The 222,500-nt window shown below is 34.2% G+C and overlaps 2 protein-coding genes across 2 annotated transcripts in view; one reads left to right on the top strand and one right to left on the bottom strand.

The window, feature by feature from the left end:
- The window catches only part of LOC145248295 (trafficking protein particle complex subunit 10-like), a 94,738-nt gene extending 61,411 nt beyond the window's left edge, over positions 1-33,327 (top strand). The window contains exons 14-22 of the mRNA XM_080110173.1: positions 1-223; positions 7,865-8,012; positions 14,001-14,230; positions 15,437-15,537; positions 16,698-16,827; positions 21,317-21,484; positions 29,758-29,944; positions 31,637-31,759; positions 33,038-33,327. The exon at positions 1-223 is cut by the window's left edge and continues 289 nt beyond it. Coding sequence (XP_079966299.1) covers positions 1-223; positions 7,865-8,012; positions 14,001-14,230; positions 15,437-15,537; positions 16,698-16,827; positions 21,317-21,484; positions 29,758-29,944; positions 31,637-31,759; positions 33,038-33,201 — 1,474 coding nt within the window. The 3' untranslated portion in view covers positions 33,202-33,327. The remainder of the gene's footprint in view (positions 224-7,864; positions 8,013-14,000; positions 14,231-15,436; positions 15,538-16,697; positions 16,828-21,316; positions 21,485-29,757; positions 29,945-31,636; positions 31,760-33,037) is intronic.
- Positions 33,328-42,119: 8,792 nt separating this feature from the next.
- LOC145248296 (U6 snRNA-associated Sm-like protein LSm5) lies at positions 42,120-208,189 on the bottom strand. The gene is made up of 5 exons (XM_080110174.1): positions 208,052-208,189; positions 114,120-114,215; positions 96,145-96,172; positions 54,766-54,838; positions 42,120-42,240 (listed from the first exon to the last, which is right to left on the bottom strand). Exons 1-5 carry the CDS (start codon positions 208,092-208,094, stop codon positions 42,208-42,210), a joined length of 273 nt encoding a protein of 90 aa, XP_079966300.1. The 5' UTR covers positions 208,095-208,189; the 3' UTR covers positions 42,120-42,207.
- Positions 208,190-222,500: the final 14,311 nt, after the last annotated feature.

Genomic DNA, 222,500 nt, shown 5'->3' on the forward strand with positions numbered 1-222,500 from the left:
TTCACAGATCAATGTTACGGAGCATATGGAAATAAAACCGGATAAAACGGTTACGAGCAGCATCATCTGTCCCAACAGTCACGAATTACTCAAGAGAGTCGAGAATACCCCTGGTCCTCTCTCTGATAATATAATTAAATTAAATTACAAGACGTCGTTAACGCTTGAGAATGTCACGTTGAAGCCAGGTTTGAATTTGGTGACACTTAAATATCAAGTCGGGGTAAGTGGTTCAATTTTTTTGCAACTGAATAGTTATTTAAGAATTTCTATTTGTGACCTTAGCGTCTTTGAAACAATCGTAAATCAGACCATTGTTGAGTTTGAATTCTTGGAACTGTAATAAATAATGTTAGGAATTTATTTATCACTATATATACATATATATATATATATATATATATATAGTCTAAAGAAGAAATTCTTGGAGTCAAAAAAAAACAAACTAAATTTAACCTATCTCAGACTTATCAGCTACATAATCAGACTTCTAAAAGTTTATAATTACAAAAGAAAATTCAACTATATATGGATGAAAAAAAAAAGCCTTAACTAAAATTGTTAAATAGAAATAGTCTTATGGCTTGCATAAGTCAACTTTTCAAAAGTCTACTATTATAAAAGAGAATTCAAGTATATAAGGATGAAAAAAATAAACCTTAACTAAAATTGTTAAATAGAAAATAGGTATCCTCAGCTGCCTATTACATAGCTGTTTCGGAGATTTAAAAACAGGACAGCTGTAAAATACATATGTTACAGCTGTAAAATACATATGTTACAGCTGTAAAATACATATATGTTACAGCTGTAACATATATGTTGGGACAATCAATCAGAATCGGAAAAAGTGTGCTGATGCCAAAAACGATTCTTTTAATTGTCATTTTTATTTGATTTTGCTTAAAATGAGGTGCCACAGGACTTATGAAGAAGAACCTGAAGTCCTACCTAACTAATATTCCTGGTGAACCAAGTGCAAAAGAGATTCAGACAATCGCACTTAAGGGAACAGCGAGGATACTAAAAAGAGCTCTCGGTTGGTTTCAATAAAAAAGCGGGGCAATGTTGGCAGCTGGTTTGGCTGCCCCATACCCAGCATTACCATCTTCAAAGGAAGAAAAAAAAAGTAGTAATAATAAAATATTGATTTTAAGCTACCAGTAAAACTAAAATCTATAGAACCACCCCCACCGATGTATTTTTACGTTTGAGAAAATATCTCTGCATTTAATGTGTATTTTTACAGTAATTGGAAAAAAATAACAACTCTATTGCTAAATATTTAGAGATTTATAAAGAATCGGAATCAGTAATTGCAACAGAATTGGGAATTTAGTACAGAATTGGTAATTGTATCAGAATCGGGAAAATATTGGAATAGTTTCATTATAACGAATAATATTATGACTGTATAAAGGTAAATAACAACGAAAATATGATCATCAAAGGTCAGTGCATTTATTGAAATAGTTGTAAAACTTGTGAAAATACGTTTATATTGATGATTCTGGATTATGTATGTGGCATGTAGCATATGGTAAGTTTTAAAAAACAAAAAACCTTCCACAATTGTGAAGCAAACTGTCCTACTGGTATAAGAATAATAAAAACCCTATTTGCAAAGAACTATATATATATATATATATATATATATATATATCTCAGTAAAGGAACGAAACAATTGTATGCTTGTGTAGTAAATAAAACTTGACCATTACCTTTTTGTGATGAACATAAAAATGAGGGTCTGTTCCCAGTAAAGTGATATATATATGTGTGTGTATTTTTTTTTTTTTTTTTTTTTTTTTTTTTACAAAGGCATCACCACATTATCAAGGCCCAGAGGCCACTCAAGGATAAGGGTTAAAGAGTGTACAGTAGAAGTTGGTCAATATAGTAATCATTAGTAATGAAAATTTGGTAAATTTAATAACTTATATGGAACGGCTCATCAAGAACTTATTTACTTTAGACTTGAACAAAACCATATTGTAGTCAGCCGGAAAGCAGGAAAACGGAAGACAATTCCACAGGCGTGCAGTTCTAAGAAAGAAGCTTTGTTCATGGAATCTACGTTTAGGTTTAGGCACAGATAAAGAGTGGGGGAAATTATTGATAGTGTTTACAGCTAGACGAGTGTTTCTTGTGAAAGTTTGGCGAGGGGGGACCATAGATTGAAGCTCAGTTGAACACTTTCCATGAAAATAACGATACATCAGAGACAAACTCGCAACATCTCTTCTGTGAGATAGAGGTTGCAAGGAGGAGAAAAGGACATCTCCTACGAGGCTACGAAGTCTATTTTGAACTCTATCAAGGCAGGACAAGTTCTTTCTAGCAGCTCCTGCCCAGATGTGGCAACAGTATTCCATCCTTGGACGTACCTGGCTCTTATATAGATAGAGAATAGCATCAGCAGTGAGATATCTACTGGATCGATAGAAAGATCCCACCATTTTTCCAGCGGCCTTGGCAACAGATTTGATATACGTGTTCCATTTAAGATCAGGAGTAATGGTCAAGCCCAGAAGCTTGTCAAAACTTGAGGCCTCCTGAAGACGAGAGCCATTCATTTCAATTGATGACAAATGTGGATTAGAATGTTGATGATGTAAAGAGAGAAGCTTGGTTTTAGATGCATTAAAAGTAACCAGCCACTCCTTTCCCCATTGTACTACGTGCTCAAGATCAGAGGAGAGAGAATTGGAGAGAACTTGCTCGTTTACTGTCTTAGATGTGGTACCATAAATGGTAGTGTCGTCAGCATAAATGTCTACAAATGATGTAAGGATATGATTTGGAAGATCATTAATGTAGATCAGGAAAAGAGTTGGGCCCAGGATGGATCCCTGAGGGACACCGGCATTAATATTGTGAGCTTCTGATTTTTGCCCCTCAACTACTACTCTTATGAATCTATCAGAAAGAAATGATTTAATAATTGAGAAGACTTTTCCAGCTATACCATAGCTAGCGATCTTATGAAGTAAACCTTTATGCCATACCCTATCAAAGGCTTTAGATATGTCAAGAGCAATTGCCCTAGAAAGATTGCCACCGTCGAGAGATTTGCTAATCCTATGCGATATAACTGTAAGGACATCTGCTGTAGATCTAGCAGAACGGAAACCATATTGAGTGTCACTAAGAAGGTTATTTTTGTTGAGATGTTTGATTACTTCTGTATTTAATACAGATTCTAGCAACTTACTCATGACGCACAGGAGACTTATTGGCCTGTACTGAGAGGGGGATGAGCGATCACCTGAATTCTTAAATACAGGGCATACTGATGAGATTTTTCAGGGAGATGGGAAACTATTCTCCTTAAGACAACGTTTAAACAGTTTTGTAAGTATGGGCGCTAGTTCAGGTTGAAGTTTTTTGAGTACTATAATTGGAATACCATCAGGGCCAGTTGCTTTACTGGAATCAAGGTTTTTGATTAGCTTGGCAACATCACGTACAGATATACGTATATCACATAGCGTGTTTTCTGATACAAGAGGAAATATTGGGGGTTGGCGGTCTTGGTCGCAAAGGGTAGAATTAGCTGCAAAGTTCTTGACAAAGAGTTTGGCTTTGTCTGATGCTGACGAGATTACCTCAGATCCATTGATAATAGTTGGGATGGAGCACACGCTTCTGTTCAGGATTCTGTTTGCTATTTGCCAAAACTGGTGGGAACCAAGCCGCTGCTCAGCTACTTTGGACTTAACAGATTGAGCATACAACTCTCTTGCGTTCCTTATTACTTTCTTACAATGGTTGCTGGCAGTCCTGAAAACGGCTTTAGTTTCCATACATCTATTACGTTTGAAGCAGTGGAAAAAGTGATTTCTGTGCGCAATGGCAGCAGCACATTCTGGAGAGAACCATGGCTGGCTGTTAGGTTTTTGCTGAAACTTTTTAGAGGGTATGAAATGGTCAATACCTACAATTAACCATTCAGTTAGGTCTAATACTATAGAGGACACATCCTTTTTAAACATGGAATGCAGAGGTAGATCAGATATAAATGTACGGAAGCTATCCCAGTCAGCCTTAGTGTATCGATATACTGTACGATGAAGAGGTACGTCTGGGGACTTATTACATTTCATTTTTATCTTAATTGATACAACAGAGTGGTCGGAAGATCCAAGAGGCGACAGAACAGAAACTGAACATAGTGTATATATGTGTGTGTATATATATATATATATATATATATATATATATATATATATATGGTGGCTTCCTCCAGTCTTAACAGACTATGTAAGGATGCCTGCGCATGGAAATTTTGTGGCAAGAGTTGCGTAATTCCCAACCACACCTCGTGAATCAACATTGTTAAAGTGGCAAGTGGAGGCTCAAAACAACTGGAAACAATGCTGAGATAAGCGGAGAGCACGTACAGCGCCTAGAATTCTCTCTAGGTTCAACATTGCTGTGTTGTGTTGTTACCATTTCTTTTTTCTTGATTTACGTCATTCTCTTGTTCTTTTCAGTTATGCTGCTGCTACTCTCTTCTCCTCCTCCCACTCAACTTCTCGTCTCACTCATCTTTCCACCATCTAAAACATTCAATATGCAAACAAGCAAGATTATCAGTTTTAGTATTATATAAATTTGTGCACGATTTTGAATAAGTGACTAATGATGTTAATAACAAAAAGGTTGTAAATTGATGAATGATTGTCTTAATGATAAAACGTAAGAGACAAACAGATCAACTTATCTAATATATAACCTCAAACCAGACTTTTTTTGCTGATGTAAATATGCTAAATCGCTTTTATCCTGCAAGATTTATATATTACTCTGAATAACTAATAACTAGGGCTATGACAACCGGATATTCTTATTATTGTTTTGACTTTCGAGTATATATCAGACAGTTAATCAACCAAGAACCACATCACTCTATATAAAAGCATATAAGATATCAACCAATACACACTCGAGAGTCAAAAAAATGAAAAGAATATTCTGTTGTCATAGCCCTACTAATAACTAACTGGTATTTGGAATCACTTCTATCAAAAACAAATTGACATTTTATTTTTGTAGGAGGAGTTTTTTTCCTTAAGAAAATTGTACTCCTCCCACCACTCATTAACAATCAGAATATTTTAGTAATGGACATTTTTGTTAAATATTAATATTGAAGAAACATCCATTGCTAAATTTGCAGATTAATCCAATCTAGCAGAACACATGGAAATTCCACAGTAGTTCAAACTTTTTAAAACACATATAAAATGAAAAAAATAAATAAATAAAACAAATAACAAACGTTTAACAAACTCTCTTTAACCTTTTAAAGCTAAAAAGAATTGATTAAAAAAATTTAGTTTTTTTTCAATGAAAATTCAACACACAACACATTTTGTTTTTTCGTTTTTTTTTTTTTTAATAATTTTTTATAATTATAAAACAACAGATGTCAATTCACTTGCACATTTTTTTTTAATTCTAAAAAGAAACTATAATAAATAAAAATAGTCTCCTCTTAACATGATATTTTTTTTAATTATAAAATAAAAAAGCCACTTTGAAACTGTAAACAGACAGCCATGTTTTTTTTTTTTTTTTTTTAATTTTTGGAGAAAAATGATTTTAATGATTTTTAACTGATAAAGAGCAACTATAAATGGAGATAATTTGTTTCTCATTCATTAATGTTTGCGATGATGCTTTTTGTTTTTTTTTTGTGACACTGGATGTAGGAACCAGTAAATTAGATTTCATTTATTTAATTTAGTAAATTTAGATGGCGTCCAGGGAAGGGATTAGGTCCTGAGACATGATTGTTAAAATAATGTTGTTTTAATCTTTATGTATAAAATGATTGGATGTAAATAGCTTACCAAACATTGGACAAATGGTTTTATTTCTTTTACAAGTTAATGCAGTATGCTTTCTGGTTCTGAATTTTTGCAATGAGGATTTATTATTTGTGATCTTTGGATTCTTTGGACTACTGTTCTCATCTTGAGTGTAATTTTCTCAACATTTCAATTACTGTAACTCTTAACTTTCTTCTGGTGTATCTTGTTGAACTCTGGAATCTGCACAAAATTTCGAACAGAACCTTTTATTTAATCCACAGGGGTATCATGCTCTTGTTCTGTCAGCCATGACTGGAACAAAGTTCTAAGTAATTTGCAGTTGTATTTCGGGTGTTGCATGCATGGAGTATTGAACCTTCAACTCCCAAAAGAGTATGAATTACAAATGAATTTTACCACTGCGCTATGGTTCTTTTCATATGACAGAAAGAAAAAGGTCTGAGGTCACATCAACCGAAACATTGTGAAAATAACACTCAAGATGAGAAAAGTGAAAAAAATCCAAATAATACGCGGTTATGTGCAACAAAATACATTTCGAGTTGATTAATGAATTTGTGTTTTATTTTTTTTAAGTGCGTATATAACATGGTTGTTACGTTTCAAACATAGTGCGTGTATAACATGGTTGTTACGTTTCAAACATAGTGCGTGTATAACATGGTTGTTACGTTTCAAACATAGTGCGTGTATAACATGGTTGTTACGTTTCAAACATAGTGCGTGTATAACATGGTTGTTACGTTTCAAACATAGTGCGTATATAACATGGTTGTTACATTTCAAACATAATGCGTATATAACATGGTTGTTACGTTTAAAACATAATGCGTATATAACATGGTTGTTACATTTCAAACATAATGCGTATATAACATGGTTGTTACGTTTCAAACATAGTGCGTATATAACATGGTTGTTGCATTTCAAGCATAGTGCGTATATAACATGGTTGTTACTTTTCAAACAGTGCATATATAACATGGTTGTTACGTTTCAAACATAGTGTGTATATAACATGGTTGTTACGTTTCAAACATTTATTTGTGGTTCTTCGAAAATAATGCGTCTCATTATCTTTCGAAAATCATTTTGCACATTTTACAACGCTCGGCCATATAACATCTGCTTTTATAAAAGTCTCTCTCCCTGCCCCCCTGATGCTGACCATAGCCAAAGTTTTGTCACCCTTGATTTCACACGTCCATTTTCCCTGGTACGCATGTTGCTTTTACCTCTCTACCACGTGCTGTCCTTTTTTCTTTTTCTCTTTCTTCTTCCATGCTCCTTTGTCCCATGATGTCAGCAAGTGCACACTTGCTTAATTTGCATATGTGCTAAGACGGTGGCTGCTGCTGCTAATATTTTTGCTAGTCAGCTATCCTATGGCTGCTGCTGATGATTTTCTCACGTGTGTCATATGTGCTGTCTTACACGTATCTGGAGGGCAAGGGGCACACAAAATAAACCATCACATTCTTCATTAAACATCTGTTTACTAAATGAGTCGTGGATTGTGAAATTAAAGATTAAAACTCTTTTCATTCGATTATTCATTGAATTATTCTTTTTTAAAGAAATAGGATCTTAAAAGACTTTTTGTCTATTAAAAACATTTTAAAGTTGTGGCTCGTTGAAGTAGAATGAGTGCTTTATGCCAAACTTAAGTAATCCCTAATTAATCTATTAATCTCTTCCTGTGCATCGAACGAATACTATAATACTTAATTCGCTTCACCTTATCATAACAAAGGTTTATACAAAATTTCACCCAGATCGGCCCAGTAGCTTCTAAAAAAGTGAGAGTAATTGTGGTATTGTGGTGACTGCTAATCTCTATTAACTCCTGTGTAATAAATGAATACCATAATAGTTTCTGAGAAAAGTCAGACAGAGAAATATAATACAGATTGTTTGAAGTTGTGAAACAAAAATAAAAATAACAACTCCCAGGCATTACCATGTATATACATCCGGTTTATAATAGATTTAAACAAAGCATTTTTTTTTTTTTCTGGTTCCAGAATTGCAAGAAAGGATTTTATAAAATGGGCCAGTTGTGCATCAAGATGAAACAAATGGAATTTATCCGTCATAATGTAGCAAACGACGTTTTCATTGAGATCTTTTGCCAACAACCTTTTATTGAAATTGCACCAAGTTCAAAGTTTGGTAAGTAATTTGTAAGTTGAATATTACGAAAATTTCCCCTTTCCAATAGCATTGCAAGCGTATGCTGTATCTTTGTGGACATCGGCAATATTACATACCTAATGTGCTTCAACAAGTCATATCTTTTTTATTTGTGGGTCAATTTTTAAAAGAATTACATTGATGGAAAGAGACTAGAATAAGTATTCCAATGATGTTAATTTATTTTTCTTTTATGCATTCAATATTTTTATGCTCCAAGTTAAAAATGAAGAAAACGGTAAAAAATGATGACAGCAAAAAGGGAAACTGTTTTTTCAATGTTTATATTTCATACGTTACGTTTGGATACACATGCACGGGGTCAAATTTTATTGTATATAGCTGAAATTTTATAGGTGGTATAAGCATAGAAATCCATCTCTACTGGACTTTGATTTATATTTTTACGACTACAGGAAGCAAAGTTATGACCAAGCAAAGTTGACAAAGAATATTTCACAATTGATAAGATAAATTGGTATATATCTTCCATTTTTATATAGATAATAGTTTCAAAATTATTTTCATTTATAATATGTAAATATTTGATAATTATTGTGTGGAAATTTCTTTAAAATGTCATCTTTTATAGAAATTACAGAATATAGAATTTAACAGGAAAACGACTCTATGCGCTAATGCGCTGACCAGTGCCGAATTGCTTACGGTCAGCGTATTAATGAGTTTCATTTGTATTATCTTAAAAATAGAAAACTGTTTTTTCTACTTTCAAAACGAAAGCAGAAAAAAGTTTCATTTTTTATTCTGAGTTCATTTTAAAAAATTTTAGAAGTTTTTCAAATTTGATTTCCAAACTAAACTAAGCCAAAACTATTTTGTTGTTTTTAACGCTTTTAGTACAATGTATTTTTAACGCTTTTTTTTTGTTTTTTTTTTAACGCTTTTAGTACAATAGTATTTTGTATAATTTTTTATTTTTAACTCATTGTCAAGAACATTTTTTTTTTGAGTCTTTTAAAACAAAACCGTTTTTTTTTTTAACTGAGGATAGCTAAATAATGACAATGATAATAATCAGGCAGTTTAATAAAGAATTACATTGTGATACATTGTGTAAATTTTTACCTTGTTTCCACCTTAACATTTTTCTTTAAAATGACTATCTTTTAAGGTTTTTGGGTATGCTGAAAACGAATATCGCATCTGAATTTTCCTTAAATAAGTAGCTTTCCGGATATTAAACAATGTCATTTCTTATGTTGTTGCTGGTGACCATCTTGGTACGCATGTTTGCGCATAGTTTCTTAAGTTTGTGTTTGCACGCTCAAAGATGGCCACCAGCGATAACATAAGAAATGACATTGCTTAATATTCAGAAAACTACTTATTTGCAGAAAATTTAAATGTGGTATTCGTTTTCAGCATACCCTAAAACCTATAAAAGTAATCATTTTAAATGTTAAGGTGGAAACAAAGTAAACAAAATTACTGTTTTCTTTCTTTCTTTACATTGTTGAATTTTCAGTAAAACAACAGAATAAAATTGGCAAAAAATTACCATCAACTGGTGGATATATAGTTGTTGCTTATCAGGATTCCTGGTATCCTGGTACTGTGAAAGCTACATCAAGGATTCATGTAGAGTACGATTTATGGTTACATCTTAGAAAATAGGGGCATATTTTGGGCCAGATAGAGGATTTACAAAATTCAAAATTGGACTGGGCCCAAAATGCATAAGTTCTGGTCGACTGTGGGAATTTCCATCGTTTACAGAAATCCAAAATCTATGTGAAAAATTTTCTTCAATTTATTTCTGAGATTAATTCATATCTGCTCAATTTTTTCTTTTCTTTAAGGGGAGTAGTAAATATCAGCCATGAATGCTCTTTAGGCATTCAATGGCTACACCCAGATTAAGCTCTCCTTTGGTGAGGAGGCAGGAAAATGCCTATTCTCAATAAAGCTATATTTAAATACCACTATAATACTTAGTTTTGTTCATGAATAGACATCCACTGTATGATACCATGCACCAGTTTATAAAAAATTGAAATTTGTACATCTGAATTTATAATTCATGGCTTATGGTAAAGAGATACATCAAATTTGACTGCATAATCAGAAAGAGCATACAATTTTACATAAGAGTGCCAAGTTTCATGAGAATAGCTTGAAAAATAAATAAATGGTGGCGAAATTACCGAATTTCTTGAAATGTTGAAGTCTGTAATTTAACCCACTTTTTCTAAAGAAAAATGTCCAAGGAAAAGCCTAAATTTTGGCACTTAAACTTCTAACTTTTGAACTACTAATGGTATTTGCATAATTCAAACGGTTTGAAGCATCTTTTACATAGCTCTTTTTCATGTAAGTTGATAAAATAACAATTATCTAAAAAGAAAAAATCAACTTGTAATGCTACTTTGAAACAATTCACACATTCCATTTTCTTTGGCCACAAATGTAATGTTTTAAAAATGCTTCTTGTACAGAATTTTCCTTATATTAAAAACAGAACAAAAATAAAGAAAAATCTGTATGATGTATGTACCCGTGATGAAACGAAAATATTAGGTTGAGAAGGTTGTTTTTTTTTAATTTTGATTTCAAATGATGTATTTTCAAATAAATTTTTGCTATAATACCTTTACTTTATATATCATTTTAAAAGAATTGTCTTCTTTTCAGAACGTTGAATACAAGATGGAAAAGAAAGCAAATTCATACAATTTTCTTATTTCAATTCAAGCTAGGCCAAAAAGCTGTGCTCACAATATCAACAAAGCATTTGGCTCAGGAATCATTACTGAATGCACAGCACAATGATGGTTTAAGAAATTTCATGGTGGCAATCAGTCTTGAAGATGAAGAGTGTAGTGGGCGGCCATTGGATGTTGATAACAATCAATTAAGAGCCTTAGTTAAAGCTAATCCACGCACAAGTGTTCCAGAATTTGCTTCTGAATTAGACATAACATATACAATGATTTCCAACCATTTGAGAGAGATTGGTTGGGCAAAAAAAAATCTTGATAAATGGGTGCTTCGCAAATTGAACAACAACCAAAAGAAACGCTGTTATGGAGTGTCATCTTCCCTTTTATGCAACATGAACAACCCATTTCTCGACCGGGTTGTGACTTGCGATGAAAAGTGAATTCTTTACTGGTTATGCTCAGCTCAATGGTTAGATGCCGATGAAGCTCTACGACACTCCCCAAAGCCAGAGTTGCACCAAAAGAAGGGCATGCTAACTGTTTGATGCTCTTCGACCGGTCTCATCGATTAGTTTTTTGAATGCAGGCGAAACCATTACAGCAGAAAAGTACTGTTAACAAATGGATGAAATGCATCAGAAACTTCGACAACAACACCCAGCATTAGTCAACAGAAAAGGCCCAATTCTCCTCAACGAGAATGCCTGACCGCACGTTGCTAAACCAATCCTGTAGAAGTTGAACGAATTGGGTTACGAACTCTGCCTCATCCGCCACACCCTCCAGACTTCTCACCTACCACTTTTTCAAGCATTTCAACAACTTTTTGTGTGAGAAACGCTTCAAAAACTTAAGCAATATCAAAAACACCTTCAGCGACTCCATCGTTATCAAAGTGCAAGATTTTTACATTACTGGCATAAATACACTTGTTTTTCGTTGACAAAAATGTGTTGATTCTGATGGTGCTTATTTCGATCAATAAATTTTAGTCTGAGCCGAGATATGTTCATCTGAGATTAAAAGTTAAAATCCACAATAACTTTCTTGTCAACCTGATATCATATTTCAAAAAATCACATAAATTGATCAAGTAATTTTATTTTTAAATTAAAAAATCAAATTCTATGGAGTGACTCTCTTGCCTGCTATTTTGAAAAAAAATTTCAAGAAACAAAGGGATATACCTCAACAATTCATATGTACTCATAACAAAACAAAAATATACTATTCCAAAAATCATGTAAATTGATCAAGTATTTGTTTTTATAAAGAAAATCAAATTTTATGAGTAACAGAAAAGCAGCTGTCTTGTCTGCCATTTTGGAAACAAGCTATAAAAGAAAAAGGAACTAATTCAAACTTGCAAGATTTATGTTGTAATGCCTACGAATTCCCATTAATTACTTAAAAATGATTTTTTTTTTCAAAATAAAACTACTTGATCAATTTGTGATTTTTTTAATATTTTCGTTTCATCATGTGTTCTTTGTTATAATAGCAAAATCCGACAGTCAAAAAATTGTATTTTTATTTAAAAAATACAATGCCAACTACTCATCAATTTCAACTAAAAGTAATGTTATCTACTTATGCTCTGGAATATTACATAAAACAAGTTTCACCAAGTTTTCTTGTAATATGCGACATAAGCACAAGGGAAATAACTCATTTCTCCCGAATTCTAAATTTTTGAAAATTTTTAGAAATTAATTACCTCCCCTGCTACTATGCGCTCTATTCCGTTTATTCGGTAAACAGAACTTGCAAATATTTTCAAAAACTATTTTCTTTAATAATTTTCTACCTGATCGTTTTTCGTAGTTTTTGGATATTTTCATTGCTGAGACATAATAATTAAGTAGATACCATTGGCTTTACTTGATTTAATACTTCGAATTTTGCTATTATAATGAAAAAACAGATTTTTCTTTATTTTTGTTTTTGATTCTGAAAAAAAAAAAAATGCAAAGAAAAAAAAAATTTACTTAGAGTTACATTTTAAGATTCAAATATTGATTTTTCATGTAAAACCGATTCTCCAGCATGTTAAAGTTTTGGTACATTTTTTATAGATCCGTTTCGTTATGCAGAAATAATCCGTTATTATGTCAATACCGGTTCTTTTTGTGCATATACTCTATCAGCAAAATTAGGAAGATAAAAATGTATGACAATATAATATTGCATTATATATGCTCTGTTATTATATTCAACATACATTGAGCTTTTAAGCAAAAAGGATTGGTGGACACAAAGAGTGAAATATAAGTAGAAAAAATATTTTACCAAAAAAAAATCATAAAGTAAGCCAATTCAACGCAGATTTAAAAAAAAATAAACAGTCATTTATTTGTTTATAAATCAAACTTTTTGACGTAATCACATCTTCATGAGGATAGCCACAGTTTCTTTTTTGGATTTTTTTTTTCATCTTTTTTTTCTTCATGGTATGATGCTGATTTGGGCATTTAAAAATCACCGTTGATTAACACTGCATGTTTTTGTTTTTTTTCTTAGTGGCAACATTCCATGAGGGAGAAAAAGAATGAAAAAAAAAAAACCAAAAAATAAATGTCACATTGACCCAAGTAAAATGTGCACATGGTTCTATCTAAAGAAATACTGCAGTGTAATTTATTATTTTCTCTGTCATTTTAATGATAATTTTTGGGTTTGTATTACTGTACACATAGATTCGAAAAAGTTGTCAAAAAACAAATATATAACAAATAAATGTTATCAAAGGCAAGATAAGTTACTTTTCTGCCAAACTGGATATTTTTTTGTGTTTTTATTCAATGTAACATATTTAATCAGCTCGAAAAACATAGTGTTTACCGATGTATTTGAAAATTCAAGATGGCGTCTCACACCCTCTTTTACACCGTAAGTTTGGAAAAAGGTGTTATAAATAAAAAACTATACAAAATACTATTAAAAACCCGCCAAATATATGTCAACCTATGTCACGGTAACATATATTGAGCGAGTTTTTAACAGTATTTTATCCGATTTTTATTTATAACATCTTTTCCCAAACTTACCGTGTTAAAGAGAGAATCAGACGCCATCTTCAATGTTCCAATACATCGGTAAACACTGTATGGTTTTCGAGCTGAATAAACATGTTACATTGAATAAAAGCACGAAAAATATATCCAGTTTGGTAGAAAAGTAACTTATCTTGCCTTTGATAACATTTATTTGTTATATATTTGTTTTTTGACAATTTTTTCGAATCTATGTGTACAGTAATACAAACCCTAATTTTTTTCTCTTTAAGGTCGATTGGTATCTGGCATTCGACAAGAAGTAGAAGTATCTTTTCATAACAGTAACATTGCAATACCTGCTGACAGCATTCTGAAAGTGACCGCTTCCGATGGCATCTCGGCCAGCTATGGCGATGCAAAAAAAGCCGAAATTTCCCTTCCAGCCACTCCAGCAAATGATATTTCCAAATTTAAACTATTTTTACAACATGTTTTAAAAAAAGACCAAGTTGAAGGAACTGTAAGTATTTTAAGTTCATATATATATGAGGAATTTTCCAAAAGTAATGCCTCTTATCTTTTTTATTCCGCCTAAATAGATCAGAGGGGATTGCAAATTGCATTGTTATGATGACTGAACTTATGCATTTATGACCTGGAAGTTTCATCTCTCTGTTGCAGATACTGACGGTGTGAGACTTTAAGAAAGCTATCCCTGCCATGGATGTGCATCAGAAGCTACCCCTGCCATGGATGTGCATCAGAAGCATAGATGTGTCATTGAATTACTGGTGGAAGTACATTGAGAATGCTGGTGACACTCTATAAAAATAAATTCTGGAACACAAAAGGTTGCTTGTTTTAATGATAACACTCCCGTCTTTATAGCTCTTCAACTTTTTGAGTTAAAAAAAAAAAAAAAATAGGAGGTTTTATTTTTGAAATGATACTCGTATGACAAAGCGCACTCCAGACGCCCACGCACAGCCATTGTTCATCGCTGGACAAAAGTGCATCAAGAATGGTGGTGACTATATAGAAAAATAAATTCTGGAGCGCAAAAGTTTGCTCGTTTTAATGGTACCACTCTTATCTTCTTAAATCTTCAACATTTTGAGTTAAAAAAAAAAAAAGGTTTTACTTTTGGAACGACCCTCATATATATACTAGATGATCCGTGACTCGTTATGTCAATATTTCTCTTATTACATAATAAATAATTTCTTTATTTAGACATTGTCTGGATGAGCTGGGAATGAAGAATTTGTTCACTATAGTGTTACAATTTCTCTATCCTGTTTGTTTCATTGACTGATTTTTGGATTGTTTTACTTAAAAGAAAATGTATACATTCAGTATCCCAAGAATTCATTCATTCTTTCAATGTGGTTATACCATCCCAGTCTCCTGTTTTTCATATATCTTCCTATACTGTCGAGATTTAATCTTCTCTGAGGTCATCAGATCTAAGCCTATCATTAAGATTCACATTACACATCCATTTTATCATTTTCATATCATTTCTATCCATGCAGTGCCCTAGTGCTACCAGGTAAGTGTGTCTGAAGATAGTGGTTTCCTGACCTAAAATACACCAAACATTAATGTTATTTGTTTCTTTTTCCTTTGTAAAACTCAATCATGTTCTGTTTTATTTATATAGATAACTTTCCAACTGTTCACACTTTTCGCAAATGTTTATTTTTATTTTGTCGATTCTTTTCAGGTGACTTTTGAAGGTGACTTTTTACACTCGCCAATCGAATGTCAAGTTGTTTTTGATCCCCCGCTCTCATTTTCACATCGTCTTTATTCCTGTAGAGAAAGGTATGTAGTCTTAAGACATTAACCAAAACAAGAACAACGTTTGAAACTATCGTCTTGATTATTCTCTTCTCTGACATCAGAGTAAATCATTTTCGAATAAATTTATACAAATTTTATTGAAATCAGATGATGACCGATTTTATTTTTTATATAGCAGAGTAATTCTAATTTCATTATTTGCTTCAAAATAAAAACATTTTTTGGTTATTACCCAGAATTCCTTCCGTATTTAAAAAAAAAAAAAAAAAAAAAGAATCTGTGTGATGTATGTACTTGTGATTAAACAAAAATATCATATTCCAAAAATCACATAAATTGCTCAAGTAGTTTTTTTTTTTTTTTTTTAATGACTTTTAAGCCATTAATAGGAATTCGTAGACATAACATAAATTTTGCAAGGTTAAATTGAGTTAATTCGTCTATTTTTTTTTTTTTCTTAGCTTGTTTGCAAAATGACGGACAAGATAGCCGCTATATATATTATTTAGTTGGAATTCAGTATTGTTTATTTATTTATTGCAAACTGTTATCCTCATCTTTTATTAGTTGTTGTTTCACGTTTCGGCCAACTATTCCTCTGGCCTTCGTCAGATAATAAACGTAGAGTTATAAGATCAAAAAATCCAACCTTGATCGGCCTTCGGGCCTGTGGCACAATAGATAAAGACATTGAATCTTTACAGTTCCAGGTGAGAATTGTCTGAAGATAGCGGTTTCAATCTTACCCAAAGCTGGCCAGAGGCTTACTTGACCAAAACATGGTGAGACGGCAACTATGGATGGCAGTAATTGCTGAGAATGCAGTTAGGAAATTCAGAGTTCCTGTTACGGTCACCATCTGATGAAGGCCAGAGGAATAGTTGGTTGAGACGTTATGAAACAACAACTAATAAAGATGAGGATAATAGTTTGCAATAAATAAATTAATAAGATAGCTGCTCTTCTGTTACATATAAAATTTAATTTTCTTTATAAAAATAAAACTATCTAATCAATTTACATGATTTTTGGAATAGTATATTTTTGTTTCATCATGGGTATGTACATCATACAGATTTTTCTTTTAATTTCATTTTTTTTTAATATGAGAGAATTCTGGACAAGAACCTATTTTTGTTTGTTTTTTTATTAGCCATAATTTTTTTCATTTTATTTTCCAGGAAATACATCCAAGTCGAGGTGAAAGGTAGTAATCGCATTCCGTTGTCCGTGTCCGATCCACAATTGAGAGCCATTGAAAACAACGACGTAGAATTCATCCCACTTGTACCTGCCAACAACAAGTGGCAGGTACGTTGCTGTTTCTTAATTACACAAACTTTTTTCTTTTTTTTTTTTAATATTTATTTATTTATTTGCAGACTGTTATCCTCATCTTTATAGTTGTTGTTTCACAATGTTTCAGCCAACTCTCTGGCCTTCATCAGATGGTTACCTGAAACAGGATAGAAATGCTGAGTCTCTTAACTGTATCCTCAGTAATTACTGCCTTCCATAGTTGTTGTTTTCTCACCACGTTTTTGGCCAATTAATCTTCTGGCTGGCTATCAGTAGGATTAAAACCTATTTTCAGACAATGCTCACTTGGAACCATAGAGATTCGACACCTGTATCCACTGCGCCACGGGCCCCGAAATGAAACAACAACTATGAAGATGAGGATAAGTCTGCAAATGTGTGTGTGTGTATATGAGTATATATATATATATATATATATATATAAGTGAACGTGTCTGTGTGTGTGTACATATTCCAATGCAATAACTCTGTCAATTTTCAGTCTACAGACTCGAAATTTGATATACAGGGTACTGAGATTTGGGAAAATCTTTGTTATCCATTTTCGGCCAGAAATTTGGCTGTTAAGGGGTCAAAGTTCAACGATTTGACCTTTGAGAACTCTACCAAACTCCTCCGACAATTTTTGGTCTAAACACTTGAAATTTTAGATATAGGTTCCTTGGACATGGATCTAACTTAATATAGCAATACATATGAAAAAAATTGAAATAGCTTGAAATATTTCAATATTGGTATGCATAGAAAGAGCTTGATGAGCTAAGAAAGAATCTTTTTAAATTTTTAAAATCTGATTTAAATTAAGGGAGTTATGACTATTTTTGTGCCTCACACGTTTGGATATTTTTCCCTCTTTATATGCGTTTCGTCACATTTTTTACACTACTTTTTCAGTAAAAATGTCATATCTTTGTTAAAACACAAGACTAAGAAATGAAATTTACCATATAAGTGTATTTTTGTACAAGGAATCAGAATATGTAACTGAAAATCTCCCAAAGTTTATGGTTTCCAAATAATCTGCAGTAAATGTGCATAAATATGCAGCAATTCCTTAAAAATGCCATGTATCCATAAACAGAAAAGAAGTTGGAGAACTCAAAGTTGAATTGTAATGTGCTTTATGTACAAAAAACTTAAATCTAAACATAAGACCATTTAAAAATGAATATATTGCAATATTTCTTTGGTATTATTGTAGATTAACACCTTCTGTTTAACCCCACTCAACTCCTTCTGACCACCCCTCCAAAATGTGATTCTACCTTTTTAGGAAATTATGTATAAAATGCCATGAAAAACTTTAATGAAAGATAAACAAATTATTTTAGAATTGAATGTAAAATAATTTCCTATTACAGGTCATTCTAGCATTTTAGGGCAGTTAACTGTTTTTTTTTCTATGGGAAAATATGCATGCTTTTTTTTTTTTTTAAGATGATTATGTGTAGTTTTAAGAGGGTTTCTATGCAATGAGAATATGGGGAGGGTTGCCATTCGGACTTTGAATTAATTGTAGGGCTAAGGAAAATTATGTGTGAACATACTGAAAACTTGACAGAGACAAAGCTAACAAAAACAATATTAGAGGGGGGAGCGGTTAGTTTCACAAAAATTTAATGTAAAATAATTCATCATTTCCTGGCCATTCTAGCATTTTAGGACAGTTAACCAATTTATTTTTATGTGTATTTTTCTTTAAGGAAGGATCTATTTTTTGTTTTTTTGTTTTAGATGCTTGTATGTGGCTTACAGAGGTATTTTGTTGGGGGGGGGGCTTGCCACTCGAACTTAGTGTTATTGTTAGGGTTAAAGAGTGTTTTAGGAGGAGACTTGCCACACATAATTTGTATTAGAGGTGAAGTTAAGAGAGCTTTTTTTCAAAGAGAGCGTTCAAAAATTTGTTGACTTCTATTTTCGAGGTTGAAGGTGTTAATTCCATAGGCCGTTTATACTACGCTGGAGCAGGTTGTAAAAATATCTTTCGCTTAATAAGTAGAAAAAAAAAATAACGAAATAAAAAGCTTCCTAATTGTAGTTTGATGTGTTTTCTAACTGCTTTTAAAATTTCAAGAATATTGATATAGATTTTGAGGGTTTGTATTACTATACACATAGATTCGAAAAAGTTGTCAAAAAAAACAAATATATAACAAATAAATGTTATCAAAAGCAAGTTACTTTTCTACCTAACTGGATAATTTTTTAGTGTTTTTATTTAATGTAACATGTTTATTCAGCTTGAAAACAGTGTTTACCGATGTTTTGGAAAATTTAAAATGGCGCCCGGCCGCCCGACTCTCTTGAAACGGTAAGTTTGGGGAAAAGAGTTAAAAATAAAAAAGTAGACAAAATACTGCTAGAAACTCGCTCAATATATGTTACCGTGATGTAGGCTGACATATATTCGGTGAGTTTTTAACAGTATTTTGTATAGTTTTTTTTATTTTTAACTCCTTTTCTCAAACTTACCGTGTCAAAGAGAGTCGGGCCGGGCGCTATTTTTAATTTTCCAATACATCGGTAAACACTGTATGTTTTTCGAGCTGAATAAACATGTTACATTGAATAAAAACACAAAAAATATATCCAGTTTGGTAGAAAAGTAACTTATCTTGCCTTTGATAACATTTATTTGTTATATATTTGTTTTTTGAAAACTTTTTCGAATCTATGTATAAACGAGATTTTGATACTTATTTTGATTTTGAAAAAAAAACATTTGTGGCTGTTCGCAGTAAAACATTGTTTTAATTCATTGTTCAAAACTAATTTAAAGAATAAAAGTGCATGCAAGCTATATATCTACAAAAGTTTTTGTTTTTTTAACCATGTTTTTAAATTTGACGAGCAATGTGAGAAATTGCAACAGATTCATAATGCCGAATTGGTTGGGATTGTTGTTATTATACATTCTGAAAACCAAATAGTTCTAAACTAATGTTATTCTGATAACAAAATAGCTCTTATAAAGCATAAGAACATTTATATTCATATTTTCATGTTTTTCTTAATTCGTTCTTGAATAAAAATTAAAGAACGCGTGTTGTTTACACTGTGCTGTGCTATGGCTGATTCTACAGGCTGGAGCTGCTGCTGCTTCTAGTAATACTAACTTCATTTGACCAAATTCGAGAAATAGAAACAATTTATTTTTCGGGTAGGTCCTTTTAAATTATCAATTACCGCGGTACTACTCAATACTTTTAATTGATAAAGATAGTAAAAAGATTGATTTACTTACTACTGGGTGTCCGAAGAATTTTTTTTTCAAAATGTTCAATACTCGTCATATTAAAGTCTTATTTTTAACACGACAAAAAAAGAAATGGTCAAAAATATTTCGGACACTTGACAGTATTAAAATTAACACCTCTTCTAATTAGTTCCCAAATTTCATGACGAAATTCTTCATACAATCACGGTACGGACCTTTAGAAAACAGGAGGGGTCATTACAAAACCTTACCGAAAACGCCATTTTATGATGTTCACATTTTTATCACTTTATTTGCTTAAAACTCTTAAAATATATAATGTACATTCATATTCATTAATTCATTTGAAAGTATATTCATTTCCGAACAAAACAGTAGTAATTTGAAGACTTGAAGTGCTTTGGTTTAAAAAATATGGCTATTTTAGTAGAACTACCTTGAAATCTGTGATTATCCAAAGCGTTTTTTCGTCCGTGTGTATTACTACTTAATAACTTGGTTTGAGCCCAAAGCAATAAATGTTAAGGGGTCATAATAGGGGTCGAATTTAAAAAACTTGACGGCTTTTTCTTTTTTTTTTTTTTTTGCTCAACATACACCTCCAAATACCCGGGCAATGACGGGCTGAAATGCTAGTATATCTATAAAAGTGAAAGTGTCTGTCTGTCCCTACACAAATTTAAGTCTACGGACTCAAATTTGTCAATTTTAAGTCTACGGACTCAAATTTTGATATACAGGGTACTGAGATTTAGGAAAATCTTTGTAATCAGTTTTCGACCAGAAATTTGGCTGTTAAGGAGTCAAAGTTCAATGATTTGACCTTTGAGAACTCTACCAAACTCCTCCGCCAATTTTGGGTCTAAACACTTGAAATTTTAGATATTGGTTGCTTGGACATGGATCTAACTTAATAACTTGATTTGAGCCCAAAACAAATGTTAAGGGGTCATAATAGGGGTCAAAGTTAAAAAAAAAAATAACAGTTTTTTTTTTTTTTGTTTTTGTTTTTTGCTCAACATGCACCTCCAAACATTGAGATGAGTATTATTTATTAATTTATTTATTTATTGTGGACTTGTAGGAGATTCACAGTGAACAATGAAATTTCTATTCTGTTGTCTTGTAGGAGATTCACAGTGGACAATGAAATTTCTATTCTGTTGTCTTGTAGGAGATTCACAGTGGACAATGAAATTTCTATTCTGTTGTCTTGTAGAGATTCACAGTGGACAGTGAAATTTCTATTCTGTTGTCTTGTAGGAAATTCACAGTGAACAATCAACGTGTTTCATGTGGCAACTACGAAGCAATGCCGTTCCAATGCCATCTTCCCTTGATCTCATTTTCACTGTCACGTATCGGACGATGATTGATGAAGACGATCTCTGTAGATTATCCATTTACAACATTCATATGATCAATTTACAGGTAAGAAATAACGATTCAGACTATTGTTCTCATCTTGAGTGTTATTTTAACCTTTCCATCTATGTAACCACCTTCTTCAGATGTAGCTTGTTGAACTCGGGAATCTGCTTGAAAACAGAACTTTTTACTTAATCCATGGGGGTAGCATGCTCTTGTTCCATCAGCTATAACTGGGTAAATGTCCTAAGTAATTCGCAGTTGTATTTTGAGTGTCATCCCGTAATGAAGATCGAACCTTCAACCTCCAGAAGAGTGTCACTTACAACTGAATTTCACAAAGTACTTTATCCACTATGCCACAATAAGATATACTTAAAAGTCGGAGGTTACATCGACCGAAACGTTGTGAAAATAACACACAGGATGAGAACAGTAATCTGAAGAATCCAAATAATGTACTCAGGAATTTGTACAGAATTTCAAACGGAACCCTTTATTTAATACATGGAGTTAACATGTTCTCGTTCCATCAGCCATGATTTGGTAGAAGCCTGGAGTAATTTGTAATTTTGAATATTGCCTGCACTGAAGATTGAACCTTTAATCTCCAGGAGAGTGTAAATTACAACCGTCCTGTATACGATACTCCATGGCTGACTGGGATAGCTTCCGTACATTTATATCTGATCTACCTCTGCATTCCATGTTTAAAAAAGATGTGTCCTCTATAGTATCAGACCTGACCGAATGGTTAATTGTAGGCATAGACCGATTCATACCATCAAAAATATTCCAACAAAAACCTACCAGCCAGCCATGGTTCTCCCCAGAATGTGCTGCTGACATCGCGCACAGAAATCACTTATTCCATAGCTACCAACATAATAGATGCACTGAGACTAAAGCTGCTTTCAGGACTGCCAGCAACCACTGTAAAAGAGTAATAAAAAATGCAAGAGAGCTATATGCCCAGTCTGTTAAATTCAAAGTAGCTGATCAGCGGCTTGGTTCCCACCAGTTTTGGCAAATAACAAATAGGATCCTGAACAGAAGTGTGCGTTCTATCCCAACCATTATCAACGAATGAGAGGTCATCTTGTCAGCTTCAGACAAGGCCAAATTATTTGCCAAGAACTTTGCAGCTAATTCTACCCTATGCGATGAAGGCCATATTTCCTCCTATAATACAGAACACGCTACGTAACATACAAATATATGTGCATGAGGTCGCCAAGCTAATCAAGAACCTTAATTCCAGTAAAGCTACTGGGCCTGACAGCATCGCAATTATAGTGTTAAAAAAGCTTCAACCAGAACTTGCTCCCATACTTATGAAACTGTTTAAACGTTGCCTTAAGGATAAGTGCTTTCCAACACCCTGGAAAACCTCATCAGTATGCCCTGTATTTAAGAACTCAGGTGATAAGTCATCTCCCTCTCAGTACAGACCAATAAGTCTCCTGTGTGTCATGAGTAAGTTGCTGGAATCCATATTAAATAGAGAAATAGTCAACCACCTCAGCAGAAATAACCTTAGTGACACGCAATATGGTTTCCGTTCTGCAAGATCTACCGCAGATTTGCTAACGGTTATATCTCATAGGATTAGTGAATCTCTTGACAAAGGCTTCCTTTTCAGGTCAATTGCTCTTGACATATCAAAGGCCTTCGACAAGGTATGGCATAAAGGCCTACTTCACAAGATCTCCAGCTACGGTATAACTGGAAATATTCTCTCTATCATTAAATCATTTCTCTCTGATAGGCTCATAAGAGTAGTGGTTGATGGACAAAAATCAGAGGCCTGCAGTATTAATGCTGGAGTCCCTCAAGGGTCCCTGGTGCTACCAGATCAGGCTGACTATTGGCTTCCTGAGACGAAAAGCACCTACATCGATTTTCTGTTTTTGTTTTCTATTTCACCTTTTGTAAAACTTAATTATGTTCTGCAAAAATAAAAACAAAAACAACAGCCCCCATTCCCCCCTTCCACTCTTTTCTTTTTCTATCCTTACTACCCAACCCCGTCGGTGGGGCATAAGAATACACCGACTGCCCTCCTGCAGAGAGTAAAAACCTCTCAATGGAGCCACCTGTTGGCCATGGGTGGCGACCCGTAATGCCTAGGAAAGGGATCCTGGTGGCTGAGTAATTGATACCTAGGGAAAACAAAGGTATCAGTGGCAACACTCCACTTTGGCCTCGTACTGGGCCAGATGGGCGGTTGGACGGGCCCGATCCAATCAATCGGCTGGTCACGTCAAGCTCTAAACCTGACTAACATAACAAGAAAATCCACTTGCACTCCCCACCTTTTTACAATAAACAGATTTAGAAAGCGGTGGCTCATGGGTCAATCGACTCGCTGGACAAATGGACTTTTCACGGCTGAAAAACAAATATTCTTACTAAAAAGAGGCTTTTGAAAAAAATCTTTAGTAAAAATGGACGAACTACAGGTGCTTAGGTCCACCAACGAGACGAGTATACCTCCCGTGTATCCCTGTTGCTGTTGGGGCGAATGGGTTCCTCCCCAACACCTCCCAAATAGGGCTCCGAGGTGGGTGGGGAACACGAGAGAAGAAAAATTACGAACTACAAAAATGGCCCACTATAAGCCTCAAAAAAGAAGTCATTCAGAAGTTTCTGATCTGACTAGCTCAGACTCAGAAACTGAAATAAACAAACAAACCTTCCCGAGATTTTTTGTAATAGAAACAATTGAAGGAGAACAAATAACAAAAATGTCTCCCTTCAAAATAGAAAGAATACTATCAAAAGGAATCAAACCAAAAACTGTAAAAAAACAAAAAATGGCACACTGTTAATCGAAATAACAAACCAGAAACAAGCAATTGAAATTTACAAATGGAAACTTTTCGATGATCGAAAAATAAAAACCTACCCCCACAGAACATTGAACACTAGCAAAGGTGTAATCAGGTGCCCCGAACTAGCCCTGTGCCCCTTAGAAGAAGCAAAAAATAATCTTAAAAATCAAAACGTTATTGATATCAAAAGAATTCAGATAAAAACAAGATCCGGCGAAATCATAGACACAAACACTTACATATTAACATTTGATACTCCTCAAATACCTAACAACATAAAAATAGGATACAAAAAAATAAACACTGAAATTTACATACCAAGCCCATTCAGGTGTTACAATTGTCATCGATACGGGCACCATAAAGATCGATGTACACGACCACCAACTTGCATGAGATGTGGAGACAAAGAAACACATACTGATTGTCAAAATGCACCAAAATGCGTCAATTGCCATCAAAATCATAGCGCAAACTCAAAAGAATGCGAAAAATGGAAAAAAGAAAAAGAAACTCTCAGAATAAGATACACAAAAAACGTAAGTTTCCAAGAAGCCCATAAACTAGCAGAAAACACAAAATACTCTGAGATAACAAAAAGAAATACACAGCCTAACTCTGAACCAAATAATACAACAAAAACAAATCCCTCAAACACCCAAATTGAAATATTCATGAAATTACTCAATGAAATGAGAGAACTAATAGAAAACTTCAAAAAAACTATGAAACAAACCATCACAGAAAGTAAAGATTTTTTAAAGAATATAATCGAAATAAAACAAAGTCCCCAAACTAAAACTCTACCACAAAAACCTATTAAACTCCAAACAACAGCATCCTTAGAAACAACCCCTACGACAGAAAAAATAAAAAAAAATAAACAGACCCCAAAAGAACCCCACAAATAAAAGCAAAATAAACAGATCCCGCTCAACCTCTAGACCAGGACTTCACCACCCACCGCGACCCCATTCGCGATCTGAAACCCGAAACACCCAAACAAACATCGAAGCTATGGACGTAGACATAAACACCAACAGTCCAAAACCAGAAAAGACAAAAGCAGAAGATAAACACACAATATCTGGAAAGACGGAAACAGAACGGGAAAATACAAATCCTCTTTCCACAAACCAAAACAAACAAAAGACAGAAATAATATTAAGCGAAAACGAAAATAAATTCGAACTGATTGAAATGGAGAGTCACAGGAAAAAATCTAGCTCCAAAAACAGAACTGATCAGGAGGAGAAAATGGAGACTGAAGAACCAAGCAGTTTAAGTAAACACAAAACAAAAACCACTCAAAACCCAACACATCAATAGAATACTAGATATAAAAACCTAAACAAAAACCAAAAAGGAAAAAACAAAAAAGTAGAAGACAAGACACCTCCAGACAAATAAAATGGCAGGAAGCAATAAAACTCAAAAAATCATCCAATGGAATTGCCGAGGTATTAAACCAAACTTTAACAAACTCCTTATACTAACTTCCCTATACAACCCAGCAGTCATCTGTCTACAAGAGACATTCCTACAACACAATAACTACCTAAAAATAAAAAACTACGAACAGTATCATTATATCCATGATACAGGCTTACGAGCCAATGGAGGCACATCAATTCTAGTAAGAAATAACATTCTAAAGAGCAAACTCACTGTCCAAACCAATCTTCAGGCAGTCGCAGCTCGGGTCACACTCCAAAAAACTCTCACAATCTGTTCTCTATACATACCCCCTAATGAACCAATAAATAATACTGAATTAGAAAACCTAATCAAACAATTATCCTCACCTTTCATCCTTCTAGGAGACTTTAACAGCCATAGTACACTATGGGGATGCAAAACAACCAACTCCAAAGGAAACAAAATCGAACAATTTATAAACAATAACAACATATGCCTTCTCAACAAAAATGAACCCACTTACTTAAATCCAACAAATGGTACAACCAGTGCCATTGATCTAACCATGTGTGACCCATCAAGTTTTCTGGATTATACATGGAAAACTTATGACGATCCCTGTGGAAGCGATCATTTTCCCATCATAATAGACAACAATAGTACTATCCAAAACAACATACCAAGATGGAATACGAACAAAGCAGACTGGATGAAATTCAAACAATTATGCTCGCAACAATTAATAGAACATAAAGTCCAATCAATGGAAGACTTTTCTCGAACTCTAATTCTAATAGCTAAAGAATGCATCCCCAAAAACTGCCCTCCAAATAAAAAGAACAAACCTTGGTTCAACCAAGAATGTAAAACCGCCACAAGAAAAAGAAAAGCAACTTTAAGAAAATTCAAAAAGCAACCCATAACCAGTAACCTCATAGAATATAAGCGACTAAGAGCAAAAGCACGTAAAACAATAAAGAAATCAAAACAAAATTGCTGGCAACAATTCGTCAATAAAATCAATACCTCTACCAAACCTAGTACTATCTGGAAAATGATTAGAAAAATCTCCGGGAAAGATAACCCCACCCCAAACAAACACCTCCTCACTAAAAACAACAAAATAACTGAAAACAAAGATATAGCTGATACACTAGCCCAAATTTTCGCTGACAATTCATCATCGAAACAATACAAAAAACAATTTCAAACACTAAAGGAAAATCAGGAAAAATATAAAATAAACTGACTCTAATAACCAAGAACCCTACAACGAAACCTTCTCACTAGATGAACTTATAGATGCCATAGAAAAATCTCACAACTCAGCAGTGGGACCGGATGAGATTCACTACAGTTTCCTAAAAAATATACCTCCTGAATCACTTGAACTTCTCCTACAAATGTTCAACAAAATATGGATAAAGAAAGAATTCCCCAAAACATGGAAACAAGCCACAATAATTCCCATAGCAAAACCGGGAAAAGATGCATCAAATCCAGAAAATTACCGACCTATTGCTCTAACAAGTTGCTTATGCAAACCATGGAAAGAATGATCAACTTCCGTTTGATATGGTACCTAGAAACTAACAATATCATTTCAAAAAATCAATGTGGCTACCAAAAAAATCGTGGATGCATTGATCATATCATCAACCTAGAAACATATATCAGGGAAGCTTTCATTAAAAAACAGCATGTGACCACCATATTTTTTGACCTAGAGAAGGCTTATGACAGCACATGGAAATATGGCATAATTAAAGATCTCCACCACATAGGATTGAAAGGCCGATTACCCAATTTCATTGAAAACTTTTTAACAGACAGAACCTTTTAAGTTCGCATAGGATCAACTCTGTCAAACTCGCACAATCAAGGAAGCATTTTATCAACTACCCTCTTCAACATAAAAATCAATAATATAATAAAAGAACTCTCCCCTGACATATACAGCTCCTTATATGTGGATGATTGCTCTATCAGCTATGCATCCAAATACATCCACACTTTAGAAAAAAAACTCCAAGACAATATAAATAAAATGAATAAATGGGCAACTGAAAATGGCTTTAAATTCTCAAAAACCAAATCCAAATGCATCCACTTCTGTAATAAACGAAAACTTCATAACAACCCATCTCTACAAATCGAAGGGGAAAAAATCCCTTTTGTAAAAGAATATAAATATCTAGGAACCATCTTTGACCAAAAACTCACTTTCAAACCACACATAAACTATATAAAAATAAATGCAGCAAAGCACTACAAATCCTGCGAGTCCTAGCTCACACCGACTGGGGAGCCGACAAAGAAACTCCTCTCAGAATACACAGAACACTAATCAGATCCAAACTAGACTACAGCTGCTACATATACCAATCTGCCAGAAAGTCATATTTGAAATCACTCTACCCAATATATCACGCTGGACTAAGGTTAGCACTAGGGGCTTTTCAAACCTCTCCTGTAGAAAGCCTTTATGCAGAGGCACACGAAACTCCTCCAGATCTTAGATGCATCAATCTAGCCCTAAGATACTATACTAAATTAATTGCAAACCCTACCAATCTTGCACATAACAGCACCCTAAAACCAAATTGTGAAAACCTCTTCAACCAAAACAAAAATGCAATAAAAACTTTCGGACTACGAATGAAACCAATCTGCAAGGAAGCCAATATTCCAATAAATCAAATCCATAAAACTGTTCTCCTTAAAACACCTCCATGGAAAATCATAAACCCAATAATAGATTTAAGCCTCTGTAACTACAAAAAAAAAACAACTCATCCTATAAACTTCAAAGAAAAATTTAGAGAGATCACAGAAAAATACCCTGGACATACCTGTATTTATACAGATGGATCCAAAGAAAACAATACAACAAGTGCAGCCATAATCAACAAAAATATCAAAATAACAAAATGCCTCCCAAAAAGCTGTTCAATTTTCACTGCAGAAATTACTGCTATAAATCTAGCTCTAGATCTTATCAAAAGAAATAAAACCGCAAACTTCATCATTGTCTCCGATTCTCAATCTGTCATCACAGCAATTAAAAATAAAAAAGTAAATAACCCCCTAATTGCAAACATACTCACAAATCTTCAGCAACTAAAAAACGAAATCATACTCTGTTGGGTTCCCAGCCACATTGGCATACAGGGCAATGAACTAGCTGACACAGCAGCAAAGTCAGCCCATAAACAATCTATCGATCCCACCTTCAAAATCCCATACACAGATATCAAAAGAAACATCAATATATATATCCAAGATAAATGGCAATCTTATTGGAACGAATTCCCAAATAACAAACTCTTCCAAATTATGCCAAAATTAATGAAACATGAACATCAAGAAACAAACAGAAAACAAAATGTCATTTTAACAAGACTCAGCATAGGTCACACACACTTAACACATTCATACCTCCTAAAAGGAGAAACTCAACCCCAATGTATTCCCTGTCAAGCACCCCTTACTGTAAAACATATACTAACTGAATGTATAGATCTTTCACAAATCAGGAAAAAACATTACAAAGAAATAGATCTTCAAAAAATCTTTAAAAAGAACAATACCAGAAAAATCTTATCTTTCATCAAAGAAATAAGACTCTTCCAAAAAATATAACCTCTCAAAACCTTATATTCTGCAAAAACAAAAACAATCCGGCTTTTCCCACCTTTCCATCCTCCTATTTTCACCTTCTCTTTCTATTTCCTCCACTTACTGGTTCTCCAACTTAAAATGTACCGATCAATGACAATGTAACCTTTTCCCCCTCCCATTGCAAAACCCAATCATTTTCTGCAAGGCAGAGAACAAAAATGGCAAAATCCACTATAAAACAACCAAACCAAAAGATACGAACTAACGATTGAAAATACAAAAAGCTTGAAAAATAAAACCTATAAAATAACTGGATACAACATCGAATACTATTCCCAAAACAACCGGATTCGACATTAAATAACCCATAAAGAGTTGATATGCCGTAAAACAACCAACCAACCACTCATAAAAAAAATATCTTCATTTTTTTTTTTTTTTTTTTTTTTTTTTTTTTTTCAGACTCTTTACGTCATCACGTCAACAATTCTGCCTGGAAACGAACAAAAACAATGCAAAGTCGGTGCTGTGTGCCACTTAGACTTTTGCGTGTCCACAACCAGCAAACTGCAACCCCCCAATGGCACGCAACTTTTATATGAAGTCGTTGTTGATCACTTGATGTGGGCTGTCTGCGGAAAAGTCACAGGTAAATTTTTTCGCACTAAAAATTTTTTACCTAATGAAATTTTTTTTTTTTTTGTGAACATTTTTTTCAAAAAAGACCATAATCACAAAACTTTAAGTTAACATACTGTGCATCTAAACATATGGTTCATGATATTCCTGGAATCAAGGTGAGCTAGTAGCTACTATGACCTCATGTGTCTCTTTTTAGGTTCTATTTTCACAAAAGTATCATAAAACTTGTTTGTAGATTAAAAAAATTTTTTTTTTTCAAATGTCAGTAATAAAACCTCAAAAACATTTAGAAAATATCACTGTGATTATTGTTGTCTTATTTCTCATGATGCAGACTTATTTCTTGTTTTGAAAAAAAACTGTCCCTACCTGGCATTTTTTTTTTTTTTTATCAAAGAAGCCTTTTTTGGTTTTCTTGATTTAATTTTTTTCTTTCAAACAAAGGGAAAGAAGTATGACCAAATACAAATTTATGATCCTTCTCTCCAAGCACACAGTTATTTTTTTGTGCCAAATAAAAGGAAATTCAAAGTTTTTTTGTTTTTTTTGTTTTTTTTTTAAATTTAAAAATGGCTTTTTTTTTTTTTTTAATTTAAAAATGGCTTCTTTTTTTTTTAAATTTAAAAATGGCTTTTTTTTTTTAATTTAAAAATGGCTTCTTTTTTTTTTTTTAAATTTAAAAATGGCTTTTTTTTTTTTTAAATTTAGAAATGGCTTTTTTTTTTTCTTTTTTTTTTTTTTTTTTTTTTAAAATGGCAGTTAGACAAAAATAATACTGAATCGAGAGAACTTATTTTCTGGAAGGAATTATTCCTAAGGAAAACAGAAATGACTAACTCAGTATGATGGAAGTTATCAATGACCAAAATTGACAACCTTTACTTTGAGGTTTCTGAATTTTTGAGATGAGGATTGGTGATTCGTTTTATTTGGATTCATCAGACTACTGTTCTCATCTTGAGTGTAAAGTAAATTAAGGGTTCCGCTCGAAATTCCGTCCAAATTCCTGAGTTCGACAGGAACATTCCCGAGTTCGACAAGATACACCTGAAGGTCAAAGGTTACATTGACCGAAACGTTGTGAAAATCACACTCAAGATGAGAACAATAATCCGATGAAGCCAAATAACACGAATAACTTTATTATAGAAAAGAAAAAAAAGTTAAAATTGATTTTTTTTTTCTAATTTTCTAGTTTTTTCCTTCATCAAATTAACTTTACTTTATATTTCTTTCCTTTCCTCCCAGATCGTGTGAGGAGAGGGCCAAGAGTAGTGGTGTAATGGATACCAACAGACTATGAAATCAACTGAATTAAGATCAATCGTATTTACTCATACTTTAATACCATTAGGAAAAATATGATCGTTTCCAGCTAGAGTTAAAAATTTCAGCAGTAAATATCAAAAAAAAAAAGGTTGATATTCCATAAAAAAAGTATTAATTTTCCGAATTATCTTTGAGACAGAACTGAACATAAAGAAAGAGCATCTGAGAATGCAGTATTTTATTTTACATCTCTTTAATAGTATTTGTCGATGTTTCAGCGCTTGGGGATCGCTGTTCTTGCAAACTTTAAAACTGGACGAAAATGCTTCAAAAAGTCGTTTCTTGTGATAGTGCTTTTCTAATTAAAAAAAAAAGTGAGAGAAAATAATTTAAAAATTGCTTTCTTTTTTTTCTAATTTTTACTTTTTAGGTGTATTTTCCCTGAACGATTCTAAATTTGAAGGCCAATTGCAAGTCGTTCCACTGATGCCAGGTTTTCTCCCTTTGCCCTTAATAACATTGTCAAAATATCAACCGAAAGATAGACTATCAGGTCAGTAAATTTCTTCATAAATCGACAAAGCATTCATTGATATTTCGTTATTTTTAATGAAAAATATCAATTTTTGATATTCGTTTTTTTAGTGAAACACAAGTTGGAGTCTCATATTCAACATGTGCATTGCTGAATATGTTCAATCATTGTGGATTGCAGACACTGGATTGTATTTTATGATAACAGAAACATTAAATCAAGTTTTTGTTTTTTTTACTTGTCATATCTAGTCACAAAAATATTTTTAATTTGAAAATTTAGAAAACCCACTAACGTTATATAATATTTTTATTAAATGATTAAATTCATTTTTTTTCTGAGACAACTTATTCATAGAAGATTTAATGTTTTGTTATTTTTTGTGCGGTGTCAACCTGCGGCGTCAATCTCTGGTAGAGAGAGAGTTTAAAGTGGCATTACGCAGTTATGAAGAGACGAATCGAATGCTCATAAACAATAATAATTCCAGCAATATCATGAAGTTCCAAAATGCTTCTCGAAAACTGACACAACCAAATTACACATCTCACCACAATGTTTTCCTCAAAAGTAATTTTCCCAAGAAAAAGAAAAAAATTATCTGCTATAATTGTGGACGACCCAACCACAAAAGTTTCCAATGTCGATATAAAAGCTAAAAAAATCGACTCCATAAAAAACGTTGAGAACTTTGTGGTATTTTCAAAGTTACATGTGAATAGAAATGTATGTTCTTCCTCAAACGGTAAAAATCTCCTTGTAGACTGTGGTACTACAGCACACATTATCATCAAGAAATCTGATTTTATTAATTTTGATTTAAACTTTAATCCACAAAGTCATTTTGTCGAACCTTTTGATCGTTGCAGTAAAGTTTGAATCAATACGAGTTGCGTGGTTAGTGCAAATTTTGAAGAGAAACTTAGTCACATTTTTGAAAACGTTATTTCACAAGTTAAATTGGAAAATTTCGAAAATCAAAAAACGTTATATAATTTTTTTTATTAAATGATTTGATCATTGAAATGATCATTTAATAATTTTTTCTATTTTTTTATGTTTCCTTTGTCTATGATCAAAGTGTAGTATATGTTCTCAGCATCACAGCAACATCAGGCGTTTTACTAATGCAGGAAGTTTATACTGGAAGTTTTCATGCAAATTACCCCCCTTGAAAATTGTATGAATTAAATTACTGTAATTTTATTAATAATCAGAATATTAATATCAACAAAATTATTGCATATATATATATTTCGTTTTTTTTTTCTGTTTCTTTTTTCCATTCCTTTTCAGATCTTACTGGCGAAGTTGATAAAGATGTTATAAATGACCGAATGAACGAAGCTACAAATGAGAAGTTTGACTCTGGTCAAGTGTACAACAGCAGTTTGGGAAAACAAGTTCACGTTTATTCCGAACAAACCAGTGGAAATATTGAGACCATTATTACATATTGAAGCTGTTGTTCAATAACAGAATATTTTATGAGAAAAAACAAAATTGATCCTATTAATATCCTACACACACACACTTTTTCGGTCAACAATAAATTTGAATAAAAAATACTCACATAACTGCAATAATTAAATATATTAATTTAATTCTGGAAAAAGAAAATCAGTAATTTATTTTTATTTTAATCTATTATATAATTAAAATCTTATTTTTGTCTGAGTTCAGAAAATATTAAAAGCTACATATACAAACATTACATATTTTGATTTATTATGACTCTGAACTTGTTATAAAGAAATATGCTGTAATATTCACTTGTGGTTCTTAGGGACCAGATTAATGCATGAGCAGAGGGGTAAAAAGAAAAAAAAATTTTCTTTCCATTCTGAATTTTTTAAATGAGGTATGAATGTTTGTATTATTCATATTAATCGGACAATTGTTATTATCTTGAGTGTTATCTGCACATTTCGGTTGATGCAACCGCTGACCTTCATCAGGTGTAAAAATAAAAGTTTCAAATTTTTGGATCTAGTTGGAAGTAAGTTTACACTAATTATAAAGATAATTTAATTCTCAGGGAACCTGGGGGGTGTATTAGAGGAGTAGATTAAATTTGAATCAACCGATTGTCAGTTGTTAGAAACATAATATTTACGAAAATGAAAGGTTGCTGGTTTCAGTATGGTTAATTGCATCTCACCGTTTTTCAATCAGATGTAGTTTTTAATTTTTGATATGTTATCATTATGGCATTAGTCAGATCCAGAAGCTTATCGAAACAAGGATTCTCTTTGGTGAGAAAGCTATCCATTTAAACGAAAAGATTTAAGATTCAAACGATACTGGTAGAAGAGAAGGTTGCTTTTAAATATATTAAAATAGCAAGCTACGAGATGCCTTCAATAAGTTTCCAGACTTTTTTCATGTGGGCACTTTTATTGATAGTACAAACATGAAACTCTAGTCCCCTTGGAAGTGATCTCCTTCGGCTGCAATGCACTTGTACTATTTCACTAACTTCTGGAGAGCTCCATGGAAGTCCTCTTGTGTCAATGTCCCGCATCACAATCTCTTTCATCTCGAGTGTCGCATAACAGCCTTTCAGGTTTTCCTTGAACTTAGGAAATAACCAAAAGTCACAGGGAGCGAGGTCTGGGCCATAGGAAGGGTGAGGAACTGTCTTGATGCCCATCTTGGTCAAATAGTCTGTGACAAGGATGGAGTTGTCGACTGGTGCATTGGGACAAACTTTGTGCAAATCTTCAGTTCCTCACGAATAATTGTGTACAGTTCCCACACTGACATCAACCAATTGTAATATTTAGGAAATTAAGATGTTACTGGTTTCAGTATGGTTAATTGTGTTATCCAGTTTTTAACCAGATTTAGTTTTAACTTTTTGATGTTTTTTTTTTTATTATGACTGATGGATTAAAAAAGGGGGGGGGGACTGAATAACTTTATTTTAATTTTTTTTTTTTTTTTTGTTTTTTAATCTTCTTCACCTCAAACATGGCAAACGTCGTCACTTGAATGTAAGGAGTTTTAGTTGGGATCATGGTTGAAGATAAGCAAGACATTTGTTCACATTACATTTAAACTTCGGCATGTTAGTACAGTCAGGAAACTGAGGTAATTCCCAAGCCTAGTAGTCCAGGGGAAAGAAACTATTAATTATTATTAGTAAAAGGCTTTCTGGAATCTAGGGACCTCTACAGTGAGGGGGTGAGATTTTGCTGCTAAACATGTTTATTGTATGTCGATAGGGTATAAGTGCAATAAGTTCACCAGAGCAAGTTCCGTTAAAGTATTTGTAAAATAGACATAGGAATTCATCTAGTAATACTGTATAATTTAATTCTTGTTAGGAACCCTTCATGCTAGAACTTGTCAAAAGCTTTGGATATATCAAGGACTTCCCCTGCCAAAGTTTGCATGAGTTTTAAAAGAAATTATATTAACCATACATGTTAGATATAATTAAGCTTATTTAGTTATCCAAGCTCCCGTGCAATACCGAGTAGTTGTGCCTGTTTATCATAAGATACGTCATAGGTTGCCACTATAAATTCATTGTTGAGCTAACCGGTGATTTTCACCTTGTTGAACTGAAGTTTTATGTTCACCTTTTTTTTTTTTCTGCGTGTTGATTTAATGTTGAAATGACATGTTGAATCAGAAATTCATCAGAAAAAAAAAAAAAAAAACTTCCATTGAACAAAACGAAAGATCACTCATTTGTTCAATAACATCCAGTCTAGAAAGGGAGGGGGATCTTGTTACCATCCCACTTTTGTTTTTAAAGGAGGAAAAATTGTTTCTATCCAAAATTATCTTTGTCCGTAAACACATGTATGGAAAGTACCGACAGCCTTAAACCAGACTGTTGCAGGTGAAAACAGTAAATATGAAGTCATACAATTGAAATAAAAACTGATTCAATAGAATGCAAAAAATTACAATCCATCTTTTTCTGTCCTACTCACCAATTGAATTGGAAGCTTTCTCATAGCATAGCGTGGAGGATTTCTTTGATCCCCACAAATTGTCATTTTCTACATCGATAGAAACAGCTGTTCATTTCTAACACCTAGGTAGTTGGTCTATTGGATAGTGATATCTCATTTTAAAGTAGTGATGCAGCAGCCAAAAGTTCTGTATCCTCCTGTGATAATGTAACAAAAGAAAACCGCTGACACTTTTACACGATGACGTCATGATCTTTTGATGTTTTAGTTTTTTAAGCATTACATGAACTGCTCCAAAAGACAAAAAAAAGACTGTCCAAACACAATAAAGTCACAAGCGAAAGAATAAGATCTTTCTTTTTCACCACATCTTATGTCGGACTTTAACTTCTAGTGAAATTTTCCTCAGCTTGTGTGAAATACCGGTTTTATCTCTATTTTGTACACCTATCCAATATTGGAACATATCTATATATAAAGGCTAACATTTTTTGTCTGTCTGTCAATCCTCTTTTCATACTTTGTCTCCTCAATGCAGACCGTTTAGTTGTAAAAGTGACCGTAGTGATGATGCAGCAGCCGAATTATCTGTCTTCCTCTTTCCTTGTAGCTGCAATAATTAAAAATAAATTTTTAAAAAACCAACAACGTTGTGGCTCACTAGTGTTCTACTCTGTAACGTTTCAGTCTTTTATACGTTATGCAAGCTTCCACCCCCCAAAGCGGTGAATGAGTACAGATCTTTTAAAAAAAAAAAGTCCGAACATAGTCAATAGGTCATTTCTCTCTTCTTCATCTCTTAGTTCAGACTTTCTGCCCTTGACATCATATTCTGTTCTAACTCTGATTTTTAACTTATGGACTTTTCCAATCATCTGCTCAATTTAACCTCATGTAGAAAATACCATTTTAATATTACATTTACACTGACCTATGGCATCTTGCGTTCACATTAGCTCACCATACACAGAACAAGATTTTAAGAGCATGATAAAAAAAAAATGAAAAAATATCAGCTTATTTTTTTAAATGGCGATTATTTTTTTCTATACATGCAAACCTAAAAATAAAATAAATCGATCATTAGTAGAAAATTGTAATTGTTTGGAATTCAATCTAATTTAAGATAAAATAAATACAGAAAAATCTTTATGATGTATGTACCCAGAACGAAAATGGCATAATCCGTAGTTTTTTTTTTTTTTTTTTAAATCAAGAAAACCAAAATTTATGAGGAATCAAGAATGGTGTATCTCACTCTATTATCTTTAAAATTCATCACTGGTTATCTTCCCTTTAAAATCAGCCTCGTAATGGCTATTTTTCTATAGAAAGAAAGATAATAGCCATTACGAGGCTGATTTTGATCTCTATTTCTGGAAAGGTTGTTAAGGGGAAGGTAAGCAGTGATGAATTTTAAAGATGGAGTGAGATATACCATCCTCGCTTCCTGGTGCTGAAACACTAGAAAGAAAAAAGTATTTGATCAGTTTGTGATTTTTGGAATATGACATTTTTGTTCTGTGATGGGTGCATACATCATAAAGATTTTTTTTTTTTTTTTTTTTTTTTAGTTTAAATTCTGAACTATCAAAAATTGATATCTAATGCCAAGTTGGTGTTCATTATAATATTCCACAATAAGTTAAATTTTACTTACAGTATCGGATTAAAATCCCCCCCCCCCCATATTATCATGATTAACATTTTAATATGCCAACCATTATCAATAATTGTTCGACTAATATTATTTTGGAATCATAAATGCTAGTCATAAACGATTGTTTTAGTCTTGTCTCAGAATTGTTTTTAGTTTCCACGGCAATAAAAAAAAAGTTTATAACAGCTTTGCATTAATTAACTGTCTAGAAACTATTGCAGTTCAATTTCTGGATTTGTGTATATGTTTTTTGTATATATAGAGTTTATAATTTTATGAATTTTAATAAACTGAGAAAAAGAATTTAATTAAACTCATAAATTGATTTTCTTTTATTTTTGTATAAATCTTGTTTCAGCACCACGACAAAATATTTAATATTTTTCCCCATATGCATTTTATTAAAAGCTTTGGTTTATTTTTGAGCATTTTGAAGATCTTGTTAATGCCTTTTTCAACTTGCTCCCCAGTGAATTTCTGACTTGAAAAATTATTTTCTAAATTTTTCAATGTCATAACTTTTTATGTTTTCACTTTTTCTGTTCATTCATTTCATTAAATCTGACTTTTTCACCCTTTTGCTAAGCAATCCTTTATCCTGTCTGCCGTTGAATGTTTCTGTGATACTATGACCCCCCCCCCTCCAACCCCCAAAAAAATGTTAAGTGAAAAAAAAAGTTGATCAGCAGAACGAAAGTATTGGAAGTAAAGTTAGTAGAAAAAAAACAATTTTTAATCAAGGCGTGACGGACAAAAAAAAAATTGGACATATTTAAAGTTAGTTTAAGAGTGACAGGGAATTTTATGACTGTTTCCAGTTGAAGACAGGTTGTGGCTTTGAGCAGATGAGTTGATGTCAACGAGGTCTTGACAGATGACTACAATGTGGACGTTGGCATATAGAGGATCGCTTTCAACTCGCATGAAGATGTTGGAGATTGCATTTTCCCTTGAGTTGTTAATTTTTGTACTTGTAAACCAGTGCTCGTCTCCTTGGCACGATGACACGGCCAGTAGATATTATGAAAGAGAAAATGACTTCAGAACCAGCATTGGGGTTGACAATTACTGTTGAGCAAGGCAGCACACTTCTATGTGCATTGACTGGAATATAATCGTATTGCTCTAATATATGCACATATTCAGATTATGAATTAATTTTGAGAATTACGATTCTAGTTAGAGCAAAGAAATTGAGAGCAAAAAATTAATTTTAATTGAACTGATTCAATCTTGACATCAAATTGTAAACATGAAACCAAACAAAAATTGTTTCCTCTACAAATTTTGGTTCCCAACTTGACATTTTATAATCCATTTGGAAAAAAAAATAGTATTGTTTATAAGAAAAAAAAAGATACTAAGAATTTATATTTAGGCCCAATGATTACATAGGAAATCAGGAAGTTATTTATTTTTTCTCTCATGGCAGGAAGATGTGACACAAGGGTCGGAAAGTGAGATCAAGGAAGAGCATTTTGGCCTTCAAAAACTACCTGATCAGCTCACTCTGCATTCCTCAGTAGGGACACCTCAGGCAATTAGCAATAAACTAACCTCTTAACTGGAGAAAAAGCTAGAGAGGATGGACCTCCTAGAACTACTGCACAGGACTCGCAACATAAAGCAGTCAATAGGGAAATGGCAAAGATTCTGTTAGTTTTGGTGCCAACAGAAAAAAAATGCCCAGTTCGACCCAGAAAATATAAAGGAATTGCAGTCGCACATGCAAAAAAAAAAAAAATTAGCATTATTATCTTCATCCCACAGATTTTACACTTCTGGCCTTGATATGTCTTAGTTGATCACAGATGCAGATAGAACCAGATGGATTTTCACTGGAACCCTGTTACATTAAAAAAAGCTCTGGATTTTAGGGAGAAGTTGTTATTGATGTTCATTTAAGATATTTACCATGGGATTACCTCCCTTGGTATTGTATGCCGACGAAAAGGTTTTGGTCCTGGTGCATTATAAGTGGATATCTAAAAAAAAAAATTTAAGTAGAAACACTATTACATACAGATGTGTCATGTTGAATTTAGTAAAAAAAAAAAAAAAAAAAAATCCATTTTCTAATTTGAAAAAAAAAAAAAAAAAAAAAAAATGAGAAGTCAGTTTGTCATACAGAAAAGACTAAACCACTAAAACTATTCGATAATTTTTTTTTTCTTATAATTATTTTCTACTCCATAATTTTCTGTAAATTTTGGAATTTCTAAATCTAACAATGTGTAATTACTTAAGTGTTTTTACTGTTTAGATATCCACTTAAATACACAAAAGGTTTTTTTATACATAAATATTGAAAGTGAGATTACCTCATGAAAAAAAAAAAAAAAAAACTTGAAAAACTGAAAACAAATATAAAATTCAAGCAATCTTCTTTTGAGATATTGACTTAACCTATTAGCACTTAAAAAAAAAAAAAAGAGCAAAAGATTAATTGGTTCCCTCCACAAAGGAGGGCTTGGACCTAGTAATTTACTCCCATTTGTATTTTTTGTAATGACCACGCTTTGAGTTTGTTTTTGTTTTTTTTTGTTTTTTTTTTTAATTTTGCACAAACATTTTTCCAAAATGGATTTTCCAGGATAATTCTGGTTGCTTCCCTCTTCCCCAGGCCATTATAGGAGTAAAATTACTCCAAATCGTTCATCCGTTAGCATTTTTCCCAATAACTATGCCTTGTTTTTGTTTTTTCAAATTTTTGCACAAACATTAGTCATGGTGAAAGTAAATTTTTCACTCGTGGAGAAGGACTCTGCATGCTCAGCTTGTTATAAACATATTTCAGCAACATCTATATTCTTTTGGACATGTCTATAGTTATGAAGATTGGAATATTACACCTACTTTCCGATGTATACTAGCAACACTGAAGTCTGTTTTCGGTATACTGTGAAAATATAGACTGGAATCATGTTTAAACAAACATACTAGATTGGCCGCCTTCAAAAGGTTGTGATAATGCCTGGGAGGATGGTATGAACAAACATACCATATTAACTCCTCCCAAAGGAGGTAGTGCCTGGTAGTATGGTCTCAGTACAACACATTACTCCACCCAGAGGAGGAAGTAATACCTGGGAAGATGATATCATGACTATAGAACCGCTTATCAAGGCTTGGAGTCCAGTCAAGGATAAGGTAATACTAATGATCGGTTATGGTAGAACTGAATTATTTAACTGACACTTTTACCAACAACCAACTTATTTTATTTCCTTTCTTTTGTCATATTTCTTACTCTTCACTTTTTTTTAATTTCCTAACACTTGCGGCTGTGAGGGGAGGGCGGTAACTGAGGGAAATCATTAAAAGGAAGGATACTTGTGGTGAAATTTGTAAAATTAATGAATCAGATTTTTTCATTGTCATTGGTGGCAAGAAAAGACTTGGAACTGTTGAAGGGTTTAGTTTCTCTCCCTCCCTCCATATTAGTAAGCAAATCAAAAAACTGTTTATCGAATTACATGAACTACGATGAAATTGATTGGAAATTAAATTTTTGTTTTAAGAACACAGGCCAATATATGCTAAAATTGACAGTACAGTTTTATGTATTTTTCATTAACAAAGCTATTACGGTCCAAGAAATAGGGGAAAAGCTGGCAATATTTTATATACAAGAAAAGATGATTTATTGAACTGTGGTTAAATTGTGGCTTCACACTTAAATCCTAGAGTAAAAAAAAAAAAAAAATTATTGTAAAAAAAAAAAAAAATTAATATTAAATTCCTATGTTATATTTGCATATTACAGCAATTTAAAAAACTTGTTGCTTAAGGACATGCATTGTACGGAGAGAATTGTATGAAAATGATACGATAGCGGTTTAACGGGAGTGTTAAAAACAGGCTTAATCTTGATGACCTTAAAAATCAGAAAGGAATACAGAAGAGTAGAAAAGCCAAGGAAAACATGGGAAGAAGTGATAAAAATGGACTTAAGAGAAGGATCATTAAAGATCTATCTGTTCATAGATATAGTTACTTTGGAGGTCAATTTTTTTTAAAGCCGTCCAATGCATGCCAGCATGTAAAAAATTAAACAGAAGACGATGATGGAGCATGTTGAGACTGCACACACATGCAGGACAGTCTAAAACTAAAAGCCCTGCGTAATAATGGAAAATCTGCCAAAACTGACATCACTGAAGGTGAATAGATCAACTAATTAACCTTGCAGTTGTCAGAGTTGAAACACCTGCTCGAGAACAGGTCAATATAAGCAAGTGAGGCAGAAGAGAATGCAGTCAGTCAAAAAGTGACAGCAGTCATGAGGCGTCATCGAATCCGCCACCTCCTGCGCCCCACTTTAGCTACCACTTGAAGCATGCACATGAAGCAACAAATAAAATTTTATATTTTTCTAACAAACGAATTTGTGCTGAGAGTTTTGTTTTTTTTTTTTTGGCTGACAAGAAACTACTATTGTTTAACCAGCTACATCACAAGCGGCCTCTCAGTACAAGAAGCTATTTTACTAAACTAAAATGTTTATGGTCCATTTTAATTGTTGAAATGTTCCTATTTACTTGCCCTTCCCATGAGGACAAAGTTAGACACAATGTAAAGAAAATCCAATTCCCCAAAAAAGGGGCACTAGATTGTGGAACTAAAAAAAATTTACCCTAATCTAATTTTCTTCACTGACTGACAGAATAAAGCATCAGAACAGATACTACACTTTGTGCCTAGTCAAAAGGCACAAAGAATTTTTTTTTTTTTTTTTTTTTTTTAATCGCATTTGAAAATCAAAAAAATATATACAAAAAAAAAAACATTAAGGTTTCACATAAATTTTAATATGAAAATGAAGGAAAATAAAGTGACATTCTTTGTTGACTTCTATGAAAAACAGGGATGATTTTCTATGTCTCTGGACCCTCACTACCTGGGACCAACTGAAAAAGAAAAGAAAGAAAATGCTTGAAATTGCAACAAAATAGGTTTTCTGAACATGCAAAACAGTTCTCTTTGAATATCTCAATCCTAACTTCTCAACAGAAATTTATCGACAAGAAACGTCGAAACCCAATCCTGACTGCAACGCATTGGAAGGAGAAAACTGAACAACCTAACTCTAAAAATCTTCCGTAAGAAATTATATTGGTATGACTATCATCCGCTGCCAATCATCTGAAATGCTCCAAAGTGTGTCACATAGTCACATGGTGAACTGCTTAAGACATGAGGAGGAATGATGTGATCCTAGAGAACAGCACAAGAAGTGAATACTCGCAGGCACATGTCTCAGTTTTTTTTTTTTGTTTTTTTCAAAAGGAATTTAATGTTACGTTTAATACCAGGCAACGCCAAGTACATCTGCTAGCATTCTATATAATCTATCTCTACTCCTATAAATTCGTTTTTCTTCTGTGTGTATTGATATTCATATTAAAAACCCTCTTTTGTATTTATTTAAAAAGAAAATACAGTTTTCTTATATATGGGTTGTGGAATTGCATTCATCTGCAAAAGATCTAGCTAATTTGCATATTCTTTTAAACATTCATTTTAATTTTATTTCCTATTAGTTTTTTTTTTTCGCTTTTTTTTATGGGATGATCATCTTTAGTTAACTATTATATATTAATTAATTAATTAAAATTCCCCTATTAGATTTTCCGTTTTCTTATGAGATAATCATCTTTAGTTAACTATTACGTGTAATTATATTCATGCAAATATTCTACATGATTTATCCTTGCATAATATTTGCGTAAATAGTTTACAGGAAACACAAAATTGTTTCCATATATATTTATGTATGCGTATATATTTTTGTTTAATCTATATATCTATTAATATATCTAGAAAAGTGAACGTGTGTGTGTGTGTGTGTGTACATTTTCCTATGCAATATTTGTCAATTTTAAGTCTACAGACTTAAAATTTGATATACAGGGTACTGAGATTTGAGAAAATCTTTGATCGGTTTTCGAACAGAAATTTGCCTGTTAAGAGGTCAAAGTTCAACGATTTGACCTTTGAGAACTCTACCAAACTCCGACAATTTGGCGTCTAAACACTTGAAATGTTAGATATAGGTTCCTTGGACATGGATCTAACTTAATTTGATTTGAGCCCAAAACAATAAATGTTAAGGGGTCATAATAGGGGTCAAAGTTAAAAAAAAATTGACCGTTTTTTTTTTTTTTTTTTTTACTCAACATATACCTCCAAACACCTGAGCAACGCCAGGCTGAAATGCTAGTATATATATTTTTTTAAATCAGAGAAAATTTAAACTTATCACATATAAGCTGTACATAGACTGTATGTTAATAATTTTACATAATGAATAATTATTTTTGATGTTTGCGCATTATAATTGGATAGCAAAAAAAGCATTTTGGTGCTTCTATGCTATTAGGAAAATATTTTGGAAATCGTAAAACTGAATTTCACATGAAACAATGGTATGTACGTATTCCTCGTATTTTTAAGATGATTTTATCCAAAAATTACGAAAATCGAGGAAATAGAAAACTCATTAAAGGAAATAAAAAATAGAATTTGATGAAAATGATCGTAAGACTTAGGAGAGTTCAAAAGGAAGATAATTTTTCTGTTTCGATTTAAACAAGATGGCTGCAATTTTTCACCTGCTAACACGATTAAAGTTGGTTTTGTAAATAATTCAGTAATATTCACGTAATTCCAACTGTATAATTTGGAAGCTGCGATTGTAACTTATTAAAATTGACAAAAAAAAATCAGTAGAAACCATTGTTTTTATCTGAAAACTCCATTTGTCGACTACAAAATTTTTTCATATAAAAGGCAAAATGTTACGTAATTATGCATTATGTAAAAATTTTAAAAATTATTAAAAATGATCGAGTAGAAGATCTGCTAAAAGTATTTTTTACAAAAAATATTGCTATTCTTGAAATCCTGATTTGGAAACAAGGGAGATAAGTCAGTTTGTCATACAGAATTGGTTGCAATCAAAGAAAGCAATAAAACTACATTATTCAGTAAGTTTTATTTTTGGTCGTAATTATTTTATTATTTTCATAATTTTTTTTACTAATTTTGACATGACATGTAATTACGTTTTTTTTTCTTTTACTTGAAACGCAAACACCTTATTTTCTTACAAATTAATAAAAAAAAAAAAAAAAGGCAAAAATAGTCCAATGAGTGAAACAAATATGAAAGGAAACTCCTTGGCAACGTTTGATAAATACACAAAAAATTAAAAAAACGAAAAAAAAAACAAACAAACTAATTTTTAAATGTTTATGCAAATTAAATATCACTACTTGTTATAAACACTAATGTCAATGCATTAAATTAAAAGGTTGTAAATAAAAATGATATTTAAAAATAATTAAAAATTACTTGAATATAAATGCCAGCTGTGTGCGGACACAAAATGGAAATTTACAAAATGTCTCCCTACAAGTATTAAAACTTAATATACGCGTGTCCAGTTCGCTTCCTAGCATTGATCAGAATAAAGCCAAGGAAAATTGGTATATCTTCAAGGGGAGAAAATTCTGGGGCAACAAAGACATCACAGACTATTGTATGCTGATTAATTATGGTAAAGATGCCAAAATCTCTCTCTCTCTCTCATATATATATATATATATATATATATATATATATATATATATACACACACACACACACACACAGACAGACACACACACATATACTAGCAGGCCGCATGGCATTGCCCGGTTGTAAAATGTACTTAAATATGATATTTTGATTAATGCTGATTTCGTATTTATTATTATACTAGCCTGGGTACCCGGCGTTGCCCGGGTGTTTGGAGGTGTGTGTTAAAAAAAAAAAAAAAAAAAAAAAAAAAAAAAAGGAAAAAAAGGGTAGTAGGCAAGCAGACTAGAACCCGTGACACGAAGGCGGAAAAGAAAGTAAACGAAAATTTTACGTCTTACCACTACTTCATGACGCGACCGGAAGTCTAAAGCGTTCAAATTTGCAAAAATGGTGTTGTTTTTAAAGCTCCCATGAAATCAAATTAGACACAAAGTTGTTTTTAATGTAGAGGGGGGGGGCAGTATCCAAATAAATAGTAACTGTCTCAGTATGAAGGGTTTCCCCTACATTGACAAAAGACCAATTACAGAACAGGTACTACCCGGCCCAGACGCCAGGCGGTTTTATTCATTTGCTCCCCACAAAAGCAAATTAGACACAAGGTCGTTTTTAATGTGGGTGAAAAACCAGCTCCCCTTAAAAAAAAACAAAAAAGGGGGAAACTCTGGCAATATCAAAAAATAAAGTAAAAAAGTAAACAAATAAAAATAATAATAGTTATTCCTCAGTATGAAGGGTCTGCCCTACATTGACCAAAGACTTAATTTAAGTGAAGCATCAGAACAGATACTACACTTTAATCTTAGCCCGAAGGCCAGGCAGTTGGTATTTATTTGATTCCCCACAAAAACAAATTATACACAAGGTCATTTTTTAATGCGGGGGGAAAACACGCTCCCCAAAAAGGGCGCACTCTGTGTCAAATACATAGCAATTGTCTCTGTATGAAGGGTTTCCCCCCACATTGTTTCATTTATTTGTTTCCCCACAATGTTGGGGAAAACCAACTTCCCATAAAAAAGGGAGTGTCCAAATGAATAGCAATTGTCTGATATGAGGGGTTTCACCCAGATTGATCAAAGCTAATTGCTTTCTGGACATCCAGCACAAAAGGCAGAGAAGATACCTTCGCTTTCAGTTCAGTTTCGCTTTTAATACAAAAAACACGAACAAATACGCAAGAGGGTGGAATATCGTGAATTTTATAAAAGTCGATTAAAATAAATCTAGAGATGACATCCCTTCGCAAATTGTAGATATTATAATCTAGTGAGTATATAAAAAGTCCTAAAGAATCCCCCCCCCCCTAACCAAGAAGCCTGGCGGAAAAAGGCTTTGCTGGACATAGAAAAACACGTGCTGTCATTGTCTTCTATATATATATATATATATATATATACACTAGCGGGGGTACCCGGCGTTGCTCGGGTGTTTGGAAGTGTAAAAGAAAAAGTTCTTGTAGGTAGGTAGGCACGAACCTGAAGCCTAGAGGTCAATAGCGTGCAGGGAACTAAGAATGGGTGAAATTAAACGATTAAAAAGTTATGTGACAGGTACATAAATTTAATGAGGTCAAACATCACGCCATAGGAGAAATGAAATTCCGCACTTAACTTTCGCTGCAAGGCAGTTTTTTTGGTTTGGTTTTGTTTCCCAAGAGGTTGGGTAGAAAACCAGCTCCCCATAAAAATGAGGAGTATCCAAATGAATAGCAATGGTCTGATATTGATCAAAGCTGGTTTGCTTTCTGGACATCCCCAGCGTGAAAACTGAGGAAGATACATCGTTTCAATTTAGTTTCACTTTATTTATACTAAAAAACCAAACCAACAAGCGACATAACAGAACAGCGTGAATTTTATAAAAGTCGATGTAAATAAATCTAGGCATGACGTGTGTTTGCAAATCATAGATATTATGATTTAGATGGTATATAAAAAGTTCTAAGACATAGTAACCTCCTGGACATACAAAAATGTGCATGCTGCTTTTGTTTTTTTTGTATATATATATATATATAGACTAGCGGAGGTGTGTGTATATATATATATATATATATATATATCTTTCAAGGAGATCCTAGCCAAAAAGGAAAAGTCCAATATTTAAGAATAGAGCAATATATAAGTTTCGTGGTTTAATTTTAAATTCTGAAAGACAACATATAGAGATATATATTCGATTTAAGAATTTATTGCTGTGGGGATGGGTGAGTTGAGGAGGTGGAAATAGATGCGTCATGGTGTGAAAATCTGGAATGTTTGGAGGGTTACTTAAATAAGTGAGTTTAAGGTTGGCTTATTTTAATTTATAGTGTATGTTTTAAAGGTGACTTGGTTAGTTGAGATAAGTCAGTTTGGACCAAAGCAAATAACATACAATCAATGCAACAACGAATAAGACTGCCTGGTATACTTTTTAAAATATCAAGAAGGAGCAGTACACTTTCGCTATATGGGAATATCACTTTCTCCCATGGGCCTATTTTCTGCCCACCCGGATTTATAACCCCGAATGACATTGGACTTCTTCCGATAATGGACTACCCAGGTTGTATCAACTTCTCTTTTCGTATAATTTTCTCCACATAATTATCCACAACCACTCAAAAACTATTTTCAATAATTATACTGAAAAGCAAAATAGCGCCCATTCACAGCTGACCATTTCCTCTGATGATATGAGCCATTGTTGAAAATCCATTGATTAAGGAAATTAAAATAACCCCTTCTATATATTCCTTTGTCAAGCAATAAATTCTTAAATCGAATATGTCTCTATATGTTGTCTTTCAGAATATATATATATATATATATATATATATATATATATATATATATCGCTCTTGGCATTGATGTGAATCTGTGGGAGGAGCTAGCCGAAGATAGACCAGCATGGAGGCGTGCCTTGAGTAAGGGTGGCAAAGGACTTGAGAAACTTTGGTTCGAGAGGCTGGCATAGAGAAGACAAAACTAGTGACTACGTTTACTGTTGCTTGCATTAATCTTTCGTAGATTGCTTGCCATTACAACACACACACATATATATATATATATATATATATATATATATATATATACTAGCAGTGTTTAGAGGTGTGTGTTGAGAAAAAAAAAGTGTTGGTAGGCAGGCTCGAACCCAAAGCCTTGACGCGAAGGCGGAAAAGAAGTGAAAGAAAACGTTACATTTTACCGCTCGGCCACGAAGGGGAAGGAAGTGAAAATCGTTGAAATTTAGCGATCGAAAAGTTGACATGCAGAAAGTGAAAGTTAAGTGAATGAAGAAATGAAATCACGCACTTAAGTTTGGCTGTAAACCAATTAAGCTTTCAGCTTACCACCGTATTTGTTTCCCACAATGGTGAGGAAAACCAACTCCCCTCCCAAGAGGTGCAGTATCTTAATAAATAGCAATTGTCTGATATGAAGAGTATTCCCCACAGTGATAAAAGCTGATTGCCTTCAAGACATGCTGGCCACAAAGGCCAGCGAATCACTTTTATATGAAAAACACAAACACGTGAGAGGCCGGAATAGCAAGAATTTTATAAAAGTCAATCAAAATAAATCTACAGATGACATCTGTTCACAAATTGTAGATATTACAATCTAGGGAGTATATAAAAAGTTCTAAGAAATAGTACCCCCCCCCCATCCCAAGAAGCCTGGCAAAAGAAGCCTTTGCTGGACATACAAAAACGTGTGCGGCCATTTTGTCTTATGTATATATATATATATATATATATATATATATATATATATATATATATATATTGGACCCAATATATAATAATGACTTAAAAAGTAAAAAAGAACAAAAAAAATTCCTTGCACGCCACCACCAAGAATCAAAACCAAAACATTTGGCTTCCAATTTACTTTTTCCTTTGATGTTAATGCCTGAGCTATGAAGACATATTTGCTACATGAACCAATAGCTATCACGTTACACATGCATATTTATAATGCCGTCATTCAACCTTCACCTGACAAATTCCATTTTTAAAACATTTTCACACCTTTGCACTGAGTTTCCCAGACTAAAATCCAAATAAAATTTTGCATGGGTTTGAATACCCTATATATTAAGTTTCATGTCTGGTGACTAAAAACTCACAGGAGTTTGGTAAGCAAAATTTTTTAAACAAATATATATACACATACATATATATATATATATATATATATATATATATATATATTTTTTATTACATTTTCACCCCATACAAGGCACATTGCCACTTTGGTGTAGGGGGCTACTAACAGGGGCAACAACTACTGGGGTACTATGTAGGGATTTGGGCAGCAAGATGTTGGTTCACGTTGCACTTGAACTTCTGCACGTCAGTGCAGTTGGGGAAGTAGGGACCTGGAGTGGAATTCCAAAGTCTAGCGGTTCTGGGGAAGAAACTACTGGGTAGAAAGATCTTTTATATCTAGGGATTTCTACAGTGTGGGGGTGGGATTTTGCAGCCTGTCGGGTCTGTCGAGGGTGTTCACGTTGTGGGGGCACAAATGCTTGCAGTTCGTCAAGAAAGAGGTTTACGTTTACTATAACCTTTTTACGCAAATATTACGCAAGTATAAATCATGTAGAATATCTGCCTAAGAGGTTTGTGTTTACTAAATTCTTTTTACGCAAATATTATACAAGTATAAATCATGTAGAATATCTGCATGAATATAATTACACGTAATAGTTAACTAAAGATGATCATCTCATAAGAAAACAGAAAAAATTAATAGGGAATTAATTAAAATTAATGTTTAAAAGAATATGCAAATTAGCTAGTGACTGCAATTGCACAGCCCATATATAAGAAAGTTATATTTTCTTCTTAAATAGAAAAAAGGATTTTTAATATGAATATCAATACACAAAAACCCCAAATTTGTAGGAGTATAAAATTGAGAGTGTGTGAGAACAAAGAAAGGAAGGCTAAATCTAAATGACGTATAATAAAGAAATTTAAAATAATCACGTACACAAATTTAATTTATGAGCAAAGAGGAGGCCTAATCTTAATAATAACTGATAATAAAAAATAAAGGAAAGAATTTCTTTCATGTTTAATGGACACAAAAAAAATACCTTTGATCTTAATTTTATGATTAAAATAGGAATTAATTGACATGTATGTATATATTTATTGAGTAAATAAGTTTTTTTATTTTTGTTAAACTTATTTGTGGTTTTTTTTGTTTTTTTTGTAAAAATTTACTTACATATTATTCTGTAAGATATATATATATATATATATATAAGTGATGGGACGATTCCAATACTTTTCCCGATTCTGATACAATTACCGATTCCGTACGAAATTCCTGAGTCTGATGCAATTACTGATTCCGATTCTTTATAAATCTCTAAATATAAAAAGTGTTATTTTGTCCTGATTACTGTAAGAACGCATCTTAAATGTGCATGTATTTTCTCAAATGTAAAAACACACTTGTGAGGAGGTGATCTAGAGATTTTAGTCTTACTGAAAGTTTAAATCAATAAATATTTATTATTTTATTATTACTACAAGAAGTGGAAGATGTTTTATAGAAAAAAAAATCAAATAAAATAGATAATTAAAGGAATCAGTTTTGGCATCGGAAAATAGTCTCAAATTTTCCCGATTCCGATAATCCAAAAGCTCAGATTTTCCCAATTCCGATTAATCAACACAAATATATATATATATATATATATATTTATATTTATATTTATATTAATCCATAAAGGATAGAGCAATTTGGGGGGGGGGCGCAGGGTGTGCAATTTATAGTCATTTGAACATTTTTAAAAAGCACTGAATCTTTAATTAAATGTTAGGAAATTGTAAAAGAACCGGAACCTATACTGCTATCGGAATTGGGAAAAATTTTGGAATCGTCCCATCACTAGTATCAACATGAATATTTATAGCTAACCCTATTCTATATTTCTATACTTCTTTGAACATTGCTTTCTTTTGAAGTTTACAGTTTTCAATTTTTTTGTGCTAACCAAGAACGTTAAAGAATGTCTATAAATTCTTTTTTGCTATTTTCCTCTCAAGTCAAAATTTTTAAGCTGCATTGAATGAGGAAATATTGTGTTGTTTTTGAACAAAAAATTTTGTAAATGTTGATTTGTATAATTTCCCTCATATATATATAATGACAAAAGTCTATATTCCAAATTTCAAGATGTTGACCATCTTACCATTTATTTCCTCAAGTACGTTGAAATGCACAATTCTTAACTGAGGAGTTAAGGGCAGAATAAATTAAAAAATTGTTGACATAATTACATGAACAATTTAGGGCTATAAAACAAGTGCTGTCAAGAATTGTGCATTTCAATGCACTTAAAAGAAATAAACAGTAAAATTGTCAGCAACTTCAAATTTGGAATACAGACTTGTCATTTATTTATACATGTGCTGAAGTTACACTGAGCTTAATAAATTAAAGGGTGGTATAAATATAAGGTGAAATATAAATAAACATTTCCCCATAAACAGACACACATATATATATATATATATACACACACACTAGTGTTGGGATGATTAATCGGAATCGGAAGAAAATCAATTTTTTGGGGTATCGGAATCGGTATCAAGAAAATCTGAGCCTATTTTCTGATGCCAAAACCAATTCCTTTAATTATCTATTTTATTTTATTTTGTTTTTATAAAAACATCTTACACTTCTTGTAGTAATAATGAAATAATACATATTTATTGATTTAGACTTCCAGTAAGACTAAAATCTCTAAATCATCCCATCACAGGTGTGTTTTTTACGTTTGAGAAAATACATGCATCTTTAAGAAGTGTTTTTACAGTAATCGGGACAAAATAACTATAGTAAAATATTTAGAGATTTATAAAGAATCGGAAATTGTATCAGAATTGGGAATTTAGTATGGAATAAGTAAAAATATTGGAATCGTCCCATCACTAATATACACCCCATACATGACGTCATATGTGACATTCGCATAACATAGACTATGACGTCATAAACAAACACACAGGAGTACAGATTTTATATATACGAGTATATATATATATATATATATATATATATATATATAGATAGATAGATAGAGAGAGAGAGAGAGAGAGCTATAATCTTTTCTATCTACAAACAACTATTTCATGTTTACACAATTATCAGTGTAGGAAATGATAATTACTGTATTAAAGGCAAAAATAAAAATCTATGATGTACGTAGTCATGAAAGAAACTTGTGATTGGTGGAATGAGAACATGCTACCCTCGTGGATTAAATAAAATTCAAATATTCATAAACATAACCCTTATCCCTGAGTGGCTTCCGGGCCTTGATAAGTGGTGATCACTGTGTAAAAAAAAACAAAAAAAAAAACAATGAACTATATATATACACACACACACTTCTATAAACTTTTTTTTTTCTTTTGTGTATTGATATTCATATTAAAAACTTTTGTTTCTATTTAAAAAAAAAAAAAATACAACTTTGTTATATATGGGTTGTGGAATTGCATTCATCTGAAAAATATATAGCTAATTTGCATATTCTTTTAAACATTCATTTTAATTCCCTATTAGTTTTTTTGGTTTTCTCATGAGATGATCCTCTTTAGTTAAGTATTACATGTAATTATATTCATGCAGATATTCTACATGATTTATATTTGCATAAAAAAAGTCATAGTAAACACAAACCTCTTCCCATATGTATTTATGTACAGGGTGGCCGAAAAGTCCCAGGACACTATACATGTATTTTTAATAAAACACAGTATTTTTTAATGAAACACACAGAAAACATATATATATTCAACAAAAAAAGAGAACTTTATTAGAAACAAAGCAGAAAACAACTAGAGTAATTTAGTGGTCTAGGGGATCAGTATGTTGGCCCTCGTTGTTCTTGCACAATTCCATTCGCCTCCAGGTTCTTTGTGCCATTTTTTTTAGAGAATTCCTTGATACGCTAGCAAAAGCTGCAATCAATCATATTTAACAGAATTAAAATATTAAAAATAAAGTGTCCTGGGACTTTTCGGCTAGTGTCCTGGGACTTTTCGGCCACCCTGTATGTGTATATATTTGTTTAAAAAATGTCGCCTACTAAACTCCTGTGAGTTTTTGGTCTACAGATATGAAACTTAATAATATTCGAATCCATGCAAAACTTTACATTTGGGTTTTAACCGGGGGAAAATCGGCGCAAAAGTGTGAAAATAAACAAAAATGGAATTTGCCAGGTGACGATCAAACGACGGCATTATGAATATGCATGCGTAACGTAATAGGTATTGGTTCATGTTTTAATTTTTATCCTTGCAGCTAACATGTCTTTATAACTCAGGCATTAACGTCAAAAGAAACATTAAAAATGACCTTCGTGGGAGGTTTAAAAGCAACAGCATTTCTGCAAGTCATCTTTTTGATCAACTACGTTTAATTTCCAGTTGCATCACGGAGTAGGGGGTAAGACGTCAGATTTTCTTTTACTTTCTTTTCCGCCTTCACGTCACGAGTTAGCTTGCCTGCCTACGACCACTTTTTTTTATTTTTTTTTTGCTCAACACACACCTCCGGGCAACGCCGGGCAGCAAGGCTAGTATAATAATAAATACAAAATCTGCATTAATGAAAACATCATATTTAAGCATATTTTACGACCGGGCAATGCCGGACAGCTTACTAGAACACTTTTTTTTTTTTTTTTTTTACAAGGTGATCACCACTTATCAAGGCCCGGAAGCCACTCGGGGATAAGGGTTATTGCATGTACAGTACATTAGTGTGGGGATTTAATAAAAATGTCTACTTAAGGGGGCGGTTCATCAGGAATTTGCTTACGTTGGACTTGAAGACATCCAGGTTGTAGTCAGGTGGGAAGCAGGCAGACGGAACAGAGTTCCACAGGCGTGCAGTTCTAAGTCTATACTTATAAAAATTAGTTTCATCCAAAAGATTGTTTATTGCTATTTTACATCAAGCGACTACAATTCTAATTTTTTTTATTAAAAAAAAAAAAGCTACTTCTGATTTTATATACTGAAGTATGAGGGTCATTCCAAAAGTAAAGCCTTCTATTTTTTTTTTTTTTTTTTAAATTCAAAAAGTTGAAGAGCTATAAAGACAGGAGTTGTACTACTAAAACGAGCGACCTCTTGTGCTCCAGAATTTATTTTTCTACATTCTCGATGCATTTTTGAACTCTAAATAATGTGAATTGTTCAAGTTGTTTTACTTTAAAAAATAAAATTTTATGGCTAATTGGATTTTTGTTACGATGCCTATGAATTCTCATTAATTATTTAAAAATGATCTTTATTATAAAAAAAACAAAAAACATAAAACTACTTGATCAATTACATGATTTTTGGAATAGCATGTTTTCTTTCCGTCATGGGCATCAAACACTGTTTTTTTTTTTTAAACATAGGGAAAATTTTGGACATACACCAAATTCTGCAGATATAAACATACAAATAATATATATATACATACCTAACATATATTGAAATTGAGATACGGGTTTTATCGTGAAAGAGAAACATAATTTTGTTTACCAATGTCATATAGAGAAATGTAAGAAGGATCGTCCAATTTTAAGATTTATAATTGCTCGCTCCGTGTTGGAAACATTCAAAAGTAAACAAATGCAATATCATACCTCACGTTTCTTTTTTCATATTAAATTTGATTCAGAACAAATAAATCAGCGTATGTTTATTTAATCTACATCGCAAAAATGAAAACCAGAAAAAATAGGAACAAATATTTAAACAAATTAATGTAAAAGACATAAAAACCATTTCATAGAAAACAAACAAAAAAAAAAATCGATGAATGCAAAAATGTTACCATCGTTATATTGTTGCCATTTAACAAAATCTGGTCAAGTTTGGTCACTCTGCGTCCCTCAGGTGTGCTCTCACTAAAAAGAAAGCAAGAAACAAATGATATACATTGAATAGTAAAATAGAATTGTTAACAAGCACAAAAATTGTTTAAAGCATTTTTTTATACATTTCATTATACATAGAGAAAATCATTTAAAACTAACAAGACCTATGCCCTGGCATTGTCCAGAAAAAAAAAAAAAAAAAAAATCGAAAATATAAAAGAAATGGAAAATATAAAAAATATCTTATAACATGAAAAAAAAGTGTATTTTAATAGAATGTGCTCTGATGAACTCTCTGCACTTGTGCCCCTTGAGTACATATCCCCGACAAAGTAGCTTAGCAACAAAATCACACCCCTTCACTGCTGAAGTCCCTAAATGCCAGAAAGTTTTCTACTCCAATAGATTTTTCCCCCCCTCAAACAGCTAGACTTTGGAAATCTCCTTGCTACCTGCTTCCCTGGCTGTACTGATATGCAGAAGTTCAAATGTAACAAACCAACATCTTGTTAATCTTTCTTAAGCATGGTCCCAATTAGTAGCCCCCCCACCACCACCCCCACCATGTCCAAGTGACAATATGCCTTGTTTGGGGTGAAGGTGAGTATAAAACATGTGGGGGATTGAATATGATTTCATTAAAACAAAATCTGTTGTGTAGATTATTTTTTTAGTAAGACAAATTGTTTATACATTATAATTCAGGTTAGAAAGAATTAATGACACAAGAGAAAAAAAATTTGTACATTTATAAAGAAAAAAAAAATCAAACTTTGTCTACATAAAAATTTTGTCAAAATACGCTCCCTAAAATAAGTGAAATATCGCAAGTTGAAATTAAAAAGTCCATCTACCACTAATCTCTCACTCTTAGACAGGATCCAAAAAAGGTTTCCAATCTATTAAGCCCTCCATTATTGGCCAAGCTGTGACTTATCTCATTGTCTTAATCTGCATCCCTGTGCCTGTTTTGCAAGTACTTTAATAGAATGCACTCTGATGAACTCATAGCACTTATGACCTTTGAGCAGCAAAATCCCACCCCTTTGTTGTTGAGGTCTATAGATGCTGGAAAACCTATTCTAATAGTTTCTTCCTTCGAACTGCTAGACTTTGAAATTCCCTCCCAGATTCCTGTTTTCCTGACTGTACTGACATGCAGAAGTTTAAATGTAATGTAAACAGACATCTTGCTACTTAACTTTCCACAATCTCCTGTTAGACATGATCCCAAATAGCCCTTCTTGACGTCCAAGTGGTAATGTGTGCCTTGTTTGGGGTAAAACATATATTTGAAAATTATAGAACAAACTGTTTTAAAAAACACGCTTTTAGATGCAAATAAAAGAATTTTCATTTTCTTTTTCTTCTAATTAATTTCAGATTTAAAATTCCTTGTCAGAGAAATAGTTCTTAAGCTTTGGTCTCTTTCTATACCTTGGAAGTAAAAATTTTGAATCTAAAATTAGAAAAAAAAAAATTATTTGCATTTAAAAGGGTGTTTTTTTTAAACAACTTGCTGGTTCTATATTTTCCACTTTATTCAAGATGCTTCTAAGAGTTAACACCTTTTCAACACATTATATATATATATATATATATATATATATATATACACACACACTTGCGTTTGTACTCTAAATTGGTTTGTGATAATTAATAGTATTCATTAGTTCACTACTTCTTTGTATACATTATGAAAATATAGGCACCACCAAAGATTTGGCTATGTGACAGACCAAAGAGCTGACTTACAAAAAAAAAAAAAAAAAAATTAACAGATTACTGGAATAATCTAGCTATCTGATTAAATATTTGTGCAAGGTGGACAATTCTGATTCACAGGATGTAACTATTTCTACCTGACCACCCAATGTATAAAAATATTTTTGCACATTCTTTTATCCAATTTAAATCTTTCTTTTTGCATGAGAAAAAGTTTTCTTTGTGATATGTCTCGTAAACGGATATATTCATTTCAAGTAGCTGAGTGGTCTTGGCTATCATATTCAAGTAATGATCTAGTAAATCGCCTTACTGAATGGTTTTGTGGTTAGAGTTGGCATATCCTTAGTGTGAGGCTTTCGATGTCTTTCCCAAGCGGCTCTACCAGTCAGTATTTATAGTTTAACCAAGTATATTTCAGTAAAGACTAACTAGGATGTACCCATATTCATTACATCACTTTAAACTAAGCTAAATCTGTTATCAATGTATATAATTTAACTAAAATTTTTGCTCATTAAAAAGGAGCAAAAGTTATAACCCATTGACTTGGAATAAGTGTTTCATGCTGATGGTTGAATATGGTTAATTTGTGTTCATTTTTGCATTAAGTACTAATTCTACTAATCTCTAACTACACATCTAAAGGATACCATAATATTTAGTTCGCTGCACCTCATCATTACAAAAGTCCATACAAAATTTCAACCAAATTGGCCTAGTAGTTCCAAAGAAAAAGGTATTGTGATGACTAATCCCTATTAATCTCTAATATGCATCAAATGGATACCATACTACTTAGGTTACTGCGCCTTATCACAGCAAAGGTCCATACAAAATTTCAATCAGGTCGGCCCAGTAGTTTCAGAAAAAATGCAGAACAGACAAACAGATTAAGAGAAATATGATATAAATTCTCTACAAAAGTTAAAATAAGACTAAAGAGAATAATTTGGGCCAGAAAAAAAAAAAAAAAAAAAAAAAAATGAGCATGCAAGGTCCCCTCCATGAGGGAAAAATTTACTTTCACCATGACTAATGTTTGTGCAAAAGTTTTTTTAAATTCTAAGCTGTGATTATTGAGAAAAGTGCAATCAAATGAATGGATGAACGCTTTGGGGGCAATTTTACCCCTATAATGCTCCCTAGAGGGGTAACCAAAGTTACCCTGGAAAATCCATTCTGGCAAAACTTTACTTTCACCATCACTAATGTTTGTGCAAAATTTCAAAAAGAATCCAAGGCGTCGTTATTGAGAAAAGTGTGAACAGACGAATGGGAGTGAATTACTAGGTTCACTCCCTCCTTTGTCGGGGGACCAAAAAACTTTGTTCACAGGAGGTAACTTTACCGAGCTAAATACTCAATGTAAAATTCTTGCACCCCAACTTTATTTATATAAATATATGTGAAGACACATATTTACTGAATAATCCCTGAAGCAAAATCAAAGAACAAAATCATAGCTGCATTTTTTAAATTTGTAATCATTCATATCTGCTTAAATTTATTTATTAAAAGTAAATAAATTAAAATTCAAAGAATAATAGATATGTATGTTTTTATATTTTTTATCAATAATTTCTTTGGACAGTCGACACCTTGCACGGGTGTGCACATTACCACAACTTGAATCATAAGCAGAATGAGCAATTTCACTGCAAGGCAAGCTACAAACTAATATTAAAGAGATTTATTTAAGCACGCTCCTTAGAAATGGAAACTGAATTTCTTTAACCTCGCCCCATCAGATGCATCTACAAAAATGTGCTGCTGACTTTCCATTTTTTTTTACATTTAAGAATTTATAGACAACCCCAAAATGAATAAGTAAAATAATGGGTGCTTGTGTAGATTAATGTTTTAAACCAACACATTTCAGGTAAAAACATTATGCATTTGTACATCATGTCGAAATTAGCTTAAATTTCAAAAAATTATAAAAAAAAATGATTCGGCAGAAAAATAATTCTAAGTAAAAATAGAATTTATCGAATTATCGAGTTTTATCGTATGCTTTAATGCGGAATAATTGTGCGACCAATTTAGTATGACAACCTGATTTATCTCCCTTGATTTAAATTAAGGTGACGTCATTTTAAAACAAAATGTCAGAATGTAATTGTAGATGCTTTTTTTTGATAAAATACATCTAGCACATCTTCTGAATCATTTTTCATGATTTTTGGAATTTATACTAATTTCGACATAACATGTAAGTACGTAATAATATTTTCACCTGAAATGAATTCGTTTAAAACATCACTCATCTACACAAGCACCAAATGTTTTTTTTTTCAGCCCCCAAAATGTCTTCATGCATTCATTCTCTGATTTTATTTTTTAATTTTTTTTTAACATATTCAGATGTGGCCGAGCCTATTTCATCATTTCATCTGAAAGGTTGTTCCCATTCCATCATGACACACAGATAATTTGTTCTAAAAAAATAAATAAATAAATAAAATTCCGAATAGAACAACTTATTGGTTCATACACCGATCAGTTATCGAAGTTTCAGAATTCTTTTTTTTTTAAATGAAGATTTAGAATTTGGATTATTCAAACAAATTTTCTCATCTTGGTTCCCCTGCAAACATTATTTGCTCTGTTTCGTAATTTTTTTTAGATGAGGCGTAATAAATTCGATTAAATGATGAAGCATTGTTGTCATCTTGAATGTTATTCTCACAACGTTTCAGCCGATGTAACCCCCCCCCCCGACCTTCTCTAGGTGTATCTTGTCGAACTCTGGGATCCGTACAGCATTTTGAACCAAAATCCTTTATTTAATCCACGGAGGTAGCTTGCTTTTTTTTCGTCAGCCAAGTAGAAGTCTTAAATAATTTACAATTGTATTCTTTTATCACCCATACTGAGGATTGAACCTACAACCTCTAGAAGACTCACTAAAATACTAATTATTACTTAACACTTATATGTTGCACGATGGATTCTTCCGTATAGATTTTATAGATTTAACAAGATACACCTGAAGATGATCAGAGGTTACATCAGCCAAAACATTGTGAAAATAACATCGACGATAAGAACAACTGTCCGAATAATACAATCACTTATCTAAATGGGACATAAGCCGACTCTAAAGCCAAATCCTGTCAATCATACCTATTAACCCACTTGCACCGAACAAATTCTATCTAAACTTTAAAAGGCATACGACTGTCAAGTAGTATTTAACATTGATTTGAAATTCTAAACTAATGAAATAATAAAACTAAAAAGTATTTTTTTGGTACGAGTAGGTATGATTTGATTTGACCTCCAAGAGTTTTGCGGTGAGGCATTGCCAATTGCTACAAAGTGCTGAAGAGGAACGAAATGCCACGCCTCAGATTTCATGAGAGAAGCAGAAACTGAATCATCAGGTGGGAAGAGTTCTTTGAAGAGAATCTCTTGGCAGAGATCGGTCTTCTCGGTACAAATCAGGTCGACTCAGATTCTAGACTGGGAGTGGCACAGTCACAAGCAGCAGCAGCAAAAAATTGCAACTTTCAGAGAAGCTTGCTGCGTGACCAGTGGTATTCAAGTTTCTTAAAATAATCCGCCGTGCCAAAAAGAGATAATAAATGTACAGATGCTGAAATTCTACCTTCATCTTTGAAAGAAGAGATGAAATTTCAAGATGCTTTCTTGTTTGTTTTTTTTCTTTTTATAATCTCTTATTTCTGTAGAAGCTTCTTTGGCAAAAGTCGTATTAAAAAAAAATGTATAATTAGCGTAATGGATACAGTCTAAGATTATGGAATCAGTTATGCGGAGTTCAATTCTTCAAACTATTTTGATTATTTTTCATTTTTTTTTTTTTTAAATGGAAATTACTCCTGAAAAAGCACGAAGCCACTTGATGCAAGGGGCATACAAAAAAGCACTTCAAGATCAAAAACCAGCCAGCAGTAAGTGTTGGATGTTATAAGCCACTCCCCCCCCCAAAAAAAAACAACAACTCTTCCCCCTTTGTCAGAAACATTGTTCATGAAATTTGAAGACTAAAGGGCAAAATAAGAGAAGTGAGAGTTACGAATTTGTCATAAGTAAACACTTTCTACTCTCCAATGTTAGATGGATGGATTCTGGTTTAAAAACGGCAACTCTTTCCCCTTTGTCAGAAACATTGTTCATGGAATGGATGACAAAATAAGAAGAGAGTAATAAAAGCTGTCAAAAGTAAATCCAAAGTTCACTTTTCCTAAAACCCAAATACTATTAGGAAATTTTTTTTTTTTTTAGTTCTATGTCATAAAACCATTTTTTTTTTTTTTTAATAAATATTTTGCTATTCAAATTTGGTCTGCTCTTTCCTTCTATGAAGGTAGAATCAAAAACATTGAATTTTGAATGCAGACATCTACCTATTTTCACAAATACAGCTTAGTTGGGGTTTTTTTATTTATGCTTAAGAAAATTTTTTTAAATGCTAATTCAAATATCTGAGGTGTGTCCTTGTGACTTGGATAGAACTGAGTAGACTACACTGCTTTTTTTTTGTGGGGGGGGGACTACAGATTTTTTTTTCTTTTTTAAATAAACATTTGAATTAAGGGTCGAAAATTAGAATTTTAAATTCTAATTTTCGACTGCTCTCCAAATCGTTATATTTTTGCAAATATCAAAGTATTCAGTCATTTGTTTATTGCTTTTTGCAAGAAAAACTAAGGAAACATTAATTATTACAGTAGGAAAGATATCTTATCTATACAGATTGTCCCATTTTCTTTTTTCTTTAAAAGAAAATCCTTGAAGAAGCATAAACTCCCCTGATTTTTTTTTTATCAGATTCCAATTTAGCAGGTCAACTGTTTGCATATTCCACTGTGTATGGTCTTGTCTTAAAACTTGCTTCCAAGTTTTCTTTGGCCAGTCAACCTTCCTGCGATTCAAGGCTTCTACAGTGGTTTTTCTGATAAAATAAGTGCTCAGCAAAATGGTGTGTTCTAAAGATAACCCAGATAAACGTAATGTGTTCAGCAAATCCTGATGTGCTAGGTTTGGTCAAATTTTATATTGTAGATATCTTTATTATCTTCAAAGAATATGTAAACAGGAGCTCCCAGTATTGGTCAGAATTGAAAGTGTATACTATGATGAAGTTAAACTTCTCAATCACTAAATTCTCTGAAGTTGGTACTTGTGACTTGAACAGAACGGAACAGAGTATATCACATGCTTCAGGCGAACGACAAACGTACCAGACTAGTCTTAAATTTGAGACATTTTCTAAATTAGTATTGCCTAAGATTGAATGTGAAATTTTAAAATAGGCATTCAACATCCATAAGTATTTCCATAATTTCAGTTTCCTTTGAATATTTTAAAGAGTTGTTAGCAGGTACATGAGCAGAAACTTCCATTTGAAAATTTAAACATTTCAGATTCATATGAAATTTGATCTATAATAATTAGCCGCTAATTAAGTGAAAACTTTTTAAGCTTGAACCCCAAATGAAAAAAAAAAAATTTTTTTTTTCGTAAATCAAAATTATGTAAAGGATTGGAATAAGGATTCTAAACATAAGATTTGTAAAAAGAAATAAAAGTGATTAAAACTCGTTCCATTTGGTAAAGCATTTTTCTTATTAACTGGCAGAATATCCTGGAACAATCTTCAAATGGCCTTCGGGCCTTTATAAGTGGTGACTTGTTTAATATATAAAAAGCATTCAGTAGTTTTATATCAAAAAGGATGTCAAAAAATGTTTTTCAAAAAGTTTACTATAACATACGTCAAATGCTCGTATATAAAATTAAATGTTTCATATATAAAGAAATCCCATAAAAAAATGGTTCATTCAGTTTCAATGCTATACAAAATATTTATATAAAAAAAAAAAAATCCAAGAATAGAAACGCACAGGGGGGAAACCGCATTTCACTAAAAGTGTACAGAGTTGAGTTGGAAGAAAACTACACGATATCATAAGAGTTGTTGAAGAGTTATCAGCAAAAAAAAAAAAAGAGAGAGAGAGAGAGATAACTTTTCTCTTCTGCCCGTTCTCACACACTTTGAAGAGGAAAGAGAGAATCTTGAATGTCCCAAGAGGAAGGAGAAGGCTGTTTTCACAACTGCACAAACTATCAGAATTAAATGGTTTTACAACTCCACAGAAATAAAGCAGGCCAAAAGCACTGGGCCATTCAGCAGAAGAGATCACAGGCAACAGTTCATCCTCACTGAACTCGATAAGATTCCATGTTTTGCTTTAAGGCATATCAACCATTTTCAGGTTATTTTATGCAGAATCCAATAATTTTGGTAAAAAAATAAATTATGCTTCATATTCTTTATATATTCAAATATTTATTAATGTTTGATTCGGTGGAAAATTATATCTTTTTTTTTTTTAGTTTGCAGAACATGATTGAGTTTTTCAAAGAGAAAAGAGAAAAAAATCAGTAATATCAATGTTTAGTGCATTTTAAGTTAAGCCAGTACCTTTAGATAGCCAGCAGCATTAACCTAAAGCGGGTTGAAAAAAATAGAATTTCACTATAAAATGAAGAACTCTCTGAATCACTTCTAGCAGATATCTTTTTCTTTTTTTTGTTGTTTTTTTTTGTTTTCTTTTAATAAAAGGTGTACTTTCATCCTTTTTTATCGAATAATGATAATAATTCCTAAGAGTACCTACTCTGTGCTCCTTCTTTCCCCCCCCGTCATGAGCATTTATATTTTTATTTTAGTTTCATTCATTGATAACTGTCACTTTTTTTTATACTCCCCTTCATCCAATCAATGCTGAGAACATCTTTAGACCACAACCTCTAATTGCAAATTATAAAAATCTACAAATTAATAAAATGGGTCACATAGTGTAGAGAAAATGGGTCACATAGTGTAGAGAAAATAGGTCATATAGTGTTGAGAAAATGGGTCATATAGTGTTGAGAAAATGGGTTATATAGTATTATGGAGCTTGGTGTAAAAAGGAAGTAGGGTTTCCTATTAAAATCTGGATCTCCTTACTAGCGCACAGATACATGTATTTGGTGACTTTAATGCTCACCACATAAACTGGCTTGGATTCTCTTCTCACACTGATACAGCGGGCAGCACAACACATAGTTTTGCTATATCTCACTCCCTATCACAAATGGTTACGTTTCCAACCCGTTTCCCTGACCAGCAAGAACAACAAGCATCACTTCTAGATTTGTTTCTGACTACAGTTCCCGAGGATTGTACAACAAATGCTGACAGCCCACTCGGGAACGCTGACCATGCAGTGATAATAGTAGAAATCGCCCTAAATTCTAGACCCAAAACTGAAGAGCCAGTGCTCAAAACAACGAGATATTATAAAAAGGCTGACTGGGAAGCCATCAGAGATCTTATCAGAGATGCCCCATGGGGAAATATTTTTTCTCTTCCTGTTGAACAGTGCGCAAATGAGACCACTGAATGGTTCAAAACAGCAATGGAAGCACATGTTCCCATGCGGAAATTTTATAGCAAGCCCCACTCTCCCCAATGGTTTACGTCGACTTGCGCAACTGCCATTGCTCAAAGGCAACATGCATACCACAGATTTAACCGACATAAGTCCAGTTCAAACAAACAGAAGTATATAGAAGCTAGAAGTAACGTTAAGAAAGAAATAGCGACAGCTAAGAGAGAATTTACTGAAACCACTAAAAAACGCATGGAAACACAAAAATTAGGAAATCGTGACTTCTGGAAAATCTACAACAGTGTAGTAAACAATGGGCAATCAACAATTCCCCCGCTAACCAACAATCACGAGGTTGTTTGCTCAGCAACCGACAAGGCTAATATGCTTGCCAGCCGGTTTGCCTCGAACTTCACACTGGACCCTACCAACCACCCCCTGCCTGACTTTCCTTTGCAGACAGACGCCACGCTAGACAATCTAAAAATCACCCCTGCTCAGGTACACGCTACCATAAAAAACCTTGACACTTCAAAAGCATGTGGACCTGATCTCATCCCAGCTGTGCTATTAAAAAAGTCCTCAGTCGAAGTAGCTCCAGTTCTCTCCAAACTCTACAACAAATGCCTTAATGAGTCATGCTTTCCGGGCTGTTGGAAAACTGCTTCTGTAGTACCAATATTCAAGAATTCTGACGAAAGAACTGACCCATCAAATTATCGCCCCATTAGCCTCCTCCCACTTTTCGCCAAAATATCTGAGATCATAATTAACCAGGCTCTATTCCGGAACCTTACAGATGCTAAACTTCTGACTGACAAACAATATGGATTTAGACATGCCCGCTCCACAGCTGACATTCTCACTGTAATCTCTGAACGTATATACCATTCACTGGACAAAGCGGGGGAGGGCAGAGCGGTAGCTCTAGATATATCTAAGGCTTTTGACAGGGTATGGCACAAGGGTCTCCTCAGGAAAATTACATCATACGGTATCACTGGTAGAATACTTAACATAATTAGGTCCTTCTTAGATAAGAGAAAAATCCAGGTTGTCCTTGACGGTCGTACGTCTAAACAGTGGGATATAAATGCGGGAGTGCCTCAGGGATCTATCCTTGGACCTCTATTGTTCCTAATATTTATTAATGACCTCCCCGACAAAACTGCCTCTGAGATGGGTATATATGCTGATGACACTACACTCTATAACAGGCATGACAGGAAAACAAATGAACACATATCTAAAGAAATGGCAAAAACACTAGAGGATGACCTCCAATCTGTAGTGGAATGGGGACATAAATGGATGGTCACTTTCAATGCTGCCAAGACTAAACTGGTTTCCTTCAATAATTACAAGAAACCTTCTCTGCCACCAATAGCAATGGCCAGTGACTCCCTGTCCGAGAGTACATCTTTCAAACTGCTTGGGCTAACGTTCACAGGAAACACGAGTTGGAACAATTATATTGAAAACATTGCCAGGGCCGCTGCGAAAAAGGTAGGCTCTCTCTACCGTGCTAGAAAACTACTGACACCTGAAAGCATCCTGTACCTCTATAAGGCCACCATTCGCCCATGCATGGAGTATTGTTGTCACATTTGGGCTGGTGCATCTGCTACTAGTCTCTCGCTCCTAGACAAGGTTCAAAAAAGAGTCGCCAATCTGATAGGCCCTGAACTGGCATCTAAGCTTCAGCCTCTGTCCCATTGATGAAACGTTGCATCCCTCTGCCTGTTCTACAAGTACTTTAATGGTGAATGCTCTGACGAACTGCAGACACTTGTGCCCCCACGACATAGACACCCTCGACAAACCCGACAGGCAGCTAAATCCCACCCCCACACAGTAGAGATCCCTAGATGTAAAAGATCTTTCTACTCCAGTAGTTTCTTCCCCAGAACCGCTAGACTCTGGAATTCCATTCCAAGTTCCTGCTTCCCTAACTGTACTGACATGCAAAAGTTCAAGTGCAACGTGAACCGACATCTTGCTGCCCAAATCCCAACATAGCGCCCCAGTAGTTGCTGCCCCTGATAGTAGCCCCCTACACCAAAGTAGCAATGCGCCTTGTTTGGGGTGAAAAAGTAATAAAAAAAAAATATTTTAAAAACTATGTGTGTGTGTGTGTGTGTGTATACTGCAATATATACATGGGGTGGGTGGGGGAAGCATGTGTATGTCTGACAAATCTATTAGGGTGAAGAAAAAAGATCACAGGTTTTACTGCTGGTCATCTTTTGTATTTCTTTCATTTTTTTAAATTTTACTTTTTATTTCTTGTTTCATTTTACTTTTTTATTGATTTGTTTAGTATATTAGCGTTTCATTTAATAATTTCCAGTCATTGTTGAACCCCTGATGAAACTACTAACACGTTTGATTAATCTGCATTTTTCTGATGTTTATATAATTTAATAACTTACAAAGTTTTGTGCAGCTGTCTTCTTAAATAACCAGATTCTGCCAAGCCATCACGATGCCATCCCACCGCCCACTTGAAACTTATTGATCTCCATACTCGAATGGCCTTCGGGCCTTGATAAGTGCTTAGTATAAAAGAAATAAATAAACATGATTCTACTTAACGTTACTCAAGTGCATTATTTTTTAAATTCATTTTTGAATTACTTTTCTTTTTAAACTATATCTACTTTTTTTTATGTATGACAATATTTTTTTTTATGTATGACAATATTTTTTATGTATGACAATATTTTTTTATGTATGACAATATTTTTTTATGTATGACAATAGTTTTTTTATGTATGACAATAGTTTTTTTATGTATGACAATAGTTTTTTTTTTAAATCCTTTGGACTTTATATGAAAGATTGAAATTTACATTTCATAAATACATTCAAATAATGATAAATCCTTCCATTCTAGGATAATGTTCTAAAATATCATTTTCTCTTATATGACACATCTTTTTAATTTATTCAAATGAAAAAATATTATGAACAAAGCCATCTATTTTAGGATGACTATTTTTTTTTTTTAGAAACTGAACTTTTGACTGTGCATGAGTCTGTTCTACATTAAAATTTTTTTTTTTTTTTATAAAGTTGTATAGCTGAATTGCCATGGTCAAACTCATGAGATAATGATTTTTTTTGAATGGAAATCGCTCCAGACAAGGCATGAAACCATTTGATGTAAGGAGCTAACAAGAACAAAAGATTATTATTGTAAAGACAGATGCCTATTGATCATAATCTTAAAAAGGTAGAGGGAAAACAAAGAACAGGAAGAGAGTTCCACAATTTGCAATTCTTCAAAATGGTATGAGGTCTCTAATTAATAGAAGATGCTAATGACCAGACCAGAGGTAGAAATTTTCTTCCTATAATACAAATAAAGAAAATATAATAACAGTAAAAAGCAATCAACTCGGATATAATGTTTGTATATTAAAATAATTTTTTTTTTAAACTAAAGTAGCTTTACGTGATTATATATATATATATATATATATATATATATATATATATATATATATACTAGCAAAAGTACCAGTCCTTGACTGGGTTCAAAAACAGCCTACAGAAAATGGACTCTGATTTATGAAAGTATGATAGGTTATGAAAAGGAAGGATTATAAATTTGGGTTGAATTTGGGGGTATCAAAACCAAAGCAAAATATGATGAAAGTAAAAATAAAATAGATAAACCCCATAATTTATTATACCATACCTGTTCACACTGAAACACTTATCACAATATTCTGTGGATCTATATTAAAAAAAAAACTTGTTAAACTTTGTGACATATTTCCATTCTATGGAGGTCAGGGGCGAACGAACACCCCATAATTTTATTATACCATATTTCTTCAAACTGAAACATAATTATCAAAGTATACTTACGCAGATAGATATGAAAAGTCTTTATTAAAGTTTGTGCCTATTTCCATTCTATGGAGGCCAGGCGCGAACGCAGACCCCACAATTTTATTATACCATCCCTATTTAAGTTAAAACATACTTATCAAAGTATACTTATGTACATCTATATCAAAAACACTTGTAAACGTTTTTTTTTTTTTTTAACTTTTTATTTTCATACTTTGGGGGCCAGGCGCGAACGCAGACCCCACAATTTTTATGAACCACCGTTCTGCCAGATCAAACATACCCATTCCTGTGTCTCGATACATCTTCTATCATTATATGTAATCAGTTTTTTAAAATAGTCAACCATATAGGAGCCTATTTGTGACCAGACAGACACACACACACACATTCAGCTTTATATTATAGATATATATAAGAGAGAGAGAGAGATGTGGGATATCGATCATGTTTTTTCATTACTTATGATCTCCTGTGGTCATGAAATTAAATTCAATTAAAAGCATTTTGGATATTTTAACCAAAATAGTTCATAGAGTAAATGTGGCATTATGGTGATTTCTGAAGTGAAAATGGACAAATTGTGAAAGAATTGAAAAGAAATGAGTTGAAATGTGTAAAGTTGAAAAGAGGATAGACAGGATGACTACAAAAGTAATGGGTGGAAATCCTTCACAACTATGGCAATTGTTATTCCAAGCATATTTGAAAAAAAAAACCCACAAATGAAATGTATCCCATTCCCAGATGTAGCATTGACTCTCCAAGCCTAATTAAATTTGTTTTATTAGTTTTTATGGTAAACAAAATAAATATTCTAGAGTTCACTTGCCTATTTAATATCACAGATTTTAAAAAGCTTTTCGCACCTATTTAATAAACAGCCATATGGTGCCTATTAGAGACTTCACACTTTAATATCAAAAGATGTAAAATGCTTGGACGTTTTGTTTTTTTTTTCTACTCTACTTTTGACTTTGGGGTTGTCTGATCACCACATCCTCTGAAATATTTCATGTTTTCTTATATTTTGTTTGGTTTTGGCACAAGTGAAAAATATAGATGAAAATCTTACAAGTTTATCAAAACCTTGGATAGAATATATATAAAGAGCAAACATTTAGAAGTATTTTAACATTAAAAAAAAACTTAGTTACATTTAAAATACCCTCAAAGATATAAGATTCTACTTTTTTTTTTAAGGCGATTATGTGTGAATATACCAAAACATTTTTAGATTTTAGAAGGGGGGGATCAGTTTTGCATATAAATATTTCCGGTACATTCTAACTTTTTAAGCAGTTAAGTCATTTTTACTATTAATTCTAAGTCCGATCAGCAAAATCATAAAATTACATGTAATTGCTTTATTTTTCATATTACCACCTAGACTTAGGGTTAGTAGTAGGAAAGAAGCATGGCTTTTTAAACAATCACATATTTTATAAAGTTTTATTTGGAACATTAACGTTCCCAAGATTTAAAACAAATAACGTTGGTTACATGTCATTTAAACATTGCCTGATCAATAAAGTGTGATCATTTTGCGTTAAATTTATATACAAAACTTATTGTTTCGTGTTTTATTGCATTTTTACCACTAAATTTTTCAAGCTGTTTACATGTAATCGCCTTAAAATTGAGAATTTGTGTTTTTCTTTTTGTAGGTGTATTACAATACAAGTTGGATTTTTTAAATAATAAACATGGTTTTTCATACATAATTTTATGTTTATTGACTAGATAAATAGATAACGATTCTTGTAAAAAGAAACTTTATTCATTTTTATTCTTTAGAAAAAAATATTTTCCAAGTACGTCAGAAATTTATCCAAAAGTTAATTTTGTTTTAGAAGCAAAAGCATCGACTTCAGCTCCGTTGTTGGATTTTTAAAAATAATAAACATGGTTTTTCACTCGTAATTTTATGTTTATTCACTAGATAAAAAATGTACAAATATTTTTTTTTCTGTAGAAATTCGTTTTTATGATGGAATGAAATTTGGCACACTGGCATACTTTTTGGCAAACCAAAATGGCAGATTGAAATCTTGCGTTAAAAAAAAAAAAAAAAGAAAAGAAAAATTACTGATTATTTTACGTTAAATGTATATTTAAAACTTTTAAATACTAAAAGGATTGCTTTTCTTTCCCTCAAGTTTTTTAAGGGTTTCACATGTAATCGCCTATAAAAGTAATATTTCTTTTTACAATGGGAATTTAGCTGAGAGTGTCTATCTAAAAATTATTATTATTTGCATCTCGTTTTTGTTGACAGCAAAGCAAATCAATTTAATAACCCACCTAATTTTTATAATTAAAATAAAATTTTAACTTCATTTACAGAACGAAAGCACAGAATAGTTAAAGCCCACGCTCTCCCCATGTTAAAAATGGTTTTCTAAATAGTAATATTATTTAGAAATTCGTTCGTAACAATGGTAGGAATGTTGTTAATGTTACATAGTTTTCTCATTTTGCATACCAATCGTCAACTATTTTCAACTGTTTATAAAAACAGTCAAATCGCATGTTGTACACTAACGACAAACGATCTGGTTTTGTTTAAAAATCAAAATAAATCTTTTGTTGTCTTACAATTTTCAATCAATTATAAGGAAAATATTTGGGGAAAATATATGCAGCAATTATCCGGAAATTTGAAAATGTACAAAAAAAAGAAACAAATCTAATTAAATATTTATTCATTTTAAAAGAATCAGAATCAGGAACCAAAACAATTGGTAATTGTATCAAAATCGTCCCATCACACACACACACATATATATATTAGTGATGGGCCGATTTTGATACAAATATATATATATATATATATATATATATATATATATATATATATATATACACGTTTTGCATGAGGAGGATCAGTGTTAGATCACTAAATTTAACAAAATATTAACATTGCTGGAATATTTGACAAAAGCTTAGAAACATTGTGAAGATAAAAACAAAAAAAATTGGATAAAAAAAATCAGCAATTACTGTGTTCTTCACAAAGTGAATAAAGTAGTTTTGTCTTGAATGGTGGAACTTAAAACAAGAGTTCTTGTGTGTACTGAAATGGAGAGAGAGAGAAAGGGAGGGAAAGAGGCAGTGAGAGAAAGAGAGAAAAGAGAATAGAGATGAATCATTTATTTTTTTAATCTGATGTTTTGGCAGCATATGTTTAGTTTTGATAGTAAAAACACTGAAGATGAATAAAAAAAAAAAAAATGTCAGCAAAAAATAAAAAAAAGTAATCTATATTTCTGTGTGTCTGTCCGTCCCGTTTTCTCAGAAACTACTGGAACAATCTGGCCGAAATTTTGTATGGATCTTTGTTATAAGATACAGCAAACTAAGTATTATGGTATCCGTTCAATGCACAGCTAGGAATGAGTATGGATTAGTCTTTAATGCAAAAATGAGCACAAATTTAACCATATTCAACCATGAATTTAGCATAAAGCACTCATTCTAAGTAGATAAGCCATAATTTTGTCCATTTTTAACGGTCAAAAACCTAGTCTATTAATACCATTGGTCCCTATGTATGGATATGGAAGTCAGGCAACGCTTGTATACATCTATCCACTACTAAAACTTCATCTTGCTTGTTTGCACATCGAATGTTTTAGATGATGAGGGAAAGGGCAGATGAGATGAGAAGTTATAAGAAAAGGGAAAATACGAGGCAGGGTAGGGCAGAGCAAAGGGATAGCAGCATCATAAGAAAAAGAGAAACAAATATCGTAGAGCAAAGAAACGGTAAAAGAACCAATTTTACTTTATATATTAAATATATTTCCCTTTTCTCTTCCTGCCACTCCGTGTCCTATTCGCCTTTGATTATCCAGTTTTATCACATTCAGTCGAGATCAGACAAATGAGACGCAAAATGCAGAGGAACATGCACACATTTTTTATTAGAGTTATTCTTATACATTACTAGGTATTCATAACCAAAAGTTTTCATTACATCTAAAAAAAAAAAAAAATAAATAAATAAATAAAAAATTAAAAAAATAAATAAAAAAATAAAAATAAATTATTATTTGGACATAGATCTTTGTATAACATAGACAATGGTACCAGAGTTATTTTGGTAGCTCAATTAGCCACCGAATCATGACTGTTCAAAGTTCATTGATTTAAATTAGGTGTTGAGGACCTCGGGAGCTGATTGGTTACCCGGTTATAGGCTGGGGCCCCCACTTTGTAGGTTGCGTTGAGGAAGCAGTTCTTGAGAAGGCTGCGTGTTCGATTACTAGGAGAGTAGGAGGTCGTCGTTTGCAGATCGTACAGCATAATGAAAACTATCAGCAATAAGAGCGTGTGTTAGGAGTATATTTAAGACATTTAAATGAAGCATGTCAAAGATTATATCTATATATATATATATATATATATATATATATATATATACACACATACATACAGGAGAACTTATTTACACAGAAAGGTTACGAACATTAGAGTGTTTGTATGTATATTGACTAGCATGCATGTAGATAAAATGTTCGTTGCGTGCTTGTGTGCGTGAATGTATACAGGAGTTCATTGAAGTATACGTTGGGAGTCCATTGTGTGTGTAAGAGTTTGTTATGTAATACACAAGTATTTGATCCTACCTTGGAGAAGGAAAACAATTCTGTTGAGGCATGTTTAAGGGGGAGTCCCTTATATAGACGATAGGATTGTGTTGACACGTCGAAAGGCAAGTGAGGGAAAGAGAAAGAGGAGAGAGAAACAGAACAGAAAATAGAGAACACCACCTGTTGAGCAAAATGAGGATTACAGCAAGGGTGGTAACTGATACGTATTGAAGTTGTATGTATGTATGTACGTGTGTGTGGTTTGATAAGCGTATGTTAGATATAAAAGGGCATATCTGCCTATAAAAGTTCACAATCTTTGTACTATTGCTACAGTGGAAAGTATACCATACAAAGTGAGTTTGAGAAAGTGATGATCTTCCATACTGGAGACGTGGCCAGTTCAGCGTAGTTGTGATTTCAGCAGCATTGCCCCAATACTGCTGATTTGGGATTGTTCAGGCACTTTAAGGTTGGTGATGAAATCGCTCCAGTCAATGTTGAAGGTGGTACGGAGGCAGTACTGGTGGAAACACTAGAGGAGCTGCAGACGACTACAATAGGTAACCCACGACTGAGCTGTACAAAAGGGTAGTCAGTATGACAGCTTTGTACACACTGACTTTGGTGTACTTTTTCAGTACCAAAGAAACTGTACAAAGACAGTCTGAAGAAATCTCTGGATGCCTGTTACATTGACTATTGCCAGTGGTCAACCCTTGCAGCTGACCAAGGTGCTTGGCGGGACAACATCCATCAAACAGTCTTCTCCTTCAAGAACACTCGGCAGACGTCTGGAGGACAGATGTAGGAGGAAAGAGTGCCAACTAGCTCCAGCCCAGACCAAACCCTAGCCAGCAGCTGTTGACGGCAAGCCTGTTTATCTTGCATTGAACTAGTCAGCCATGAGCATGTCTACAGAAAACGTGGACATGTCCCTTCCTAAACCTTTGCTCATAAAGCTAAACTGACTATTGATACAGAAGCCAATAAAAGCCTACATTTCTTAGTGTATCACTAAGACACATAGTGAAAAATATTTACAAAATGTTATTTGTGGTAAATATAAACTAACTATCCATATGAGAGCCATTTCAACAGCTAATACATTGAATCCTCTTAATATGACACAGCACATTAGAGATCAAGCTAGATTCTACTTTTAATAGTAAATCACTCAAGCTTGAACCATGTGAAAACAGAAGGAAACAATTTGATGAGGCAAAAATTTAATTCACTAATTTTTCAACTTGAAGAAAACCTGAAACCCTTTATTAAGCCCTACCACATATTAACGAGTAACCCTTTTTCATTAAGATGGGACTATTTTTATATGCATAGAGATATACAACATCACACACACTAAATTTGAAGAATATCAACATTTTTAAATTGCCAGTCATCATCAAAAAGACTAACTTAACTGAAACAGCCTGGAATAATATATGACCCAAGTTGAACATTTATAAAAAAAAAATTTAAAAAAAAAATTTATTTACATCCAAATTCTATCAAAATAACTCACAAAATAAATGAGATATCATAAGTTGAGACTGAATAGAATTTTAGTATATTTACCGATTTCCGTACTCTTAACTTGGCTCTGTCAGTCTGTCACACTAAAGATTAAAATAGCATTTTCAGTACCGTTTTTATATACATAGATACACATTGTATGAATTAAGTTGAAAAACTTCAACATTAAATAAATTGTTCATCACCAAAAAGTGTAACCAAAATTAAAGTAATCCTTGAAAAAAAAAAAAAAAGAAATTGTATATTTATAAAGAAAAAAAAAAAAAATTATGTTTATCATCATATCTTATCAAAATAACCACAAAAACGAGTTTAATTTAATGGGAATTTCACTATATGTACCCATTTTTTGCACTCTAAACTAATCTGATTTGTGATAGTTATTAAAATATAGTCACGTTTGATTTATTAAATGAAGATAAAAATATATTAACAAGTGAAGCATGCATGATCCCCCATGAGTGCACAGTGAACGAGGCATAAAAAAAAAAAATGACTAAGTTCAGCATTTGCCCCCCCCCCCATTTAGCCCCAAAAAGTCCCCAGGGGACATCAAATCCTGGTGTGAATGAACAAATGGTGCAGTTTTAGGCCTTAACATACATAAATTTGAGTTTTGCACTATGCAAAAAAAGAAATGATTAAATCCATCTTTTGCCTCCCCCCATTTAGCCCCAAAAGTCCCCAAAGCCTAAACATATTTAATTTGGAGTTCAGCACCATGCAAAACTGCTAAACAGACATACAGAAAATTTGGGACAAATATGGTAAAATAGTCCCAAAAATGGAGTGTTTTTTATCAGCCCTAAAAGAGCCCCTGGGACACACCCAAGAGTTATCGCGAAATATAGACAAACAAAATCAGTAAGTTACAACTTTTCAAAAAGTTTTATAAAAATCCAAGGCATCAATATTTTTTAATAAACACAAAAATGTCAATTTTAGCCATTTTAACCCGAAAGGCACCCAGACCTAGGGGTGGGGGGCAACCAGTTTTCTCGAAAAATCTGTTCTGTTACTTTTTTTTACTCATATCATGTTTAATGTTTGTAGAAAATTTTTAAAAATTCCAAGGCGCAGTTATTGAGTTAAAGTGCAGACAGACAAACGGACGAACAGACAAGGGTGAATTTACAGGTCCACTCTTCTTTTGTCAGGGGACCAAAAAGAAAAGTTTGATATTTTGTTTTCAGTTCTATATTATTCAAAATCTTTTGGTTCTTGTACAGAATTCACCCTATATAAAAAAAAAAAAGAAAGAAAGAAAAAACCCACCGAATATATGTCAGCCTATGTCGCGGTAACATATATTGAGCAGGTTTCTAACAGTATTTTGTCTAGTTTTTTTATTTTTAACTCCTTTTCCGAAACTTACTGTATCAAAGAGAGAGAGTCGGGCGCCATTTTTAATTTTCCAATACATCGGTAAACACTGTTTTTCGAGCTGAATAAACATGTTACATTAAATTAAAACACTAAAAAATTATCCCATTAGGTAGAAAAGTAACTTATCTTGCCTTTGATAACATATTTGTTTTGTGACAACTTTTTCGAATCTATGTGTACAGTAATACAAACCCAAAGAATCTGTACTATGTACATACCCATGATGAAAAAAAATATTGTATTCTGAAAATCATGTAAATCAATGAAGTAGTTTTATTTTTATAAAGAAAATCATTTAGCAATTAATGGGAATTCGTAGACATTACAACAAATCTAGTCTAAATTAAGTTATCTCCCTTTGTTGAGATTTTTCGAAATGCTGAGCAACAGTCACGTCTTGAATACTCATAAAATTTGATTTTCTTGTTTAAAAATAACTTAAGGTTAATTTTTACAACGTGCCCCAGCATATTATAAACACTCCAACCCCCCCCCATGTTCAGAACGGTTTTCAGAATACCCCCCTCCCCCCCCCCAACCTCCCCATGTTAAGAACGGCTTTCAAGATTGGGGTGTTTATAATACGCTGGGGCACGTCGTAAAAATTAACCAAACTTAATTTACGTGATTTTCAGAATATGATATTTTTAGTTATTATACAAAGTTTCAACTCGATAGTAAAAAAATTTAGATACCCTGGGACTTAATAGGTTAAAATAGAGATGTGTTTTATTCCATTTTTACTCTTCAACGCGATTTTTTGTTTTAAACAGATTTAGTTAAATATGCTTTCGATTTTATGTACTAACTTTGAAATAAACCAAATTGCTTTGTGTGTTTTTGTTTCACAACTTATTCGATAGACATAAGAGTGCAAAGTAATTCTACCCACATAACCAGAAAAAAAAAATTGTAGTCATTATCAGTCAGACAAAACAAAAACAAGAATTTAAAATTTAAAGCACCTGGCATTATTCATCATCTAACTGGCAAAGAAAGAGCAAAAGAAGCAGGAATGAATCTGCCGCTAAGACGCTTTTATACAATTTGTGTGTTGGGGAAGGAAATGCTTTTTCAAATGTCAGTGCGACAGAGGAACAGATGAACTGCCAGAGCCTCTTATTGAGACGTATAGAGTTTTCTAAAAATGCTATTTCAAAGTTACATGTAACAGACAAAAAAAAAAAAAAAAAAAAAAAAGCCATATCAAATATTAATAAGACAAACTGAAACATTGAGGGAATCTATTACAGACACGAGAGAATGTATCTAAAAAGGTTAGTTCAAGTTTAAGTCATAGATGAAAGTGAGATTAAAAAAAAAAAAAAAAAAAAATTGAAAATCTAATTTATAAAACTCACTGTCTGCCTGTCTGTCTCCATATTTTCAAACTATCTCTTCTGAAACTAAAGTTGCAAAGCAGCGCAAGAGGCCTCAAATGACTGATTTTTTATGGACCGTTCTTTCATGGGTCTTTAGCCAGTTAAAACAGTTTTTAAGGGGTCATAACTGAAAAAAATCATTATACGTTTTGTACATTCATCTTAGTTTATTTTTAATCAGTTCGTATGCATGTCATATTGTTACAGTGGTAACGTCACCAGCTTTGAATGCTACAGTTTTGCTTTTGATTTCAATTCTAGCTGATGGTACTTTTTTGTTTATTTTTGAAATCCCAACTATAATAATATATACGAAATCTGGAAAAATTAAAATATATTTAAGTGTATTTTACGATCAAGCAAAGCCCCTCCCCCCCAATATTTTATATCATTGATATTAAAGTGCTGATTTTTTTTTATGGAAAAGACTTGAGACAAAACATAAAGCCACTTGATGTTTGGAGCTAACAAGAACAAAAGCTGATTATCACAAAGACAGGGTATGCTTATTAAACTTAGTCTTGAAAAAACCAAGGTTTTAGGTAGAAGGAAAACAGTGAGCAGGAAGAGGAGTTCCACAAACTTGCAGTTCTTGGAAAATAAAGCTACTGGTATAAGCTGTTTTACAATGAGATACAAAAACAGTAAATTGATGTTACAGTATTTAAAGATTAGCGAGATTAGCAACATCACGTCTATGAAAGAAGGGGGGTTGCTGTGAAGAAGAAAGTGTGAAGCCAATCAAATTACAAATATGTTTCTGTGCTTTATCAAGAACACTCAAATAGGACAGAGATTCACCGGACCAAATATGACAACAGTACTTCAATAAATAATAATGGGGTTTGTATTACTGTACACATAGATTCGAAAAAGTTGTCAAAAAACAAATATATAACAAATAAATGTTATCAAAGGCAAGATAAGTTACTTTTCTACCTAACTGGATATGTTTTCAGTGTTTTTATTTAATGTAACATGTTTATTCAGCTCGAAAAACATACTGTGTTTACCGATGTATTGGAAAATTCAAAATGGCGCACGACTCTCTCTTTAACACGGTAAGTTTGGGAAAAGGTGCTATAAATATAAAAATAGACAAAATACTGTTAGAAACTCGCTCAATATATGTTACCGTGACATAGGTTGACATATATTCGGTGGGTTTTTAATAGTATTTTGTCTAGTTTATTATTTATAACACAGTTTCCCAAACTTACCGTGTTAAAGAGAGAGAGTCGGGCGCCATTTTGAATTTTCCAATACATCGGTAAACACTATGTTTTTCGAGCTGAATAAACATGTTATATTGAATAAAAACACGGAAAATATATCCAGTTTGGTAGAAAAATAACTTATTTTGCTGTTGATAACATTTATTGTTATATATTTGTTTTTTGACAACTTTTTCGAATCTTTGTGTACAGTAATACAAACCTTAATAATGATAATAAATTTGTAGTGATAGAGGATACCCTTATGCGTGAGTAAGTGTTTAGAGTTACAGAAAGAACCAATTTTATGAGAAGCAGAAACGGCAATGGATTTAATATCTGAACTCCAAGAAAGATTTGATGAGAAAGAAAAACACAAAAGTTTTAGAGTAGATTTCCCATTGAGAGCAACGCCATAACAATCTTAGGAAGAAAAGAGACACACCTACGATTGAAAGCCGGGAGCTGAGTCTCAACAGGATTAAACGAGCCATTTCTTACCCCGATTCATAACAGAATGCAGTTAACATAATTGCATAGAATAACAGAACTTTATGAATTTGAACATTTGCTGATATTATTTACATGTTTTTCTCATCTTGGTTGAGGGGAGAGGTTGTGATTGGATGGTTGTTTTTTTTTTTTTTTTCTTTTTTTCTTTTTTGTGTTTTACAGTATATCAACCCTTTTGGGATGATTTAATGATAAATCCAGTATTTTTTGAAAAAGGCTTTTATGTCTTTAAATATTTATTCATGGTGTTTGGTTTGATTGTTTTGGACTTAGCAAGACATGATTAGGTTTTGCAAAAGGAAAGAAGAAAAAAAAACTTTAACATCAATGCTTGATGCATACTTTGGTCAGAAAGCCAGTATCTTCAGATTGGCTTGATCTGGTTGCACCAGATGACCTAAAAGGAATTACCACTTGGGGACAAAGTGGACTGTGGAGCAATGATAAGAGTCAACTCCACATTTTCCAGTCCCTAAATAGGGCCTCACCACCGGAGGTCTTTTAAGGTCATACCCTGGACCAGATCGTGAGTGGTTGAATTGATATGGTCATAAATTATAAAATTGGGCATTCTGACTTCAAATCTTATCAATTCTGCTATCGTCATTTATGCAGCAATATTGGGGAAAAAGGCATGAACAAGCAATTCCCTCAGCTTTGAGTAAAATAGTAATTTGTGTACAATTATAGAATAAAGAATAAAAATGGTAATTTGAGGTCTAGAGTTAAGAGGAGAAATACACAGAGGTTCCCCATTCATTAGCGAGCAACGGCAGGTGTATTTTATCGTACTTCCAAAAATCTACAGAATGAGATGTTTCTGAATTTTTGAGATGTGGATTGATTAGTTGGATTTTTTTTTTTTTTTTGACTACTGTTCTCATTGTAAGTGTTATTTGCATGTTTCGGGGGGGGGGTACATAGGCATCACCACTTATCAAGGCCAAGAGGCCACTCGAGTGTAAAGGTTAAAGAGTGTACAGTAGAAATTGGACAACATAGTAACCGTTAATAATGGAAATTTGGTAAATTTAACTTATATGGAACGGTTCATCAAAAACTTGTTTACGTTAGACTTGAACACAACCATATTGTAGTCAACTGGAAAGCAGGAAAACGGAAGATAATTCCACAGGCATGCAGTTCTAAGAAAGAAGCTTTGTTCATGGAATCTACGTTTACGTTTAAGCACAGATAAAGAGTGGGAGAAATTAGTGATAGTGTTTTCTGCTAGACGGGTGTTTTTTGTGAAAGTCTGGTAAGGGGGGACCATAGATTGGAGCTCAGCCGAGCATTTGCTATGAAAATAACGATAAAGTAGAGAAACTCGCAACATCTCTTCTATGAGAAAGAGGTTGCAGGGAAGAGAAAAGGACATCTCCTCAATGATGTAACTTTCAACATTTTTCAGGTGTATCTTGTCCAACTCTAAGAATATGCATAGAATTTCAAACAGAACTCTTTATTCACAGGAGTAGACTGCTCTTGTTCCATCAGTGATGACTGGGTGGAAGTTCTAAGTAATATACACTTGAAGACAGAGGTTACATTGACAGAAACGTGAAAATAACACTCAAGATGAGAACAGTAGTCCAAAGAATCCAAATAATATGAACTAAAAAATGAGAGATCGACCAAAATTCTATTTAAAAACTTAAACCTGACAAAGAGAACCTCTTAGACACATTTCGAAAATGGTGACACATTCCTGCAAATGAAGATAGCCATTTTATTTTTAGTAATCAACTTTTTAAAGAGCTTTCGTATTCAAGCAGAGATAGGAGGATTATCTCGTCGACAGCTGGATATTAACCCAATTCCATAGATTTTGCAGAGATCTTAGGATATGGAGATAATTTTAAAATAAATTTCTAAAATTAGATGTTCCTTTAAGAGGATTTTGTGAACTGGCATCCAAAAATATCTGACTTGAGCTAATTATCAGTTTAATAATTAAACTTGAAGTTCTAGGTTGAGCAGATAGTTAAAGAAGAAAAAAAAAGGGAATCGCTCAAAGAGGTATAACAAACAAATAAAAATATATTGTAACAGTGCCTTTGGGACAGAATCTCTTGAAGAGGTTGACCCATGACGATACCTATACCAGGTCTGGCAAACATTTATTTATATTAACAATCTGATTACAGAAAATATGAAATATACTTAAAAAGCAAATTCTAACATTTTAGAAAATCAAGTACATTTTTTAAATTTTTAACATTTTATTCTAGCTGGGGATGGGGCATCCCACCGGATGCCAGACATTCACCTGCTATCTCATACATTCCAACTGAGAGATAGTGTTAATATTCTAACCGTCCCTTTAAAGGGAAATTGTATCTCTTGCACTGGATTCACCATGTATATTTGCCAGGTAATTTTTTAAATATATTTTTTTTTTATGAGTCGAATTGCTCCAACAATTACTGGAAGGATACAGATTTTCCTAAGATTCCGGTTTCTTTTCTTACATAAGACTGTGGTATTTTGTTATCTTCCCCTTTTCAGCTCTGAATCATTGGGGACACAACTAAGGTTGATCCTTTCTCCTTCTTATCCCATATCACTATATGAGGTTAAATATTTTTGTTGTCTAGGTAACATAACTGTAGGAATTATGCTGTACTATGGACAAAAGAAATTAGTGATTTTTATCAAATGTGTGATAGATGTTATATGTACAAATTGTTTTACACATGAAGAAAATGTTTTATGATACAATAATACATATTATACATAATTTTAATAATAAAGTCAATATTAACAAGACCATAAAACCAATAAAATTGATGTAAAAATTGGCAGAAATTTAAACGTATATGATTAATGCTTGAAAAGTAATGTATTATCAATACTGATTAGGTTATCATGTGAATTGTATAAATATTTTTTTTTTTATTTAAAAATATTTTAAAATAATTTCAAAACTGGTATTTACGTTGCCTTAGATTAATTCCAACAATAAATTAAAAAAATTTATAGGACAATATTAACCCAGGCTCCCTTTTTATAATGAAGTAATTCATATCAGAAAGTGACAAATATTTTTCTCAAATAATGCCTGCAACGATTTAATTTAACACCAAACATTATAAAACAAGAAAAACAACCATTGGATTGTAACATTTAGTAGAATTTTAAAATTACTACAATGCATTTCTTAAAAAAATCTGTATTCTTGAAGGTAAAAACTTGAATTAAATATTTCCCTATTGATTACTGAAAATAATATATTCAAATTAAATGCATGTTTAGGGTTTTTTGTTTTGTTTGTTTTTTTTTTTTTGTTTTTTGCAATCGTCTGGCTTTACATATAATATGAAGATATTTTTTTTTCTTGTTTTTATCTGATTCCTGCTCAAAACTAAAATTGGATACTTTTGTATCCGTGTACAAGTTTTAGATGAACCAAGCATTATAGTCTATAATTTACAGAGATGACACATGACCTAAGTCTTCTGAAAATGTTCCAAAGAAAATCCAGTTCGTAAGCAAGTTTAACATTGAATAGGCAGCATTGTTTAAAGATGTTTAACCGTGACTCTTCTACCAGGAAAGTTGTCATTTTGTTGATGAAAATAACAAAATGTCACAAAGATGTCAGATTTTCAGTTAAAAATAAAGATTAGAGAGTGTTACAGAGAAACAAATTATTGGTTGAGTAGAAATTCATCTAACATTACAAGAAAGAAAAATGAACGACAGAGAAAGAAAAATGAACGACAGAGAAAGAAAAATGAACGACAGAAAAAGAAAAATGAACGACAGAAAAAGAAAAATGAACGACAGAGAAAGAAAAATGAACGACAGAGAAAGAAAAATGAACGACAGAGAAAGAAAAATGAACGACAGAAAAAGAAAAATGAACGACAGAAAAAGAAAAATGAACGACAGAAAAAGAAAAATGAACGACAAAAAAAGAAAAATGAACGCCAGAGAAAGAAAAGAGGAAAATGCAGAAGGAAAGAAAACAAAAGAACATTGGAACTAAGTGGAAGGGATGAAGAAAAAAAGAAAATGATAACTCTAAAGAGCAAAGAAAGAAAACCAAGAAAAAACTTCCAAAAAAAAAAAAAAAAAAAAAAAAAAAAGAGGTATACATAAAGAAAAACAAAAGACAAAAAAATAAAAATAAAAAAATTGATGGAAGAAAAAATAGAAAAATACTTGTTTGAAATAAGTTCAAACTTTGCAATCTACCGATTTGTTATTTTGCTATTGCTGAGCAACATGATTTCATCATTGTCATTAGATGAGGTATTCAAAAAGTATTATCAGTAAAAAAAAATAAATAAATAAAAAAATAACAGTATTTGAAAACGTTTCCTGATTTCAGGTCAGAGCTGCACATTAAGTAGAGCATCGAGTTAGCCAGAACTGATTGTCCCAGAAATTAGAAAAATCTTCAAATATCAAAAGGTTTCTCAAAACAGGAAGGTTAGCAGACAATAACAACTGTAGTCAGTAATTGAAGTGTAGCCATTTTGGCAAATAGAAATTATAAAATAAATACCGTTTTCCTTCTTTAACTAAATCAGTGCATTTACACTTGGCCTGTTTGATGATGGAACGACACAATTTCGCTCGCAAACAACTATTTATTTTTGTTTCTACTTAAATTCCACTCAAATTTAGAAATTTACCTTATTTTTGGTGCTAAACAAAATGGAAAACAGTGAGTGATCCTCTCTTAGATTTGAAAGGATCTTACTAATCTGCTCTTAAGTTTATTTGATTTCTTTTTTTTTTGGGGGGGGGGTCATACACTGTCATTTTTTTTTTTTTTTCAGTGGAATTATAAATATCTTTTGTAAATAAAATTGATTTTAAAATTTCGAGGATATCTTAAGTCCATGGAGTTAAATGTGGTATTGTAGTGACTGCTAGAGTAAAAGTGATTGGCAAAAAATAAAATAATAATGAAAAAATTCACAAACTTGGTATCATATTGAAGCTCCATCCTTCGCCCGAAAAATATTAAAAAATTGGCCAAAAACGTTAATTTTTCACTCCGAAATCGCCAATTTTCTACAGGGGAGGGGGGTCAACAAAAACCGTTCTCTCATGACGACGACCGGTTCTACGCATGCATCAGATGACGTCATTACCTGATTTAGTTTAAATAGTTGAAGAACTAACTAAATACATGTACGTCACGTTAGCTCAGTTGGTTAGAGTGTTGGTTCATTATCTAAACCTTTTGGGTTCGAATCGTGGTGTGAAATGTCTTCTTTTTTTTTTTTTTCGATGTTTTAAATTTAAATATTGAACCAGTGTTATTTTTCACGTAACGTTCGAATTCTGTTTTTTTACTTCGCTTATTCTAAGGTTTTCATTAACACCCCCGACTGACCACACACACCCAAAAACACCCGGGTACCCACCGATTTTTTAAATTTTAATATCGAAACAGGCTTATTTAAGCCATTTTTCACGTGTTTTTTTTTGTTTGTTTTAACGTTCGTTATTCTGTTTTCTTTTTTGTTTTTTCAATTTTTACATTTAACATCGTTCGTTTGACTTACATTAGTTTTTTGTGGGTTTTTTTTTTTTTGATGTTTTGATTACCCCCCCCCCTCCCCGGGTACCCCCTGCTTAAGTTTTAACGTTCGTTTTTATATTTTCTTTTTTACTTCACTTATTCTTAGGTTTTCATTAACAACCACACACACCTCCAAACACTCAGGCAACGCCGGGTACCCCCCTCCGCCCCCACGTTAGTTTTTTTTCAATTTTTTTTACCTCCCCCCGTTTGCCTGACGTTAATTTTTTTGTGTTCTTTTTCGATTTTTTAAAGTTTTTACTTTGCTTATTCTTATGTTTTGATTACCCCCACCCCCACTGCCCGAGCACACACACCTCTAAACACCCGGGCAACGCCGGGTACCCCCACTAGTCTATAATATAAATCTCCCCTGTCTATTTAAATGTATGCATGTATGTCTCGCAAAAACTTTCAACAGAAGCAACAAATTTTCACGAGATCGCTATCATTTTGAAGATCAACCCTTCAGACGACAAATATCGAAAAATTGGCCAAAAATATTAATTCCTTCACCCTCAACTGGACACTTTTCTACCAGGAGGGGGTCTCTTTTTTGCCAATATTTTAAAAAGTCATCGCCTCTTTTCAGTTTACTAGCCTTAATTTAAACCTATGTCACTACCGGTTTGGCGATGGGTACAACAGCTAACACGTCACTTTTTTTTTTTTTTTTTTTTTTTTTTTTTTTTTTCACTCTTCTCCTCCTTCGCGGTACAAGTTCAAGCCTGCCTGCCACCACTTTTTTTTTGCACTCGCAATTGTATTCTATTTTTTTTTTCTTTTTTGCTCAACCAACATCCTTACACACACTTCCACTTTCTTTTCCACCTTCGTGTCACGGGTTATTGCCTGCCTGCCTACTACAACTGTTTTTATTTTTTGCTCAACACACACCTACAAACACTTAGGCAACGCCAGGCACCTAGGCTAGTCAACAATAAGCGACAAACAATAACATGATTTTTGTGAGATGAGGATTGATAATTTTTCTTTTATGAAAAATCGCTCCAGACAAGGCATGAAACCAGTTGATATAAGGAGCTAACAAGAACGAAAACCGATTATTACAAAGACGAGAGATGCCTATTGATCTTAGTCATGAAAAGACCAAGACTGTAGGTAGAAGGAAAACAGTAAGCAGGAAGAGAGTTCCACAAACTTGTAGTCCTTGAAAAGAAGCTATTGGAATAGGAAGCAGCATTACAATGAAGTATTAGAACAGCAAATTGATGGAGACCACTAGACCAACAAGTCAAACGAGCTGGAACAAATGAAGCAGGGAATAGATAAGACAATTCTGAGAAACACGACATAATGGTATTTGTAGAAAAGATTGAAACAAGCAACATTATGTTTGTGAGAGAGAAGTTGCAGTGAAGAAGGAAGTGTGTGGCCAATCAAATTACAAATACGTTTCTGCAATTCATCGAGAACCTTCAAATGGGACACAGATCAACCATCCCAAATATGACAACAATACTCCATACATGGTCTGATAATAGATTTGTAGAGATTGAGAATAGTCTCAAGTGTGAGAAAGTGTTTAGAATGATAGAAAGAACCGATTTTACGAGAAACAGAAAGAACCATGGGTTTAATATATGGACTCCAAGAAAGATATGATGAGAAAGAAAGACCAAGAAGTCTTAGAATCGATTTCTAATCAAGAGCAGAACCATCCATAAGAAACTTAGAAAGAAAAGGGACACACCTTCGATTGAAGGACAATAGCTGAGTCTTAACAGGATTAAATGAAACAAGTCATCTTTTGTCTTAATCGATAACTGAACCCAAATCAATTTATATTTCAACTGATCCTAGAAAGATGGGTGAGAAGCAATGCCAGAATAGATAGTGGTGTCATCCACAGAAATGTTAATTTATTTATTTAGAAACAGACTATTATTCAGACTACTATTCTCACCTTAAGTTTTATTCTGACAACATTTTGGCTGATATAACCGCCAACCTTCTAAGTGCAGTTTTCCAAACTCTGAGAATACATACAGAATTTTGAACTGTAACCTTTATTTCATCCATGAGGAAGCATTTTTTTTTTGTTTTTTTTCTTTCATTCTGTCAACTAATTTTTCTTTCATTCTGTCAACAAATAAATGGTTGAGTTTGAAATTTCATATAGATTCAAGAATTCTAAAAAAAAAAAAAAAAAAAAAAAAAAAACTCCTGAAGAAGATCGGAGGTTACATAGTCTGAACCGTTGAGAATAAAATGTATTTATTTTTTTTTTTTTTTTTTTTTTTTACAAAGGCATCACCACATTATCAAGGCCCAGAGGCCACTCAAGGATAAGGGTTAAAGAGTGTACAGTAGAAATTGGTCAATATAGTAATCATTAGTAATGAAAATTTGGTAAATTTAATAACTTATATGGAACGGCTCATCAAGAACTTATTTACTTTAGACTTGAACACAACCATATTGTAGTCAGCCGGAAAGCAGGAAAACGGAAGACAATTCCACAGGCGTGCAGTTCTAAGAAAGAAGCTTTGTTCATGGAATTTACGTTTAGGTTTAGGCACAGATAAAGAGTGGAGGAAATTATTGATAGTGTTTACAGCTAGACGAGTGTTTCTTGTGAAAGTTTGGCGAGGGGGGATCATAGATTGAAGCTCAGTTGAACACTTTCCATGAAAATAACGATACATCAGAGACAAACTCGCAACATCTCTTCTGTGAGATAGAGGTTGCAAGGAGGAGAAAAGGACATCTCCTACGAGGCTACGAAGTCTATTTTGAACTCTATCAAGGCAGGACAAGTCCTTTCTAGCAGCTCCTGCCCAGATGTGGCAACAGTATTCCATCCTTGGACGTACCTGGCTCTTATATAGGTAGAGAATAGCATCAGCAGTGAGATATCTACTGGATCGATAGAAAGATCCCACCATTTTTCCAGCGGCCTTGGCAACAGATTTGATATACGTGTTCCATTTAAGATCAGGAGTAATGGTCAAGCCCAGAAGCTTGTCAAAACTTGAGGCCTCCTGAAGACGAGAGCCATTCATTTCAATTGAAGACAAATGTGAATTAGAATGTTGATGATGTAAAGAGAGAAGCTTGGTTTTAGATGCATTAAAAGTAACCAGCCACTCCTTTTCCCATTGTACTACGTGCTCAAGATCAGAGGAGAGAGAATTGGAGAGAACTTGGTCGTTTACTGTCTTAGATGTGGTACCATAAATGGTAGTATCGTCAGCATAAATGTCTACAAATGATGTAAGGATATGATTTGGAAGATCATTAATGTAGATCAGGAAAAGAGTTGGGCCCAGGATGGATCCCTGAGGGACACCGGCATTAATACTGTGAGCTTCTGATTTTTGCCCCTCAACTACTACTCTTATGAACCTATCAGAAAGAAATGATTTAATAATTGAGAAGACTTTTCCAGCTATACCATAGCTAGCGATCTTATGAAGTAAACCTTTATGCCATACCCTATCAAAGGCTTTAGATATGTCAAGAGCAATTGCCCTAGAAAGATTGCCACCGTCGAGAGATTTGCTAATCCTATGCAATATAACTGTAAGGACATCTGCTGTAGATCTAGCAGAACGGAAACCATATTGAGTGTCACTAAGAAGGTTATTTTTGTTGAGATGTTTGATTACTTCTGTATTTAACACAGATTCTAGCAACTTACTCATGACGCACAGGAGACTTATTGGCCTGTACTGAGAGGGGGATGAGCGATCACCTGAATTCTTAAATACAGGGCATACTGATGAGATTTTCCAGGGAGATGGGAAACTATTCTCCTTAAGACAACGTTTAAACAGTTTTGTAAGTATGGGCGCTAATTCAGGTTAAAGTTTTTTGAGTACTATAATTGGAATACCATCAGGGCCAGTTGCTTTACTCGAATCAAGGTTTTTGATTAGCTTCGCAACATCACGTACAGATATACGTATATCACATAGCTTGTTTTCTGATACAGGAGGAAATATTGGGGGTTGGCGGTCTTGGTCGCAAAGGGTAGAATTAGCTGCAAAGTTCTTGACAAAGAGTTTGGCTTTGTCTGATGCTGACGAGATTACCTCAGGTCCATTGATAATAGTTGGGATGGAGCACACGCTTCTGTTCAGGATTCTGTTTGCTATTTGCCAAAACTGGTGGGAACCAAGCCGCTGCTCAGCTACTTTGGACTTAACAGATTGAGCATACAACACTCTTGCGTTCCTTATTACTTTCTTACAATGGTTGCTGGCAGTCCTGAAAACGGCTTTAGTTTCCATACATCTATTACGTTTGAAGCAGTGGAAAAAGTGATTTCTGTGCGCAATGGCAGCAGCACATTCTGGAGAGAACCATGGCTGGCTGTTAGGTTTTTGCTGAAACTTTTTAGAGGGTATGAAATGGTCAATACCTACAATTAACCATTCAGTTAGGTCTAATACTATAGAGGACACATCCTTTTTAAACATGGAATGCAGAGGTAGATCAGATATAAATGTACGGAAGCTATCCCAGTCAGCCTTAGTGTATCGATATACTGTACGATGAAGAGGTACGTCTGGGGACTTATTACATTTCATTTTTATCTTAATTGATACAACAGAGTGGTCGGAAGATCCAAGAGGCGACAGAACAGAAACTGAACATAGTTCAGGGCAAGTTGTGAGAAAAAGGTCTAGTAGGCTCGCATACTGGCCGTCATTATCGGGTACACGGGTAGGTTCCTGAACAATCTGAGTGAGGTCATAGGCAATGGAGAAATCATGACAGAACCTCCCCTCATCATCGGTCTTGTTTGAGTGGGTCAACCATTCGACGTTGTGAACATTGAAGTCTCCACATACGTGAATGTTAGCTGAAGGATAAGTAGAAAGGACTTGGTCAATTTTCTCAGATATGCTTTGAAAGATAGTAACTCCGCTGTTGTGGGGGCGATAGAGAGTAAATATAAATGCAGTAGTGTGAGCTAAAGCAACCCGGAAGCACATATAGGGTAAGTTAGGATCTTCCCTGGAGATGTCCCTCCCACATGGAAAGCTATCTTTAATATAGGCACATATTCCATGCCCATGGCGATCTTGGGGGTCAGATTTAGAAGTTAAGTTAGAGTATCCTGAAATTGCAAACTCATCTAGGGAAATAGCCTGTCCAATGCCAGTTTCACTTAAAAATAAAAGGTCTGGTTTAGTCTCCTGTAATTGGGTTTCAACCTCTGGAAGGTTAGAACGAAGACCCCTGATGTTGGAGAAGGAGACATGGTAGTAGGGGTCTACGTTGGAAGTTGGAGAACCGGGTTTAATCGTGTATTTTTTCTAGGTGTATATATTGCTCACAGGTGATTTTGGCCTACTTAAAAAATGATTACTGAGTATTGTGTAGGCTGTTTCCTACTTAATTTATACATCTGACAAACTGGAAAATTTCTGCATTAATTTTTAAATTCATGAACGCTTTGTCAGAAAGTGGCAGAGTAAATTGGTTGGAGAAAGACAAACGCTTTTATGGACATTTGATACATGAAGATTTATTGACAATGAGTAAATTATTGACAAACACCCGAGATTTTAAAATGTTCTAACATTGTAAATATGTGTTAATTCCATTAAAACTAACATTTCTTTTTTTTTTTTGTAAATTAGTGAAAAATACCTCTTGGTGACAGCAGACAAGTTTTAGTATTTTTCTGCTATGCACATTTAATAGGTTCTTAACATCAGATTTGATGCCAGGTGGACAAATTTTATTAACCTGATGCTAGTTATTTATATATAATACAAATGTGGAATCTGTTATGGGGAAGGTGGCACATAATTGAAAACAAAGCCCTATATCAAGGTAAAATTTTACAAAAGTAATAATTTAAAAAGCAATGTTTTATAAGAATGTTTAGAAGTTACATATTGCATAAAAAAAAAAAAAATAAAATAAAATTCTGTATATCCAATATCCAAACTGCACAAGATACACTTACAAAGGCTACATGAATAAGAAAGTGCAGGAGGGAGAGAGAGAGAAAAAAAGATGAGGGGTGGGCAGCCATAGTGCATGGAAAAGAGTGTGAGGGGAGCAGACATAGGGAGTGGTAGAGAGAGTGGGGGCGGACCACAGGTGCAATACAGAGAGACCAGGGGCAGCCTGAGGGTGCGATACAGAGAGAGAGAGAGCGGGGGAAGCCAAGGGTGCGAGAGAGAAAGAGAGAGGGCAGCCCGAGGGTACCGTACAGAAAGAGAGAGAGAGAGCGGAGGCAACCCGAGAGTACTGTAGAGAGAGAGAAAGAGAGTGGGGCAGGCCGAGGGTTCGGTAGAGAGAGAGAGAGAGAGAGAGAAGGGGGTAGTCAGGAAGAGCGGTAGAGAGAAAAAGAGGGGAGTAGCCAGGGAGTGCGGTAGAGAGAAAAAGAGGGGAGTAGCCAGGGAGTGCGGTAGATAGAGAAAAGAGGGGAGTAGCCAGGGAGTGCGGTAGATAGAGAAAAGAGGGAAAAACCACAGGGTGCAGTAGATAGAGTGAGGAGCAAGTAGAGTGAGAGAAAGAGACAATCAGAAGGAGGGAAGCAGCCACAGAGAGCAGTCTGGGGGTAAAATATATTTTAATTTTTCTAGACTTTAGTATATATTATTATAGAGTCATGATTTCAAAAGTAAAAGAAAAAAAAAGTATTTGGGTGCCACCAGCTAGAATTGAAACCAGAAGCAAGACTGTAGCATTCAAAGCTGGTGACGTTACCAATGTACCAACATGACACGTATATGAACTGATTGAAAATTAAAAATAAACTTAGATGAATGTACAAAATGTATAACCATTTTTTCAATTTTGACCCCTTGAAAATATTTTTAACCGGCTAAAAACCCATAAAAGAACAGTCCATAAAATATCAAATCATTTGAGGCTCCTAGCGCCGCTCTGCGACTTTTAGTTTTGGAAGAGATCGAGTTTTAAAATATGGAGACAGACATATAGCCTTTTATATATTAGATTAGTATGAACACTGGTGAAGCACAATAAATTTTTCCCCCCTCATCACTTTCGACAAAGCATGTACATTTTAATAATGAATAGCAATAAAATAAAAAACAGTTTCCTTCTAGGTTTGTAATGAAAGGATATAAAATGAGCTACTGTGTGAAAGATCGCCCATTTTCTAGACTTCCTGCCTTCTAAGGCCATATCTAGTCCTTTTTTTAATTCATTATTGCATCGTAAAAAAGTCACATAAGTATTGATAATCAATTTATGCACGCTAGGATTTGCTTCAACTAAAAGCTAATAAGCAATTGTTGCTTTGCGGCTAGCAACAGTAACGTAATATATCTATTTGTTTACTTAATGGAGCAGAAGAAATAACTCAAATCACGATTTTACATAAGATAGGCATTAAATAAAAAATCACCAATCAAATTATATATATATATGTGTGTGTGTGTGTGTGTTTGTTTCTGTTTGTCCTTTCTTTTTCTCAGGAACTACTGAGCTGATGTGGCTGAAATTTTCTATGGACCTTTGTTACGGCAAAGTGCAACGAACTAAGTATTATGGTATCTGTTTGATGCATAGGAATTAGTCACCACAATACCACATTTGCTCTCACTTTTTCTTGGAAACTATTGCGATGGTCTAGCTGAAATTTTTTATGGGCCTTTGTTATGATTTAAGGTGTTGCAAACTAAGTATTATGGTATCCGTTTGATGCACAGTTAGGGATTAATAGGCGTTAGTATTTAAGCACAAATTTAACCATAATCAATCATCAATATGGCATAAAGCACTCATTCTAAGTCAACGGGCAATGAATTACCTGTTTTTAACAAGCTAAAAAAGTATAGCATATATATATATATATATATGCTATACTTTTTTAGCTTGTTAAAAACATATATATATATAAATGTTCAGAGGTACAGAATTTAAATAAAGTTTTAAATATAATGAGCGGAAGTCTCTCGAGAGCTCTTTCAGCTATCATCTCATCAGAAGAAAATCGATAGCGTAAAATAATAATACTATATCGAAAGTAAGAGTTCTGAAGGGGAACTATTGAATGTGCCAAAAATACGGGGGACACTAAAATAAAGTTTATTAATGTTTAAAAAATGATTAAAATATTGGCACAACGAGGGGGGAAAAAAATGGGAGAAAAGATTCACAGTTCCCCAAAGAGAAACAATGCATTAGATGTTTCTTTCTGCCGACACAAAGAAGGTTTCCGCACCGCAATAGAGACAGACTCCAAAATCTTTAAATGGTTTCTGGAGTCCGCTCTATGTAGCACCTCGAACCATTCTATTTTATATCTATCGGCACAGCAATGGTTGTCAACCAAATGCTGGCTAATAGCAGAGTCCAAGGCTGCAGAAAGAGGGAGACTACCAGACCCCATCCTCCCTTGTCTGATCTTCGATGAAACATGCTGGTTTATACGAGTCAAAAGATGCAAGGATGTTCGCCCAACATAACCAGCATTGCACTGGCATTTGGATTGATATACAATATTGCTATTGGTTGTAAGGCAAACTATCCTTGCGAAAAGAAGGAAATGCAGGTCTCGTAGTATATACCAAACGCAAGGACACAGAATAAAAACAATCATAAATACTTCTGCGAATCTGTTTGGAAAGTCTATTACTCTTTTCCCCAATCGACAATACTTTTAAATAAACCGGGCATTTCAAAGGTCCAAACTTTTAGGGGATTTAAAATCCGCAACCTTTTTGAAAATACAGTCATCAATAAGGTCAACAGGATAACCATTATTGATGAATATTTCCCTGATCTTATCAAGTTCGGCGTCCAATCTGTTAGGTGAACAAATCATCAAGGCTCTATGTACCAAAGTATTAATTAAACCGACCTTACGTGATTTTGGTACAAAAGACAACCAGTTCACATATAGGCCAGTAAATGTCGGCTTCCTATAAATTGTAGTGAGAAAGCCCCCACCCCCCTTGAACGTTTAACAAGAACATCCAAGAAGGGAAGCGAATTGTTCTTCTCACTTTCCATAGTGAACTTTAGAGCTCCATGCAAAGAATTCAACCTATCAAAAAATATCGACGCTTCACTTTGCGATGGAAAAACAGCAAAAGTGTCGTCAACATATCTGAAATATGCAGTGGGTTTTGTTATAGAGTTAAACAGAATGGATTCATTGTACCCGACGAAAATATCCGCTAAAGTTGGGGCCAACGGACTCCCCATTGAAACCCCGTCGACCTGACAGTACATAATATCACAAAAACTAAACTCCACGGATTTACTGCACATTAAAATGAGTTCAATAAGAATCTCTTTAGAAAAACGTGGAGCAGTCACGCGACCATCATAAAGCACGTCGGTACATATATGTATAGTCTCATCCAACGATATGTTGGTAAAGAGACTAGAGACATCAAAAGAGCACATAAAAGATGTCTCTGCATTAGAATCCAACCCACGTACATAATCAACAAACTGAAAATAATCAGGGATACAGTGCGTGGTATATAACTCGCGCACAGGTTGCAGAATTTCCACAAGCCACTGAGCCAAAGAATGTTGTGCCGAACCAACCATTGATAAAATAGGTCTCAGTTGCTTGTGTATTTTGGGGAGACCATACATTCTAGGACATTGTGAACCAGAGGGTTTAATCCTGTCATAGACGTCCTTGCAAAAAACTTTCTTTTTAAATAATGCAAGTAGATGTCTTTGCATTTTTACCTTGTTCTTGCAAGAATTATCCGCCAACTCGACAGGACCGAGTTCACGGAATTTCGAAACATCATTGAGAATAACTGCCATTTTCTCAACGTAGTCCGATTTGTCCAAAATCACCACTCCTTCACCTTTGTCTGGTTTGCACATATAAATATCGGCATTGGCTTTTAACGCTTTCATCGTTTTAAATTGCGTTATGTTCAAGACAAAGTCGCTATAATCAACAGGTGTGTTACTGTATCGGTGAGCTAAGGCAACTAAACTAGATTTCATCCCAGAAATTCTTTCCAGGGAAATAGGAACATTATGTCTCAGTTGGGAGAACAAAACTTCAAAGGCAGAAAGTGTTCTCTCTTTATTTATACTCGTTGGGGGAATACAAAAATCTAAACCCCTAGACAGAACTCTATTTTCAATTTCTGTGAGTACAGTTTTCAAAAGATTGAAAATATGTTTGCTTCCATTAATGGGTTCACACCCGTATCTTCTGTGAACTAGAAGAGCAAGTTGTTTATTATTGTCTTTGGAAGCACGTTGCTTAGCAAATTGATCACCAATGGATAAATACTTGCAAAAGCACTCTTTATCTGTGCCTAAACCTAAACGTAGATTCCATGAACAAAGCTTCTTTCTTAGAACTGCACGCCTGTGGAATTGTCTTCCGTTTTCCTGCTTTCCGGCTGACTACAATATGGTTGTGTTCAAGTCTAAAGTAAATAAGTTCTTGATGAGCAGTTCCATATAAGTTATTAAATTTATCAAATTTTCATTACTAATGACTACTATATTGACCAATTTCTACTGTACACTCTTTAACCCTTATCCTTGAGTGGCCTCTGGGCCTTGATAATGTGGTGATGCCTTTGTAAAAAAAAAAAAAAAAAGCGGAAAAAGTCAAAAAAGGACAGGAAACCCTTAACTACAGACCAGAGGTAATGACGATTACTAATATACACCTCTAGCTTCTACGTCAACTTATTAATATCGTCTCGTATAAACGCCCGCTCAATAGACAAATTAGGTTTCACCCGAGATGCTGCAATGCGTTTACTGATATAAAGTGTGGTCACATCTTGTTCCAGACAAGAATGCAAAAAAAAACTATGGAGAGGTTGGTAGATTTCATTCTAATCCTTAATCGAATAATAGTATTACAAGTGTCAATTTGATGTTGACTGTACCTTTTCCGAAGATACTTAAATAAATGTTTAGAGGTACAGAATTTATATATAGTTTTAAATATAATGGCCGGAAGTCTCGAGAGCGCTTTCAGCTATCATCTCATCAGGAGAAAATCGATAGCGTAATATAATAATACTATGTTGAAAGTAAAGAGTTTATTTTACGCTATCGATTTTTTCCTGATGAGATGATAGCTGAAAGAGCTCTAGAGAAACTTCCGCCCATTAGATTTAAAATATATATATATATATATATATATATACTTTAAATATATGATGGACTCTCCCGTTGATTTCGATGCATGAACTTCCGCCACAACAACTAAGTTGCTCGGAAATCCATACAGATGATTTGTTTTATAGTCGTGAAGGTTTTGTGTTGAACCAACCACACTTTTTGGTATTACTGCTAACTTTTGTCAATGCAGATGACTTCCACAGGATAGAGTATACAGTAAACTGCAGGTTTTTACATCAGAGTTTCCTTCTCCTAGGTGCATGTCTTAACGAAAACTGGGGGGTGCATCTCACCCAGTGAATTATTGCACGCCCAGATACCAACCTGGAAATTTCTACGATTTGGCACGATATGTACAGCATCTAACTTTCCCAAAAGATCACTAATCTGGTATTGGCCAGGCTCAACATTGCTTAACTTTGGTGACCTAATGACAGCCGGTGTATCAACGTGATTGTGCCGTATATAATAATTCTCCAAGTTCCAAATACCAGGCTTTCTCAATTGGTCTTTTATTAGTGTTTGAAAAGTTATCCATTACAATATTGTTTCGTATTGTGACTAACAAGTATGCAAAATTATGTTATTGCTGCATATTTTATCACATACTCATCAGATGTTTACCTTAAAAATCTTAGAAAAAACACCATTTTCAACAACTTACATGGTTCATGTAACCGGCACAGTCTACTGTTCCTTCTCAATTAGAAAGATTATGGTTATGCTGAATTTATTTTAATTTATATTAATTTTTTTTTGTATTTCTTTATAAGCATTATATATATATATATATATATATATATATATATTCTTAAAGTAATTGGAATGTTTAAGATTTTTCCCCCTCCCCAATAAATCAATCTATTTCTGTTTCAAACTTTATTCAAGTCTTATAATATTTATCCTGGAAAAAAAAAAAACAATTTGAAATCATTCTTTTTTTTTTTCTCTTTTTTAATATATTAATTCTATTTTTAAACATCACTGAAAATGTCATTTACTTCTTACCAAAAAAATAAATTTTTTTTAAATTTAAATAATTAAAAAAATTTTTTAATTAAAAATAAATAAAAATGTTATCTACTTACAATTCCAGGACATCTTCAAGTACCATATCTAAAAGTCTGTTAAGGAAAGCACAAGTCACCAAAAACGCTAAGAACATAAAAACAAAATAGGCAAATAACATGTACATTTACATTTTTTTAATGATGAAAAACAAAAAAAAATTTCATTATGAATGAAAGAGGTTTAATCAAGAACCTGTAGCAGTTACATATTATGTATTATTTTACTTTGCTGTAAATAGCAATGTTTACCACTGAGTGATTGTCTGACTGACCAATCAGAAGCCAGGGTGTAGGAATACAAGAATTTATTGGATTTTTTTTTTTTTTTTTTTCACGCAATCTATTTTTCTTGCATAACCAATCGGAGTTAAGACATCATATGAGCAAAATGTATATTATTTGCTTTCCAAGCTTACTAGCATTGCACTCTTTGTAAAGAGCGACTCAGCCATTTTTCTCATTCCTTTTCAGCACAGCCTGAAATAAAAGATATTTCTATTAACCTTCCATGTTGTCTGTTTTTATTAAGTTATTCATCTATGGAATCAGATTGACTTTCCATCATAGCCAACTTTGATTATAGTGGAGAACGTATACCATATTCACCAACATACCTCCACCCCCCCCCCCCCATCTAAATTTATATTTAGAATATTCTGATGACTGTTCTCATTTTATGTTTTGGTCAATATAACATCCAACCTCCTTCAGGTGTATCTTGTCGAACTTGGGAGTCTGCATGAAATTTCAAAAAGAACTCTTTATTTAATCTATGATGGTTATATGCTCTCATTATTTCAGGATCCGCGAGGACCTCTGGCATAATGGATAAAGCACTTGGTTAAATTCAGTTGTAAGTTACACTCTTGTGGAGGTTGAAGGTCCAATCCTGAACACGGGCAATTCTCGGTAGACAATCACAAATTACTTAAGACTTCTACCCAGTCATGGCTGATGAAACGAGAACATGCTACCCATGGATTAAATAAAAAGTTCCATTCAAAATTCTGTACAGAGTTTCGAGTCTATCAAGATACACCTGAAGAAGGTCAGAGGTTACATCAGCGGAGACACTGAAAATAACACTGAAGATCACAGTAGTAATTTATTTATTGCGGACTATTATCCTCATCTTTCTTAGTTGTTGCTTCACGACGTTTCGGCCAACTATTCCTCTAGGCACCTGACAAAGGCCAGAAGAATAGTTGGCTGAAACATCGTGAAACAACAACAACCAAGAAAGATGAGGATAATAGTCCACAATAAATTTTTTTTTTTTTTTTTTTTTTTTTTTTTTTTTTAACATAGGTATAACCACTTATCAAGGCTCAGAAACCACTCAAGGATAAGGGTTAAGAGGACAATATAGTAATCGTTAGTAATGGAAATTCAGTAAATTTGGCAACTTAAGTGGAACGGCTTATCAAGAACTTGTTTACGTTGGACTTGAAGACAACCATATTGTAGTCCACTAGAAAGCAGGAAAACGGAAGACAATTCCACAGGCGTGCAGTTCTAAGAAAGAAGCTTTGTTCATGGAATCTATGTTTAGGTTTAGGCACAGATAAAGAGTAGGGGAATTATTGATAGTGTTTTACTATTAATTATTGATAGTGTTTAATAAATTAATAAATAATACTCATTCCAATAATGAATTCCAATTAAATAATATATAAGAACAGTAGCCGAATAACATGGATTATCTAAACATAAAACTAGTTGTATTGAAGCAGCATTGCCTACGTGGAAACGTTATTGAGTGAAGAGTTTTGAAGAAAATTTTTCAAAATATATTAAGTCCTGATTTCAGATACATAGCACCTGGTTTAGGTTGGTAAGCAGATAAAACCCTGTTCTCTGGAGATACAATAAAAACCATCAATTATCACATTCCATCCAAGTATGGATGAGGTTACATCAAAATCCATGGATACACAATGTTCGAAGTTTTTACCTCCTGGTGTTAAAATGTGGATGGACCTTTGATAAATAAAAAGATATGAAAATTGAAATCATAAGGAGTTTAAAATAGATGTGGAAATTATATTTGTGGTACTTGCGAGAAAATGAAAAAAAAAAAACTTGAATTAAAAAAATATCTGAAAATCTAACAAAGATTAGAAAAGGGCAAATAAAGATGAAAAATGTCATTTTATAAATAACTAGCCTGGGTGGCCGGCGTTGCCCGGGTGTTTGAAGGGGTGTGTTGAGCAAAAAAATAAAGTGGTAGTAGGCAGGCAGGCAGGCTCAAACCCGTACCGCAAAGTAGGAAAAGAATGTGAAAACAAACGTGACGTCTTTACTGTTCCCATCATCAAACCGGAAATGATGAATGTTTAAATTAAGGCTAGTCAATCAAAAATATTGGCGAAAAAAGCGACCTCTTCCTGTAGAAAAGTGCCCAGTTGAGGGTGAAGGAATTAATGTTTTTAGCCAATTTTCGATATTTGTCGTCAGAAGGGTCGAGCTGCTAGAAAGGATTTATCCAGACTTGATAAAGTTCAAAATAGACTTCGTAGCCTCGTAGATGTCCTTTTCTCTGCAACCTCTTTCTCACAGATGAGACAATGCGAATTTGCTTTATCATTATTTTCATGGCAAGTGCTCGACTGAGCTTCAATCTATGGTCCCCCCTCACCCTTTCACAAGGAACACTCGTCTAGCTGAAAACACTATCAATAATTCCCTCCACTCTTTATCTGTGCCTAAACCTAAACGTAGATTCCATGAACAAAGCTTCTTTCTTAGAACTGCATGCCTGTGAAACTGTCTTCCATTTTCCTGCTTTCCAGTTGACTACAATATAGGTGTCTTCAAGTCCAATGTAAACAAGTTTTTGATGAGCCGTTCCACTTAAGTTAACAAATTTACCAAATTTCCATTACTATCGATTACTATATTGTCCAATTGACTACTGTACACACTTTAACCCTTATTCTTGAGTGGCCTCTGAGCCTTGATAAGTGGTGATACCTATGTAAAAATAAAAAGAAAAGAAAAAAGAAAAAGCAATAAAATTGTTGCCCGAGAAAAGAAAGATGTTACATTCAGTTTATACATCGGGAACATCACCAACACGACCTTCCACAACACCAAAGCCAGCCTGATCGCCACCATCACACGAGTATTCGCTGAGCTTCTGCCAGCGCTTGTGGAAAAGGCATGTGTGTGCCACTGGTCCAAATATCCTACATATCGGCCTTGATAAGTGGTGACGTCTATGTAAAAAAAAAAAAAAAAAAAAAAAATATCAAATTTCAATTCTGTAGACTAAATATTCAGACAAAAGTTTGGTAGAGACTTTTCGCAGACACACACACTGACAAGATCACTTGGTTTTCATCTTAAATTCTACACAATTATGCAGTATGTCGAAACTATGCATAAATAGAATCGTCTAATTGGAAACCATAAAATATGCAAATTAGTTAACCTTCATGTAGTCACTTGCATATCCATGACGAAGTATATTAAGTTAGTATTAATAATTTTTAAATAGAAAAAGTAGGCTTTTAATATCAAAGTCAGTGCGAGAAAAGATCTCAACTTTATAGGCGTATAAATTAATAAAAAGGTAAACTTACACAGCTCGTTGCATGGTCTTAATTTGCTTCAATTTGCACCAATCCGTTACACTTAAGGATTGTATTGCCTTCTATAAATTACTGTTGTATCAAAATTATATTCACCATTCACACGCAGAATGTATCAAGGAAATTTGAAAATTCATCTGCAGACAAGATTAAACAAACATTTTGACATTTGCTGGAAGATATCATAAAAAATAACTTGCGTGTCATGTAATATCCTGTTTTATATTCACATAGCTGATAAATGTTAAATATCAAATAAGATTGAAGTGAAAAAAAAAAAAAAAAAAAAATGATTTCATCTATCGACATATACCATTTCAGTCATTTCTACATCTCGTATAAAAAGAGAACCTGGTCTTGCCCAGGATAAAATAAGTGGTTCTGCATCCAGTATATAGCAACATCTTACCTATTTTTTTTCATCTATATATATATAAAAGCGAAAATGTATGTATGTTTGTATGTGTGTTCGCTTTTTCTGTATGTCTACAAAAGTCTTTTTTCAGAGAAGCGGTCGGTCACCTAACAACTTTTTTAAACTTTTTATATCACATATAAATCGTAATATCTGCGAGTTAACAACGAAGCTCGCCTGTCTATTTAATTTGCTCGACTTTGGGAAGATAAATATTCAACATTTGTCGCTCGCCGCATGTGGGTTAGTCTTTTTCCTATAACATCTTGGGAAGTGTTCCCGCAGTAAATGAAATACTATCCCGCAGTCAAACTTGACCTCATTAAGTCATTAAAACGGGCACCTGCCAAATCCAAGTAATTAAATAAATTCAAACGTGTTTCCGTTAGCATCTCGCGGTGGGGCAATGGTTAACGTCGTACATTTTTCACACTTTAATTTACAAATTTGCCTCAAGGGTTTGGGTTCGATCCTCATACTTACCTACCAAAACATTTTTTTAACCCCCCCCCCCCCGGAGTTTCCACACACACCTCCAAACACCCCGGGCAATGCCGGGTACCTCTCGCTAGTGTTTTATACTATTCAATTTTTGGAGAGGGGGGGGTCCATGTATGTATTCTGCCTCTACCATTTCAGTTATTTTTGCAACTCTTATGAGAGAAGCTCGTGCTGGTCAGAATAAAAATAAGTTCATATATTTTTTAATTGGAATTTATTATTGAGTATTATTTATTCATTTATTTATTGCAAACTGTAGAAAAAATGTGTAAGGAAAGTCCTTTAAAAAAAAAAATTACTGCGCCCGCTGTAGATGTATAAGGAAAAATTCAAGATGGCGCCCGACTCTCTCTTTAACACGTTAAGTTCAGGAAAAGATGTTATAAATGTTGCAGCAATTCAATAACCAGTATACACCAGTTCTGCACGGTTAGCAAGGTGCCTAGACGGATGCGAACGGTTACTCAGACCGGACCCAACAACTGTAAGATCCTCACACGGCACGAGAAGCAACAGCAACACGATTCCCCTACCAACGCAATCGTCGTTCTCCCAACGTCTTTTTCATCACCCGCTTTTATGGTCGTTGTAGGCCGGCTAAATTTGCATATTGCGAGAATTCGTGTGACTTTGCGAGATATCATCCTTTACAAAAGACGGCAGCCGCCATCTTGATCTTTCTTTATCTATTTTCGGTCGGTGACGCTGAGCCGGTCTCGAGGTAAGTCTTTCCTTTTCGTCCGTCTCTCTTACGCACCCACACACCACGCAAACACGCGGGCGCTTATCTCCTGGATGCACATTACACAAAATATTATCCTCATCTTTAGTTGTTGTTTCACAACGTTTCGGCCAACTGAGAGTTAGGAGATTCGGAGTCCATATCCCGTCGCGGTTACCACCTGACGAATGCCAGAGGAATAGTTGACCGAAACGTTGTGAAACAAGAATTAATAAAGATGAGGATAATAAATAGTCCACAATAAATTAAGTTCATTTGGGTTCAGCATGTAGCAATATATTACCATTTTTTCTTTCTATCTTTTATATTTTACTATATTCAATTTTTGGAATGGGGCCCATAAATTTATTTGATAAAATGTTAAATATCAAGTAAAAAAAAAAAAAAATACTTTCATCTATCCGTGGTAATATTATGGATCCTGGGCAAAATCAATTAACCTTAGTGGTGCATTCTGATGTGACAATATTGTCAGATTGGAAAAGTCTACAAATTCATTAAATATCGTGCAAAAATGCAAAATACAATTTTTTCCAGATACTCAAATAACAGGTGTAAACCTGTAACCCTGCCAAGATTGTAGCTGGGGTTGCCAAAGTCGGTGGACAATGCGACTGACAGAATTATCTAAAGATATTTTTTGGAGGCTGGTAGTGTAGACATCTCTCTAATTTGGGGAAGTGACAAAAATATCATTAAAGAATTTTCTTTGATTTAGAAAAAAAAAAAAAAGACAGGATTTAAATTTAATATTACAATTCTCTCTGTTTTAGAAAATAGAAAAAGAAAAAAAAAAAGAAAGGAATATTAGTAAATTAGAATTTCTATATGAGAGGCTGCAGAAACTGTTTTTAAACACTCCAATATCTCCTCATTTTCCTGAGAAATTCATGCTGGTGTCGGTTGCAAATTACCCAGACTTTAGATCGATATTGCCAACCAAAACATTGCTCAGAAATCTTAAACGTTAAGTTGAAAACCAAAAACTCTGAATCAATTCAGAAACATTTCTTAAATCAGAAAAATAAAACTATCCATTTATTTTTGTATACGGATTGTGTGTATGTACACACACATATACATAATCATTCTCCAAGTTCCAAATATCAAATCTTTTCGGTTGGTTGTTTATTACTTTTCAAAAGGTAGCCATTACAATATTGTGTGTGTGTGTATATATCTATATAATTATAAGACTCAAATGACTTTGTAACAAGTGTTGTAACCAAACAACTGGTTTGCGACTTCCGGTTGCACATGCCTACATGAACATAAACCCATAAATATCAACAAACCAGACCTTTCTGGTGACAATGGTTCTCAGCTAAAAACCAGTGAATGCTTGAAATATATGGCTCATACTATGCCCTCTAAATACTCTTAAAAATATTTCAAAGAAACTGATATTTGAAGAATATTTTTTAATTGATACCAGAATAGCTATTGTTAAAATTTTGCAAAAAATCAGAGACATCTGAATTTGTGGAAAGGACTTTCATCCATTTTTTTTTTTTTGCATGAAATTAAATATAACCCATATTGCAACACCTTATGGCTAGCAGCTGTGTTCTAAAATTCATAATGACCGGTGAAGTTTAGGAATGAATCCGGTACATACATATTCCTAACTTCATATAAATAGAAAATAATCACAATTATCTGATACAAGGTGATGGGAGGGGGGCAATTTATTTACAAGTCTACAAATAGGATATTTGTGATTTAATTCTACAGATCCTCCCGCCCATCCCTCTCAGGTAGTTCAGCTAATTACCACAACAATAAATCACTGATCAGGCAGTATATGGTTTTATGACCACCCAAACAGGCACCAACGTTATTTGATCCATCTATTAGAAGTGAATTGAGCCCCAGATTGAAAGAGCAATAAACAGAAAAACCTGTTCACAAAACAAGAGAAAAGGATATTCAAGGTGTTACTGTTTTGTACTCATGTAATATGGCCAACCACACCCACATCGATAGATTAACATCCACAATATGTGCAATAAATCAATTGTTTATTCAAGTGGCTCAAGAGTCAACCACCAATAAAATGGGTCTGATCAAATAAACAAAAAACACAATGGCTCAAATTAGCAGACTTAGTGAGGTATGAACAATGTAAAAATGTAAACAAAATAAGAGAAAAGAAAGAGAGAAATAATAAAGAGAAAAAAAGAAAAGAGAAAAAGAAAGAGTAAAGAAAATAATAAAGAAAAGAGCAAGGAAAAAGAGTAAAGAAAAGAAAAAGAGTAAAGAAAAGAAAAAGAGTAAAGAAAAGAAAAAGAGTAAAGAAAAGAAAAAGAGTAAAGAAAAGAAAAAGAGTAAAGAAAAGAAAAAGAGTAAAGAAAAGAAAAAGAGTAAAGAAGAAATAGGGAAAGAGAAAATAAGGAAAGAGAAAATAAGGAAAGAGAAAATAAGGAAAGAGAAAATAAGGAAAGAGAAAATAAGGAAAGAGAAAATAAGGAAAGAGAAAATACGGAAAGAGAAAATAAGGAAAGAAGAAAAGAGAAAAAAAGGGGGAAAAAGAAAAGTCAATTAAAAGAAAAGAAAGAACGAAAAATAATTAACATGGATAATCTATTTTGCAAAAGTTTGGTTCCAATCCAAAGTAACCTTTTTGGGAATGTGAATTTTGCAAACTTAAAAAACGATCTTGTGTCTAACTTAGCCCTCATGAGGAGTCAAGAAGATAAAAACTTTAACATTAGGATAGATTTTCTATATTAGCCTGAGAATTGTGAAACTATTCAAGGAGGAGGAATGCAGGGTAGTGGGGGGGGGGGAATGCTACTTCTCATAACGGCAGAATTTAAAGAAATCTTTATCTGCACCACTTCCCTCCCACAAGGAAAAAGACACAAGATGGGTTAATGCATATTCAAAATAGAATATTAGCTTTCTATTACACTGGACATGTTTAGGCAATAGGTTTTAATCTGCATGTTTGCTTTGCAAAAGGACATCTCATTAATCCACTATTCATTCTTACTGTTTTCTAAGTAAACAATGGTTTTCATTATATTATTACACAACGTTTTATTATTATTATTATTATTATTATTATTGCGTATAGAAAATAAGCATTTTCGGTGAAAATTGCTTTTTGCAAATTTCTTTTCAGAGTAATTTACATCTGGAGAAAATTTTGGAACTCAATCACAACCTCCAAACCTAAATTGACCTAGGGTAAAAAACGAGAACATTTTTCACCCAAAATGCTAATTTTCTAAAAATAGAATTCATAAATTTAAGGTTAACAAAAAAAAAAAAAAAAAGTATGCCATTTAAAAAAAGAAAAAAAAACAAACACATTACAAAACTGAAAGTATAAAAACTCCAGGGCAATGCCAGAGAAGAACAGCTAGTTTTTACCAAACTTTGGCAACACTAAACAGCCACATATGGTTGCTCTCAATAAAACATATTAAGCTTAAAAGTTATCAATTAACAATATTTGATCTTGTGGCTTTTCTCACTTCATAATATTTCGGTTGAGCTTCTCAAAAATTATGGGGCTCTCCTTCCTAGGGCTAACATCTGACCTCTCCCCGAGATACAGATATTCGAATATTCCATCGTCTATCCCAGTAAAGATTTTAAGAACATAATTCTCCCCATTTGACTATTTAAATATTTTATAGTATATCTTTCTTATGGTCTTTTAATCTTACCAGATTCCAGGACGATAATTCATCTGGTCTGGTGTGTATCCAGCTTCGTTTTATTACTTGAGGTAACACCACTTGGAGAAGGTGCACCATTCCTCAGAAAAGCCAGTGCGAGTTAACTATACAGAGTAGATCTTAAGCCATGAATACTATATTATTATTTTTTTTTTTTTTATTACATTTTCACCCCAAACAAAGCAAATTGCCACTTTGGTGTAGGGGGCTACTACCAGGGGCAACAACTACTGGGGTACTATGTAGGGATTTGGGCAGCAAGATGTCGGTTCACGTTACACTTGAACTTCTGCACGTCAGTACTGTTGGGGAAGCAGGGACCTGGAATGGAATTCCAGAGTCTAGCGGTTCTGGGGAAGAAACTATTGGAGTAAAAAGATCTTTTACATCTACGATAGTGTGTGAATTATATGGTTAAGTGGCAGTTTTAGTCATTTAGAACTACTTTAAAGCTTCACCACACACTCATTTTTCGACCAAATTCCAAACAATTATTACAGTTTATAGATCATCTCAGTTATTATGTGAAAAAAAAAATTTCAATTTTCGTTCAGTAAAACAAAAGTTATGAATTTTCTGGTGTTCAAAATTGTAAAAAATATGTAAGGAGGTGAGTGACGCTTTTTATGACTGGCTTCCATAGCAACCATGTCACTTCAGTGACTACTGTTGCTACTAATTCACTAATGAAAGCATGAAAGGGAGATAATTGGAGAAATTTTATTGAAAGCAGACAACTGCTGTACATTGTTATTATTTGTGTGTTTATGGAGGAAAAATAAAACTGAAATTAAACAAAGAACAAGTGAATTTATAGGAAGCCGGGAAAAATCGTGGATTACAATAGAAAAATGCGAGGATGAAATGTAATATGGTTAAACTTAGAAAAGTAAAGGACTAGTTGTTAAAACTGGAAAAGAAAAGGGCAAGATATTCTAGTAAAAAATATAAATTTATAACTTAAAATATTGCAACATTATGAATTTTTTTTAAATTTAATTTATAGCATTATATAATCAATTCTTAATGCTGCAATATTTTAAGTTATAAATTTATATTTTTTACTAGAATATCTTGTCCTTTTCATTTCCAGTTTTAACAACTACTCCTTTATTTTTCCATGTTTAAGCTTAACCATATTACTTTTCATGCTCGCATTTTTCTATTGTTATTATGAATATTTAGTCAAGGTTTACTTGTAGGGAAATGCCAGATTGTCCTGACAAACCATGTACAAGAGATTCCAGACACTCAAGCATAGTATTTAGTAGGTATTCAAGTTCTAGTTGTGAAATTTGAAAATTTGACAAAACAATTCATTATTATGCAAACAGCAGATGAGAGTTTGCTCTTCAGTATTAAGTTTTATGCTAAAAAAGATCAATTAGAATATTTAAATGGAGTTGAGTACATGCGTTGCATGGGGAGAAATGATATGAGAACGATACAGTGTGTGATAAGTCTTAAAAGACAGGCTTTGCTCTGATGACCTTGGAGGAAGATCGGACAGGCAGGGTTTCTCAATGTTTTTATCTTCATGAAACATTTCCAATAAAAGTGATGTTCCGAGGAACCCCAAGATAAGAAATTATTTTAGAATCTTATTTTTTTTTCGCCTTCATAATGCAAGCAATAGTTTTCTTTTTTCCACGGAACTCTAGTTGGGAAACTATGGTATAAAGATATGTATGTAGAACAGAAGACTTAGATGGTATGTTCACATTGAAAGAATAGGAGTTTTTGGGGGTTATTAGATATGGCACAATCACAACACACTGGGTCTTGCTAGATCACCGAAGCAATGAGGAGCCTGACCAGTACCAGATGGGTGACTATTTGGGAAGGTTAGGCGCTGTATGTAAATTTCAAGGTTGGTATCTGGGGGCGCGTATAATTCAAGGGGAGGGGGAGATACAACCTCGAATCAAGATGGAAAACAACGGAAAACTACAGTCTTTACTTGTCTTCCCAAGATTACCATAGCTCTACAATTTGGAGAGCCGTGGTCACCAATGCTGTTAAAAAAGCAAGGCCACTGCATGCAGATAGTAAAACAGTTTAGGTAGGAAATTTAGCTCACAGAGGAAAGTCAAGACAAACATGGGCCAAAGTGATAAGGATGGAATTGGGAAAGAAGGTTAATAAAGACCTGGTCAGAGATAGGATAGTTTGAAAGTTAATTCCTTAAAACTATCCAATGCATGTGAGTGTTAAACGGATGTTAAACCAATGATTGGTTGTTAGTTTTTATGGCGTATCAATCATCTCAAAGTCATTTTATGCAGAAATCATGCATGTTTTTGCTTACATTTGATCTGTACATTAATCTGAAGTTCCAAAGATTTTTTGGAATATATAATACTTGGTCTCCTCAAGTTGTCACCCATTTAGTATTGGCCAGGGTTAAGGTCACTTAACTTTGGTAATCTTACAATAATTGGTCTGTCAATGGGATTATACCCAGGATACAGATTTTGTATATGATTGGTTTTTAGACTGATTTAATTTGTACATCTACCTTTTAAAAATCATAATTTATGTTTGACTCATAGATGAAGCTCTCAAAATTCTGACCACTCCTAGTTCAAACTGACTCGGGAGTAGTGGTAAATTTACTTTTTCCAAAGCTCTCAAATTGGGACCTTCCTACTGGATGCAGTTTTGCATTATATTTAATGTTGGGAGGATTAATTTGAAAAAAAATAAAATAAAATAAAATAAAAATCAGTATTGTTTGGGGTATTGGAATTGGAAAAATCGTGCCTATTTTCCAATACTAAAAATGATTTTTTTTTTTTTTTTTTAATTTTTAAAAATGTAATCTTTCATTGCTGGTAGTAATGATAAAATAAATATTGATTGATACTGAGGTACTAGCAAAACCAAATTCTATAACTCACCATCCAAAAGTGTATTTTTTAAGTTTCCAAAAATGTATGCACATATTACATGGGTTTTAACAGTAATCGGAAAATAAAAAAACTAAAAACAACTCTAGCTAAATATTTAGAGATTTTAAAAGAATCAGAATCAGGAATTTAGAACGGAATTGGTAATTGTGTTAGACAATAACATGGTTAAAAGTTAAATTAGTTATTATCTATCTATATCTATCTATCTAGTGATATTGTTAAAATAGTTTATATTGGGAATTATTAATGTTTACATCAATTAGCTAAGTTAAAAATAAACAAAATAACCTTCAACAGTTGCATATGTGACAGAGGTCACATGTTAGGATACATGTGCTTTTGATGATAACGTAATGGAACTGACAGGTCAAGAAGATTGAATGGAGGAGTTTGAGTTTGGTCACAAAAGTGAACAGACATGATTCAAGCCAGGAAGCGGGGCCGTAAGGAACAAGCATGTAGACACGTAGGCAGACTCCTTGTGAAGACCACCGAGACAGCTGAAATAAATTTATATTTTAAAAATATAAAGTGCTGTTTTGTCGTTTCACAAAAGAAAAAACAGGTGTCTCAATCGGTAATGGTGTTGGTCGTTGCATGGTCCATCACAGAGCCCAGCAGCGAAAGAAGAACTCTGGATAAAGAAAAGGTATGAAGCATCTATATATTCTTCTTTTGATACCTTTATGTAAATATGAACTGTAATATATGGCCATGTGATAACCTCTCTTATACCACATGACTCAGTTTCTATGTCGATATCATCGAATAATCAGAGATAGAGTAGCTGATAGGGTTGGGAATTAGTAGAGGAGAAAAAAATAGGGGAACAAAGGGTTGAGAAAGACTTGGGGGTAGTGTGGTTGGTTAGAGGCAAATATTTTGTTCAGGAATGTCTGAAACCATTTAGTGCTATGTCTGGGAGAAGATATTTAAAGAATCAATAGGAAATAGATTTGCATGTAGGCAGAAAGAATATAATCAAAAATACATGTCAATATATTGAAGGGGGGGGGCAAGTAGTTGTCTTCACCCAGTTTTTATTAATTATTCTTAGGAAAATAAATAAACAATCACATCTTTTCAAGAGTAACATTAAAAGAAATATTTTTTAATATTTTTTTTAAATTATTAAAAAAAAAAAATAGCAGGATGTGTGGAAATTCCACAGAATAAGAAATATATTTAATCAACAAATACGTTTGGACAAAAGGTGATATTTTTCTGGATTAACACAAAAATTTTGTTTTTTTGACAGAAAAACATGCAGCAAATACAAATTTTTAATGTTTCTATAAAAATAATGTCCATTGTATTTTAAATATAAAACTGACCCAAATGAAATAAATTGATAGGTACTAATAAATATTCAGAAAGTAATATTGTGCTACATAGTTCAATACAAATAATAAAATCATATTGTAAGAAACAATCTTTAATTTACTCCTTCAGTCCAGCAGAAAAATGTTTTTCTTTTGTGCTCAGTTTCTTTTGAATGTTCCCTTTTATTTAACGTTTCACTAGCTTCTTTCTTTGATGAAGAACCACTGCACATTGAAATTACTAGTTCTTTTATCATGCAATTATAATAATGATCATATATTATTATATTCGAAAATGAGGCTACATCAAAGGGAGGTAACTCATTCTTATCCAGGGTTGCCAGATTGACCTTTTTAAAACCAAAATTTGTGAATTTGGCCTTTTTTTCCCTCAAAAAAAAAAAAAAAAAAAAAAAATGTAACATATAAACTAAGGGAACTAGCAGAATATTAAATAGATAAGGAATAAGTTTTAACTCGATCAACAAACAGAAGACAATTTGTAAAAGAAAGAAAAAAAAGATTTGAAAGGTTAATGAATACATGTTCAAGCTGTTAAAATGTTGCCATTTACTAGCCTCCCCACGAGGGTAGAGTTGGACACAGGGTCGGCTTTTAAAGTGGGGAAAATCCAGCTCTCCAAAAAGGGACACTCTTGATCGGAGCAAAAAGAAAAATTGTCCCAGTCATGAAGGATTTCTCCTACACTAATCGAGAACAAAAAAAGTGAAGCGTAAAAGTGACTCAAGTTTTGGCTTTAGCTAGCAAACGACGCATGTTAGGTGTCAGAGAGAAAATGAAGGAATATTTAAATAAAATGATCAGTTTATTTACCAATTCTGAAGAGAAATGAAAGGTTAAGAGATAAAGAGAGGGGGAAAATGGTATCAAGAGCAATACGGAGACATACACACAAGCGGATAGAGATAAAGACCAATATATATTTAGACACGCACACACATACATGCGAATACAGATTAAGACTGATATATTTTATTTTTACTTGGGAGTCACCACTTATCAAGGCCCAAAAGCCACTCAAGAGTAAGGGTTAATGACTGTAAGTAGGTAGTGTAGTAATTGTTAATGGTGTAAATTGAGAACAATTTGATTATTTATGGGGACGGTTCAACAAGAACTTGTTTACATTGGATTTGAAGGCTACCATGTTGTATTCAACCGGGAAGCAGGATAGCGGAACAATGTTTCACAGGCAGGTAGTTCTGGAAAAGAAGCTTTGTTCATGGAATCTGCGTTTAGATTTAGGCATAGATAAAGAGTGAGGGGAAATCGTTTATAATGGTTGTGACTAGTTGAGTGCTTTTTTTTGTGAAAGTTTGGCAAGTGGGGACCATAGACTGGAGTCCGTCAAGCTTTATATATATATATATTTGTTCACTGGTTTGGGGAAAGAATTCCATCAAAGCATTCGATTACAAAGAAAAAATTGCAATATAAGAAATTAATATTTATTTATTAAAAACTGTATAGAAGGTCAGAAAACATTGGTACCATCGGTTTCAAGCCTAACATAAGGGGGACCAGTTAATGGTAAATAATGTTAGGCTCTCGTCAGCCATATTGTTTAGACAGATATATATATATATATATATATATATATATATATATATATATATATATATATACACACACACATGGAAATTGAGAGAGAGACACACATACACTGTACGTTGGAAAAGAAACTCACACACAAAAAGAGAAAATAGCACTGATATTGGCCAAATCAACAATAACGGAAGATAGTGCAATCATCAATCATAAAATGGCTCATTTTTAACGAGAGGGTAAAAATGTCTTCATGATAACAATTCAATAATGATCAATTCAAGAATCTTGATTGATTAATTGATAAAAATATCTTTGCCAAACGTAGCCATGATCAAAACTAACGGGAACACCTTCAAAGAAGAGAAATAATGTCTATGTTGCAAGCGAAATGATTTCGTAATATTTTTACAGTCCATTTGAACATCTACGGTTGTTCTCTCTATTAGATAAATTAGCATAATTCAACCTTTTCTGAAGAGTTCTGCTTTAGATTGAAATGCAACAAACCCTTATATATATATATATATATATATATATATATATATATATATATATCTCCAAATTGATTTTTCTAAATTATCATTCATGTAACTAGAAATGAACGAATATTTTAAAAATGCGATTATGTCATAAAAAGTTGTTTTCACCGATTTATTTTGCGCCATATCAACCAGTAAAAATATAATAAACTAGTTGGCACTTATAACCTGGCACTTATAAATTATTTTTTGTACTTTTACTTATTATAAACTAGCCTGGGTGCCCGGCGTTGCCCGGGTGCTGGGAGGTGTGCACTGAGTAAAAACAAAAAAGTGGTAGTAGGTAGGCAGGCTCGAACCTGTACCACGAAGGAGGAAAAGAACATGGAAAAAAAAAACAAAAAAAAAAACGTGACGTCTTTGCTGTTACACCCATCGCCAAACTGGAAGTGATGTAGGTTTAAATAAAGGCTAGATAATTGAAAAGAGGGGATAACTTTTGAAAATATCGGCAAAAAAGTGACCCCTCCCTGTGCAAAAGTGCCCAGTTGAGGGTGAAGGAATTAATGTTTTTAGCTACTTTTTCGATATTTGTCTTGTCATCCGAAGGGTCGAGCTTCAAAATAATAATGATCTCGTGAAAATCCGTTGCCTCTGTCGAAAGTTTTAGGCAGACATACATACGCTTAAACAGATAGGTGAGGTTTATATTATAGACTGGGGGGGGGGGCCCGGCGTTGCCCGGATGTTTTTCGGTGTGTGTGCTCGGGCGGGGTGTTAATCTCAAAACATAAGAACATAAGAATAAGCGAAGTAAATATTTTAAAACTTAAAAAAAAAAAAAAAAAAAAAAAAATTCGAAGAAAAACACAAAAAAACTAACGTAACGTGATGTTAAAAAAAGAAAACGCGAAAATGAAAACAGAAAAACGAACGTTAAAACTTCTTTAAAAAATCTGAAAAAAAAAAAAATGGCTTAAATAACCCCGGGGTGTGTGTGGTCGGGCGAGAGGGTGGGGGTGGGTGTTAAAAAAACAGAAAAACAAACGTTAAAAAATCTGGAAAACACCTGAAAAATGGCTTAAATAACCCTGCTTCAATATTAAAATTTTAAAAATTGAAAAATAAAAAAGACATCCCACACCACGATTCGAACCCAAAACCTTTAGATAATGAGGCTGCGCTCTAAACAACTGAGCTAAGACGACATCGCCGAAATTGTGTCGCTTTTTCAAATCTTTAAAGTAAATCCGGTTAAGACGTCATTAGCGCATGCGTAGACCCGAATTCGTCATGAGAGGACAGTTTTTGCTGCTTTTTAAAGTTAAATATCATGGTATTGATTGATCATTAAATTAATTGAACCAATCACTATCCATAAAATTGCTGGATGTGAAAAGCTTTAAAACCATTTAATCCTTTAATATATAAATATTTTAAATATTTCCAAGGGAAATATTTTTTGTTGATTGTAATTAAAGAAACAAAGTAATCACACAAAATATTTCCTTACACAGAACAGGTATTTTCAAAAATAGACTGAGGGGAAAGGAAATATATTCATGTCAATCAATTCTCTATCTATATAAGAGCCAGGTACGTCCAAGGATGGAATACTGTTGTCACATCTGGGCAGGAGCTGCTAGAAAGGACTTGTCCTGCCTTGATAGAGTTCAAAATAGACTTCGTAGCCTCGTAGGAGATGTCCTTTTCTCCTCCTTGCAACCTCTATCTCACAGAAGAGATGTTGCGAGTTTGTCTCTGATGTATCGTTATTTTCATGGAAAGTGTTCAACTGAGCTTCAATCTATGGTCCCCCCTCGCCAAACTTTCACAAGAAACACACGTCTAGCTGTAAACACTATCAATAATTTCCCCCACTCTTTATCTGTGCCTAAACCTAAACGTAGATTCCATGAACAAAGCTTCTTTCTTAGAACTGCACGCCTGTGGAATTGTCTTCCGTTTTCCTGCTTTCCGGCTGACTACAATATGGTTGTGTTCAAGTCTAAAGTAAATAAGTTCTTGATGAGCCGTTCCATATAAGTTATTAAATTTACCAAATTTTCATTACTAATGATTACTATATTGACCAATTTCTACTGTACACTCTTTAACCCTTATCCTTGAGTGGCCTCTGGGCCTTGATAATGTGGTGATGCCTTTGTAAAAAAAAAAAAAAAAAAAAAAAAAAAATTAGCTACTTTGAATCAAGTATCGACGTTAGATAGGTTGCTATTTATAAGGGGGGGGATTTTTTTTTTTTTTTTTTTTTTTTTTATTCTGCCCGAATGAATAAGAGGGGATTTGCAGATTGCTTTGGTATGATGAGTGAAATCATGCCTTCATCATCTGAAAGTTTCATTTCTCTGTTACAGATATTGATAGTGTGAGAGTATAAAAAAGTAAGTCATGTCATGGAAGAGATGCATCATTGAATTCATGTTAAAAGTTCATTGAGAATAGTGGTAACTCTGCAGAAAAATAAATTCTGGAGCACAAAAGGTGGCTTATTTTAATAGTAACAGTCCTGTCTTCATAGTTTTTCAACTTTTTTTTAGTTAAAAAAAACAGGAGGATTTACTCTTGGAAAAACTCATTACTATGACGTTAAAAAATCCACAAAATTACTTTCTATATTTGATGAAAAATAATTGAAAGGAGATTAATTTTCTTACACTTGGCCGTAGTTGCACAATTTCAATCTACAAATTGCCATTCAAAAAAAAAAAAAAAAAAAAAATTTTTTTAAATAAATAAAATAAGGATACTGACAAAATCATCAAATCCCTGTAAGGAACCGACAATTTCTTTGTCATTCTTCATAATGATATGAATCCGTGAACCAATACATTTGTCAACCAATTCTGAAAAAAAAAAAAAAGAAAAAAAAAAAAATTATAGATCAAATGATAAAAATTGATAATTGTATCACAATTTCCATATTTTAATTCTTTTTGTTTGTTAAAACATTTTATATAGGGTGATTAAACAGACGAACTTTAAAATAAATCACACAAAAATATTTTTATTATACAAATATGTAGTCAATTCCAAAGATTAATTTTTGGTATTTATAATTTAAATACAATTTCTGGCATGTGGGCTTGCATGTAAATGGCATAATCTAGAGGTCCAAGTTTTACAAACTCTTTGCATTAAATTCAACTGTATTTCAGCAATAATGTAGTGAATGTTGTCTTCTAGGTGGTCTATTGTGTCTGGCTTATCAGTATAGACCTGGAACTACACATATTCCCAGAGAAAATAATCTAATTGGATTTAATAGCAAGAACGAAGTAGCCAGTTAACAGGTCCATTTTGAGAAATTATTCTTGCATCCAATGTTCCTCTCAGTAAATTGATTGCATCATTTGCAAACACTGTTCGGGTGTCAGTGTCTTGATGATGAATTGCTAAACCAAGCTGAACTCAAAACAACCGATAGTTGCCAACAATTAAAGAAAATAAATAAAGTTGTCAATTTAAAGCTCCCCGCTACTAAAGAAAAAAAAAAACAAAAACAAAAAAAACTATATTATTTGAATTATTAAGACATCTTGAATATTATTCTCACATTTTAGGATAATGGAACATCCAACTTTTTTTCAGATACATTTTTATAAACTAAAATATTTATCAAACTTGGGAATCTATACAAAATTTCCAAGTTCAACAAGATTCACGTGAAGAGGATAAAAAAATGTACACAGGAAGACATGAAAACAAATTAATGAAGGTCTGATTTTATGTAGGAAAATGTGGTTTCATCACAAACAAAACAAAACGTATTTATAAAAGCCGAACAACAATTGTGCTAATGATGTTGGAAAAGTTTGAATATGATGCAATATAGGAAACATTTTTAATGCAATGAGTAGCAGGCACAGTATACGAGTGTAAGGAGTTCTTTGCCTCCCTCTATTAATGACCCAGAAAAAACAATACCAAACGGAACTGAATATAAAAATAGAAAAATTAGAAATATAAATTGCTTTTCTTCAGAACATGGATTAAACTATGGCAAAACAAAATAACAAAAGAAATGTTTTTAGCAATCTTTTGTTAAGTTGTTCTGGTTAATGAAATAAGGAGAAATCTAACTTTACCTTATACATAAAAAAGACAGAGGAGGATGTGTGTCTTGTATTAAATAGAGAGAGAACATCAGGAGAGAGAGAGAGAGAGAACATAAGGGGAGAGAGAGAGAGAGAGAACATAAGGGGAGAGAGAGAGAGAGAGAACATAAGGGGAGAGAGAGAGAGAGAGAACATAAGGGGAGAGAGAGAGAGAGAGAACATAAGGGGAGAGAGAGAGAGAGAGAGAGAACATAAGGGGAGAGAGAGAGAGAGAGAGAGAACATAAGGGGAGAGAGAGAGAGAGAGAGAACATAAGGGGAGAGAGAGAGAGAGAGAGAACATAAGGGGAGAGAGAGAGAGAGAGAGAACATAAGGGGAGAGAGAGAGAGAGAACATCAGGGGAGAGAGAGAGAGAGAACATCAGGGGAGAGAGAGAGAGAGAGAACATCAGGGGAGAGAGAGAGAGAACATCAGGGGAGAGAGAGAGAGAGAACATCAGGGGAGAGAGAGAGAGAGAGAACATCAGGGGAGAGAGAGAGAGAGAGAACATCAGGGGAGAGAGAGAGAGAGAGAGAACATCAGGGGAGAGAGAGAGAGAGAGAACATCAGGGGAGAGAGAGAGAGAGAGAACATCAGGGGAGAGAGAGAGAGAGAGAACATCAGGGGAGAGAGAGAGAGAGAACATCAGGGGAGAGAGAGAGAGAGAGAACATCAGGGGAGAGAGAGAGAGAGAGAACATCAGGGGAGAGAGAGAGAGAGAGAACATCAGGGGAGAGAGAGAGAGAGAGAACATCAGGGGAGAGAGAGAGAGAGAACATCAGGGGGGAGAGAGAGAGAACATCAGGGGGGAGAGAGAGAGAGAACATCAGGGGGGAGAGAGAGAGAGAACATCAGGGGGGAGAGAGAGAGAGAACATCAGGGGGGAGAGAGAGAACATCAGGGGGGAGAGAGAGAACATCAGGGGGGAGAGAGAGAACATCAGGGGGGAGAGAGAGAACATCAGGGGGGAGAGAGAGAACATCAGGGGGGAGAGAGAGAACATCAGGGGGGAGAGAGAGAGAGAGAACATCAGGGGGGAGAGAGAGAGAGAACATCAGGGGAGAGAGAGAGAGAGAGAGAACATCAGGGGAGAGAGAGAGAGAGAGAACATCAGGGGAGAGAGAGAGAGAGAACATCAGGGGAGAGAGAGAGAGAGAACATCAGGGGAGAGAGAGAGAGAGAGAGAACATCAGGGGAGAGAGAGAGAGAGAGAGAACATCAGGGGAGAGAGAGAGAGAGAGAACATCAGGGGAGAGAGAGAGAGAGAGAACATCAGGGGAGAGAGAGAGAGAGAGAGAGAGAACATCAGGGGAGAGAGAGAACATCAGGGGAGAGAGAGAGAGAGAGAACATCAGGGGAGAGAGAGAGAGAGAGAACATCAGGGGAGGGAGAGAGAGAGAGAGAGAACATCAGGGGAGAGAGAGAGAGAGAGAACATCAGGGGAGAGAGAGAGAGAGAGAACATCAGGGGAGAGAGAGAGAGAGAGAACATCAGGGGAGAGAGAGAGAGAGAGAACATCAGGGGAGAGAGAGAGAGAGAGAACATCAGGGGAGAGAGAGAGAGAGAACATCAGGGGAGAGAGAGAGAGAGAACATCAGGGGAGAGAGAGAGAACATCAGGGGAGAGAGAGAGAACATCAGGGGAGAGAGAGAGAGAGAGAACATCAGGGGGGAGAGAGAGAGAGAGAGAGAACATCAGGGGAGAGAGAGAGAGAGAGAGAACATCAGGGGAGAGAGAGAGAGAGAGAACATCAGGGGAGAGAGAGAGAGAGAGAACATCAGGGGAGAGAGAGAGAGAGAGAACATCAGGGGAGAGAGAGAGAGAGAGAACATCAGGGGAGAGAGAGAGAGAGAGAACATCAGGAGAGAGAGAGAGAGAGAGAGAACATCAGGGGAGAGAGAGAGAGAGAGAGAACATCAGGGGAGAGAGAGAGAGAGAGAGAACATCAGGGGAGAGAGAGAGAGAGAGAGAACATCAGGGGAGAGAGAGAGAGAGAGAACATCAGGGGGGAGAGAGAGAGAGAGAACATCAGGGGGGAGAGAGAGAGAACATCAGGGGAGAGAGAGAGAGAACATCAGGGGAGAGAGAGAGAAAGAGAAAACGAGGAGAGAGAGAGAGAAAGAGAAAACGAGGAGAGAGAGAGAGAGAAAGAGAAAACGAGGAGAGAGAGAGAGAAAGAGAAAACGAGGAGAGAGAGAGAGAAAGAGAAAACGAGGAGAGAGAGAGAGAAAGAGAAAACGAGGAGAGAGAGAGAGAAAGAGAAAACGAGGAGAGAGAGAGAGAAAGAGAAAACGAGGAGAGAGAGAGAGAAAGAGAAAACGAGGAGAGAGAGAGAGAAAGAGAAAACGAGGAGAGAGAGAGAGCAAGAGAAAACGAGGAGAGAGAGAGAGAGCAAGAGAAAACGAGGAGAGAGAGAGAGAGCAAGAGAAAACGAGGAGAGAGAGAGAGAGCAAGAGAAAACGAGGAGAGAGAGAGAGAGCAAGAGAAAACGAGGAGAGAGAGAGAGAGCAAGAGAAAACGAGGAGAGAGAGAGAGAGCAAGAGAAAACGAGGAGAGAGAGAGAGAGCAAGAGAAAACGAGGAGAGAGAGAGAGAGCAAGAGAAAACGAGGAGAGAGAGAGAGAGCAAGAGAAAACGAGGAGAGAGAGAGAGAGCAAGAGAAAACGAGGAGAGAGAGAGAGAGCAAGAGAAAACGAGGAGAGAGAGAGAGAGCAAGAGAAAACGAGGAGAGAGAGAGAGAGCAAGAGAAAACGAGGAGAGAGAGAGAGAGCAAGAGAAAACGAGGAGAGAGAGAGAGAAAGAGAAAACGAGGAGAGAGAGAGAGAAAGAGAAAACGAGGAGAGAGAGAGAGAAAGAGAAAACGAGGAGAGAGAGAGAAAGAGAAAACGAGGAGAGAGAGAGAGAAAGAGAAAACGAGGAGAGAGAGAGAGAAAGAGAAAACGAGGAGAGAGAGAGAGAAAGAGAAAACGAGGAGAGAGAGAGAAAGAGAAAACGAGGAGAGAGAGAGAAAAAGAGAAAACGAGGAGAGAGAGAGAGAAAGAGAAAACGAGGAGAGAGAGAGAAAGAGAAAACGAGGAGAGAGAGAGAGAGAAAGAGAAAACGAGGAGAAAGAGAGCAAGAGAAAACGAGGAGAGAGAGAGAGAAAGAGAAAACGAGGAGAGAGAGAGAGAGCAAGAGAAAACGAGGAGAGAGAGAGAGAGCAAGAGAAAACGAGGAGAGAGAGAGAGAGCAAGAGAAAACGAGGAGAGAGAGAGAGCAAGAGAAAACGAGGAGAGAGAGAGAGAAAGAGAAAACGAGGAGAGAGAGAGAGAAAGAGAAAACGAGGAGAGAGAGAGAGAAAGAGAAAACGAGGAGAGAGAGAGAGAAAGAGAAAACGAGGAGAGAGAGAGAGAAAGAGAAAACGAGGAGAGAGAGAGAGAAAGAGAAAACGAGGAGAGAGAGAGAAAGAGAAAACGAGGAGAGAGAGAGAAAGAGAAAACGAGGAGAGAGAGAGAAAGAGAAAACGAGGAGAGAGAGAGAGAAAGAGAAAACGAGGAGAGAGAGAGAGAAAGAGAAAACGAGGAGAGAGAGAGAAAGAGAAAACGAGGAGAGAGAGAGAAAGAGAAAACGAGGAGAGAGAGAGAAAGAGAAAACGAGGAGAGAGAGAGAAAGAGAAAACGAGGAGAGAGAGAGAAAGAGAAAACGAGGAGAGAGAGAGAAAGAGAAAACGAGGAGAGAGAGAGAAAGAGAAAACGAGGAGAGAGAGAGAAAGAGAAAACGAGGAGAGAGAGAGAAAGAGAAAACGAGGAGAGAGAGAGAAAGAGAAAACGAGGAGAGAGAGAGAAAGAGAAAACGAGAAGAGAGAGAGAAAGAGAAAACGAGGAGAGAGAGAGAAAGAGAAAACGAGGAGAGAGAGAGAAAGAGAAAACGAGGAGAGAGAGAGAAAGAGAAAACGAGGAGAGAGAGAGAAAGAGAAAACGAGGAGAGAGAGAGAAAGAGAAAACGAGGAGAGAGAGAGAAAGAGAAAACGAGGAGAGAGAGAGAAAGAGAAAACGAGGAGAGAGAGAGAAAGAGAAAACGAGGAGAGAGAGAGAAAGAAAAAACGAGGAGAGAGAGAGAAAGAGAAAACGAGGAGAGAGAGAGAAAGAGAAAACGAGGAGAGAGAGAGAAAGAGAAAACGAGGAGAGAGAGAGAAAGAGAAAACGAGGAGAGAGAGAAAGAAAACGAGGAGAGAGAGAATGAAAACGAGGAGAGAGAGAAAGAAAACGAGGAGAGAGAGAATGAAAACGAGGAGAGAGAGAAAGAAAACGAGGAGAGAGAGAATGAAAACGAGGAGAGAGAGAAAGAAAACGAGGAGAGAGAGAAAGAAAACGAGGAGAGAGAGAAAGAGAAAATGAGGAGAGAGAGAAAGAGAAAATGAGGAGAGAGAGAAAGAGAAAATGAGGAGAGAGAGAAAGAGAAAATGAGGAGAAAGAGAAAGAGAAAATTGGGAGAGAGAGAAAGAGAAAATTGGGAGAGAGAGAAAGAGAAAATGAGGAGAGAGAGAAAGAAAATGAGAGAGAGAAAGAAAATGAGAGAGAGAAAGAGAAAATGAGGAGAAAGAGAAAATGAGGAGAGAGAGAAAATGAGGAGAGAGAGAAAATGAGGAGAGAGAGAAAATGAGGAGAGAGAGAAAATGAGGAGAGAGAGAAAGAAAATGAGGAGAGAGAGAAAGAAAATGAGGAGAGAGAGAAAGAAAATGAGGAGAGAGAGAAAGAAAATGAGGAGAGAGAGAAAGAAAATGAGGAGAGAGAGAAAGAAAATGAGGAGAGAGAGAATGAAAATGAGGAGAGAGAGAATGAAAATGAGGAGAGAGAGAAAGAAAATGAGGAGAGAGAGAAAGAAAATGAGGAGAGAGAGAAAGAAAATGAGGAGAGAGAGAAAGAAAATGAGGAGAGAGAGAAAGAAAATGAGGAGAGAGAGAAAGAAAATGAGGAGAGAGAGAAAGAAAATGAGGAGAGAGAGAAAGAAAATGAGGAGAGAGAGAAAGAAAATGAGGAGAGAGAGAAAGAAAATGAGGAGAGAGAAAGAAAATGAGGAGAGAGAAAGAAAATGAGGAGAGAGAGAAAGAAAATGAGGAGAGAGAGAGAAAGAAAACGGAGAAAAGAGAAAGAAAACGGAGAGAAGAAGAGAGAAACAAGAAAGAGAGAAACAAGAAAGAGAGAAACAAGAAAGAGAGAAAAAACCAAAAAAGATCGAAAGGCAAGAGAGATCGAGAGACAAGAGAAAGAAAAAAAGAAAATGAAACAAAAAAAAACGACAACGAAAAAGAAAAAAGGAAAGGAAAGAAACAACAAAGAAAAAGGAAAGCGGAAAACAAAGAAAAAAGACAAAGAAAAAAAACTCTGTAAAAGTCAACACTTAAGGTAGAGATCTTTAAAGAAGTATTAAAAGCATTCCATCCTCATTACTTGTCCAACCGAAAGAATAGTCTGCAGCCTATAATGCTCATGCAAAATCTTGAGTCATTCGGTAAAAGAAGGGCAGGAATCCACGAAATTTTGAGTCATTCGTTCTGTATCGAAATCACAATTCAAGTTAAGACGATGACACAAGAATGAGAAAGCCATAGAAATTACTGCAATTCAGCAGACCATCTTTATTGTTGCCGCCAGTTTCAAAAATAGTTCGATGATACGCAAGTATTAAAAGTTCTGCTCCCGTTTCTCATTCTTTTCATTTTCAAATGTTCTTTTCCTATATTTTTGTCGATGGTCTGCAATTCCTTCAAAAGGCGACTGAAGTTAAAAATATTTATTTACTTTTTATAATGTTGACCCCCCCCCCAAAAAAAAAAACAATGAAATGGGGATTGTTCTTCGTGTTAATAAAGTATGATTGGATAAATACAACCAACTAAATAATGTATGTGTGGTGCAATTTTACAGTATTTATTTTAAGAGAGTATGAACAAAAGCAAATGTGAGAGACACGAAGAGCACATATGCAGAGAGAGAAAAGGAGACTGAAACGGAGAGAGAGAGACTGAAACAGAGAGGAAGATGAAGAGAGAGAGAGACTGAAACAGAGAGGCAGATGAAGAGAGAGAGAGACTGAAACAGAGAGGCAGATGAAGAGAGAGAGAGACTGAAACAGAGAGGCAGATGAAGATAGAGGGAGACTGAAACAGAGAGGCAGATGAAGAGAGAGAGAGAATGAAACGGAGAGAGATGGCTAGACAGAAAGTGAGAGAGATGGCTAGACAGAAAGTGAGAGAGATGGCTAGACAGAAAGAGAGAGAGATGGCTAGACAGAAAGAGAGAGAGATGGCTAGACAGAAAGAGAGAGAGATGGCTAGACAGAAAGAGAGAGAGATGGCTAGACAGAAAGAGAGAGAGATGGCTAGACAGAAAGAGAGAGAGATGGCTAGACAGAAAGAGAGAGAGATGGCTAGACAGAAAGAGAGAGAGAGATGGCTAGACAGAAAGAGAGAGAGATGGCTAGACAGAAAGAGAGAGAGATGGCTAGACAGAAAGAGAGAGAGATGGCTAGACAGAAAGAGAGAGATGGCTAGACAGAAAGAGAGAGATGGCTAGACAGAAAGAGAGAGATGGCTAGACAGAAAGAGAGAGATGGCTAGACAGAAAGAGAGAGATGGCTAGACAGAAAGAGAGAGATGGCTAGACAGAAAGAGAGAGATGGCTAGACAGAAAGAGAGAGATGGCTAGACAGAAAGAGAGAGATGGCTAGACAGAAAGAGAGAGATGGCTAGACAGAAAGAGAGGGGGAGAGAGAGATGGCTAGACAGAAAGAGAGGGGGAGAGAGAGATGGCTAGACAGAAAGAGAGGGGGAGAGAGAGATGGCTAGACAGAAAGAGAGGGGGAGAGAGAGATGGCTAGACAGAAAGAGAGGGGGAGAGAGAGATGGCTAGACAGAAAGAGAGGGGGAGAGAGAGATGGCTTGACAGAAAGAGAGGGGGAGAGAGAGATGGCTTGACAGAAAGAGAGAGGGAGAGAGAGATGGCTTGACAGAAAGAGAGAGGGAGAGAGAGATGGCTTGACAGAAAGAGAGAGGGAGAGAGAGATTGCTAGACAGAAAGAGAGAGGGGGAGAGAGATGGCTAGACAGAAAGAGAGAGGGAGAGAGAGATGGCTAGACAGAAAGAGAGAGGGAGAGAGAGATGGCTAGACAGAAAGAGAGAGGGAGAGAGAGATGGCTAGACAGAAAGAGAGAGGGAGAGAGAGATGGCTAGACAGAAAGAGAGGGGGAGAGAGAGATAGCTAGACAGAAAGAGAGGGGGAGAGAGAGATGGCTAGACAGAAAGAGAGGGGGAGAGAGAGATGGCTAGACAGAAAGAGAGGGGGAGAGAGAGATGGCTAGACAGAAAGAGAGAGGGATAGAGAGATGGCTAGACAGAAAGAGAGAGGGAGAGAGATGGCTCGACAGAAAGACAGAGTGCGTTTTAGGCCTTCATAAGTAATTACGGTTCAAAAAAATGAGAAAAAACATTACCGGATCTATATAATTTTTTTCTTTTTGTTTATGTCTTTATTCCCATTAACCAAATGTTATTGCAGTTTCTATAAAAATGTTCATCATATTGTCCAACTTTCAACATTAATTTCTTCCCGATATATTCCAGAGTTTTACGGAAAATCGTTTAATACAAATTTTCAATTCGAACGTGTTCGATAGAAATCGGTAAATTCGAATGCTTAAAAGTCGCTGAACCTCTTTACGCCATTTCAAGTGGTTCCATTAACACGTTTGTTACGAGTGCTGCCAAAACTTGACTTCTTAACCATAAAACGTTACTTAAGTGTTAAAATGCATTTAAGAAAAAAATAAAATAAATGTTTTATTTATTTTTTTTTTTTTTTAATCTTTGTTCGTTTTTAAATTACTGAAATGCAACGTTGGTCAGGAGCAACAATTTCAAACTTGAATTTTAGAGGGAAATTTTTATCACTTTATTTTATTTATTATTTTTTTTCTTAATTATTTGGTTTTAGCAAGCATGTCTGGCATTGTTCAGGCGAAGAGTGATAACATAAAATAAAAAGTTGCAATTCAGGATGACCCACCCCACCATGCTTTTCCCAAACTGAAAGAATTTTTAAATCCAATTTCGAGTTTCATTAACATTCACTCCTCTCCCTCTTTATCTCACACATAACCGCCAATTTTCCCCTCCTGCATTCGTCGTGTAATCAGCAGTACAATGCACTTTGCTTGCTTATTTGGCATTTCTGATATCCAATTCATAATTTTAAGGGTTTAATATATAGTCATATATATATATATATATATATATTACACACACACACACACACACACACACACACACACACACACACACACACACAATTAAAAATGTGAAACAAAAAAGAAAATAAAAAAACAGATTCCCGGTCAACACAGATGGGGTTCAGCTAGTGGTATATAAATTGGCTTAAGTAGTGAAAAAACAACGGAGACACTGCTAAACAATGTTCCCATTTTCTAAAATTTAAATTTCGGGGGGGGGGGCCAAAACATATATTAAATGCAAAAATCAAATAAAAATTAATTAAAAAAAAACGCAAATACAAACAAAACAAAAACAAAACAAAAACAAATATAAAAACAAAAATTACAAAAACAATTACAAAAAAGTAATTGCAAAAAAAAAAAAGAAAAATAACATTGCATATAAATGAAACACAAAAACGATATAACGCAATTTGATTTTTCTCATGAAGATCAAACAACGTCTCAAATTTTAATTTTAAAAAATCTGTAGCAATCATTATTTGAGCCCTGCTCAGTTAACATTGAGTGTTTAAAAAATGGCATTTTGAAAAAAGAAAAAGAAAAAAAAAATGAAAGTTCACATATATAGGAAGTGTGAATTTGAGACGGTTTCCTTTTATTTGTTTAAAATTTAACGAACAGTACGAAATCCTGGCTATATAAAGATAGCAAACAGGTCGGTTTGATTAAGTTGAAATTAGGAGCACACGCTTTTTAACCCGACGAATACAAGACTTACATTGTAACGCTTTCGATTCATTAGATCAAAATGGAAACCTTGACAACTAAAATAAATGATTTTACACTGAAAACCTACAAAAACTAAAAAGACAAGATGAAAAACGGAAACGCACAAAAGGGCAATGTGTAAAAAACACAAGGACAGAAGATCCTACATTTCTCCGTGTTGCATTTTATTTCAGTCGAAGTTCTCAAATCAAGTTGGCCCCCTTTTTTTTGGAGGGGGGGGGGGGAAGGGTTAATCAACACTTGATCTTTAAATGAGATTTCTACATATTCGAATATTTCATTGAAGTTCACCTTTACCTCTAAAACACTAAGTTAATAAAAGGTAAGACCACAATTTTCCTCTTGCCAACTGACCATTTAAATATGTTATAAGTGGCCTATATAGTAGTCTATATATACAGTGTTATTGTGGTCTCTTGGTCTTGCCTCTTGGACAAGAATTTATCTAGTCTGGTGGGGTATCCAGCTTTGTGCTGTGTTTTTTTTTGTTTTTTTTTTTTTACTTGGGAGTAACTACTTAGCAAGGACTGAAGGCCACTCGAGAATAAGGGTCAATGAATGTAAGGTATTAGTTTAGTAATCGTTAATGGTGTAAATTGGACAGAATTTGATTATTTATGGGGAAGGCTCAACAAGAATTTGTTTACATTAGATTTGAAGGCTACTATGTTGTATTCAACAGGGAAGCAGGCGAGCGGAATAGTGTTTCACAAACGAGCAGTTCAGGGAAAGAAGCTTTGTTCATGGAATCTGCGTTTAGATTTAGACATAGCAAGAGAGTGAGGGGATCATATATAGTAGTTGTAACTAGTTGAGTGTTTTTTTGTGAAAGTTTGAGTTAAAAAGGTACACACACAACTTTAATGTCTACTGGACACTATCCTGAAATATCTACGTTCTCTCTTCATAGGGATTTGTTAAGACAACTTGGTGTGAGGATATTTTTCCCCATGAATAAATCCTGACTAAATACTTAAAATAACATTTCGTATTTGAAGCCCAAATAAGATCTCGGTAGTATAGCTAACCTACACTGGCTCATACAAGGTATGGTATACTGTCTTCAAGTCATCTTGCTTATAGTAATAGCACTTAACTGGATACTCCACCAGATTAGATGAATTCTAGTACCGGAATCCAGTAAGACCTTAAGAAACCAAAGAAAGACATACTTTGACGTAGTTCCTATTTACAATGCCTCCCCACAGGGCAGAGTTAGACACCAGGGTCGTTTTTTAACGTGGAGAAAAGGAACAAAAATAAAAATTGTCTCAGTCGTGAAGGATTTCTCCTCCACTGACAGAAGAAATTGAAGTGCAGCATCTGAAGAGCAGATACTACACTTTGAGGTATTTATTTGCTCCCCCACTGAGCAAATTAGGCACAAGGCCGATTTTTAAAGTGAGGAGCGAAGGGGAAATGGGGACCAACTCCCCGGGGAGTAGGGGAGCTGGATAGTGACAATTGGTATGAAGGGTTGCCCCTACATTGACCAAGGTCTTAGATGTGGGGGCAACCCCACATATGGTCTTTGCTTGCAGTATCTGCCGGAACAGATACTACACTTTGATCTTGTTCCGAAGGCCAAGTTACGTAGTTAATTGGTCAACAAGTGCAAGGAAAACTCATAGCACTGATGCCCTCTTGATGTAAATAACCTCCGACTAACTCGACAAGCAACAAAATCTTATATCTTTACTATAGAAATACCTGATGCTGGAGAAATATATACGGTAGAATCACATTGACACAACAGTTTCCATTAGATTACCAAAGTTAAGCAACGTTGAGCCTGGTCAGTACAAATTTGGGAATGCCAGCCACTGTATGTAGGAGCATGTCAACACCTCCCTGCAAGAGTTGCAAAAATCTAACATAATCATCTCCCTTAACGGACACATACGCACATGCGACTGGGGACCGCTTGTGAATTTCATACTCCCATTGAACTTCCTCTTTCAGAGGAAACTGATTAAACCCACAGAGGGTTAATGCCGTTTCACACACACACACACACACACACACACACACACACACGTTCATCCATAGTATTGGAAAAAAAAAAACAACGCTAGGGTTTAGAAATGGACGCTTCATTTCCTTTGCAACACATGCTATCTTCTCTGGTTACTCAGTTCCTCTTTACTGGGCTGGCTTCCCCTGATTAAACTGTCTTTTCCTCCTAGCACTTTGATACTGTAGAGTTCCACAATTATTGAGGATAGTGAAGAGTTATAGTCCTTGCATCCATTAATATATTAACACATGCCAGAGAAGGTCTTTACCCTAATAGCTTCTTTTTCTTGAACTGCTAGACTTTGGAATTCCCTCCCCATTTTCAGCTTCCCTAACTATTATTATGTGGAAGTTTAAAAGGTAACGCAGACATCTCACTCAACTTCATACTTAGAGTCCCTAAAGGCATGATCCCTAATCTACAATAGCCTTTTACATTTCAGCAGCAATGTGTGTGGTTTGGAATGAATATAAGACACAAAAAAATCTTTAACTACATTATCCGTTATTACCTTGTCTTACCATGAGAAACGCAAGAATACTATGAACAATTTTAAGAATGAGTAACGTTATTTTTAAATTTTCCTTCTCTTAGATTAGTTTCCCTATAAAAGCTTGAGATTCTAGAGGACATCTATTTCTCCATGTTGAAGCGGGGGATGGGAATGAATTCGTATACATACCTTTGTGCGTGTAAAATTGTCTAACGTTACAATTGCAGCGATGAGATAGAAGTTGAAGCTTGGTTGGCAGGGAGTGATTTTTTTTAGATTGGAGATTCATTTTGTGGATCTTGTGAGAGACTAGTGGTAGATGCACCAGCCCGTATGTGGCAACAATGTTCCATGTATAGACGAATGGTGGCAGTAGATAAAATACTTTCAGATATATAAGTATTTTTCTAGCATGGATGAGGGAGCCTACCTTTTTTCTTTTTTACAGCAGCTTTGGCAGTGTCTTCTATATACTTGTTCCTATTCATATTACATGTAGATGTTAGGCAGACATTGTGCAACACTTGCTTTACTATAAAAGGTATCCATCATCTCTCGAGACGGAAGGCGACCATAGAAAGCTATTTAATATTATCTTCAATCCAATCCAGACGATATCAGCAGACTTTATTTATAGTATTACAATAAAATCTCGAACAGGATACAGTCTCCAAACAGATTGACTGAAATAGAATAATTGTCTTGCTCGGGGAGGACAGCTTAGCAGGACTTCCATGAGAGTAAGTATATAAGTCGCAAAAGTAAATAATCTTATTAGCCCCATATATGAGCCAGACATAAAAGAAAACATGTCTTACATTAATCCTTTGGATTTTGATACATAATCCAATACCTATATATAAAGTTAAGTATGTCTATATGTTCATACTATGTATGTATATATTTCTATGTATAGGATTCATTCCTAAACTAATGAATTTATGTATTAGGGAATTCTAGGTAAAATGGTGAGCCACATAAGCTCAGTATCTTTTCTGTAGAACTCAACCTCAACCCCATCTCTAAAATAAATGAGATTTAAAAATAAATAAATGTAAAAAATTTTTAATTTTTTTTTTTTTTTTAAACTTGCTTTCACCCCAAACAAGGCGCATTGCTACTTATGCGTGAGAGACTACTAATCTGGATTATGCCTACAGGGGACTATGTGTGAAATTCGGCAGTAAGATGTTTGTTTATCTTACATTTAAACTTTTGTATGTTAGTACAGTCAGGGAAACAAGAAACAGGGAGGGGATTCCAAAATCTATTAGTATGAGGGAAGAAACTATTCCGGCATCTCGGAACCTCAATAGTGAAGATGTGGGATCTTACTGCTTGTCAGGAGTATGTACGTCGAGAGGGCACAAATGCTATATTTTCATCAGAACACATTCCATTAAAGTACTTGCAAAACAAACACAAGGATACAATACTGCAGTGATGAGACAGGGGTTGGAGCTTGACCGATAGTATGGGACCTATTAGATTAGAGAATTGCTTTGCATCAAATTTTTTAAGATTTTATTATGTGATCCAATTTTAAGCACATGTATCAATAATATGCAAATTAAACTCCTCAATTAATGAGCTGCTTATCATTTATGGGATGTATTTTCAGTAACATGGTGAGTAATGTGAGCATTATTTTTTTGGAAAAGGTACCTTTTCAGAATGTGCTTCCAAAATCGCATCGTACCTCTCAAAAAAAATTAAAATATGCGGTTATGATTTCATACTAAATAGATAACGTTTCGTTAGTCATGATATCAAACATAAATTATGTTTAATCACATACGGGATGAATAGAGTACATAGATCATTATGTATGGTTTTATAACTTTGCCAGTCAGGCTTAGGGTTAGTGATAAAAAATTTAGTTAACTGCCTTAAAATTTTAAAATGATCGCAAAAATGTTAAATGCATATTTAACCCAACCTTCACTCTTAATTCTAATTTTTATGGTGTGTTCATGCATAATCACTAGGGCTATGACGAGAGAATATTCTTTTTATTATTTTGACTCGAGTATATATAAGTTAATATCTTATATTTTTAGATAGAGTGATGTGGTTCTCGATTGATTAACTGTGTCTGTGTCGGATATATACTCGAGAGTCAAAACAACGATAAGAATATTCTCTTATGATATCCCTAATGATCACATACTTTTTTATTTTTTTTTATTTTACAAGTTTTTAAGTGTTTTCCTTTTATGTATCATATCCAAGATTTTGATAAACTCCTTGTGAGATTTTCCTCTATATTTTTCACTTGCGCAAAAACTGAAAAAAAAAAAAAAAAAAACATTATTTCAGAGGTTATATTCTATGACCAGACAAGGATCAGGACGATGCCAGCGCCATTAAAAAATTATCCTGAGAGCTGGAGAGTCAAAACTAAATCTGAATGGGATTCCTAACCCGTAGTCAATCTAATGATCTAGCCTTATATTTTACCTATTTACTATGCCTCCCCACGGGACAGAGTTAGACACCAGGGTCGTTTTTTTTAACGTGGAGAAAAGGTACAAAAATAAAAATTGTCTCAGTCGTGAAGGATTTCTCCTCCGCCGAAAGAGAAGAAATGGAAGTGCAGCATCTGAAGAACAGATACTACACTTTGATCTTGACCACTTCTAATAAATACATTGTGTTGGTTTCAAGAGAAAAAAGTTAAAATATCCTTTTTAGAATCAGAAATAAGGCTGAAATTTTTCTGATTTCGATACCAATACCTTAAAAAGGTTTAATTTTACCAATTTTTGCTAATCGTCCCAACATTAATAGATAGCAACTCACACACGAGCACAAAGAAACTTTTTAACATTAATCTTCATATACATGTATGGAAAGAATTGGTTGTGAAGACAATAATTGATTAAAGGCTTAGACCAACTCAGTGTGATACTCTTAATACGAAATGAATCTATTGCAGGATTAGAAGCAGATTTCAGATTAAATAGAATTCCGATATTTGGTTCGAAGATATTTATATCAATCCATTTTCTATCAAACTAATCAATAAAACAAAACAAAAAAAAAAAACATTAATATATTTTACAACTAACGTAATATCTTATCGTTCTGTCTGACATAAAATTCACAAAAAAGCAAAAACAATACAGACGCTGGTATTTACTTCCCTCCCATTGCAGATAGAGGTGACACAAGATTGGAAGGTGGGGAGAGTTAAGCTAGCGCTCCTAGGAGCAATATGGCCTTGAGTAACCTCAGGTTAGGGCACTTTCAGCAGTAAGCAATAAACTTCACCCAAAAGAGAGGAAGCAAGTACTAGGACGGTGGACCCCTCAAAACAAATGCCTCAGCCCAACAAATAAAAGGCCATCAAAATGACAGCTTCTGCCAGACTGATTAAAGAGATCAGAACCATTTATTAATATGATGTCAGTGATTGCAACCCAATGCCAAATGAATGGCACAGGTAGATATCCACAACGTTTCGATGTAGCTAATTAATGATTTGATGCGTTACAAGATGGAGAAACTTGAGCATCAGCATACCTCAGTGATTGCAATAGCAACAATCCGTGACTGTAAATTTCAACTGGTCACCAATTCATCTGGCTTTAATCTATTTCTGAACATATTCTGGCCTTAAAAGCCGGTAATAACCAAACCATAAACAGTTGTACAATTAACAAAAAAAAAAAAAAAATGTACAATAACAAATGTATGTTACCAAAGTATGTCATGATTCTGCGGCCATAACTGTCAGGAATCATGGTATTCAGTTACTTCCCATCGTTGGAAGATGCGACAAGTCAGAAGGTGGGGAGAGTCAAGCTAGCTCCCCTAAAAGAGAAACACTTTAGCCTCTTTAAAATTGCTAGGGCAGCTCCGTCGGCATACTCTGGTCGGGGCGCCCCAAATAGAAGTAAGGTCTGAGGTGGAGGATGAACTTTCTAGGATTACTCAAGACGAATGCCTCAGCCCCACAGGCCACTGAAATGACCTAGCTTCTACCGAATTGATAAGAACCGCATCAAATGATGTCAAATGAATGGCGTGGGTCGATATACACAATGTTTAGATGTAGCTATATCTATTTTCCCTGGATTAATCCATTATTTCTGAAATTAGGAGATCAGTTTATCGCCTAACAAAACATGAACAAATATCTGACATGTGTCAGCGACTGCAACCGATACCAAATGAATGGTATGGGTTGATACAGTGTATGTGCTTAATTAGAGACGGAAAGATGTATTTTAGTTTTCAGATTTTTTTGATTTTTTTTTTTAAATGGTGAAGCATTAAGTAACAATTCTAAATAACACTCATCTGGAGGTTGAAGGTTCAATTCTCACTACAGGCGATACTAAGAATAAACCAAAAATTATTTAACGGTTCTGTTTTATCATGATTGACTGAACGAGAAAAATCCTTGTCAATTAAATGAATTACCCTCCCTCCAGTCATAGCTGATGGAATGAAAATAAGCTACTCTCCATGGATCAAATGAATGGTTCAACTCAAAATTCCATTAGTTGAAACACTGTGAGAATAACATCCACAATGAGAGTAGTCGGAATGTCTTGAATATAGATTTTTTTCTAGAAACCGTATTATTTCATGGTTTTGTGATATAAAAACAATGTGTAAAAAAAGTCAGAATAAATTTGTTATATTTTTATATTTTACACAACTATCTGCAAAAAAAAAAAAAAAAAGGGGGGGGGGTAGGGTTATATTATAGCACAGTTCTATTTAACCTGGAACTACCTGTCACACTTAATTACCAGACATTATCTTTTAATGCAAGAAAATCTTGACTTCTATTTCACAGGCAATGAAAATAATCAGCTGACCATGATGTGAACGTACAATCCCTTTACAAATGAAAAACTGATTTTTTTTTTTTTTTTTTTTTTACAAAGGAGTCACCACTTATCAAGACCCGGAGACCACTCGAGGATAAGGGTTAATGGGTATACATTATAGCGTAGTAATCATAAGTAGTAGAAATTTTGTAAATTGGATTTCTTAGGGGGGACGGTTCATCAAGAACTTGTTTATATTGGACTTGAAGACAATCAAATTTTAGTCAGTTGGAAAGCAGGCAAATGAAAGAGTTCCACAGGCGTGCAGTTCTAAGAAAGAAGCTTTGTTCATGGAATCTATGTTTAGATTTAGGCACAGATAAATAGTGTGGGAAATTATTGATAGTGGTTTTTGGCTAGACGAGTGCTTTTCGCAAAAGTTTGGCGAGGGGGAGATGATAGATTGCAGCTTAGACGAGCACTTGCCATGAAAATAATGATAAAGCAGAGACAGATTTGAAAACATTCCTTTTTTTTTATTGCCTTTTTCTTATATGAAGAAGTTATATCTTATACGAAAACACAACATAGATTTTTAAAAATAAAAAGATTTTCCAGTCATTTTCATACTATAATGTAGATTTATTAAAAATAAAATTATCAATCAAGCCCTAGTACTTAAACTAGTTTTCTCATTTGGCAGAATTAACTAGTTCTTAGATTTACTGCATATGTAAATAAAATTATTTCTCTCACAGTGGTCCAGGATGTTGAACTGAAATTATTCAGGCCCTAAGTTAAAATCGTTTGACTAGCAGTACAATTATATAAGCCACACTGATGATTGTGAAGATAAAATGTGTCATGGTCATGGTTGCAGCATTAACCCTAGGTCAGTTGATTCAACTCTTTCCAACAAGTTCACCACGTCCCGAACATTAGTCGACCAGGCACGGCGATCTGATTCTGTTAGGAGTGCAAGCTAGTCGCAGTTCCAGCAACAGATCCCGTAAAGATAAGGGCCCAGAATCAGTTCAGCATCTTGTTTCAATGTCCTGAACCAGATTTATGTTGGCCACTACAACATTTTTTTTTTTCAGCTAAGTGGTGATGCTGGGTCAATGACTTCACAAAGTCACCTTGGGATCAATAAAGGGCATGATTGAATCAACGAAAGGGTCTGGCAAGAAGAGATTTTTGGAGAGAGTGTACCTTGCAGCGAGTGTGAATAGTATTGTTAGGGAAGAACTGTTGCAAAATAGACATGGAGGATGCGGTGTAGGCAGTGATGGTCAAATACCTCCAGTTTGCATAGATCACTTGCCTACATAGGACAAGTCTTGCAGACTAGGGCCTGGTAGATTCTGACTATGGTGTTCAGCCTTATTCAATTTAGAAACCAGAGCTGCGATCAGAGTCAAGAGAATGCGATGAAAGCATGGAGATGATGCAGTTAAAGATGTCTCCCTTCCCTTATCCTGTTGCGGTGATGAAGGAGCCATCGATGAGCTGACAAGAACCTGCAGAAATCGTGCACTGGGTTTTGTTATAGATGAATCCAGTGCAACAGAAGTATAGCATTTAAAGGGTGTAAATCAGTGCTTGAAAGGGGCAGCTTCAGAACTAGCATGACAAAGAGAAAACCTATATTCTGATGCTAAAGAGATGATCTGTTCCACAAAGAAATTACTCATGCAGCTTGGAACTGGCTCAAACTACATCAAATGCAAAACATACAATAAGTGATGTCGCAAAAAGTGCACTAATCTACTATTGCTGTGGGTAGCGGATGCAGATAATTTGATTTGCAGCATCTGTTAAATTCTGCCTCCCATGGAGAGAAGAGTTGTTGTAGATGTTGAAAAAGAGTCAATAAATTCACCTACCTAATAGTGATGAGACGATTCCGATTCTTTATAAATCTCTAAATATTTAACTATTGTCCCAATTACCATAAAAACATGTTAAATGTGCAGATATTTTCTTGAACATAAAAATACAATTGCGGAGGATGATCTATAGATTTTAGTTTTACCAGGCGTTTAAAATCAATAAACATGTATTATTTTATTACTATTATTACCAACCGTGGAGGACTGTATTTTAAACAAAATCAAATTAAAAAAAAAAAAAAAAAAGAAGATAATTAAAGGAATCGTTTTTGGCATTGGAAATTAGACAAGTTTTTCCGATTCCAATATCTCAAAAAATTGCCTATTTTCCTGATCTCTGGAATTTTTTTTTTTTTTCTTTTTTTTTTTTACAAAGATTAAACATGATATGAGTAAAAAAAAAAAATAAATAACAGAAATTTTACAGGAAAACTCTGGTTCATTTACATACAAATCAATATGCCTATTGTCAATCACATCTACCTGATCCACTTATATTTGACCAACCAAGAGCGATTAAATGTTATTCCCCCCCCCCATTGTAGATTGGTCTACGCTGTTTGTTTTACTTTAAAATTTTGAATTTCTAGTAACGTGTATACAAGAGTTATGTTCCTTTATTATGAAACTACCCAATGTTAATATGGAAAATATCAAATAGTTTTGTGATAAAATGGTACGTAATTCTTGTATCTACAATAATAGGATGCAGTTTCAGAACAATGTATTTTAATTTTATTTTCAATATTTAGAAATAATTTATGTTACTTTTATCAATACTTAAAAAATAATTTAATAGTATTTACTATGATCTTATTTTTAATATTGTAACACAAATTTTTACTGGGCATAAAGATTACGTTTTTCAAGGCATTTTTAAGACATTTTCTATTTTCAAGCTAATAATAGAAATAAGAACTTTTCAAGGCAAAAATCAAAATTCAAAGACTTTTTCAAGCTTGTGCAAACCCTAATAGAAAAATTCCGAAGTGCAAAAAGTTGCTCGTTTTAATAGTAACACTCTCGTCTTTGTAGTTACTTTTGAAGTAAAAAAAAAAAAAAATTTTTTAAATAAAAGGTATTACTTTTGGAATGACCTTTGTATATAGCTGTTTTAGGGGGGTGGGGGAAGATTTAGGAAGTAAACACCAACCAGAAAATAGTATTTTCGATAATCTTTGACCAAGAGAATAAGCATAAACAAAGATAAGTATAAATGTATTCAGAGAGAGAGAGAGAGAGGGGAGGGAGGATGTAGACCATAATATTCTTATCAATGAAGTGTAAATAATGAAGATTATATATTGAGATCACATGAAGTTATAGATCCAGCAACTACAATGTGTTGCAGTTCACAATGTCCCTACATAGATTGGGAGTGTATATTGATTTGCGCAACATACATTGGCTTTATTGCAGATTATTCCACTTTCTCTATGGGCAGTATGCTTTGCATGTCTTGCTATAGTATGTCAAGATAGGGTGTACAAAAAAAAAAAAAAAAAAAACTACGGCAATTAAGCTACAGAGACTTCTGCATTTCATCCCCTATAGGGAATTGGTTGGTTGTTTTTGTTTTACGGCATATCAACCTTTTTCAGGTTATTTAATGCCGAATCTAATTATTTTGAAGAACGATTTTTAATGAAGTATATTTTCTTTTCTAAAGTCAGATTCTATTTAACTCATAGTTGGGACCCTAACAGGTACTACCACTCCGGGTCAGAGTGGACCTGGGAGCAATGGCAATTAAAGGGTGGCTCCACATTCCCGCAAGGCCAGGGAATTGTCCTACAGGAGGACATGTGAAGACCTCTGTGTAGCTTAATTGCCATATATATTTTCATAATTTACTACCTAGCTCTACTCACATATTCAGCACCATGTAAATATTGAAAATCGATACATAAAATATTGCATCTCCTTATACCATTTTAAGTAGATACATGAAATATGTTTACCTCAGTTGGTAGAGCACCAGATGCTGTCGACCATTGGAATCTTGGTTTGGAATTCATTTGCTATCGTGACACTGATGAATTGTAGAGACAACAAAACGTGTCTGGATGGATGGAAATATATATGAGAGAGAGAGAGGTAAAAAAAAAAAAAAAAAAAAAAAAAAAAGGAACAAACAAAGTTGTGTGTTCATCAACGTTTCGTCTTTATTGCAAGACTTCCTCTAGATGAATGAAATTAAAACAAAACACCAGTATAAATATTTGAGAATAGATTTTTGATGTAATAAAATTTATGACTCCTCGTTTCATTTGAGAAATGAAAGAAATCGTTGGAACTATAATATATATATATATTATATATATATATATATATATATATATATATATATATATATATATTGAAAAGGGGAATTTTTTCCCCGAAATATAATGGATATTGTCACAGACATAAGACATTTTTTCAAGAAAACTTAATATTTTTATTTTATGGCTGTTCATTGCCAGTGGAAGAACTTTATCGAGATAAGGATATTTCTTTAGGAATCTTTTACTTCGGTCGACTGTTGAATGGCCATCGACAGCAAAGAGGGAGGAGATAGGGTAAAGGAAATGTGTAAGTGTGCTCCCATATAATGCCGCCTTCCCTTCGCATATTTTTAATGGTAGCCATTTCGGACGCCCATAAATAAATGATTTTTACTATTGTTAGATTCTCACCTGGTGGAGAGGGTATCACGTACTTCTTTTTTGGGCGATTACATTCACATGTTTTTATCTGTTCTTTTATTTTTTAAATTGTTGGGGGGGGGGGAGTATCGACGTTACCCACAATGAAAATAATTAATATCCTAGTATAGTAGGTGTGTTCAAAACGGAACTTTATGTCGACCCGAGGAATGCCAGGTACCCATGCTAGTATATATACATACACACACACTACCCTATGATTTCCACTTGGTGTTAAAGCAATACTCTTCTATAAAAAGAGTATTTTCAGTTACCAGTGTGATAAAAAATTCTAATGAATAGCTTTGTTTTTTTTTTTTAATAGAAATCACTCTAGACAAGGTATGAAACCACTTGATATAAGGAGCTAAAAAAAAATTAAAAATCAATTACTTCAAATGATAAGTGTTAGATGAAATAGATTCTGACTTAGAAAACAGCAATTCTTTCCTCATACACAATTTCCATCACTGTTGTTAGCAATTTTATTTACCTCAGTAGCGCATTGGATGCTGAAAGTTAAATCTCACTTTCGAATCTCATTACATCTCGTCACACTGATAAGTTGTAGGAGTTTATGAATATATTTATTTATAAAAGAAATAAAGGATTAATGGTCATTAGCCTTCAAAACTTGATTCATCAATGTTGAAATTCTAAAATTACCATCTTAGTTCCTTCTGCTATTAAGATGCCTGGGCCACTAGCATCCTTTCTTTAATTCTCTTTCGCCCGCCTCCACATGGCTCTGCATGAAAAGAGGCTTTTGTATGCTATCATAAGTGTTTCTTGAAATGCATTCCATGCAAAAACTGGTTTACTCTCTCCCCCAAGTACTCTTACTTTTAATAAAGATTCACAAATTTCAAGTTTATTTTTATGTGTGAATTTATGGACAATACTTGCGTTGTTGTTGCTCACGTGAATTTTCCTAATTTGTGAGAAAAATATTGGCAGATGGTACTGGTGGTGTGACCAATGTAGTTTGTGACCAATTTAAATTTATTAAAAACCCACTGCTTCTCATGGAAAATTTCATTGGTATACCATATTAGTGTGGCATATATATATATATATATATATATATATATATATATATATATACACACACACACACACACTGTGGGGGGGGGGGGCTTTGCCCGGTCATAAAATATGTTTAAATATGATATTTTAATTTGTACAGATTTCGTATATCATTATGGAGTCATGATTTCAAAAGTTAAAAAAAAAAATTTTTTTTTAAATGCTAGAATCGAAACCGAAAGCAAATCTGTAGCATTCAAAGCTGTTGACGTTACCACTGTACCAACATGACACGCATACGCACTGATTAAAAATAAACTAAGATGAATGTACAAAATGTATAACGATTTTTTCAATTTTTGCCCCTTTTAAAAAAACTTCAAAACTATTTTAACCGGCAAAAGACCCATAAAAAATCCAATCATTTGAGGGCCCTAGCGCCACTCTGTGACTTAGTTTCAGAAGAGATAGAGTTTGAAAATATAGACAGACATAGTGAGTTTTATAAATTCATAAATTAGATAGATATGTATATATATATATATATATATATATATATATATACTAGCAAAAGTACCAGTCCTTGACTGGGTTCAAAAACAGCCTACAGAAAATGGACTCTGATTTATGAAAGTATGATAGGTTATGAAAAGGAAGGGTTGTAAAGAGATAGCTTCGAATTTGGGGGTATCAAAACCAAAGCAAAATATGATCAAAGTAAAAATAAAATAGATAAACCCCATAATTTATTATACCATACCTGTTCACACTGAAACACTTATAACAATATTCTGTGGATCTATATTAAAAAAAACCTTGTTAAACTTTGTGACATATTTCCATTCTATGGAGGTCAGGTGTGAACGAACACCCCATAATTTTATTATACCATATTTCTTCAAACTGAAACATAATTATCAAAGTATACTTACGCAGATAGATTTGAAAAGCCTTTATTAAAGTTTGTGCCTATTTCCATTCTATGGAAGCCAGGCGCGAACGCAGACCCCACAATTTTATTATACCATCCCTATTTAAGTTAAAACATACTTATCAAAGTATTATTATGTACATCTATATCAAAAACACTTGTTAACGATTTTTAAAAAATTTTTTAATTTGATACTTTGTGGACCAGGCGCGTACGCAGACCCCACAATTTTAATGAATCATCATTATGCCAGATCAAACATACCCATTCCTGTGTCTCGATACATCTTCTATCATTATATGTGATCAGTTTTCTATAATAGCCAACCATATAGGAGCCTATTCGTGACCAGACACATACACAGACGTTCAGCTTATATATATATACACACACACACACAAGTTGGTTTTGCACAGTTTAGCTACTACCACTATCACTTACTCTTTATCACTGCCTAAAATAAACAAATTCCATAAGCAAAGTTTCTTTCCTAGAGTTGCCCGTCTGTGGAGCAGAACACCAGAACTGCTTCCCAGCTGACTTTAACATGGTTATTTTCAAGTCCAATACAAACAAATTCTTATTGAGCTATTACTTAAAAAATAATAAAATCCTACAAATTTTCACCATTACCAATCATCACTGACAGTGCAGGACCCCATAGTAAAAAGGAAAAAAAAAAAAAAAAGAGGGGTGTTCACTATTTGAAATACTCAAAACCAAAATTTTAAACAAATATTTTATTTATAGATTTGGTGTAAACAGGAAATAAAAACAATATTTTGGTAATTTTGATATAAACCTATATATCTTTTAAATTAGACCATAAAGAAAACAAAGAAATCACTTTACTTGAACGATGATGTGGGAGTCTTCTTTTTTTTTTTAACTTATAATTTCACTTGTTTCGCCATTTTTCTAGCTAGTTCGTTTAATTTATCTCCCTTGAAAATTACTCAAAGATTTGTGTCCAGCTTTTATTATCAAATCACTTCAATTAATTAATGTTAATATAAATAAAACTATTGCATACACACATATATATAAAAAATAGGAAAATAAAATTACAAATAAATAACACCAAATACTAATTTATTCTGAACTGTCTAAAAAAATAAGTATGCAAATTAAACATGCAAAGAGTTGTTTTTAGATATTTCATCTCTATATTTATAATATTTCTATGATATAATCATGTGAGACTGCCAAAGTTAAGCAACATTGAGCCTGGTCAGTACCAGATGGGTGACCATTTGGGAATACAAACGTACTTGGCTTTTATACAGATAGAGAATTGCATCAGTAGTGAGATGTCTTTTGGAGCGGTAGAAGGATCCCACCATTTTCCCAGCATCCTTGGCAACAGACCTGATGAAACCATCATAACATAGGTTATGCAGCGAAATACTGCTGTAAAAAAATTTTTTAGCCATCTATTTTGGTTGCCCAGTAAACAAGTGTGGTGGAAGTGGGATTGTCAAGTTTGCATTTCAAAAACTATGAAAAGTAAGAATTTTAGATTATGGTTTCACATAAAAAAAATTATTCGTCAAAGCAAAAAGGTCGGTTTTTGCGCCTATACCATTTGTTTCAGAAAAAAGCAGTCGAGCACAATAAGCCAAAAAAGGTCCTCTTTTAACTATGGATATCACATAAATGGTTACCATTCCACTAGACTTAATGCTTTCCTGTAATTGTCTCATCCTGCATCAGTGTCATTAATCAAGAAATCTTCCATGTATGAACAATAACTGCCGCCACCGCATTTTGTGTTGCCAACAGACTGACCATTTCCCAACTGGCATTCTCTGCCAAAATCACAGCCGTCCGTCATATTAAAGTACTATTCTTAATGGTTTGGATATGCAGATTGTCATCCAGAAGGGGAATTAATTTGCAATGTAATCCTCTCCCTCCTTGAATAATACAAGTATATGCAAGGGGCATTCCAAAAGTAATGACTCCTATTTTTATCTATTCTACCTGAATGGATCAGAGAGGATATCCAATTGCATTGTTATGATGACTGAACTCATGGATTTATGACCTGAAAGTTTCATTTCTGTTACAGATATTGACGATGAAAGACTAAGAAAACAACCCCCTGTCATGGACATATGTCAGAAGCAGAGATGCATCATTGAATTGCTGGCAAACATGCATTAAGAATGATGATGACTATGTAAAAAAAAATAAATAATGGAGCACAAAAGGCAGATCATTGTAATGGTACCACTCCTGTTTTTGTAGCTTTTCAGCTTTTTGAATGGGGGAAAAATGTTTTTTGACCCTGTTAGCAGCCCCCTTTTTTAGGATGAAAACCGATTAAAAAGTTTTCCATGTGTCTGAATATCCTATATACAAAGACAATGAAAAGGGTTCAAATAGCAAATGAAACCACTAAGATATGAGAATATCAATTAATATTTTAATTTGTTATTACGACCTGTTTAGATCTGATTTTATTTTAGCAATACAAAACCTACACTATTATTAATACAAAGTGTCTGCGAAAAGAATTGTGTGCCTTGACAGAGATTGAAAACAGAAGAGAGAGAAAAAAAAAAAAAGATGGCAGCTTCGTAAGATGTGATTTGGATTTCTACCAAGTCTTATGTTTTGTTTTCGTCCAAAAAAGATGTGTTCAAATCACGCGGAGATCATCCTTTATTATTTCCCAGTCCTGCTGTTTCCTTGCTACCACAAAACATTGAGTGATCCGTGAGAAGATAGACCGCAAAAAACAAATTAAAAAATACTGACATTTATAATATTGAAATATATTATGAGAACTATTAATTTATACTTTCCCCTCTCGACTACAACTACAAAACAATTTTACAATTTTCAAATGAACAGAAGTTAATCATTTTGAAACAATCTGTTAAAAAAAAGTCTTCCTTATGTACACATGTAGCAGTGGTAATACTTAAAAGTGTGAGGGTGAAAACTCCTCCAACTTCCTGTTTGTATGACTAATATTTTTTTTAAAATATCAATCGAGACTAAATATTAAAATTGAAGAAAGCAAGTCAAAATAAAATAACTTTCTTTTGGCACAACTATGGCTTTGAAGAATGTCATAGAGCTTCGTCGGCATCTAACCACCGAGTTGAGCTTTGGCGGTTATCATAAAGAACTCACTTTTCATATATATATATAAACTAAACTTGCGAAATACAAATTAATACTTAAAATTGTTGACAGCTGCCTGAAAAGTTTTATGTAACAACATATACCATAGTGAGAGTTTTTAGGCAGCAATCTAGAATTCTACAAAATGCAGATATCTCATTGTATACAACACACAGGTCGAACATGTACACTTACATGGCTGTGAAACATGGTCATTGACAAAATGTCAAAACGACACAATCCTGGTTGCAGCACATTCGATAAGAAAAATTGCTCTTCTCACTCTACTGGCCTCCATGAAAAATTATGTCACACAATGACGGCTCTAAAGGTATGACCACATCGCACATGGTCGATAATCCAAAGTCACATTTAAGCCATGGAGTGGAGAAACACATAAGCGTAAGCATAAGATAAGTTTGGAAAATAAAAATAATATAAGGGGAGTTCCAAAAGTAATGGCTCCTATTTTTTTTTATTTTACCTAAATGGATCAGAAGCAACAGCAAATTTCATTGTAAGGATGACTGAATGCATACATTCATAACCTGAAAGTTTCATCTCTCTATTGCAGATATTGATGGTGAGAGATTAAGAAAGAAACCCCTGTCATGAACGTGTGTCAGAAGCAGAGATACATCACTGAATTCCTGGCAAAAGTGCATTGAGAATGGTGGTGACAATGTAGAAAAAAATAGGAGGCATTACTTTCAGAATACACATCATAATATAAAATAAAATGCATTAAATTATAAAGCATAGTTTAAAAAATTTCGATCAGATTTCATTATAAACTCAAGTCTACTCTTAAATTATCTTTTGCAATTCCATGGATAGATTTAGACAGTGGCAAAAGGCAAAGTGATGTGCAGACTCAAATTCATTGGTATAGTTCCTTGAAAAACAGAGCCATTTAAAGGCAATCCCCCCCCCCTGGTCACAATGCATCTATCTCTCCGACCAAATCACAAACAACACCATCCATAAAAAACGCAACATAACCAGTATCAGAGACTTTTCTTAAAAGGAGACTTTGTTGGTTTGGTCACATTCTTTGATGTTCAGAGGAAGAATTTATCCACAAATTGGTAGGCCAATTGCACTTGCCAGCTGGAAGAAGCGCAAGAGCAGCCAACTTAAGACTTGGACAAGAACAGTAAGGACAAACATGAAGCTAGTGGTTGGCCTCTGCATTTTCGGTGTTCATTGCTTTAATCAGAAATGGCTGAAATACGCCAATCAGAGTCTGGATCACATAAACGCAAGATCCAATGGACTCATTTCAAGCTGGCTACATTCACCCTACGTGAATGGCATTATAGTTACATAGTCATGTTCCGAAGAGAGAAAAAGAGTTTGTTTGTTTTTTTCTTCTTAACCACAAAACTTTTATTCTTAAAGTTTGTGTCATCAGTGAAACCTAATTTTTTTTAGTTTTATGCCGATTTTCAAGAATGTGAAATTTTACATTATAATCATATTCAGTTTAACGTATTTTTTACATGTAAGCATGCGTTGGATGGAAAAGTTTAAAAATGTGTTTATTCAAAAAAAAAAAAAAAAAAAAAAATTTTTTTTAAAGAAATGGAATTGAAATACTTGTTTTTGTTAACACAAACAAATGTTCTAAAAAAGGAAAAAAGATAAACTAGAATCAAATATTGATTTTGTAAGGAGAAATCTATTAATCAAAAAAAAAAATTCAAGAATCAGACTAGCTTTACTTTATTATATAGAAGAAGTGTTTTAGATTATAGTTAAAACCATTGATGAGTCAAAAATCCAAGACTTTTGAAAAAGTGAATGAAAGTCGGTAAATCAACGTCAGAGATGTGAAAAAGCCAAGTCAGAAGTTAGTAATTTTTGCAGTAGTTTTATTTTTATTTTGTTTAAATAAACAATTTCTGAATCATATTTTTCTCTTGTTCACTCTACACTTCTCGTTATAACCTATTACTCGACATAGATAGCCGCTTTAGACAGTAATTAAAAATATTCACTCCAACCAGCAATCAATAAGTGGAAAGCGAAGACAGTCGTTAGATAAAATGAAATTCTTGTTTGCATCTTTGCCTTTAACTTTAATGAAGAGAGGAAAATCCTCAAAGAAAATATCAGTAGAAATTTCTTGCGAGAGGAAGCAATTTTTTTCTCTGAACACTTGAAAATTATTGCTCAAGAGGCTGACCGTCTCGAATGTCGTGTTCATCATTAATTGTAGTTAATGACGCACTGCATATGCATAGACAAAAGAGGAAGACACATCTGTACTCAACTTGAGACGATGAAAAACATTTTTATCTCAATTTGAAAAATAATGGAAGACAAAAGAAATCTTGGAAGAATACGAACAAATATATGTGTTTTTGTTCTTTATATCAACGCTTTTCAGCTTATCTCCAACGAGGTTGTGTTCTAGTTGAGGTTATCACGTCCGTTTGTCTCTCTATAGTCTAACATCCACACCACTTGTCCAAATGTCACCAAACTTGGTCCAAAATAGACTATTTGACATTATTTGGACTACTGTTCTCATCTTTAGTGTTATTTTCACATTTTGGTCAATGTAACCTCCAATTTTCTTTAGGTGTATTCTGTTGAACACTCAAAATGAGAACAGTATCCCAAAGAATCCAAACTATATGATTGATGAATTTTTCATTCATTTTTTTATCACGAACCATTTTTAGTTGTTTCACAACATTTCGGCCAACTATTCCTCTGGCCTTTGTCAGGTGGTAACTGCGACTGGATAGGAACTCCGCATCTCCTAACTGTATTCTCAGCAATTACTGCCTTCCATAGTTGTTTTTCATCTCACCACATTTTGGTGAACTAAGCCTCTGGCTGACTTTGGGTAGGATTGAAACTGCTATCTTGAAACAATGCTCACTTGGCCAAAATGTGGTAAGACGAAAAACAACTATGGAAGGCAGTAATTACTGAAAATGCAGTTAGGAGATTCAAAGTTCCTATCCCGTCACGGTTACCACCTGACAAAGATCAGAGGAATAGTTGGCCGAAACGTCGTGAAACGACAACTAAAAAGGTGAGGATAATAGTCCGCAATAAAAAAATGAATAAATAATACTCATCTCAAACATTCCAAATAATTAAATTATCTAAAAAAATTCAGAAACAGACCTTTTGATATAAGTGTTCAGTGAACCCTGTTTTTTTGTTTTTTTTCCCCATAAAATAGTGAAAGTCATAAAATACAAATTTCCACGTATGTTGGGCAAACAATTGGCAAATATTATTAAAAAAAAAACAAAAAAAATAACGAAAGAATGATTAAATTATTGTAATTCATTACATTTATTTTTCGTCAATTATGTTTGGTTACATTTTAGAGTAGCAGAAATTTTTTTGGAAAAAAAAAAAAAAAAGAAAAGGAAAAAAAAAAAAAAAAAAAAAAGTCACTCACACAAGATAGAAAATAAGATCTACTCTTTGGCTCCATAAGTACACTCACTCCAAAAAATATTCCATAAAACCCTAAAGTATAGTGCTTTTTCAATATGTGATCTACCAAATCTAATATAGAAAACTCATTGTCTGTCTGTCTTTATATTTTCAAACTATCTTTTCCGAAACTAAAAGTCACAAAGCAGCACTAGGGGCCTCAAATGATTGAATATTTTATGGACCATTATAAATTTTGTACATTCATCTTAGTTTATTTTTAATCAGTTCATATGCGTGTCACGTTAGTACAGTGGTAACGTCACCAGCTTTGAATGCTAGTTTTGCTTTCGATTTTAGCTGATAGCACACAAATACTTTTTTTTAAGTTTTGAAACTCGAGACACAAGAGGACAAAAATTTTTAATGTCCTCAATCTAGAAAGATTTCTTCAATGATTGAAGACAAAAAAGATCAAGCGCAAGATCAGAACAGATATTACACTTTGATCCAGTGATTAAAAAAAAAATCCTTTTTATTTTCTAGAAAAACTTACAAATAAATGTATACTTTTACATGGAAATTGTTCATGGCAATGCATAAAGCCACTTGATGCAAGGAGCTAACAAAAACAGGTACTCATTAAAGACAAAAGATGCCCAACTTTCATTTTGAAAGGGCCAAGGAGTAAAATTCAAGAAATCACCGAGATAAGCTCTAATGAAATTATCTTTTACTGATAAAATATATTCCAGAATATTAATTTCTCACTCATATCAATAGACTCTCAGCACAAGCGTTTATCAAAATAAACACCCTGCGGTAATATATGACTTATATTAATAAGCTCTCCAAATAATGTACAGTTACTCTTTTTAGATTTCACTCATACACCAAAATAACTTGTAAAAACAGTTTTAAAAATTTTTTAAATAAAAATAAAAAAGGGAGACATGATTGTGAGAATATAATAAAATAGATCTCTATAAAATTGGCCTAGACTCGAGCCAAACCTGTCTGTGATCATGTCAAGCCAAGACAAAAATCCATTATTACAGACATCAACGTATATAGCTTTAAAAAAAATAAGGTATGGAACATTGTAAAGAGAGCAATAAAATTTTTTTTAAACTTAACCAATTTAAATTTAGAGATGGTATATTTTTAAAAATTGTTATTATATATATAGATTATTTTTTTATAAAATCACTTTAAGAGGAAAAAACTCATTTTTTACACTCATCCCAAAAAAGGCTCAATTTTATTTACTACACAAGTGTTTCGGCCGTTTACTGATGTTTTTATTATTATTCTTATACCAGTGGGGCATTCATCAATGCTAAAAACATACATAAAAACGAAATAACAAAAGTCACATTGATATAGAGATCGTCCTTCCCAGAGACAGTCTGATACATTCACAATTTGGAAGGATGTTTTTCATACATCCTAACATCATATGCTCTACGCCATACATAATCCAGAATCATCAGTATAAATAATTTAGTACAATTATTTTAATAAATGCACTAATCTTAGATGATCATATTTCTGGTTAATTTTCTTTTTATACAAGCGTAACATTATTAGTTTTTCTATTTCCATGTTTCTCAGCCATGCACTATTATTACAATTACTAACTTCCTGTTTGTAAGTACTATCCAGCAATTATAGTAATACGGTAAAAAAAAAAAAAAAAAATTATATATATTAGTACTGATAAAGCATTGCTTTCTGATCGGATAACATACTATTCAAGTAAAGTAATCTATGATATAAATCTTACCCGTCTGTTTAAATGTATGTATGTATGTATGTATGCCTGCCTAAAACTTTTGACAGAAGCAATGGATTTTCACAAGATCGGTATCGTTTTGAAGTTCGACTCTTCGGGCGACAAATATCGAAAAATTGGGCACTTTTCTACAGGGAGAGTCGCTTTTTCGCCTATATTTTCAAAAGTCATCCCCTCTTTTCGTTTGACTAGCCTTAATTTAAACCTAAACCACTTCTGGTTTGGCGAGGGACAACAGCAAAGACATCACATTTTTTTTTTTTCACGTTCTTTTCCTCATTCGCGGTACGGGTTCGAGCCTGCATGCATACTACCACTTTTTTTTTTTTTTGCTCAAGACACCTCCAAACACCTGGGCAATGCAGGGCACCCATGCTATAAATAAAAGGCGAAACTAATCAGAGCAAAGTCGATCGCCTGGCCTTCAGGGCCAGAACGTCTAGAAGGCAATCAGCATTGATCAATGTGGGGGAACCCTTCATATCAGACAATTGCTATTCATTTAGACACTGCCAGAGCTCCCTCTTTTTGGGGAGCTGGTTTTCTCCAACATAGTGGGGAAACAAGTATGGGACAGAAAGCTGAAAGCTTAACTGGCCTACAGCCAGACGTTCATTTCTGCACCTACGTGATCTCATTCATTTCTTTAACATCGCTAAATTTGAACATTTTACACTTCCGCTTGTATCATGGCGCAGCGGTAAACTCTTAGGTTTTCTTTCATTTTATTTTCTGCCTTTGCGTTGCAAGTTCGAGCCTGCCTGCTTACTAACACTTTTTTTTCTCTCACACACCTATAAATACCCAGGCAATGCCAGGCACCCCCGCTAGTCTAATATATAAACGGCAAAATGGGCGCGTGCATTTGTGCATGTTCACAAAAGACTTTTTGGTGGGGGTCCGTGCATCGGTTAGATCCCGTGCAAAGTTTTCTAATACTTCTTAGATCATAATATCTTAGATTCGCAAACGGACATCATCTCTATTTTTTTTTTTTGATATAGTTTTAAAAGTTCCCTCATTTCAAGTGTTTGTTTGTCTTTTTTGTATAAATAAAGCAAAACTAATCGAAGCAAATGCAAACGCCTGGCCTTCGAGCCGGGTAGTATCTGTTCTGTAATTCATACTTGGTTAATATAGGGGAAACCCTTCTTACTGAAACAATTACTATTTATTTGGATACTGCCTGACAGCTCCCTTTTTTGGAGGAGCTGCCCCCCCCCCCACATTAAAAACGATCTTCATGGAAGGTTTAAAAGCATTTAAAAGCAATGCCATTTCCGCAAGTCATCTTTTTGATTGACTACGTTAAATTTGAACACTTTACACTTATGGTCGCATCACGGTGTAGGGGTAAGACATCAGGTTTTCTTTCACTTTCTTTTCCGCCTTCACGTCACGGGTTCAAGCCTGCCTCCCAACTACCACTTATGTTTTTTGTTTTTTTTGTGTGTACTCAACACACTCCTCCAAGCACCCGGGCAACGCCGGGCACCCCCGCTAGTCATGTCATAAGTGTTATTTGGACTTTGTGTCATCAGAAACAACAATTAAGAGAGTTGCTGATGAGAGACAATTCATTTGTTTTTACAGCCTCCACTTTATGCTAAATCATTTCCCAAATCTAATTATTAACAATTCTAGCACCTGCTAATTGTTTTTACAAATAATCATGCGACAAATTAAATGTAATCAAGGCATAACTTAATTACTGTTCAAGTAGTATCACAGGTACGACGCAATGGCTGATGTATTAAAGCATTCAGTTTGGATCATTTTAGTTTTTTCTCCATAGGAGCAAAGTTGGATACAAGGTCCGGTTTTTAATGTGGAAGAGTAACTTTAGCTCTCCAAAAGGGGATATTTTGGATGGTAAATTACTCTAAAGATTGACCGAGCTCAGAAAAAATGAAGTGTAGTATCAGTACACATACTACACTTTGCTCTTCAGCTCACACATAATATAAATTTAATACATCAAAAGTTATCTCCCTTGAAAAGATTTTTTTTTTAATTGTTTCATTAAAAGGTTTAATCTGTTTATTCACTTCCCCCATCCCCATCACAGTAAGAAAGCCAAGAAAGGAGATGGAGGGGAATCAAGGATCACCAAAGACTTTCTGGCTCTAAGATGCCGTAATGCCTTCTACTCAAATAGCTTTTTCCCTAGAACTGTTAAACTTTGGAATTCCCTCCCAGGCCCCTGCTTCCCTGACTGTACTGACATACAGGCATTCAAGTGTAATGTGAACAAATATCTCTCTGTGTCCAGCTTTCTACATAGTACCTCTGCAAATTTAGTCCCAAATAATAGATCTTACACTTTAGTAGTTCTGTGCTTTGTTTGGGATGAAAAAAAAAACAGTAAGAAGATCCATTTGGCATTTGCAGGTAATCTAATATATAAAAGGTAAAATGTATTTGTCTGCCAAAAACTTTCAACAGATGCATCGGAACCTGACCACACCGGTATCGTTTTCAAGCTCAAGCCTTCGGACGACAAATATCGAAAAATTGTCCAAAAATATTAACTCCTTCACCCTCAACTAGGAAGTTTTCTACAAGGAGGGGTTGGTTTTTGAATCACTATTTTTGCAAGTCATTGTATCAGTTGGATTGACAATGCTTAATTTCAACATTTGGAACTTCTGGTCGGGCGATGGAAACATCAGCTAAGATGTCATGTTTTTTTTTTTTAACCTTTTTTTCTCCTTCGTGTTACAGGTTTGAGCCTGCCTGCCTACTCCCACTTTTTTTTTTTTTTTTTTTTAAAAACACTTCTGCCTACTGTTGTTTTTATCTCCTCCCCCCTGCTACTACCACTTTTTTACACCCCTCCCTTAACAGGGTTCCTTACTACACCACCTACACACACCTGGGAACCCCAGCTACCGTTATAAATTGGATTACTTACTAAGGTACTAAAGAACTTGTTCACATTGGACTTGAAGACGACCATATTGGAGTCAGTTGAAAAACAGGAAAATGAAAGAGTTCCACAGGCGTGTAGTTCTAAGAAAGAAGCTTTGTTCATGGAATTTACATTTAGGTTCAGGCACAGATAAAGAGTGGGAAAAATTATTGATAGTAGTTTCAGCTAGATGAGTGTTTTTCGTGACAGTCAGGCCGGAGGGGGGGGGGGGTGAGACCAGAGATTGGAGCTAAGATGAGCACTTGCCATGAAAATAACGATAAAGCAAAGACAGGTTCTTCTGTAGCAAAGAGGTTGCAGGGAAAAGGGCATCCCCCACTAGTCTACAAGCTCTATTTTGAACTCTGTCAAGGCAAGATAAGCTGCTTCTAGCAGCTCCTGCCCAGATGTGGCAACAGTACTCAATCTTTGGACATACTTGGTTCTTATGCAGGTAGAGAATTGTGTCTGCAGTGAGATATCTACTGGAGTGGTAGAACGTTTCACACATTGTATAATTTTATTTTATTACTAAGAAACTAGCGATACCTATGGAAATTCCACAGGGGACTCATTCATATGTAATATATTGATGTTGACATTCTGTGGATGTTCAGTGTAAATAGAGATGTTCCGATATTATGGTAGCTCTTTTGTTAAAACTAAAGTATTTATCTAAGCTAAGCAGGGACGCCCGGCATAGCCCAGTCGTAAAGTATGCTTAAATATGATATTTTAATTCTTGCAGATTTCGTATATATTATTATAGAGTTAATGTCCTATCGATTTTTTATGTTATAAAGTTGTTATTTCAAAAATAAAAAAAATATATCCATATGACTTGGGTGCATCAGCTTGAACCAAAACCAAAACTAAAACTTATGAAAAAAAAAAAAAAAAAAAAAATGTGTATATATATATATATATATATATATATATATCTATAACTAGAGTTCCTTCAGCTATAATTGAAACCAAAACTTATGAAGAATTCCCGGTAAAATTATTTATTACAAGAAATGGAAGTCCATAACAATTAAACAACAGTCACTCGGATGTAAGCATGACACAAAAAATAAATAACACACATGCTACCTTATTAATATATAGATAATATATACACTAGTGGCACCTATGGAAATTTCAAAGCGGCATCTTTCATATGTAATATATTGCTGCTTGAAATTATTTGGGTGTTCAGCATGAATGAAGACACCATCATATTATTCCAACCCTTTTGTTAAAACTGTATTGCCCCCTCCCCACTTACTAAAATAATAACTTTGATACATTGTCTGGGCTGATTATTTCATTACAAACACACCAATCAATTAACTTACATTTCATCATTTTCATAAATCTTGGGTATGTTACTAATTCGACAATCATTTTTCATAATTGTAAACCACATTATCGGCCCCTCATTACTAAAGTAATAACTCCGATATATTGCCTGAGCTGATTATTTCATTACAAACAAATCAAACAATTAACTCCCATTTCATCATTTTACATAATTCTTGGATATGGTACTAATTTCGACAATCATTTTTCATAATTTTAACCCACATTATCATTCCCACTCCTTACTATAATAATTTTGATATATTGCCTGGGCTGATTATTTCATTACAAACACAAATCAATTAACTCCCATTTCATAATTTTTCATAATTCTTGGATATGTTACTATCTCGACAATCATTTTTTTTAAACCTACATTATCACCCCCCCCTTAATAAAATAATAACTTAGATAGATTGCCTGGGCTAATTATTTCATTACAAACACATCAATCAATTCCGGGTATTCTCATAGTATATATGTTCCACCTATCTTATCCAATCTCGGGTGACGCCACGTATTCTGCTAGTATATATCTTCCACCTATCTCATTCGATCCCAGGAGACGCTTGCTATTCTGCTACTATGTTTTCCACCTATCTCATTCAATCCTGGGCGACGCTGAGTATTCTGCTAGTATATATTTGCACTTATCTCATCCAATCCTGGGACTTACTTCATGTCCGCCAGCCCACTGTTAAAAATATAAATTAAACAAAGTAGTGTCTAAAACATAAATCGTTGCAGCCATTACCAGGACTGACTTCATATCCCTCACCCCACTGTTAAAAATATACTTCAAATAAAGTAATGTTGAAATCATAAACTGTTTCAGCAGGTTTTCAAAATTAATACATAAAAACATTAACACGGTTAGGGATTAGGCACCCATTACTTCAACATGAATTTCTGAGTGTAGTATCAGTCTCAGCATTCCAGTGACTTTAACCCCCCTTCTCCTTAGGAAAATTTTTTGCAATTACTGCTATGAGGACATTAAGTACGAAAATATGAACTCAGGATTACTTGATATATTTACATGATTTTTGGAATGTTATAAATAAGCCCCTAGCGTGCACCAATGCATTTACCTGATTTTTGGAATCAACAGTACATCCATGTAATTTTTGGAATATGACATCTTATGTCAATGTAGTACATCATAAATATATTACATGCATCGTTTTTAAGATAATGACGTCATCACCGGAAGTAAACACGTCAGACTATCATCCCTCCACTACTCGAAAAGAAAGAGGAGATATTCCTGGGATCTCATTAAACACTCACCAAATCCATTAACTCACATTTAGTATAATCTATATATTAATACAATAGCGTTTGTTCTTAAATCTCAACAAATGAAATTTGCCGGAAAGCGCGATCCACAAAAGAACGCACACGCTATCGTATTAATATATAGATTACAAGAAAATAAAAATGAAATAAATAAATAAAAAACCTCAACCCACCTATATTAAAATAAATAAATAATATATTAAAATAAATAAATAAAAAACCTCAACCCACCTATATTAAATATTGGTCTATGATGAGAAACAGCAAGATGTTGGATCAGACTGACAAAGAATGCAATTATAAACAACTAGCCATCCTCCCATGTTTTTCGTGAACTGAATCTGTTACCTCACTATTCTACACCTCACTCTTTTAATGTGACCATACCACGTAATTCCCTGTCCAGATTTTATCTTTGTGGGTCCTTAAAATTAAATCTATCTTGAAGATTCACATTACACATCCATTATATCATTCTCAGCATTTCTCTCCATGTAGCACATGTCCTCAATCCTCACTGACCAGGTTTCACGTCCATGCATCATCACACTGTATACACATGCCTGATAAACTCTTCCCTTGACAATGGTAATGCTCTGCTGGTTAGTAATGGCAAAAGTTTCCTAAACTTACTCCATTTACTACTACCTCTTGCAATCACACTCGCACGTGCTCCATCTTCTAAAACCATCAACAACCTCAATAGCTTCATCATCCAAACATACTTTCTCTACATTTGTAGTTCTCATCCACTTCCATTGTCTTTACATTTCTTACAAACCAAATTGCTAAATTGGTTAGCCGCTTTCAACTTCTACTACACTTCTTGTGTATGCAATATTTAAAAGGTACCACAAAAGGCTGAATTATACCAGTAGTTAGCTTTTTTCAATATGTGTTCAGCTTTTGAAAGTTAATCCTGTCTAACGAAGGTATATTTCCCGAAATATTACAATACGGCTCCTCCATCTGACCATGCTGATGCAAGTAAGAATACATGTAAAATATGAATAAAAAACATGCGCATGTATTGTATCAATATTTATATATTATACATACACACACGCACTTATTTTGTAGTAATAAAAGGTAAATCTGCACAGCTAATTCCACTATCTTATCTGAATTTGCTTCAGTATCCGTTACACCTCTGCATTATATGGCCTTCTATAAATTTTAATTCCATTTCTATACACACTAAACAATGCTTCAAGCAAACTAGATTAACCTCTTTGAATTTTCATTGTTAAGCAGTTCTCAATCGTAGTGAAACCATAGCAAAAATTTGTTTTCCTTTAGCCTTCAGTTTTATAACAGGATTAAAAAAAAAAAAAAGGAAAAAGTGGTCCATCATATTTATAGATGACTCAAAGGCTCTTTGCACATTAGTTGTTAGAGAGAGTAGGTAGAGTTTTGCAAAAAACGTCTGAATCCAATCGGTACATTTGCCACAGAGGAAGATATTTCTATCTTCCCTATATGTAACTTTAAACTCCCTGTCTAACTTCAAATCCTGATATATGACTAATTTTAATTTTTAATTTCCAATGGAATTTTCCACTATTCTTGTTAATCTAACCTCATGTGGGAACTTCCGTTTTTAACATCATTTTCACGCACTCACACTAATGAGCATACTCTGTAGCAGAGTGAAAATGCGTTTTCTGAACATTGCAATTTTATTTTCCTTTCATACATTCATTAAGGCTAATCGCTATACATGTAGTTTAAAAAGAAAAACATATTTAAAATATAATTGATTTTGATTAATTGATATGAGCTCAATTTTGATGGTCACAAATTAATAGATAAGATTTTTTATGAGGATGTGTGTGAATTTGATCAATTTTTACAGAAGAAATGCTTAAAACTAGTAAGGTACTCAGAGTTGCTCAGATATTACATAAAATTTTTTTATCTAATTATTAATATTATGAAATCTTAACGGGGGGGGGAATACAGGATGATTAAACTACCTAAAATATTTAGTGCTTGTACATAATTGCATAGAAAAGAAAAATGTATTATACATAAAAACACTTTTACATACTTAATTATCATGCCGAAATTAGTAAAAATTTTAGTAGATGAACAAAAGAGATAGAAGGGTCAGTTTACAGGATGTCCGCAGCAGTATGCATTAGACCAATCAAGCATTCCTAAAAAAAAAAAAAAAAACACACACACACACACACAATAAAAAAAGATGAAAGTCCAACAGCAGCTTTGTTATTATTGGGCTGAGATATGATTCTGTTCAGTCCTAGGAGGTTCACTCTCCCCTACGCTTTACCTTCTGAGACGAGCTTAGTTTATTCCTGGTCGGCTGAGGCATCCTTACTGGGGAATGCTGACGGGGCTGCTCAGGCATTTTTAGTCTGCCAAAGTGTGCTAGTTTCTCAGAATCGTACTCGGCATTTGTGTTTAACCTCCTTGCAAGGGGCGTAAATAACCAGCGCAATTCAAGAGAAGCCAGAGGGAGCAGATATAAAAATTGGAACAAACGACAATTCTCGGCCAGCGTAAACAAGTACGCAATAAACAAATGCGCCGTAAGTGTAGAATTGTACACGATACATGAAAGCGCATGCACAATAGTTATTACATTGTATTTCTTGTGCGTTTCCCATTTCGATACTGACCTTATTACACCAGCCATAATCAGTAGGCAAAAGTGAATTGCATGACGGAAATTAAAAAAAAAAAAAAGAAGGGGAATGTAATTGTACCAAATTGCTTATAAGGTTACGAGAAAAAAAAAAATATGGGTCAGGAGAAAAGATTTCTGATTAAATTTATACTCATCATATATTCCTGGAAGTGCACGTATCCAAAAGCAGATACTCAGCAAATGGAATTCAAGTTGTCAAGAACGGTTAATAAGGTTACGAGAAAAAAAAATATGGGTCAGGAGAAAAGATTTCTGATTAAATTTATACTCATCATATATTCCTGGAAGTGCACGTATCCAAAAGCAGATACTCAGCAAATGGAATTCAAGTTGTCAAGAACGGTTAAGTTCACTAACATGAAGACTATAGCTCAGTAATGACAAAGTGTAAAAGACATATTACATCATTTTTTTTTTTTTTTTTTTTTTTTCAAATAAATATTAACATTTATTTTTTCGCTACAAACAATACTTGGCCTTTTGGTCAAGATCAAAGTGTAGTATCTTTTCTTCAGATGCTGCACTTTTATTTCTTGTTCTCTTTCGGTGGAGGATCGGTCCTTCACGACGGAAACAATTTTTTATTTTTGTACCTTTTCTCCACGTTAAAAAACGACCCTGGTGTCTAACTCTGTCCCATGGGGAGGCATAGTAAATAGGTACAAACATTAGTATTTCATGCATATGCAACCATCAGTGTAGGAAGTGATATTTACTGCTGGTCGGGAGATTCAAACTCAGTCACAAAGCTAGGCTTTGTAGGCTAGAATCTTTTCTCCAGGCCATTGGCAATTAACAATAATCGAAGGAAATTAAGTACTTGTAAATGCCATGTCGATGGGTGTTCACAGTGAACAGTCAGAGAGTATTCAATGATAAGTCAGAATATCACATTTGCACTAAAGTTCACCGATTTTTTCACAATTCCACAACGAGGGCTCAAATTGAATTTCTTGTAGGTTTTTTTTTTTTCAAATAAATATTTTTTATACCTACAGACACTAGTGTTCCATCCTTCAAGTATAACATCAGTGTAGGAAATTACTGCTCACCCTTGACTCTGTAGGCTAGCATATTACCTCTAGGCCACCAGCAATTAACAGAAGAATTGAAGGGAATTACATATAAGTGCCATCAAACATGATCAAACATTTATAAAACGAATTTAAAACCAATATTTGTTCAAAAATGCTCAATACTAGATAAAGCTTTATAAACATTATATAAACATCTGGTTTACACAATTACAATTGCATTTCAGTCACTTAAACATGCATATAACAAGTATGCAGGGTGTTTTAAATGAAATGCAAGTAGTGATGAGCGCTTAAGTTAAAACGAAAACAAAGATGGCGCCATGATGCTCTCTCTCTCCTTGGAATCCCAAGATTTTGTCAAAAACTCAAAAATAATTAAATATAATGACAGAAAATCCACTAAATAGAAATTCAAATAAGCAGTTTCACCAAAGATGGATTGCTGTTTAAGTAAAAAATAATCTGTTGCTAAGATCCCAAAGATGGTGAAATGCTGCTCAGATCACTCTTTATTCCTTCGACAGAGTATAAAATCAACTTCAAAAACGAATGGGAGTTATCAACTTCTCTCCTCCAGTCTTTTTCTCACTGAAGAGAAATAGCTAGTCTTCCTCTACTCTATTGTTATTTTCATGGTAAATGCTCGACAGAGATTCAATCTCTGGTTTATTCTTGTAAAACCTCACAGGAAAAACTCGTCTAACTACAACCACTGTTAATAATTATCTTCCCTTCCTTTGTTGCTAAAGCTATATGAAATTTTCATGAAAACAAAAACTTATGAAAAAAAAAAAAAAAAAAAAAAAAAAAAAAAAAGGTACTCTTGCAGAATTTGACTCAGATCCTCAGGATTTTCTTTTAATAATGGTTTGGGTTCAACCGGCAATCACCAGATTAAGCCGAGCAATGTAACAGACGCAAACAAATTTCAAAACAAAAAACTGGGGGAAAAAATAAAAATACAATAAATAAATTTAAAAAAAAAAAAAAAGAAAAATTCTGTAAATTTACTGAATATATATATACATACACTTAAATTTTTTAAGAAAAGTTGCATTTTGTATTGTTTATTTACTTTTTTTTTTTTACAATTTTTTAACCATAAACTGTTAAGTGAAAGTACAGTTTTTTTTTCAAGAAAAACATACATTTTTTTTTAATTGGCTGTAAAAGTTTTTTTTGTAAACAGAAGTTGATTTTTATGATAAAAGATGAATGATTTTTATGAACTGTAAATTGTTAGGTGAAAGTACAGAAAAGTTTTTTTCAAGAAAATTGACAAATTTTTTATCAACAAATGTGAAAATAGAAAAATAGTCCATCACCCAAATTTTAAAAAATTGCATTTTTTATACAAATAAAATAAAAATGTCAATTTAGCGTTTCAACATTTGAACAACGCTCGGCTTAATCCGATGATTACCAGTCGAGCCCGAGCCATAATTGATGGAAAACCCTGAGGATCTGAGTCAAATTTTGCAATTGCAAGAGTACCAAAACTAATAAAAAAAAACTAATAAAAAAGAAAAATCTAAAAACAAACTGATAACACTGAAAAAAAAAAAAAAAAAAAAAAAACGGATACCATGGGAAAAAAAACTGATAACATGGGGTGGGGTGGGGGGGGAACTGATAACATGGGAAAAAACTGATAACATGGGAAAAACTGATATGCTAATTAAGAAAAAATTCTTGAATGCAGAAACCAACTTGCATAACCAATAGCATCAACTAATCACAGATAAACTGAAATAATAGTATACACAAACAAAATGAACTTTACCCAAAACTAAGGGAAGTTAAACTGTCAGTGTAAATATGTTAAAAAAATAAAATAATAAATAAAATTTCCACTTTATCATTGAAAGGTTTCTTAATGTAAATTTTAGAATATTTTTATTAAAATTATTTCTTTTTTTTTATATACATACAACCGACTCACAACGGCTTCAGCATAATGATCATGTTATGATCATGTGGATGTGTGGCAGAAAACTAGAAGATATAATCTCATCCATTCTTTATCAGAAGTTTAGTATCCATGGAATTTGGAATGGTTTACATGCATGGCATGTAACGGTAGTTTGTCCATGTATAACATGCCATCTATTGCATCAACTAGATAACACACGTGGATATCCCACGCATTAGGAAGATCACCGAAAATCTGGCTCGAGTGCAAATAAAGTGACTTTACTCTTGGTTACATAACTGGTATTAACCCTATGAATCAGACTGCATGCCTAATGTTGCTCACCCTGCAGTCCAGGACACCTCGCAAAATCTTAAATACCAAAACCGGAGGAGGAGGATCTGCATTTATCCAGCATTGGCCTCATGCTGATTTTTTTTAAACCTCATCCACACTTTTTGTGGATTAAAGTGCGGAGATAGTTAAAAAGAAAGATCCCCAAAGAGACATGACAAATAAATTTTTATTTTTTACTTTTATTCACACAAAACATGGTATATTGCTACAGATATAAAAGGGTAACTGTGATAGGAAACAGATTTGAGATTTGAATCTAGGTGGGGAGTTTTGTTGCAAGATCTTTGTTCACATACATTTAAAAATATTTTCTTATTATGACCCGAGAAACAGGAAGAGAATTCCAAATCAAGCGGACTGAGGAAATACGCTGATAGAGTGGAAATTTTCTGTCATTTAGGATTCTATACAGTGAAGGAGTGAAAATCTGTTTGTGGGAAGCATTTTTGTCGAGGGAGTAGAAGAGCAGCGCACAGTGAACGAAGTATAAAAAAAAAAACGTTCAGCATTGTCTCCCCCACCCTCCACCCATTTAGCCCCAAAAGTCCCCAGCGGACGTCAAATCCTGGTGAAAATGAACAAATGGTGCAGTTTTAGGTCTTAACATATGTAAATTTGAGTTTTGCACCATGCAAAAAAGAAATGACTAAGTCCATCATTTGCTGCCCCCCCCCCCCACCAATTAGCTCCAAAAGTCCCCAAGGCCTTAACATATTTAAATTTGAGTTCCATGCAAAATTGCTAAATAGACATACACACAAAATTTTGGACAAATATGGTAAAATAGTCTCAAAAAATGAAGTGTTTTTATTAGCTCTAAAAGAGCCCCTGCCTGGGGAACCCCCAATAGTTATCATGAAGTATAGGCAAAAAAAAAATTCTTTTCAGAAAGTTTTATAAAAATCCAATGCATCAATTTTTTTAATAAGCACAAAAGTGTCAATTTTAGCCATTTTAACCCGAAAGACACCCCTAGCGGGGGCAACCAAAATTTTCTCAGAAAATCTGTTTTGTTACTTTTTTTTTACTCATATCATGCTTAATGTTTGTGCAAAATTTTTAAAAATTCCAAGGCGTAATTACTGAAAAAAGTACAAACGGACAAGGGTGAATTTACAGGTCCACCCTCATTTTATTGGGGACCAAAAAAATCATTTACAATGTGACTTATTCACTCACAACTAAAGCCTTGTTGAAGCATATTCTTGGGAAATACTTGTAAGACAAGCACAGGAATGCAACGCTACAGTGATGTGACAGATGCTGGAGTCTGACAGAGTGCTGGAACCTAAAATAATAGTTGAGAGAATCAAAGAAAATGAGGAAGGGGTTGGTGGAGTAGGAAAAGGTGCGATCCACCATGCATAACATTTTATTTCAGCTCAGATCCTCAATAAATTAAACCATTCTGAAAGTATAATTAGGATTGTAGAATCTGGTTGACAGATATCCTCCGGAAATGTCAAGACAATTAAGACCGTTTTTGCTTTGCGCTCTCATCATTTTCAAACAAATTCTGAATGAACATGTTCCCTTTAACCTTAAAATGGAATTGAAAATATAGTTTCATAAAGATATTCTGTACAGTTACATAGTGGTTATTAGTAGGAGTTAACAATGCTGGAAACATTAAATTTCTCTTACGATTTTTTTTTTTTTTTTTTTGCTTGTATCAAATTTATCCATGCTTATAGTATAAATGACTGGTCATCTTGAATATTTCAACTTTGTAATAGTTGCTAAACATTCGTGATTAGTTTCGTTTCGCATTTCAACCAGCGTCATTTTGGTCAGTTTTAACTGGCGTCATTTTGCCTGATTTTAACTAGTGCTATTTTAGGCTATTTGCTTTTTTTGATTTTTGTTTTTGCCATTGAGATATTTTAAGCAATTTAAAATTAGTGTTTATTAAAAAAGAAATTGAGTTATTAAAAACTTGTTCATTTTTATTTTGAAAATTAACAAATAAATAAAAAATTTAAATATATTACAGTTTTTTTTAATACATAAAATGGAATTTAAATTTTTTTTATAACAAAACTCGTCATATATCCAATATAGAACATACAGAAATAATGGCTGATTTTATATTAAAGTTATATGTGAAAATAATCACCCACTCTAAAATAATTGTTTTTTTCTTTCTTTTTACCAAATTTTGAAGGTGTTCACACATAACTGCCCTTAGCCCTACACCACTAACCTGCAATCCAAGTGGCAAGCCCTCTTCTCTCACAAAGACCCTCTTAAAGCCACATATAATCCTTAAAAAATAAGTACAGAATTTGTTTCTCATAATGAAAATGCTAGAATAGTCCTGAAATCAACAATATTTTGTACATTTATTTTTTTTTTCTTTCCTTCTATCAAGCTTTTCAGGGTGTTCACATGTAATTGCCTAAAAAGGTGGAATCACATTTTGTGGAGACCGCAGAGGGTGATTTTGTAAAAGGTGTTAATCTACAATAATACCAAAGAAATTTTGTAATATTTTTTTTAACAGTTTAAGTATTAAATTTCGGTTCCTTGTACATAAAATACATTCCAATTCAACTTTGAATTCTGTAACTTTTTTAATGGTTACATAGTATTTCTAAGATATTGCAGCATATTTATGTGTATTTACTTTAAATTACTTAAAAACCATTAATTTTTGGAGATTTTCAATGCCATATTCTGATTCCTTACATTTGTTTGGCAAATTTCGTTGTTCAACAAAGAGATAGCATTTTTACTGAAAACGTAGTGTAAAAAAAAATGTGACGAAAGGCATGTGGTTTTAAAGCAGGGAAAAATATACACTTGTGCAAGGCACAAAAACGTCATAACTTCCTTATTTTTAGTCAGCTTTGTAAAATTTTAAAGGATTCTTTCTTAGATCATCAAGCTCTTTCTATGTACGCCATCAAGATATTTTAAGCAATTTAAACTTTTTCATACGTATTGTTAGATGAAGTTCTAATAATACTCTGCAAGAACGGTTCTAAAAGTCACCCTTGTTCAACTTCTGATATTATAGACACGATCCATAATGTAATATTTTGACTTCCTGTCATTGAATACTCCCCGACTGTTTACTGTATATGTCTGTTGACTTGCCATTTATAATTGCTGTTGGTCATAAGGTATAATGCTAATCTATGGAGTCATGGGTGTCTTTATGACAGTTTGAATCTCCAGACCTGCAGTATTTATCATTTCCTTCACTGATGATTGCATAAGCATGAAACACTAGTGTTTGTAGGTATAAAAATAATTATTATTTGAAAAAAAAAAAAAAATTATAGTCATATATATGACACACATTCAAATTTATATCAAATTAAAAAAAAAAAAATTTAGAATTAAAGATCAAACACCAACTTGCAAACAATAATAACTCAATAGTTAGTGATAGAGCTGAGTATATATATATATACACACACACTTACAAGATTCTGTTCAGCGGAGATTCAATTTTTTTTAAAAAGTATGTTACATTATACAACTTAAATCAAACATTGTCCGTAAACAGGTGCAAACAACTATAATACCTTTGTGTATACTCTTCATTTGGAATATGAAAATTAATTAAATTGTTTCTCTCTCTCATTATATATATATATATATATATATATATATATATATATATACACACACAAAGTTAAAGGTATTCAGGAGGAAAAACTTATTAAAAGTGCTCAATAAAAAATAGCAAAATATATTTTCATTTATATAGAATATTTAATTATAATATTTGTCTATATATATATATATATATATATATATATTTGTTTACCGTTTTTTGGGAAACAATTCCAACAAAGTGCTCGATTATAAAGAAAAAACATTTTTTCGATATAAGAGCTTAATATTTATTTATTTAAATGTACAGAAGGTCAGAAAAACATTGGTACCGTCGGTTTCAAGCCTAGCATAAGAGCGACCAGTTAATAGTAAATCGTAAATAATGTTAGGCTCTCGTCAGCCAGAAACAACATGGCTGACGAGAGCCTAACATTATTTAGGATTTACCATTAACTGGTCGCCCTTATGTTAAGCTTGAAACCGCCAGTACCAATGTTTTTCTGACCTTCTGGACATTTAAATAAATAAATATATATGTATACACACACTCACGGTAGTAACTTATGAAGATGACTATGAGATACACAGAATTTTCTGCGTTTCATCCTTGTGAGGATTTGTCAAGCTATTGCATGGAATTGGTGCCTTTATATACACACAGTGTTAAATTTGCTAGTTAGCCAATCAGATTCCTTTTTATTTCTGCTCACATTTTCAGCAGCCAATGATTGCAGGTTTATCAGGCAAAGGTTCACTTAACCTTTAATTTACCTCTTTCTTTCCTTATTTTTAGAGGGAATGGACCATCTTTCTTTGTTTTAAAGGATGACCAAGTTTTAATTTGGATGTGTTTAGATATGTCTATATTTTTGTTTATACTTGTTTAGTTATTCATTTATTTATTAATATTGTGATCATCATCATTATTATATATACATTTTTTTGTGTGTTATTTAAAAATAACAGGAGAAAACATATAGAAAGAAAAATATCTTTAATAGTAAAATGAACTCATTTGCAAAAAAAATATATATATATATATATATATACATACATACATACATACATACACACACTAACAGGTCACCCGGCGTTTTTATTATTATTATGAAATGCTTCAAACGCAGTAAAATAGATTTCCGCTTGGCATTTTACCAAATTGAGCTAAAGTACAAAGTAATTCTCCGCAGTGTAATAAAGACCAATGTGTATTTATTTGTGTTTGTGTGTGCGTATATATATGTCAGGTCATGTCGTATGCTACTGGTACCATGTAACCCAGTATTACCTGCCTCATGGTCGGGTTACCGGCAACTAAACTGGTTCCCCCACCAGACTTGTTTGGTGAGGAGGGTGGCTAGTCTCCCTGAAGGATTAAAAACAAGACCTTCCAAAGGGCAAATGAACCCTTTTTCGGGGTCAACAACCAACTAGCACCGTATGTATTTGTGTGTTGGAGTGGAGAGGATTCCCATAAGCCGTGATGAAAGCAACCGAGAGAGAGACTTAGCTGTCGTACAAAGCTAAGACTCTGTAACATCATCTGTGTATAGATACTCCCTCAGGCATTTGTTTATTAAAATGGTCCTGTGGCGATGGAAGTCATTTTTGGGCTGTCTGAGGGAGTGGCACTCGTCTAACAAGACGTCGCAATCATCATATATATATATATATATATATATATATATATATGACAGGTCACCCGGCGTTGCCCAGTCATAAAATATACATGAATATTATATGATAACTAAGATATGTGCATGAGAGTATTTGTTTTTTTTCTAAACATTTCACTTCTTGTAAGTAAAAAAAAAATATATACTCAAACTGAAATTGAAACCAAAACCTAAAGACGATGAGTAAACTATGATAACCATTAGACTAGCTTGACACAATAGTTAAAAACTGTTTCCAAACTTACTTATATTTTACATAAGCAATCTGTAATGAGAACGATTCACGGATGTGCATTCATGAAACAGCAAACAGGTAAAAATCTTATGACTCGCATGTTTCTTTCAATTTTGACCCTTTAGCAAAACATAATTTTTGGGGGATGAAAACCGATTATAAAGTTTTCCACATGTCTGAATATCCTATAAACTAAATTTCAAGTCTGTAGATCAAAAATTTGTTGAGTATATAGGTTGAGAAGTGTCCTCACACACACACACACACACATTCTCACTTTTCTAGATAGATATCATTAAATAAAAGATTTTTGTCTAATTCTGATCCTTTTCCACTTCCAAATAATGGTCTCTACTTCTGGAAGGAACTGGCTCATGTAATCGCTATATTTGTCCAAAGTCAGAGTACTTTCCGATTCTTCTGGATTCATCGTCAGGGATAGATTAATCTAACTGGCTTTGAACAATTTATATAATTTTTTTTTTTTTCTTTTTTCAGAAGGACTGGAAAGTACCTGGACTTATAAATATGTCGATTACATCACCCATTTCTTGCCAGAAGTGAAAACCATCATTCGGAAGTTGGAAAGGATAAAAAAAAATAGAATTAATAGACAAAAAATAACATTCATTTTATTTAAAGAAATATACTTAAGAGAAAAAAAAAGCTACCTATCCATAATATTTTAATTGGATCAGGTCAGTTATTAGAAACGGTTTGAGTAAAAACAAAACTGTAGAACCATGTCTTTCATTTCAAACATTACATAAGGTAGTAGTTAGAGTATATATAAATAGATTCTTGAAGGCCAGCTGCTTTTTGATTTTATGTTTGTGCGTGAAAAAGATGCTTTTGAAACTTCATCTTTTTTTTTTATCAGATGAGAGAAAAGATAATTGAGATTGTGAAGTTAAGACAGACAAGGTCTGTAAGTTAACAACTCGTCTATTTCTATCACATTTTAAAGTGGACTGACCTCGATCCTAAACAGCTTCCATTTGAAGATGATCACGCTAGCTTCCACCTTATATGAATATTCAAGACTTTATTACAATCACATCGTTATATAAAAGCATCCTTTTTTAAAATAGGACAATAGGAATAGTAACAAAAAATTGAATTGGTGTTAACTAAACCTTTTGATTTCTTATTAAGAAACCAAATTTTATATATAATTATAATTAAATAAGTATTCATTATTAAAATTAAATAATAAGTATTCATTTATACCTACAGACATTAGTATTACATGCTCACGCAATCATCAGTAAAAAGGTAACAATTCCTGCCGGTCATGAGATTCAAACCTAACCACCATTTGCTTAATCTCTACCTCAAGGCCACCAAACAATTACCATGGAAATGAAGAGAATCAAGAACTATTAAACACTGAATATATATTAGTGTTTGAATGATTGTGATTTAAAAAAAAAAAAAAAAAAAAAAAAAATTTAAAAAAAAAAACTAAAAAAAAAAAAAAATCTGAACTTTTGAGGTAACCGGAATTTGAAAAAACTTGTTCTGATGCCCAAAACTTTTGTTATCGGTTTTATTTCTATTTGTGTATAAAATTTAATTTTCCACAGGACTGGTATTTTTCTAGTATAGCTATATAATTATAAAACTCTATACCTTCTGCCCTTGCTTCAATCTTGTCTTTGCTGATTAGGCGATTCTATCATTTTAAAAAAGGGGTGACAGGTGAATATAAACACACACACGCACACACACAAGTAAATGGTAAAAAATCTGAAAAGTGCCCAGTATTACTTTAGAGCAAAATGTTTTTATTACCATTTTTTAGTCTGTTTAGTTACATATGTCTCCACTGCTAGAATCGAATTAATGATCCGATAGTTTCAGACTTTGCAGACTCAAATATTTATTATAATAAATATTTCAGTCTGCAAAGTCTGATGAAACTATCGGATTGTGAATTCCGGTAGTGGAAGCATATGTAACTGATCAGACTAAAAAACGGTAATAAAAACATATATATATATATATATATATATATATATATATATATATGCATGCATATGTGCATGGCTCATAGGCCAAGAAATGAGGGTGGAGTTTTGGTTTCGATTCTAGCTGATGGCACCCTATATTTTTTAAATTTTGATCTCATTACTATATATTAGGTTCAATATAATAATCGATAGAGAATTTTCTCTATAATAATAAATACATAACCTGCATGAATTAAATTATCATATTTAAGCGTATCTGACTGGGTCCAGGTAACCTGCTAGTATGTTATAAATCCAAATTAATTGTTTGTTTCCTCAAGGTTCTTTTTTTTTTTTTATCCGTTTTTAATGACACAAAATACATGTTAAAATATACCTGTTTTTTGGGATTGAGTTATGTTTAAAAAAAATTCTATTTTTTTTGCATTTTTATATTTGAAATTTTTCGATCCAAAAATAGCTGATTGTTCTAGCCCATCTTAAGATTTTCTAGTTTCCAGGTTTTATGCCCCCCCCCCTCCCTGAAAGAGAGAGTGCATGTGCAAGAGTGACACAGCCACATACGCTAGAAATTGCTTTAAATTGATTCCAATTAATGGTGCGATTTGTTAAAAGATGGAAATGTGGTTGGAAACTAAAAATGTTAAATTATTGACATCTGCGATTTTATGTTTCCAGATTTTTGAGATAAGAATTGAGTATCCATGTTATTTAGATTATTCGGACTACTGTTCTCATCTTTAAAAAAGTGCTACTTGCATGTTTCAGTCAATGCAGTGAATAAAATATTTGGTAAAATTCAGTTGCAAGTAGCACTCCTATGGAGGTTGAAGGCTCAATCCTCAGTTTGAAAAATTCTCCAGAATAATAAAAAAAAATTTTTAAATAAAATAATTTTTTTAAAAATTATAAAAAATTCATTTATAATTTTTTAAAAATATTTTTAAAATTAAAAAAAATTTTTTAAATAAAGAAATATTTAAAGAAATTTAAAAAAAAAAAAAAAAAAATTAATAAAAATCGATGGAAAGATTCTCCAGTTTGATAAGACGCATCTGAAGAAGGTCAGAGGTTGCATCGACAGAAATGGGAGAACAGAATCCAAATAATGTGTGCAATCTTATTGTCTACCATTTCCAAATGGTCAGGCTGAGTGAAAATACATTACCTCTATGTCTTATCACTACCAAAAAACATGATGCAAACGAAATGAGCAGTTATGGGAGGAGTGGAACAAGGGGGATGCATATGTCTTATAAAAACTAAATTCAATCACACAGATTGAGGATAATTGGGTTATTCTTTTATTATTTGGATTATTCTGACTTATTCTAATCTTCGTTGTTTTCAATACGTTTTGGTTAATGTAAGTTCTGACTGTTGAAATCCTCACATTATTACAGGACATATGTGTGTGTACATATGTCATGTTTGATCCGGATACAACAGATGAAGTTTCAAGATAAGCACCCCAACTTTTCTGCTTAATATACTTTATACAATAACTAAAAGACGTACTTGGCATTGTCCCATATTAAATGTAACGTTAATTCTTTAAAAATAATAAAAATGAAGTAAAAAGATAAAAAACAAGTGAAGCATACATGGTCCCCCATGACTGCACAGTGAACGAGGCATGAAAAAAGGATTAAGTTACGCATTTGCCCCCATTTAGCCCCCAAAATCTCCAGCAGACATCAAATCCTGGTGAAAATGAACAAACTGTGCAGTTTTAGGCCTTAACATATGTAAATTTGCTTTCTGCACCATGCAAAAAAAAAAAAAAAAAAAAAAAAAATGACAAAGTCCATCATTTGCCCCCCCCCCCCATTTAACCCCAAAAGTCTCCAAGGCCTTAACATATTTAAATTTGAGTTCAGAACCATGCGGAACTGCTAAATAGACATACACAGAAAATTTTGGACAAATATGATAAATCCAAAAAATTGAGTGTTTTTCTTAGCCCTAAAAAAAGCCCCTGGGGCACACCCAAGATTTATCGCAAAGTATAGACGAACAAAATTATATAGAAATCAGTTACAACTTTTCAGAAAGTTTATTAAAATCCAAGGCATCAATTTTTTTTAATAAGCACAAAAACGTCAATTTTAGCCATTTTAATCTGAAAGGCAACCCTAAGGCAGCAACCAGAGTTTTCTCGGAAAATCCATTGTTACTTTTTTTTTTACTCATATCATGTTTAATGTTTGTGCAAAATTTTTTAAAATTCCAAGGCGTAGTTATTGAGAAAAGTGCAGATGAACGGACGAGGGTGAATTTACAGGTCCACCCTCCTTTTGTTGGGGGACCAAAAACTGAGACGTGCATGCGAGTATTAGGATTTTTCTTGTAAGTAGAAAAAAAAACCTAAAATGCAGCGAGTCAAGTACAATAACCATAAGGCCAGCTTAACACAATCTTTAAAAAAGGGTTTTCCAACCTCTTTTTCTTAAAAATGTGAAGGATTCACACATGCACAGTCAGGAAACAGTTGACAAAAAGATAAAAATCAGATGACCCCACCCCCAAGTACCAATTTTGACCCCTTAGCAGCCCCTTTTTCCAGATGAAAAACTATTAAAAAGCTTTCCAGATTTCTGAATACCCTATATACTAAATTTCAAGTCTGTAGATCAAAAATTTGTTAAGTATATAAGGTGAAAAGTGTCCTCATGCACACATTCTTGCTTTTACAGATATATAGATATGCTAAGGCAATTTCATGCCCTTATGAATGTCACCCCCCCCCGCCTCAAGCAACACAAGGCAACCTGCTAGTTTAAAAAGAAAAGTAAAGCAATAAAGGTTTTCATTTATGCAGTTAAAACGAAAAATCAGAACACCACCATAACAAAACAACTCCAACGACATCCGCATCTTTAAAAGCAATTTTATAAAATGCACACATTTGAGTCAATAAAAAAAAATATTGCTTTGTTAAAGAATTGATTTGGTGATTCTATTGATTTTTTTTTCATGCACGAAATCTAAAGAATTCAAATTCTTTAAAAAAAAAATTAAAAAAAAAAAAAAAAAAAAAAGTTATACACAATGAAAACTGTCTCCCTGTTTCCCAATCTTTTGTCTCCTTATTAAGTGGTGATCATCTTAAAATATTAGCAAAAAAAAAAAAAAAAATTTGATGCAATTCTTTCCGATTTCAACAATGTTTTCTGCTTGATACAATGTTTTCGCAAATACAAATCAATAACATTAGTTGATTTTAACAATGAGGTCTTCTGGGTGGTTCTTCTGAAATACAAACCAAGACAAAAATGCGCAGCTTTAGAGATTCATTTCTGGTTTGTCAGTTGTGCTCATATCTTCAGAGAATGCATCATCGGCATAATTCTGGTGAAGACAGAGAGATAACCTCACTGGTGAGCAAATCTTTGTTTGGATGAGGTATGGCTCATATTAAGACAATAGAATTTATCGTAATTTTAATCTGTAATTAATTTTGTGTTAGTGATTAGTATATTTCTTAATGCAGTCGACTTCAGTTTTTTTTATTATGAGAAACAATGTGGCATTGAATAGCAGTTTTCTACTTGGTGATATGTGACGTGTCTAGAGAGGGTTGTCGTTGTATGGCCAATATATGTACTATAGGAATTTGCAGACTATTTTTTTTTTTAATTTTTTACAAAAAGGCGCCTCCACTTATCAAGTACCCGATGCCACTTGAGGATAAGGGTTAATGTGTGTACAGTAGTCAATAGAACAATATCGTAGTAATCGTTAGTAGTGGGAATTGGGTAAATTGGAATGGCTCATCAAGAATTTGTTCACGTTGGACTTGAAAACAACCACATTGTAGCCAGTTGGAAAGCAAGAAAACGAAACAAAGTTCCACAGGCATACAGTTCTAAGAAAGAAGCTTTGTTCATGGAATCTACGTTTAGGTTTAGAAACAGATAGTGGGGAAAATTATTTATAGTGGATTCAACTAGACAAGTGTTTTTCATGAAGTTAGAATGGGGGGGGCATAGATTGTAGCTCAGATAAGCACTTGTCATGAAAATAATAAAGCAGAAATAGGCTCGCAACATCTCTTCTGTGGAAAAGAGGTTGCAGATAAGAGAAAAAGACATCCCTACTAGGCTCCAAAGTCTATTTTGAACTCTGTCAAGGCAGAATAAACTGCTTATAGGAGCTCCTGCCCAGATGTGGCAACAGTACTCCATCTTTGGATGTACTTGGCTCTTATACAGGTAGAGAATTGCATCAGCAATGAGATATCTACTGGAGCAGTAGAGCGATCCCACCATTTTTCCAGCAGCCTTAGCAATGGATTTGATGTACATAGATGTACATCAAATCTGTTGCCAAGGCTGCTGCCAAGGAAGATCTTCCATGTCAGATCAGGAGTAAAGATCAGACCTAGAAGCTTATCAAAACATGTAGTCTTCCCAAGATGAGAGTGAAGAAGGCATTCTTCAAATGGACAAGTAAATTTGTATATTACATTTGTTTGGCTCAGTGTGGGATTAATGGTATTGTTTTTAATAAGTTTTAAATATATAAATTTCAATTTTATGTTATATATTATTAATTTAATTATTTTATTTTGTTCGATGGATTTAGTGTATTGTTTTATTAGTTGGCTATTATCTTTTCATCAAGTCATATGCAAGTTAGTTACTATATAATGCGTTATGAAAGAAATTGTAAAAATTTTGCCAATCTAAATTAGTGAAGCACTGGAAAAAAAAAAAAAAAAAATAGTGTTTTGGGAAGTATCATTCCCTAACTCCTTCAAAATCTGAATTTTTTGTATCCGAAATCTTGAAGACAAAATAACTTCCTTTTAACGTTCTTTCTATTCAATTATTGGAAAAATAAAATAAATAAAAATAAAACATTAAAAAAATGGCAAAGTAATTTAAGTTAATCTTTTGGAGGTCCTTTGGAAGCAACCTTTTCTGGCCAAAGAATCAGGCTTAGAAAATTAGCTGACCTCTTTTTCAATAATGACTTAGGATAACAATCACAGGAAGAAAAGCTCACAAAAGGTCAAGTTCATTATTAATGAATAAAAATGACGAGTCTCGCTCTGTGAAGCTTCCCTTTTGCTTTCTCTCTCAGCAGAATTTCTTTCTTAAAACTGTGTCTGTGGAACAATACCGTGGAGCTGCTTACCATCTGAATATAACATGGTCATTTTTAAGTATAATGTAAATAAGTTCTTGTTGAGCCATCCTCTTATACAAGTAAACCCTACCTAACTTTAATCAGAAATGATCACTAATTAACCCTTATGCTAGAGTGACCTCCGGGCCTTGATAAGTGGTGACCCCCAAGGAAATAAATATATCTCAGAATACCCATACCACAACAGCTAAAATTAATTCCTGAAGCAGAACAATTTTACACCTTTTGTATGCCCCCCTTACAAAGATTAACATCAAAATATGATACCAAACCTGATGTCTAGAATCCTTATTCAGATTTTGACCAAAATCCATTACATGATTTTCATTCTAAAAAGTGTCAAAAATTTAACTTATGTCAAATGACTATCGATTAAATTCAATGACAAATGCTGAAATAAAGACATGCGAGTGGTCAACAGCAAAAATCCTTAACAGAGATAAATTTCCCAACCTAGAGTCAGCTCCTCCCCAAATTTCCCAACTCACATTCTTCTTACACATTGCAAATTTAATTTCTAGGTCACTGTAGCTTTTTTTTTTAGGACAGTAAGAAAAAAAAAAAAAAACAACTTTGCCATGGGAGATAAATTCTGTGCACTATTTTTTATGTTCAAAAGTTAGTAAAAAAAAAAAAAATTCTAACACTAACCTTCGGTCTGAGCGATAGACCTCGCTAAAAAAAATTCTAACACTAACCTTCAGTCTGAGCGATAAGCCTTGCTAAAAAAAAAAAAAATAAAAAATTCTAACACTAACCTTAGGTCTCGCTAAAAAAAAAAAAAAAGACAGGGCCTTCTCTCTCATGAAAAACACACAGGATTTAAAAAATTCAAAAGAAGTTAATTGCTCTAAAGCTATAAAATATCCCAGAAATGGTAGATTATTTTACATTAAATTTATATCCATAAAAAAAAAAATTAATATAAAATGCATCCCATCAAAAGAGGCGACTTAACGCATTTGCGTGCAAGGGAGCACAAACTATCACAGTTCAGTGAACTTGAATAGGGCAGCAGCATTCCTGTGCCATTACTTTGGCAAAAAAACTGAAACAGCATGTATTATTATGGTTAATTAAAAATAAACAGAACTGCATTTCAGTTGAATAACTATGAATAGAGAAGAACCCTAATTAGAAATATTAATCATTTAATAACTGTATTGTATGATAACAAAAACACACATCTTGGTTTAACAGCTAATCAAATATGTTGTACCTTTTGGAGCAGAAGGAGTGAAAATAAAAGAAAAGGCTTGAAAGCACTTTAATTTAAAAAAATAAATAAATAAAAAAAATAAAAAACTGCTGATCAAAAGTAAAAAGTGCAAAAATAATCAATAGTAAATTTCCTAATGTCCTACGATGAGTCAGCATATTTTTTTAACATAAAAAGCATTTGTTTAAGTCCGGTGTAACCATTTCATAGTTAATATTTTAAAAGAAATGGATGACCCCCCCCCCACCCCACACACACACACTTCCTATCTCTTTGCCAGGTTAATGTTTACATTTCAGATAGAAAACAAGATAAAAATAAATTTTTAAAAACTGGGGGGAAAAAAATCTCATGTTCAAATAAAAATTTTAACAAATACAAAAAAAAAAAAAGATAAAAATAAAAAGTTTTTTTTTTAATTAAAAATCAACTAAGAATAAATAAAAATTTAAAAAAATTTTTTTTATAGTGCAAATGTGAATCAACGAACTCTTTGAAAGAGATGACATACTTTCTTCAACTTTATTCCAGGTTAACTATCATTTGGAGAAAGCCGCACCGAGATATAGGGTTAGTGCCGTTTCCCAAAAGATCATTGTAATTTTAGTAGGTCTGTTAAAGAGGATATATTCTGTTTTATAGAGGAGACCCTTTGAATTCTGCCGGTTAGAGATTTTTTTATCTCTTGGGCCATCAAAATTAAGAGATTAGACCATACCTGGTCTCTGTTGATTGTGGTGCATTACTGGTTCAGTGCAGTTTTAGGAGGTCCACCCTCCAGGGCTTTGCCTTCCCTCTTGAAGATGCGAGTTTATTGATAATTATCTGAGGTGTTTTTACTGGGGAATGCCGATGGTGCTGCCCAGGCACTTTTTGAAGGTCAGAGTGCCCCTTCTTGGAGGCGCTGACTTTTCAATCCCACTTCTCAACCCTTGTGTCAGTGTCAAAGTTTTGAGGTAGGAAAGAGATAAATACACCGTTTGAATACTGCCAGGAAATTTGCATTTTCCTATGTAATTTTACACGATTCAGGTTGCCAGTTAATATACATGTCAAATATAAACATGCATGACTGGATCAGAGAGGATTACAAATTGCATTGTTATGATGACTGAACTCATGCATTTATGACCTGACCTGACAATTTCATTTCTCTACTGCAGATATTGACGGTGTGAGACTAAAAAAAGCAACCCCTGTCATGGACATGCAACAGAAGCAGAGATGCGTCATTGACTTATTCCTCCATGTAGAAAAAATTGAACCAATTAATATTCACTGGCGCCTGTTAAACATTCACATAGCTGATGCAGTTGATGCCAGCACAGAGTCCTAGCAAAAAGTGCATTGAGAATAGTGGTGACTGTGTAGAAAAATAAACTTTGAAGCACAAAAGGTACCACTCCCATCTTTGTAGCTTTTCAACTTTGAGTGAAAAAAAGAAAAGGTTTTTACTTTTGAAACAACCTTCATAGAATCATGAAAATATTGATCATTAATGCTCTTCTAAGTGTTGCCATAGCAGATTAGATCATCAGTATGATTTTAGAGTGCGATTTAAATATCTTTACTTCATATATAAGATGATAGGACATTTTGATTTGTTTGCATAGTCTCCAAAACTAGTTGATACATTACACTAAATTATGAGGGAGGGGGAAAATATTAATACTACTGCTGATACTACTACTAAGCACAAACAGAAGTGCATTACTGGAAATGGTGGATATGTTATGGATACTTCACAATTATAATATTCCTCCTCCTATAAGGATTAGTAGCAGGGTGTCCGGTGTCGCTCGGTCGTAAAATATGCTATTTTAAAAAAAAATTTTTTTATTACATTTTCACCCCAAACAAGGCACATCGGTCACTTTGATGTAGGGGGCTACTATCAGAGACATAATCTACAGGGGTACTATGAGGGAAGTTGGGCAGCAAGATGTCGGTTCAAGTTACACTTGAACTTCTGCATGTCAGTACAGTTGGGGAAGCAGGGACCCAGAAGAGAATTCCAAAGTCTAGCGGTTCTGGGGAAGAAATTACTGAAGTAGAAGGCTCTCTTACATCTAGGGATCTCTACTGTGAAGGGGTGGGATTTAGCTGCTTTTTGGGTTTATCGGGGGTATTTACGTCGAGGGGGTACCAGTGCTTGCAGTTCGGAGCATTCACCGTTAAAGTACTTCTAGAACAGGCAGAGGGATGCTACATTTCGTCGAGGAGACAGAAGCTGAAGCTTAGATGACAGTTTAGGACCTATCAGGTTGGCGACTCTTTCGAACCTTGTCTAGGAGCAAGAGATTAGTAGCAGATGCACCAGCCAAAATATGACAACAATACATGGGTGAATGGTAGCCTTATAGAGGTACAGGATACTTTCAGATGTTAGTAGCTATCTAGCACGGTAGAGAGAACCTACCTTCTTTGCAGCAGTTCTGGCAATGCTCTCAATGTAATTGTTCCAACTCATGTTTCTGTGAACGTTAGGCCTAGGAGTTTAAAAGATGTGCTTTAAAGTGTTTATTATTAATCGTTTCTAATATTATTACTCCAATTTATAACACTCACTATGCCCGTCTTTCTCTTTTTTTTTTTTTTTTCAAAATGCATTTTCAAGATGCACGGTCACAAAGTGGCACAAGGCAAATCAAATCATTACAATTTTTTGTGGACCATGCTACTTTAAAAGATGCATTTAAATATATTTTAATTTATGCATATTTCGTATTAATTATCATAGAAGAAATTAAGTATAAAAATTTTTTTTAATATGACTTGGGTGCTATCAACTAGAATCAAAATCGAAACATAGCATTCCAGCCTTAGTTGTTAGCATTTGAGCTATCGTTAGATAAATAGTTAAAAATGAATTGACTTTAACATATAAACATATATTCGCACATCTTAAAGTCAACTTACATGTGCCAAGTTCCATTTTTTTCAATTCTGACTCCTTAGCAGCTATTTTTACCGATTCAAAACCAGAAAAGCATGGTCCACAAAAAAATTGTAATCATCTGATTTGCCTTGTGCCGGTCTGCGACCTTGCATCTTGAAGATGCATTTTGAAAAAAAAAAAATAATAATCACTTTTAGGTTCCAAAACTATCAGTCATAATAGTAACAAATTTGTCATCAAAGATTCATTGGTTTGCCAACAGTCATAAAATATCAACATTCTATTATTGATAAAAAAAACACTTTAGACATCCAAAAGTATTGGACAGAATTCCATCAAATTTAGCATGAATAATTTGAGAAGGAGCCTAATTAAAAGATAACTGACTCACCACCACTGAAAAAACTAACCTTTTCAGTGCAGACCTAAATCTAAGTAGTACTGCCGATATATACTTTTTCCCCATTAATAGATTCTGTGTGTGAGCAGATCAACTAATCAAATCTTGTGTTGGTGACAAAGACTAATTTGTTGATAAACAGTTGATCCTTGATAGGAAAAACTGGTTGTAAAATTAGATACAATTTTGCTTTCTTTTTTTATGTAAATATCGCTTGTAAATTAAGAGAATTTCCTGTTCGACAAGACAAACTCATTAAATATACATTGGTTAGGTTAGCATAGAAACATTGCAGACATCTATGAATTAGTTTGCAGAAGGGAAGAGAGAATAAGTGTGAAAAGGAAGAAAGAATAGTAGAAAAGAGAAAAAGGGAAAATGGGAAGAAAAGGGAGAGGAGGAAAGAGGGGAGAGGAGGAAAGAGGGGAGAGGGAACGGGGGGAGAAAGGGGAGAGGGAACGGGGGGAGAAAGTGGGGAGGAAATGGGGAGCGGGGGGGGAAGAGAAGGGAGAGGAAATGGGGAGCGGGGGGGGAGAAGGGAGCGGAAATGGGGAGCGGAGGGGGGAAGAGAAGGGAGAGGAAATGGGGAGCGTGGGGGGAAAGAGAAGGGAGAGGAAATGGGGAGCGGGGGAAGTAGGAAGAGGGGAGAGGAAATGGGGAGCAAGAGGGGAGAGGAAATGGGGAGCAAGAGGGGAGAGGGAAAGAGGGGAAGTAGGGAGAGGGGAAAGGGGGGAGAGGGGAAGCAGGGAGAGGGGAAGAGGGGAAGTAGGGAGAGGGAAAGAGGGAAAGTAGGGAGAGGGAAAGAGGGAAAGTAGGGAGAGGGAAAGAGGGGAAGAGGGGAGAGGGGAAGTAGGAGAGGGAAAGAGGGGAAGTAGGGAGAGGGAAAGAGGGGAAGTAGGGAGAGGGAAAGAGGGGAAGTAGGGAGAGGGAAAGAGGGGAAGTAGGGAGAGGGAAAGAGGGGAAGTAGGGAGAGGGAAAGAGGTGAAGTAGGGAAAGGGAAAGAGGTGAAGTAGGGAGAGGGAAAGAGGGAAAGTAGGGAGAGGGAAAGTAGGGAGAGGGAAAGAGGGGAAGTAGGGAGAGGGAAAGAGGGAAAGTAGGGAGAGGGAAAGAGGGAGAGGGAAAGTGGGGAGAGGGAAAGTGGGGAGAGGGAAAGTGGGGAGAGGGAAAGTGGGGAGAGGGAAAGTGGGGAGAGGGAAAGTGGGGAGAGGGAAAGTGGGGAGAGGGAAAGTGGGGAGAGGGAAAGTGGGGAGAGGGAAAGTGGGGAGAGGGAAAGTGGGGAGAGGGAAAGAGGGAAAGAGGGGGAGAGGGAAAGAGGGGGAGAGGGAAAGAGGGGGAGAGGGAAAGAGGAGGAGAGGGAAAGAGGGGGAGAGGGAAAGAGGGGAAGTAGGGAGAGGGAAAGAGGGGAAGTAGGGAGAGGGAAAGAGGGGAAGTAGGGAGAGGGAAAGAGGGGAAGTAGGGAGAGGGGAAGTAGGGAGAGGGAAAGAGGGGAAGTAGGGAGAGGGGAAGTAGGGAGAGGGAAAGTAGGGAGAGGGAAAGAGGGGAAGTAGGGAAGTAGGGAGAGGGAAAGAGGAGAAGTAGGGAGAGGGAAAGAGGGGAAGTAGGGAGAGGGAAAGAGGGGAAGTAGGGAGAGGGAAAGAGGGGAAGTAGGGAGAGGGGAAGTAGGGAGAGGGAAAGTAGGGAGAGGGAAAGTAGGGAGAGGGAAAGTAGGGAGAGGGAAAGTAGGGAGAGGGAAAGTAGGGAGAGGGAAAGTAGGGAGAGGGAAAGTAGGGAGAGGGAAAGAGGGGAAGTAGGGAAAGAGGGGAAGTAGGGAAAGAGGGGAAGTAGGGAAAGAGGGGAAGTAGGGAGAGGGAAAGAGGGGAAGTAGGGAGAGGGAAAGAGGGGAAGTAGGGAGAGGGAAAGAGGGGAAGTAGGGAGAGGGAAAGAGGAGAGAGGGAAAGTAGGGAGAGGGAAAGTAGGGAGAGGGAAAGTAGGGAGAGGGAAAGTGGGGAGAGGGAAAGAGGGGAGAGGGAAAGAGGGGAGAGGGAAAGAGGGGAGAGGGGAAGAGGGGAGAGGGGAAGTAGGGAGAGGGAAAGAGGGGGAGTAGGGAGAGGGAAAGAGGGGAAGTAGGGAGAGGGAAAGAGGGGAAGTAGGGAGAGGGAAAGAGGGGAAGTAGGGAGAGGGAAAGAGGGGAGAGGGGAAGTAGGGAGAGGGGAAGCAGGGAGAGGGGAAGTAGGGAGAGGGGAAGCAGGGAGAGGGGAAGTAGGGAGAGGGGAAGCAGGGAGAGGGGAAGTAGGGAGAGGGGAAGAGGGGAGAGGGAAAGAGGGGAGAGGGAATGGGGGGGAGAAAGAGGGGAGAGGGAATGGGGGAGAAAGAGGGGAGAGGGAATGGGGAGAGAAAGAGGGGAGAGGGAATGGGGAGAGAAAGAGGGGAGAGGGAATGGGGAGAGAAAGAGGGGAGAGGGAATGGGGAGAGAAAGAGGGGAGAGGGAATGGGGGGAGAAAGAGGGGAGAGGGAATGGGGGGAGAAAGAGGGGAGAGAGAATGGGGGGAGAAAGAGGGGAGAGGGAATTGCGGGAGAAAGAGGGGAGAGGGAATTGCGGGAGAAAGAGGGGAGAGGGAATTGCGGGAGAAAGAGGGGAGAGGGAATTGCGGGAGAAAGAGGGGAGAGGGAATTGCGGGAGAAAGAGGGGAGAGGGAATTGGGGGAGAAAGATGGGAGAGGGAAGGGGGGAGAAAAGGGGAGAGGGAAGCGTCAACCAGGGAGACGGGAAGCGTCAACCAGGGAGACGGGAAGCGTCAACCAGGGAGACGGGAAGCGTCAACCAGGGAGACGGGAAGCGTCAACCAGGGAGAGAGTTAAAAATAGAAAAAGAATTGAGAGGGACGAGCGGGGGTGAGGACAAGAATAGGTGAGAAGAGGGAAGTAGAATGCTGAACCGTGGCTAGCGAGAGTAAAGAAGACCAATGCACATGACAGCGTGACGTCACTATCAGATTCACTTGTAGGGATATGATCTAGGCTATCAGCAGCAATTTCGTCTAGTTTTCAGTTTGCTGTCTAACATGGTGTATTCTTGCGTTGTTACAAATTGCCGGGGAAATTATGCAAAAGGCCCCAAAGTACATATATTTTCTTATCCTAAATTTTCTCAATTTGGATACGTGCCATTAGAAGGGAAAATTTTATTCCAACCAAATATAGTAAAGTAAGTGATGTTATTTGTTAATAATTAAACGTGTATTTAATTATAACTGTATTCAAATACATTCATAACGTTTGATAACATTGTTAATATAAATTAAAGTACTTTCATAACGTTTGATAACATTGTTAATATAAATTAAAGAAACAATACTATTTATTGCTAATACAGCAAATATGTTGATATTTTTAACTGTTTATTTTCTTATAAGGCTAAAAAATCTATCAGGAAGGTTGAAAATTTAATTTTTGTTTTAGGTTTTAAAATTATAAACAAATAATTTTTACATGAGAATAATTGTCAAAATGTTTTTTTAATAATAAATAAAAACCTTTCATTGAGTATGTCCAAATATTTGAAAGTTCTATATTTTTTTCTAAAGTTGGTTTGAAAATTATTCATCTCGTGGCTATTAATGAAATTAGCCGTGACTGAGCGTTATATAATAAAATTGATTGTTTCTTTTTAGAATTATAAACAAATAATTTTTTTTACATGAGAATAATTGTCAAAAATGTTTTTTAAATTTATTTACTTGCCTCCCCACAAGGGAACAGTTAGACACAAGGTTGGTTTTTAATGTGGGAAAATTTAGCTCCCCAAAAAGGGGCACTCTGGATAGGAACAAAAATAAAATAAAAATTGTCTCAGTCATGAAGGATTTCTCCTCCACTGACCGAGGACAGAACAAATGAAGTGTAGCATCAGAACAGATACTACACTGTGATTATTGTAAATGTTTGTTTACTATCTTTTCTTAGATTTTAGCAATAGTTTACATTATGGTATGAATGTTTTCTTTAATTACGTTTTTAGGTATGTGAACATCATTTTCGGCCTGAGGATGTAATAAGTCAAGATTCGATGATAAAAGGTTGTGAAATAAACACGCAAGATGAGAACATTAGTCCGAATAATCTCTAAAGTTCCAAAAAATAACATTCCACCCATGTGATTTTTCTCTAAATTAAATTAAAAAAATATTTCTGCACTAGTAACTTTTGTTTGTATTTAAATTATTTGTTTGATTTCAATTTTTTGTATTTTATCGTTTGTTTTCATTCTTAAAATTATTTATCGATGGTTTTCACTTTTAAAATTATTCATCATTGGTGTGTAATATATTTTTTAATTCTTTGTTTCCTAACTTCATAATTCAGTTTTATCAGTATTAAATTGTATATTGCTTTAAAATTACTTAATTTTACATAGATAATATTTATATTTCATATTGAATAAAGTTCAGTTTAAGTATTAATCGAACTGTGTTCCGTTTTCTTTTTAAAAATGTTTTATTGCTCTTTTTCAAATGGCCCTCGTATAGTACTGACAGTCTGACAAATCTTACCTACATTCGCTGCATGCATTTTTCAGTTAACAGGCCTTCTTCTTCTTTACTCTCGGTGGCCGTGGCTGAATGCACTTTTGTTCCAGAAATGCCAGACTAAAATTTATCCACCCGATTTCTACACGAATTGTTTAACTCATTCATTTTCCTATAGACCAGCTGAAACGGTGGAGTAGAAAGAAAGCAAGAAAATGCGAGATAAAATACAAATATAAATAGACCAAGATATAAACACAAAATGCTTCATCTTTTATTTGGTAAACATTAATAATACTGGCGTTCAATAGTTTAGTTTATTTCATGGCATATCAACTAAACATGTTGAAAAGGTTGTTGGTTGGTTGGTTGGTTTGGTTGTTTTTGTTTTATGGCATATCAACCTTTTTCAGGTTATTTAATGCCGAATCTAGTTATTTTGAGGAACGATTTTTAATGAAGTATATTTTTTTTTAAAGTCAGATTCTATTTAACTCATAGTTGGGACCCTAACAGGTACTACCACTCCAGGTCAGAGTGGACCTGGGAGCAATGGCAATTAAAGGGTGGCTCCACACTCCCCAAGGCCCGCAAGGTGGGGCCTCACCATCGGATATAGTTTTAGGTCATATCCAGGATCGTTGTATAAAGGGTTCTTTTTAAATTTTTTTATAAAGGCCAATTTTTTTAAGATATGAGAGTATGGTGTGGGGGATTGTTTTTATCAAATAACTCTTTAATATTGTTTTCTTTGTATAATCGATTTCTTATGGTTACAAAATCAGTACATTCAATTAATATGTGCTTGATTGTGAGTGGTGTTTGACAAGGTATACAGATAGGTTGGCTTTCTTTTTTTAGGAGATATGAGTGAAATGGTTGTGGTGCAGTTCATTACAAATGCAGATTAAGGATTCATTGCATGACAGATAAAGTAATAATCAGCTCCAAATGACAATTCTTTGGAGGTTGACAGTTCAGTTCTCACTATAGGCCAGGTGTGTGCAATAGGCAGCCCGCGGGCCACAACCCAGCCCACCAGATCAGGTAATGTGGCCCTTTTTTGTTTTTTTGATAATTACACACTTTAATTTTGATCTTTTTTTTTTCAAGATCGTAAAACTAGTTTTATCATTTTTGATTTGACCACACAAAATTATTTCTAAAATAATTATTGAATGTACTTAATATATATTATCCACAATATTACTGAATGTACTTAATTACTTAACTATAAGTTCTCATAAGTCTACATAAAAGTTCTTTTTCTTATGGTAACTGGCCCGCATTGCTGTTACAAATTTCAAATGTGGTCCAACCTTAGAAATTGTTGCACACCCTTGCTATAGGTGATATAAGAATATAATTAAACTTAATTAAAACTTATAACCAATTATGGCTGACAGAACAAGAAAAATCTACCCTTGTGAATTAAATAATGTGTTCTGTTCAAAACGCCATTCAGATTCCAAAGTTTGAAAAGGCGTATCTGAAGAATGCAAGGCGGGGGGACGTATATTTGCTGAAATGCGAGAATAACAGTCAATATAAAAACGACAATCCAAATAATGTTTTCTGGTATATCAACCCTTTTCCGGATTATTTAATGTTGAAATATGTGGAAGTGGTAGCGTTGAAGTTTGAGTTTAGCGATGAAGATTGGAGTGCTGTGTTCCAGTTCTGCTGGAACTATTTCATCACTTGCACTAATGACACCCTCTCCCCACACACAGTTTCTGATGAAATAACGGGGTAGAACTAGACTCATGCCTTGGCATGGATAACATCAAAGATCATTAGGCTGAAACAGTGGCACTACTATTTATAACTTGAAAATCATAAAAAGTGAAAAATAGAAATGCTAATCAGAGGTTCAGGGCTGGGAGCAGGAGTGCACAGGGGTTTCTGTTCTCATCGATTCTTAAAGAATACCAAGTATACCTCAAGAGAATTGGAAAACTATAAATTTACCAAAATATAATTGTAGAAATATCTCCACTGCTGGAAAGCATTGAAGTTGAATGTAACAGTTGAGATATCCCATAAAATTCAGACTTTTTAAAATATGCTAGCCAATGTAACGCCAAAGTACCCACCAACCATAAAAAAATTGCAACATTTTTTTTTTTTTTTTTTTTACTCTACATTATATAAGTTGGACAAGACTTGAGTATGGGAAAGCCTCAAATTCCGAAGTTGAAAAATAAGTTTATTTAAAAATAAGATTTTCGACCAGTAAATACAGACAATATTTATACATTTTTTTTATATGGCATATTGTTATTAAACCTTACTGTAGATCAAAGGTTATATGTATATATTAGCAGGGCGTGCGGCATTGCCTGGTTGTAAAATACGCTTAAATATAATATTTTTATTAATTCAGATTTCATATCTATTATTATATTGGAGCCAATATATAGTAATGATTTAAAAAGTTAAAAAAATAAAAAAATGACTTCTGTGCCACCACCGAGAATCAAAACCAAAACGTTTAGCTTACAATTTATTTTTTTCCTTTGACGTAATATATTGGGTCCAATATAATAGGAGCATCTGCATTAATCAAAAAATCATACTTAAGCATATTTTATGACCGGGCAATGCTGGGCAGCGTGCTAATATATATATATATATATATATATATATATATATGCAAGTGGTCTTGTTTGCCTCCACCGTTTGAAGGCATTGTAATTGAAGAATTATAAAAACGATTCACAGACAAATCAAAGTATAAAAAAAAAACTTTAATTTTAAATAAATGTTTAAAAAAAATATTTACATCTTAATTGGTCTCTGAATAGTTTTTATATTTTTAAATTAAATTTAATGTCACTTTATTTTTATTCCTTCTCAATAAGTACATTCATGGACCTCACTTCAAAAATGAATTACTAGCAGGCTACTTGGCTTTGCCTGGTCATAAAATATGCATAAATATTACATTTTAATTCATGCAGATTTCTTAGAGAGTCAATTCTCTATTAATTATAATTAATTAATTATTAAATATTAATATCTAATTCTCCATTGTTATTATATCATAAGGATTTCAAAAGTTATAAAGAAATATGCCCTGGATACCATCCGATGGAATCAAAACCAGAACGTTTAGTGCTTCAGGTTTAACGAGCAAGCAAGGCCACCTGAATGGTCCACAGAGTTTTATAATTATTAAGATAAAATATTAAAAAAATGAAAATGGTGTTATGGGTTAGATGCAAAAGATGAAGATTCCCCATTCAATTTAAAGTCTTCCTGCTTGTACCTAAAGAACTGTATGATGTTGTCTGAAATAGATTCAATCTTCCTCTGAGGTCATCAGAACTAAGCCTGTCTGTAAGACAGGTGTTACACATCCATCGTATCATTTCTCGCCATGCAACTAAGGTCTTCAACACTCCCTGGCCAGGTTTCACTTCCATACATCATACTGCATACATATGCTCGAGATCTTATGCAACAGGAGCAACACTACTCGTTAGTAATGGCAGAAATTTCCTGACCCTAACTTCATCAACTCCTTACTCTTGTGATCACACCAGCATCTGCTCCATCTTGTGCTCCAACGGTATCACCAAGGTATTGGGCAGCTACAACAGCTTAACCATCCAGATACATTTTCTCAACATACCAGTTAAGTCCAATGCAATGACACAAAGAAGGAAAAAAAAAAAACTGAATTACACCCAATTCTCTTAGTCAAGTATTAATATGTAGTGCAATGCTTCTCAACCAAGAAGATCCCAACTCCCACGCCGGGAAAATTGAAAAGTTTCAGACAAGGAATTATCACTACAATTTAACACAAACAGGATCAAGGACCACAAAAAAAAAAAAAAAAAAAAACCTATGCATTATCTGTCGCAACTGAAAGAGTGGAGGGGGAGGGAGATATCATTTGGATACTGGATGAAAGATTTGTGGGCTGAAAAAGTCTGGAACCACTAATGTAGTAGTTATGTGTATAAATACCTAAAAAAAGGTTTCAGTTCATTTTTTTTTTTTCAAATTTGAGATACATGGCCTCTATTTAGTCTTAAGATACAATGGATACCCCCTGTAAGGGTGTCTGGGTGTAATAGTGAAAAAAAAGAGTTGCACAATCCTAACCACAGCTCCCCTGAGTCGGCACTGATTTACTCCAGTAGCAAGAAGAAGTCCAGGACGACTGGAAACAATGCTGAGATAAGCGGAGAGCACATACAGCACCTAGAATTACAAAATGATCACCATTTTAGTACTAACCAGGTTCAAAGTTGCTCAACCGGAACCTGTGTCAATGTGAATTATACCACAAGATTAGTGCATTGAAAAAGAAAGTTTTATTTGCCACCCTACCTGATATAAATTGAGTCTAAAAAAATAATTTCTTTTCTGAATTTTTGAGATGAGGACTAATTATCCTTATTACTTGAATTATTTCAACTACTGTTCTCATCTTCAGTGTTCTTTGCACAACACAAGGACTCATAGCACAGTGGATAGAGTACTTGATGAAATTCAGTTGTAAAAGTTATATTCCTGAAGATTGGAGGTTCATTTCTTGGTGCTGGTAACCCAAAAATACAACTGCAAATTGCTTAGGACTTTTACCCAGTCATGGCTGACAGAACGAGGGCATGCACCATGGATTAAATAAAATTCCATTCAATATTCTGTGCAGATTCCCAAGTTCAACAAAACACACCTGAAAAAGGTCAGAAGTTACACTGACCGAAACAAATAACACCCAAGATGAGAACAGTAGTCTAAAGAATTCAAATACAAAAAAAAAAAAAAAAAAAAAAAAAAAAAATCATTTTGCTACTGCTGCTGATGACAATGTTACTCAAATAATGAAAAGGTTAGATTTTGTTGATTTGCACTTAAGAGACGAGAGACATGACTGTCTGAAAAGATGAGGATGCAAAGAAATAAAAGGATGGCTGAATAGAGAAGCAGACAAATAGTCCAAGCTTTTAGGATAATTACAATGAATTGAGTAAACAAATTTAAGGAAAAGAAATAAAAGTGAATCTCTGTAAGGACGAAAATAAAGCGAGATCATTTTGTGTTCTCCACAAATACTGGACGAAGAATAGCTTGAATATAAAACACAAGAATTATATTTTATGATCAATATAAGAAACTTTTGACTAAGAAAAAATGTTATTGGAAGCTAAAGAAAAGATTCCAGTTAATGTCAGAGTTCATGCATGTGTTCATCTTGAAAAATGGCCAAATTTTTCATTACACACACACACACATATATATATAAAACAAACAAGTGACAAAAGTCTATATCATGATGTTAACCATCTTACAATTTATTCCTTTAATTAAGTTGACATTTACAATTCTTGACAATATCTGTTTCGTAGCACAAAATCATTTACTTAATTATCATACCAATCAATGAATCTATTTTGCACTTAACTCATCAGAAGAAATAGCAACTATCAATCCACCAAAAGGAATAAAATGCTTTTGGGCATGATTAAAAAATCCGAAAATTGGAAGAGAAGCTGCAAATACCTTATTGTTTTATCTTTTATTATGCCGTGTCAACAGCATAGAATTTAGAATATAGACTTTTGTTATGTGTTTGTTATATGCTCTGTAATTACATTGAGCTTCATAACTTAAGGATTAGTATAGAAAAAAAAGTGAAATATAATCGAAATAATCACATTTCCACAGAAATATATATATAGTATGGCATAATCGCATTGACACACTGGTTCTCGTCAGATCACCAAAGTTAAGCAATGTTGAGCCTAGTTAGTATCAGATGGGTAACCATTTGGGAATTCTAGGCACTGTATGTGCTCTCCGCTCATCTCTGCATTGGTTTCCAGTCGTCCTGTACTTCACTTGCCACTGGTATTTAACAATGTCGACTCAGAAGAGGTGTGGTTGGAGATTGCGCACCTTCTGCCACAAAAATTTCACGCGCAAGCAATACTTCATGGGTATCCATAATCTGTCTAAGACTGAAGGAGCCTGCATTGTGTTCACAAAATAAAACTTACTCTAGGATAGCGATACAAAATAGCTTTTAAAACTAACAAAAACAATAGAAAACAAACAAATAAATAAATTAAATAAACATGAATATACATAAACGACCACACACACATATATATATATATATGTGTGTGTGTATACACATATATATATATATATGTGTGTGTGTGTGTGTGTATGTGTAAACACATATGTATATTTATATAAAAAAAAAAAAAAAAGAGCAGAAATGAGGAAAAGCGTCTGCCTTTAACCACTAACCTAGATCCTTTGTTCGATAAAATGGATGCCCATTGGCTGATAGGAAGGGGCGCGGTGGATACTAGAAAGCTGATTGGCTAACTAAAATCCTCAACATATATAAAAGCAAGAAACAACCACAGAATTCGCGCATAAGCCTGACGAATCCTATAGTGGACGAAACGCCGAATATTCAGTGTAGCTTAATCGCCATATATATATATATATATATATATATATATATATATATATATATATATATATACACACACACACATATACCAGGTTAAAGGTATTCAAGAGTGATAACTAGGGCGGTGACAACAGAATATTCTTATCATTGTTTTGACTCTCCAGTATTTATCCGACACAGTTAATCAACCGAGAACCACATCATTCTATATAAAAGCATATAGATATCAACGGATATACACTCGAGAGTAAAAAGAATGAAAAGAATATGCTGTTGTCCTAGCCTTAGTCATAACTAATGAATTTAATAAAAGAGCAAGATATATTTATTAATATAAGCAAATTTACATGGTGGCGACACTAGACATGCTAATGTTTTGGTCAAATGATCGGTTAAAACAAGAAGTCCTCATTAGAAGACTTAATAAATGGTTGCTTTTCACAGAAGAAACCAACCCTCAAAATCACACACACACACATATATATATATATATATATATATATATATATATATATATATATATATGGCAAAACAGCTATATTCCAAATTCTAAGACGTTATTCATCTTACCATTTATTTATTTCCATATATCAAAACATCCACTCTTGACAGTGTCTATTCTGTAGTGCAGGAACAATCCTAATTATGTTAATTTTGAATATTTAATTCAATGCATTTTGTATATTCTCTTAATTATTATATTTAAAATAGATTGAGCTTCATAAATAAAAGAATTGGTATAAATAAAGAGTGCAATGTAATTGTAAAGGCTTATTTTATATCGGGAAATTCTTTTGAATTATTAATGATTTTGTATCTCCCTTATTTGATAAATAAATAAAAAATAAATAAATAAATAAATAAATAAAAAAAAGAAAGTCTTTTGGGGAGGGCAAGGATGCCCCCCCCCCAAATAGTAAAGTTTACAAAAAACATTTCTCAACCAAGAGTTCTATCTTCCAAAGATTCTGCAAAAGACAAGCAAGATAAACCGTTCATAGCAAATTTATCTATCATTGCAGTTTTCAGTCTTAAATGTGTAAGGCAGCCTTTTCTTATTTAACTGCTGTTTCTTTCTCACAGAAGAGATATAGAGAGTCTATTTCTGCTCTATCGTTATTTTCATGGCAGGTACCCTGACTGAGCTTCAATCTATACCTCCCCTCCCCTATAAAACATTTATGATAAACACTTGCCTATCTACAACCACTATCAAAAATATTACTTTATCTGTATCTAAAATTAAACAAAGATGCCATAAGAAAAGCTTCTTTTCTAAAGCTGCTCATCTGTAGAACAATACCACGAGGCTGCTTCCCAGCTGACTATAACATGACCGTTTTTAAGTCCAATGTAAACAAACTCTTTAAATAATCAAATTCTACCCAATTTACATCACTACAATTATAACAATGTTCACTCATTAACCCGAGTTATCCCAGAAAATCTATTCTAGTAAAAATTTACTTTTACCATAACTAATGTTTGTACAAAATTCTTAAGGTATGGTTATTGAGAAAAGTGCACATAAATGAACTGACGAACAGGAGCGAATTGCTAGGTCCAATCGCTCCTTTGTCGAGGGACCAATAAAAAAAAAAAAAATAAGACAGTTTAAAAAAAAAAAAAAAAAAAATTTTTTTTTTTTTTTTAAACTATTTTGTTATCCATACTTTGCTATTTTTTTTATTTTTATTTTAGCATCAAAACAATTCTCCAGGAGATTTTGTTTCTTAACTTTACCATATAATTTTAAAAGATAATTTGTGAGTAGATTTTGTGTCAGCTGTTAGATTTATGCTTTCATCCTCAACACAGTTGACATCTGGCGGGTCGGCCACCAAACATTAAATTTTAATTGGTCTCCTAATATCTTATGGATTATTTGGCAGAGTGAATAAAAATAAAAACAAATTTGATGACCTACTTGGTAAGTTTAAAACTTGGAATTGTATGCAAATAGCGAATGTTACCACGCACAAAGTAATGATCAGTATTGTAGTATTGGAACTACTACTACTACTACTAGTTTATCATTACTCATTCCAGAGTTCAAAGTTAGCAAGATTTGGGTTGCTGATTTGATCGAATGGTTTCATTCCACTTGATTCAATCCATTGCCAATATTTCTGTTAACCTATGATGTTTCAAGTCCTGGTCGACCCCTTTCTAGGTTGATCTCTTGGAAAGGCCCCAGGGACATCAAAGTTTATGATTCTTCTTGGCCACTTGTCGATTGCCATGTGTTGAATGTGACCAAATCATCTCGGTCTATTCCAGCGTAGGGTTTTATCTACTGAATTGAGGTCAAACCTGGATCAGTTCACCGAAAGGGTTCTATTAGTAAACTTTGAGGAGCATATCCATTGTATCATTGCATGATCGTTGAAAGTTAGTCTAGAAATGTCCTCAACTGTAACAAGCCAAGTCTTGCTAACATACAGGAGAACACTTCTGACACAATTGTTGTAAGCATAGCCTCTATTGTATAACGAGATGCCTCAGCAAATGAGGATTGGAAGGATCTCTAATTTTCTCCTGTGCAAAACAGATCCCGGCAGTTACAGCACCTTTTTGATTTTCGAATAGTGCTGTGTTTTTGGAAAGCCACCCAACCCAGCCTGATTCTGTTTCAATGTCATCTCATGATCACTGAAGAAAATCAGTCTATGCCCTAAATAAGTGAATTGGGTGACCTGTTTGATTGTGAATAGTCATATCTAAGTTAAACTGTGGTTTAGCTGAAGACATACATTCTGTTTTCTCTAGTTTTATTTCTAATCCTATCTCTTGTGTATTCTTTGCTAATACATTAACAAAAACTTGAAGTTTATGTGTGCTTTCATTAACAAGAGCAATGTCATCAGTGTAGGATTTGTCCAACTATACGGCAAGTCTCTTATTTAATCTAATTAATTATATATCGGGACACAATTATCATTGACAACTAAGACATATATTAATGTCAAACTACATCAAAACAAAGGTACTTAGAGAGTTATCTGCCCTTTATTTTTTTATATATCCAGTAGGTGTTTTTTGTTGTTTTTTTTTAACAATGATTCACCACTTATCAAGACCCAACAACCACCTTTTTCACCAGACCACGTCACCAAGATAGCGAAAAGTCAACTTTTTTTTTTGGGGGGGGGGAGAGGAGGGGGGGGGGGAAGGAGTCATCACTTATCAAGGCCTGTAGGCCACTCGAGGATAAGGGTTAATGAGTGTACAGCAGTCAATGGGAACATGTTGTAGTAAGTGGGAATTGGGTAAATTGGATTACTTAAGTGAATGACTTGTTCACGTTGGACTTGAAGACAACCATGTTGTAGCCAGTTGGAAAACAGGAAAATGGAACTGCAACTTCACTTGTTTAATATCCCGAGTAGTGTGAATGGGCAGCAATCCCAAACACCTTCTGCAAGTGAAGTTATGATACGATTGTCTTTCAGTCTGTTCTTGATAGCAGAGCATGATTTATGTAGCCATGCCTTGTAGAAGAAACGGAATTGAATGGAATTGCTACTTACCAAAAAAGAGGAAAGCTCTCCTGCTCAGTTTGCAGAAAAGAAGTCTGGTGCAATTCAAGGTTTTATGATACCTGTAAGCATTGGGTACACAAAAAATTCCAGTGGAATTGGTAGGTTTAGAGCGGATAACTTCTTTATGTGGAAGAAGTATAAGACAATGGAGACAGGGTAGAACTCAGGTTGTAACATTGTCCATGGACCAACATACATTGTGTGGAGTTTCAGTTGCAAAGGAGAACCAAGACAAATAACAGGAAATAACTCTGACTCGCCTGTTCTTTGTAGCAACATTTCTTCATTGTTACAGCCATGACACCACCCACATGATCTCCTTCTCAAGCATCCTACACGCCTTGCACGTGATCGTGAACATTATCCACATTTCTCACGAGATCTCGATTGTTAACAAGTCTCTCCTGAGATCTTTGCCTTTTATTTATAGTCCCTCCCCCATCACTTCTCGTGTATGTACATCCGCACTATGTTACAAGATGTAGAAAAAGTATATCTGGCTAGCGAAGCTATTGAGTTTGAGAAGTTTTGTTACCTTGGTGATACCATTGGAGCACAAGGTGGAGCAGCTAAACCTGGCTAGTGAGTGATGAAGACATGCGCTGCATGGCGAGAAATGAAATGAGAATGATAAGGTGGATACGTAATATGAATCTTAATGAGAGGAAGATTAAATCTGGATAGTATAAAGAGATGCGTGTGCAGAACAGGAGACTTTGTTGGTTTGGTCACATTGAAAAAAAAAATGGATGAGGATGACATAATACAGACTTTAATTACATATAATTTGTAAGCAAGTTGGAAAACTGACTAAAATGTCATTTTTGTTAACACTCGTATGTTTGACACTATTCAAGCCTCGATGAACAGTTTTTTCCCCATGTAAAGCCAAAATTATTTTCAGCCAGCCCTCACAACTTCAAACTGCGGCATGTGGTCATATCTGTTGCCAATAAGTTAAGCTTTCAAAATCATATGGGTTTACCTAGTTCTAGTCTATAATTTTGTAGCCACGGCAGCATTTGCGGGAAAAATTAGCCGAAAACGACCTAAAAATCGTGACAAAAAAATTTCAAAGCACCTAAAAGGCCATATTTCAAATATTACTCTTCCATTACAAAAAATGAAGGATCCAGGCAAGGAAGTACCATGTGTAGATAGACTTCTGCAAAAAATTATGCCTGAAACGCTTTCATGTTTTTTTTGGGGGGGGGGGTTAACTAAATACGGATTTATGTCTGTGACAATTTTTTATTTTTTATTTTTACAAAAATTGGAGAATTTTTAACTTTAGGGGCCCACAGGTTCGCGAATGCAATGTGGAAACTCAATCATTCCAATACCATTAACTGATCTGAAAACGCCATCTTCAACAAAATCTGATACATATAGGTAAAGATACACCTCATTTCAGAAAGAAATTTGGCTTCTGAAGCCAAAAATATTTTTTTCTGATAAACTAAATCACAGGCTCTAAAAAGGTCCAAATAAAAAATCTGTGTGATGGAAAAGTTTTTTAATGATGTTGAAAACATGCAGGAGACAATTTTTTGATTTTTATCCAAATTTAGACCACATATTTTACCACCCATGTCAAATTTTAAAATTTCCTGAAAAAGTGCATTTTCATGGGTTATATGCCAGAAAAAAAAAAAAAAAAAAAAAAAAAAATTATGTATAAAATGATGTTTCTGATGATGAACAATCATTAACTCTTCCATTCTTTCATTCATGAGTTCATATGATAATTTCGGGGGATTTTGATAAATTTCTGATATTTTCCCTTATAGGGTTGAAGGGAAATCCCAAAAGTACTAAATAGAGGAATGGACGCCCTGGGAAATTCCCTTAGTGCTACTAAGTCATATTCTTCATCATATCTGTTATATTTAGTGTTTATAGGTTCAGGAGAGAGCTAACATATTCAAATTAATCATGAATATAACTGCTTATTACTTGAATTTTAACAAAATGCCATTCAAAACCAAGCTAAGAAGGGTAGATCAAGTGCAGAGGGTGGCTACAGCAGCTTGTCAATTGAAGAGAAAGCTGAATACCATCTAGCCAAGATGCGTAAGAGTCGTTCTAAAGCTCCTCAACCACTATCTCTAACCCCAGAACAACCTTCCCTCCACACTTAATTCATTGCTTCTCCAGGCAGAGAGATAAACTGATAGTGAAATGGGTTGGTGAGGACAATTACAACCAGAAATCTGTGCATCAATTCCAAGAGCTTGGTGAAAATTTAAGTGATGCTGCTCTCGCTTCCAAATCCAAGAATATCATGCAGCAGTATAACATTGCCTTAGGGATGAGATTGTCGTACAGTGCTTAATTAAAACGATTTTTCTTCGTAAAGTGACTTCTTTTGTTTGCAATGATTTGTGTTATTTCTGACTTAACTAACCTAAACAGTTAATCACTTTGCAAGGTTCTGATTTCTTGAAATATTCGTTTTAATTATTTCTGGTGTTAAAAAATATTCCAATGATTTGTCTATCTTACTAGAATCGTCTGAAGCCCTTATATTCCCAAAATCTTTCATAAGCATCAAAAATGGGTCAATAATTCTTCTTGTCTTTTTGAAATGAAGAACCAAAATATTTCAAAGTTCAATTTTGGGCTTCTAGTGAGATATAAGTTAAAAGACAAAGCTATTATCGTGTTCGGGAAACCAGTCTCCAATTTAGGGATATTATATCACATTTTGAAAAAACTATCATATTTACGAAACTAAGCCATATTTTGTATTTTACACAATTTTTTGGAATTCCCGATTAAATTTTGACCCAGAAAAATGGTATAACATGCCATATAATCCTACTTTCAAAATTGACCTCAATTGGCCCGGACAGGAAAAAACTCTTCATGGAGGCTTGAACAGTGTCTTATATAACATTGAAATGGTCTGTTTATGAAAATCAGACTTATGGAAGACCCTAATCTATTAAAGGGAAGTTATGCATTTTTTTTTCAATTATTTTATTTTAGCTGAGGATGGAGCTACCTATCGGATGCCAGGCATTCACTCACTATCTCATATTCTAACTAAGAGGTCTTTTGAAGATTCTACCTGCCCCTTTAAGTTCAATCGTTTGTATCGTTCTTGCATTTGATTAATAGGGTATACTTGCCAGGTAGGTTTTCAAATTTTTTGTATGTCCAGTTACTCTTATAATTATTGGAATTATGAAGATCTTCCCGAGATGAGAGTTTCTTTTCCTTTCTTAGAAGTGCACGCCTGTGGAACTCTCTTCCGTTTGCCTGTTTCCCACCTGACTACAACTCGGATGTCTTCAAGTCCAACATAAACAAATTCCTGATAAACCGCCCCCTTAAGTTAGACACTTTATCAAATCTCCATTACTAACGATTACTACGATATTATCCCATTGATTACTATACACACAATAACCCTTATCCCTGAGTGGCTTCCGGCCTTGATAAGTGGTGACTACCATGTAAAAATAAAAATAATAAAAATAAAAAGCTCTTGGTATTTTGTTTTCTCTTCTCTCACAGTTCTGTTTAACCAAGCATCAATAGGGACACTGACTTCTATTAAGGTTGCTTCTTTCTCCTTATCTCTACAATTATATAAATGCAACTGTGTGTGTGTGTGTGCGTGCATGATAGTTCATTCCTTATAGACACCGAAATGGCTGAACAGATTGTCTTTGAAATTTACAGAACTGTAATGTATAAGTCTAGGAGTGATCTTAGTTAAGTTTTGAATACCCCCTGATAATCGAAACCGTTATTTTAATTTATCTATCATCGGTAAAGCCATTTTTTCCATGTCATCGCTTAGCAAGAATGATAGAACAACAGGCCGTGAAACTTCCACTGTGGGTAAGTTGATAGCGATCTTTTTGTTTAATTTTTTTGCATGACGTGGTTTGTAGGTTCAAACTCTGCATGTAAATTTCTTAATTTTTTTCCCCATTAACTGCAAAGAATTTTATAAAACACTCGGGCAATGCCAGACACCCCCACTAGTCTAATATAGAAAAGGCAAAATGGGCATGTGCGTTTGTGTATGTCTACGAAAGGCTTTTTGTGTCGGGGTTTTCACATCACTTAGATTCCGGGAGAAGTTTTTGCATACTTCCTAGATTGTAATATCTAAGATTTGAAAACAGACATTGTCTCTATCTTTTTTTTGATAGAGTTAAACAAAATTCCCACCATATTGTCATCTCGGCTGTTTGTCTTTTTCGTATAAATATCTTGACCGGTATAACCTCATAAGCAAAAGCTATATACACAATTCTGCTTTGTACGAGTTTTAGTCACTTATTAGTAAATTTTTAAAATTTTGTTCACATTCAATAATTTTTGTACAGCATCCAGCAAGCCATTCTTCGCTTTAGTAATTTCAATGCAGAAATAGGAGTGACTACAGTAATAAGTCCTAATAACCTATAATCTACTAACTCTTCTGCAAAACTATGTCAGTCTAGGAAAATTTTAAATGGTAGATGTTACTTCACCCACCCACCAGTCTTACAATCACTAGACAAGTTCATGGTTACAAATTAAGGCTAAAGAAATTTTGGTTCCAAAATTCTCTCTATATTAAAAAGCAAAAACAAAGAAAAATCTGTATGATGTATGTACCTGTGATAAAATGAAAATATATTAAAAAATCACATAAATTGATCAAGTAATTTCATTTTTAAAGAAAAAATAATCTATGAAAAATTAAGGGGAAATAACTCAATACTTCAAACTTGCAAGATTTGTTGTAATGCCTACAAATTCCCATTAATCAATTATTTTCTTCATAAGAATGAAACTAATTTATATAATTTTTGGAATATATTTTTCTTTCACCATTGTTACACATATTCAATTTTCCTTTATTTTTCTTATCCATAATTTAAATCTCACCTGTCTGTTTAAATGTATGGATGTTTGTATGTCTGCCTAATGGATTTTCACAAGATCAGTATTGTTTTGAAGCTCGACTCTTCGAACAACAAATATGGAAAATTAGCCAAAAACATTAATTCCTTCGCCCTCAACTGGGCACTTTTCTACAAGGAGAGGTCACCTTTTTCACCAATATTTTCGAAAGTCATCCCCTCTTTTCAATTGACTAGCCTTAATTTAAACCTTCATCACTTCCGGTTTGGCGATAGACGCAACGGCAAAGATGTCACGCTTTTTCCCGTTCTTTTCCTCCTTTGCGGTATGGGTTTGAGCCTGCCTGTCTGCCTACACCCACTTTTTTTTTTTTTTTTTTTTTTTTGCTCAACACACACACCTCTCCAAACACCCGGGCAATTGTAGGTACCCAGGCTAGTCTATTATATAAAAGGCAAAATGTGTGTGTGTTTGTATGTCTGCCAAAAGCTTTTGATATATGCGACAGATCCTGACAAAATTGGTATCGTTTTGAAGATCGATGTCTTGGACGGCAAATATCGAAAAATTGGCCAAAAACATTAATTCCTTCACTCAACTGAGCAGTTTTCTACAAGGAGGGATTTTTTTTTTTTTTCATCAACATTTTCGCAAGTCATTGTCTCCATTGGATTGACTACGCTTAATTCCAATGCTCACGGCTTCCAGTTTCGTCATGGATGCATCAGCTAAAACTTAACGTTTTTTTTTTCCACCTTCTTTTTCTCCTTCGCATTACGGGTTCGAGCCTGCCTGTCTACTACCACTTTTTTTTTTAACACCTCTCTTCACGCGGGCTGCCTCCCAGATAATGCTAGGCAATTAATAAGAGGGATGTTGCAAAAGTAATGCCTCCTATTTTTTTATTTTGTCTGAACAGATCAGAGGGGATTACAAATTGTATTGTTATAATGATTGAACTTATGCATTCATGTCCTGAAAGTTTCACCTTTTTTGTTGTAGATATTAACAGTGTGAGACTAAAAAAGCAACTTTTGTCAAAGGTGTGCATTAGAAGCAGAGCTGCGTCATTGAATTCCTCTATACAAAAAAAAACAAAAAAAAAAAACTGATCAACATTCCCCATCACCTGTTAAAAGTTTATGAAGCCGATGCGTTTGCCGATTTCAGAGTGGCAACAGATGTGAGTGACTAAGTGCACTTCAGACTTATACAACCGAGGCATCGTTTATCACTGGCAAAAGTGCATTGAGAATGGTGGTGACTATGTAGAAAAATAAATTCTGGACCATAAAAAGGTCATTCATTTTAACAGCACTACTTCCGTCTTCATAACTTCAACATTTGTTTTTGAGTAAAAAAAAACAAAAAAAAAAAAAAAAACGGTCCTTGTATTGAAAAAGGTTGGGTTTTTTTTTTTTCAACCATTGGCTCTCTTGGCTTTCAAAAAACCTTTCAAACTGACAAATCTATTCATTCAATTCATGCCAAGCATTTTCCAACCGAAAGATTAAAATTCTTTTCATAAGTCACCCATTAAAACGAGTTGTTCACAGAAGTATTTTAAGAGATATTACATTCAGTTCATCCATAGCTTGTGGCTTTCTAAATCCAGACTGTTATCTTTAGTTAACGAATTCTCGTCATGTCTATATTTAAAATCAAAAGGTTCCTTTATCTTAGCATTATTGCTGTCATGTAGTGATTGTAGCTGAAACATGCAATGTTCCGTTCAAAGCTTAAAAAAATAAAATTAGCAACATTGAATAGAAACGAAAAAAGAATTGTAATTAACCGATATTTCAGCCTACAGGAAAACACGCTTTTAAAAATAAACTTAAAATTGTGGTGCATTTTTTTAAATTTAAAATACGTAACTTACTATGGCTAAAGCCTCTTTAGAGTATATGACTTTCCCAACATTGCTTTAAAATAATTTTAAGTCTCTCAAATAATTCAATTAAAAAGGAACAGATTTGATTGGTTGGTTGTTTATTTAACGACATATCAATCCTTCTCGAATTATTTTTTTTATTTTTATTTTATTTTTATTACATTTTCACCCCAAACAAGGCAGCAAGATGTCGGTTCACGTTACACTTTAACTTCTGCACGTCAGGGCAGTTGGGGAAGTAGGGACCTGGAATGGAATTCCAAGTCTAGCGATTCTGGGGAAGAAACTACTGGAGTAGAAAGATCTTTTACATCTAGGGATCTCTACTGTGTGGGGGTGGGATTTAGCTGCCTGTCGGGTTTGTCGAGGGTGTTTACGTCGTGGGGGCACAAGTGCTTGTAGTTCGTCAGAGCATTCACCATTAAAATACTTGTAGAACAGGGAGAGGGATGCAACATTTCATCGATGGGACAGAGACTGAAGCTTAGATGCCAGTTCAGGGCATATCAGATTAGCGATTCTTTTGAACCTTGTCTAGGAGTGAGAAACTAGTAGCAGATGCACCAGCCCAAATATGACAGCAATACTCCATACATGGGCGAATGGTGGCCTTATAGAGGTACAGGATACTTTCGGATGTTAGTAGTTTTCTAGCATGGTAGAGAGAGCCTACCTTCTTTGCAGTGACCCTGGCAATGCTTTCAATGTAATTGTTCCAACTCATGTTTACTGTGAACATTAGGCCAAGCACTTTGAAAGATGTACTCTCAGATAAAGAGTCGTTGGCCATTGCTATTGGTGGTAGAGAAGGTTTCTTGTAATTATTGAAGGAAACTAGTTTAGTCTTGGCGGCATTGAACGTGACCATCCATTTTTATCCCCATTCCACTACAGATTGAAGGTCATCCTTTAGTGTTTCTGCCATTTCTTTAGATATGTGTTCATTTGTTTTCCTGTCGTGCCTGTTATAGAGTGTGGTGTCATCAGCATATATACCCATCTCAGAGGCAGTTTTGTCGGGGAGGTCATTTATGAATATTAGGAACAACAGAGGTCCAAAGATAGACCCTTGGGGCACTCTCGCATTTATATCATATTGTTTAGATGTACGACCATCGAGGACAACCTGGATTTTTCTCTTATCTAAGAAGGATTTAATTATGTTTAGTATTCTACCAGTGATACCGTATGATGTAATTTTCCTGAGGAGACCCTCATGCCATACCCTGTCAAAAGCCTTAGATATATCTAGAGCTACTGCTCTGCCCTCCCCGGCTTTGTCCAGTGAATGGTATATATGTTCAGAGATTACAGTTAGGATGTCTGCTGTGGAATGGGCTTGTCTAAATCCATATTATTGGTCAGTCAGAAGTTTAGCATCTGTAAGGTGATGGACTAGAGCATGGTTAATTAAGGCCTCAAATTTAATGTCGAATCCAGTAATTTTGGACAAAGTTTTTATGCTTTAAGTTCTTTATATCTTCAAATATTTATTCATGGTGTTTGGTTTGGTTGTTTTGTAGAGAGAAAAATTGTTTTTGTTTTTTTACTTTGCAGAATATGATTGAGTTTTGCAAGGGGCAAAAAAAAAAAAAACAATAAAGTTCGATGCATATTTAGTCAGGAAGCCAATATCTTCAAACAGCCTGATATGGTAGCACCAGATGCCCTAACACATATTACCACTCTGGTCCAAAGTTGACCTGGGAGCAATGGTAACTAAGGGGCAACGCCACATTCTTCACAGCTCCCAAATAGAGCTTCACCGCTGGATGTTTTAAGGTCATACTCAGGACCAAAAATGAAAAAAAAAATTTGGCACTTGTGCATTCTGGTTATTTTGGAGAATTTTCTTTTCATATTTTTAAGAACTCTTCAAAACAAGGGGAGACAAATCAAGATTATCCGAAAATGTCAAAGTTTTATGTAACTTAAGTAAAAAATAATACAGTAATTTGATACAATGACAAGTTCCGTTTCCAAAAAAAATCAAAAAATAAATTACACTTTCCAATAATAATTTCAAAACTATAAATTTTAGAATTCATACATTGTCATATGACAACTTTCATTTATTTCAGAATTTTAATTCTATTTTAATTCAATAAATGTTCAGATAATGTTTAATTTTGTGTAGTATTACTGGCATTTTTTGAAGCAGTTTGGCCTTCAAACTTTATATTTGGTCTTTTTCAAAGCATAATGTACAGACTAAAGAACAAGCACAATAATATATGGATAATATAGTTCTCGTTGAACCATCCCCATAAATAATCGAATTCTACCCGATTTACACCATTAACGATTACTACACTACCATCTTACATTCATTAACCCTCATCCTCGAGTGGCTTTCGGGTCTTGGCAAGAGATGATTTCCCAAGTTAAAAAAAAAAAAAAAAAAAAAAAAGATAAACTTTTAAAGTATATAACTTTATATTTGGCTTATTATCATTAATATGTACTGGCGATGGGACGACTCCAACATTCCTACTCTTTCAATTAATGCCAATACCAGCAAATTCATAGCTTCACTGTAATATTTATTTAATATCTTTCCTCTGATGAGAAGAACGCATTTATTTGAAACTTTGCGGATTAAGGAAATTTCAGTATATCTTATTTAAATATCCTATCAAATAATTCCTGTAAAATATAATTTACCGTCTTAAATTTGTAATATATATATATATATATATATATATATATATATATAACTACTTCATTTACTCACATAAAATTAATATATAAAAGTATAAATTTATGCGTAAACTTTAAGTATTTACTTCAAAAGTGCTCAATACATAGGCGCATAAGCCTGAAGAATCCTAGAGCGGATGAAACGCGGAATATTCAGTGTAGCTTAATCGCCATATATATTTTATATATATATATATATATATATATATATATATATATATATATATATATGTATAGCAAAAATCGTAATTAGTAAAAACCTGAAGAAAGTGCTCAATACTATTGCAGAGCAAATATGTTTTATTTATTTATTACCATTTTATCTGCTTAGTTACACGTTTAATACGATTCGGTAACCGAAACATGTGTAACTAAGCAGATAAAACGGTAATAAAAAAATAAAACACACACACATATATATATATATATATATATATATATATATGTAGATACAGAACAAATTTGAAATTTCCTCGCTTAAGCTAGGAAATTATCCAAAAAAAACAAAAAAAATCATGGCACCATTTTTTGTGAAAAACAAGCAGATGAGTATTGCATTTATCGTAATAATTATAAATCAAAAACGCTAGTTAAAAAAAGTAAAATAAAAAAAATTAAAAAATCAGCAATTGTTCAAAATGGCAGCTGTTATTTTTGTCACTGAGGATAGGATGCAAGATGGCAACAGAGACACAAAGCTGAACAGAAAAAGATGCAACAACCGACCACTCCTAAAGGACACAGTCATTGTACAAGAATAATGAATTGCCTCATAAACGGTTACTCATTTACAAAAAAATAGAAAGGAATCATTAGAAAGGAATTTTTACCATCCTTAAAAAAAAATAAATAAAAATGAGTCTTTACCAATAATTGGTCTGAGTATAAGAAAAAAGAGCTATACAGTTTTTTTTTACAAGAGTGTCACCACTTATCAAGGCCAGAACACCACTTATCAAGGCCAGAACGCCACCCGAGGACAAGGGTTAAATAGTGTCAGGTGATTGGTGAGGCAAAACAGTAATGATCAGTAAGGGTGGAAATTGAGTAGAATTTGATTGTTTAACAAGAACTTGTTTGCATTAGACTTGAAGACGATCATGTTGTAGTCTGCTTACATCACGTACGTACAAATTACCTCAACCTAATAAGGAGTAAAAAGAGGCTTGCTTAAGCATCTTCAACCCAACTACATTCTTCGTCTCTTTCTTTGATACAAACTTTGGTAACTGTTTCAATATGAAAAAAGGAAGTACAAAAGAAACAAGTCAAGCATGCGGGGTCCCCCTCCATGAATTAATAATTTACTTTCACTATGACTAATGTTTGTGCAAAATTTAAAAAAAAAAAAAACCCAAGGCGCAGTTATCGAGAAAAGTACGAACAACTGAACAGGAGTGAATTACTAGGTCCAATCTCTCCTTTGTCAGGAGACCAAAAAATAATGTAATCTACAGCCAACTATTTGACCTAGTTCAAGTCTTGTTTTTGAAAAGAAAGTAAAAAATTTTTCTGAGCCCCTCCTCCTATCCTTTGTGATTTTTACCATAACCAGCTTGGGGATCATACTAAATCGAAATATCTTAAGGTTTGTCAATGAATTTTTCGTAGACAGAAATAAGATTTTCTTTCATAAGTATACGAGTGGAAGTATGGGTAGAGTGATCCTCTGAAAAGTAGCCCTTCTGATTTTTTGGAATTAAAAGGAGTTTTATTTAAATAGTTGCTGCTCCTTATTTGAGGTAAACAGTTCAAAGTGCTACAGAACTGTATTGTCTTGTTACTGATGTTGAATCAATTTTGTATTCATTTTAAGCTCTTCCTGTAATAAAATAATCATTTAGGCACCATGCACATTATTTATGTGTGCGAGGGGGGGGGTCCATTATCCAAATACAAGCGTTTCATGAACTCAAGGAATCTTCAGGAAAATTGCATAAATGAAACTCATGCCTGGAATTGGAATCTCTACCAACTAAGCTACTCAAAATTTCTAACGTATATAAACAAAAAAATTATTTGGTTAGTTTATAATAATGCTAACTGAATGTACTCAATTATTTTTACTAGTCAAAGGGGAATTTATTCCCAACTTGCATTTAGGTAAAAATGCGCTTCCATATAAGTAATTGAACACAAACAAACAACATCTATGTAAAAATGCGATAAATTAGTAGTCCTGCGAGACAGCTCAGTAGAAGAGACTTAGGCTTTCTAATCACAAGATCCCGATTTTGAATCTCGCTAGATTCAGCCACTCTGATGAGTCGTAGATGACGAAACATGTGTCAGTGGATAATTTTTAAAAAAATATATATATAATACATATTTCGCTCTCCATTTGGGGGTACCAAACTGGTCAAAGAGAAAATTGTTCCTAACATGCATTTAGGTAAAACTGCACTTGCCTATAAATAATTGAATTCATTCAATAAGTATCGCTAACAAAAACAAACAACATCTATATATATCTATAATATAAAGCTGAATGTCTGTGTGTGTGTCTGGTCACGAATAGGCTCCTATATGGTTGACTATTATAGAAAACAGATCACATAATAATAGAAGATGTATCAAGACACAGGAATGGGTATGTTTGATCTGGCATAATGATGAGTTATTAAAATTGTGGGGTCTTCATATGCACCTGGTCCACAAAGTATGGAAATAAAAAATTTAAAAATTTAAAAAAAAAAAAACGTTTAAAGTGTTTTTGATATAGATGTACATAAGAATACTTTGATAAGTATGTTTTAACTTAAATAGGGATGGTATAATAAAATTGTGGGGTCTGCGTTCACGCCTGGCCTCCATAGAATGGAAATAGGCACAAACTTTAATAAAAACTTTTCATATCTATCTGCGTAAGTATACTTTGATAATTATGTGTCAGTTTGAAGAAATATGGTATAATAAAATTATGGGGTGTTCATTCGCACCTGACCTCCATAGAATGGAAATATGTCACAAAGTTTAACAAGGTTTTTTAATATAGATCCACAGAATATTGTGATAAGTGTTTCAGTGTGAACAGGTATGGCATAATAAATTATGGGGTTTATCTATTTTATTTTTACTTTCATAATATTTTGCTTTGGTTTTGATACCCCCGAATTCGAAGCTATCTCTTTACAACCTTTCTTTTCATAACCTATCATATTTTCACAATTAGAGTCCATTTTCTGTAGGCTGTTTTTGACCCCAGTCAACGACGGGTACTTTTGCTAGTGTATATTCCATTGCAGTTAACCACTTGATGAAGGCTAGACAAATTATTGGCTGAAACGTTGTGAAACAACAATTATGAAGAAGTGGATAATAGCCCGCAAAATAAAAAACCAGATTCATTTTCATGCTATCCAAAATAACAATACACATGAAAATAATTAAAATTGCTTAAAATATCTTATTAATGGCATACATAGAAAGCACTTGATCTAAATAAGATTGGTTTCAAATTTTTAAATCTGATCAAAAATAAGTTTTAACTATTTTTTTGTGCTTTGCATGTTTAGATATTTTTACCTATTTAATGCCAAATCTGTTTTGTCATGGATTTTATACTTTTTCAGTAAAAATGCTATATCTTTGTTAAAACACAAAATTAAACCATGAAATTTGTTATAAATGTATTTTGCGTAAGGAATCAGAATATTCGGTTCTTATTTAGAATTACATTTATTTAAAAAAAAAATATATATTTGATGCACGTACCCATCACGGAATGAAGATGTCATATTCCCAAAATCATGTAAATTGATAGTTTTTTTTTTATATAAGAAAATCAAGTTTTATGAGTCTGATGGGATATCTTTTTTTTAGGATGCATTAAAATTCAAGGGTGGACAACTCGATTTGACTACCAAGATTTATCTATTTCTCCATAAGTAAGAGATCATCAATGGCTGCTAAAAATACTTAATTGCTAAATCTCACAAAATTAACGGTTTCCAAGTAATCTGCAATAGATGCACATGAATATATTGCAATATAGTATGTATATTAAAAAAAAAAAATTTAGAACGGAAATTTTTTATTTTTTTTTTTACATGGTAGTCAACTGGAAGCCACGCGCAGATAAGAGTTATTGGGTGTACAGTAATCAATGGGATAATATAGTAATCGTTAGTAACTTACTTAAGGGGGTGGTTTATCAGGAATTTGTTTATGTTGGACTTGAAGATATCCAAGTTGTAGTCAGGTGGGAAACAGGCAAACAGAAGAGAGTTCCACAGGCATGCACTTCTAAGAAAGAAGCTTTGTTCATGAAATCTACATTTTCATTTAGGTACAGATAAGGAGTGGGGAAAATTAATGACAGTGGTTTCAGCTAGACGGGTGTTTTTCGTGAAAGATTGGCGAGGGAGGACCAAAGATTGGAGATAACGATAAAACAAAGACAGGCTCACAATACCTCTTCTGAGGTTGCAGGGAAGAGAAAAGGGCATTCTCCCCTAAGCTAAGAAGTCTATTTTGTACTCTGTCAAGGCAGGATAGGCTGTTTTTAGCAGCTCCTACCCAGATGTGGCAGTAGTACTCCATAGAGATAGAAAATTGGATCAGCAGTGAGATATCTTCTGGAGCGGTAGAAGGATCCTACCATTTTTCCAGCAACCTTGGTAACAGACTTTATGTACGTGTTCCATTTTAGATCAGGAGTAAAGGTCAATCCCAGAAGCTTATCAAAACATGGCGCCTCCCCAAGACAAGAACTATCCATTTCAATCGATGCCAGATGGGGATCAGAGCATTGATGATGTAAAGATAGGAGCTTGGTAATGCATTTGTCATAAAATTCTTAGTGGATAAATCAGAGTTGGGTCTGGCGTTAACGTTGCAAAATATTGCTAAATTGCGGCCCCAGTTCCGTCAGAAGTGAAGAAACAAGACTCTAATGAAGGTAACAAAATAAGGTTCTCTAAAAGTGACCGTCATCAGAACATCACAAAAAGTCCCAGAAGTAAGCCACAGATGGAGCACCTTACCCACTCAAATAGTTTGGAGTGTAAGTAATGGAAATGCTCCAAGGTATTTCTAGGCAGACAAGACGCCCCAAACAGACCCACTCAAAGACTCACGCTGGAAGGAAGCAATATCTTAACTGTCACATATGCAAATCACATCTAGCCAGGAGCAGGTACAAGCTAGAGCCAAAACGTCACTAGGTTTTGCAAAACTAAAAGAGAATCCGATCCGCCTTTGACCTCCAACTATCTCAAGTCAAGGTTACCTTATTTTTCTCACACATTTTATGTACAAGAATTTGAAATCTACTACTAGGGACTATCTAAAAATGAATACATTGCAAGATTTCTTTGGTAATATTGTATAGTAGCACTTTCTACTACCCTGCCCACTTCGCTAAAATATGAGATTCTATCTTTTGTTTGACAGTTAAAAAAAAAAAAGAGAGAGAAATTGCCAGAAAGAGAGAAATTTTTTTTAGAATTTAGAGTGAGGGATCAGTATAGCATATACATTTAATGTAAAATAATCTTCCTTTTCTGAGATTTAAGCATTTTAAGGCAGCCATCCAAATTGTTCTTTTTCTATAGGAGATAAATCCATTATTTTTATTACCCCCCCCCCTCTTTTTCTAAACAATTATATATGGTTTTAAAAGATTTTCTGTTGAGGAAAAGGAGGGAGGCTCGACACGCAAACTTAGGGTTAGTGGTAAGGCCAAGGGAAGCCATTTTTATATTGTCACTCAGAGTTAGTTGTAAGAGAAGTACTTATTTTTTATACGAACTTTTCAGTATGAAGCTATCAAAAGGATCTGAAGGACTGACTGTATTAACAGAAAAGAGTAACCTGGAAGTCGGTGATCATTTTATATTAAATTTATACCCAAAACTGATACCCCTTTCTAAATTTTTAGTGTATTCACACACGTAAACACTTAGGGGGGGGGAAATAGAATCTGTTTTGCTTTTTATTTGTTTGAATTGGCAGATAAAGTAATTTCTGATTAGCATTAAAGATCATAAATAGAGTATTTCTCAAAGGCGCCACTATTTTAGAAAAGAACCACAAACTGCGTTCACTTGTTGATAATCAAATTAGGGTTTGTTTTGCAATAGACAGAGGTACAAAAAAGTTGTCAAAAAAAAAAAAATATATATATATATATATAACAAATAAATGTTATCAAAGGCAAGATAAGTTACTTTTCTACCTAACTGGATAGATTTTTAGTGTTTTTATTTAATGTAAAATGTTTATTCGGTTCGAAAAACGAGTAATGTTCATATTTACTTTGCCTCCCCCACGAGGGCAGAGTTAGACACCAGGGTCGTTTTTTAATGTGGAGAAAAGGAACAAAAATTAAAAATTATCTCACGTCAGTCGTGAAGGATCTCTCCCCCACTAAGAACAAAAAATTTAAGTGTAGCATCAGGTCAGATACTACATTTTGATCTTGGCCCGAAGACCAAAACGAGTAATGTTGCACACTACCGGAGAACAAGAAAAGATGGCCGCGGTGTCTTTGAAGACTCGATAACCACTCCAAAATAAGAAATAAAACAAAATGGTGGTAATAACACACCCAATAAATCTCACGGTAACATTTATTGGATGGGTTTCTACCACTATTTTGTACAGGTCCGCCATAATAAAAAATAATAACATTATTACAGGGTTTCTTAACGTTATTATTTCTTCTCTGCATAAGTACCAATATTTTTTCAGGTGTCCACATGGAATCGCTTTAAAAAAAAAAAGGTAAATATCCAGATACGCTACTACAGAACACCGACCACTCTAATTTGTTTTTTTATAGGTAATTGAGGTCGCTGACAACGAATCTGATAGTCAAACTTGGGGCAAATTTACCGTTTGCATGGTATTAACCCCAGAACCCACGAATAACTTTCCACCATTTGCAGCTTCCGTTTATGCTACGCGCGTGCGCTGCAGCATGAACGATGGCTTGCTTCATCTAGCAAACTGCCTTCTCACATGGCGTACCAATCAAAAAATTACGGACTGACATTTTTTTAATGACTTAAAGTTAAAGAAAAGTACAAAAAATTGGGACTTTTTTTTTTGTTTTTTGTCTCACGTAGTTTTTAATGTGGTTTACAAAAACATAAGCACCAAACATCTGTTTTTCATTCTTTTTTTGCGGGAGGGGGATTCAATTATAGAACTTGTGGCTTAATAGGTGCTTTTGCAGTTTAGTTAAACGTTTTTCCGTCAGTAACGCACCGACATTTACCAAATAGAACACCATTTAACATTTTCCGAAGATTTTACTGTGTACATTGGGGGCGCGAGCGGGGGGGGGGCGGATGTGATGTTGGGGCGCGCGCGCCCCAACATCACATCCGCCCCCCCCCCGCTCGCGCCCCCAATGTACACAGTAAAATCTTCGGAAAATGTTAAATGGTGTTCTATTTGGTAAATGTCGGTGCGTTACTTTTTGAAAATTTGAAAATTCTATGTTCCAGGTAAAAAAAAAAAAAAACACAAATAAATTACCCCCCCCCTACTCCAACTTGGAGTGCTTTCCTTTTCTTGTTTTATTTCTTTTTCAGCTAATTTTAAATTTTCCACCCAAAAAGTGCTATAATGTATTTTTGAAAATTAGAAAATTCTATATCCTGGAAAAAAAAAAAAAATCCCCTCCTCCCAACGTAGTTTGCTTGGTGAAGCCGTCGTTTATGCTACAGCGTGCATGCGCGTAGCATTGCATAAACGGAAGCTGCAAAATGGTGGAAAGTAGTTCGTGGGTTCAGGGGTAAATACCATGCAAACGGTAAATTTGCCCCAAGTTTGACTATCAGATTCGTTGTCAGCGACCTCAATTACCTATAAAAAAACAAATTAGAGTGGTCGGTGTTCTGTAGTAGCGTATCTGGATATTTACCAAAAAAAAATAGAGGTAAATTTTTACGACGTGCCCCATGCCCCACTCTCCAGCGTATTATAAACATCCCAACCTCCCCATGTTAAGAACGGCTTTCGAGGTTGGGGAGGGGGGTATTCCGAAAAATAGAATATCATTGGGGAAAGGGGCTGACGGTGTTCTAAATTTAGTGATCAATGAATGAACATTTTCTAAAGTTTTTACGGAACTATACAAACGAAGAGCAAAACGAGTAACGGGGGAAAAAAATAAATAAAGGAAAACAAGAGTGTCTGATTGATAAAAAAAAAAAAAAATGATAAGCTTAAGTAAAATATCAAATAATTAAATTGAAAGTACAGATTTTTTTCTATTAAATTTCGTAAGAAAGCTACGGCTAAATCCGTTGGGAAACAATAATAACACGTGGTTTAATTCAAAGCCTTCGAAAAAATAAATAAATAAAACAAAACTTTTAATGTTAAATAATTCGAATTTTCTTTACTCTCTCAAATTAATTTTATTTGCGCAATTATTTTAGTTTTTGATTATTTGAAAACATAAAAATAAAAAATAAACTTTACAAGAAAAGGGAAAAAAAAGAAAGGTAGTTTTATAGAATTACTCCCGTTTGCAATCGGGTGTTAATTTTTTTTTTTGTTGTTGTTGGGGGGGGGGCTGTAATCAAATTTCTCACAAATCAATAAATTTGCGATGATTTAAAATAACTTATTTAACAACACAAAATACGTAGAAAAAAAAATAATTTGGCGTCAAGTTTGGACACGGGAGTGATTCTATAAAAAAAAAAAATACCAAACTAAATTTATTGATAACTTCTTTAAGGATATTTTCGTACTTTTACTGTCCAGTTGTCATGTTGTTCATCTTTCCTATTCACACAAAATATTACGTGTAATAATGATAAATGGTATAAGAGCGTGAGAATAAATATACACACCTAAAGGTAACAACTGCGAAGGATTTGTAAATGTGGCCGCCATGTTTCACGTGCACAGAAAATATAGAACGTCAGTGAGCGCCACCTACCGGCATTATAAAGCATTTCCAGAGATCGGAAAACGTCGGGAACATTTTCTACGGATGCTCAGAAATGCCATAATACTCCTTTCTCGAAATATTTATTTATTTATATATTTATTAGGTTGAGTACAAAATTCTTGCGGCATTTTTAATTTGGATTTCTAATGATGTATTTTCAAATAAGTTTTCGTTATAATACCTTTACTTTATATATCATTTTAAAGAGCGTTTTTCGCTCTATCTAATCGTTTAAATAGCAATCGTTTTAAAATAATTATGTCCTCTTGTCAGAACGTTGAAAAAAAAAACAGAAACATTTTCACAATTTTCTTATTTCACTTCAATTCAAGTAAAGCTGAAAAGTTGCTGAAACAGTTCGCAATATCAACGAAGCATTTGGCCCAGGAGTTACTATTAAACAGTGGTGGTTTAAGAAATTTTGTGGCGGCGATAAGAGTCTTGAGTATTATGAGCGTAGTGGTCGGCCATCGGATATTAACAACGATCAATTAAAAGTCTTAGTCGAAGCCAGTCCATGCACAACTGTTTAAGAACTTGCTTCTGAATTAGACGTAACATATACATCAATTTCCGACCACTTGAGAGAGATTGGAAAGAAAAAAAAAATTTGATAAATGGGTGCCTCACGAATTGGACGATAACCAAAAAAAAAACACCATTATAAAGTTCCGTCTTCCCTTCTTTTATGCAAAAAGAACAACCAATTTCTCGACTGGGTTGTAACTTGTGATGAAAAGTGGATTCTTTACGACAATCGGCGATGCTTGGCTCTGTGGTTAGATGCCGACAAAGCTCCACAACACAAGCTTCTGGGTTTGACCTTTACTCCTGATCTGAAATGGAACACGTACATCAAGTCTGTTGCCAAGGTCGCTGGAAAGATGGTGGGATCCTTCTACCGCTCCAGAAGATATCTCCCTACTGATGCAATTTTCTATCTATATAAAAGCCAAGTACGTCCAAGGATGGAATACTGTTGCCATATCTGGGCAGGAGCTGCTAAAAACAGCCTATCCTGCCTTGACAGAGTACAAAATAGACTTCGTGGCTTAGTGGGGGATGCCCTTTTCTCTACCCTGCAACCTCTCTCCCACAGAAGAGACGTTGCGAGCCTATCCTTGTTTTATCGTTATTTCCATGGCAGGTGCTCGTCTGAACTCCAATCTCTGGTCCCCCCTCGCCAATCTTTCACGAAAAACACCCGTCTAGCTGAATCCACTGTGAAAATTTTCCCCTCACTCTTTATCTGTGCCTAAATCAAAACGCAGATTCCATGAACAAAGCTTCTTTCTTAGAACTGCACGCCTGTGGAACTCTGTTCCGTCTGCCTGCTTCCCACCTGACTACAACTTGGATGTCTTCAAGTCCAACGTTAACAAATTCCTAATGAACCGCCCCCTTAAGTAAACACTTCATCAAATCTCCACACTAACGTAATGTACTTGCAATCACCCTTATCCCTGAGTGGCTTCCGGGCCTTGATAAGTGGTGATCACGGTGTAAAAAAAAAAAAAAAAGAATCCCAGGTTGCTCAAATGATGTGCCTAAATATCACACAAATAGAAAATCAGCAGGAGTCATTTGTCGTGCCGTATTAAATTATTTATTTTATTAGGTGGTGCCCTAAAAGCATTTAAAACCCTAAAAATTTCTGAAAAAAAAAGTTTGTTTATTTTTTACAAAAATTTTAGCGGGGGGGGGGAATGCCATTCTGTATAATTTCAAATCATTTGTTTCTTGTTGTTCTTAACATAAAACTCTCAAGTTGCATTCGTGACATACCTAAATGAATATAGAAAAGTAGGAGCAGCTGTTGTGCCTTGTTATACATTTATTATGCCTTAATTTGACATACATAATTAATAAAACCTTACTATAGTGACACAATAATATTCCAAAGAAAAGTAATTTCTAACTTGAATTAAAGTTTTATAAGATTGACATTTTTTTCAGGGTTTCTTTTTTGTTTTTGCTTTTTTAATTTTCTTCCTTTGAAGATTGTAACGCAGGGTATGAGGGTAGCTGAACCAGCTGCCAATATTACCCTGCGTTTTATTGAAACCAACTGAGTGTGGGTCATCATATATTCAAGACAGAATCTGCACCACAGTCTAATGGAAAAATAATCAAAAATACTCGAGGTTCTACGTCCAAATAAAAATATGGGCGATTTCCTAAGAAACAAGATCTCCAATAAAATGAAATGACAGCTCAAGCAAAAGTTACGTTTAAACCAGGACCAAACTCAAAGAAAACAAACCTGCCTCCTCCCTTGAGGCTTGCATTTACTAATATCCGCGAGCTTAGAACTAACTTAGATGATGTTTGGTCATTTCTCCTTGTAAACACCCCGGATATCTTAGCACTAAGTGAAACTAACCTTCACTCCTCCATTCCCTCTAACCACTTTAACATGCCTGGTTATCTCCCACTCTACCGTAAGGACTCGGACAGACATATGCATGGACTTGGAGTCTATATTCGAAACACCCTCCCGCTGACTAGAGGTGAAGATGCTAAGTTAAGCGTATTATCGTTTAAAAAACAAAAGTCAATAACAAATCTCTCTCCCCCCTCTTTCTCTGTCATATATATATATATATATATATATATATATATATATATATATATATATATATATATATATATATATATATATATATATATATAAAATTTTAGTAATTCAATAATTTAAAATTTATGATATATGATTTATTTACCGGACTCATCATCTAAACAAAGAAGAAACCAGTATGCCTACTTCGGTTTGTTATCCTGTGTCGTGAATTATTAAAAATACAGATTGGATCCGATTACCTCACTGCTACCAAGGATTTTCACTTCGGATTTTACCATGCAACTTGGATGTGAAACTCAATATCCTTTTCATTAATTTCCCTTACTCTATGATATTTAAAAACTTTAAAAACTTCTAATTATAATTTTCTATGTTTATTGGGTTTTTTTTTTCTCAAATTAGGTGTAAACTATTATAATGTTTGCCAAGATTTTCTCCTCTGAAGAGATGGTAGACATTGAAAACCTATAGTTTAAGGAGATACTAATTGAAATGTATTCTTTGTCTTACATATAATAATGAAAATTTTCTTGATTTGAAATTTAACCATTTCACGTCATAAATTTTTAATTATCGAATAACTAAAATTTGATTTATTTACTCTTTCTGTACACCAGTAGATCTATTGTATAACTTTATTCTGAAGTATATATATATATATATATATATATATATATATATATATATATAGAGAGAGAGAGAGAGAGAGAGAGAGAGAGAGAGATAGATAGATAGATAGATAGATAGATAGATATATTCAATTCAAGCAAACATTATTAAATACAACGGAGATGCTTTGCTTTATAAAAGTTCCATAGTTATCATGAGCGCTTTCGATTCGACTACAAATCATCTTTGGGTGGATTTCATGCAGTTGATGGTGTAAAAGTGAATATGAGCGAAAACAGAAAGTAAAAAAGTGAAAAGTAAAATGCGCAATAAATTGTATCGAGTGATGGGAGGTTAAAAGTATATAAAAAGCCGATTAAAAGTCGGTTAAAAACTAAGTCAACTAAAAATCTGAATTTTAAAATCAACGAGTTTACGATTTTAAAACTCAGATTTTTTATCATTTCATTAATATTTTCGATTTAGATACAAAAAAGATTTTACGGAAAATCGAAAAAAAATTTTTTTTAAATCATAAAGTTTTTTTTTTTTTTTTTTTACACACTGATCACCACTTATCAAGGCCCGGAAGCCACTCAGGGATAAGGGTTATTGCAAGTACATTACGTTAGTGTGGAGATTTGATGAAGTGTTTACTTAAGGGGGTGGTTCATTAGGAATTTGCTAACATTGGACTTGAAGACATCCAAGTTGTAGTCCGGAGGGAAGCAGGCAGACGGAATAGAGTTCCACAGGCGTGCAGTTCTAAGAAAGAAGCTTTGTTCATGGAATCTGCGTTTTGATTTAGGCACAGATATAGAGTGGGGGAAATTTTTCACAGTGGATTCAGCTAGACGGGTGTTTTTCGTGAAAGATTGGCGAGGGGGAACCAGGGATTGGAGTTCAGACGAGCACCTGCCATGAAAATAACGAGTATCTCCATTATATTTAATAATGTCTGCTTGAATAAAAAAAAAAGATGCCTAAATATACTAATTATATAGTCTGTTTATTATGCAAACATTATTGGTTACATATGTGTATATATGTTTCAGTGGAATTCCAATTCAAAAAGATCACTTCATAAAACCAAAAAAAGAGCGATATTAGTCTGATGAAGTAGTCTCTTTGAATTGGGATTTCACTGAAACATGTATGCACATATGTAACCAATAATATTTGTATAATAAACAGGCTTTATATCAGCTCTGTCCTCCATTGAGCACTCATTAATAATCATGTGGGTTTCATTGGATTTACATCTAGGAAACCAATCTATACACACACACACACACACACACACACACACACACACATGCATGTTTTAAAATCCTATGTATTCAAAAATATATTATTTAGTAAAAGAAACAAAACTGGTACAGTTGAAAAAATTAAAAAATGAAAGTGAAAAAAAAAATCTCCTTTGGTTAGTATTGATTCTCTGTTTCCTGTGGATACATTTTGTCCAGTTGATCTTGTAATAGCAAGCTTTCTACTTCAGTTCACATTTTAAAAATCCTTGCTGCTTGGGTCAATAACTGGCGAAGAATCTCTACAAAGCGTGACACTATGCAATATCAAGCGTACCATGAATGGCTACAAGAAGGGGAATTGGTTTATCTGCAGAAGAATCGAACAACGCTTACTGACTCATGGGAAACATAAATCAAACGCAAATGCTGTAATACTGCTTGTGTAGCATTAATCGATTTTTAGTCTCTTCTTGCTGATGAGTCAACATTTATCAAGGCAAAAATACACTCGAGGATAAGCCTTACTTCAACGTATAGAGTGATTGTTGAAAACAGTAATTTCTTCTCCTGTTGTAAGAAACTGCCATTGTTACTGTTACTGACCCCATAACCCACCAGGATTGTAGGAGTGCAGCTGATTCCATTAGGTACAGCTGTGGGAGAATGCCTGGGTAACATTTGTAGGGAAAATTGTGGAAACCAAGAAAAATGCTTACTGTTAAAGTGTCTGTGCGTCATGTGGAATCAAAGAGGGTGTGGGAGAAGAAAGAATCAAGATGGCAGCGCCCACAACTTTTATAACTAAGCAGTCTCGCAAAATGATGCAAAATTTCATAGCTCATGTTCAAAATTTCGCTGCTTGACTATATGAAAGGAAGCCGTGAGGAGAATTCAGACAGATGGTTACGAGAATCCTTGGAGATTGTTGTATGAGAATCCATGAAGACTGTTGCTGCATGTTATTGAGTTACTTTGCTGTGTTGCCATTTTTATTATTACTTTTCTTTTTTTCTTTTTTTGTGTTATAACATTAAAATTTTTCCGTATCCAATCAAGGGTATTGTTGGCACACTTCTTCTCTCTGTTCCGCCTTCTTTTGTTCCTTGCAAGATGTGAGTCCTTATGAGTCCTTCTGAGGATGTTACGTGCCTATACCCTCTGAGTTTCCTGTTTTGTTTCACGCTGATCAGTAGGTCTTTATATTGACGCACTTGTTGAGTGACCTTTCTGCAGGCTTTATTGTTAATGGCATGGTACTTGTATGAGATGCGTAAATTATGATTGAGATTTCTAGCGCATTTAGCAGCTTCACTTTGGTTCCGAGAGGAATGTTTCTCTCGTTCTTGCCAGAAACATCACTGGTATAATGGCATAACAACTGAGGTGTGTCATTTCCAGCTAAGAATATATTCAGTAGAGAATTGTGAACATCAGCTCCCTATGTATTTTTACATATAAGAGAATCCATGAACAAAGCTTCTTTCTTAGAACTGCATGCCTGTGGAACTCTGTTCCGCTTGCCTGTTTCCCTCCCAACTTCAACCTGGATGTCTTCAAGTCCAACACAAACAAATTCTTGATGAACCGCCCCCCCCCACCTTATCAATTCTTCAATACTATTGCTACACTATCCCATTGTACACACAATAACCCTTATCCCCGAGTGGCCATTGGGCCTTGATAAGTGGTGAACTCCATGTAAAAAAAAAAGAAAAGAAGCTCAACACATAAGTAATCATGAAAAGTGATTTTTCCATCAGAAAATTTTAATCCCATTTTCATTACAAATATATTTATTAAAGTTGCAATGTTTTCATTTTTACAAATGCGCAAAGCAAATAGGGTGCTAATGTATTAGAGCAGTATCAATTTGAAAGATAAATTTGGGGTCTCTAACACCTACGCAATTGAAAAATGGTCTCATATCCTCCGTCTGTCTTTGCTTTCTTATTAACTAGCCTGGGTACCCGGCGTTGCCCGGGTGTTTGGAGGTGTGTGTTGAGTAAAAAAAAAAAAGTGGTAGTAGGCAGACAGTTAGGCTCGAACCCGCAACGCCAAAATCAAATCTCCAATACTAACGATTACTACGATACTATCCCATTGATTACTGTACATGCAATAACCCTTATCCCTGAGTGGCTTCCGGGCCTTGATAAGTGGTGACTACCTTGTAAAAAAAAAAAAACGGCAGAAAAGTAAGTGAAAGAAAATCTGACGTCTTACCGCTACTCCATGATGCAACCGGAAGTCTAAAGCGTTCAAATTTAACGTAGGCATTGCAGAAATGGCGTTGCTTTTAAAGCTCCCACGAAAGCAAATTGGACACAAGATTATTTCTAATGTGGGGGAAAACCAGCTGCCCCAAAAAGGGGGCACTCTGGCAGTATCCAAATAAATAGTAATTATCTCAGTATGAAGGGTTTCCCCTACATTGACCAAGGACCAATTACATAGCAGATACTACCTGGACCAAAGGTCAGGCGTTTTTGATCGAATAGTTTTGCTTTATTTATATGAAAAAGACAAACAAACACTGGAGACGACAGCATGGTGAGAATCTTGTTTAATTCGATCAAAAAAAATAAAAATAGAGACACTGTTTGTTTGTGAATGCGAGATATTACGATCTGGGAAGTAACTTCTAGCGGAATCTAACCAACGCAAGAAGCCATTTTGCCCTTTATATATTAAACTAGCCTGGGTACCCGGGATTGCCCGGGATTGCCCGGGTGTTTGGAGGTGTGTGTTGAGCAAAAAAAAAAAAAAACCAAAAAAGTGGTAGTAGGCAGGCAGGCTCGAACCTGTACCGTGAAGAAGGAAAGAATGGGTGAAAAAAAACGTGACATCTTTGCTGTTGCGCCCATCCTCAAACTGGAAGTGCCGAAAGTTTAAATTAAGAATAGTCAATCGAAAAGAGGGGATGACTTTTGAAAATATCGTCGAAAAAAGTGACCCTTCCTCGTAGATAAGTACCCAGTTGAGGGTGAAGGAATTAATGTTTTTAGCCAATTTTTCGATATTTGTCGTTTGAAGGGTCGAGCTTCAAAACGATACCAATCTCGTGAAAATACGTCACCTCTGTCGAAATTTTTAGGTAGATATACAAACATATATACATATATAGGTACATACATTTAAACAAACAGATGAGATTTATATTATAGATTATTAAGAAGACAATTTTTCCTTTTAATTTTTATTTACTTAAAATAAATGCGTGTGCAAAACATTATGTAATATAGTGCATATGAGCGTGTAGAAAACTATCAGCAGTAGCGAACGATGGCTGGCTTGCGAAGAGATTAACAGCAGCAGCAGCCAAAAAAGCGTATATGCAAATTGTGCAAGAACAAAAAGGAAAAAAGGAAAAAACTGGACCATGTGGTTAGGAGAAGCAAAGTGCGCACCAAAGAAAATGGACTTGTAAAGTTGAGGACAAGAATGGGACGGCTGTGGCCAGCATGCGGTTGGAGGAAAGAGAAACACAGTCAAGCTAAATGGACATGTGGCAGCAAGAGATTTTTTAAGTGGTGTCAAGACGGGAGAGTAACAGTAATACAAATTTTTGTTAAAAAAGAAAATGCTGACCTGAATTTATTTATATTTTCGTTTGTTTGTCCATTTGGGACATTACGTTAGAATTAGAGTTTATTATCATAATGAAAGAAAAGACTGACCATGGATTTTAGACAATTAAATTAAAATGACATTTAACTTAGACTAGATTAATTTTATCTTTTTAAAAGGTCTATGTATTGACGTAATTTTTTTTTTTTTTACATGGAAGGTTATCACTTATCAAAGTCCAGAGGCCACTCAAGGATAAGGGCTAAGTGTTAGCTAGATGGTGAGGCAAGATCAAATAGGGTGAAACTTGAATAGGGCTAGATTATCTAAGTGGACGACTCAATAGGAATTTATTCATACTGGATTTGAAGACGCTCATGGTATTGTATTCCATAGACAGACAGTTCTACAGAATAAATTCTGCTCATGGAATTTTAGTTTAGTTTTAGGCACAGATAGAGAGTGTGGGAAATTGTTGGCGGTTGTTGCTAACATTTTAGAGGGAGGGACCATAGATTGAAGCTCTGTCGAGCACCTACCTTCAAATTAAATCCATTGTCAAACAAATGTTTCCCATTCTTGTTGATTTTGAATAAATAAACACAAAAAAGAAAAGTTTCATTCTTAAAAGTTAATTCGAATTAATGTTGGATTTCAAATCATTTTTCAACTGAGTAGGTTTTGCCATCCCAAATTCATTTTTTTCAAATTGGTAGTGCTCTAATATTTTTAACAACGTTAAACAAAGTCTATGTTAAGAATGGCTTTCTAAATAATAATGTTATTATTTAGAAAGACGTTCTTAACATGGTAGAAGGCTTTTTTTTTTAACTATTCTGCACTTTTACCTAACAATTTAATAAACAAAAGAAAAATGTATTGTTTTAAAAATAAAAATAGTTTACAAATAACAAATGCGTAAGGGAGGTTTAATGAATAATGCCTCTAACCCACTTCCAGTTGTCTGATCTAGCTGAAATTTTGCATGTGCAATGATTTATATCTCTTTGGGTTATGTAGCAAATGATAGCTCTGAACTAATTTGATTTTTGATTTACAGATGTTTAAACTGAGGTGTGAAATAAAGCCTTTTGAGTATCATGCAATGATCTGGATTTTGTATTTGAAAGGACACACACTACGGGAGACTTTTGCTGAAATGAAAGAAATGTATGGTAATGATGTCCCATCATGTGACTTTGTAAAACGCTTGCATCGTGAATTATAACATGGCCGGAAATCTTTGGAAACAGCTCCCAGATCTAGTCGCCCTCTTACCTTCTACTACATGAATGCAATGAGAGTACTTGAACTCACCATCTCCAAAGAAGACAAGGGTGCATTCCTCTGCTAACAGGATCATGCTCACAGTTTTCTGGGACCAGGACGGAATAGTGATGACCGATTTCTTTGCAAAGGGTACCACAATTACAGGAGCCTATTATGTTTTACTTTTGAAGAAATTAAGAGAAATTATCGAAATCAGGGGGCGGGCAAAATCGGCAAAAGTATTCTCCTTCTGAAAGACAATGCTTTGGTCCACAAACGGGCATAACGCCTAATCAAAAGCACAGGTGTGTGGCTATGAAATCCTCTCTCATCCTCCCTACCCTCCTGATCTTGCACCCTCTGACTTTCACCTCTTCCCAGCCATGAAGTTATTTTTTGAAAGGAAAACATTTCCAAAGTCACGCCGTGGTTGGAGATTTCTGAAGTCACTCCCTGGTTGGAGAGCCAACATGGGGTGTTCTACAAAAACGGTTTCTAGAGCTGCATTAAACGATTGGAGGTAATTCTGGTGGAGAGAAAGACAAATAACTGTGCCAAGTTTTGTTGCTCTGCTGCAATGAGAAGGTGGTCAGGGGCATTACTTATTGAAGAGATTTTCACTTTTATAGATATATAGATATGTGTGTGTGTGTGTGTGTGTGTGTGTGTGTGTGTGTGTGTGTGTGTGTGTGTGTGTGTGTGTGTGTGCGTGCGCACCAGGACATAGAAATTTCAACATTAGTATTTGAGGGCATGTTTAAAATATATATATAAACAAATAAATAAATAAAATAAAACACTACTTTAAGGTCAAAAGTTAACCAAGAATAAGTGTTGGATAGATTTTGACTCAGAAAACAGCAATTCTTCCCCCTTTATCAGAACATCATTTATGTAATGTGAGGACTAAAGAACATAATGAGTAATGCTGCAAAATCATTAAAAAAATTATATATTCGATCCATCTCAGCATATACCAAGGTCTAAGTCGATTACAATTATTTCGCATTGCATATTGAGGCAATATGCCTAACTCTCTCCTTGATATTTGTTTTATCTATCTTTGTGAAGATGGATAAATGAATTGGTTGATTCGTTTTTATTTTTTTTTTTTTTACAAAGGAGTCAGTGCTTATCAAGGCCTAGACGCCACTTGAGGATAATGGTTAATGAGTGTTAATGGGACAATATCGTAGTAATCCTTAGTTGTGGAAATTTGGTAAATTTGATTACTTAAAGGGATGGTTCATCATCACGTTGGACTTGAAGACGACCATATTGCAGTCAACTGCAGTGCATGGAAATGAAAGAGTTCCACAAGCGTGCAGTTCTAAGAAAGAAGCTTTGTTCATTGAACTTACGTTTAGGTTTAGGCATAGATATAGAGTGGAGTAAATTATTGATAGTGGTTTCAGATAGAAACATGAAAGTTTGGCAAGGGGAGACCATAGATTGGAGCTCAGACGAGCACTTAGCATGAAAATAACGATAGAGCAGACAGGCTTGCAATGTCTGTTCTGTGGGAAAGCGGTTGCAGGGAAGAGGAAAAAGGCATCTCCTACTAGGTTATGAAGTCTGTTTTGAACTCTGTCAAGGCATGATAAAGTAATTGTGTAGTTATCTGCTCAAATCCTCCACTCTATAATAAAGACTAATGTGTATTTATTAGCTTTTAATATTTATTTTAATGCAACTCCCAGGCAGTCTAAGGAGCGGATGCTGAATACCGGTGCCAATACTGAATCCTAAATAAAACCATATGCCATATACCTCCTCATCATATCTATCCAGTGACATGCAGGAGTTGGTGGAGGAATGATATGAGGCTGCATAAAAACTAAGGGGAGGGGAGGCATCAACCATATTCAAGCTATTTTACTTTTTCATAATATTTTCCAGTACTAGGACTTATACTTAAGCCTTAAGGGCATACAATGAAAGAAATGTTCCTGGGCATCACTATATCTCTGCACACCACTGTACTCATTCTTTCAAGAAATAAACTTCATTAATATATCAGAAGCATGTTGCAATATGTATCTTGTTTTGTGTATTACAACTTAAAAAATGCATGAAATAGAAACATGAACAAAGCTTCTTTCTTAGAACTGCACGCCTGTGGAACTCTGTCCCGTCTGCCTGCTTCCCTCTGGACTACAACTTGGATGTCTTCAAGTCCAATGTTAACAAATTCCTAATGAACCGCCCCCTTAATTAAACACTTCATCAAATCTCCACACTAGCGTAATGTACTTGCAATAACCCTTATCCCTGAGTGGCTTCCGGGCCTTGATAAGTGGTGATCACTGTGTAAAAAAAACAAAAAACTATTTAACACAAGATAAACTAGGAACATTTAAGATTTTGAATAACTTTTATCAACAACAAAAGACTAGATTGAATGTGTTCGTTCAAAAAAGTTAATTTTTATGTGTCGCCACCTTTCAAAATAATACAAAGTAAAGTGTTGGAATAAAGGGAGGAAAAAAAAGGGGAGAATGTTCAACAAACGCTCATTTATGATACGACAACGTAACAAATGTTCATAAAGAGTACTTATTCCTTCTTTCTTTTTGTTGGTTGAATAACGGTCACAGAGAGGAGTGTTTTTCCGGCTTTAACAAAGAAAGCGGGTAAATTCTCACTTGACTGCACCTGTGTCCTGTTTCTTTAGTGTCTTGTTTCTTTTTCTTCCTTGTTTACAAAAATTTACATGGGTTTATATTTCTTATTGCCGGCTCCCACAGATGCATTCGTTGTTAAATCTTATTTTTATTGCGACCCATGCCCATTGGCTAATTAATTTTTATTATTTTTCTCTTTTTGACCAGAAGGGTATGTTGAGCCTATGTGTAGTAATGCGTTTACACACTTTGTGACAGCCTAAGAATTAAACATCCGATTGGAAGTTTATTACTTTCTCCACAAATAAAGAGCCACTTTTCACAGTGAGTAAAAATTTGTTATATTCTCTTGATCTCAGATTATATCAAGAGTTGATGGCAGTTATTTCATCACTGTACATGAAGGTAGCATTTGAGAAGGAGTTACTTTATTACTAATCATGAAGGTAGCACCCATAAGCTTTTTTCTTCAATTTTCTATCAGCAAGAAAGGCAGCACATCTAGTCTAGATCATTGTTTAGATGGCTTATTCCCTGTTGGCTGAGGTATAGTGCTATATAGTTCTAGGTGGTCCAATCTCCCAGGCTTTACTTTCTCACTTTTTGTGGTGTATCTGCAAACAAAATGAAGGGTTTGCCTGTGTTCCTCCATGTGAAAAAAGAGAGACAAAATGGCCGACCCATTTATGCACTTGGAGTGTATGATGGGAAAGGCAGTTTTTTTTTTTTTTGAAGTAGCACATAAAAGGGAGTAAGCAGATAATTAGGGCAGATCGGGTGAGCACTTTTAACCAGCCTATTCTTCTGCAGAGCATGCCTTTTGAGAAGGAATTACTTTATTACTAATCATTTTTTTTTAAATATGCAGTGATGAAAATTGACATAGTTAAGTATTTATCCCAAAAGTTTCAAATACTTGCAATCATATTTAATGTTTTGAACCTTTGAAATAGTCACTATATAAAAAATGGACTTCAATGAATGAGCTTCACACTACAACTAAGTTGTTTGGAAATCTACACAGATGACTTATTTGTAGTGATGAAGATGAGAAAGTGATGAAGACTTTGTGTAGCATCATCCACACTTTTTGAAACCACCGCCATTGACTGCCACAGACAGAGCAAACAGCTGATCTCAGGTTTCACATCAGAGTTTTAATGAAGACTGACGGTGCATCTCTCCCATTGATTTTAAACATGTCCTCAGATACTAACATGGAAATTTTCATATCCTTGTGCACACACACACACACACACACACACACACACACACACACACACACACACACACACACACACACATATACATGTCAGTCCCTTTAAGAAAATCGTTTCTTATTGTTGAGCACTTTCAGTTCAAATAAAAGTCGGTCAATTTAGCTCATATGAGCAGATCATCATATAATGATTCGATAACTCTGACAGACGTTAAAAACATTTTTTAAAAATAAATGTTTTAATTTCAAGAGTATTTCCCACGGTTAACGGTGGCCGAATGAATTAGGTCCTTGCTAATGAAGCCAGACATGGCTTCTGTTGCCGGGTACGAATCTATCGACTGGTTTTAATAGTGACACCCTGCACTGATTCTCGAAAGGATGAAACACTACTGTCTGTAGGCATTTAATAATTATTATAGTATATGTATACATATTAGTGGCCTGGTAAGGTCACAGGGTAGACAACCAAGCAAAAAAAAAAAAGAAACTAATTCATCCCAAAGCAGCAAAACTGAAGTTTTTCCAGGGAATATCAACAATATTTATTCGGCCAAAGGGCTTTTCCTCTAGCATGCTGGCTTTTTAAATCTCACTTTCCAACCCCTGTTCCACTCTGTAATAATAAATCCAAAATCTGCATGAATTAAAATATCATATCTAAGCATATTTTACGACTGGGCAATGCTGGGTGCCCTCTGCTAGTTATATATAATTATTTATATATTTATTTGTATTTATAAATTAATTATATATAATTAATTTATATGTCTGTCATGATCACGTTGATAGACCATTTCTTGACAGATCACTAAAGTTAAGCAACGATGAGCCTGGCCAGTATCAGGTGGGTGACCATTTCGGAATGCTAGGCGCTGTATGTACTGTGCCGAGACATAGGAATTTTCAGGTTGGTATCTGGAGGTATGTTTAATCCACTGGGAGAGATGCACACTCAATCCTACTCTCTATCTGTATCTAGAAGGAAAACTCTGATGTAAAACCTGCTGGTGATAACCATTGCACCGAAACTAAGATTAGTAGTTGTATTAAAAAGCCTTCACCACAATAAACAAAAAGTCTTAGTGGATTTCTGGACAACTTATTTGTTGTGGCAGTCCTCATACGTCGAAATCCGTGGGAGTATCAATCATTATAAATTAATGAATATATATCGGCTTCATCCCACAAAATTTAGCAAGTAATAAAATAGTAAATAAAACGAT

Source organism: Euprymna scolopes, chromosome 26 (assembly GCF_053919585.1).
Source record: "Euprymna scolopes isolate OS-2025 chromosome 26, ASM5391958v1, whole genome shotgun sequence".
Lineage (NCBI taxonomy): Eukaryota > Metazoa > Mollusca > Cephalopoda > Sepiida > Sepiolidae > Euprymna > Euprymna scolopes.

Coding starts and splice junctions, on each gene's coding strand:
- LOC145248296 (XM_080110174.1), bottom strand. CDS start 208,094: ATGGCGGCCACATTTACAAATCCTTCGCAGTTGTTACCTTTAG. Junction 114,216..208,051: donor TTCGCAGTTGTTACCTTTAG/GTGTGTATATTT, acceptor TTTTTTTTTCAG/AATTGGTTGACAAATGTATT. Junction 42,241..54,765: donor ATGGCAACAATATAACGATG/GTAACATTTTTG, acceptor TTTCTTTTTCAG/TTGGTCCCAGGTAGTGAGGG.